Here is a 222,557-nt window from a genome sequence, read left to right as displayed (position 1 = left end):
TTTAGAATATGTGTCCAGTTCTGGAGACCTCACTTACAAAACCATAATAATATAGAACAGGGCTCGACAAACCCCGGGCGCCAGGTCGCATTTGCGACTAGAATTAGCGACCTGGCGCCTGGGGTGCCCTGCAGGAGGTGTCCTGTCCCTTTTGCGCCCCCACCTCCTCCCCGAGTGCACAGACTTCCGCGCCGTCCGAAAATAGAGGCCCCGGCTTTTCGGCCTTCTTCTGTGAGATGAGAGAGGCTGGGGAACTGGCGCCCTCTTGTGGTGGCCGGGAGTAATGACTGTTTCCACTGCCTGTTAATGCATTCCCATCTCCTTCCTAAGAGGGGATGAGAGGGAAGTTTTTGCAGGCTTCATCTCCCTGTCCAGTTACCTTTGCTTAAAGGTAAGTGGATAGGGAGTGTGGTTATTATTATTAATTTATTTTTTTAATTAAAAAAAAAAAATATATATATTTTTTTTTTTTTTTAATTATTAAAAAAAATGTATTTTTCTTTTTTTTTAATTCTTATTATTAAAAAAAATATCTATATCTATATATATATATATATATATATATATATATATATATATATATAATATCTTTTTTTTTTTCCTCATCGCCATGCCACAGCCACAACCGAAGGCCCCTTTCACACGGGCTGTCTGATCAGGTCCGCCTGTCAGTTTTTCAGGCAGACCTGATCGGACCCTTCATTCTCCTCTATGGAGCGGTAATCTGCCGCCATCTGATCCTGTCCGCCAAAAACAGACGGATGGTGGTTCTATTTTCTATCCACCCCGTGGATCGGATCAGATGGCATCGGATGGAAAGAGACAGTCTGTTTCCATCCAATTGCGCTATAGAGGAGAGTGGGGCTCTAGTCGTATTTATGTGTAAATTTAGTATACGTTTTATTAAATAAAGCTTGGTTGTTAGTTTAAAAAAAAAAAAAAAACTGGCTCCTAACTTTTTTATCTGGCTCTTAGATTTCAGGCAAATTTGACAAGCCCTGATGTAGAATGAATTCAGAGACTGGTAACAAAAATGGTGAAAGGTCTGAGGGACAAAATATATTAGGAGAGACTTGGGAACTTAATATGTACAGTCTGGAGGAAAGAGGGAAAAGGGGAGACGTGATTAAAACCTTTAAATATATTAAGGAGGATCTTCACTGCATCTGAGCACCACAAACCAAAAACGCTATTTATTTATTTATTATTCAAAGTAAACTCCCCCATCCATCCATGTCTCCACGCTTTATTTTGTTGATAAATCACTTTGAAAAACAACCCCTTAGTATTTCTGGCCAAGGCCATCTTGAGTAAGGGCAAATTATTTATGTAGCATTTACTTTCTGGAATCCATCTGCCCTTCAAGCATGCATGCAGGACAGTGTACTTAGCTGAGAAAACCTCTCCCTTCCTGAAGACTCCTGTGATGTATGACATAATTTGCCTAGGCAAGAATCCAGGAAGTAACTGAAGAAATGTAAAAAAAATAAATAAGCCTAACCACTTTAAGGACCAAGCCTATTTCTGACAAATGTTGTTTACAAGTTAAAAATCAATATTTCTCTTTCGTTCATTTACGGACACAGCTCTTGATTCTTCTTTACCAATGGGTTATACTGCCTCCTACAGGAGTAGGACACTAGGCAGGAAAAATCTTGACTACGCCTATGGGCAGTCCCAGGGGGTATACACTCACTCTCAGCTACAGGCACTGAGTTTTTTTCTGCCTAGTCAGGATCGACCGGGTGGCGCTTCATTTTTAATGACAGTCTTCCCACCATTATTGTGTGGGGCACCTGCCTTGTTTTAGCGAGGGTACCCTGCCTGCGCATCCGCGTCACGGCGGGTGGCCCCTTGTAAGAATATTTAATAATATCTCGCGCTCGTACTTCATTATGTCAGAATACTTATACTGCTCTGATATAACAGTGTCTATTTATGGTTAATAAGCAAAGATCTGTGCGGTAGGAGAATCTCCACTTATTTCCACAAATCAATATGTAGCAAATTCTTTTTAATTTATTAATTTCTTTTTAAAAGCATATACCAATCTTAGTGAGTACAGTCTACAGTATGGAATATATATAAAATATTTATTCTCAAGGCATGTATTCACAATAAATGATCAAACAAGAAGTGACACAAAAAGATAACTCTACATAACATACTAACTTCAAACAATCAATGCAATGTGATGTTTAGCTCAATAATGAAAGTGAAACTGAAACAAAGTGAAAGCAAAACGAAAGCAAGATTACCATTTCTCCAGGTATAGCATAAACCATAGGTATGTGTTCTATATAAACAGACCACAATTGTCTGCGAATTGTATAGCCAAAAGTCACCTCACTGCAGATGAAGCGAGAATAAGCCATGCAAAATGGAAGACTAAATTTGCAATAATGCGCTAAATCTGATATTAATAAAAAATGTATAAAAACAAAAATCAGCTATTTAGAGAAAAATCTACTATGGTTTATACGGTTGGGATTGTAATCTTATTAAACAAACAAAAGTAAAATTCCCAGTTCAATTTGCTAGCCAGTTTGCTTACCAACCAGATTAACCAGATTAATAGGTGGGGGCAGAGGCCATTTTCTTTGTTGTAATCTTATTACCCTTAAATATGCAATATAAAACATATAAGGAAAGAAATAAACAATATTGAATAAAATCAAATAACATAGCAAGGCATATTTACCACACTTAAGATGGCTGCTAGCTTCAAATGGTCATTACCAGAGTCCTAAGATGGATGCCTTTCTTAAGATGGTGGTCAGTGAGGGAGGAGTTTCGTTTGGCGTCCCTCAAAGTTTCAGATGAATGATGGAGCAAGATGGAGTATGTCTGGATGAGTCTATAAATGGATGTAGTAGTGTGTATGTTGCAAGTGTAAGGTGTGTTGTCAGTAGTGATGTGTCCTATCTCTCATCTGGGTTCTTCCTTTTATATGGTATGAACAAAGGGCTATAAAAATTACCATAAGTTAAACCCAGAGGGATGAAACATTATCCCCATTGGTTGGGATATTCTATACCTTAACTGGTGAGGTCATAGTCACACCTCATGCCCAATGTTTTGTATAATAAAGTTAAATGATGATTTCTCCATATTCAAGATTAACTATAAAGCACAACATAAAACTTTGTCCATACTCCCAGTACATACATAAATGTCCATCTAATCTCCATCATTCACCCTGGCAAGTAATGCCATTTCAATATTTATATTTTTAATACAATATAATATTTCTATATTGGAAATATCTAAATTACCCCAAGACTGCATTTGGTATTTCGTCCAAAGAGGGCAGTATTATACCGTTCATTAGATTTGGCGTTTAACAATAATTAGAATATATCCTTATCTGATGATCTTATTGACCTCTTGCTAGTGAAAGTCCATTAATTATTTGAATTCTGCCATTACTGTCAGACATCACGTCTGGTTTGTAGTATTTATGATACCTTGAACACTTAAACACAAACTTCTCTGAAATGAGGTAATTAGTGACGAGATACACATGTTCTTACACTTAAAAGAAATGTATTCTAAGTAAGACTACTACCGTAAGAATATAAACCCAAAATGTGATGTAACATTCCTAAATATATATGTATATGCCTTACATAATATAATGACATAATTATGGCTAATATCTTCTCACACATAATAATGTATCTTTACAAATATAGTCTAAATTAACCTATTGTTCATCTTTAAAATACAGACAATTAAGGAGACATTTAAGGAGACATCACCCCCTTAACATAGCGTCTTATCTAAAAGAACGTCAGTTTTCCACTTATTTATGATTTTAAAAGAAATACAAAGATCTCTGTTGAAATTCTACTTTCTCTTGTAAGAGACATTTTGCAAATGAACATATATGAACTTTCATTCACCTTGAACAAAATGGAAGCTGTGCCGTTCAAAATCTATATAATATACATGGCTCTTTAAATCCATTTTTTTTCTAATTTTTAATCATCCCAATACACCTGACACCCTCTTAAAAGGGCTATGTCCTATTATGTCCTCTATGGGGGACTCAGAGGGCGACCCCCTTTTTTTTGCGGGGTCTAATAGGTGGTCCATTTATGGACCCTTGGCCGGCGTCCCCTTTGCGGGATCGCAGTCGATGGCCTCCCCTGATTGTTATGTTTTCGGGGTGAGCTTGGTATATAACAACCCTACTGGGTCTACGTCCATGCACCCTGACTGCTCGGATAGTGAGGATGGTTCCTCTGCTCCTCTAGCTGCGCCTAAATAGGCGCTGGAGGATGCACTGTTTGTGTCAGTGCCTGAAAGTTTAAACATGGGGTTGCGGCTAATGTCGCGTCGGAAGCACTGGTTCCTTTTGGCAACCACAGGCCCTCCAAAGCGGCAAGGGTGTTCCTCTCCCTGCTTACCTTGACAACATTGTCACAAAACAGTGGGGTTGTTCAAAACGCAGTGGTTGCTAGGCGTTTCTTGCCTTGGTTTCCTTATGCGGATTTACTGCGTAAAAAGGTGGACGGTCCCACCTGTAGTGGACTCACCGGTTTCCAGGTCAAATTGAGTTGTCTTCATCCCGACTGAAGAGCCCCTGACCTTTACAGGTCCAGCTAATAAGAGGGCGGATGCTCTGGCTCGCCATATGTGCGCTGTGGCTGGTCGACAATTAGGCCGGTAATTACTGTTGCCCTGGTGTCACAAACTCTGACTGAGTGAGCTAAGCTTTTACGTCAGGACCTCGAAGGAGAATAGCTTCCCCCTGTCTTTGCGGTGCTGGCGGACCGGTTGGTCCAGGGGCTACAGTTTGTCTGTGTTACTTCTTTGGATGCAACTCCTTTGATTTCTATGCTGTCTGTATCAGCAGTGGTCCTTCGGCCTATTGTATGGTTGAAATGCTGGTCTGCGGACTAGACTTCTAAGAAGGCTTTATCTGATTTCCCTCTTGTAGGGGATCGCCTGTTTGGAGCTTCCTTGGATGACATTGTTAAGGGTCTCACGGAGGGAAGAGTACTCTTCTTCCGCAGGCTACCGTGGGCAAGGAGCCCCAACGTAGACGTGGGCCAATCTCCTCGGCTCCTAAGTGACCTCTTTGTATCTCAGGATCTCAAAATTAGGGGTCAAAAGTCAGAGCCTCCACCAGAGGTTCCAAGAGGACCTGGTCTGGCAAGGCACGAGCGGGCTCTTGCAGACCTGCAGACAAGGCTGCCTCTGCATAAATGGGCGCCCTCACCCGTATCTGGGGTGGGGGGAGGTCTTTGCTGGTTTCCGGATCAATGGACCTTCCTGGTGCAGGACAAGTGGGTCCACCAAGTTGTTCAGTCAGGCTACGAGATCAATTTCGGTCTTCTCCTCCGGAAAGGTTTTTTCCCTTCCAACCTGCACTTGCCCCCAGATCGTTTATGGGATCTCTTTGGGGCAGTGCGAGACTTGTTACTTCAAGGGGTGATTGTTCCGACTTCGGAACATTTTCAAGATTTTTTTTACTCAAAACCTCTTTACACTCCCCAGGAAGGAAGGCAAGGTACGTCCAATTCTGGACCTCAAGGCGCTAAGCTGCTTTATGTTAGTACAGAAGTTCCACATAGTCTATTCTCATGGTAGTGGCGTCCCTACATCAGGGGAATTTCTTCTTGCTTCTATCGACATCAAGGACGCCTACCTGCACATTCTAATATATGTGCTGGTTGCCAGCGCTTTCTCCGTTCTGCCATGGACGAGGAGCATTATCAGTTTGTGGCGCTGACCTTTGGTCTCCCCTCCGCACCTCGGGTCTTCACAGGAGTGTTGGCCCCGGTGCTGGCATTGTTTGAGTCAGCAGGGGATCCCGATACTAAGGTACCTGGACGATCTTCTTCTGTGAGTGGAGTCTATGACTGCTCTGATGGACTACTGTCGATCGCTCTGCGAAACTCTTAGGTAGTTCAGTTGGATCCTGAACATTCAGTAGTCGGATTTGATTCTGTCCACAAAAACTGAACTATCTGGGTCTGACTCTAGACTCAGAAAAACTCCAGACATTGCAGAAGGCAATCCAGCTTCTGTTGTTCAGCAGATGGTCATCCCTCCGGGCCTAGCCAAAGAAATTGGTGCAGTGCAAATCTATAACTAAGCAAATATTAAACTGAGCAAATGATAAATGAAGGAACAGTCCATATGAAGAAGGTAAAGTCCCAAGATCCAAGCGAGAGGATGTAAGTAAATGATAAGCAGAATCCACACAAAGTGCTGAGAAAGAAAGGCATCCAGTGTTGATCTCCTTCACCAAGAGCACACACATGCGCTTACCTCAAAATTATTCAAAGAAGGTTGCCTGTGTTGGGTACTAATAATGGTGCCACATCCCAATCTAAATCTGAAGAAGGAAATTCCCCTATTGGTGGGACTTTTTGGGCACTCACGTATACACAAAAATTGTAAAAATTTTGTAATTTTATTGAAGAAAATTGTTACAAAATATAAAAGGCAAGTAGAATAGAATACATCACATACCTCAAAATTAGAACCCTGTATTACCAGCGGGTGTAATGAGCAGGAACATGTATTGCCGATCCATCCAAAGTATATCAGCAGCAGAGGTTAGCACAAAATCCCGGGTCCAATAACAGATAAACCGTGATCCAGGGAATCGCATACAAAGAAGAAAAAGTCTCCACTACAATGAAGTGAGCCGCATGAGTGTGTGGCCCAAGGAACGACCTTGGGCCACACACTCCCTGGTGCGTACCTTTTTTCAGGGTGTCCGACATTTGGATCCTTCAGTGCGGGCTCCCTTGCTGCCCTGGAATATTAATGTGATGTTTTCAGCTCTACTGAAGCTTCTCTTTGAAAATATTCGGGAGGTTTCCCTGCTTACGCTGCTTCTTTGGTGGCTATCACCTCTGCATGCAGGGTGTCGGAACTGATGGCGCTATCCTGTTCACCTTATGGTGCTTCACAAGGATAAGGTGGTGCTGTCCGTCATTCCTTCCTAAGATGGTCTCTGACTGTCATTTGAATGAAGACAATGTGTTGCCTTCCCTGTGTCCCAGGCCTAAACCTCTGAAGGAAATTGCTTTGCATGTCTTGGATGTGGTCCGGGCAATTAGGGTGTACCTGGCAGCTACAGAGTCTTTTAGGAAGTCAGACTCTCTATTTGTACTCACGGATTGACCTTACAAAGGGTTGTCTGCTTCTTCTGCGACCATTTCCAGATGGATCAGACGATGGTTCAGGCCTATTGCATCAGGGGTCAGGTTTCTCCTTTCCCTGTTTAGGCGCACTCTACTAGGGCGCTTAGTGTCTCCTGAGCTTTCTGTCTTCAAATGTCAGTGACTCAGGTTCGCGAGGTGTCCGCCTGCCTTTTGGTGGACACTTTTAATCAGTTTTTAGTAAAGTGGTTGTGTTGGCATCTGCGGATGCTTCTTTTGGCCACAAGGTTTTTGCTGGCTGCTGTTTAGAGAATCTGGTCCTCTTTTTGAGGGTGTATTGTTTTTTTTCAGGTGAGCTCCAATTGTTTATGGTTGAGCTGTATGTTACCTGGTTGGCTATGGTTATCCTTGGGAGTTGTTTTCTGATGTCCCCCCCCCCCCCCCCCATGTTTAACACGGCTTTGGGACGTCCCAATGGTAAAGAGGAATCATGAGCTGTGTCCGTCAATGAACGAAAGATAACATGGAATTTTTGACTTACCCTAAAATCCATTTCTCTGATGTTCATTGACAGACACAGCACCCACCCCTCTGTGGAATTGGCTTTTTTCTGACACTGCTTTTAAAAAAACTTAGTGCCTATAGCTGAGAGTGGGCATTATAACTCAACAGTTAGGAAGATCAGGAGCTGTGTCCGTTGATGAACATCAGAGAAATGGATTTTACTGTAAGTCAAAAATCCCCTTTTTTTGCTAGAAAATTACTTAGAACCCCCAAACATGATTGATATATACATATATATTAGCAAAGACTCTGGAGAATAAAATGTTGATCGTTGCAATATTTTTTGTCACACAATATTTGCGCAGTGGTCTTTTAAATGTATTTTGTTTTAAAAAAAATAAATTTCACTGAATTTAAAAAAACTAAACTGTAAAGTTAGCCCAATTTTTTGTATTTTGTGAAAGAGGATGTCACGCCGAGTAAATAGATGCCTAACATGTTACGGTTTAAAATTGCGCACACTTGTGGAACGGTGACAAACTACGGTACTTAAAAATCTCCATAGGCAACGCTTTAAAATTTTTTAAGGGTTACCAGTTTAGAGTTACAGAGGAGATGTAAAATTGTTGCTCTCGCTCTGACGATCGCGGTGATACCTCACATGTGTGATTTGAACACCGTTTTCATTTGAGGGCGCGACTTACATATGCGTTTTGTTTTTTCTATTTTTTTTTTATTTATTTATTTTTTTACACTGTTTAAAAAAAAAAATAACAATAAATCTGATCACATTTATTGCTGTCACAAGGAATGTAAACATCCTTGTGACGGTAATAGGCAGTGACAGGTACTCTTTATGGAGGGATCTGGGGCCTCCACTGTACTTCAAAGAATTTAAAACGCCAAAATCGAAACTTTTGAACACTGACCGTTTTTTTGTTTTTTTTTAAATCTGCGCCATTGGCAGCTGAGTAAACCAGAAGTAACATTGTGACGTCGCTTCCGGGTTACATGATCGCAGACCCGATCGAAGCCGAATCCGGCTTCGTTCCGGACTCCAACCAGCCGCCGGACATGCTGGCTGGTTGCTCGGGTCTTCTGGTGGGACGGGAGTCCTGGGCAGAACTGCGGGAGGAGGGGGGACATCCCCGCCCGCTCCCTGGGATAACGGCCGAGCACCTTCTGAGCTGCATCAGTTATCTCCTGAAAGCCGACCGCCGGCTCTAAAAACAGTATCGGGATGATGCCTGCAGCTGCAGGTATCATCCTGGTACAACCACTTCTTCAAGTCCTTGTACAGGTACGTTGTTTTGCAGGAAGTGGTTAAAACAAGTAATTTATGATATACTTTTCTATCTATTTGCTAATGCTAGCAACATATGGACTATAAATAATCACTGTTGATTGGGAAAGTTCCACTTTAAGGGCACGAATAAGGTTCAGAAGAGCATTATTTTCAATATGAAGCTAAGGTTAGGAACACAGGGATATGACCTGAAACTAGCAGGCAGAAAGTTAAAAAATTAATCTTAGAATTATTTTATTAAAAGAGTAATTAATGCTTGGAACAGACTTAACAGAGGCATGGACTCCAGAGAGAGAGAGATATCATTTTTCCCCTGTACAAATCAATAGTAATGTATAAATAATAGCCTAATATGGGATTGAGGCTACTTGCAGCGCTTGCTATCTGGTATATGGAATTTCAGCAATTCAAATTGTGGGTAAATACAGGTCCTTCTAAAAAAATTAGCATATTGTGATAAAGTTCATTATTTTCTGTAATGTACTGATAAACATTAAACTTTCATATATTTTAGATTCATTACACACAACTGAAGTAGTGCAAGCCTTTTATTGTTTTAATATTGATGATTTTGGCATATAGCTCATGAAAAACCAAAATTCCTATCTCAAAAAATTAGCATATCATTAAAAGGTTCTCTAAACGAGCTATTAACCTAATCATCTGAATCAACTAATTAACTCTAAACACCTGTAAAAGATTCCTGAGGCTTTTAAAAACTCCCAGCCTGGTTCATTACTCAAAACCACAATCATGGGTAAGACTACCGACCTGACTGCTGTCCAGAAGGCCATCATTGACACCCTCAAGCAAGAGGGTAAGACACAGAAAGAAATTTCTGAACGAATAGGCTGTTCCCAGAGTGCTGTATCAAGGCACCTCAGTGGGAAGGAAAAAGTGTGGCAGAAAATTCTGCACAACGAGAAGAGGTGACCGGACCCTGAGGAAGATTGTGGAGAAGGACCGATTCCAGACCTTGGGGGACCTGCAGAAGCAGTGGACTGAGTCTGGAGTAGAAACATCTAGAGCCACCGTGTACAGGCGTGTGCAGGAAATGGGCTACAGGTGCCGCATTCCCCAGGTCAAGCCACTTTTGAACCAGAAACAGCGGCAGAAGCGCCTGACCTGGGCTACAGAGAAGCAGCACTGAACTGTTGCTCAGTGGTCCAAAGTACTTTTTTCGGATGAAAGCAAATTTTGCATGTCATTCGGAAATCAAGGTGCCAGAGTCTGCTGAAAAGCTTTATGGAGATGAAGATTTCATTTTTCAGCACGACCTGGCACCTGCTCACAGTGCCAAAACCACTGGTAAATGGTTTACTGACCATGGTATTACTGTGCTCAATTGGCCTGCCAACTCTCCTGACCTGAACCCCATAGAGAATCTGTGGGATGTTGTGAAGAGAAAGTTGAGAGACGCAAGACCCAACACTCTGGATGAGCTCAAGGCCACTATCGAAGCATCCTGGGCCTCCATAACACCTCAGCAGTGCCACAGGCTGATTGCCTCCATGCCACGCCGCATTGAAGCAGTCATTTCTGCAAAAGGATTCCCGACCAAGTATTGAGTGCATAACTGAACATAATTATTTGAAGGTTGACTTTTTTTGTATTAAAAACACTTTTTTTTTATTGGTCGGATGAAATATGCTAATTTTTTGAGATAGGAATTTTGGTTTTTCATGAGCTGTATGCCAAAATCATCAATATTAAAACAATAAAAGGCTTGCACTACTTCAGTTGTGTGTAATGAATCTAAAATATATGAAAGTTTAATGTTTATCAGTACATTACAGAAAATAATGAACTTTATCACAATATGCTAATTTTTTGAGAAGGACCTGTATGTCAACATACTCCGTGAAAAAACTGAATACAGAATAAATTATATAGGTATTCAGTGCTATTCCATCCAATACGAATAAATGAATAAATATGCATCAAATTAAGTTAAATATTCATCAAATTATTCTGTGTAAATATGCAATAAATAAATGCTTGATAAATAATAATTAGGTGCTTTTGGTAAAGTGCAGGTAACCACTATGAATAAGATTATAGTGCTTGAGATAAATAATAAATAAGTGCAGGTGTCTCAAATGTGTTTTTTCAAGTCCATAAGTATGTAAACAACAGTGACTGTAGTGATCACAGTTCAAAAGAAATTCCTTGTGCAAAGATGCTCATCCGATACAGTTCAAAGTGCAGGTGCTCAGTGTGGATTTATCCAATCCGCCTTGTGGTGTATGAATGGCACAGATTCTTCTCCATCCTGGTATAGATAAAGGTGGGTGACTTACCAGATAATGTGAGTCTCACATGCCATATAGCATTAAGACCACTCACGCTTGATTGGCCCCCAAGGCCAGGGTAGGTACCCTCAATGACACTCCGGTCCTGGGATAATGGCGGGTCCTTCCTTTCCCTCTCCCCGCATCAAGTATTAGCCAGGGTAAAAAGAGAAAACTCCAAATGGTGTAGTATGAAGAGATATAAATGTATTTCCCATCCATGGGCAAAATACAGTTTAAAACGGTATATCAAGCAGCTTCTGTGAACGTGCACAACCGGAGCACAGAATGGAGGGCGGTATGGCCGGCTTGCGTTCCACTCGCTTCTGTGACGTCACAACGTGCTTTCCAGCTAACGCATTTCGTCACTCCGTTTGACGTCTTCACCTCTGAAGACGTCAAATGGAGTGATGAAACGTGTATAGTTAACTTCATACTATAGAAGCTGCCCGTTATTTTAAATATTATAATAATAACACTTTACGGCCCATTTGGTGCGGGGGATATACTTATTGTATATCTTTTCTGACAAATCATTAGTAAGACCTCATCTGGAATATGCAGTTCAGTTTTGGGCACCAGTGCTTAAAAAGGATATCGGGGAACTGGAGAAAGTGCAGAGAAGGGCAACCAAACTGATAAGAGGCATGGAGGAGCTCAGCAATGAGAAAAGATTAGAGGAACTGAATTTATTCTCTTGAGAAGAGGAGACAAGGGGGGATATGATCAACATGTATAATTACATAAGGAGTCCATATAGTGAACTTGGTGTTGAGTTGTTCACTTTAAGGTCAACACAGAGGACAAGGGGACACTCTTTACGTCTAGAGGAAAACAGATTTAAGCCCTGTACACACGAGTAGAAATTCGGCCGGGAAATTTCATCCGACGACCGATCTGCCGATTTTCGGCTTGTTAGTATGGTGCTTCCGACAACCGACTCCGACTTTTCGGCCGAAAAAATCCTGGTGTGCAGGCTATATAATTTTTGTTGACCGTCAAAACACGTTCGATTTTCGTCTCATTAGTACAGATTTCGATGGGTAAAAATCTTATGAGCAAGACTAGGCATGCTCAGAGATGAAAGAACACAAAGAAAGCAATCCAACACATGACATCACTTCTGAAGTAGAATTCTGTCGTACGGGAAAATTTGTGTGCAGTCTAGAGCACATTCCAACCAACAGACACCACTCTGGACAAAAGACGGATGACCGGTCGGCGGAAATTCGTTGCGTGTGTACGAGACTTTAGTCTCCAAATACGGAAAGGTTTCTTCACCGTAAGAGCTGTGAAAATGTGGAATAGACTCCCTCCAGAGGTGGTTCTTGCTAGCTCAGTAGATTGCTTTAAAAAAGGCCTGGATTCTTTCCTGGGTGTACTTAATATAAGTGGGTACTAATATTTATATGTAAAGTTAATCCAGGGAATATCCGATTGCCTCTCGAGGGATCAAGAAGGAATTTTGTTTCCCCTGCTGTAGCAAATTGAATCATGCTTTGCTGGGTTTTTTCGCCTTCCTCTGGATCAACTGCGGGTATAGGATTGTGTATATGGGATTGTATGGTTGGGTTTTCATTACTGTTTCTTTTCTTTTTTTGTTATTGGTTGAGCCAGATGGACTTGTGTCTTTTTGACACCTGACTAACTATGTAACGATGTAACACATTTTCCAAATTAATCCAGTTAGAAAGTGTGTAAATGGGTGAAAACATTTTTAAGTAGACCACTGAGTGTGATCAGGGAAAGACAGCCCTTTACATTTAACGGCAATTTTAGAAATAGCTGAGAAGAACTAAATAAATATCTAAAGATGTAAGGATCTGCAGTAATGTTTGCTAAAATCATTCTAATGTATATAGTTGACCTGAATTTTATAATGTAATGCCCATTTTTACTGGTCTTTTAAAAATGCAAGTGTTTTGTACATATTTTGCATCCAGTTTTTTAACACTGGGTTGTGATTTTACTTGTGTTCAGCAAAGTGCTTCTATCCATTGTTACCAGAACCCTAGAATAAATGGTACATGTGGAACTATCAAAATCCGGGGTGATGGGGACATGGCTAAAGGATGATCTGGAGCAGCAGATAAAAATCAGGGCACTGCAGCACAGGCATTTTAATGAACTACTCTGATTGAAGTACCTGTCTTCCGAACCTCATGACCAGAGGGCAAAAGCATCAGTTCACCAGACTAATACCAAAATGATCTAATTTTTGTTGTTTTCTAACGCTTATTGCCGTAAAATGATCACCTCGCTCTGCAACCAAGATGGCACACAACTCCCTGTCAGCTGTTACCTCAAGCAAAGACAAACTAGCTACTAGCCTACAGATTGTATTTCTTCCACCTGGAGGTTGCACCGAGAAGGTGACAGGTACTGGATCTTCGATTCTGAGACCCAGGTGTATAAAAGTGGCCATACACTATACAATCTCTGTACCATTTCCTTTATATTTACCAAAACTATGGAATAAGGGTACCCACCTATCAATCCATTCACAATGTATCCTCTGCAGACACACACTCCCCTCTTTATCTTACTGAACCCTTGCCACTCTTATACGCCATAAACCTAGTTTCTCTTACGTCCTCCGACAGTCGCCGCCTCTTCATATTCGTCACAATGGGGGTATTAGACTTTGCTCCGAAGGAGTAGCTAGGCAACAGAATATGTTAACATTAAAGCTTTTAACATATCCCACCCTCAAAGGGTGGTCCCCTCAGTCAATACCCTCCTACTTCCTGCAACCATATCTCAGTTTCAATGTCTAGCTTGTCAGGAGTGGCTGGCTCTCTCTGTGCTGGGGCTTTGTGCCCCAGCCTCTTTCTTCTTTTTTGATTTTTTGTTTGAGTTTTCTCTCTACCTTTGCTTAGCTGTTCTTTTTGTCAGCATTAGTTAGTTCTTCTGATGAAGAGGATCATGCGGGCTGGGTCTCGGGCTGATCGCAGGTCGTGGGTCAGTGGCTTCCCAGCCTGCCATCGAGGGTTCAGCCAGGTAACGCTCCTGGCACAGTGAACGACCCATCCCTGTTCGGTGCAGGGATGATTGGTGAGGTGGCTACCTCACTGGACGCTGTGCGGTTTCTTAACCCTCATTTTGTGCGTCTTGTATGCGACTCTCCCTGCCTCATGTGCAGCGGCTTGTTCGCCTGTGCGGGTCCCCCACACCATTGTGAGGTAAGTGTATCTATGTGGGGACCTGTCTGTCTGGGGCGGGGTGTCAGTCTGGGACTGTGTAACCTGCCTCTGTTCTCACTGTTTGTCTCCCTATCACTCGGCTGCATGCTGTGGGCTGCAAGGGGGGGGGGGAGCTGTGTGACACTATGTGTGTCAGCTTTGTCAGTGTGAGAAGCTGTGTGCTGTGGGGCATGTTTTGTGGCATGTTTGGGCACTATACAGCGATCGCTGCGGCGATCTACCATGTTTTTTTATATATGGCTAAAAATGTGTACATTACTGTACTGTGGAGCTGCGGTTTCGGCGCCAAACGGCGCCATTTTGCCTACGCTCGCTACGGCCGCATGTTCTACATGCATGGCGGCCATTTTCTTGTAGCCTCCCATAGGCTTTAATAAAGCGCCCTGGTCGCATCACTACCTCTTCTCCTGGGTACTCCGATCGAGGCAGCAGCAGCGGCGAGGGTCTCCTCAGGTTATATCCTTCTTCTCCATTGCCTGTGTCAGTTTTATTGTCCCTGTGGGGGTCTCATTGTGCTTGTGTGTGGTGCGGTGGGCTGCGCTTGCCGCGCTTGTTAAAGGGGCAGTTAACCCTTTATTATCCGGCATTTGATATTGGGGCAATGGATTCTCAGGAGGGCAAATTTCCTACCGCTTTGGTGGATAGCCAGGGGACCGCTGTTTCCCCCCCAGGGGGGGATTTAGCCACTATTGTGGCTGGCCTTGCTGCTCAGGTGCAGATGCTGGTGGCTGCTCAATCTACTAAGAGACCCAGGGTTTCTCTTTCCTCTGATTCTGAGGGTGAAGGTGATGGGGCTGTTATGGCGGGGGTCTCCTTATCGGGGTCCCGCTCCTCCCTGGATCTAGTGGGGTCCGAGGTGGAGGCTGAAGTTGAAGGGGTTGATAATTCTCCCCCTGGCTCGCCTGAAGAGCTTGCAATCATGGATGACTTGATTGCTTCCATAAAACAAACGCTGCGTTTGCAGGATGAAGTGTGTCCCCCAGCTGCTTATGGGACGCAGAGAAAACGCAGGACGCCGCAGGTTTTTCCCTGCAATGATGATTTTCAGCGCGCTGTTAAGGAACAATGGCGCAATCTACGCAAACCTTTTGCTGTGCCAAGTAGGTTCAAGCTGCGTTATCCTTTCTCGCCTTCCACTGATGAACGGTGGTGTGTGCCACCCCCGGTGGATCACGCAATTGCGGTTTTAAACAAATCCACTGCGATTCCTGCAGAGGATTCCCCAGTGTTCCGTGACGCCACGGATAAGAGATTGGAGTCTCTTGCCCGTCATACTTACTCTGTTACGGGTTCTATGCTTAAAGCTCTGTTTGCCTCTCTTATGGCGGCCCAGGCTGTCGCAAGTTGGACGCAGATGCTTAGGCGCGTCCTAGTGGCCGATTCGGCCTCGCCGGCGACCCTGGATATGGTGGATCAAATCCACCAGGGTGTCATGTATCTGTGTGATGCGGACTTGGACTTAGTCCCGTTGGCTGCACGTGTGCACAGCGTGGCGGTGTTGTCTCGCCGCCTGGTTTGGTTGAAATGTTGGTCGGTGGACCAATCTTCACGTAAGACCTTAGCCAATCTGCCTTATGATGGGTCTCGCCTTTTTGGGGAGTCCTTGGATGTGTTGATTAAGGGGATCACCGGAGGTAAGAGCACTCTCTTGCACTCTCTTGCCCCATTTCCCCAAGGCTAAGGGGGCTTCTGGGAAGAAGCATGCTAATTTTCGGCCCCCTCAGGGGTCCTTTCGTGCCTTTCGGTCGCACTACAAGGGCAAACCGTTCAAAGGTCAAGGCTCTCAAAAGAAGCCCTGGTCTAGGAAACAGAAGTCCGGTCAGTCCGGATCCGCAGCCCATAACAGTGCGGCCTGAAGGGGCGCCCTCACCCAGTTTTGGGGTGGGGGGACGCTTGCTCTGTTTTCTTCAACCCTGGTTGGCCCGCGTGCGGGACAGATGGGTTCAGGAGATCGTTCGATCTGGTTACAAGATCGAGTTTCTCTCTCGGCCGGAGAGCAGATTTTTTCCCTCAAATCTTCAGCTGTCTCCGGAGCGTTTACGGGACCTGCACCTGGCGGTGCGGGACCTGAGGGCTCAGGGAGTGGTGGTTCCGGTGCCTCATCGGGACAGATTTCGGGGGTTTTATTCCAATCTGTTCACCGTGCCCAGGAAGGAGGGAAAGGTTCGTCCAATTCTGGACTTGAAGGCTCTGAACCGCTCTGTGCGGGTTCGCAAGTTCCGCATGGAATCCCTGCGGTCGGTGGTGGCTGCCCTGGTTCCGGGGGAATTCATGGCCTCCATCGATTTGAAGGATGCGTATCTTCACACTCCCATTTTCGAGGGTCACCAACGGTACCTTCGATTCGCCATTGCGGAGGATGACTACCAGTTCGTGGCGTTGCCTTTTGGTCTCGCCTCGGCTCCGCGGGTTTTCACCAAGGTGCTTGCACCGGTTCTGGCATTATTGAGAGCCCAGGGCATTTCTGTCCTTGGGTATCTGGACGACATTCTGGTTCGGTCTGCGACCAGCCAGGGTCTGGAGAAGGACCTGTCTGTCACGATGCAAACTCTGCAGGAGTTTGGTTGGACGATAAATTTTCCAAAGTCGACACTGAGTCCGTCGGTTCGTCTTCCCTACCTGGGACTGATCCTGGACTCGGTGCAGGCGAAGGTCTTCCTGCCGGAAGACAAACTCAGAACTCTTCAGGAGGAAGTCAGGTCCCTCAGGGACATTTCGCTCTCGTCTCTGCGGACGTGCATGAGATGTCTGGGATTGATGGTCTCGGCTTTCGAGGCGATTCCCTTCGCCCAGTTTCACACGCGGGGTCTCCAAGCGGAGATCCTGTCCATGTGGGACGGGCGACCTCAATCTCTGGATCTTCAAATCTCGTTGAGTCATCGCGCCAGAAGAGACCTTCTGTGGTGGCTCCAGTCCCCGATGGTGTCCGGGGGCAAGTCGTTTCGTCCTATCTCGTGGGCGGTGATCACCACGGATGCCAGCCTGTCGGGCTGGGGTGGTGTTCTGGGCGTTCTGTCCGCCCAGGGAACTTGGTCGGAGGGGGAGTCCTCCCTTCTGATCAACATTCTGGAATTGCGTGCGATAAATCTCTGTCTTCATCGCTGGACGGACCGGCTGCAGGGCTGCCCGGTTCGGGTGTAGACGGACAATGCCACGGCGGTGGCCTACATCAACCACCAAGGGGGCACCAGGAGTGCCCGAGCGGCTCGAGAAGTGGCCGACATTCTGACTTGGGCCGAGGCTCATGTCCCGGCGATAACGGCGGTGCACATTCCGGGGGTGGAGAACTGGCAGGCGGACTATCTGAGTCACCAGACCCTGGATCAGGGGGAATGGTCTCTCCACCCGGCTGTCTTCCAGATGTTGTGCGCGAAGTGGGGTCTTCCAGATGTGGACCTGTTCGCGTCTCGTCTCAACAACAAGGTGAGAAGGTCCGTGGCAAGGACGCGTGACCCTCGGGCAGACGCGTCGGACGCGTTAGTGGCCCCGTGGCATCGGTACAAGCTGATGTACGCGTTTCCACCGATTCAGTTGCTGTCCAGGTTCCTACGCAGGTTACACTCGGAACGCAGCACGGTGATTCTTGTGGCACCGGACTGGCCTCGCCGGTCCTGGTACGCAGACCTTGTGAATCTGGCGGTCGACGCCCCGTGGCGTCTGCCTCTTCGAGACGATCTCCTGTCTCAGGGACCGATATACCATCCTGCTTTACAGTCGCTGGCTTTGACGGCCTGGCTGTTGAGACCGAGGTCCTGAAGGAGCAGGGTCTCTCCCCGGAGGTCGTTCATACCTTGATCAACGCGAGGAAGTCCTCCTCGGGGAAGGTTTACTACCGTACTTGGAAAGCCTATATTGCCTGGTGTGGGTCCAGGGGGTTTTCACCCCGCACGTACTCGGTTTCCCGAGTGCTGTCCTTCCTTCAAACAGGTGTCGATCAGCGTTTGGCGCTGGCTACGATAAAGGGTCAGGTGTCTGCGCTGGCCGTTCTGTTTCAACGTCCCGTGGCTTCCAACTCCTTGGTTGGCACTTTTGTTCAGGGTGTGCGGCATCTGGTTCCTCCTAGGAGGGATCCTCTGCCCCCTTGGGACTTGAATCTCGTTCTATCTGTGTTACAACGTGCTCCTTTTGAACAGATCAGGGAGATCTCGTTGTCTATGTTGTCCAAAAAGGTCGCCTTTTTGGTTGCGATCACTTCGGCTCGCAGAGTGTCGGAGCTGGCAGCTTTGTCCTGCAAGTCTCCGTCTCTGGTTATTCACTTGGATAAGGTGGTCTTGCGACCTAATCCTTCTTTTCTTCCGAAGCGAGTTTCGGAATTCCATCTAAATGAGGATATTGTCTTGCCTTCGCTGTGCGCGAAGCCTAAACACCCGAAAGAGGTGAGACTACATTCTTTGGATGTTGTTCGGGCGATAAGGGTTTACCTTAACTCGACTGAGTCTTTTCAAAAGACGGATTCCTTATTTGTTCTTCCTTTGGGTCCTCGGAAGGGCATGGCGGCGTCGGCCTCTACCATCGCCAAATGGATCAGGCAGACCATTGAACAGGCATATGCTTTGCAGGGGAAGGTTCCCCCTGTGCCTGTGAAGGTGCACTCTACTAGATCTCTGAGTACGTCTTGGGCCTGTCGTCATGGGGCTTCTGTAGCCCAGGTGTGTAAGGCGGCGACCTGGTCGACCGTGCACACTTTCACAAAATTCTACAAGGTAGATGTTCAGGCATCGGCAGATGCTTCCTTTGGCCGCAAGGTTCTTAGTGCGGCAGTTCCCTAGGGTCCCTTGTTGGGACCTCTGGCTGTTGGGATAGGTTTTTTATCCCCTGGTTCTTTGTTTTTCCTGGGTTGTTGCTCCTGTTGAGCAATTTTTTTCCTGTTGCCCAGCTGGTTTCCTTCCTTAGGTAAGGTTCCTTTCTTTGATGCGGAGACTGCGTTGCCTTACGGCGCGGATGCGTTTCCCACCCCTCATGTTTGCACTGCTTTGGGACGTCCCCATTGTGACGAATATGAAGAGGCGGCGACTGTCGGAGGACGTAAGAGAAAACTGAATTTTTGTAAAATCTTACCTGTAAAATTCCTTTCTCTGAGTCCTCCGACAGTCGCCGCCCCCGCCCCTCTTTGGGGTTTGGTTGTATACTCTACTGCTATTCCACTGAAACTGAGATATGGTTGCAGGAAGTAGGAGGGTATTGACTGAGGGGACCACCCCTTGAGGGTGGGATATGTTAAAAGCTTTAATGTTAACATATTCTGTTGCCTAGCTACTCCTTCGGAGCAAAGTCTAATACCCCCATTGTGACGAATATGAAGAGGCGGCGACTGTCGGAGGACTCAGAGAAAGGAATTTTACAGGTAAGATTTTACAAAAATTCCGTTTTTCCTGCTTTCAATATTTTTTTCTCTCTTATTTGGACCCACCCCCACCCTGAGTATTGGAGTCGCAATCCCCATCAACCCTAGCACAGGGATCTCCTGTAAATTTACATCTGACAATGTGAAAGGACTCAACATTCCACTAAAGATAACAAAAATACTATCAGGCTTGCAAACATTAAGACAAGTGGTGTTTTTGCAGGAGCCATTAAACAAATATTACCCAATTTTATACCATTGTTCCTCCCCAGTTTCAAAAGACAAAGGAGTCAGTGGGGCTGGTTTACTGAAACTTGAGAGTGCAAAATCTGGTGCAGCTGTGCATAGTGCCAATCAGCTTCCAACTTTAGCTTGTTGAATTAAGTTTTGAAAAAAAATAACAAACAAACCTAAAGCTGTTTGGTTTTTATGCAGAGCTGCACCAAGTTTTGCACTCTGCTGTTTTAACAAATCAACCCATGTGTCTCTATAGGGCGTTCTTTTCCATTAAAGCTGATCGCACAGGTTCTGGATGAAAATGGAAGATACCTTCCTGTGTAGAAAACCATAGGTAAAACAATGGTTACGTTGGTCAATATTTAATAACCAACTTTCTTAAACATTTGGACTCCACTATCCTGGAACACAATGAGGTCCTGGTAATTGTAAACAGAGATTTTGACTTTGCATATGACCCCCTCATCGATGTCTCCAGAGGCTCATGACATCTTTCCTTCTCATATATCAAAAACTCAGATCACAACTTCTTTTGCTATGCCTTTTGGACACTGAGTCCCGGTTCACACTTCTGTGATGTGGGAACGCTGTGAATATGCAGCGTGCTCCCGCATCGCATCTGCACCCCTGGCAGTTCACACTGCCATATGCGATACTCAGGGGTGTCAATTAAAAGTTAACAAAACCCCCAGTTGAGATCGCATATCGCAGTGCGATCTGCAAGTTTGCACAGAATTGGATCCCACTAGTGTAAACCACCATGCGATCCAATTCTGCTGCGGATAAAAAAAAAGGGTCATGTGCGTGTTTAGTGCGATTGCGTTGCAAATTCAGCCAAACAAACTGTATGGCTGAAATTTGCACCGCACAGAGATCGCATTTAATTTAGGAGCAGTGCGCTCCAAATTACATGCGATCTCTGTGATCGCACTAATGTGAACCGGCACTTAGGATGTTGATTTTCTAAAACTGGAGAGTGCAAAATCTGGTGCAGCTGTGCATGGTAGCCAGTCAGCTTCTAACATTAGCTTGTTCAATTAGGCCCCTTTCACACATGCTGTCCTGTTCGTCCGTTTTTCATCCATCCATTGACGGATGAAAAACGGACATCAACGCATCTCTGTGGAAAAACGGATGACAAGGGACGATCATCCGTTAACATCCGTTTTTATCCGCTTCAATGTCCGTTTTTATGAACGGATGAATGCCCTATTTTTCATCCGTCAAAAAAAAACGGATCGGACGAAAAATGGATGTAAACGGACAAATGTTTTTCATCTGTTTTTTGCATTGGTAGTGGATGTACAAAAAACGGATGAAAAAAAGATGTAAAATGGATGAAAAACAGATGAAAAAGGACGAAAAACAGATGAAAAATGGATGAAAAACCGATACATTTTGACGTGACTGAACTGATGAACTGAACGGACTGTATGCGTGAAAGGGGCCTAAAGGCCCTTACACACGATAAGAAAATTGGAAGGGAAATTTTGTCCGACTAACGATCTACCGATTTTCGGATTTTTAGTATAGTGCTTTCGACAGCCGATTACGGATTTTCGGACAACAAAAACTGGATGTGCAGGCTATATAATTTTTATCGTACCTCAAAACAACGTCCGATTTTCGCTTAATTAGTACAGTTTTCGTCTGAAAAAAATCTTAAGAGCAAGACTAGGCATGCTCAGAAACGAAAGAACACATACAAAACAATTCCACACATGACATCACTTCTGAAGTAGAATTCTGTCGTAAGGGAAATTTCGTATGAAATCAACCTCTTCGCTTTCGACAAGAGACTAGCATGCAGGGCCGCCATCAGGGGGGTACAGCCCATACAGATGTTGGGGGCCCGGGCGTCCAGAGGGGTCCAGTCCTGAGGGATGCCCTGACTCCAAGTTGACACCTCCCCTTTTTTCCTTTCCTCCCCTACACTGGCAATGCTGCACTGGCTCCTAACTCCCAGCCTCCCGCTGGCTGCCACTGTTGAAATTATTAGTTGCTAGGACTGCCTGGCATCCTAGCATTCGATTATATGCATTCACAGGCCCCTGCAGAGGAGGAGGATGTAACTTGGTGGTCAGGCCTTGGGGCCCCAGGCCTACAGATGTGTAAGTGGCCTCAACATTTCTAAAGGCTGCCCTGCTAGCATGCAACAAAAAACGACAGATCGTTCGATAATCTGATCGTGTGTACAGGGCTTTAGGTTTGGACAAAAAAACCAGGAAACTGATTGGTTTCTATGCAGAGCTATATTCAATTTTTCACTTTACAGTTTTAGTATAGCAACCAATTAGTGTTTTGCACACCCAGAAGATCGGGATTGCACTTTTTACTACTTTACACACAGTCACCTACTCATGGCTGGATTACTTTTTTCTCACACACAAAGAGCTACCGTGCATTGAGGCGACACAAGATCCAGTTCTACTTTCAGACAATGCCCTAAGTCATTTGTTGTTAAACCTCTCAATGCCAACTCATAAAATTTGTACGTGGATCCCTTCTTAGCATGAATGACGTTTCCAGGGAACTAATTTTAAACCTTAACACCGATAATAATTCAGACGTTGGGCCCGCCATTCTGTGGGAGGCCCACAAGTGTACAGGGAGGGGTACGTTTTTGAAACATGGAGCTAGAATTAAAAACATAAATAAACATAACATAACATAAACATAAATCAAAAATCAGGGGTGATGCAAAGAAAAAATCCATATCGAAACACCAATTATTGTTAGAGTATACAATATCCTAGTATGCTGGGGCAGTTATACCAATAGCCATCTAGGCCAATTTTGACATTTTTCACATACTGTACATGTTAAAATCTGCCTTTTTTTTTTTGCTAGTGCATTACAAACATTATATATTTCATAAAGCAGAGGCCCTGGAGAATAAAATTGTGGCTGCTGCAATTTTTTATGTCGCAGAGTATTTTCCCAACTGTTTATCAAATGCAAGTGAATTCTAGTGTATGCAAACACAATACAATACCCACTTTTTTGTAAAAATATAAAAAAAATAACATTGCATTAAGTAAAGTGATACCAAAAGTGTCAAGATTTAAAGCTGTGCACCCCTATGAAACAGAGCCTTTACATGTTATCAATTTAGTGTAAATGTGAGCTATGGTGCTTGAATTATTGCTCTCACTCTAACATTCATGGTGAATAGTTACTAAGCCATGCAACCTTGTACGCAAATACATTTTTATATCTTTTTTTGAGACAGATAGAGCTTTCCTGGCGCATCATGGCAGCATTAACTTGGGTTGTGGCTCTGCCCCCACAAACTGATAGGACTGGTTAACTATAAATCAAAGACAGACCCGGCTCTCAGCATTCTCCTTTTTATCCTCAACTGATCAGGACTGAAGTCACCAGGTATCCCTTACCATTTGTCGCCCCAGCCAGGTTTAGCCTTTCCTGGATGGAAGTCCTTCCTGTATAGTCTCTAAATGAGCTGTATGATTGGAATCCTATTCTGGTGGTCAGGAAGACATAGTTCAGCCTCTCTTGGGTGGAAATCATTCCTGTACAGCCTCTACACAAGCTATATGGTTGGAGTCCCTGTCTGGCGACAAGGCCTGTCAAAGAAAGCTTTAAACAAGCTTTAACGTAAGTGACAGCGTTTTCCCTTTGCTTTCCATATGCTTTTCACCTCTTTTCCCTTTTCTGTGGGCGTTTGCCATTTCAAAGATGGCTGCAGCAGTGCAAGTATACTCTGAGCATGAAAGGCAGGAAGTGATGTGGCTCATGTGGCCTGTTTCCTGGCTATCCCTTTTCCAAGATGGGATCTGAGCATGCTCAGGCACTGATATTATCACTAATGGCAAAATGTGTTAGTTCTAAATGGTTTTATGGCGTTTTTGGGCAACACATGGTGGAGCTCTCTACTCATTCATGCTGGATGCTTATGTGGTCATTGTTTGCAGGTATGTTTTCCCTTTTGTATGGAATTCACCTGAGCTTTTCCTATCTCCTTCTCAGTGTTGCTCTGGGATCACTGTGCTGTTTATGGCATTTCACCTTGGCTCTTTCTATCCCCTTCTCAATGCTTGCTTTGGGATGACTGCGTCATGCTGTTTTTCATTTCAGTCTGTTGCTTTGCTCTGTTTCTATGGGGAACGCTGCCCAGTCAGACCACCCATTGCTTTTAAGGTATATGGATTAGGTAAGAAGTGAAGATTGAGAAAAAAAGAGCCAATATCTACAGCCCTGTAAAGACCTCAAGACAAGTCGCCATCTAAAAGCAGACATCCAGGCAACGTTGATCAAGGTCTTCATCTCGCCCTTCATTATTATTATTCCCTGTTTACAAACACCATTGGTTACCAGCCCTAATGGTTGCGACGTTTGTGGTTGAAAGTCATTGCCTGGCAAGCTAGTATGTCAAGTCTGCTTGGAAGAAGTGACAACTGACAAAGAAGGGGATGTCTGGAAAGTAACCGCCTTGAATAAAGATTTGGCCAAGAAATTGATACATGAAGCCTGTACTTCCTAGTCGGTGGCTGAGCTGCCTAGCACTTCCAACCAGAGCCAGTAGGTGGTGTCCAAATTGGAAAGCTTGTCGGAAGAAGTCATTAAAGGGGCCACAGGCTTTGACAATGGCCCAATAGAGCCTTTTGCAAGGGCAGTTAAGGACGCAGTTGTCTGAAGTGAAGTGGAGGAAACTCTCCACAAGGTTGGAAAGTACTCATTTCCCTTCACTGAACAATTGGAGGAGTTATTCCAGGAAGAATAGAAGGGGTCAGAAAAAGGCCTGTATAAACAGGTTATCCAAACTGTATACCCTACCTGTCCCCTTCTTCCTGCTCCTGTTTCTTCCTCTTCCTGTTCTCCCCCTTTCACGACCTACCTTACCCCCAGCTTGGCTGTCCCATCTGTGTAAACCTCATGTTACCATGCCTTGCGAAAGTATTCAGCCCCCTTAAACTTTTCGACCTTTTGCCACATTTCAGGCTTCAAACATAAAGATATATAAAACTGTAATTTTTTTTGAAGAATCAACAACAAGTGGGACACAATCATGAAGTGGAACGAAATTTATTGGATATTTCAAACTTTTTTAACAAATAAAAAACTGAAAAATTGGGCGTGCAAAATTATTCAGCCCCCTTAAGTTAATACTTTGTAGCGCCACCTTTTGCTGTGATTACAGCTGTAAGTCACTTGGGGTATGTCTCTATCAGTTTTGCACATTCAGAGACTGAAATTTTTGCCCATTCCTCCTTGCAAAACAGCTAGAGCTCAGTGAGGTTGGATGGAGAGCGTTTGTGAACAGCAGTTTTCAGTTCTTTCCACAGATTCTCGATTGGATTCAGGTCTGGACTTTGACTTGGCCATTCTAACACCTGGATATGTTTATTTGTGAACCATTCCATTGTAGATTTTGACTTATGTTTTGGATCATTGTCTTGTTGGAAGACAAATCTCCGTCCCAGTCTCAGGTCTTTTGCAGACTCCATCAGGTTTTCTTCCAGAATGGTCCTGTATTTGGCTCCATCCATCTTCTCATCAATTTTAACCATCTTCCCTGTCCCTGCTGAAGAAAAGCAGGCCCAAACCATGATGCTGCCACCACCATGTTTGACAGTGGGGATCTTGTGTTCAGGGTGATGAGCTGTGTTGCTTTTACGCCAAACATAACATTTTGCATTGTTGCCAAAAAGTTTGATTTTGGTTTCATCTGACCAGAGCACCTTCTTCCACATGTTTGGTGTGTCTCCCAGGTGGCTTGTGGCAAACATTAAACAACACTTTTTATAGACATCTTTAAGAAATGGCTTTCTTCTTGCCACTCTTCCATAAAGGCCAGATTTGTGCAGTATACGACTGATTGTTGTCCTATGGACAGAGTCTCCCACCTCAGCTGTAGATCTCTGCAGTTCATCCAGAGTGATCATGGGCCTCTTGGCTGCATCTCTGATCAGTCTTCTCCTTGTATTAGCTGAAAGTTTAGAGGGACGGCCAGGTCTTCGTAGATTTGCAGTGGTCTGAAACTCCTTCCATTTCAATATTATCGCTTGCACAGTGCTCCTTGGGATGTTCAAAGCTTGGAAAATCTTTTTGTATCCAATTCTGGCTTTAAACTTCTCCATAACAGTATCTCGGACCTGCCTGGTGTGTTCCTTGTTCTTCATGATGCTCTCTGTGCTTTAAACAGACCTCTGAGACTATTACAGTGCAGGTGCATTTATACGGAGACTTGATTACACACAGGTGGATTCTATTTAGCATCATTAGTCATTTAGGTCAACATTGGATCATTCAGAGATCCTCACTGAACTTCTGGAGAGAGTTTGCTGCACTGAAAGTAAAGGGGCTGAATCATTTTGCACGCCCAGTTTTTCAGTTTTTTATTTGTTAAAAAAGTTTGAAATATCCAATAAATTTCATTCCACTTCATGATTGTGTCCCACTTGTTGATTCTTCAAAAAAAATTACAGTTTTATATCTTTATGTTTGAAGCCTGAAATGTGGCAAAAGGTCAAAAAGTTCAAGGTGGCTGAATACTTTCGCAAGGCACTGTATTTCTCTGCTGCTTGGGAGCTTCCTGTCCACACCCTTATACTGCCCATAAATTCCCTGACTGACACTATGATCTGGAGCTTGCTCTCTGTACTAATTTTGACTGAGTCAATCCGTTGGTACTGTCTTTGTACCCGACACTCATGAATATCATATAATTTGGTTGTTTTCTGCTTGATATCCTGACTGTTCATCCTTGTATCATATGGTATGTTTGTCATTACACTCTGCCTTGACGGCATTGCTTCCACTTCTCTCCGGTTGGTGGCCCTCATTTTGCTACTGCTATGGCATTTTGTGGAGCATTACACCTGGCCAAACTGTAAGCTTATACTGTTTCATTGTGCCTGATATACCTTTTTTCTCATGTTTGTATCACAACCTTTTGCTAAATAAAGAATTATAGAAAAAAAACAATCTGTATACCCTGAAAAAGCTAAAAGTCTGCTTCTGCGGTCTCCTCCGATGGTGGATGCCTGATTATTGCAGCTGGCAAGACACGTCATCCTTGCAGTTGTGTTCAAGGAGACTCTAGTCTGAAAATTAGACCCAGCTCTGAAGTACTCCTATGTACTGTAGCATCTGCAGATGCCTGCAGACCAGCAATAACCAGTCCATGTTGTGAGTGAGTCTAATGGAAGAGGTTTCATAATTATCAACCAGCTGCTGCACCTGCAGGACTCTGGGGCAAGTGGCAGGGTCTGCATCCTTTTAGACGTGATTTCCTATTGCGGGTATTTTACCAAAAATTACATTTTAGTTGCAGTGGATGCCAAAAATAAGACATATCTTCGTGAAGACTTCTGGGAAAATCAGTGAGCTAATCACTCAAGCAGGAAATTATGTTTCAGGGGGGCATTCTGTGTACAGAACACCTCCAGATATCCATATTGCCTTGCATTTTACAGAAAATGACAGCTCTGCAGATTAAAAAAGGAAAGTGGAGTTACACTTAAAAGAATTCCTTCTAGAGGAAGTGAAGAGAGATACAGGTGGCAACTCCCAAGTAGGTACAAGGAGGCAAACTCCTATAGACCGAGAAAAAGATTAGTAAAGGAACTGGAGAAGTACCCAATCTTCATTGTTGAAGCCTTAAAAAAATCAAAGGCACCTATGTTAGAACAGCGGAAGTCCGTTTAAGGGTGCACATCATCCAGGGGGTACCTGTGTAAAGCTTTGCAAACACACCTGGAGGAAAATATTCAGGATAAGTGGGCCACATCAGTTGTATTGGTTTGACATTGGTGGAAGTTTAAGGGATGTCCACCTTCCGATCTCTTCCAGCCAGACAGGCTACCATATTTGATGGAAAAGTGTAAAACTCTTGCTCAGTTTGTTTTTTGTTTAATTTCTTTTTATTGAAATATAAAGAAACAGAAACAGAACAATGACAACAGAATCCGACATTGTGCATAATAAGAAACAATGAAATAATAAAATAATACCACAGGGCTTGCAACAAAACTCAAAATGAGCCGAGCTTAATCAACCAGTAAACGTAGGGATCCAGTAGCCAGGTTAGCACGGCACACAAGCTCTTGCTCAGTTTGTAGCTGGATTAAAGGAAAAATTACCAATTGTGAAGGTTCCAAGAGGAGATGAGGTAATCTGTGTCTAGTGCTAAACTTGAAAAAACTCAACAAGCACAGAAAGTTGGAGTCGTAAGATAGAGAACCTCCAATCAATTCTATTATTGATAAATCTGGGAAACTGGATGCACTGTAGGTTTATCAGACACCTACCTACTTCTCCCAATCCATCCTAAATTCCTCTACCAATTTCAGTGCTTCCGCCTCAGTCTGTAGACCTCTCCCAGGGCATTCACAAAGATCTTACTGTCTGCAATAGCAACAAAAAATTTGGGAGCAAAGTCTCTTCCAGCAGAACAGTGCCTAAGTATCCTTGGTTCTTGTAACTAACCAATTATTGTTTTCGAATGGAACATTATCATATCAGACCCCAACCAGAAAGGTTGGATGCATTTCACAGAGCAGGCTGCTCAAGGTCATGGGATGTTCAGCTTATGAGGCAAGGTATGCTCTCGAACTGAGCACAGTGTTCAAAGTACTTCTGTCAGTCACTCCTTTAACGAGAGAAGCAAGAGTTGTACTGTGCCTATACAGCAGTGGAACAATAGAATTCTTAGGCTGTCAGTGGAATTTCCTGTATCAATAATTGCAATTATACCATTTTGGTGTAGCAGTTTTTCCAGGCCTTGTGCCTGATATGGGTCTGCCATTGTTACCGGTGACACCTCCAACACTTTTGAGTTGTGAACCCAGGTGTGAGAACTGAGACAATGACCATTCCGGCATCTTTGGTTTGTTTTGTTTTGTTTTATTGTATTTAGGGGATGGGAGAAGGGAATGAGTGGGATACTCCTCTGGCTCAACTAGGTACATTTTGGGACACTTGAAGAAAAATGCCTGTTGGCGCTGTCTTGACGCCAGCTGAATGCCGACCAGCGCTTCCTGACGCCTATAGATACTGTAGTACTGAAACTGTGCTGGAACCTCGTCTTTAACTCAGAAGATTCAGGACTGTAGAACACTTGACTCCTGACACTGCTTTAGCTCAAAAGTCACTGAACAGCTCCCTCCAGCCCTGCACTGGCTGAGGTGGCTCTGCGTAGATACTTGTGCTGCTGCAACTCTTAACCTTGTACACTTCCCACTATACACTGACTCTTCAGGGCCCAAACTACAGGCGCCCCCTTTAACACTTCAGGGTCCTCTACCTAGGTACTCTCTCTAATACTTCAGAGTCCTCTGACCAGGCATACCCTTTAATAGCTAGCTGACTCCTGGATCCCTAGAACCTTCTCCGGAGTGGTCCCCTCTGACTCTAGGCAGACCCCCAGGGGCAGTACACAGTAGGCTTTCCTGAAACTGGACCCCTCTCTCTCTCCGCTGGTTCTCAGCACACCGGATCCCCTCTGCAGCTCAGCTTCACACTCTTTGGATTCCCAGGCTGCCACCCGAGACACCCGCTTCCTCTGATAGGAGTAGAGACAGCCGCACTCTCCCTCCTGGGACTCTGCTTCCTGCCAAAAACGCTGCGTCATGCGTTCCCTTCAAACTTATACCCACTACCTGTAGGGTGCTACATTGGCTTAGGAGGCTATAGTGCCTCTCTCCTACAGTTGAGCACTGAGTCACCACTGCCTCTGCTAGTTATGACAGATCTGCTCTCTTATGGCCAGTTTTGCCATCCAGCTCCAAGAGACTACTTTGATGGCATGGAAGTTAAGAGGTGGAGGCTTCCAAGTCAAGGGTACTTAGTTCTGGTAGTGGATACCTTGTGTCAAGCCAGAGAGGTCTCCATGAATATTACTTAACAGAGAATATGGGTAAATTATGCAGATCTCACACAGCAAAAGCCTGGAGTCCTTTATCACCTAAACCAGCCAAGGTTCTGCAGTTCTTACAACTGGGACTGAACAGGGGCCTAAGTTCAAATATGATAAAAGTTCAGCCTTCTCTGTACTTACAGGGGGTTAAGGATTCCTTAACCCTTTAATGATGCAATTCTTAAAAGGCTTGCTTGAAGTTATAGACCTGCCTGGAAACCATTGTTCCCTATGTGGGACTTGCTTATGGTCCTCAGCTCTATCAAGGCCTCATTTCTATCCTACAGAATTGACTGCACTAATTTAACCCTGAAGACCATATTTCTGGTTGCTGCAACCTCTGTGAAAAACTCTGATGACCTGCTTGGCAGCTACTGTTTCATTCAGGAAAGCTGAAATCTGTGCTTGGTTGCAGCATGGCTTAAGGCAGGGTCAGTCAGCATCAACACGTACAGCCATCTTCTAGATTAGGACAATTTAAAGAGCCCACTCTTCTCAAGAACCTCCTGTTCTGGAGGACTTAAGAGCACATTTAAATAGGGCAGTGCCAGCTCTGTGGACAGAGCAGTGCCGAGAGTCTCCTGAGGCAATTTGCAAGTCAGCAATATGGTCCTCCTAGGACATCTTCATTACACTTCATTAGGTGAAACCGGCTCACGATAGTAAAATTTGGAAAATGCATACTTATGCTACTGACCATTACAAAATTTTTCTTGCACCCTCCCATATGGCGAGTTAGTTCCCAAGTGTATGCTGCCATGATGCGCCAGGAAAACGGAAAATTGTATACTCACCTTTCCATAATTTTCCTTTCATGGTGCATCTTCATGGCAGCATACAGATTCCCACCCAAATGGTGAGCGTTACAGAGAATGTTGCAAGCTGGGTCTGTCTTTGATGTATAGTTAACCAGTCCTATCAGTTTGTGGGCGTGGAGCCACAACCCAAGTGTATGCTGCCATGAAGAAGCACCAGGAAAGGAAAGGTGAGTATACAATTTTCCGTTTTCTTTTGGTGATATGTAATAACCACTGTTTTTTTTTTTTTTTTACTATATATGTATACATTTTGAAATTAAAACTGTCTCCCCCTACTTTGTTATAAAACATATATAAAAAATGCAAGAGCATTATAAAAATCACTCTAAAATTATGTCTTTTGGAAAGTGATCTCATTTTTTGCCAACATTTTTTAGAAATGGAGAGACATGTTATTGAAGTGTGCTGAACATTAAAAAGTCATTAAGTGCACGTCTTCCTTATTAGTGGAAGAAAGTTGCCTAGAGGATGAAATTGAATTGTGTGCAATGGCTAGATGTCATGAACAAACACAAAAAAACTTTATTAAAAAATGAAACCAAATATTGACAGCGAAAATATACAATGTATCATTACACCACCTTGCATTTCTGTTCTGTTTGTGTTTCTGTGAAAACATTGCCAAAATGTAGGGGATTTTTAAGGCAATCCAAGCAAATTTGTATAAAAATAGAAATTTTATTAATGAGAAATATTTTTTTTCTTCAAAAAGGACAGATCATAGTCTGAGAATAAAAACACACAGTATATACTTATGAGATATTGACATGAATAAAATAATTGTAAATGAACTCAAGTGACAAAAATGGCATTTCCCAAGCTAAACTGAAGAACAGCTGAGATGTAATCGCAGCAGGGGAAAATCCAATGCGTTTCGATATGTACAGCAATACAGATTCTTCTTCAGGGAATTTTCTAACATTTCTGTAAGGTAATAATGTATTTACAGATAAAATGCTACGTAGAGATAGATATATCTTTGCCATTTTGAATGAATCACAAAGAATGGACTTACATTTTCAATAAGATCATTTAGTATGAATGCATCCACAGAGACAAGACCTCCCAGCCATGACGACGTTACAAAAAGGATCACTGGAGATAGAATTCCATTCCGATGCCCAACTGATAGTAAAAAGAAAGCCGAGCCAGGTATAATAATGCCTACATGCCGATAACAAAAAAATGTTTAAGCTTCTAATGCACAGGCTAAAGGGTCATAAGCATTCTGGGGGTTTCTGATACTGGGCATGGAGCTAAATGGCCAATAGCATACTGGGGGAGTCCAATACTTACTGGGCTGGGAGCATTAAAATCCACTCGAACTTGGGTGGCTGAAAAGTCAATCAGAAAGGGGGGCACCCTCCAAATCCAGTCTGAGTAGCTGAGAACCAGGCTTGGCAGTCCGGAGACCAAAAAGTGTCTGATTCCTCTTCTCCTGGCCACCAGAGTCCTTCCTCTGGTGGCAGGGACTGAATGGGGAAATCATGATCCAAGCACAGCCCAATCAGAGAAAGAAACAGCTGTGTCGGATGCATTGTCCAAAGTACCAGCAAAAAGGGGAGCCGATATCCAGGGGCGCACTTTAACTAGGACTTTGATCACAATATGTACCGTTGAAATGAATATTATACAAATTGAAAAAGCACATAAAGAAATATGAAAAACAGGCATCATTCATTTTAAACACATTGAATAGCATAAACCCCAATGGTGTGTATCTGTGCAAATAAGAAGGCAAACAGACAATCAAATAAACAAACAGACAAACAAATGAGCAGACAGACAGACACAAATAAATTATGCTATTCAATGTGTTTAAAATTAATGATACTTGTTTTTCATATTTATTTATTTGCTTTTTCAATAATAATATATTCATTTCAATGGTACATATTGATCAATGTACTAGTTTGAGTGCGCCCCTGGAGATCGGCTCCCCTTTTTGCTGGTACTTTAGACGTTGCATCCGACAAAGGAAAGCCCCCAAACCTCGGTGTTGGGGGCTGTTTCTTTCTCTGATTGGGCTGTGCTTGGATGGTGATTTCCCCATTCAGTCCTGGCCACCAGAGGAACCTCCTGTGTTAGAGGCTTTTTGTCTCCAATATGGCCACGATCTGGTCTCCGGATGTTGATATCCTGGAGACCGGAAGTGATTCGGCGACACGTGACATCATTTTGACGCACGCGCGCCTTTTACATATATGGAGATTCCGGGGATCGCCTCCGAAGCCATTCTCAGCCCCCCTCTCCTCGTGCGGAGGAGAAGAATAAGACACTTTTTGGTCTCCGGACTGCCAAGCCTGGTTCTCAGCTACTCACACTAGATTTAGAGGGTGCCCACTTTTCTGACTGACTTTTCAGCCACCCAAGTTCGAGTGGATTTTAATGCTCCCAGCCCAGTAAGTATTGGACTCCCCCAGTATGCTATTGGCCATTTAGCCTGTGCATTAGAAGCTTAAACATTATTTTTCTTATTGGCATGTAGGCATTGATATACCTGGTTCGGCTTTCTTTTTACTATCATTTGGGCTTTGGAATGGAATTCTATCTTCAGTGATCCTTTTTATACCATCCAGTCATGACTGGGAGGTCTTGTCTCTGTGGATGCATTCATAATAAATGATCTTATTGAAAATGTAAGTCCGTTCTTTGTGATTCATTCAAAACGGCAAAGATTTATATACATTGTATATCTACGTAGCACTTTATCTAACACATTATCTAAATACATTATTACCTTACAGAAATGGCAGAAAAATCCCTAAAGAAGAATCTGTATTGCTGTACATATCAAAACACGTTGGATTTTCCCCTGCTGCGATTACATCTCATCTGTTCTTCAGCTTAGGCTGGGAAAGTGCCATTTTTATCACTTGAGTTCATTTACAAATATTTTATTCATGTCAATATCTCATAAGTATATACTGTGTGTTTTTTTTATTCTCTGACTATGGTCTGTTCTTTTTCAAGAAAAAAAATATTTCTCGTGAATAAAATGTCTATTTTTATATAAATTTGCTTGGATTGCCTTAAAAATCCCCCATTTTGAGGATCTGGTATGTTTTTTATGATTTACCAGGGATGATGGAAATCACACCTCCAGCAACCTAGTTACTATATTTTACATTGCCAAAATGTAAAAATGTAAATTGACCTAATATTCTACTACAAGATATTACAATAGTAAATTCAGATTAAAGAAGCCTAGAAACCACAATCATGTTTTTTTTTTCCACAGGTAATATTGATGTATTACAAAACAGTCTTCTGAAAAATAATAAATATCTCCCTGTTATATCAAGCTTTGGCTCACAACAATTGGTCCAGTCTTTTAATCCTCATTTAACTCTGTATGCTGCCCGGGAAATGGTTTTGCCAATGTTTTCTGATCGCAGAGCAGAGAAGCATCTTGCACTTTTATTTAGGAGTTTTGGGCTTTGTCCACGATAGCATCTATCAGCTGGCAACAAGGTGACAAAAAATTGCTGTGATTCCTACAGAAGATAAAAAGTCAAGTCAAAATATGACCTCTTTTGAATACCCATCTTGAAAAATACTTTTTTTTAAAAAAGCTGACCTCCTGTATTTAAAGCAAACCTTGCACCTTAAAATCAAGTGAAGAAAGAATTCCGCGCTAATGGATCTAATTGTGTGGTTGGCTGCAGCCTACCCCAAAAATATAGTAAAACTATATCTGAAAATGAAGAGGATATTAGGGTAATTGGCGCTGCCAGATAATAAAGTAAAATAAAAAAGCGTGTCTCATAGATCTAGGTGCATTAAAGTGTTCTGAAAAAGTTATTGCTGTAAGTAATGGTCCCTATAATATAGCCAATGGTCTTGATGATAAGCCACAATAAATATTTAAAGATATCAATAAATTAATAATAAAATTAACCATTCATCAATTAATATCACAAATAAATACTTGATAACAATGCACTAATAAGGCAACCCAATAAATAAAAGCAGTTAAGTGTCTAAAAATTCAAAGTGTAGTGACTCTAAAAACAATTGGTGTAAACACTAGGGGCAGTGTTGATAAAAGTGAAGTAGAGATATCTAAGTGACTGAAAAGTGCCAAGTGCTAAAATTAAGTCAAAATCTAATGAAGTGCAAAAAATGGGTATTCAAGTAAAATTAAATAAATATAGAAACAAGCCAAGTAGTATAAAAATGCATATGATGTGCCAGGTGAATAATAGAAAACAAATAAATAGGTGAATTACTGGTGGTTAAATAAATATGAATATAAAAAATATAATAATAAATTAGTCCATATTAAAAGTGACAAAAAGTCCAAAGCAAAATATATGCTCAATATAATAGTCCAACAACGTGCAGTATGGTGATAGGACGTGCCAAAGAAAATCGCATGGATAGAGGGGGTGTCTCCTGGTGTGAATCAGGATGTGGGTGCTGGGTGAGGGAATTCCGTGCTCCCCTTCCTAAATAGCCCGCACTCACCAGAGAGCGGCACCCCTACAGGGGTAACCAGCGTTGAGTAATTGGGGTAAAAACCCCGATGAACCTCGGTGAGCCTCTCCTCTCCTGGTGGGACCAGTGGTACTTCCTCCCTCAAATGGTAGGTAATGGGGATGAGCGATGTGTAAAATAGGGGTAATAAGCAGCGCTCCAGTAAAGATGATGTCCGGGATTATATGGATAAAGAAACACTCATATAGTGAAGTACCGTAATGTATGTTCTTTTATTAAACAGATAAAATCAAGTACTCACATTTAAAAACCAGATAAAGCGTCTGTAGGAAAGTAGGGACCGCGAACCCCTCGTATAGCGGTATATCCGGACGCCGTGCGCCTCAACGGCCGGATGTGCGTCTCAAGGTGCGGAACTGACGTGCCTACGCTCTACGCGTTTCGTCATCAAACTGACGTCATCAGGAGCAGCGTCTCCTGATGACGTCAGTTTGATGACGAAACGCGTAGAGCGTAGGCACGTCAGTTCCGCACCTTGAGACGCACATCCGGCCGTTGAGGCGCACGGCGTCCGGATATACCGCTATACGAGGGGTTCGCGGTCCCTACTTTCCTACAGACGCTTTATCTGGTTTTTAAATGTGAGTACTTGATTTTATCTGTTTAATAAAAGAACATACATTACGGTACTTCACTATATGAGTGTTTCTTTATCCATATAATCCCGGACATCATCTTTACTGGAGCGCTGCTTATTACCCCTATTTTACACATCGCTCATCCCCATTACCTACCATTTGAGGGAGGAAGTACCACTGGTCCCACCAGGAGAGGAGAGGCTCACCGAGGTTCATCGGGGTTTTTACCCCAATTACTCAACGCTGGTTACCCCTGTAGGGGTGCCGCTCTCTGGTGAGTGCGGGCTATTTAGGAAGGGGAGCACGGAATTCCCTCACCCAGCACCCACATCCTGATTCACACCAGGAGACACCCCCTCTATCCATGCGATTTTCTTTGGCACGTCCTATCACCATACTGCACGTTGTTGGACTATTATATTGAGAATATATTTTGCTTTGGACTTTTTGTCACTTTTAATATGGACTAATTTATTATTATATTTTTTATATTCATATTTATTTAACCACCAGTAATTCACCTATTTATTTGTTTTCTATTATTCACCTGGCACATCATATGCATTTTTATACTACTTGGCTTGTTTCTATATTTATTTAATTTTACTTGAATACCCATTTTTTGCACTTCATTAGATTTTGACTTAATTTTAGCACTTGGCACTTTTCAGTCACTTAGATATCTCTACTTCACTTTTATCAACACTGCCCCTAGTGTTTACACCAATTGTTTTTAGAGTCACTACACTTTGAATTTTTAGACACTTAACTGCTTTTATTTATTGGGTTGCCTTATTAGTGCATTGTTATCAAGTATTTATTTGTGATATTAATTGATGAATGGTTAATTTTATTATTAATTTATTGATATCTTTAAATATTTATTGTGGCTTATCATCAAGACCATTGGCTATATTATAGGGACCATTACTTACAGCAATAACTTTTTCAGAACACTTTAATGCACCTAGATCTATGAGACACGCTTTTTTATTTTACTTTATTATCTGGCAGCGCCAATTACCCTAATATCCTCTTCACCTTAAAATCAAGGTCCACTTTTTAAATGTCCCCCCTCTCACTTGCCGAAACGCTAAGTAAAGGTTAGGTATAGGGGCAAAAAGTTAGATAATATATTAACCTTTCCCTTGGCTTCTGTCCCTGTGACATCATTCTTAAGGCCAGATCTTGGGGATTGTAGACTAGCCAAAACCTTATTTACAACAACAAAGTGCTCCTGCACCATTGTAGTATCTTCTCGCAAGATTTGGAGTACGGTCGGTCGCTCCCAAAATATTTTCAGCGGTATGATGAAGTCATCCCTCTGTGTTACAGAAGCTGGGGGAAAGGTTTGGAGTACTCATTACTCCAGAAAACTCTTCCGCAGGTTAATGAAGTCACTCCTACAGAAGCTGGGGTAAGGGTAAGCATGATATCTAACTTTATATTCCTATTTCCTAAAGATGTTTTTTAAAGTTAAATTAATCGTTTCAACAAGGGGGGGGGGGGGACATTAAAAAGGAGACCTTTTGAATAGTGTAAGGTCTGTTTTATGTATGTGAAACAAATTATGATGATTATAGCAAAACAGCAGATTAGCAATATCTATTGTATATTCGAAAGCAAAGGGAAACTGAACTGCCAATTCTAATAAATCTCATATTACTACAATTTTGCAGCTTTCATATTTCACACGGTGTCCTTTGGTGCCGGTTCACACTTCAGCGATGTCAGACATTGTATGTGATTCACACCGCACTGCTCTACAAATCACATGTGATGTCAGTGCGATGCAAATTCAACCATACAGATTGTATGGCTGAATTTGCATCGCATTCTGACCAAAGTCTGAATTTTTTTTTGGTCCTAACCCAAATCAGATCGCATGGGTGTTCACAGTTGAAAGTTTGCACTGCAATATGCAAACTAATCTGGAGGTGTCTTTAACTTCCTATTGACACTCCCAGCAGTTCACATGTGGCAGTGTGAACTGCCTGTGAGTCGGGTGCGATGTGGGAACCCACAGTGGATTCGCAGGGTTCCCGCATCGCACCAATGTGAACCGACACTTACAGTTAATTATCTGGATCATGCAAGGCCTATCAAATAATTGGTGTATAAACATGCCTGACAGTGTTTCCCCATCAGGTTGTGGTCAGGTAATGGCTACAAATATAAAGCTGGCCATATACAATTAGATTTTCACTTGAAAGTTCGTAGAAAAAATGTCTGTCAGCACACTCTTTTATGCTATCATTCAGTCAATTCATTTTGTTCACAAAAGTCCTAAAATTTCATCCAGATGTGCTATTTGAATAGAATCCTATTAAACTGGTGTCACTACAATATGTATGATTTCTCCCGAATTAAAACAACATTCAGAATTAGAATTGTATTCATTCAAAAACATTTTCCATCCTGCTTCTTTGAATTTTCTTATCACTATAGTCAGTTTTGACCCCACTAATCATTAGAAAATCAAACAAATGTTTTGAAAAGGAACATTTTCAAACTAAGTTCTACTGATAAATGACCTGCTAAAAAATGTTTCTAGCCATAAACATTCAATCTAGCCATAAACATTCTGTAATGACTATAGGCAATTTATCAATACAAACACTGAAAAATCAGCATTTTACATATTCATTTATGCCCAAATCTTTTATTTTTATTTATTTATTTATTTTCAAATATAATTTATATTGAGGCCTGAAATCTTAGTAGGTGGGTGTCAATAATTATTTTGCAGACAATCCATGGTTTTTAGTACTGACTTACCTGTCATATGGTGTCCTTCAGCACTGCAATGGGATCGATCCGCCGGGCCCCTGGTGCTTCTATCTTTGCCAGGTCTCCCTTCTGCGTCCCATGCCTGCGCTCATTTGATAGACCAGGCCGTGATGACGTCACTGCCACGCATGCGCACGGGAGTCAAAGGCCATGGCATGGATAAGGACCATAAAGGTGCACTGGGCTGTGCATGCACAGCTCAGTAAACATGACAGCTGACTGGCAGAAGGATGCATTTATGGCAGAAGAGACCAATAGGGTCTCTTCTGTCATTAATACCCTGCCAGTCAGACACTTTAAATCTAGTAGACAGACATAACGCCATGCAAATGATGACCAAATATTGTCTAGCCATATATAGCACAGATGGGCAAATCTCCAGCTGCAACTATTGTATTTTGACAGCTGGACACGTCAGTTGTCAATATACCCAAGCAGCTGCATCTGATTGGATACAGACGTTAATTAATTGACAATTTTCCTCCCAGCTCCTTCAATTTGTCAGTTAAGGGGTTTCAGGCAGGTGGGGGCGGACGGTGCCACCCACTGAGCAAATTTTGTCCAGTTCATCTGGAACCAGAAGAAATTTATTTAGCATTTAGCCAGCTTTACCGCTAATGAGCATCACATGTCATGTTATCCAATCTTGTTTATTTGTTACTTTGAATTTTCTTTTATGGTTGGAAATATGGTAGAAATGCAATAATGAAATGTAAAAATGTAAAAACTTTCTTCATACTCACTCTCATATGACTTGCACGATCATAGCACACTGTGCTGCTGAAAACTCGTGATGCTGGTCGTTCTGTGCTGTAGACGGATGCAGATGAAAGAGTGTCAAAGCTCTGGGTACTGGACTTAACAGAAGACAAATCTGAAAAATGTCTTGTGGAACAACTATGTCTGGATTCTCTGTCTCGGCACAGAGAGGACTGACGGCCAGTTCCCTGGGCTAGTCTCCTCTTCATCAGTAAAGAAAATTGTTTCTTCTCTTCATTTAATTCTTTTATTCTGCTTAATTGGCAATGATCTATCCTCCTCAGAGACTGAAACACACAGAAAATAGACATATATTACCAATGAAACAAATGGGTTTATAATCAATATTAAAATACACCATTACATAACTGACAAGTCCGTGCAAAAGTTTCAAGTTGTTAAAACTCTTGGAGATTCTGGGGATTTTTCAAACACTAAGTGCACTGTTGGATTTTATTAGACCTATAATCTAATCTGTATTTTAGTATAGCGTGTAAGGGTTGGATCCTCTATTACAGGGGTGTCAAACTCAATTTCATCACAGGCCGCATCATCAGTAGGGTTGACCTTAAAGGGCTGGTTGTATCTTGAGTGTAGGATTCAGAAGTTTGTTATGTACAGAGTGCAGAGCTCAGGCGTGCGCTATGTACAGAGTGCAGAGCTCAGGTGTGCGCTACGTACAGAGTGCAGACTTCAGGGTTCACTACGTACAGAGTGCAGATTTCAGGGGAGCACTACGTACAGAGTGCAGAGTTCTGGGGTGCACTACGTACAGAGTGCAATAGCAAACCCCAGCTTCCCCCTCGAAAGCTTCCTTGCATCTTTACTCTCTCTTACCTGGCCCTGCTCCAGTACCTTCCTGTGCAGACGGCCCTACTACCTGTATATTCTACTCTAGTACCTCCCTGTGTAGGTGGCTGTGCCTTGCCTTGCAGGGAGATCATTCTCCCTCTCAGATTGTGGAGATTTGTCCCTGCTTTGAGTCCCTGCAGGGATCTATTAGATCCGGGAGCTGCTGAGAACAAAGCTGTCCTTGTAAACACAGAAGGCTTCTGTATTTACAAGTGACAGCAGGGAGCGCAGAAGGTGAGAGATGGAGGTGTCGGAATGGAATTCCACCACGTTGCAGCTGCAAAACTGTGAGGGCCACATGACAAGGCCTGGAGGGTCGGATTTGGCCGCTTACTTTTTGTCCCAGTGATGATGGCCAACCTTACAGGAAGTACATGTACAAGGAAGAAAGCCCCAGACATGTTGTGTAAAGTGCAGAACTTATCATTTAGGAAAGTCACCCAGAAGCCAATGCATTTTAGGGGTTTAAAATTTCTCCCTCTGATTAGGGCTTGGTTGTTGGTGAAGAAAACAACATTGGATTGAAAGGTATTTAGAAAAAATATAGGGATCTGTACCAGAAGCTGTTTTAACATGTATTTCCACCTGTGAAACCACATTTGAGAATCCCTTAGTCCAGTGATTGCGAACCTTAGCACCCCAGGTGTTTTGGAGCTACATTTCCCATGATGCTCATGCACTCTGCAGTGTAGTTGAGCATCATGGGAAATATAGTTCCAAAACATCTGGGGTGCCAAGGTTTGCCATCACTTCCTTAGTCCATGTTTATGTGTTTCCATTTACTCAGCATACACCTAAATAATTAAAAAAAAAAAATGTCTTACTCTTCTAAGTTGCTTCTTTGGAGCAGACTTAGACATAGATTCTGTTGTTCAAAATAACTTGCAATGTGAAATTTGGAACATTTTAGGGACATATTGGTATCGTAAGCAACTATTTTAAAATATTATTATATTATTTATAATATTACATTCTAAAAACACGAACAAAAATAAAGAACATGTTATCCAGATTTGGCTGCAAAAGTGAAAATATACTTTATGGCTTTTAAAAGTATTACTAAAGGCAACATTTTTTTCTTTTGGATAGAGCAGAGAGGGATTTGAACACCTGTCAAGCTTTTCTCATGCTTTGGTAAACCTTTTGGTTCCTGAAATATGGGATGATGCAGAGAGAGCACCAGTATAAACTGAGAAAACCTGAGCTCGTTTGCTAACTGGAGGATTTAGCATTCCCTGCAAGAATATACCAGTAGCTGGTTTTAGTAGAAACATCTTCCAAACCAACAAAGAACAACAGAGCTGAAGACAACATGTCCATTCCCCTAAAGACACTAGAAAAAGGGGTCTTGGCAGTACACAAGTAGCTTGTACAAATATTCGCATGAACATTTGTACGAAAATTCTTTGTACATTTAATGACTGGACAATGTCGTTCAATAGGACTTCAAAACTTGTTTGATTTTATCATACAAATTTGAAATAATGTAATTTTCAGAACGAAAACAACATTCAATGTTAGAAACGTGTTTATTCAAGAAAAATTTGTAATACTGCTCCTTTAATTTTTCTCATCAGTGTGGTTGAAAGCGAATGTTGATTTGACCCCACTAATGATTAGAAAATTTAACAAATGTTTTAAAACATAGTATTTTTGACAAAGGTATACTGGTGTATAACCAGCTCAAGAACGTATGTGCCCCTCAATGTGCAAGAAAGAAAATAGGATTTTTGTACTCACTGGAAAATCCTTTTTTTTGCAGTGTACTGAGGGACACAGGAATTCTGATACTGTCAGGACATACTACTGCTTACAGGAGAGATGGACAATGGCAACTAAAAAACTGTTAGCCAGCCCATGGTAATCCCACCAAATACCAGAATTCCTCAGTTGTGTAGCAAAGTAGTACCATGAGCATAAATACAAACATAGAAGGGTGACACCTCTGTTCCTCAATGCACTTCAATAAAAGGATGACTACAAATATGCTATTTTTTTTCTGTAAATTATAATTTTTTGATACAAAGTGTCAGGTTATCGATATATGAAAATTTTAAATGATGAAATATACTTGCGACACTTACACTGACCTCAGCCTGACACATCACATTTAGCATTATATACATCACACTTACAACATACACACTACTAACAATCATGCATAGACTCATCTACACAGACGACTCCATTTCAATCTGCCATGTATCTGAACCTTTGAGGGACGCCAAACGAAGCTCCGCCCTAATTGGCCACCATCTTGGAAATGCAGCCATCTTAAGGAACCTGGTAACTACTATTCTAAGCTAAGCGGCCATCTTAATATGGTAATTATGCCTTGCCGTTTATTTGATTATTATTCAATATTGTTTATGTACTTCCTTAAATGTTTTACATTACATATTCAAGGGTAACGAAAGTACAATCCCAGCCGTATAAACCATATGTAGATTTTTCCCTAAAGAGATGATTTTTGTTTTTATACATTTTTATTAATATCAGATTAAGCGCATATTGGCGTATTAGTTTCACGTTTTGCATAGCCTATTCTCACTTCATCTGCAGTGAGGTGATTATCAGGTTTTGCATTGCGCAGACAATTGTGGTCTGATTGTATAGTATACATTAAATATGGTTTTTACTACATCTGGGGAAATGGTAATTTTGCTTTCGTTTCACTTTAACTTCGTTTTAGTTTCACTTTCATTATTGAGCTACCAATCACATTGCAGTTGTTGTTTGAAGTTTGTATTTTTGTGAAGTTATATTTTTTTGTGTCATCTCAAGTTTGATCATTTATCGTGATTACATGTTTCGTGAATAAACCTTTTATATATTCCATACTGTAGACTGTTTTCACTAAGATTGGTATATGCTTTTAAAAAGAAATTATTCAATAAAAAAGAATTCGCTAAATATAGATTTATGGAATAAGTTGAGATTCTCCTTTCACATAGATCTTTGCTTATTATTAACCATAAATAGATACTGTTATAGTCAGAGCAGTATCAACATTCTAACATAATGGAGGCACAGCGAGATATTATTAATTATTATTAATTATTAATTCTGACATAATGGAGGCACTGCTGAGATAATTCTATTGATAGTTCAGACACCGCCTTTTAGTAATAAATTAAAAATAGTCAAATTTTATACCACGCTGTACAACATATTAATTGTAGGCACGTGCTGAGATCGCTTATAAGGAAATCTTACCATATAACAAAACATACTGGTGATTGTATCTCCACATACATTGTCAAAAATATCTATTGTCCTAGCATGGCAGGAAATCACAGTGAATCAAGTCCATCTAGGCACAGCCAGGAGGGTGAAACCATCCCAACAATGGCCACTACCCCCGCTAAAGATACTGGTAAAAATCGAGAAACACTACATAAATTTGTTGATTATGGGATAGTTGAACACCTTCGTAGAAGATTAGACATAGGATGCAGTTTAGAGAAGTATGTCAAGGATGAAAAAGAGCAAGCTCAGAGTTTAACTGATAATTTGTTTATTGAAGGCGGCCGGGTTTACCAACTTATAAGGGCCTATGCTAATGAGAAGAACACGAAGGTCCAAGATCGTCTCATTATGAAGACATGGCCTACTCTGTGGTTTTTGTGTAATGAATTTATCACACAAATGCCCGCCTTAAAGAAAGAATTATTGGAAACCCGCTCCCTCTTGATAAACAAAAACCAAGACATAGGATCCCTTTTAGAAAAACTCCAATGGGCTGAGACTAGAATTAACCAATCTAAGGGAATTGAGGAGGAATTACTTATCCAGGTTCAAAATAGTAAAACCTTATATGAGGAAACCCGTGTCCAATTTAGGAAGCTAAAAGAAAAATATCAAACACTTAAACAAGAAATAGAATCTTATAGACAAGAAAGAGAAACCCCTAAGAAACATAACTCTATTACTGAGGATGAAACAAACAACACAGAAATTGAGATAATAAGATCAGAGCAGAAAGTATTGGAGAAACGGATAGGGGATTTAACATCCATGATAAATCACGAATTAATGCATCTGGGTGATAATCGTGAACAGGAAATAAAAAGAGGGGGATCTCCATATCAGCGGGAGAGACAGGTAAGGTATAGCCAATCAGAGTCTGAATATGGGTCACCCCCTAGGCTTCAAAGGTACTCCCCAGAGTATACAGATGAGGAAATGGATAGGGCTTCATATAAACAGGAAAGGAGGCCCAGGGTCCTTTTTAAAATATATGACACCCCCAAAATCATCCGATTTTTAAAAGAAACTGTTCCTGTCTTTTCTAAAAAAGGATCCCCCGCCATCACTGACCATCTAGGAACATACGAACGTACCTTAGAAATCTTAGGCATTGAGGACGATCGTACAAAAATTGATTTGCTACCTTGGGTATTTGAAAGTAAAAACAGACAATTCTTTGATTCATTAAAAGCCCTGTATGGTCAGTCATGGAAGGAGGTTAAACATAGGTGTCAAATGGAGTTTGGACCATATAAAACTACAACGTCTGCCAAGGCTGCGGCCTATAATCTAAAATGTGGTCAGAATCAGAACCCTACAGAGTTTCTGGCCTTACTGAAAAATGCCTATTTTCTGGCTGAAAAGGATCCCAATCCTGATCAGTCTGAATTCAAGACCTTATTTTATGAAGCATTACCTGCTTATATAAAATTAGGTCTTGCACAAGACTTTAAGAAAGGACGCTCCCTGGATTGGTTAGTAAGGGAGAGTGACTACCTTTTCTCAATCCAACAGTCCAGTGAAAGTGGGGTAAAAAGAGAGGCCCAGCAGAACCCTAAAATAGTAGCGGCCACTACCATGCCCCCTCAACCTTCGGGTGCGCAGACAGAGAGAAAATCTTATGCAGAGGCAGTCCGAGATGGAAGGCCCATTAGACCTCCCGGAGTCACACCACGACCCCAGCCAGCGGTGGGGGACAGACAGAGGCCACGTGGGTACAGTAGTGAAAGTGAAAGGGGTCCACAACACAGAAAGGGCAAGAGGGAATATTCCCAGGGGTTCCAACCTGATTTCAATCGAGACTCCAATTTCAATAGGGATCCCGATTTTAATAGGTACCCCCACTTTGACAGAAACTCCAATTTTAATAGATACTCCAACTTTCACAGAGACCCCAATTTCCATGGGTATCCCAGATTCCAAAGAAACCCCAACTTCCGTAGATACAACAGATTTGGCAGAAACCCCAACTTTAACCAGGACCCAAACTTCATGAGAAACCCTAATGTTATTGAGAACCACAATGACCATAGGTCGCCTCCTGACCAGGAACGAGAGGGAGCACCCCGGATTGGTGCAGTTCCCCAAGTTCCCCAAGGTCAAGGAGAAATACGGGGACCTCCGAGAGAGAGTTCCCAGCATCGGGGCCTGAGGAGTGGTTATGAGTCTGAGACATCTACCCAGTCCCATCCGGAACGTAATAGGGTCAGACAAAATAGGGCAACGTACCAAAATACCCTCAACCAAAGTATAGGACAAATCGAGGAGCAGGTGAATCAAATGGTCGGACAAATGACACAATTCATGAACACCCAATCTAACAACCCATCTCTTTTAGGGGCAACTCCTGTGACCAACCAAGGGTCACAGAATTCATAGACCTTCCCCCGATAGGCCCAGAGGGGATAACACTGTATGCAGCAAAAGGGGGCGCATGCTCTACCCCTGATGTGCCCCCAATTGAGAAACATAGTCATAGGGCCAGGGAGGATCAAATGTTGGTTGTTAATTCCCCTCCTGCCTTGCAGTGTTCACTTAACCCCTCTAACCTAGCCGAGCCATTGGGGATAGTCATAAATGACCAGTCTGACGGAGCGCACCCCACTCATTGCGCTTCCGTCTTGAGGAAGTCCAACAGGCAAACCAGAAGGAATAATAAGCGCACAGAATCTGTGACGTGTGGTGAGATCAATGCTGATTGTAAATTATTGACAGGTTCCCAGATCTTCAACCATGCCAATTTCATGTGTGAGTTGAACGAATCTGATGGGAGATATTTCACTACGGTGAAAATACAGGATGCCAGTGATCACCCAATTTTAGGCCTAATTGACACTGGGTCCCAAGCCACAATCCTGTCAGAGGAACATTTTAATCGAGTAACAAACTCAATGCCCAAGAAACCAAAACTTAGGAGCTTTGATTGTTCCCTGGTAGGGGTAGGTGGAGAACCACTAGAAGTTAGGGGTACTGCCTGGCTTAAACTTAAATTAGGTAATAAGGAACTTAGGCACCCTGTTATTATTGCCACTCTCCCACACCATCACATGATCATTGGAATAGACCTTCTTAAAAGGCATAAAAACTATTGTTGATTGTGTGAACAAGGTATTGTGGTCCCAAGTCAATACACCAATTAAATATGAGAGATTTCAGACTCCCCATTCCCAGCAACACTGCCACCTGGTGGAAGAAAGGCCTGGTTCCCTGGAAGTTCATTTCAGAAATAGTCAATTACCTGATGTAACAGTCATCCAACCTGACCACAAAAGCCTTGAAGTGGGAGGAAATGACCATGTGTTTAAAATCCCATGTGATAAAATAAAGGCGATCTCCCTCCTAGATAATGTACTGACCATGTCTTTCCATCAGGAGAATAAAATTAGGAAAGGGGGAAACCACGCTCAGTTCCTAACAGGAGTGGAAAGGGTTAGCAGTGATCTATTTATCCCTATCCAGATAAATGGTCTTAGTAGGTCAAAATATGCCAAACTTGATTTAAAGCAAGAGCATAGCTTTGTGAGCCATGGGCTCTTAAAACATATGACTGAGATAGAAATGATCCATTTATCCACTCCTCAACGTCATTGGATTTCAGACGCCATTGATGATTCGGAGGATTATAATTCCATTGCTAGATGCCTGTTAAACATTACCATAGGTAATAAGACAACCACTCACGTGTTCATAGTCTTGGACAATCCCCAAAACCAAATATATATCGGCAACGACTTACTGCATCGGTTTGCCACTCAAGTCGACTTAATCAATGACTGTTTATGGAGTCGACTAAAGGGGGACCCTGAAGGATACCAGGATGTAAATTTAGCCCTGAAATTCCAACAACAGATGCCTTATGCTGTTGAGGTTCAGGTAGCCCAAGAAATTATCGTGCCCAAAGGCAGAAATAATTTTGTACTCCCCGTAAAAATAAAAAGGGGACAAAGATTAAAAGGGTCAGATGCGCTAGTATGCATATCCCAGAGAATGCAGGGGGAAGGACTAAAAATTACCCACACGCCTCTGATCAACACGCATCAATCCCCTATATACATCTACATACACAACCTCTCAAATCAGGACCTTAGCCTACCCAAGGACACCATTATCGGTCTTGCGGTAGAAACGGGGTATTACACATTTGGAGTCACTAACCAAGTGATTGGACTCATACCTGAGGAATATTTATCTGAGGAGCAATTAGTTGAACAATCGTTCAATTCTTTACCCGAAGGTATGTTCACCATTGAGTCCATTTATCCCTTTGATTCTAAGGATGGTACCTGTAGAATTGAAGAGACATCCCTTGTCTTTGATCAACCGATTAAAGAACAAGAGTGCCCCAAAGGACATGAATGGGAGGAAAGTGCCCGATATACACCTAGTGATTTAACCACCAGACTAGAAGAGGCATATGAGATAGGGCAGCCTGAAAGCTTTCCTGGATTCAAAGAGATAGTTGAAGAGATAATAGCACTAGCAGATGCATGCTCCAATGATCTCGAGCGACAATTGCTCCGCGAACTCCTCTTTGAATTCCAGGAGATCTTTGCCAAGGATTCTTACGATTGTGGGAGTACCGAACTCCACTTCGCCAGAATCCAGACTGACCCAAAGGCCCCACCAGTGTTCGTCAAACAATATAGACTTCCTTTGGCCTCCTATGAGTCTCTAGCCGAGATTATTAGGAAGTTAAATGAACGGGGTATAATTAGGCCCATCCACAGCTCCTATAATCACCCCATCCTGGGTGTTTTGAAACCCAATGGACAGTGGCGCTTGTGCGCTGACCTCCGACAACTAAACAAGCGTGTTTACATGTCAGGATGGCCTGTACCATACATAGACCAGTGTCTTGCCCAACTCCAAGGGTCCCAGGTATTCACAACCCTTGATTGTGCCCAAGGTTACTGGACCATTAAAGTCAGTGAAGAAGACCAGTATAAACTAGCTTTCAGTTTTGGGAACCAACAATTCTGTTGGGTGCGTATGCCTTTTGGGTTTATCAATTCTGGCCATGAATTCGCTGTGTTTATGCATAAGGCTATGCCAGATGCCCTAGAGCGAGGAACACTGGCGTATGTTGATGACATCCTAATCAAGAGTACTGACATGACCAAACACCTTACAGAACTGCGACATGTCCTAGGCCAGTTAAGATCAGCCGGGGCGAAATTGTCTCTACAAAAAGCCCAGTGGTGTCGCACACGTGTAAATTTCTTAGGCCATGAAGTTACTTCGGAAGGTCTAAATCCCCAAAAGAAAAAGGTTGAGGCTGTGCTAAACTGTAAGGTCCCTACTAATCTGAAAGAGTTGAGATCGTTTCTAGGGATGGTAAACTATTCCCGTAAGTTCATTGACAACTACGCCGAAATAAGCAAACCGCTTCTTCATCTGCTAAAGAAAGACACTGGATGGTCGTGGGGTAAGGAACAGGAAGACGCTGTAAAGGAAATGAAGGTTCGACTCACCCAGGCTCCTTGCCTTGCATATCCAGAAGGAGGTAAACCCTTTTATCTTGAGACAGGGTACACGTAGGTAAGTATGAGTTCTGTTCTTTACCAGAAACAAGAGAATGTCAGTAAGGTTATTGCCTACGCTAGCAAAACATTGTCCACAGTAGAGATGAAGTTTACAGACTGCGAAAAGGCTTTATTATCCACGGTGTGGGCATTACAGAATTTCCGCAGTTATATTCAAGGTGAAAGAATTATTGTTGAGACCGCACACCAACCTTTACAGTATTTACAAAGTGAACGTATCAGCAGAGGCGGCTCTCTAATTAGGCAAATTAGGCGGTCACCTAAGGCCTCGCACTCACAGGGGCCTCGCAGCCGCCTAATTTGCCTAGTTAAAGAGCCGCCTCTGAGCCTGGCAGCAAGGATCTCCCTGCCATCAGCACAGCGTGGGGTCCCGGAGCGCCGCGCTGGCATCCTGCTGGCTGCATGCAGCGGTGAGGAGTGAGCACTTCAGCTGTGCTGCCAGACGGACTGCATGCATAAGATGACACAGAGAACTCCCTCCCCCCCCCAGCAGGAGAGAAGGTGCTGCTGCTTCCAAGAGGACTGCGCCTGGCCCGCCCTGATCAGGTACACGAGGCTGGGGGGGGGGGGATGTGCAGGTCACAGGTGACAAGTGCTGTGGTATCTGGCAGACTGCCTATGTGTGTCCTCCTTCCCCCACCGCCAATTTCATTCTTATACAGTCAGCAAGTAGAAGGCAGAATGTCCGAGCAGAAGGCGGGAGCTGTCCAATTTTTCAAGTTAAAAAGCCTGTGATTTGTTAGTATGGGCGGTCCTAGCAACCAATCAGCTGCCTGATAATGAAAAGTTGGACAGCTTCTGCCCTCTGCTCGGACATGCTGCATCCTCTGTCTTCCACCTGCTATGTAAGGTAAGGGACTCAGAAATTCCATTCACCTGCTCCTCCCCTCCCCCTCTCTCCTTCCACGTCCCCTCTGTTCTCTGCTCTGTCACTGTGCTCAGGTGATGGTTTGGGAAGTGTAACTGTCCTAGGTGGAGAGGATCCATTCCCCTCTGTTCTGTCCTCTCCACCTCCAGCATGCCTGCAGCTTCAATAATATCCCCCACCCAGGACCATTCCAAGTGAGTGATCACTGTGACTTACCAGTCTCTCTCCTCTCCCCTCTCTCTCCTGCACTCCTGTGTCCATCCCCCCCCCACCTGGCTCTGCCCCCCCCCACCTGGCTGCACCCCCCTTTCCTGTCCACCTCGCTCTGCCCCCCCCCCACCTGGCTCTGCCCCCCCCAGGCTGCATCCCCCTCTACCTGGCTGCACCCCCCCCCCTCTCCTGTCCACCCTCCACCTGGCTGCACCCCCCTCTTCTGTCCATCTGGCTCTGTCCTCTCCTGTCCACCTGGCTTCACCCCATCTCCTGTCCACCTGGCTGCAATCCCCCTCTCTTTTCCACCTGGCTGCATTCCCCCTCCACCTGGCTGCACCCTCCCTCTCCTGTCCACCTGGCTCTGTCCCCCCCCCACCTTACTGCACACTCCTCCACCTTCTGTAGCTGCAACCCCGCCTCTCCTATCCACCTGGCTCTGCCCTCTCCTGTCCACCTGGCTGCACCCCATCTCCTGTCCACCTGGCTGCATTCCCCCTCCACCTGGCTGCATCCTCCCTCTCCTGTCCACCTGGCTGCACCCCACCCTCTCCTGTCCACCTGGCTCTGTCCCCCCCCCCCACATGGCTGCACCCCACCCTCTCCTGTCCACCTGGCTCTATCCTCCCCCCCCCCACCTGGCTGTACCCTCCCCTGTCACCTGGCTCTGCCCCCCCCCACCTGGCTGCACACTCCTCTCCTGTCCACCTGGCTGCATTCCCCCCCTCCACCTTCTGTAGCTGCAACCCCCCACCCTCTCCTGTCCACCTGGCTCTGTCCTCCCCCACCACCTAGCTGCACCCCATCTCCTGTCCACCTGGCTGCACCCCCCCCACCTGGATGCACCCTCCCTCTCCTGTCCACCTGGCTCTGTCCTCCCCCCCCCCCCACCTGGCTGCACCCACTCTCTCCTGTCCACCTGGCTCTGTCCTCCCCCACCTGGCTGTACCCTCCCCCCTCTCCTGTCCACCTGGCTACATCTCCCCCCCCTCTCTTGCCCACCTTGCTCTGTCCAGCCCCCACCTGGCTGCACCCCCCCCCTCTCCTGTTCACCTGGCTCTGTCCAGCCCCCACATGGCTGCACCCCCCCCCCCTTTCCTGTCCATCTGGCTCTGCCCTCTCCTGTCCACCTGGCTGCATCCCCTCTTTTCCACCTGGCTGCATTCCCCCTCCACCTGGCTGCACCCTCCCTCTCCTGTCCACCAGGCTCTCTCTAATCAAGAGTACCTATCACCTATATGCTACCACATAGGGGGCTATTGGTCCTCTGTCTAATGGCAATAAAAGTTATGTATAAAAAAAAAAAAAAAAACTTTTAAACATTTAAAGAGACACATATAAAAGCAAAACATTTTAGAGCCCCCCCAAGACATACACACACAAAAAAATGCATGTGATTGCCCTGCACATGTTATGCATCACCATGCACGCCAGACTGACAGCAATATTTCTAGTATCAGAACTACTGCATAACACTAACCTGATGTCCTGTAGGGGCTTATTGAGTGTTGCCTATGAAAAAATATAGGGTACTGAAGTTTTTTGCTGTTTCATGGGTGCACACACGAAAAGACCCTATAGGCCATCAGTTTAATGTTATGCAGGAGTTCTGGTGCTAGTATTAGTGAATTTATTTATATATATTTTTTTTTTTTTTTGGGGGGGGGGGGGGGGGCGCAATTAGCTGGTCTTACCTAGGGCGCAAAATAGTCTAGCACCGGCCCTGTTTACAGCAAGATACAGCCGCTCAGCAAAGCCAGCGCTGACAGTTCCTTCTGATCCTCCTCCTGCTGCCCTCTCCTCCTGTGCTTGCCCACCAGGGGATGCTTGAATGGGAAGTTTGAAGCCCAGCAGCCAGAAGAGGAAAGATTGAGCCTGATCCATCCATTTATCCAGTCCCTCCCTTGTCTCTCCTGCCTCCCAGTGAGTACTCTGATGTGAGGGGTCTCTCTCTCTCTCTCTCTCTCTCTCTCTCTCTCTCTCTCTCTCTCTCTCTCTGTCTCTCTGTCTCTCTGTCTCTCTGTCTCTCTGTCTCTCTGTCTCTGTCTCTCTCGGGGCCTCATGTCTAAATTTTGCCTAAGGCCTCACAAAGCCTAGAGCCGCCTCTGCGTATCAGGGATGGAAATGTGTCTAATAGCCGCATCACTGCTTGGACTTTGTCCTTGCAAGGATGGCCTCTGGAAGTTCGTTATAAACAGAACAAGAAAAGTCCAGTAGCCCAGGGCCTTGCTGAGCTCCATGACTGTTCAGCCACCAATCCCAGTAAGGGAGACCCGGACACTGACTTTTTGGAAGAACAACTGTTGTCTCCCTATAAAGTTTATGATGAAGAGTACTGTAAACGGTTGCCGTGTGTATATGTAGATGGTTGCGCCTATCATCATAAGGATGGAGAACAGCTCCAACTAGTGGCAGGTATCGGGATTGTATGGACCCAAGGTGTAGCCCCAACCTCTGTGGGATACAAGCTTGGATCCAAAAGCAGCCAAGTTGCTGAACTCGCTGCCATTCTAAAAGCTGTCGAGATGGCCATAGAATATAACCTAAAAGAATTTTCCATCATCACCGATTCCAATTATGTTAGGAACAGTTTTGTTGAATATCTTCCTAGGTGGAAAAGGAACCACATGCTAAAAAGCAACCAGAAACCCGTTAAACATGGTAGGTTATTTTGCCAAATAGACCAGCTGGTAAGGGAAAATGACATCACCTTGTATTTTAAGAAGACCAAGGGCCACTCTAAAATCCTAGGTGCCGAGAAGGAAGGTAATGATCTGGCTGATTCCCTGGCCAAAGAAGGGGCCATAACAGGTGAATCACTAGATATTGATAAATTTTTGGGGGCAGTACAGTTAGAAGCTGTAACTAGACAACAGGCCAGGGTGAGCAAAGATGCAAACGTGTTACAATGGAGTCATGATGCCCCCAGTGAAGATTTAATTACAGCTCAAAAAGAAGACCCAATAATTGGCTTATTTTATAGACACCTAGAAAATTCTGACCAAAATCCCATTAGCCAAGGGGATGGTACCAGTAAAGAGGATTTACGCCTTTTAATGAAGTCCAAATCCCAGTTTGCATTGCATCAGGGATTGTTGATACGCACATCAAAAGGGGGTATCCAACAATGGGTAGTTCCACTTAAATTTAGAGGGTTAATGTTGCAACACGCCCATGACGCTCCCACTTCCGGGCATCGTGGGGAGAAGATCACCTATGAGATCCTTCGGGATTATGCCTACTGGCCTCATATGCTGCGTGATGTGAAGGCATACTGCCAAGGCTGTTTAATATGTCCCCAATTTCAACCGGCTTCACCAACCCATCGGGCCCCCCTTCAGAAAAGGGGGATCTGTATGCCTTGGTCAGACCTTCAAATGGACTTCATTGGACCTGTCACTAAATCTTCACGAGGGAATCGGTATATGTTAACCGTTACATGTTTATTTACCAAGTATGTTGAATGTATTCCAGCGCCAAACAATAGCTCTGATACATGCGCTGCCTTATTAATTAATCACATTTTTTCACGGTTTGGTCTACCCCAGTGGATAGAATCTGATAGGGGTTCACATTTCACTAGTGAAGTGATGACCAAACTGTGGAAAATATTGGGCGTGAAAAGGAAATTGCATATCGCATATCGGCCCTCCTCTAGTGGTGGAGTAGAACGGTACAATCAGACAATTGTCAACATCCTAAAGAAATTTGTTAAGGAGACAGGCAAAGACTGGGATGTCAAACTTCCCCTAGTCTTGATGGCCTTAAGGGCAACTCCGAGTACGGTCACAAAAATGTCCCCTTTCGAACTCATGACCGGAAGGCAGATGGTATTGCCCCAGCACTTATTGTACCGCACTACAGATCACAATTTGCTCAATGCCACCACAACACACCAATACATAGAGGATCTGCGAAAACATTTACAGTATGCTTTTGCCTTTGCCCAGCGAAACATTGAAAGAGCCGCAGTTGGCGCTAAGACCTACTATGACCTTAAAACCACCAAGAAGGAGTACGAGATTGGGGACAAAGTCTACCTATACAATTTTGCGAGAGACCAGGTCAAGGAACGGAAATTCCTTCCATCTTGGAAAGGTCCGTTTAACATAGCTGATAAGATTTCCCCCGTGGCATATAAATTACACATCCCTCGGAATGGTGAAATCAGTGAGAGATGGGTGCATATAAATCAATTGCGTGCTTGCCATCCCAAATCACAATTACAGCTGTTGGGAGACTGAACCACGCACTCCTCTTGGATTATGGAAAAATCATAAGGGCAGAAAAAGAATTAGGGTGAATCCACATTTTGCTTTACAGGGCTATTTTTTATATATATATATGTATCTGATACTAAAACTGTTTATTTACCTACTATAGTGTATATAATGATGCCCCAGATGACAGCCAAACTGGTGATCGGAAGTGCTAGCGACCAGACCCTAGCAGGAAGCCCTGATGATGATCTGATGTATCAAACCAGAAACCTGTCTGCCAGCGATCACTCAAGGAAGGAGGACCAGATATCCCGAAGGAGAGACCTTCCCACGAGAATGTCCTGGAGTCCTGCTATGTGGAGCATCCTGGGTATCCTGCTGTGGATATGTCTACCAGGCCAGGCCGGCCTCATCGCCCGACCAGGACCTTCATCGGGAATACTTGTCCAAGAAGCACCCGGATTCATCTTGACTGACAAACGAATCATCACCCAAAAAGTTTGCACAAGCGTGGATCCAAGGACCTCCACCGAAAAACGTTTTAACCCTCAGAATATCCAATCCCCTGAAATCAAGGAATGGTACACTCTACACTTGAAGGCAGTACAGACTCGTGCAGAGGAGATCCTTATCCAAGCTCGCAAACCATTTGTGCCAATAGCTACGGCACATGAGAAAAGACCAAAGAGGTTCATTGGGGCCTTGATAGCCGGACTAATCTTCACGGTCCTAGGGACTATTGTGTCAACCACCATATCGGCCGCCAATTCTATTTCAGTAAAGACTCTCGCAACCGAGATTGAAAATTTACAGATGAATATCAGAGCCATTCACCATGAACTTGAAACACAAAAAGCAGGGTTAATGGACTTGATCACTGTTGTTAACGACACAGTTGTCACTGTTAATTTACATTCAGAACTACTCGCCCGGTCTATAGACTTACATCAAACTCATGAACTGTTCAAAAGAGAACTACTTTTCATTCAGGAACCAATTTTATTCCATACCTCAGCATTTCTGAATGAAATACAAAACGGAATGAACGACCTCTCCCATGGACACATTCCACTATACTTTGTGTCCACCGAGATGGTCAAAAGCCTACTCAATCAGGTCAGTGGAGGTGAAGTAGAGGACTTTCAAATCAATTTAGCATTTGAAACAGGAAGTGCTATGCCCCTATATATTAATACAGAAGATCTTGAAGTCTGCTTTCTGTTGGCTATACCCTATGTCTCCTCGAAGAATGTGTTTCAGATGAAGACCATTCATAATGTTGGGACTTGGAAAGGAGATATCCATGTACAAATCAAAACCCCTGACCTGATCGCCTATCAACCTTGGATACCGGACTTATATGCCATACCCATTTTGAAGGAATGCACACGGTTTAAAGACATCAACTTCCAATGTAACGGAAACCCGTTTGTATATGACACAACCCATGCACTATGCGGCATGGAATATGATAAACATGGTTCTGAACAATGCGAAGTACAAATGCGAAAAACCGCAGATCCCTCAGAAGTCCAAGCAATACTTGTGAAGGACGAATGGCTTGTGAGCTCAGCATTAAAAAACATGAGCATATTTTATGAGAAACAAATAATGAGCCGTATTATAGCCTTGCCCGCTACTGTATCCATTATCAAGGTTCCAACCAACGCCAGAATCACTATCGGAAAAACCACCTTGTACCCAGTCGGAACTGAAGTCTGGGAAGGGGTGGTCGAAAGTATTGATGCCTTCCAACATCAGGACATCCCAATAAATCCAGACCTGAAATTCTTATTAGAGCATAAACCCAACCATACCATCCAGATGTCTATCAAAAAAGACAACCTGTCCATTGAAGATTTCGACTATACAGAGAAAGATCACATGTTATTGGAAAGCAGATCGTATTTTCCATCAACAGACATAATAATACTCATCCATATTGGACTAGTAATACTGTGGCTAGTGATTTTAACAATACACATGGTGAAGGTATCACGAAAAGTTCATCAAGAATTACCGACGGTACTCCGACTTGTCAGTGGAGTGTACCATAATGATCCATAACCTGCCTACCAGTTGATTTCCCTGTATGATGCTGACATACATGCAAATCAAAAAGGGGGATATGTCAGGTTATCGATATATGAAAATTTTAAATGATGAAATATACTTGCGACACTTACACTGACCTCAGCCTGACACATCACATTTAGCATTATATACATCACACTTACAACATACACACTACTAACAATCATGCATAGACTCATCTACACAGACGACTCCATTTCAATCTGCCATGTATCTGAACCTTTGAGGGACGCCAAACGAAGCTCCGCCCTAATTGGCCACCATCTTGGAAATGCAGCCATCTTAAGGAACCTGGTAACTACTATTCTAAGCTAAGCGGCCATCTTAATATGGTAATTATGCCTTGCCGTTTATTTGATTATTATTCAATATTGTTTATGTACTTCCTTAAATGTTTTACATTACATATTCAAGGGTAACGAAAGTACAATCCCAGCCGTATAAACCATATGTAGATTTTTCCCTAAAGAGATGATTTTTGTTTTTATACATTTTTATTAATATCAGATTAAGCGCATATTGGCGTATTAGTTTCACGTTTTGCATAGCCTATTCTCACTTCATCTGCAGTGAGGTGATTGTCAGGTTTTGCATTGCGCAGACAATTGTGGTCTGATTGTATAGTATACATTAAATATGGTTTTTACTACATCTGGGGAAATGGTAATTTTGCTTTCGTTTCACTTTAACTTCGTTTTAGTTTCACTTTCATTATTGAGCTACCAATCACATTGCAGTTGTTGTTTGAAGTTTGTATTTTTGTGAAGTTATATTTTTTTGTGTCATCTCAAGTTTGATCATTTATCGTGATTACATGTTTCGTGAATAAACCTTTTATATATTCCATACTGTAGACTGTTTTCACTAAGATTGGTATATGCTTTTAAAAAGAAATTATTCAATAAAAAAGAATTCGCTAAATATAGATTTATGGAATAAGTTGAGATTCTCCTTTCACATAGATCTTTGCTTATTATTAACCATAAATAGATACTGTTATAGTCAGAGCAGTATCAACATTCTAACATAATGGAGGCACAGCGAGATATTATTAATTATTATTAATTATTAATTCTGACAAAAGTGCTTTAGAAAACAAAACTTCAGTCAGAGTTGACATCTATTTTAAAAGAATAGCTAATGATCCTGCGATGAAGGTCCTTGTCCAATACAATATTTTTTGTTATGGGGTGAAATCTCTCTCAGATAAGCCCCTACATAGATGGACCAAAATTTGGCCGGTTCAGCAGGAACCATCTAAATATCGATCCACGTATGAGCAGGCTGGTTGTACTGAAATCAATCACTTCAGTACAACCAGCCAGTTTTTTTTTATGCATGCATTAACCACTTAAGCCCCGGAAGATTTTACCCCCTTCCTGACCAGGGCCTATTTTGCGATTCGGCACTGTGTGACTTTAACGGACAATTGCGCGGTCGTGCAACGCTGTACCTAAACGAATTTGACGTCCTTTTTTTCCCACAAACAGAGCTTTCTTTTGGTGGTATTTGATCACCTGTGCGATTTTTTGATCATGCGCTATAAACAAAAAAATAGCGACAATTTTGCAAAAATAACAATATTGTTCACAAAAAAATGTAAAAATCAAAATTTTTTAACATTTTCGGCCAATTTGTTTTATGCTACATATGTTTGGTAAAAAAAATCGCAAAAAGCGTATTTTGATTGGTTTGCGCAAAAGTTATCGCGTTTACTAACAAAGGGAAAGATTTTTGTCATTTTTGTTGTTTTTTTTTTGTAACGCGTAATGCGATTTTTTTTGCGGTACTGCGACATTTCGGCGGACAGATCGGACCCTTGACTGACATTTTTGACACTTTTGGGGTTACCAGTGACATTTCTACAGTAATCAGTGCTATACATATGCACTGTTACTGTAAAATTACACTGGCAGTGAAGGGGTTAACTTTTTTTTAAAGGGAGGGGTTATGTGTGTCCCTAGGGGCGTGATTCTAACTGTGATTGGCTGTGGCTTGAGGTGTAGGAACAGTGATCAACGGTCCTACATAGTAGAACCGTATAATCACTATTCCTACACAGGGGAGAATGACAGGCGGCTTGTTTACATCAGCCGCCTGCCTTTCTCCCTCTCCACCGATGATCGCCGAGTGACCGGCGGACATCGGGTCCGCCGGTCACACGCGAGGGGGGGTCTGTGACCGCGCGGGAGCTGGAGCGCGCCTCCGGCGGCACGCGCTCGCTCCCCAGAGCCTCACAGGCTAGCGACGTAGTACTACGTCGCTCTGCCTGTGAGGGGCTGACTGCCGCAGTAAATATACTGTGAGCAGTCGGCAAGTGGTTAATGATTATTGTATTCTGATGGCTGGGAAACCTCAAGCTATCATAAAACAAAAGCTCAGCGGAAAGGATTCCCCCATCAACATTGACTGTGTTGATGGGGGTACTGAGCAATTTTCTTTGCTGCAACTCATGGTTGCAGGAATGAAAATTGGCTAAAATATGGCCTGCTTAAGAGTCTATATTTGCATGAAGGACTGATAGACACAGGGTTCAGTGTTTGTCACAGCAGCAAGCATCTACAAAGCTTTTGTGAAGTTCTCAGCAAGCTTTGAACAACTTTACTGAAACCTTTAAAGCAAGCAGGTCAGCTAAGTAGTACTTACAAACTTCATTAATAAATAAGGATGAAATAAAAATACCATCATTTATGCATGTGATTCTTTAAAGCTCCAAGTAAATTGCTGTGAATAATATGCTTAATTAAATGTCAATACTAACATCATACAACAGCACTAGAAAAGAATTGTGTACAGATGAACACGAGTATAGTTAAGCTAGTAAAAGGCACAGGAGTGGATATGTACAACCTGAATGTTTAATGCAAATGTCTGCAAATGATTCTTGCATAAACCTGCATGCTTCTATTGCCTGAGTGCAGTGAAGGAATCTCTGCCCCACCAACACCTCAAGGGACATGTTAATCTATTTACATTAAGCAGTGTTTTTCAACCTTTTTTCAGTAAAGACGCCCTTTAAAACTATGCAAAATGTCGAGGCACCCCATTTAAAATGTAAAAAACGAAACGGAAAGTTTATCATAACGCAGCAACATCCACACATGGAAAACACTCAACATTAGAGGTAACTTATTCTTACAAAGCAAACACACCTTTGCACACTGGTACCGACTAGTATTCCAATGTCTCTCTTATCCCTCTTGTTCTCCCTCGCTCAGCAAATGTGACCCCAGTACTAACAGAGAGGGGCAAACAACGATGCTTTGCAGGTGCCCGATGTCCTCCCTATCAGCCAATGAAGTCACTAGTGGCTAGAAGGTTGTAATGGTGCACAATGAAACCTGTGGCTTTGTGTAACTAAAAGGCAGGCTTAATCTACCTGCTGGCTTGTATACAATTTTTGACACATTTTAGGGGATTTTTTGCCAAGGCACCCTGGGGAAACCTGACGGCTGGGCTACAGAAATTAAACAGGCCATGTCACTGTTCTTGGAGAACCATCAAGTATGGGTATCGAACAATAAGCATTTCGTTTTTTTATCTTTTTTTGCATATAAGTGTTGCTGGTCTCTTGTAGATAATATGCAGATATTTCTTGTCCTCATGCATACACTCCAACGATGATTGCAGGACAGTTTTTTTCTCTAATTTGAGTGGCAGTGACTTCTCTAATGATGACAACAGTGGAACGTGCCCATACATCTGAATGGCCATTTGTAGCCTCTAAATGGGAAAGCATGCGATAATTTGACAATGCAGAAAGAGAATTGGGAGGCAGGGACAGTGTTGTCATCCTATAACAAGGACCATTAGGCTGGATTACCAGCTCTGGGCTGCTTGTTTTATACAGAGGAAACTTTGTTTTTAGATTCCTCACTGATTGGTAAAACCTGAATGGGTCCTTGAGTCCGTAGGCTATGTAGGGACTTGGGAGGTATGAAACCTCCAACACTGGGTCCATGGATCACTAACAAATTCCATCTTGATTGAGCAAGTGTGCCGAGCCCTTTCAGGATGGGTGCTTGCAATAGTTCAGGGCTCTACCCTCCAAGCACAGCCTGAAAAAAGCCTTTAATAGCATTTCAAAAAGATTGAAATTGACTTCTGATATTACATTAACATCTTAAAGATTGTATACGATTTTAGTTACTGAGTTAACTGGTCAACAGGGGTTTTAGGGGAGTGGTACAGTACAGTTGGCCAGAAATATAAATCTGACTTTGCTGAGAAATGTTTATCTACAGTGTGAGATCTGAAGTTCTGTGCCTTCAACTGCTAGTCTCATGGGACCTGGAGTGAGATAGTGGGATTTACTACTGTAAAGACAGCCATACATGGATAAAAAATTCAGGCGGCTCAGCAAGAACTAGCCTTCCTCTGTACAACCATCAGATTTTCCCTGCTCGATTAGCCCTGCTGGCTATAGTGTATTCAGAGACGGCGGGGAAGTCTCCCCTCTGTCAGAATGCAAAAACTCAGCTATTGCCAGGGTGTGGATGGAAGAATTAAGTCAATTTTTTTTTTCCTTTTATCCCACTGGTTGAAAAAATCTATGGGAATTATGGAATCTATGTTGAACTTCACTTTGGGATGCCTTAGCCATTACTACTGTTTTTTTTACTGCGCTGCTTCCGCTCTAATTTCTAGGCAAAACAGTACCTTGGAGCCTACAGTGCATGCACCTCCCGGTTTCTGCTTCATTTATTCTTTGGATCTGGGCTTTCTAAATCTTTCCTGCAAGGAAAGGAGACGGCCACTGATAGGGGGAGCATGGAGCCCACATTTGGTTTAAAGTGGTATTAAACCCAAAATCAAACTAAAACAAAAATTATTATATTGCTACTTATCTTTTCTTAGATGTAATGGCTGCATTCATTTTCTTAACTAGGCTTTCTTTCTTTTATTTTCATCTGGTGATCCAGCCAGTAAGTATTTTATTTTTCAAAAGAACAAGCCTTTCCAGCAGAAAGTATCAGTTACATAGATACACAAAGACAAACCACTTAACACTGGCAGGGACTGTTACCACGATCGGCTTTTATTTTCTTATGTAAAACCTTTATCCCAAAAAAAAAAAATATTATAAAGTATTAGCTGGAGTTTGGTTCAGTTTGCTAGTGTATTTACAGTATCTCACAAAAGTGAGTACACCCCTCACATTTTTGTAAATATTTTATTATATCTTTTCATGTGACAACACTGAAGAAATGACACTTTGCTACAATGTAAAGTAGTGAGTGTACAGCTTGTATAACAGTGTAAAATTGCTGTCCCCTCAAAATAACTCAACACACAGCCATTAATGTATAAACAACAAAATTGGCAACAAAATTGGGTACACCCCTAAGTGAAAATGTCCAAATTGGGTCCAATTAGCCATTTTACCTCCCCGGTGTCATGTGACTCGTTGGTGTTACAAGGTCTCATGTGTGAAATGGGAGCAGGTGTGTTAAATTTGGTGTTATCGCTCTCACGCTCTCATACTGGTCACTGGAAGTTCAACATGGCACCTCATGGCAAAGAACTCTCTGAGGATCTGAAAAAAAGAATTGTTGCTCTACATAAAGATGGCCTAAGCTATAAGAAGATTGCCAAGACCCTGAAACTGAGCTGAAGCACAGTGGCCAAGACCATACAGCTATTTAACAGGACAAGTTCCGAGACTTCCGGTTCCGGCGCCGCATGGAGTAGTTGAGCACTACTCAGCTCCCGCGGCGTGGCTCTGAAATCCAGCATAAAAAGCCGGCCCAGCACATCCAGCCTGCCCCATCGGCATTCTGTCTGCCTCCCGAACCCCTCCGGACCCGGCACAGTCCCTTCCTTTGCTCCGCCATGGAGCGCTTCTTGGAAAAGGCGGCGGCGCGTCCTCCGCCGGGCACGGCCCAAATCGAGGCCGCGGTCGCGGCCTACTCCGCAAAAACGCCTGCTCCGGCTGCCATGGATACCTCACAGCAGCACGAGGAGAGCTCCCAGCCGACTTCTGCCATATCCTCCTCAGCTGCGGACCCTTCCACGGACCGGATCGCTCAGGCAGTGGTCGCCCTGCTCACCCCCACCATAAAGGCTTCAGTGGAACAAGCAGTGGCCGCAGGCATGGCCTGCATCAGAAAAGAGCTGGAGTCTCACTCCCGTCGCCTAAATGAAGCTGAAGGTAGAATCTCCAGCATAGAAGACGAAATCTACCAAATGCAGGGAACGGAGCAATCCCAGGATAAACTTAATAGGGTGATAATGGACAAGCTGGAGGATTTGGAGAACCGATCCAGGCGGAGTAACCTTCGGTTCATAGGGATCCCGGAATCTGTTGCCCCCTCGGCTATCCCTGAGCTGTGTGCACGCAAAATACCTGCCGCCCTGGGCCTACAAGGGATTTGTGTGGTGGAACGGGCGCACAGGATGGGACTCTATTCTGAGGAGCGGAAGACCCCTCGCCCCGTAATCGCAAAATATCTTAACTATGCGGACAAATCGGCCATCTTGCAGAAATTTCGCCAAACTCCACACTTCCAAATAGAAGGTATGAAAATACTGATCTTCGCTGACTATTCTGTTGACGTCGCAAAAAGACGTAAAGCTTTCCAAAACGTTTGCTCGCAACTGCATAATGAACGTTTAAAATTTACCTTGGCCTACCCGGCGACGCTACGCCTTCGTGCCCCGAATGGCGAACAACTGTCCTTCCAGGACCCCTCGGAAGCAGAAAAATTTGTTCGATCCCTTCATCATGGCGAATCGGGTCAGTCATCATCTACATATAAATCGTCCTCCCTCTCCAGACCGGATTCTCAGCACAGCCCGCGGCAAGGATCTCCGAAAAGGCAGCGATATGCGGATGTGGTTAGCTCTGGCCGCTCTGGACCCACTCATTGACCTTTCTCCTGCCTCCTTGGTGCTACCTTATGTCTCCTGGGACCTCAGTACTCTTCTTCTGTGACCTGTCCCTGGAATACGCCTGCCGTCATACGGCAATTTCCGTAAGCATACCCTTCACAAGCTGGAGTAGATTAACCTGTTTATTACATGACGTTTATAACTCTCTCAGCCCTTAATGTTTTACTGTTCTCCTCTCTATGCTCCGCATCTTGTGCCGTGGCAGCGCCCAGCTCTGCTTGTCCGTCGCGACCCAGGTCTCACTCCAGATGCGCTCGCTTATAGGGCCTGATTTGCCCCGGTCGTTTCTGGAGTCACGCCTGGGGGGCTGCGCTCTATCGCACGCACATGCGGAAAAAAGTGAAGTTGATGCCACTGTTTTGCTATGTTTCTTTGTTCTCTAGATGTTGTTCCTTCCAGTTATCCCTTCCCTTCTCCCCTGGGCCTCCCCCCCCCAACGGTCGTCACCCCTCGGACTCTAGACTATACCTGGAGCTTCTTTCATTTAACTCTGTAACTTTTCCCACCGTACTCTGGCGTAACTATATCATATTTTTGGGTGTAATATACCATCATTGTCTGATGTATCGACCATTTTTGTATGACAAATGACGCTGATATCCTGGAACGTTAAGGGACTCAGATCCCCGGCGAAGAGGATGAAAGTCCTGCGGCATTTAAAACGCCTCCGGGCAGACATAGCTCTTCTCCAGGAATCGCACCTTCCGGCGGCGGATATGCACCGCATGGAAAAACTTTGGGTGGGTAAGGTGATAGGATCAGCGGCAGTGGGCCGCAAAGCTGGCGTCCTCATTCTTTTCCACAAGCGGCTCTCAGTGGAAATCCTGACTGTGGATACGGATGAGGAAGGCCGATACGTCTCTGCACACATTCGCATCAACAGTAGGGAATTAGTCATATCCAACGTGTATGCCCCTAATGTATTTGACCAGTCCTTTTACTCGTCGCTATCGACGCGGGCCCTAACACTGCCTCAGACCCCACGACTGCTGGGGGGTGATTTTAATGCGGTTATGGATGTAGTTGTGGACAAATCCTTGCACCCTCAATCATCCCGCCCCCGCACTATGGAAACTCCTACTCCCCTGGCCACTCTTGTAGACTCATTATCATTGATTGACGTGTGGCGACATTTCCACCCGTCAGACCGTGAATATACCTTTTATTCTCACCCTCATAAGACCTTCACTAGGATCGACTATTTCTTCTGTTCTGACTCTCTCCTACCCCTGATACAAGACGCAAACATTCACGATATGGCTATTTCTGACCACTCTCCTCTAGCCCTGTCCATTGATCTCGCAGGCTCCCCGACGGTCCCACTCATTTGGCGATTCCCCTCCTTTTTGGCTAAAAATCACGACTTCCAGTCTTATCTCGAGCGTGAATGGCAAAACTACTCGGCGGCTAACGCGGTGCATTCCTCCTCCCCACATCTATTTTGGGAAGCGGGCAAAGCCTTCCTAAGGGGCCGCATAATTTCGTATGCGGCAGCGTACAAGAGACATGCCAAAAGCGGTTACAAGACAGCGAGTGAACGTTTACACGCGGCACACAGGCACCTCCTTCTCACGAACACCCCCAAGGCCACAGAAGCTTGGCTTCTGGCTAAGAAAGCTTTTGATGACTGGGCGGAAAAGGTGGAACGCATCCACACTGCCCACTTGGCTGCGTCCTTGCACAGGTTCGGCAATAAAGCGGGCAGGATGTTGGCGGGCATGTGCAAGGGTCGGCCTTCTCCCACACACATAGGCTCTCTTCGGGATCCCTCGGGCTTGGTAGACTCTTCTCCCCTAGGCGTGCAGCGCATCATGAGAAACTTCTACTCTTCATTATATGGGCAGGAAGAAGTTGAGGAATCGGCGGGCGATATATTTCTGTCAAACACGGGGCTTCCTCTTATTGACCCTGCACAATTGAGTATGCTGAACGCTCCGATATCGGCGGAAGAAATCACACAAACGATTCGACACCTAGCGGCTAACAAATCTCCTGGTCCTGACGGTCTCACAGGGGAATTTTACAAATCTGCTATGACATGCCTGGTCCCTACATTGGTTGCCGTCTACTCCCATATTTGGGACGGGGGGCCCTACCTGCCGACAGGTAACCAGGCTATTATTAAATTGCTTGCAAAAAAAGGGAAGGACCCTCTGGAACCAGGATCGTACCGCCCTATATCGCTACTCAATCTCGACGTTAAAATTCTATCAAAAATTGTTGCCTCGCGCCTGGCGCTTATCATGCCCACTCTAATTCACCCAGCCCAATCCGGTTTCACCAAAGGACGTTCGGCTACGGCGAATATCCGGAAGGTGTTACTGGTGCTAGAACAGGCCCGCATTCATCCCGACAAAGACCTGGCCATAGTAACGCTAGACGCCGAAAAGGCATTCGACAATGTGAATTTCACCTGGCTTAGGCGGGTCCTGGACACTATGGGGTTCAGGGGCCCATTCGTGCACCTGGTTGCCTCTATGTACACCTCTCCGACTGCTAGACTGTGTGTGGGTGGATCCATGACGGACGATTTTAGACTGTACAAAGGTACGCGTCAGGGGTGCCCCCTATCCCCTTTGCTCTTTAATTTGGCGATGGAACCCCTGTCGCGTTACTTTTCCACCAAGGCGGCCTTACACGGTGTCTGTGTAGGGGACCGAGAACTCCGGATCTCCCTATTTGCTGACGATGTCCTTCTATTCACCTCTCAACCCGCTGACGACATACCCACGATAGTCTCTACCTTTGACGCCTTCAGGAAATGTTCGGGCCTTAAAATAAATTATTCTAAGAGCGAAATCCTCCCCCTGGGGTCTAATGTACAACGTGCGTGGGAACGTACTTCCCCCTTTAAGATTGCACCTCATGCTATCACTTACCTGGGTATTAAAATCGGAAGGACGCCTGCATCAATTTACACCCTCAATTACCCCCCACTATTCGCCAAGGTTAAAGGGGAACTGGAAAACTGGAAGGATCTACCGCTGTCTCTCTTGGGGAGATGCCATTTGGTTAAAATGGTCAGCTTTGCACGCATACTGTACTTTTTGCAAACCTTACCATTACTGATCAAGCACAAGGACGTACAGGACCTCTCCAGAGCATTTTCTCGTTTTCTGTGGAGAGGGAAGAGGCCTCGCATATCTTCCAAAAAGCTAAGCCTCCCCAGGCGAGACGCAGGTATCAATTTTCCTGACATACGAATGTATAATTTGTCATGCTTGCTGAGGGTGGCTTTGGACTGGATATCTCGGGCGTCTCAATTCTCGAACTATGAGTTGGAGTCCCAGATGTCCAAGCCTTTCGACCTGGCAGCCCTTCTCCATGTCCGATGGGTTCAATTCCCTCCCGACCTGCGACATAGCCTGCTCCTGAGGGACACGGTTATAGCGTGGAGGGAGATACGCAAGCTGCTAAAACTACCACTGTATTTCTCCAAATTTATGCCGATCCGGGGCAACCCGGCTTTTCCCCCTGGTTTGGATCGTACGGTCTACAATCATTGGAGCTTGAAAGGACTGGTCACCTTCGCCCAGCTCTGCGACACCCAAACTGGTCTCTTACTCCCTATTGCGGACATCTCCAAGATTTATGACTTGTCTGCATCGGATCTTTTCTACCTGGCTCAATGTCGTCACTTCATCCGTGCCGCCTCACCCAAACCTGATCAACGATTCCAGCCGTCACTACTGGACTCTCTTATAGCTTCGGGCAAATACACCATCTCTGACGTGTATAAACCCCTCTTATACTCATGCCCACCGGCGATTTTTACATCATCCGCAAAGAACTGGCTCAAAGACTTTCCTGGAGAGGACACCCTACCAAAGATCATAAGTGGTCTTCGGACAACTCTTGCACTCACCCCTAACTCTATCTGGAAGGAAACGCAAATTAAGATCTTTCATAGAGCACATATCCCGTTCCTCTCAGATAACACGATCCCGGATGCTCACAAATGTCCTTTTTGCCTAATTGAACGCCCGTCCCTCTGTCACAAGTTTTGGGACTGTCCTTCTATTGCGTCATTTTGGGATAGGGTGCTTGTCTACATTGAAACCGTCACCAAACTGACTGTCCCGAAAGACCCTCTTCTCCTACTGTTTGGCTACTGGGACAAACGCCTGCAGAAATGGTCAAGCATATCAGACGTTTCCCCTCGTCTCTGGATCCTTACCACTCTACTCATTGCCAGGCGACTAATTCTGAAACATTGGATTACAAATACCCCCCCCCCTTGCATCCATGCTACAGCCAGAGCTAACCACACTCCTTTCCACTGACCGCATCAACATGGACAATGTGTCCCCCTCTACTACTGGCCTCTTCCACGCCAAGTGGAACGTCTTTCTCAAGCACGTGTCAAGAACCTCGGACGACCCCCCCCCCCCGGTAGATTTTGCATTTGCATTCTCTATGAGTGCCTCCTCCATCCCCGCCACCCATGCCAACCTGGGACTCATGTAATGTCTGGCCATGGAGTTCTGGCCATCCCCCCCCCCTTTTCCACTCTTCCCCTTCCCTCCTGCTGGATCCTTCCAGCCACTGTTGCATTTTGCTATGTACAATTCTTGTGTATACCTGTTGTATTTTCTGACTTGTTAAACTGTCGAAAAATTTTAAATAAAAAAAAAAAAAAAAAAAAAAAAAAACAGGACAAGTTCCACTCACAACAGGCCTCGCCATGGTCGACCAAAGAAGTTAAGTGCACATGCTCAGCGTCAATTCCAGAGGTTGTCTTTGGGAAATAGAGGTATGAGTGCTGCCAGCATTGCTGCAGAGGTTGAAGGGGTCAGCCTGTCAGTGCTCAGACCATACGCCACACACTGCATCAAATTGGTCTGCATGGCTTTTGTCCCAGAAGGAAGCCTTTTCTAAAGATGATGCACAAGAAAGCCCACAAACAGTTTGCTGAAGACAAGCAGACTAAGGACATGGATTACTGGAACCATGTCCTGTGGTCTGATGAGACCAAGATAAACTTATTTGGTTCAGATGGTGTCAGGCGTGTGTGGCGGCAACCAGGTGAGGAGTACAAAGACAATTGTGTCTTGCCTACAGTTAAGCATGGTGGTGGGAGTGTCCTGGTCTGGGAGTGCTGCCTACACTGGGGAGCTACAGTTCATTGAGGGAACCATGAATGCCAACATGTACTGCATAGGTGTGCGCACAGGGTGTGCCAGGTGTGCCCAGGCACACCCTAATCACCCTGTGCAGCACAGGTTCCCAGAGATGTAAGGTAACTAAGTAGAACTACTTCACTACTGTACTTAAAGAGGTTGTAAACTCCGCTAAATTTTTTTTTTTTTTTTACAAGCTGAAAGATAAACACATAATGAGCTAGTATGCATCGCATACTAGCTCATTATGAAATACTTACCTTAGAACGAGCCCCCGTCGTGCCGTCCGCTCACCTCTATGACGGGCGACATGTCCAGTCGCCCGTCTTCCGGGATCGCGGCATCCGGCCATCTGATTGGCGGGAGCCGCGGTGACGTCACTCCCGCGCACCCGCGCACGGGTCTCTGAAGAAACGGCACCAGCGGCCATTCCTTCAGAGCGCATGCGCCAGTTACGTCACTGGCTGCATGTAAGGTAAATATCTCCTAAATGGTACATGTTTAGGAGATATTTACAGTACCTATAGGTAAGCCTTATTATAGGCTTACCTATAGGTAAAAGTGTCAGAGGAGGGTTTACTTCCTCTTTAAGTACCGAAAGGCGGTATCTGTACTTTCTTAGAGTAGAATTTTTTTCTCCTACTTCCACTTTTAATTCACTACATTTTTTCGATGATTTCAATACTTCTACTCCGATATTTTTTTTTTGTGCTGCATAGTTACTCGTTACATTTATAAAAATTATTACTGCCACTTACCACTGTGTTTGAGCTTTGGTGTGCACTCCCTAATGCATTAGGCTGTGCACACCTATGATGTACTGTAACATACTGAAGCAGAGCATGATCCCCTCCCTTCAGAGACTGGGCCACAGGGCAGTATTCCAACATGATAACGGTCCCAAACACACCTCCAAGATGACCACTGCCTTGCTAAAGAATCTGAGAGGAAAGGTGATGGACTGGCCAAGCATGTCTCCAGACCTAAACCCTATTGAGCATCTTTGGGGCATCCTCAAATGGAAGGTAGAGGAGCGCAAGGTCTCTAACATCCAACAGCTCTGTGATGTCGTCATGGAGGAGTGGAAAAGGACTCCAGTGGATACCTGTGAAGCTCTGGTGAACTCCATGTCCAAGAGTGTTAAGGCAGTGCTGGAAAATAATGGTGGCCACACAAAATATTGACACTTTGGGCCCAAGTTGGACATTTTCACTTAGGGGTGTAGTCACTTTTGTTGCCAGTGATTTAGACATTAATGGCTGTGAGTTGAGTTATTTTGAGGGGACAGCAGATTTACGTTGTTATACAAGCTGTACACTCACTAACTTACATTGTAGGAAAGTGTAATTTCTTCAGTGTTGTCACATGAAAAGATATAATATAATATTTACAAAATGTGAGGGGTGTACTCACTTTGTAAGATACTGTACATCTGCTAGTACATCCAACACTTCCCATGCCCCTAGACTTACAATGCTGATGTACAAAGGTGCCCCCTGTGCTCCTTCATCCAGAATGGGGGCACTCTAATACAGGAAGTGTGTTACTGGCCAGATTGCCAGGGGAAAACAGAGGGGAAAAAAAGCCTAAAAAAAAAAAAAAAAACTGATTCAGTCACTACATCTAATGATTGGTAAGCTGCAATACAGTACATTTTTTGTTTAAAGCTGAACTCCAGATATGATCTTTATTGCATATATTATATCTGTGCGGGCATTGTGAAAGTTGAAAATGACTGTAGTAGTCAGTGATACAACAGTGATAGCCACAATTTTCAAGGTCCTGTGCCAAGCGACTTCCCCCTAAGCAGTCAGTTTTAAACCACTTTGTCTGAATTGCATTGATTGCAGTAGAGTAAAACATGTTGCTATAAATAACAAGGTTAAAAAAAGGTAAAAAATGCACTGCACAGCAAACAACCTGCCAACCTGTATCCCTAAATATAAAATAAGAGATCACACCTTGGTTATTGACCTTCATGCTGCACATCTAACTAATCTAATCTAATTTATCAAACAAATAAATAAATGTTTCACGTAGTTATATTCATACCAAGATGTACATAGATTTTCTAGGACCTCAATTTGAGGATCATATTTCCATAGCAACCAATCAGATATTTAGGGTACACTCATAAAGGCAGTGTTAGCTGGAGTCAAATATTTTCCACAATTGTATGATGGGCTGGAATTAAAATCTTTTCCCCAATTGTGCACTGATTTCCCCCTATTATGTACCAGATATTACATGTACCTGCAATTACGTCATGCTATGAGAGTGCAAAGTAAATACTCGGTTCTGCACTTACAGGACTCAGGGTTTGTTAGCTCTATACTTTCTACTTCGGATTAAAAAAGGAATTGCTGCCCTGTAGAGAAAAATGGGAGTCTGATGTGGGACCCATAGATGGGGATAGCTGGGAGCAAATCTTGGCGGCTGGGCCACTGATATCATTTTCGGCTGCCCAAAAATTGGCACATCTGTTTATTCTCCACTGCGCATAAAGAACACCAATCGAGCTCTATAAGATTCCTCCACTGCATATGTCAACAATGTCAATTAGTCTCAGGGAATCTGATTCATATGCTTTTTGGAAATGTTCCAAATTGGTACGATACTGGGAGAAGGTGGTTAGGACTATTAATTGTATATACCAAGTCTAATTACAACTGAACCCAATTACATGTATACTTTGTGGCTTGGTGGAAGAATTTTATTCTCCCTCCACGTATACGGCATTGGTTAGGTTGCTAATATTTAGCCAGGAAATTAATAGGAAGATACTGGCTTTCTCTTCAAGTCCCCATATGTCATCAATGGATTCAACAAGTCAATAAAATACATATCGACATAGAAATGCAACACAAAAATTCACAAAAGGAAAGTAGGTTGTTCTTGCTGGCAGAATACTACACTGTGTAAGGCATCTGTTAAACGGTAAATATGCTTCATCAAGAGGCTTCGCACATCAAAGATGTTGGTTTTTAGAGTTTTTAGTTTAGTTTCTTTTTTTTTTTTTGTTTGTGTGTCTGTACTGGTGAAAATGTATAAATTTTGGAACAACTTGCATTTGCTTGGAAAGTGAAATGTTATCTTGACAGTTTTTCATATATGGAGTTGGACTCCGAATGTTTTTACTATATGACATTATGTACAATAAAATCTTTTTTTCTGACTAAAAAAAAAAAAAAAAAAAAAAAAAGGCAGAGTACAGAAGCAGGGGTCACTGTGTTCCAGATGACACAAGTGTGCCCAGTGTGTGATTGCAGACCAGCAAGGGCTTGGGAAGAGGGAACAATCAAATTTGGGAATGTTTCAGTTCAACCATGCCATGTGTGAATTCACCCTTTTCCATGTTACCCCCAAAATAATATAGAACGTAAGATGAATACTAATGTGCTGTTATGGGAAACTAGGCCACCATTCCAGCAGTTTTCATGATTTTTTCACAATTACTAAGATCACACACACAGCAATTATTTGCCAACAAAGTCATATTAGAGTGCACTAACCTCTGTGAGATTCCTTTGCTCCTTCAGGAACTGGTAGGTGACACGTTGTGGTGCAGTCATCAAATCAGATAGGCAGAGTGAATAAAAAGGGTCATTTTTATACAAAGATGACAATGATACTCCAATGTCTGAATCCATATTCAGCCAGTAGGATACTTACTGCAAAGCCCAGCAAGGATTTCCTACTGTTAAGAGGGTGCAAGCGAAACTGACAATTGTTCAGCTGGGTGAACAGAGAGAAGTCAAGGTTTCTGCTTGTCCATGGGAGGTCTGTGTGAAATTCTATCTGCTAGGGTCTAAACTATGTGAATTGTACACCCACCCCTCCCAGGAAAGTCTTGCTAGATTCAACTATTCCCATAAGCCAAACATTTACTCAGACTTTGGGAGGTAAAGCAATCATCTAAGTGCAATGAAGCAGTGGATCTGATTACTTGCAGTACAGCCCTGGAACATCCCTCAGACATTTCACAGGTTGGAGTCTACAATGACATTCCTGTCTGCTATGCCCAGCATCAAATGCTTTCACAGCCACCTTGGCCTTAATAAGTTAAACATGATACTTGGTAGTGCTTTTCTGCATACACAGTTCCACTAAATATTAATCAGCATGTCGCACAGTTTGCAGCTTTAAGCTAAGTATTGCTTTGAGAAATGCCACTACAGAAATTGGATTTAGTATTAACTATTTTTTCACCAACCAAAGAGAAGCCATATACCTCTAGTATCTACATACAATCCAGAAATAGAAGGTGTACATAATGAAAGAGCTACAACCCATCAAAACAGAGAATGAAACTTAAAGATATCTTCCAACAAACCTCTGTGCTAGCCATCAGACAACCACTCAACCTCAGACATACCCGTATACTAATCAACAGGAAACTGCATTCTAACAAGGACATTAATATAGGAATAACTCCTCGCAAAAATAAATGCTGCAAGTGGTGACATTACTCCAAAAGTATCACTCATGTAAAAGGAACCTTTAATGTTACCGGATCATATATCCGCACCGGTAATGTGGTGTACCTCAATCAGTGCAACCAGGGCTGTTACAATAGTGAAACGGGGGGCAAAACTAAATAAGGGTATTAACAGGTAAATACGCAATATTATATTGTAAGTATTAATTCATTTTCTGTGCACCGAATCTACAATGAGGTTGACATCAGAACAGTAATAGAGGCAAAATCTTCCAATGGGGATACCAGTTCTGGTGACCTTGGTGACATGCTGGGATACCTTCAATTTGGAGAGATTTCCTCTCACTTCCGGTTTTGCTATGGAACTGGAAGTGAAGGGATATCTCCCTAATGGGACACAGATGTAAAAAAAAACTGACAGGGGTTTTAACTAGCGCTCGACTGATATTGTTTTTTTGTTGCCGATACTGATACTAATATTTTGGTCATCGCATATCAGTATTGGCCGATATCTGACGATATTTTCGGGGATTTAAAAAAAAAAAAATTAAATTTATTATTTTTACACAGGTACTCTTGTGGAGAGATCTGGGGGTCTAAAAGACCCCAAACCCCTCCTCTGCACTTAAAGCGGAGTTCCAGCCTCGGGGGTCAATTTGAGCTAAAAATACTCCCGGGACAGTCAGGGCTAGTACATTCCATAATGGATAGCCTCTGAACTGTCCCGGGTGGCACTTACCTGTAAGAAGAAATACTTACCTTGAAAATTTCTTCTCCAGCGCTGCCATCTCAGGTGTGGGCAGCTGAAGCCGCAGCGTCCCTCTTCATGTCCTCTTCCGTGACATCGGAGTCTCACAATGCACTGCACCGGCCCCGCTCATCACTTCCGGTGCAGGCACGGCATCCCTTCACAGCTTCTGGGCATGCCCAGAAGGTGTTTAGCAGTGAATGCCGCGCCTGCACCGGAAGTGACGAGCGGGGCAGGTGCAGGCGCGTTGATTCCTGGGAGCGATGACGTTCGCCAGTATCCATTTCTTTTTCAGGTTCCCCTTAGCAAGCGGATGGCCCAAAATCAATTTTATCGATTTTGTGGCCAGAACTCCGCTTTAAAAGCATTCAAAACACCAAGTTTGGCTGTTTTGAATGCTGTCATTTTTTTGAATTTGGTGTTGAGTACCCGGAAGTGATGTCAAGACATCACTTCTGGGTTTTGACATGGAGACCGATGCGGCTTTGATCGGGTCCTTGGAGGCAGTGCAGGTAGGTTGTCCGAGTTGCCCGGTGGGAAGGGAGACCCAGGCGAGCCGCTGAAAGGCGGCGGGAGGGGGGTCACGTCCCCTCCCGCTCCTTGTAATGACAGCCGAGCGACTTCTCAACCGCATCGGTTGTCATTACAAGACAGCCGACCGTTGGCTATGGACGCCGGTACTGGGGTGATGCCTCTAGCTGCAGGCATCACTCTGGTACAGCACTTTCCCGAAATATTGGCATTATCGGTAACCTCAGGCCGATTCCGATATGATGGGGAAAGTGCATATCGGCCCCCGATATATCGGCGTTGCCGATAATCGGGTGATCCCTAGTTTTAACCCTCCTTTACTCTATCCAGACAAAAAAAAAGAAGGTTTTGCCCTCAGTTACACTTTTTTTTTAAATCATACTCTGGGAAGAGAACCCATTGAACTATGAATAATTCTATTTAACACATCTGCCATACACAGTCGCCTAAATGAAAAAAAAAAAATGACTATCCACAAAAGTGAGGGTGTTTAAGGAATCCTTCTTGCAAAGGAATTGTATTCTGGCAGCAGGACCTGCTGCTGTTTGGAATACACTGACTAGTGGCTGCAGCCAATCGGCTGTGCATCGACTAAAATTTTCCAACTTGTGCAATTGACAGAAGCAAATCAAACTAAGGACTTTTTTTGAGAAGGGATTGCCATGCAGTATTTTAAATTCGGCCAGTTCAGCAGGGGCCGGATAATTATCGAATGCTGTGTGGCCGTCTTCTCTCAACAGAAGTCCATAGTTTGAGCCAGCCAAAGTTTGTTAAGTTTATGGCCAGCTTTACACTTCCAATTCCATAGCGGCTAGCCCACTTCTCTACTCCTTATCTGGCTCACTTTCTCACTCTTATTACCCTCTTTTTTTGGTTTCCTTTCCTTTTAGAGAATGTTATCTTAATTGAAGATTTGCTAAACTTCTATGTATCAGTACTGCTTTAAGGTAGAAGAAGGTTAGTAGACCCTGAAATCTTGTCCTGAAAAATGAATTACCTGTAAGGGCAAATTAAGAAAGTATCACATATAGTACACAACGATATTGTTCACAAGCCAGTAAACTGGACAATGATGAATGTTTTTATTGCCTCTCATATTTTAGTGTTGCTTTTAGTGTGTAAGAAGATCATATAATATACATGACATAGAGATACTGTATAGTTGTAGTGGCTCAAATTGTGTCAAATCAAACACTACCAAATTTAAATCAAAGGCTTACCAGAAAGGACGGACTCCAAAGTGCAGAGGTCAGTATACACATGAGTATGGTACAATTTCCATACAGGATTTACCACTTTCACTTCCACTATCGCATCAAACCACAGAGGTCTATACAAAATACACTCCAACAGTGCAGATCATCCAAAGGGTGTTTTATTAAAAGCACATCTAACACACTTCCATAATTTCAGATTTAGCTACCACTTTCATAAGCTGCGATATGTGTGATGACATCAGCATCTGGAAGCTTCACATAGTACTACTGTGATAGTGGTGTTTGACACTCACAAGAATCTCACTTATGCTGCAAAAATATGCAGCAAGTGGATTGAACTGGTGATGTTATTCATGTGGGACTTTTTTTTTTAAAGTGTTACTCAACCCAGGACCCTGCATTCACTATATCTGGTCTCCCACAGTACACGGAACATGGAAATGCAATCATTTTAGTAAATATAAACTGCTAAATACCTTTTCTCATCAGCAGTATATAGCAGTCTTGTGACTTTTATCAGTGTCTGGTTAAACCGTGTAGGAGGAGTTTTCATTCTACTCCTATGAGGCTGCACGACCCCTGATCCTCTGTCTGGGCAATGCTAAATTGGTCCTGTGCCGATCCCAAGCACCCTCTCAAGAAAAAAAAAAAAAAACTCTAGCAATACACACCAAACTGAGCATGTGCAGAGTAACTCCAAAGCTTCTGCCTTATCAGCAGATGGTTAGAGGACAGTGGAAAAAGGGGAGGATCAGAGAAGACAGGATCAAACAACCTTTTTACACAATGTGGAGAATTACCCCTTATGTTCCAAAGTGAGTATAACAAGTATGCTTTACTGAATGTACTGTACATACTAATGTTACTGTTGTGGGTTTAGTAACACTTTAAGGCACATATATATTAATCACAGTTATATCGAAGGAGTCTCATTACTAGGGCAATGAATTTTATATTGATAACAAGTGCAAAAAAATACCTGTTAGATCATATCAGACATCTTGAGAGCTGATCATTTCTGTGCTCTCTTCCTCTGCTGACTGTTATGAAGTCCTCACATAATTCCTGTAATACAGTGACTGCTCCTCAAAAGATGCAGTACGCTGAGTAAAGCTTGTCATACACTGTAAGGGCACAAGGCTAAGCGAGGGAAATCATTCATTTTCCCCATCCAGGCTAAAAATCTGGATGGAGGAATCTCACCTGCCAGCTTTTGTATTTTGATAGCCAGCACCAGTGGCTAGCAAAATACCTGATCAGTGGCTGCATCTGATTGGATATAGCTGCTGTATAGCTGACAATTTTCTGCCTGGCTCCTTCGATTTTCAGATCGAAGATTGATGAGCGGGATGGTGTCCACAGAACCACCCATGGCTTGAATTTCATCCTGTCCATCAGGAATCAGAAGACATTAACTTTGTGTATGGTCATCTTTAGCGTCACCATAGGTCCGGCAGTCTGTGACTGGCAATTATACCAGCAAAAAAAAAAGGAAAAATTTTAGAAAAAAAAAACAAGCCACCACATATAAGGACTAGTAAGTGGCAATATATTTTCTTTGGTTTAGATACACTTTAAGCAGATCAGCCAGCTTCTGTTGAGGAATATGTAAAGTTATTGTAGGTAGTATAATTGAATTAATACCACTGACAGATTATTTAAGGGCAGAAACAATTTAAAACACATACCCGCTGATGTCACCTATCTCTGGTGGACTCTGTCCTCTGGAGTTTTCAGTAATGCAAAAGTGTAATAACATCTTTTCGTGAGCCATTATAAAAGTAAAACTCAATATCGAGGTGACAATGGCTGTGGCAAGTAGGTGGACCTTGGAACTCTGTCGGATATGCGCATACATCAACCCAAAGGCTGCAAAAATGGAAAATTGTAGCAAATACTTACTGTAATTAACCTTTCCTGATGCCAATCTATGGCAGCATACACGTGATATAGCTCCGCCACTATATCCACCACAGGAGATGTTAAAATCTATAAAAAGAAAGCTAGAGCAACCTCCCCCACTCTTCGTAAAAAAAACAAGATCAAAAAAGGAAAGATTCAAATGCTGTCATGGATTGGCGTCAGGAAAAGAAAATTACGGTAAGTATTTGATACAATTTTCCATTTTCCTGACGCCAACATGGCAGCATACATGTGATAAATAACGAGCTAAATCGGGAGGGCTAAAATGTATAATCAAACTTTATTACAATGGACATGGAAGCCTGGACCGTAATTCAGTCGAAGTCCATTGATGTATGAGCCCCGGGATCTTTCCAAAATTCTGCTCAGCTGCGAAGACTGTGAACCTATTCCACACTTCAGAGTAAATAGCGTTTGTTGATGTCTTTCTGGAACCTTGCCAGGATTGAACCACTTTCAGAGGGCACTCCAAGTCCTCCAATCCTTTCCCCTCATCTTCTAGTCCATCCTGGGACAGATGTTATGAACACACTGGTAGCTGAAGTGCTTGGTCCTGACTAGGTTCCATGGCTAGGGTAAACCCAAGGCCTATGGGCCAATCGGCATGCTTGCTATCACATTGAAACTCTGAGACAACAGTCTGCCCTGGAACTTCATGACCAAAGGCACTAGAGAAAAGGCATCTGCTAGGTGACTATTCCTTGCTAGGTGAGAGCATCCACTTTCTCCACCAACGGGTGAAGATAGGAAGAGAGGCACCTTATGAATAAATGGTGATGCAATCAGACTCAGCTGAGGGTGGCCCCATACTGGAGTGACCTTCTGATTAAAGACCCATTCATTGGGGGAACCAAGCACTGGCATCAGTGGTAACAATGGTCCAGGATAATGAACCTATCAGGCAGGGTCGAGTGAGGGTCCCCTGACATACACATCACCAGAGGCTCCTGTGCATCTGAGGAGCAGCTCTTTGAATCATCAGCTGCAAGTGATGCCTTCTGCGTTGCAAAAAGGAAATTCAGAGAATCCAGTGTGCCCAGGGTAGCATAGGGATGCAAGACATCAACATTTCCATCAGACTCCTGCATTGGGAAACTGACAACTGCCTGGCCCATTCATGAGGAAAAAAGTACTCGCTTGAGCATTGAACTGGGCCTCTGTATCGATGACTAGTCAGGTCTGCTTGAACTGTCTTGACACATCCTATCCAGCCAAAACTTCTCAGGCTGGCCAGAAGAATCCCTTTTTGAAATAGTAGGTCACCTGGACTCTGAGCCAACAGTAGAATACTATCCAAGTAATGATGGATTTGAAGCACCCCCATTTCCTCAGAGGGGCTACATAGAGATTAGAACTTCCATTAAGGTCATTGGTGAGATGGAGAGCCCTGAAGACACACAAATGTCTATCTCTTCAACACTGGTCTTCCTTGTACGAGACATAGAGGAGAATAAAAGCCTATAAATCTCTCTGAGAGAGAACTTAGAATCTTTCCCTATTGCAGTCGTATAATATTGATGTAGAAACACAGAAAAGTGATGGCAGAAAAAGACTGAGTAGTCCATTAAAGTGGTTGTAAACCCACCTTAATAACTTTTACCTATAGGTAAGCCTTTAATAAGGCTTACCTATAGGTACTGTAAATATCTCCTACACTTGCACCGCTTAGGAGATATTTACATTGCATGCAGCTGATGATGTAATCGGGGCATGCGCTCTAAAGAGACGGCCTCCCGTGCCGTTTCTTTAGAGGCCTGTGCTGTGATCGGCAGCTCTTGCGAGCATGCGCGGGAGTGACGTCACAAGACTCTGGCCAATAATACAGCTGGAGTCCTCAGACCCGGAAGGAATACAGGCGAAGATGGATGCAGCCGCCAGCTGGGACAACACAGGCTTCATTTGCAGGTAAGTTTCACATAATGTACTAGCACATTATGCACTTACTTTGCAGGGAATAAAAAGATGGAAAAAATACAGAAGAGTTTACTTCCTCTTTAAGTCTGCCCATTTTTTTTATTTATTTTTTGTTAACTTAATTGTCCGAGTATAGATCTATATTTGTCCCACGCATGTTTGAAGCCATTTACTATTCTATTCTTTTCTATTTTATTCAAATTCTAATTTATTCTATTTGAAATTCAAATTTCAGAAGATGGGTATATTGTTTCAAATTCTATTTTGTATTATATTCTATTCTTTTCCTTTATTTTCTATTCTGTTCTATTCTATCCCTTTATTTTCTATTCTATTATTTTCTATTCTAGTATTTTCTATTCTGTTCTGTTTTACTATGTTATATTTTATTTTCTATTCTTTTATTTCCTATTCTATTATATTGTTTTATTTTCAATTCCTTTATTTTCTATTCTATTCTCTTCGGAAATTTGAATTTAATTAAAAAACAATTTGAATTTGATTCAGAATGATTCAAATCTATTAAAAAATTAACTGAAAACTATTCGAATTTGATTTGAAAGGTATTCAAATTCGATTAGAAAAATATTTGAATTCAAATTTCAGACGAAATCTTTTTTCGTTGTTTAGCATTCGTTTAAATTCATTACTATACTAATGCAGAAATTCGGATACACACTCTATCCAGAACTAAAAATAAAAGTTTTGCCTTTAATTATACTTACATTTTTAATCAATACCTTGGTGCATTTATATGTGTTTTTTTTTTTGTTTGTTTTTTGTATCTTCCTGGAATTCAGCTTTAACATAGTGTTATTTTAACATTTGCATCAAGCTGCCCATACAGCCAAAGGCTCTGCTACTGTTTATTAACATAACTTTTCCTGAAGTATTATTTAGATTCCTTAAAGTGGTTGTAAAGGCAGAAGGTTTTTTTTTTATCCTAATGCATTCTATGTATTAAGAAAAAAAAGGCTTCTGTGTGCAGCACCCCCCCTCACCCATCTAATTTTTACCTGAGCCCCATCTCGATCCAGCAATGTTGCATGCGAGACTCGGCTGTCCGAGACTCTCCCTCATTGGCTGAGACAGCAGCAAATCGCCATCGGCTCCCGCTGCTGTCATTCAAGATCAGTGAGCCAGTGAGGAGAGAATGGGTCCGGGCCAGGTCACGGCTCTGTGTCTGAATGGACACAGGCAGCTGCGGCTCGGCTTGGGTACCTCCATAGCAAACCGGTAAGTATGACATGTTTGTTATTTTTAAACAAAAAAAAATTTAGACTTTAGTATCACTTTAAAGGAGAAGTAGGGCCAAAGCTCTTTTGGCCATACTTCTGTGGGCGCATTTAGTTCTGCACTCCTGTGAACCAGATTCAGCTGACAGTAGGCTAAAATCGACTGTTGGCTGGCATCACAGAACTGGTGTCCTGTCGAATAATGCCTCCTGTTTAAAAATGCATCTGACGAACTGCACAGTACATAACATCACTCCAGCTGATATCCCAATCAGCTGGCGTGACAATGATACTGCGCATGCGCAGTTTCTCTGAGGCATTATCCGACAAGAGGCAAACCGCGGAGAACGCGGACGGTGTAGAATCTAAATGTCAGATTCGGCTTCGCTCTCTCGGCGCATTCGCGCAACGGAAAACTTTTCTTATTGGGCAGATTATTCTCATTTGATATTCTTATTGGGCGGGTGAAAATTGTGGGAATATGGTTATGAGTACAGTACAGGTACACACAGCTCTTGACGGAGACAAATAGAAGTATATCTGGACACCAGATGTAAAGGGGCACTCTGATGGGGACACTGATGAAAATGGGCACTCTGATGGGGACATTGATGTAAAGGGGCACTCTGATGGGGACACTAATGTAAAGAAGCACTCTGATGGGGACACTAATGTAAAGGGGCACTCCGATGAGAACTCTTCTGATGTAAGGGGGCACTTTGATGGGGACACTGATGTAAAGGGGCACGCTGATGGGGACTCTTCTGATATAAAGGGGCACTCTGATGTAAGGGGGCACTCTGATGGGGACACTGATGTAAGTGGGCACTCTGATGGGGACACTGATGTAAAGGGGCACTCTGATGGGGACACTGATGTAAAGGGGAACTCTGATGGGGACTCCTGATGTAAAGGGGCACTCTGATGGGGACAATGATGTAAAGGGGCACGCTGATGAGGACTCTGATGTAAGGGGGTACTCTGATGGGGACATTGATGTAAAGGAGCACTCTGATGGGGACTCTGATGTAAAGGGCCACTCTGATGTGGACACCGGATGTAAAGGAGCACTCTGATGGGGACACTAATGTAAACACCCTGTGTGATATTTAACGCATTGTGCTGTATACAATGTGCTGTGTGTGTTCTTTTAAAGCTTAGTGTGTTATATTCAGTACAATGTTATGTATAGCACAGTGTGTTATACATTGTACCATACATAACACAGTACACATTGAGGTCTGTATAATACACTGTGTATTTCCAGTGACCGCAACTGGACATAGCGAGGGGCTGGTGGAATGTCCAACTGATGTCACTGCGGTGGTGTGCCGGCTGGCTCCAATTATTTATATAATTATCGAAGTAAAAAAGTAACAGCCAGGAATTTACGTTCTGCTAAGTGTTTATTAAAATTAATCTTATTTTTGCGATCTAGACAATGAATCTGCACCAGCAGACTAATGGCATTTAATTTGAATGAAATTTAATTATTTTTCTTTACATCCGATATCCAGATATACTTCTATTTGTCCCCATCAGAGCTGTGTGTACATGTACTGTACTCATGACAATATTCCCGCAATTTCCACCCACCCAATAAGAATATCAAATAAGAATAATCCACCTAATAAGAATAGTTTTCCGTTGCCTACATGCGCAGAGAGCGAGGCCGAATCTTACATTTAGATACTACACCGTGTGCGCTCTGTCTCCCGCCGGATAGGCCTCTGACAAACTGTGAAGGGTGCAGTGTCATCGTCACGCCAGCTGATTGAGATATCAGCTGGAGTGACGTTACATACTGTGCATGCGCAGTTTGTCGGATGCATCGTTTGGCAGGAGGCATTATTCGATAGAACACCGGTCTAGGCTCTGCAGGAATCCCAACAATAATGTCATGTTCAGCCCAGATCCCAATTGTACAGTTCTCGGTGTAGAGTCAGTGGGAACAGCTACAGAATCGGAATGCAGCGTCCACCTACGTGAGTATAACTGCTTATTTAATATGTCATATACCTTTCTGCTAAAAGTCCTAATGTAATTTTTAGAACTCTTTCTGCTAAAAGTCCTAATGTAATTTTAGAACTCTGAACAAGTTCACTTCTTGATTAAAAAAAAACAAAAAAAAAACACCCAAACCACAATGCGTAGACGACACTGATGGAAGAACCTTTAGTGCCAATTTTGAGATGGAAACATTTTTCCTGTGAAAGAAGTCTGGTGTTGTATCTCGTTTCACATTATAAAAGCACATTGATAAAAATTAATGAGCTAGGACAGGGAGATAATGAGTCTTTCACAAGGACACTGACATCCCTGTGTATTGACAATAGTCTATTTATAAGGAAAAGTAAACAGCTTAATAATAAGTATAAAAAAAATCTTACCTTTGTATTATTGAGCTCTTGCATATAATAGGAACAACCAAGCAAAATATATTATATTTATATATCTAACATATCTAACTAAAAAGAAAACAGCAGTTTCAATACAGTACAGAAAGCCCAAAATGCACAAAGGCAATAGATAAAGACTACAGGGCATAAAATATGCATTGGTCATTGGAGGGCTAGAAATTAAGACAATGTTTGTCTGTCCATTTATCTTTAGTTCATTTCATCAACACAAAATGCATCATTTGGCAATAAAGCCTGTAATGCTGTTAAACTTTATATGAATATTGGGAAAGTTTGCAGTTTTGAGGTCTGGTAATCAAATTCTCAGCTGCCAAAACTGAAAGACTAGATTTTTTAAAATAAATCTTTATTATGTGTTTTCTGTTAATAATACATGCAAAACAGCAAGTAACCAATAGAAATCACAGAAATTGACAGTATTCCCATCTTCAGATACAGTAATAATACCAACTTTGCATATAAATGATCCGAGAAAAATAGATTTTTTTTCTAACTCCATCTCCAGTTGTAACCTATAGCAGAATCTGGGGGTCGCTCTATGCTTCACTCTACTTTATAATGTTTTATTACTGTCTGTGCCCAAGTTAGAGAGGTTTTGTGTTTCATTGAGACTGAAAAGTTTTCCATTCTTCACAACCTGAATCTGCAGTTATAATTGCATCATTTTACATTCCTCACTGGAAACGTTCATCAATATCTTCATTGTCATTGACAGTGTTGAGGGACTGCCTTAAAGAGGAAGTAAACCCTCTGAAAAAAAAATGTGAAAAAAAAAAAAAAACCTGTAAAGACAAAGGCATAATGAGCTAGTATGCATCGTTCAGCCATCCTGCTTCCTGGATCGCGTCCTCCGGCCATCAGATTGGCTGGAGGTACGATTACATGCCGCGATTACATGCCGCCGTTCACGGCACAGGGCTCTGATAGAATGGCACGGGTGGCCGTTCCTTCAGAGCGCATGCGCCGATGACGTCATCGGCTGCATGCACTGTAAATATCTTCTAAACGGTGCATGTTTAGGAGATATTTATAGCACCTATAGGTAAGCCTTAATATAGGCTTACCTATAGGTAAAAGTCTTTAAAGTAGGTTTACAACCACTTTAATTTCCAATATTTTTTATTGAGGTTTTATGGAAAAGTAAACAAAACTTACAACAGTGCAAAGTGTGCCCACAGGGCTCAGTCATACATGGCGAAAACGGCTTAGCAATTGCAAGACATGGATTAGAGAAATACAAATATATACATTGCAGGGTATAAAATTAACCAAAGTAATCCATAGAATGGTGACTCAAGTCAGAATAGATATACTGCCTCCAATCTGCCACACCGGTGGGCAGCAGGCCCGGGCCCCGCCCCCCCTCCCCAGCGCCCCTCACGGGAACACACTGCGCCCTGGGAAGGAAGCTGCCCCCACCCCCCAATCCCACCATCGCATACTGAACCGGGGGAGGCATTTGCCATCGGTCAGTGCACTGAGAGGAGTAGAAGTTTTGAAGGAAGGATAAGGGGAGAAAAAATAAAAAATAAAATAAAAAGAAAGGGAAAGGAAAAGAAGAAAAAAGAGAAAGAGGAAAAAGAGAAAAGATCAGTAGCGGCGTATAGAAAGGGGTCAGCATCCAGGTTCGTCTCCCCCCCCCCCCCAATCAGGGGCATCAGCAATCCCCATCGCCCGATAGGGGCAATGGCACTCCCCCGTCATGGAGGGCTGGCCAGATATCGGAGCCAAGGGTCCCAGGTCTCATCAAACATATGCATCTTATCATTAAGCAGCGCCACCATCCGTTCATTTATCATGATCCAGGTCAGTTTAGCTTTGAGCAGTTTGAGCGGTATGACAGGAGTGCGCCAGGAGCGAGCGATTGCAATTTTAGCAGCTGTGAATATAAAAGCTATAAGGCGTTTAGTATGTTTAGACTCTCCTTCTATCTGTCTTCCCAAAAGAGCTTGTTGGGGAGATTTCACCAAGTTAACCTGCATCAAGGAGTATATAAAATTGTAGGTGCGAATCCAAAAACGTCTTACTTTTGGGCAGGTCCACCAGGTGTGGATTACAGTGCCCGCTTGTCCGCAACCCCGGAAACAACTGGGGGACGCTGTAGGAACCCCCGCCGCCAACCTGACCGGCATCATGTACCATCGGAGGAACACCTTGTAGTTAGCTTCTATTAGGGAAGTATTGAGTATAGACTTAGAGTTGTATTGCGCTAAGGAATTCCATTCAGTGCGATCCAAGTTCTCATCTAGGTCCTCCTCCCAGCGGAGCATATATGAAAGTTTAGTATCATCGCCATGCAGTACGTTATAAATCGTGGATATATAACTTTTTTGTTTATCCACTGTACGACAGAGGAACTCCATTTGCGTGGAGGTAGTGATGTCGCTCATGTGCTTGAGGGAGGCTAGTTTACAACCACTTTAATGTTTGATTCTTTACATGACCATGGTCCCCGCCTGGTCCCAGGCATTGGTGAAGTCCTTTAGGCAAGTTCTTACTCCTGTACTAGTATGATTAACCCTGTACACCTCCTGATGCAGGCATGAGAGCAAAGCGTGGTCAGTTTGTTTTTTACCTGTGCCCTCCTCCAATGATCAGATTTCTGCTAACAGCCCCCCCCCCCCCCCGCAAAGCTTGTCACTGGGAAGTTCAGTGTCCTGCTGTTTCTCCTCCCCCACCTCTCTGTTCTCAGCTGCATAAGGAGCTTAGAGGGGAGGTGATCATTTTAAAAAAAAAAAAAAAGGTAATTATATATTTTGTTTTATATCTACAGTATCTACAAATGTTTTGCCTTTCATTTTCGATTGTAAACTGAATTGTTTAGGTTGTTTTATAAGGTGAGGGTTTACATATGTCTGATAGAAAAAGTGTCACACAACAAAATAATGATTTAAGAAGGCACCCCACCTAAAGGACATAGTAGAAGTCTATGGCAAAGTGCAGCTAACCCAGGAAAGTCGCGGGTGCTCTGTGCTTCAGGTAAACTGCAGCGTATCAGTGTGAAACCAGCTTTATAGGGGGCTCAGAGCAGAAAGGGTTAATTTACATTTGCAGTTTGGGGGGGAGGTAAAACCCCATAGTTAAGATGTGTTTTTATCACCCCCACCCCAACCACACCCCCTTTAGCTGCATTGGCCAGGAGTGTATACATGTCGCAGTAGGAGTTATATGCCCTGTCAGGGTTGGTGGGTGTAACACCTGCCAAGCATGACCTATTCAAGTGAATGAGGCCACTCTGCAAGTGCCCTGCAACCTTGTGAGCAAATAAGGGGTAAAAGCAGGCAGCGTTGTGTTGCTTTATCACCACCTGCGTTAACCCCTTGGACCCTGCAGAAGCATGTAGTTTTGAAGCACTTGCAGAGTGGCCCCATTTACTTGATTGGGTTGTGATTGGCAGACGGTAGCACTCACCAAAAGTACCAGGGGGTACACACCTTTGGCCACAGCCTCAGCAGCTAAAGGAGGTAGGGATTGGGGCCGGTAAAATCGGGACTCAACTGCAGGGTTTTACAACCCCCCCCCCACACACACACACACACACACACACACACACACTTTATTTGTGAACAAGCACTAAGGGTGCCGCTGCTGATTGCAACTAAGGGCTCACTCACAAGTGCAGAAGGCACTGCCGTTCCCCTGAAAAGTGAACATTTACAAACTGGGGCTGAATGGTATTTTGTGAAACACGCCTATAGATGTCAACTGATAATGCTATATCCTGAAGCTCGGTGCTATACTATGGCCTATTTCACACAGGCTTCAGTTGGTATAAGCGCTATGGGAACAGCAAGCTTTTACAAAGCATGTGTAGAGCTTTCAGCAAGCTTTGTCTAAGCTTTTAAAATACCATTCATCTCAAGTTTGTAAATGTTGAACACAGATCCTAATAGGAGTGTTGATTGCCACTTTAAACAAGCTGCTCAGCACTACTTGAAGCTTGTTGAAAGCCTGCTGAAGCCTGCTAGCAGCTTGTTAAAAATGGCAATCAGCACTTTCATTAAGATATGTGTATAACATTTCCAAACAGGAGCTGAAGGCCACTGGATCAGGCCTTTTCTAAAACTTTGGGGGGAGATTAAAGCTGGATACACACTATACAATTGTCTTTAGATTTTTTCATTTAGACTTAAGGCCCGTACACACGTAGCGATTGTCGGCCGTAAATATTCGGCCACCGTCCGATCGGCCGATTGTCGGCTTGTTAGTATGATGCTTCCGACAACCGACTGCGACTTTTCGGTCGAACAGAATCTGATGTGCATGCTTTAAAATTTTTGTTGGCCAACACCAGAACGGCCGATTGTTCCTCAGTCAGTACAGAATTCGGCCGACAAACAGCAGATGAGCAAGACTGGGCATGCTCAGAGAAGAAAAAACACACGGAAAGTTAACCATCACATGACATCACTTCTGCAGTCGGTTGTTGTTGGCCGACAAAATCCGTGTGCAGTCTTTAGCACTTTTCAACCTACACGACAGCACCGGACAAAAGACGGCCGATCGTTCGGCCGACAATCTGTGCGTGTGTACGGCCCTTTACCAAAACCATATAATATGAGGTCAGACCTAAACATTTTCAATTTGTATGCAATCAGGCAGGCCCTTGCACTACATAGTTGAAGGTAAATCTAAAGGAAATCTATTAACAAAAGTTGTATAGTGTGTATGCAGCTTAAGGCTGGGTTTACATCCGCTGCAGCCGGGGCACACAGCAAGGGGCCTGGTGCGTCCCTTTTCTCCGTTTTAGCTGTGAAAGAGATCCAATTTGTGGCTGAATTCGCACCTAAAACGGACCAAAAGATGCACAGGACCCTTTTCCAGTGCAGACCGAGGCCACCCCAGAGCTGTGGGAACCGGCTCCATTGAGAGCCCTTGACACTCTCCTGTCTTGCAAATTGGATGCGGATAAAGGCCGGTTTACACTGGTGCGATGCCCTGCAAATCCACCTGAATCGCTGGTGGTTCACACTGCCCTCTGCGAACCACTATGGGTGTCAATACAAAGTTAATGATACCTCCAGAACGGTTAGCATATCACAGTGTGAACTGTTAATTAGGACAGGAATCGACTCTGGTGCAGACAAGAAAAAGTGTTCTGCACGAGTTTGGTTTGAATGCGATTCAAATTCAGCCATACAGTATGTATGGCTGAATTCACATCGCACAGAATCGCATGTGATCTGCACAGCAATGTGGTGCGAATCATATGCGATGTCTGGCATCGCACCAGTGTGAACTGGCCCTAAATCTGCATCCAATTCGCATCAGTGTGAACCTATCCTTCCTAAAACTGGTGCACACAGAATCTGGTACAGCTGTGCATAGAAAGCAATCAGCTTCTAACTTCAGCCTGTTTAATTAAGCTTTCACAAGGCTGGGTTCACATTATTATAAATTGGATGCAGGTTTCCCCTTGTCCAATACACATGTCAGGAGATTGTGACCGGCTCTCTATGGAGCCGATTCACATATCTCCAGAGCGGCTTCGGTGCGAATTGCACAGGAGTCTTGTGCTTCTTCTGGTCCGTTTCAGAGCCGAATTCAGACAAAAATTCAGACTGAAATTGGACCTGAAACTGTAAACAGGGACACACTGGACCCCTGCTGGGAGCCGCTGAGTGCTGCAGTGTGAACCCAGCCTAAAACCTAGAAGCTCATTGGCTGAACTAGTTTCTGTATGCACCAGTATTTGTAAATCTCCCTCATTTGATAGCAGCCGGATCTGCGTTCCAGTGGGGCGGAAATGACGTAACCACGGACGACACACTTCGTCACCATTGACGTCATCAGGAGCGACGCTCCTGATGACGTCAATGGTGACAAAACGCGTAGTGGGTGGTTACGTCATTTCCGCCCCACTGGAACGCAGATCCGACCGTTGACACGCATAGCGACCCGGAAGCAGCCGCGAACTAGGGTTTTGCGGACCCTAATCCTTTACTTGCTCGTTTACCAAGTTTTTATGTAAGTACATTTACCTATTCTTAATAAAGTATTTGATTTAAAACGGTACATCACTATATGAGGCCTTCTTCTTTCATATCATCTGGGATACTTGCCTAGCTATGATGGATGGATATATGAGGCTGTATTAATCCCATTGAATACATATTGTATGTATGAGAGAGATGATCCAGGGATCCTTTCCATGAGCCCAGCACACAGGAATTGCCTGACAGAGGAAACCCACTAATATCAAAAGGCTGGTTACCCCTGTAGGGGTTCCTAACTCTGGTGAGTGCGGGATATATTGGAGGGGTGCACCATTCCTTCTCCTGGCACCCTGCACCCGGATCACCTCAATTATCACCCAGCAGAATTATTGAAGCATTTTTTGCACTTATCACCGTTTTTATGGACTTTAGATCATATATTTATTGTCACTTTCCATGAAATTGTTATTTATGCAGATTCCCTTTATCACTTATATTATTTATTCCTGTTATACACGGTATCACTCATTGATCATTATAAGCACTTTGTAAGTGCACATATGCACGGAAGCACTCTTCATTTTATCTCTTATATTAATTCCTTTGTATGTAGTTTCTGTTTTTTCTCAGCTTAAACCAGACATCTACTGTTCACTTCGGCACTTTATATTTATTCCTTTTACATCACTTACACCGACCACATTTTATTGTATTATTATTATTGTTTATTATTGATTATGTGCGATAAGATTTTATGATATTTCAATTATATTTATTTATTATTTGGGTGTGAGAAACCCCCCCCCCCCCTCTCCATTTTTATTCCACACCTATATTTACACATAAGCAGCGCCACCTACCTTATTACCCCTTACATTTATCGATATAGTCTTTTTGACTATATTTTGAGGTTGGCTGCAGCCTCACCTTTTTATCCATTAGCGCGGAAGCTTTTACCCAGATTTACCAGGGCAATGGAGAATATCGCCTTCAGTGCCGAACCAGCCAGAGTGTTAATATTGCAGGCCACAGCCTCCGCCTTCCTGTCAGCCAGGTCCTCAAAGGCCGGGGACTCTTCAACTGGAATCATGGTTGCCTTGTTCAATCTGGAAACCAGAGGGTCCACCACTGGTAGAACAGTCCACTTCTTAAGAAGCAACTCCTCATATGGGTATCGCCTAGCAAATCGCTTAGGAACCCCAAGGGGTCGCTTTGGTCATCCCCACTCTTTAGCGACAATTCTGTCAAAATAGGCGGAAAAAGGGAACACCTTTGCAGCTTTGGATGGCTTGTGAGTGCCAAAAGGGAACCTGTGCCTCCGTCCTCCATTTTTAAGGTCTCACGCACAGATACAATCAGTGCTTCCATTAGCGCTTTTTCATGCACGTTTGCAGATGTGGAGGAATCATCCTCACTATCTGAGGATTTTGGGTGCTTGGTCCCAGACACAGCAGGGTGACCCATGTCTGGGGTGGCCGAATCAGATTCAGGATCTAATGTGACAGATGAGGCAGGGGAAGGGGCACTTTTTTCTAGCCCGTTGCCCGAAAATCACCTCCACCCAGGACACAAAGGACTCCAGGACCGCCGTCAGTGCATCGATGGATGGTTGGGACCCAGAGGACCCTGCAGCCTTAGAGACGGGATCAGGTGGGGAGATGTATTTTAAAGACTCCATGAATCACCAGGGGGACCCCACAAAAAGTGTAAAACGCTGCATGTGACAACCCCCACTGCGCTGGCAGCACTACCTGGTTGCCAGAAACAAAGCACCAAGTGATCCACAGCAGAGAGGGAGAGGACCCCACCAGACTCACCACCCAGTAGAAACCAGGCACCGCAACCAACAGGAGAATCTGCACTCTACGTGCGACGATCAGAAAGTAAAGAGATCCAGGAGTAAGCACCAGGGGATAAGGAGGGGTTCCCACAGGGCTCCATGGTCATGGCCACTGCTATTTTCAATGTTTTTTTTTTTTGCTATTTTCAATGGTTAACCGCCGCAAAATGACTGCCGAACTACACAAACATGACCAACAAGGTGTACCTATATTGCTACAATAGCTGAAAGATACACTAGCAGCGCTTATATAGAGAATGAATCCCTATACATCAACACAGAGTCTCTTAATCAATCCGTGTGAATATCAGTGTGTGTATTGTCCATCCATATACTGTGAGGATAAGTAGTCCAAAAGATCAACTTCCACCACTGTGCAGGTACGACCTAAACAGCCTTCACCGCACCACCGTGCAAGCCCTATGGTATTAAACTCACCAGAGCCCACTGAGTACAGGCCAAATGGGTGTCTTTGACTCCAAAGCTCCAAATCCGACTCCGGGTGGGAAATTAATGGACCCCTCTCCTTACTCATAGAACCATGCCAATGCGTATTACATGTAAGTGGATGGAATAATAGCACATAGCGTAATATTGCTTAACCACACGTTTATTCACACATGAACATAAAACTCTGCAACAGTTGCACTCACAAACAAACAATGTAAAGAGGCATGTAATGAGGTAAAACTTGCGTCAGGTCAGCTTCCACTGATGTTAACGGTCTCCACTCGGTACCTAAGTAGGCAGACCTCCGGTCATGCCCGGAGGTCTGCCTACTTATAGGTACACCTTGTTGTTTATTCTCTTTTATAATAGCAGCTGCTGATATATGGTTTGTTTTCATGATTTATGATTTAAACCACACAATTTTATGGTTAAGCTTTTAGCTAATAAGGAGATTTTTTTTAATTTTATTTTGTGCGCCGGGTGAGTGGGTTTCCATGAGTATTTATAGATCCTACACTTTTGTTACACAAACATGACTGCCGCAGATGAGTGGGGGTGCCTGATGAGAAAGAGGGGAACCCGGGGGTCTGGCTGTTCCAAGGACTGATGCTTCCGACAGCCGACAGCGCATTTTCGGCCGAACAGAATCTGTCGTGCAGGCATTAAAATTTTTGTTGGCCAACACCAGAACGGCCGATTGTTCACCAGTCAGTACAGATTTCGGCCGACAGAAAAGAAAAAAGACAAGGAAAGTTAACCATCACATGACATCACTTCTGCAGACGGCTGTTGTTGGCCGACAAAATTTGTGTGCAGTCTTTTGCAGTTTTCAACAGACACGACAGCCCTGGACAAAAGACGGCCGATCGTTCGGCCGACGATCAGTACGTGTGTACGGGGCTTTTCAAGCCTACAATCAGCCGATCGGTTGTCGGCCGAATATTTACGGCTGACAATCGGTACGTGTGTACGGGGCTATACTAACAAGCCTACAATCGGCCGATTGGTCGTCGGCCGAATATTTACGGCCGGTACGTGTGTACGGGGCTTTAGTGTCCTACTCCTGTAGGAGCAGTATAACCCAATGGTTAACAAGACTAGGGGCTGTGTAATGAACAAAAGAGAAATAAGAGTTTACTTCCACTTTAAAACAAAAGCAGTCATATCAGACAGCAAGAATCAGTCAACTGGTTTTGTGATTTTTTTTTTTTTTTACACTTTTGCCACTTTTTGTAGCCGCCTCGGCACTATCAGGATCGGGATCAATGAGTCCCATTGGAAGCCAATATACCTCCGACTAAACTGCCCTTCCCCTGAATCCATTGTGCCAGTGACAAAGATGGCGGAGGCGGGCACTCACGTATTTTACGCCCGCTTTCCGGTGTCGTCTCTCAGTACTCTCTGGTAGCGCGCTGTGACGCAGAGCTCGAAGATGGCGGAGGTTGAATTTGGGGACCTGGAGCTCTTTGAGCAGCTGGACGGCGACGTGAAGCCCCAGGTGGAACACATACGCTTCGACGAAGTCGAGGACAGCCAGCTGGAGCCCGGCGGGTTACAGGAGCAGCTCGCCGCCTATGAGAACACAATAGAACAGCTGCGGGCGGAGAATATCCTTTGAGGAAGCTGGGCTCAGGACGGCCGACACCGGCCTAGAGAGCGGGAGGAGAGTTGTGAGCGCGCTGTGCCTGTTATAGAGCCGGCCGGGGTGTAGTTTGTATGTGTGGGGCGCATAGCCTCTCCACTGGAAGGGACAGGCAATTGTATTAGGCCTCATGTACATGGGTGTATAAGGGTCAGTATACACACACCTTCTTATCTGATGATGCAAGCCATTGTACATCTACCCTCAACTAGTGCAAGGGCCTGCCTGATTGGCTAAATGAAGTGTGACCTGTTCTATAGGTTTGGTAGATCTAAAGGAGACTGTACAGTGTATATCCATCCTAAGGGCCCATCCACTGTCCATCCTAAGGGCCCATCCACTGTCCATCCTAAGGGCCCATTCACATCAGGTGCAGATTGTGAGCAGCTATTCCCGCTTTGTCTCACTGTAAGACACAGCAAAATGCCTTGTCTCCTATGTGCCTGGTTCACACCACCCTGTTCTGGTGTAGTGCAGGCTGGTCTTCCTTCCCCCCCCCCCCCCCCTTTTTTTCCCCTTTACAATCTGTTACTTCGCACTGTGTTGCTATTTAGAAGTAAGCGAAAACCCCAAATTATGGGTTGTCCCTAGAAAAGTATTAGAGGGGAAATATTTTAATGGGTCACTAGTTCCAGTGATTTGGGGGTCTCCAAGAGAATCCCTTAACGTAGAACTATAGGCAAACTTTTTTATTTTATATAGTAAGGGGGTGGGTTATAACTTGTCAGACTTTTAATAGACAAACAGGAAGTGAGAGAAAATCCCTGCAGAGTTCCACTCGTTTTTAAGCTTAATTAAAGTCAGCAGCTACAAAAAGTGTAGCTGCTAATACACTCCGCTGTCCCATGATCCAGTGATGCGGCCGCCTGGCACCGGTGTCCTGTCAGACTACTACTACGCATCAGAAAATGTAACGGAAGTAACGTTCTCAGCGGAAAAATGCTTACTGCACATGCGTTCCTGCATGGCCGCTGTGCGTTCCTAATGTGACAGAGCATGACGGCATCGGTGGACATTTTGCACCCAGCCAAGTCTTTAATGTCACACTTATTTGAGCAGTAAACTCCCCTTTATATCCTGAAATATAAGATTCAGTTTTTATTATAATATTACAGTATATAAAGCGACCAGCCTGCAGGCAGAAGGTGGAGGTGGCCATGTCGGTGCACCCTGCACTGCTCAGCGCCAAACTAATTATATAGCAAAATAGACTATTTTATTCAGTCACGTGAGCTAGTCTTTTACTATATAACTTGAGTTCACTGCTAAAATAATTGTGAAATTGAAGACTTGGCTGGGTGTGAGATGATGTCCGCAGCTGCCTTCATGTTCTTTCACATAAGGAAACCTATTGAAACGCATAGGGGCCATGTTGGAACGCATAGAGCATGCACAGTAAGCAATTTTGTTCATAACTTGACTTTTGTTGCATTTTCTAATGGGTAGGGAATAGCGTTGTTCTGATAGAACACCGGCATCACAAGTGTGGGCAGCCGGTTGCGCATGCGCGAATCACGCTTTGCCTCAGTGGCCGGGCAATCTGGGACCTGTGACGTGTCCCAGAAGATCGGAAGGAGAGAGGCGAACTTGCGTTTGAGTCCACTAGGCGGCCTGAGTGGAAATGGGACATGCCAAATTAGGCATGTAAGGGGGTAAGAAGTGCTTAAAGTGGGAATTCCACTTTTGGGTGGAACTCTGCTTTAAGGGAATTCCTTGGGGACCCCCAGGTCACCAGAACTAGTATCCCCACTGGAATATTTATTTATATTTATTACCTTTTTGGGGACAACCCAATATTTGGGTTTTTTCACTTTTTTCACAAATTGAGAAAGAATCTCCTTAATGGGTGCACAGACCGCAATAAAAACTGACGTGTTCTAATCCATCTCCACTCTATCCAAAACTAAAGAGAGAGATTTTGACCCCTCCTGGACTGGAAGGTTTTACCCTCTTAATGACCAGGCCATTTTTTGCAATTTGGCACTGTGTAACTTTAACTGGTAATTGCGCAGTCATGCAATCCTGTACCCATACAAAATTGTCTTTTTTTTTTTTACCACCGGCCACTGTGCTGCTACTGCGGCACAGTGGCTCGTTATCGTCCAGCGACGTAGACCTACGTGGCTGGACTCCTCCCCCTGTAGGCGGGCGCGCTCCCGCTGTTTTCATTCACAGCGGGAGTCGGGCCAGGGGAGGAGCGGCGGCGATCGCCGCCGCTCTTCCCCGATCGTCGGGGAATCTAGTTTGGAGATCCGCCCCGCCTGTGTAAACAGAGCGGGCGGATCTCCTAAGTGACAGGGAGTGACAGATCGGAGTGTTCAGCATAGCTGAACATCCGATCTGTCCCTGGCTCACTCAGTCACCTCCCCCCCCCCCCCCCACACGTTAGTAAGCACCAGGCATACATTAACCCCTCCCTCTCCAATAAAATTAACCCCTTCCCTGCCAGTGTCATTTTTACAGTAACAGTGCATATATATAGCACTGATTACTGCAGTAATGTCACTGGTACCCCCAAAAGTGTCAAATGTCAGTCAAGGGTCAGATCTGTCCGTCGCAGTCCCGCAAAAAAAATCGCAGATCGCCGCCATTACTCGTTAAAAAAAAAAAAAAAAAACACCAAAAATGTGAGAAATCTTTCCCTTAGTTAGTAAACGCAATATTTTTTGGGAGGAATTTCATATAAAAAAAAATGTTAAAAATATTGTTATTTTTTCAAAATAAACGCTCTTTTTTTTTTTTTTTTTTTTTTTTTTTTTTTTTTGTTTATAGCGCAAAAAGTAAAAATCGCACAGGTGATCAAATGCCACCAAAAGAAAGCTCTATTTGTGTTAAAAAAAAGGACGTAAATTTCGTTTGGGTACGGCGTCGCACGACCGCGCAATTGTCAGTTAAAGTCGCACAGCGCCGAATCGCAAAAAGTGGCCTGGACGTAAGACAGCAAAATCCTCCGGTGGTTAAACGCATAGAGCTTTTTTTGGTGGTATTTGATCACCTCTGCGGTTTTTATTTTTTGCGATTGTAAATGAAAAACCGAAAATTATAAGAAAAAATTAAAATGTTCTACTTTCTTATAAAAAAAAAAAATATCCAATAAACTCAATTTTTGTCATACATTTAGGCCAAAATGTATTTAGCTACAGGTCTCTGATAAAATATGCGTATATTTATCGGTTTGCGCAAAAATATTCTACAAACTATGGTGTATATACTAGAATTTACGCAGCTTTTACTTTCTGACTGGCTATCTCATTTCTTGAAGTGCTAAAATGGCAGGGCAGTACAACCCCCCCCCCCCCCCCCAAATTACCCCTTTTTGGAGAGTAGATACCCCGAGGACTTTCCTGGGAGGCATGTTGAACCTATTGAATATTCAATTTTTTTGTCACAGGTGTTTGGAAAATGACAAAAAAAAAAAATGTATTGCTTACGTATGACATGGGTATAAGTGGAATTACACCCCAAAATACATTCTGCTGCTACTGAGTATGGAGATACCCCATGTGTGAGACTTTTTTGCAGTCTAGCTGCATACAGGACCCCGAAAGCCAATCAAATTTAATGTACAAATACAATTTATATTGCCCAATTGTTTGGTAAAATATAAAGGATGATCTTATGCCGAGTACATAGATAGTAAACATGACATGCTTTAAAATTGCGCACACCCGTGCAGCGGCGACAAACTACGTACATTTTAAAAACCCTTTACAGGTTACCATGTTAGATTTACAGAGGAGGTTTACTGCAAGAATTACTTCCCTTGATCTGATATTCACGGCGATACCTCACATGCATGCTGCAATTGCGGTTTACATATGACACAAGACCAACGCTTGCGTTTGCTTTTGCACGCAAACACGGGTGGACGGGTGCTTGAATATTTGTTTTTTCTTTTTTGTTTTTTTTCACAGGGAATCTATCCTCTATGATGGCAATAAGTAGTGACAGTTACTTTCTTTTATTTATTTTTTTTAATTGGGCTCTATTAGACTCTAGATCTCTCCTCCTGCCGTTAAAGCATCTGACCACACCAAGATTGGTGAGAAAAGATGCTTTCCCAATTTCCCAATGGCGCTGTTTATATCTGGCGAAACCGAAGTCATGAAATGCTTGTAGCTTCAAGGATCTTAGGCCATAGAGAGGATTGGAGCCTTTCTGGTCTCCAATCGGCTCTATGGTCAGCTGACTGAACCACCGGCTGCAGTCTCGGGTTACCAGGTGGGACAGGAGAGCCTGAGAAAACCGTGGAAGGCGGCAGGAGGAGTCCTCTCACTGCTTGTAAAAGCAGTCTAGTAGCTAATTATTTGCTAGGATTGCTTTTATATGAAAGCCGACCGCTGGCTGTAAAAAAAAAAGATACCAAGATGATGCCTAAATCTGAGGCATCATACTGGTATGACCACTCAAAAGTCCAGCGACGTACCAGTACATTGCTGGTCCTTGTTGGGCATCTATAGTAAGGGTTTTATTTATTTATTTTTTTTTTTCATGCAGCTTGTGGGCTGAATGGAAAAAAGAGAACCTAACTGATTCCCCTGTTCAAAATGATCAATGTAGATAAAGAAATCTCTGCCAGAAAGTGTGTGGTATGCTCACCATTAGACCTCCTAGCATCCACCCACTTCTAATGATGCGCATACATGAAATGTTCTCCTATCGCATCCTACAGCGCTGCAATCAATAATTTACGTAAATGCTGAGAGCAAACCCTGTTGCTGTCAGAATAAACAAATCAGTGATGCAGCTGATGGGCATACCTGCAAAGCAAACCATGGTTAACCACTTAAGCCCCGGAAGATTTTACCCCCATTCCGACCAGGGGGTATTTTGCAATTCGGCACTGCGTGACTTTTAACGGACAATTGCGCGGTCATGCGACGCTGTACCTAAACGAATTTGACGTCCTTTTTTTCCCACAAACAGAGCTTTCTTTTGGTGGTATTTGATCACCTGTGCGATTTTTTTTTTTTTTTTTTTTTTTTTTTTTTTTTTTTTTTTTTTTTTTTTTATCACGCGCTATAAACAAAAAAAGCGTCAATTTTGCAAAAATGGCAATATTTTTCACATTTTTTTATATGAAATTCCCCCCAAAAAAAATGTAAAAATCAAAATTTTTTAACAATTTCGGCCAATTTGTTTTATGCTACCTATGTTTGGTAAAAAAAAAATCGCAAAAAGCGTATTTTGATTGGTTTGCGCAAAAGTTATCGCGTTTACTAACAAAGGGAAAGATTTTTGTCATTTTTGTTGTTTTTTTTTTTAACGCGTAATGGCGGCGATCTGCGTTTTTTTTTTTTTTTTTCTTCTTTTTTTTTTTTTTTTTTTTGCGACATTGCGGCGGACAGATCGGACCCTTGACTGACATTTTTGACACTTTTGGGGTTACCAGTGACATTTCTACAGTAATCAGTGCTATATATATGCACTGGTAGTGAAGGGGTTAACTTTATTTGGGAGGGAGGGGCTGTGTGTGTCCCTAGGGGCGTGCTTACTACTGTGATTGGCTGTGGCTTGAGCTGTAAGGACACTGATCAACGGATCTACATAGTAGATCCGAGTGATCAGTGTCTTTTCAGCGAGGAGAATGACAGGCAGCTTGTTTACACAAGCTGCCTGACATTCTCCCTCTCCCACACGCGCGGGGGTGTCCGTGACCACGCGGGAGCGCGCCTCCGGGGGCGCGCGCTCGCTCCCTAGACCCTCACAAGCAAGCAACGTAGCCCTACGTTAGTTTGCCTGTGAGGGGCTGACCGCCGACGTAGATAGTCGTGCGGCGGTCGGCAAGTGGTTAATAAAACATTACAATATATAATAGTGTACAGTAGACTGGTGGGATCTGTAAAGCGAACTATGGTTAACAATAAAAGCTTATAGTAGAACAGTATAGTATAAAGTACACTAAGAGTAAGAACAGAAAATTAACTCAATAAAACGATGACTATTTTTTGCTTAATTTTTTTGTAACTTTTTATACTCTTTGTAACTGTAAAAAAAACTAAAGGTTTCAGGCTAGGGTCTCCCAAAAATGCAATAGCCTTCTAACATCTTTTGAAACCTTGTTTGAAACTGTGCCGTGCTCTACCCTATACTAATATTCTACTAGTGTGTGTGTGTGTGTGTTAGTGACGGAAACAATCCCTGATGCAGAGACCAGGTTGGCCAGGACAGGAAGCACAAAAATAGCAGGTGTCACGCCTGTATCCGCGTTGTCTGCTTCACAGGTTGCCACTGGAGTCCTCTTCCATTCCTCCATGACAACATCACGGAGCTGGTGGATGTTGGAGACCTTGCACTCTTCCACCTTTCGTTTGAGGATGCCCCACAGATGCTCAATAGGGTTTAGGTCTGGAGACATGCTTGGCCAGTCCATCATCTTTATCCTCAGCTTTAGCAAGGCAGTGGTCATCTTGGTGGTGTATTTGGGGTCGGTATGTTGGAATACTGCCCTGCGGCCCAGTCCCTGAAGGGAGGGGGATCATGCTTTGCTTCAGTATGTCACAGTACATGTTGGCATTCATGGTTCTCTCAATGGACTGTAGCTCCCCGGTGCCGGCAGCACTCATGCAGCCCCAGACCATGACACTCCCACCACCATGCTTAACTGTAGGCAAGACACACTTGTTTTTGTACTCCTCACCTGGTTGCCGCCACACACGCTTGACACCATCTGTACCAAATAGGTTTATCTTGGGCTCATCAGACCACAGGACATGGTTCCAGTAAACCATGTCCTTAGTCTGCTGGTCTTCAGCAAACTGTGGGCTTTCTTGTGCAGCATCTTTTTAGAAGAGGCTTCCTTCTGAGATGACAGCCATGCAGACTTATTTAATGGTGTGTGGCGTATGGTCCGAGCACTGACAGGCTGACACCCCCCCCCCCCCTTCAACCTCTGCAGTAGAGCTGCACAATTAATCGTTAAAAAATCGCGATCTCGATTCACCCCCCCTGACAATCTTACTGCATGTCCTCGATTCTTACTGAGCCGTTTTCTGCTCACTCACAGCTGTAAAAAAAGTCTTCGGCAAATGTTTATCAACATTGTTAAAGCTGCCAGATAAGTATAAACAAAATGCTTTACAATGTATCTTTTCGTTCTTTAGAGCCGGTTCACACTTCTGCGTGTGCCGGGTTCGCATGTCATGTCGGAGCGCACTGCTCCGACATGACATGCTATCAGCTGTGCGGTGCGAGTTTAGCCATACAGTTTGTATGGCTAAATTCGCATCGCACCCGCAGCAAACACGCACAGGAGGCATTTTTGCTGCCGCATCAGGATCGGATCGCACAGCGGTTCACACTTGTGCGATCCGATCCTGTGCGAACTGCACGATCGCACTGCGATATGCGATCAAACTGGGGGTGTCGTTAAGATTACATTGACACCCCCAGCGGATCGCATATGGCAGTGTGAACTGCCGGGGGTGCGTGTGCGATGCGGGAACAGGCTGCGAATTCGCAGCCTTCCCGCATCGCAATAGTGTGAACCGAGCCTTAGATCAAAGGAATGAACTTCCGGCTGTAAGGGAGAGCAGTTTAACCTCTTAAAGTATTTTTTGCTAGAAAATTACTTAGAACCCCCAAACATTATATATATATATATATATATATATATATATATATATATATATATATATATATATATATATATATATATATATATATATATATATATATATATATATATATATAATTTTTTTTTTTTTTTTTTTTTTTTTTTTGCAGAATCTCTAGAGAATAAAATGGCAATCATTGCAATCTTTTATGTCACACGGTATTTGTGCAGAAGTCTTTCAAACGCAGTTTTTTGGGGAAAAAATACAAGTTAGCCCAATTGTTTGTTTATATAATGTAAAAGATGATGTTGCGCTGAGAATCGTGATCTTTATTCTAAGCAAAAAAATTGTGATTCTCATTTTAGCTAGAATCGTGCAGCTCTACTCTGCAGCAGTGCTGGCAGCACTCATATGTCTGTTTCGCAAAGACAACCTCTGCATATGACACTGAGCACGTGCACTCAACTTCTTTGGTCAACCATGGCAGAACCTGTCCTGTTAAACCACTGTATGGTCTTAGCCCCCGTGCTGCAGATCAGTTTCAGGGTCTTGGCATTCTTCTTATAGCCTAGGCCAGTCTAATGTAGAGCAACAATTCTTGTATTCATATCCTCAGTTCTTTGCCATGATGTACCATGTTTCACTTCCAGTGACCAGTATGAGAGAGTGAGAGCGATCACCTCAAATTTAACACACCTGCTCCCCATTCACACCTGAGACCTTTTAACACTAACGAGTCGCATGATACCAGGGAGGGGAAAATGGCTAATTGGGGCCCAGTTTGGATATTTTCACTTAGGGGTGTACTCGCTTTTGTTGCCAGCGGTTTAGACATTAATGGCTGTGTTGAGGTATTTTGAGGGGACAGCAAATTTACACTGTTATACAAGCTGTACACTCACTACTTTACAGTGTAGCAAAGTGTAATTTCTTGCATGAAAGATATAATAAAATATTTACAAAAATGTGAGGGGTGTACTCTCTTTTGTGAGATACTGTACATAAATCACCCAGAGGGCAATTTTTTTTTTTTCTTAACAAAAGTAAAGTTACGCTTTAATAAAATGTCACTGTGTGCAATGCGATGGGCACTACAGTTTTTATGCCAGATTGCACTGCACACCACGGAATAGAATACACAAATGCATTTGTCTGCATCTGGTGTGAATGGCCCCTTAAAGTAGTACTATAGGAAAAACTTTATTTCATTTTGGATAGGTTAAGGGGGGGGGGGGGGTTTATAAACACCTGTAAGGTTTATTTTTGCCTTCTGTGTCCCATTTTGGAGATTTTCCTTCTCTTCCTGTCCATAACCAAAACAGGAAGTTAGAGGAAATCCCTGTAAATTCTTAGTTTTGGATATTTTGTTTTGGATAGCGTGCAGAGGGATTAGATTAGATGACATTGTTATGACCCTCGCTTAATTTTAATTAAAATAAAAACACAAAATTTTGTCTCTAGTTCTACTTTACTGGATTCTTGGGGACCCCCAGATCACTGGAACTAGTGACCCCATTAAAAGATTTCCCCTCTGTTTTCTGGGGACAGCCTATAATTTGGCTTTCTCTTACTTTCAGTGATAATGGTAAACAGGACATATAGAGAGGATGAATCTCTCCCTAGAATGGTGGGAGGTTGGCACAGCAATAAAAATTGACATGTTCTAATCCCTCTCCACTCTATCCAGAACTAAAAAATAATAAAACATTTTTTTTTTACTTTGGCATATAGGCAAATCTTTTTTTGCTGTACTTCTATGGATCCCGAAAATGCAGTCCGTTCTGCACTCCTGTGCCCCGTTTTCAGCTGACATTGAGCTAAAGCCTGCTGTCGACTATGTCACTCAGCTGGTCCAGGCTGGCTAAGATCCAGACTGTAAGCCCAGCACTCCAGAGAGTGCTGGATGAGCAAAGAGTTGGTGACTGACAGTCATGGCTCTCTGCTCAGAACAGATGGGAGAACTGAGCGATCGGCTGTGTTTGATCCCTCAGTGCAGAGGCGGTGGTGGGGGATGGATGCAGCATTGAAACAATGCTGCATCCACCTAGGTGATGTATAAAGCGGGTTTCTGTGTCTGTGATGTCACTCCTCCTGGCTGAATTTCAAAGTTCTCTTCCTGCGGACTCCGTTTTTCTCAGCGGGGGATCGATCCGCTGATCCCCTGCTGAGCAGGCGTATGGCAGCTCTGTCTCCGTGCTGTGTGCGGAGACAGAGCTGTCGGGTCCGCATGCATCTCTATGGGGGAATCTGATGAGAGCAGGCTGTCTGTCCTCATCTGATCCGCCAGACGGATGGAAAATAGGGTTTTCACTTTGTCCGGTTTTTGACGAATTGGATGTCAGTGGACATGTCTCCGCTGACATCCGATGCCCCATAGAGATGCATGGGGCATCCGTTCAGATCCGCCTGAAAAACGGACAGGCGGATCTGAACGGACTCCCTATGTAAAAGGGGCCTTGGTCTACAACCGTCTTAGGTCCTACCTCACTGAACACAACCTTATTGACCCCTTAGTCTGGCTTTTGCTCGCAGCACTCCATAGAAACTATCGTGCGAAAACTCACAAACTATTTACTAAGTGCTAAAACCAATGACCACTACTCCATACTCTTACTACTAGACCTCTCTGTGGCCTTTGATTCTGTTGACCACGTGCTTCTTGTCAATAAACTCCACTGCCTTGGCCTACCAAGATTCTGCTCTATCCTGGCTTCCTCCTACCCATCACATTGCTCAGTGTTGCCTACAATTCTGTCTCCTCTCCACTTCCTCTTTCTGTAAGTTCTGCCCTCCTTCTCTTCTCGATCTACACCTCCACCCTTGGTAACTTCATAACCTCGCACGACTTCCAATACCATCTCTGCACCGATGATACCCAAATCTACCTGTTTACTCCTCGCCTCCTCTCCTTCAGTCTCCTCCAGCATTACTAACTTGCTAATTGACATATCGGCATGGATGTTGCACCACTTCGTTAAACTGAATCTCTCTAAAACCGAGCTGATAATTCCCCCCTCCCCCAAAAAAAAAAATCAATAATGCCACTATCAGTCCCTCCCCTCACACCAGGTTACTAGGTGTAATCCTAGAGACTGACCTGTCCTTTCAGCCCTGAAACCAATTGTGAAAAGCTTGTAGACTTCACCTCCATAACACTTCTAAAATTCGTTCCTTTTTTTTTAAGGACTAAAACCCCTATGGTTTTTTTCGTTAAAAAAACATTCTCTCTTGCCTTGACTATTGCAACTCCCTTCTCATAGACCTACCTCTCTTTATAGGCTCTCCTTTCTTCAGTCGATCATGAACGCTGCTGCCACACTCCTCTACCTTACCAACTAAGTACCTGCCACCCCTCCTCGCCAATCCCTGCACTGGCTTCCGATTGGCCAGCAAATTCAATTCAGAATACTAACTTGGTAGTGAATTAACCACTTTACAACCGGAGGATTTTGCTGTCTTCCGTCCAGGCCACTTTTTGCGATTCGGCGCTGTGCGACTTCAACTGACAATTGCGCGGTCGTGCGACGCCGTACCCAAACGAAATTTACGTCCTTTTTTTCCCACAAACAGAGCTTTCTTTTGGTGGTATTTGATCACCTGTGCGATTTTTACTTTTTGCGCTATAAACAAAAAAAGAGCGTTTATTTTGAAAAAATAACAATATTTTTCACATTTTTTTATATGAAATTCCCCCCAAAAAAGATGTAAAAACCATTTTTTTTAAAAGTTTTTGGCCAATTTGTTTTATGCTACATATGTTTGGTAAAAAAAATCGCAATAAGCGTATTTTGATTGGTTTGCGCAAAAGTTATTGCGTTTACTAACAAAGGGAAAGATTTCTGTCATTTTTGGTGTTTTTTTTTTTAACGCGTAATGGCGGCGATCTGCGATTTTTTTTTTTTTTTTTTTTTTTTTTTTTTTTTTGCAGGACTGCGACATTGCGGCGGACAGACCGGACCCCTGACTGACATTTTTGACACTTTTGGGGGTACCAGTGACATTACTGCAGTAATCAGTGCTATATATATGCACTGTTACTGTAAAAATGACACTGGCAGGGAAGGGGTTAATTTTATTGGAGAGGGAGGGGTTAATGTATGCCTGGTGCTTACTGACGTGTAGGGGGGGAGGTGACTGTGTGATTCATGGACAGATCGGATGTCCAGCTATGCTGAACAGTCCGATCTGTCACTCCCTGTCACTATGGAGATCCGCCCGCTGTGTTTACACACAGCGGGCGGATCTCCAGACTCGATCCCCGACGATCGGGTAAGAGCAGCGGCGATCGCCGCTGCTCCTCCCCTGGCCCGACTCCCGCTGTGAATGAAAACAGCGGGAGCGAGCCTCCGGCGGCGCGCAAGCGCCGCCCAGAAGGGGAGGAGTCCAGTCACGTTAATACTACGTGACTGGACGGGAACGAGCCACTCTGCCGCAGTAGTATTACTGTGAGCGGTAGTAGAGTGGTTAATCACTGTTAAAAAATGTAAACAATCAGAAATCTAGAAATTTCAAGTTTTGCAAATGGAAGAGATACCATAAAGCTTCAGTGTAAAGCCCCGTACACACGCACAGATCGTCGTCATACAAATGTTCGTCTTTTCTCCCCGGGATGTCGGTGTCTGTTGAAAAGTGCAAAGACAGCACAAGGACAGCACAAGAATTTTGTCCGCCGACTTCAGCTGACTGCAGAAGTGATGTCATGTAATGGTTAACTTTCCCTGTGTTTTTTATTTTCTGAGCATGCCCAGTCTTGCAAATCTGCGGTCTGTCGGCTGATTTCTGTACTGACAGGCGAACAATCGTCCGTTCTGGTTTCCGCAGACAAAAATTTTCATGTTTGCAAGAAAGACTCTTGTCCGCGGATTGTGTGCAGACAGCTGTCGGAGGCACCATACTAACACGCGTACAATCGGCAGATCTTTCGTCCGCCGACGTTTGTATGACGACGATCTGTGCGTGTGTACGGGGCTTTAATGATAGGTTTTGGTGTTGTAGACAAACTTTTTATTCATCCAATGTTCAGTTTGAGTTGACCAGGTTTGCAACTGGCTTACTATAATGTAGGCAATCACACACCCAAGGAAGCCCTAAGCTCCTTTCACATGTCATTTTTTTATTTTATTTTGGCAGACCTGATCCAACCATCGATAGCTCTCTATGGAGCAGAGCTGTGGATGTGAACGGTCATGTCTCCATTGCAGTGTTAATTTCATCGACTAAATTAACACAATTTTAGTTCACTAAAACTAAAATTATTCAGATGACTAAAATATAACTAAAACTAAAATGGCATTTTAGTCAAAAGACTATAACTAAAACTAAATCGAAATTTGCTGCCAAAATTAACACTGGTGCATGCTCAAAGCTTAATACCATAAATAAATATGGAAATTGTAGAGAAATGCTTAAATAATGCATTACAAATTACAATTGAACTACACCCATTCGATTATAGATGACTAAAATGAGTTTTAGTCGACTAAAAAATGTAGGACGTTTTAGTCGACTAATTACGACTAAAACACTTGCAGAAGACTAAAATGGGACTAAAACTAAAATGCCATTTTATTCCTAAGACTAAAACTAAATTGAAATTTGCTGCCAAAATTAACACTGCTCCATTGACACCTGCCGACATCAGATCCTGTCCGCTAAAAACAGCCGAATGGGGAATTCGTTCCCATCCTTCAATCAGATGACAGTCAGATGGAAATTGGACAAGTGGTCCTTTTCCATCCGACTGCCCATAGAGGACAGGTGGGCTGTGTCTGTCCGCCAGCATTAGCAAAGCGGATACAGACCTGTCATCTGCCTGCCCAGCAGGGATCAACGAACAGATTCCCTGCTGAGCAGGCAAATCCACTGTCTGTCTGCCCATCTGAAAGGGGCCTTAGGATAAGCTGTAGTCAATTGGATTTGTGCCGTCTGCCAGCAGTTGCTTTTTACTTTTCCCCTGTTTCTAGTGAACGCTTGGGGGCATATTCATATTGTTCGGTATTTACCAGACTTTCACTGCAGGTGAATTAGTCCCTGTAGTTTAAAACTGTTTGCACTAGAAGGGTAACCTTAAAGTAAAATGTCACGTTCAATTCAATAGAAGTATACTCCTTGTACTGTGTATACTCCTTGTACTGTATAATGTAATTTACATTGAGTTGCTATTCTAAACTTTCTTATTCCCTTAACATAATTTGCACATCAAGAGCTGAAAAGAAAATTGTCTGTTGTTTCACAGCCAAGGTATGATGAATTTATCTCACTACCTACAATGTTTTGCTTTATTCTCTTATTTTAAGAAGTTTGTTCATGGGTTGCATGTATTAAACCCGTTCAATGGCGGCAAAACACATTGTTTTTGTTTTGGTAAACCAAGACACTGCTAAATGGCATATTATGTTCAGGACCTTATTTTGCAATGAAGAATATTGGGCTCTGTTCACACAAGTAAAATTCATGACAATGGAAATCTCATTAATACGAATTGTGCAGCTTCACATGAGTGCAACTCGGCACAGTGCAGTTTTGGAAAAGGTTCGCATGTTACTATGGTGCCATTCCAGTGCAACTTCGACTCCATAGAATATGTGAATAACATCCCAAGTTGAACTACTTAATCGCGCACTGAAAGATTGATCATAATTGGTTTGCAGCAGTGTGAACCTAGTTTGTGTTTTGGCTCATGTCATGCCTGTATGCTTTGTTTTGCTTTTCTGGGACCTACAGGTGGTGCTCAATTCCTGATCCTGTTGTATGTCTGGCTACTTCACCCAACAGTTTGCAAAGACCTCAAACAAATGGTTATTCATACTATTATTTAGTTCATATATGCACTAATCTTTTCTCTAGCATAAACATGTCTTTTTTTTTTTTTATCTAAATTTGTGCTTTACTCTTGGCCCTCCCCTGCTATTACTGTTCTTCACTCAGTGGAACTGCTATAGGCTCTCTCATTACCCCCCCCCCCCCCTTAGTACAGGGCAAAAAGACGTGACAGCTGCCAGAGTATTTTCTTTGCTGAAGGTAGCAGGGCATTGAAGGAAGTTCAGGCAGTCCCCGAGTTACCAACATCCGGGTTCGGAACGGCTCGGAGGGAGAAAAAGGAATTGAGAGGAAATCTACCCCAATGAAGGGAAATTCACCCCTATTTGAGTTATTGTGTAAATGGTGACTCCACTGCAGCTTCATCTCCAATCCTTGTTTTCACCGCAACCCTAAATGATCTAATTCCATTTGTCACAGTGACAAAGTGAGGTGAAATCTTCTAAAGGGGACACGGACAGCAAAACAAACATTACAGGGGTGTTAACCTTTCCCTATGCTTTCCAAATAGCAGTGTTTCCCCCCCCCCCCCCCCCACATAGCTCTTGCGGTCTCGCGGTGGACGTGGGCACCTCCTTGGGATGGTCGGACCCCCGGGTTCCCTTCCATTTCCCTCAGCCCCTCTAACAGTCACGGTGGTCTTTTGGCCCCAACCTAACCCCACTCCACCCTGGGTTAGGTAGGAGCTGCCTTTGCCACTTGCTCCAGTAAGGGGGATAGATTATGCTGTTGCTGACCGGATCACACACGGGGTCATTGAGCAAGTTCCAGGCCCCCTAGGGATTAGTGACTGGGGCAGGGATGTCTTTTGGGCTCCCTACAGCGGTTATAGGCTTGAGGGGGAGTGCATGTTCATCCTCGGGTCTGCGCCTCACGTGGCTGTCCGGGTACTATGCCAAGCTGTCCGAAGCACTTGACAGGCGGATGCCGACAGATTGCCTCACATGGCTGGAATCGGGCCTACTCGCGGCTGTCCGGGTACCATGTCAAGCTGTCCGGCGGATGCCGATGGATCACCTCACGTGGCAGACTTGGGCCAAAAATTGAGGCCGCGGCTTACGGTCTACTCACGGCTGACGGAGCAGTCTGTACGAACTGCTGATGGAGCTGACGGCGGACCTGCGCCTGCATTGGGCTCCAAATTTAGGCTGCGGCCTTGGGGCCTACTCGATGCTGGCTGACGAGCTGCTGACCAGGCGGTTTGAGCTGCTGACCTTGAACCGGGGGGCACCATGGGAACATTGTTGTGTGAGGGGGGGTACTCTGCCTGTGCATCTGCGTCATAGCTGGCCCCCCTCCCCCCTTTTATAGGGGGCCATGTCCTATAGCAGAGAAATGCTGGCTGACAGTCGCCAGCTTTCTGCTTGGAGAGTTGTGATAACCAAGCTATCTGCTGTGTTCAATCTCTCGGTTCTAAGTGTAGAGGCAGCCGGGGATATATACCGCATCGGAAAAATGCTGCATCCACCTAGGTAAGTATGAATCAAAAAATAAAATCAAACGAAACCCCATACAGCTTAATGCATTAATGTAAAACCCCTGTGGCATGCTGGCTGGATCCAAGCATATATCATTTATAATATTTTGTATTTACTGGTGAGAGCAAGCATATGCACGCACTTGGGCAGTGATACTCTAGCATATGTAAATTGATACAGTTAGCATACAAATGAATAAATTCACAGTGAAAAAGCTTTGCTAAAATACATTTCTCTTACGTCCTCTGACAGTCGCCGCCACCTCTAAGTCATCACTATTGGGTATTGATTTCCGCTCCGCAGGAGTAGCTAGGCATAAGACTTGATAAAAAAGACATTTGCATATACACACCCATGGGGGCTGTCCCACTGGTCAATACCCCCCTGTATTGAACACTCCCAACTGTTTGTTTCTGCCCAGCGTCAGGAGTAGTTAGGCTTTCCCTGTGCTGGGGCTCTGGTCTCAGCCTTCTGATCTTTATTTGATTTTCTTTCTGACATGTTGAAAAACAGTTTTTTTTTTTTTTTTTTTTTTTTTTTTTTCTTTGTTATACTAGCTGTTTCTTTTGTCAGCTTTAGTTTTTAGTCGACTCTTCGGATGAAGATAGATTCATGCGGAGCTGGGAATCGGACTGGCCGCCCTGGTTCTCCAGGGCAGAGGGTCAGAGGGACCCCCAGCCTGCCATCGAGCGTTCAGCCATGGTTCGTCCTGGCATTATGAACGACCCATCCCTGCTCGCAGCAGGGATGCAGCTGTGAGGTGGCTACCTCACTGGACACATCTGTGATATGCTGTGTAATGTCCTTGGCAAAACGGCATTCCCTGTCAGATGAGGACAGAGGCTTTCCGTTCTGAGAGGCACCCCACGCCATCTGGTACAGGTAAGTACTTCTGTGTGGGGCCTCTGTCTGGGGTGGCAGTCCTGTGTTGCTGTGTGTCCCCCATGTCTGTGCCGGTGTGCGGTGTATATATTTGGGGGCCCCTTCCCCTGTGTCACTTCGGTGTGTGTTTGGGGGTACAGACGTTTGTGTGTGTGTGGCGGCCGCATCAGGGAAAAACCGCGCGGTCCGCCATCTTTACTTTGGGCAAGCATGTTGGCTTCACTGTGGGCTGATTTACATGCTGTTTTGGCGCCATCTTGCGTGTGGCAGAACAATCGTTCCATGCACATGTCGGCGGCCATTTTCCCGAAGTCTCCCCTCAGTTATATGGGCAGCCATTTTCCCTGGGTCATTTGCAGCTTATAGTTCAGCCTCTCATGACCTCACTTCCTTTTCCGTCTGAAGCAGCGATCTAGGTGGTAACACTCTGTGGGGCTCTGCAGACTGTCTCTTCCATATCCTTCTGTTTTGTCATTTCTGGCTTAGTTTTCTTCTCCTATTGGGGGTCTTTGGTCACTGTTCATATAGCGGTGGGCTGTGCACTCCGCAGCGGTTTTAAAGGGACAGTACCCTTTTATTGCACTGTTTTCACCTTGGGCAATGGAATCTCAGGACAGCAAATTCCCTCCAGCCCTGGTGGGGGACCCCAGTCCTGCTGTGGCCCCTGTTATGCCTGATTTGGCCGCTGTAGTGGCGTCCTTAGTGTCCAAAATGGAGGTGCTGATGGCTGAACGTGCTGCTAGGAAGAGGCCCAGATTATCTCTCTCTCTCCTCTGATTCAGATGGTGATATGGCTGCTGCGGCGGGCGTTCCCTTTTCAGGGTCTCACTCATCCTTAGACCCGCTGGGGTCTCAGGGGAGGCGGTTGATGTTTCTCCCCCGGGGTCGTCTGAAGAATGTGCGACCATGGATGAGTTGATTGTTTCTGTAAAAGAAACTCTACATTTGGAGGATGAGCCCAGTCCTCCGGGCATTGTCCTCATTTGGGACACACAGGACCCTCAAGTCGGGGCATGTTTTTCCCTGCCCCGCTGAGTTTCATTACACTGTTAATGAACTGTGGCGCACTTGAAAACGTCCATTCATGGTACCTAGTCGGTTTAAGTTACTTTATCCCTTTGCACCGGCTACGGAATCGCGATGGTGTGTGCCTCCACAGGTGGATCACACTGTGGCAGTATTGAACAAGGCTACCCTGATTCCCACTGAGGACACCCGGTGTTACGGGATCCCACGGACAGGAGGTTGGAGTATCTGGCCCGCCATTCCTACACGGTGGCGGGTTCCTTGCTCAAACCGGTTTTCGCGTCCCTTCTGGTGGCTCAGGCGGTGTCTGATTGGACTAAGGTGCTTGGGAGCAACCTTGTGTCTGATTCTGTCCCACCTGCCAGGCTGGATATGGTGGATCAAATTCACCAAGGAGTCATGTATTTGTGCGATGCGGCCTTAAATGAGGCCCCTTTTGGTAGCACGCCTATCTAGTGTCACGGTGCTTAACCGTCGACTGATCTGGCTGAAGAGCTGGTCGGCTGACCAGACATCACGGAAAACAGTTGCTGATTTTCCCTATGCTGTTTCTCGCCTTTTTGGCAAGGCGTTGGATACCTTGGTAAAAGGCATCACGTGGGTCAAGAGCACCATGCTGCCCCAGAACCCGAAGCACAAGTCCTTTTTGTGGAAAGCGGGGTTCCGCCTCTCGACCTAACCAGGGGTCCTTTCGTGCCTTTCGGAATCAAACCAAGGGCAAGGGCCAAGGTAGCCAGAAGAAGCCCTGGACAGGCAAACAGAAGTCCGGCAGTGCCGGTGCGGCGGGTCAATCCTCCTCCTGCCTGAAGGGGCGCCCTCACCCGTTTCAGGGGTAGGGGGACGTTTGCGCGGTTTCCTCCAACCTTCGCTGCTCCGAATTTCCGGGAAGGTGGGTTCAGGAAATCATTCGATCAGGGTGCAAGATCAGATTTTTTCCCTCAAATCTTCATTTGACCCCAGGGCGCCTGCAGGACCTGCATCAAGTGGTGCAGGACCTCCTTGCCCAGGGGGTGATTGTCCCGGTGCCTCATCAGGACAGGTTTTGGGGGTTTTATTCCAATCTGTTCACTGTGCCCAGAAAGGAGGGCAAGGTGCGTCCTATTCTGGACCTGAAATCTCTGAACCGCTTCGTGCGCCTTCGGAAGTTCCGTATGGAATCTCTCCGCTCGGTGGTGGCATCCCTGAGTCCAGGGGAATTCCTGGCCTCTATAGACCTGAAGGAAGCGTTACCTACACATCCCCGTTTTCGAGGGTCACCAGAGGTACCTTCGGTTCGCTATAGCGGAGGACCGCTATCAGTTTGTGGCGTTACCTTTCGGTCTCGCTTCGGCTCCAAGGGTCTTTACCAAGGTGTTGGCGCCTGCTGAGGGCTCAGGGCATTGCTGTCTTGGGATACCTGGACGATGATCTCTTAAGATCGAGTGTCCGCCAGGACCTACTGTGCGATCTGTCCACCACGGTACAGACGCTCCAGGAGTTCGGATGGACCATCAACGTACAGAAGTCCACCTTGTCTCCTTCAAGTCGTCTTCCCTATCTGGGAATGGTTCTGGACTCTGCTCAAGCAAAGGTGTTCTTGCTGGAGGACAAGCTCTGGACCTTACAGGACGAGATCAGGTCCCTCAGGGACAAGCCATCCTCGTCACTCAGGACCTGCATGCGGTCCCTAGGGTTGATGATATCGGCCTTCGAGGCGATACCCTTAGCCCAGTTTCACACACGGTCTCTTCAAGCGGAGATCCTGGCCAGGTGGGACAGACTACCTCAGTCCTTGGATCTGAGTTTCTCATTGAGTCGCCGGACCAGAATGGATCTTCTGTGGTGGCTTCAGTCCCCGGCTGTGTCAAAATCCTTCCGTCCGTTGCTGTGGACGGTGATTACCACGGATGCCAGCCTGTCGGGCTGGGGTGGAGTCCTGGGCACCCTGTCTGCCCAGGGCACTTGGTCGGGGGAGGAATCCTCCCTTCCGATCAACATATTGGAATTGAGAGCGATCAAACTCTCTTCCAGTGGTCGGATCGACTTCGGGGCCGTCCGTTTCGGTTACAGGCGGACAATGCTACCGCGGTGGCTTGCATCAACCACCAAGGGGCACCAGGAGTGCCCGGGTGGCCCGGGAGGTGACCGACATTCTGTCTTGGGCCGAGACTCATGTCCCGGCAATCTCAGCAGTTCACATTCCGGGTGTGGCGAATTGGCAGGCTGACTATCTGAGCCGCCAGACCCTGGACCAGGGGGAATGGTCCCTACACCCAGAGGTCTTCCAAATGCTGTGTTCGAAGTGGGGATCCCCGGACGTGGATCTGTTCGCATCTCGGCTAAACCACAAGGTGGAATGGTTCGTGGCAAGAACGCGCGAGCCTCTGGCAGACGCCTCGGATGCGTTGGTGGCCCCTTGGCATCAGTATCGTCTGCCTTTCCTCCGATTCAGTTGTTGTCCAGGTTCCTTCGCAGGTTAGCCTCGGAACCGCACTTGGTGATTCTGGTGGCGCCGGACTGGCCACGCCGGTCCTGGTACGCCGACATTGTTCACACCTGGCAGAAGCGCCTCCTTGGTGGCTGCCAATGCGGGAAGATCTACTGTCTCAGGGACCGATCTTCCATCCTGCTTTACAGTCACTAGCTTTTAACGGCCTGGCTGTTGAGACCCAGGTCCTGAGAGACAGGGATCTCTCCCCCGAGGTCATTCCTACCTGATCAAGGCTAGAAAAACCTCCTCTGGTAAAATTTTATTACCATACCTGGAAAGCTTATTTCGCCTGGTGTGAGTCCAGGGGGTTCTCCCCTCGCTCGTACTCGGTGTCGAGTGTTGGCTTTCCTCCAGTCGGGTGGACGATAAAGGGCAAGGTGTCTGCACTGGCTATTCTTTTCCAACGCCCTGTGGCGTCTCATTCCTTAATTCGCACCTTCATTCAAGGTGTGCAACAATTCGCTCCTCCAGGAGGGAGCCTTTACCTCCATGGGACTTTAACTTGGTTCTGTCCGTGTTAGTGTTCTCCCTTTTGAGAACATCCGGGAGATATCGCTGCCTCTGCTGTCTAAGAAGGTTGCCTTTTTAGTGGCGATCACTTCGGCTCGCAGAGTATCGGAGCTGGCGGCGTTGTCTTGCCACTCTCCTTACTTAGTAATTCACAAGGATAAGTTGGTTTTGCGACCACACCCGTCTTTTCTTCCTAAGGTGGACTCTTGAGTTCACCTTAATGAGGACATTGTCCTGCCTTCGCTTTGTACGAAGCCTAAGCATCCCAAGGAGGTTGCAGTGCATTCCTTGGATGTTGTCAGGGCGATCAGGGTTTACCTGTCGTCCACTGAATCCTTTCGGCAGACTGATTCCCTCTTTGTCCTTTCTGAGGGACCTCGGAAGGGCATGGCTGCGTCTGCAGTGACCATTGCCAAATGGATCACAGACCATTGAACAGGCCTATGCTTTGAAGGAACGGGTTCCACCCTTCCCTGTTAAGGCGCACTCTACCAGATCTTTGAGTGTCCTGGGCCTACTGGCATCATGCCTCGGTGGCCCAGGTGTGCAAGGCTGCGACTTGGTCGTTAGTGCACACCTTTTCCAAATTCTATAAGGTAGATGTTCTGGCATCAGCTGATGCCTCCTTTTGGCCGCAAAGTTCTCAGTGCGGCAGTGTCATGAGGGACCCTTGTTTTGTTGTGGGTCCCTGACTGTTGAGGTTGTTTATCCCCTGGGTTATTTGCTTTCCTTGGCTGTTGCTCCTGTTGAGCCTTTTCTGTTGCCCAGAAGGTTCTCTTACTGTGCGTGTAAGGTTCTGTTCTCTAATGTGGGTACTGCGTTGCCTTTTCTACGGTTGCGTCTCCCACCCCTCATGTCTACACTGCTTTGGGACATCCCAATAGTGATGACTTAGAGGTGGCGGCGACTGTTGGAGGACGTAAGAGAACTGAATTTTTGTAAAATCTTACCTGTAGAATTCCGGAGTCCTCCGACAGTCGCCGCCCCGCCCCTCTTTTTGTTTTTCTTGTACACTTAAAGCGGAGTTCCGGGCAGAGAAACGTTTTTTTGTTGAACAACCCCCGGGACAGTCAGGGCTAGCACATTCCACAATGGCTAGCCTCTGATCTGTCCCGGTTCGCACTTACCTTTTAGAAGAAATACTTAGAAATTTTCTTCCACAGCGTTTCCATCTCTGTTGTGGGCAGCTGAAGCCGGCGCGGTCCTCTTCTCTGTCTTCTTCCGCGTCTTCGTGTCCCAGAATGCACTGCACCGGCCCCTCTCGTCACTTGCGGCGCCGCATTCCTAAACAGCTTCTGGGCATGCCCAGAAGCTGTTTAGCAGGGGAATGCGGCGTCGCCCGGAAATGATGAGTGGGGCCGGTGCGGCGCATTGATTCCTGGGAGCTATGACGTTTAGCTCCCAGGAATCATCGCGAGGCAGGAAGTGACGGGGTGAGCCTCGGCGCTGGAGGAGGAAGCTGTCATAGGTGAGTATTTACGATCGTCAATAAAAAGGTGAGTAAACAAAAAAAAAAAATAACTATCCAATTCCTTTTCAGGTGCGGCATACCTAGCGGAGGGGCACAAAAAAAAAAAATCTTTTTTGTGCCCGGAACTCCGCTTTAACTGCTATGCTACCAAACTGAGTTGGGAGTGTTCACTGCAGGGGGGTATTGACCAGTGGGACAGCCCCCATGGGTGTGTATATGCAAATGTCTTTGTTTTTTTGACAAGTCTTATGCCTAGCTACTCCTGCGGAGAGGAAGTCAATAACCAATAGTGATGACTTAGAGGTGGCGGTGACTGTCGGAGGGCTCAGAGAAAGGAATTTTACAGGTAAGATTTTACAAACCGTTTTTGGAAGGAATAAAGTAGTAGGGTTTATTTTGTTAAGTATCAGCCTTAATTTAAATCTATGGTGCATAATTTTTGGAAGCTAAATCTTTGGTAGACTCGCTGTATCTATAAAAGGCTCACCTTGCTATCCTTTGTGTAATTAATGCTGTTTCTTGTTTTTAGTGGCTTATTTGTGGAGGATAAGTTTCATGGACCATTGTTACAGATTCTTTTCATGAATCATGTTGTTTCCAAGTAAGTTGCTGTTTTAATTTGTTGATTAAAGGCAAACTATAGACTTGTTTTGTTTAATTTATTACATATACAATCCCCAATTCCGTAAAAGTTGAGACGCTGTGTAACAAAATTTTACATAAAAACCACATCCAGTGATTTGCTAATCTAATAAACCTATATTTAATTCACAGTAGAAAACTGGAATCCTATCAAATGTTTAAACTGTGAAAATGGTGCAATTTTAGAAAAAATAGGGTCATTTTGAAATTGATGGCAGCCACATGTCTCAAAGTTGGGACAGGGCAACAAAAAGCTAGTAAAGTGGTACTAACAAAGAACTGGAAGAACCTTTTGCAACTTCTTGGGTTATTTGGCAACAGAATAGTAAGATGATTGGGTAAAAAAAGAGCATGTGAGAATCAGTCTCTCAGAAGTAAAGATGGTCAGAAGGTTCACCAATTTGTATAAAACTGCATCTAAAAAATTGTTGAAAAAACTCTAGCTTCCTCAACGTATAGTTGCAACGACCTAAATATATCTACAGTACATAATATCAAAGGATTCTGAGAATATGGAGAGCTCTTGGGCCCTCAGGCAGCCCTGCATTAAAAACAGGCCTGATTCTGTGATGGGCATCACTGCATGAGCTTAGGAATTCTCCAAAATCACTGTCTGTGAAACAGTTGCCGTGTCATTCAAAATTGCAAGTGAGCATTTACAAAGCACTATCATAAGAAGCCATATCTGAACATGATCCATGAACAGTGCCGTCTTCTCTGGGCCAAAGCATGTTTAAAAAGTTCTGTTGCAGAGTGGATAACTGTTCTGTGATCAGATGAACCGAAAATTAAAATTTTTGGCAACCATGGGCACGGGAGTACTCCAGACTAAGGCTTCATGTACACTAGCAGCTCCTAAACGTGTTTACATACCCTGGCAGAATTTGATTTCTTGCCCATTTTTACGAGAATATTAATAACACAAACTTTTCTTTCACTCATGGTTGGTGTATGGCTGAAGCCATTTAATATCAATCAACTGTGTTTACTCTTTTTCAATCCATAACAAACTACGCAAATGACCCTGATCAAAAGTTTACATACCCCAGTTCTTAATACAGTTTATTGCCCCCTTTGACATACATGACAGCTTGAAGTCTTTTGTGGTATATATGGATGAGGCTCTTTATCCTAGATGGTAAAGCTGCCTATTTTTTCTGGCAAAAAGCCTTCAGTTCCTATAAATTCTTGGGCTGTCTTGCATGAACTGCACATTTTGAGATCTCCCCCGAGTGGCTCAATGATCTTGAGGTCAGGAGACCGAGATAGCCACTGCAGAACCTTCCCTTTATTCTGCTGTAGCCAATGAAAGGTAGACTTGGCCTTGTGCTTAGGTTCATTGTCATGTTGGAATGTCCAAGTACGTTCCATGCGCAGCTTCCGGGCTGATGAATGCAAATTTTACTCCAGTGTTTTTGGATAACATACTGCATTCATCTTGCCATCAATTCTGTCCAAATTTCCTGTGCCTTTTTTTTTTTTTTTTTTTTTTTTTTTTTTTTTTTGTAGCTCACACATCCCCTAAACATCAGCGATCCACCTCTGTGTTTCATAGTAGGAATGGTGTAGCTTTCATCATAGGCCTTGTTGACTCCTCTCCAAATGTAGTGTTTATGATTGTGGCTAAAAAGCTCAATTTTGGTCTCCTCACTCCAAATGACTGTCAGAAGGTTTGAGGCTTGTCTCTGTGCTGTTTGGCGTATTATAAGCGGAATAATTTGTGGCATTTCCGTAGTAATGGCTTTCTTCTGGCGACTCGACCATGCAGCCCATCTTTCTTCAAGTGCCTCCTTATTGTGTATCTTGAAACAGCCACACCACGGGTTTTCAGAGTCCTGTATTTCACCGGAAGTTGTGGGTTTTTCTCTGCATCCTGAACAATTTTCCTGGCAGTTGTGGCTGAAATTTTAGTTGGTCTACCTGACCGTGGTTTGGGTTTAACAGAACCCCCTCATTTGTCTTACGTCCTCCCGACAGTCGCCGCCCACTCATAAAGTCTTCTCCAATGGGTATTGACTTCCTCTCCGCATAAGTAGCTAGGCATAAGACTTGTTAAAAACAAAAGCATTTAACATAGACACACCCATGGGGGCTGTCTCACTGGTCAATACCCCCCTGCAGTAAGCCATCCCAACTCAGTTTGTCTTCTGCCTAGCGTTAAGAGTAGATGGGCTTCCCTGTGCTGGGGCTCCAGTCTTAGCCTTCTAATTTTCTTCTTTTGATTTTATTTGCAAGAATGTCATTTTTTTTCTTTGCTTTGCTAGCTGTTTATTTGTCAGCTTTAGTTTAGTCGGATCTTCGTATTAAGATGGATTTTGCGGAGCTGGGAATCGGACTGACCGCCCTGGTTCTCTAGGGCAGAGGGTCAGATGGATCCCCAGCCCGCCATCGAGCGTTCAGCCATGTGTTCGCCCTGGCATTAGGAACGACCCATCCCTGTTCGCAGCAGGGATGCAGCCTGCGAGGTGGCTACCTCACTGGACACATCTGCGTTTTCACTCGCATGCTGCAGTGTCCTGCATTTTTGGCTGACGGCATTCCCTGCCATCTGAGGGCAGCGGCTTTCCGTTACTAAGAGGCACCCCACGCCATCCGATACGGGTAAGTACGATCTGTGTGGGGCCTCTGTCTGGGGTGGCAGTCCTGTTGTGCTCCCTCATGTCTGTGCATTTGTGGTGCTCCCTGATGTGATCCCTGCGGGATCCGTTTTATTTGCAATACTGGCGCTGTGTATGTGTGGGGGCCCCTCTCTTATGTCACTTTGGTGTTTTGGAGGTGCAGACTGTGTGTGCGGCGGCCGCTGCGGGGTGAGAACCGCGCGGTCCGCCATTTTAGGTGTGGGCGGCATGTCTGGCTTCACTGTGGGCTTTTTTTACACAGCTTCTATGTAGTGTTTGGCGCCATCTTGTGTGTGGCGAACGATAGTTCGGTGCACATGGCGGCGGCCTTCTTGCCGAAGCCTCCCATTACTTGCTATGGGCAGCCATTTTCCCTTAGCCTGCAGCATATTGTTTAGCCTCTGACGACCTCACTTCCTTTTCCTCTGGAGCAGCGATCGGTGTGGTAACACTCTGTGGGGCTCTGCAGACTGTTCTTTCCATATTTCCTCTGTTTTGTCCTTTCTGGCTCAGTTTTGTTCCTGTAGGGGGTCTGTGTACACAGTCTATTTAGCGGTGGGCTGCGGGGTCCGCAGCGCTCTTAAAGGGCCAGTACCTTAAAAATTGTGTTTTCTGCAATGGAATCTCAGGACAGCAAATTCCCAGCAAATTGGTGGGGGACCCCAATTATGCTGAACCCCCCTACCTAATTTGGCCGCTGTGGTGGCGACTTTAGTGTCCAAAATGGAGGTGCTGATGGCTGAACGGGCTGCTAGAAAAAGGCCTAGGATATCTTTCTCTTCTGATTCAGATGGTGATGTGGCTGCTGTGGGTGGCGTGCCCTTTTCAGGGTCTCGCTCTTCTCAGGACCCGCTGGGGTGTGAGGGGGAGGTGGAGGGGGTAGATGATTCTCCCCCGGGGTCGCCTGAACGCACAGCTATGGATGCGTTGATTTCTTCTGTAAAAGAAACACTACAAAGAAATGCTATTCTCGAAGAATTTGGTCCAGCATGGTAGGTGGGGCAGAATCAATCAAGGGGTCATGTATTTGTGCAATGCGGCCTTGAATGAGGCCCCTTTGGCTGCACGCCTGTCTAGTGTCGCGGTACTTAACCGTCGACTGATCTGGTTGAAGAGCTGGTCGGCTGTCCAGACGTCCCGGAAAACGGTGGCTGATTTTCCTTATGCAGGGTTTCGCCTTTTTGGCGAGGCCTTTAGATACTTTGGTGAAAGGAGTCACTGGGGGCAAGAGCACTCTGCTGCCACAGAATCCGAGGAACAAGTCTTTCCGCGGTAACCGGGGTCCCGCCTTTAAACCCTGTCAGGGGTCCTTTCGTGCCTTCAAGGCACAAAACAAGGGCAAACCTTTCAAGGGCCAAGGTGGCCAGAGAAAGCCATGGGCAGGCAAGCAGAAGACCGGCCACGCTGGTGTGGTGGCCCAATCCGCCTCTGCCTGAAAAGACGCCCTCACCCGTTTTAGGGGTGGGGGGACGTTTGCGCGGTTTCCTCCATCCTTGGCTGATCCGAATTCCGGACAGGTGGGTTCAGGAAATCATTCGTCCAGGATACAAGATCGAATTCCTTTCACGGCCGGCGGACAGATTCTTTCCCTCCAATCTTCTTTTGACCCCAGGGTGGTTACAGGACCTGCATCAAGCGGTGCAGGACCTTCTTGCCCAGGGGGTGATTGTCCTGGTGCCTCATCGGGACAGGTTTCGAGGGTTTTACGCAAATCTGTTCACTGTGCCCAGAAAGGAGGGCAAGGTGCGTCCGATCCTGGACTTGAAAGCTCTGAACCACTTTGTGCGTATTCAAAGTTCCGTATTGAATCTCTCCGCTCGGTGGTGGCCTCCCTGAGTCCAGGGGAACTCCTGGCCTCTTATCGACCTGAAGGATGCGTACCTGCACATCCCCATTTTCGAGGGTCATCAGAGGTACCTACGATTCGCCATAGCGGAGGGCCACTATCGGTTCATAGCGTTACCTTTTTGGTCTCGCTTCGGCTCCAAGGGTCTTTACCAAGTGTTGGCGCCTGTTCTGGGCCAGTTGTGGGCACAGGACATTGCGGTCTTGGGATATCTGGACGATCTCCTGTTAAGATCGAGTGCCAGTCAGAGCCTGTTGCGCGATCTGTCGACTACGTTACAGACGCTCCAGGAGTTCGGTTGGACCATCAACGTTCAGAAGTCGACTTTGTCTTCTTCGGTTCGTCTTCCCCATTTGGGAATGGTTCTGGACTCTGCTCAAGCAAAGGTGTTTCTGCCGGAGGACAATCTCCGGATCTTACAGAACGAGATCAGGTCCCTCAGGGACAACAAAGTCTCGTCGCTCAGGACCTGTATGCGGTCCCATGGGTTGATGGGTGTCAGCCTTCGAGGCAATACCATTTGCTCAGTTTCACACACGGTCTCTCCAAGCGGAGATCCTGGCCAGGTGGGACAGACTACCTCAGTCCTTGGATCTGAGTGTCTCATTGAGTCGCCGGACCAGAATGGATCTTCTGTGGTGGCTCCAGTCCCCGGCTGTGTCGGACGGGGAATCCTTCCGACCGTTACTGTGGACAGTGATTACCACGGATGCCAGCCTGTCGGGCTGGGGTGGAGTCCTGGGCAACCTGTCTGCCCAGGGCACTTGGTCGGAGGGGGAATCCTCCCTTTCGATTAACATATTGGAATTGAGAGCGATCAAACTGTGTCTCTTCCAGTGGTCGGATCGTCTTCTGGGCTGTCCTGTACTGGTACAGACGGACAATGCTACCGCGGTGGCTTGCATCAACCACCTAGGAGGCACCAGGAGTGCCCGGGTGGCCCGGGAGGTAACCGGCATTCTGTCCTGGGCCGAGACTCGTGTCCCGGCGATTTCGGCAGTTCACATAACGGGTGTGGAGAATTGGCAGGCCGATTTATATGAGCCGCCAGACCCTGGATCAGTCCCTACACCCGGAGGTCTTCCAAATGCTGTGTGCGAAGTGGGGATCCCTGGATGTGGATCTGTTCGCGTCTCGGCTAAACAACAAGGTGGAAAGGTTCGTGGCAAGAACGCGCAATCCTCTGGCAGAAGCCTCGGATGCGTTGGTGGCCCCTTGGCATCAGTATCGTCTGATGTATGCCTTTCCTCCGATTCAGTTGTTATCCAGGTTCCTTCGCATATTGGCTTCGGAACCGATTGTTGGTGATCCTGGTGGCGCCAGACTGGCCACGCTGGTCCTGGTACGCGGACATCGTTCACCTAGCCATCGAGTCTCCTTGGCGGCTTCCACTGCGGGACCATCTTCTGTCTCAGGGACCGATCTTCCATCCTGCTCTACGGTCGCTGGCTTTAACGGCATGGCTGTGAGAGCCAGGTCCTGAGACAGGGGTCTCTCCTCAGAGGTTATTCCTACTTTGATCAAGGCTAGAAAAGCCTCTTCTAGTAAGATTTATTACCATACATGGAAAGCTTATTTTGCCTGGTGTGAGTCCAGGGGTTTTTCTCCTCGTTCATACTCGGCGGCGAAGTGTTAGCTTTCCTACAGTCTGGTGTGGACCAGCGCCTTGCGTTGGCCACGATAAGGGCCAGGTATCTGCTCTGGCTGTTCTTTTTTTCAACGCCCTGTGGCATCTCATTCTTTAATTCGCATCTTCATTCAAGGTGTGCGTCACTTGGCCCCTCCCCGGAGGGCGCCTTTGCCTCCATGGGACTTGAACTTGGTTCTGTCCCTGTTACAGCGTTCTCCCTTTGAAAACATCCGGGAGATATCGTTGCCTCTGCTGTCTAAGAAGGTTGCCTTTTTAGTGGCGATCACTTCAGCTCGCAGGGTGTCGGAGTTGGCGGCGTTGTCTTGCCGCTCTCCTTACCTGGTGGTTCATAAGGATAAGGTGGTCTTGCGACCTAACCCGTCTTTTCTCCCTAAGGTGGTGTCTGATTTTCACCTTAATGAGGACATTGTTTTGCCTTCGCTCTGTGCGAAGCTTTAGCATCCTAAGGAGGTTGCATTGTATTCCTTGGATGTTAGGGCGATCAGGGTTTACCTGTCGTCCATTGAATCCTTTCGAAATTCGGATTCTCTTTGTCCTTCCTGAAGGGCATGGCTGCGTCTGCGGCGACCATTGCCAAATGGATCAGACAGACAATTGTTCAGGCTTATGCCTTGAAGGAACGGGTTCCACCCTTCCCTGTTAAGGCGCACTCTACCAGATCGATGAGTACGTCCTGGGCCTACCGGCATCAGGCTTCGGTGGCCCAGGTGTGCAAGGCTGCGACTTGGTCGTCAGTGCACACTTTTTCCAAATTCTATAAGATTGATGTTCTGGCATCAGCTGATGCCTCCTTTGGCCGCAAAGTTCTCTGTGCGGCAGTGCCATAAGGGACCCTGATTTTTTGGAGGCCCCTGGCTGTTGGGGTGTTTATCCCCTGGGTTATTTGCTTTCCCGGGTTGTTGCTCCTGTTGTGCCTTTTTTTTTTTTTTCTGTTGCCCAGAAGGTTCTCTTACTGTTCGTGTGGTTCCTTTCTCTGTGGGTACTGCATTGCCTTTCTGACGGTTGCGTTTCCCACCCCTCATGTCTACACTGCTTTGGGACATCCCATTGGTGAAGACTGTAAGAGTGGGCGGCGACTGTCGTAGGACGTAAGAGAAAACTGAATTTTTGTTGTAAAATCTTATCGTAAAATTCCTTTCTCTCCGGCAGTCGCCGCCCCCGCCCCTCATTTGGGGTTTTCTTGTACACTTACTGCTATGCTACCAAACTGAGTTGGTATGGCTTACTGCAGGGGGGTATTGACCAGTGGGACAGTCCCCATGGGTGTGTCTTATGTTAAATGCTTTTTGTTTTTAACAAGTCTTATGCCTAGCTACTCCTGCGGAGAGGAAGTCAATACCTATTGGTGAAAACTGTATGAGTGGGCGGCGACTGTCGGAGGACTCAAAGGGATTTTACGGTAAGATTTTTAAAAAAATTCAGTTTTTCCACTTCTTGATTAGAGTTTGAACACTGCTGATTGGCATTCTCAATTCCTTGGATATCTTTTTTTATACAGCTGCAATAAAATATACAGCTGCAATAAAAAGTATGTGAACCCCCTTTGGAATTATATGGATTTCTGCACAAATTGGTCATAAAATGTGATCTGATCATCATCTAAGTCACAACAATAGACAATCAGTTGGCTTAAACTAACACACAAAGAATGAAATGTTGCCATGTTTTTATTGAACACACCATGTAAACATTCACAGTGCAGGGGGAAAAATGTGAACCCCCTAGACTAATGACCTCTCCAAGAGCTAATTGGAGTGAGATGTCAGCTAACTGGAGTCCAATCAATGAGATGAGATTGGAGGTGTTGGTTACAGCTGCCCTGCCCTATAAAAACACACACCAGTTCTGGGTTTTGGCTTTCACAAGAAGCATTGCCTGATGTGAATGATGCCTCACACAAGAGCTCTCAGAAGACCTTTGATTTAAGAATTGTTGACTTGCATAAAGCTGGAAAGGGTTATAAAAGTCAAAAGCCTTGCTGTTCATCAGTCCATGTTAAGACCAAATTGCCTATAAATGGAGAAAATTCAGCACTGCTGCTACTCTCCCTAGGAGTGGCCGTCCTGTAAAGATGAATGCAAGAGTACAGCGCAGACTTCTCAATGAGGTGAAGAAGAATCCTAGTGTCAGCTAAAGACTTACAAAAAGTCACTGGCAAATACTAACATCCCTGTTAGCGAATCTACAATACATAAAACACTAAACAAGAATGGATTTCATGGGAGGATACCACAGAGGGAGCCACTGCTGTCCAAACAAAACATTGCTGCACGTTTACAGTTTGCACAAGAGCACCTGGATGTTCCACAGCAGTACTGGCAAAATATTCTGTGGACAGATGAAACCAAAGTTGAGTTGTTTGGAAGAAACACACAACACTGTGTGGCGAAAAAGAGGCACAGCACACCAACATCAAAACCTCATCCCAACTGTGAAGTATGGTGGTAGGGGCATCATGGTTTGTAGCTGCTTTGCTGTGTCAGGGCCTGGACGGATTGCTATCATCGAAGGAAAAATTAATTCCCAAGTTTATCAAGACATTTTGCAGGAGAACTAAGGCCATCTGTCTACCAGCTGAAGCTCAACAGAAGATGGGTGTTTCAACAGAACAATGACCCAAAGCATAGAAGTAAATCAACAGAATGGCTTAAACAGAAGAAAATACGCCTTCTGAAGTGGCCCGGTCAGAGTCCTGACCTCAACCTGATTTGGGATGCTGTGGCATGACCTTAAGAAAGCGATTCACACCAGACATCCCAAGAATATTGCTGAACTGAAACAGTTCTGTAAAGAGGAATGGTCAAGAATTACTCCTGACCGTTGTGTACATCTGATCAACCAAACGTTTCCTGTAGTTGCAGAAGTTTTTGCTGCCAAAGGAGGTTCAACCAGTTATTAAAATCCAAGGGTTCACATACTTTTTCCACCTGCACTGTGAATGTTTACATGGTGTGCAATAAAAACATTGGAACATTTCATTCTTTGTGTGTTTTTTTATTAGTTTAAGCAGACTGTGATTGTCTATTGTGACTTTGATGATCAGATCACATTTCTCTATCGCTCATTGACAGACGTAGTCCTCGGTGATACAGCACCTTCGGGTTATGTTGCCTCCACAGGAGTAGGACTAGACAGGAAATAAAATGCTCTGGCCACACCCTAGGGGCAGTCCCAGAGGGTATATCCTCTCTCTCTCTCTGCCTCAGCAAATCAGTTTTTTTCTGTCTAGTCAGGAGTAAGGACCTAGATACCTTGCTGGGATCTTCGGTCCTGGCAGGATTTTTTTTCTTAGAAAAGAATTTTTTAAGACAGCTTTTTTTCTCCAGTGTTCCTGTGAGATCTTCAAGCAAGAAAGCTGAACTGGGCGACGGGCTGGATGTTGAGATCCAGTGGTCACCCCAGTTCAGCCTACGAGCGCGTGCAGGCCATAGCTCCGCGCTGGGTCGGCCGCGACATAGTCCCACTGGACGGGGACTGACCCTGCGAGTTAAACGTCTCGCTGAAACGCCAAAGACCATGAGTCACGGCGCCCGTATTGGTCGACAGCCCTCCTACCTCGGTGGAGAGGGGTACTGTCAGGAGTTGGCGCCCGCCTGGTTCCGGTATGGTGAGTAGTATGTTCCCCCTTTCCCCCTGACGGGTCTTGTGGTGGACGCGGGCCCCTCTCTGTAATGGTAAGGATGGGTTCCCCTCTATCCTACAACATGTCACAGATCCCCCTAATTGAGTGTGATTTTTGTGTACAAGAAGCCAGGAGGCTTGGTTTGGGAGCTGACAATCTAATTGTAAAGATGTGTAAATGATTGTAGTCAGTGGCAGTACTAGAACTTTACTGTGATAGTATAAGGTATCCTACCTGTCAGTAGCCACAGGGCGATGTCTATACATGTATACTGCATTCCAGATCATTCCTCCAGCTAAGCAGCGGACCGCTTACGGCCCGCTAGGGTCTGGTACCTCCGACCACGCTGACCACCATGAGGGTGAAGGGTTGTGAGGCCGAGATCCTTCTGCAGACATGCCGCTATTCTGTGCAGGCCGCCGCCATTGTCTGGTAGATCGCACGAGGCCGCCATTTTGGTGTAGCCTCGTGTCTCCAGCATGGGGGCGGCCATGTTTGAGGTGACTCAAACACCTCATGGAGCCAGGGGGAGGAGCCGGCAGGCGTGTTAAGGGGCGGAGCCGCCTCTTTTATCCAGGAAATAGGGCCAAAGACTTCCTGTCTGTAACAAGACAAGCACTGAGCAAGCTGATGAAAACTTCTGTGCATCAGGGATGAGCCTTGGGGTCTGTCTCTCTCTCTGTGGGGTCCAAAAAGGCAGGTAACACTGAGGGGCGCTGTTGCGACTGGGGGACACAAAAAAAAAAAAAAAAAAGTTTTTTTTTTTTTTACTTTGTCAATTTTTGTCGCTGGCAAGTGTCTTGTATAATCATTGACCCTGCCGCATAGGTATCCCCACCTGATCCCCTCAAGGTGGCCGCAGGACCCTCCAGTACCCCACTTGTTTTTAATGCATTATCGGCAATTTTGGAGTCTTTGGTATCCCGGGTGGAGGTGGCCTGTCAGGGACGGGGGTCAAGTAGCGACCCCCGCCTACCCCTATTGTTTATCAGATACTTCAGATACGGATTCGGAACTGGTCAATGCAGTTGCAGGTCCCTCTTAGGGGGCTGTTGTCTCAGGTAATATCTCCTCAGCAGTGAGGAGCACGTTTCTGCCTCCGCCATAGCACAAGAGTGGTGGATGCACTAGTTGTGTCCGTCCGGGAAACCTTTAGTCTTGAGGTTACACCGGCAGAGGTAGCTGAGACTGAGATTCCTTTTTGGTACTTGTTAGCCTACCAAAAGGGCAAAGGATTTTCCTTTACCCAAATGGGGTCGTTTTGAAACGAACCCCTGTTATTTCCAAACGCATGGCTAGATGCTATCCGTTTGAGGAATTCCTCTTTATAGGATAGACGGTACCACCTGCTGTCTTGCCACAGACTGTTAGGATAAAAAGACCTCGTAACTAACGAGGACCTTCCTTTTCTGCTCATATAGAGTTGTTCGTTCCGCGAGGGCGGGCGATAAGGCGAAACCCTCCAAAGCCCCTTTAGAGGGGTTTCAAAGGGCGCTGGTCGGGTAAACAGAGTCCGGCTCAGCCAAGCCTGAAGAATATAGCCTGATGCGCCCCTACCCATCTCTGGGGTGGGGGGGGGATGTCTTCACCGGTTTCTGGAGGACACAGGATCGAGTTTCGATCACTTCCACCGGTGCGATTCTGCCCTTCTAACATTGAACGGTTTCAGGGGTTCTATTCGAACCTATTCACAATGCCCAGGAAAGAGGGCAAGGTGCGTCCAAATCTGGACTAAGAAAGAAATAGAGTCCATCCGTACAGTGGTGGCCTCCCTGCATAAGAGATTTCCTGGCGTCCATAGACATATAGGATGCCTATCTTTATATCCCCATCATCGCAGGACATCAGCGTTTTTTTCGCTTTCCCAAAGATCATCCCTGGTTCCCACCAGGAGACTGAACTATCTGGGCCTAATGTTGGATACATCCTGGGCAAGAGAGTTTCTCCTTGCTGGGAAACTCCAGAAGGTTCAGTCAACGATTCGGATGTTGCTGTCCGTCAATTGGCTGGGACTGATGGTGGCCTTCTTAGAGGCAGTACCATATACCCAGTCTCATACCCGAATTCTCCTGAAGGAGATTCTTTTTTAATGGAATCAGAATTCCGATTCCCTGGACAATCGGATCCGGTTGAGCGAGCGGACCAGGAAGTCTCCGATGCTCAACCAGGGGAAGTCATTTCTTCCGATAGTATCCAGATTACCAATAAGGGTATCGGAACTGAGAGCGATCAGATTTTGTCTGATTTACTGGACTGAGCAGCTCTAGAGCAGCCCGATTCGGATCCAATCGCATATGGCCTCTTCATCCAGAGGTTTTTTCCCTAGCTGTCCCTTCATTGGGACATCCCGGATGTGGATCTGTTGGCACCTTGGCCTAACAGGAAGGTGCGGAGGTTTGTAGCTCGCGCCACGATCCTCTAGCGGACGCAGCAGAAACGCTGATCGCCCCGTGGGGGCAGTATCAGCTACGGCATGCCTTCCATCCTCTCAAGTTGCTGCGGGAACTTCTTCGCAGGATAGAGGTGGAGGGAATTCCAGTTATTCTGGAAATTCTGGATTGACCTCGTCAAGCCTGGTACGCCGACTTGGCGAGGCTAGTCGCGGACGCTCCTTGGAGACTTCCTCTCAGGGAGGATTTGCGGTCTCAGGGACCGATCTTCCATCTTGCTTTACAGTCGCTGGCTTAATGGCCTGGCCATTGAGACCCAGGTACTGAAGGACAAGGGAGTGTCAGCTTCAGTTATTCCTACCTCCAGTTAAAGCAAGGAAAGCGACTTCCAGCACATGGAAGTCTTATATTGCATGGTGTGAATCTATTGGATTTCCCCCACAGACCTATTCGGTGACCCGAATTTTGGTCTGTCTGCAACAAGGGGTTGAGCAGAAACTATCCTTGAGCACGATCAAGGGTCAGGTTTTCGGCGTTCGCAATCTTCTTTCAAGAAACCTTTTGGCTAATCATTCCTTGGTGCGGAATTTCATCCAGGGGGTGCGACATCTGGCTCCGCCAGTGCGCGCACCCTTACCGCCTGGTATCTTAATTTAGTGTGGTCGGTTCTTCAGAAACTTCTCTTTGAAGATATTAGGGAGATTCCCTTGCTTACATTCCCAGAAGGTGGCCTTCTTGGTGGCCATTACTTCTCTACGCAGGGTGTCAGAACTGGCCGCATTATCCTGTCGTTCCCCAGATCTGGTGGTTCATAGGGATAAGGTGGTTCTTCTTCCGAATCCATCCTTCCTTCCTAAAGTGGTTTTCGTAAGACGGACTCCCTTTTTGTGATCACGGATAGCCCTTGAAGGGGGTTGCCTGTGTCTGCCGCGACCATATCTACATGGATCAGTCAGACGGTGGTACAGGCTTATTCTATTAAGGGTCGGAATCCTCCGTTCCCTGTTAGGGCGCACTTCACTCGAGCGCTCAGTACTTCCTGGGCCTTTCGCCATCAGGCGTCAGTGGTCCAGGTATGTAAAGCGGCCACCTGGTCGTCGGTACATACCTTTACAAAATTTTATAAAATTGATGTGATGGCATCGGCGGATGCCTCATTTGGCCGCAAGGTTGCAGGCCGCAATTTGAGGAGACCGGTGGTCTACCTCGAGGGTTTTTTTCTGTTTGAAAATTTTTTTGTTGAGTCTCATCATTAAGGATGAGCATTGTAAACTTCTAGTTGGCACCGGTTGGGCCTTCTAGATTTGGATTTGATTTCCATTTTCCCACCCCTCATTTGTGATACTGCTCTGGGACTTCCCGAAGGTGCTGTATCACCGAGGACTACGTCTGTCAATGAGCGATAGAGAAAAATGGATTTTTGTAAAATCTTACCGTAAAATCCTTTTCTCTTAGCTCATTGACAGACGTAGTACCCACCCCTCTGTTTTTTTGAGTTGGGTTGGGTTAAATTCTCTAAAGACTGCTTTTATGACATAACTGATTTGCTGAGGCAGAGAGAGAGAGGATATACCCTCTGGGACTGCCCCTAGGGTGTGGCCAGAGCATTTTATTTCCTGTCTAGTCCTACTCCTGTGGAGGCAACATAACCCGAAGGTGCTGTATCACCGAGGACTACGTCTGTCAATGAGCTAAGAGAAAAGGATTTTACGGTAAGATTTTACAAAAATCCATTTTTTATGACAAATTTGTGCAGAAATCCATATTTCAAAGGGTTCATATTTTTTTTTTTTTCTTGCAGCTGTATCCCTTTCCTGTTACAGTTTAACTACCTTTTCCCACAGATCCTTTGACAATTATTTTGCTTTCCCCATGACTCAGAATCCAGAAATGTCAGTTCAGCACTGGATGAAAGATGTAAGGGTCTGTCAGGAGTCCAGAAACTCATTGACCTTACACACACACACGCAAAACGGGTCACAGTTGAGGATGGTTACCTTTTTTATTAGCCATTCAAACCCCTTTGTGTCAACTTGTGTGCATGTTATCATTCCAAAATCACTAGGGTATGTCAACTTTTTGATCAAGGTCATTTGGGTAGTTTGTTATGATTTAAAGAGTAAACAGTTGATCGCTAATAAATGGCTTAAGCCAAACGCGAACCAGTGAAAAAAGTTTGTGTTCAAATTCATGTTCTCGGAAAAATGGCCACGAAATTCTGCCAGGGAATGTAAACTTATGAGCACAACTTTAGTGGGTTTTGGTGTGTGTGTGTCCTAAGCTCCGCTTTAAGTCTGTGTCAAGCTTAGCCGAGTTTAAGAGCTGCTGCGGTTAGGTGGGATTCAACCTCCCTCTCCTCAACGCAAAGGAATCGCGTTCAGAATAGGAATGTTTTGACTGCTGGCCGCGGGAAAACGCGAAACATGGCAAGATCGCAGCACTTTCCCATGGCCGCAGTAAATGTAGGCAGGCTGTACATGAAGCCTAAAAAGCAGAAGGTCATTCCGGTTTTTCTCTCCTCGCCTTCCAGGACGGCCCAAACATGAGATGAGAGGCTCCTCCTACCGGAAACACAATCAATTACAGTTGTTAAAAGGCCCCATCCTTCCCTCTGCCCCTCAGTTTAGATTAGGTTTCTTCCTACAAAACATTTGTTTTCACTGACTTGCAGACTTTAGAAGTCAGATGGTCCCCCTGTGAGCCAGGTTCAGCAAACTGCCGTGAGAGCTAAACTCTACCTGCCACCTCCTCAGGTTTCTCACAGGTCACCCCGTGATAGCAAACCGTCGGTCACCCGGTGTGTCCCTCTAGGTTTTGCTCCGGGGCCAGCAGCTCTCCTCCACAGGAACATTTTTTGAAAAGCCCGCCGGACGGGCGTCTCAAACCTCGTTCTCAGACCGGAACTTCCGGTGACGTCAGACGCTGTCGCACGGATGCGGAAGGTGGAGGAGATGCCGGAAACGCTAGCAAGCAGTAAAGCAGACTCCCAGGCTACAGGAGCCCGGACAGCTGCAAGGGAGATGAAGCCCTCCATGACTCACCCTCCGGGAAAGGAGGAAGGGCTGGGCCAGGTGTCGGCAGCCAAACCCAGGTTGAAACCGGGGTAAGTGCTGCAATGTATCCTTGATGGTGCATTTTTTCTAAGTCTGCTGGTTACTGACATAGAAATGCCTGATATAAAATCCCTTCTCCCTGACCTTAGTCGGACTTTACTGAGTGTCCTTTCTATGGTCTTTACACATGTAATTAGGAAGAGTGATACTTATTTGATGTTGTATCCTGTCTTTCAGAGTCACAGAGCGGTTCTCAAGAAACCTCCTACTACTACACCAGCCTTATCAGGCTCCGCTGCCTCTAAGAAGTGTGGTAATTGTGCTGACAGGTTACCTAGTTCCCACACAAAGCCTTTCTGCTACAAATGTATATACAAATTAGCAGGAAAAGAATCCTCTGCCCTAATGAAGGACTTCTTAAAGTCGGTTCAAGAGGAAATGCTGACTACAATTCAGTCAGTATGGTCTTCATTGGGAACTCCAGCAACCTCAGAGACCAGGGAACCCCCTGTAGTAGAGGGTACCTCTTCACAGGAAAGCTGTCTATCTAGGGCAGGACCCTCGGGTCTACTACCCTCATCTCAAAATTTCCCTTCTGCTCAGCCAACCAGAAGTAGAGTGTCAGCAGAGGAAAACCGCTCACTCCCAAACCAGTTCAGAAGGTGAAATCTATTTTTCACCTATCTTCTGGTGTCCATAGTTGACTCTCTAGGAGAACCTCTGCGTCTCCAGTCCTTGTAGTTTTTATATGCTGTTTTTTGTCAACGGACACCAGGCTAGGCGTAATTAGGAGGGTGTTTTAATTCCTACCTCTATATATAGGGAACCCTCCTCTCTACTGGCAATCTTTTCTGGAGTACCTCTAGTATTTTTGTTTATGCTTGTTCTGCGATCTGCTTATGATCCATTCTTTATTCCTTTAGAGCTGCCAGGACTATTTATTATAATTTATAAGTCATAATTTTTACTTGCACATCGTGACTCATGGTGTAGCTCACGTTGTGTATAAGTACAGGATTGTTGCTCTATTATTTTTTGCTATTTACTTTGTTTTCACTGTGATCACATCACTCCAGTATGGCTTATAGAATTGACGAGAATATCGAACAAGAAATTGTAATAGCCTTTGACACTAGTACTGAAATAACAACTACAGACACTGAACCGATCAAAAAACTTTTTAGGAACCACAAGAAATTGACCCTCAAACTATTAAATAGGGAATGGGATATAGCTTCCCTTCAATCACATGTGGCCCAGAGAGTCATCCCCAGCAGCTGAATTTCATCAGTCCTGCTGGGCCAACACTGATAATTGTGGCACTGCTGATCAGTGCTCTGATTATCAGTGAAAAGAATGCACGGACAGTCTTGCCTGTTAATGGCTCTCCTTTCCTCACACATAGCATAGGAGGAAAGGACTGCTGATAACCGGTTAGTCTGTGTACATGTGATCAGCTGAATGGTCCCTGTGATCAGCTCAGTCAGAGCATGCTGGATGCTCGCCCCAGGAAACATGTGGGAGGCAGGGTACTGGGAGTATGTCCATGGTCGCCCTCCCAGAACTGAAAGCTCAGGGTTAGAGAGGCCTTTTATGATTTCGAGCACTGGGGCCCTCCGGGTTCTAGTTACGCCTCTGACCTGTAACATTGCTATTTGGCACTTGACTGCCTAACGGGACCCTGTACAATGATATATTGCCTTGCAGATCAGCAGAGTGATTTACAGGTAAAGGGCAGTGTTTGCTAGCAGAGCTTCAGAGTGCCTGACGGCCTTTGTGGTGCTTGCCTGCCAAGATGGCTGTAGTTTTTGGGCTCCAACCCACAAATGCTGTGATACTAAACTGATATCTGTGCGTTTTAGTCCAGTGTGATTTGAAATCGCACCCTATACATTAGAATGAGACTATTTGAGAAATCAATACATGCTTTGCTTTTTTGTATGGACTTTCCTGGAGGAGGCAGGAGGTGCTATGTGGCAGAGAGACCAAGCACCTGCTGGTGGTTTTTGTGTCCCAGCGGCTGCCTCAGCTTTCTACTGGCGGTGCTTCCTCCGGTCCATCTTTTCAGTGAAGCTCTATGTGGATCAGCAGAGCTGTTGCTGGTCAGCGGCGTCTGTCTTTCAGCGTCCTTTGGCAGTGCTTTACACAATCCATCCCTCATCACAGCTCCCTGCTAATGTGTGTTGATTTGCAGCTTCACCCATCACTCTGCCAGTTATTGACAGACTCCTCTCCTGATCCCCTCTGCACAGAGAGGGAGCCAAAAACCCTGCTCTAAAATCGCATCAAAAACTGGTATTCCTACTGTATACAAACACATGTGAATTGCGTGGCTAAAGCGCTCTAAAGGGGCTATTTTACATCGCATATATGTGAACCTAGCCTAAAAATACGTATCGGTAATTGGTATTGGCGAGTACTTGAGAGAGTATCTGTACTCTTTGCTTTAAACTGGTATCAGTGCATTTCTATTCTCCGGAGTGCCTTCCTTCAGTTCCTTTTGTATCTCCGGAGTGCCTTCCTTCAGTTCCTTTTGTATCAAGTGAGGAATTCTCATCTGTCTTGGTCGCTAACGGAAACGCCCCGCTCACTACAGAGGAGGAGCTAGAGGAAGTGGATGAGCAAACTACTTTTCCAGAGGATGGGGATGCGGAAATTTTCCTTTTTTTTTTTTTTTTTTTTTTTTTTTTTGAAGAATCTTTTCCTGATGAAACACAGGGCCCAGTTTATTCTCAGACCCAAAAGGCCTTTTTTTTTTTTTTTTGTGTTTTCTGTGTTTTCTCGCAGAAGAGGTCCAGACCAACTTAAGTTGAGGAGTCATGCACCAAAAGGTTACATATTGGAAACATGGTACCTGCCGCAGCATCCCCGATTTTTTTTTTATTTTTTATTTTTTTTTCTCCCTGTTCATCCTCCATTTTATGTGTTGTATGTGGACTCGGCTCACCCTGAAAAGGTCTGTTTTACCCAAATGATTTGCTCAACAATTTCCTATGGTGGCTTTGGCAGTTTCCGATCTCAAAAAGACCCTAAAGGTTCCAGTGGAAGTGGTCCTGGTATTTAAGGATGTTTCTGGCAAACTGCTGGAGGCTGCATTTAGAACTCCTCTTGCTCTTGTGGGGCAGCCTGGCAACCTGCAGCTCTAGGATTATCAAAGCCCCAAGGTGTAAAGCCTGTTGGATGTTGAGGGATTGAGACCCTGACCTCGGGGGAGCAAGTATTCCCTACACCCCAGGAGTGTAGATAACTTGCAGTGGCTGGGTAGCAGAGAAGTGGTGACTGCTGAATACATGGGTCGTCAGAACGTATAGTATGTTTACACTCTTGATATGGTCCCTTTTTTAACAAAAAAGAAACTGCCTTCTCTACTATATAAAGTTTCTTATTTTCAGTTTGTCCTGGTTTAATTTATCTAAATCCTGTTCAATATTAACTCAAAGGCCAGGTTGAAGTCCAAGTGTAGTTCAGCAAGAAGACCTAGAAAATAAAGCCCTCTAAGCCAGGAGACAAGCCCTCATTGCAATAAAGGGACTACTGACTTGAGATTGCAAGCTGGATTTTTTTCAAGCTCTCGAACCTACTTTTACAAAGGAGCGATCGTCCTGACCCCAGTGAGTGAAAGGATTTCAGTTCCAAAAGCAATGTTTGCCCCATCCTGGATCTAAACAGACTCCATTTCTTCCAAATGCAGAAAATTTCTTGGCATCAGTGGATATCAAGGAGGTCTATATGCACATACAGTGCCTTGCGAAAGTATTCGGCCCCCTTGAACTTTGCGACCTTTTGCCACATTTCTGGCTTCATACATAAAGAGATAAAACTATATTTTTTTGTGAAGAATCAACAAGTGGGACACAATCATGAAGTGTAACGAAATTTATTGGATATTTCAAAGTTTAACAAATAAAAAACTGAAAAATTGGGCGTGCAAAATTATTTAGCCCCCTTAAGTTAATACTTTGTACCACCACCTTTTGCTGCGATTACAACTGTAAGTCGCTTGGGGTATGTCTCTATCAGTTTGGCACATCGAGAGACAGAAATTTTGCCCATTCCTCCTTGCAAAACAGCTCGAGCTCAGTGAGGTTGGATGGAGAGCGTTTGTGAACAGCAGTTTTCAGTTCTTTCCACAGATTCTCGATTGGATTCAGGTCTGGACTTTGACTTGGCCATTCTAACACCTGGGTATGTTTATTTGTGACCCATTCCATTGTAGATTTTGCTTTGTTTTGAATCTTTGTCTTGTCTCTGACTCCATCAGGTTTCCTTCCAGAATGGTCCTGTATTTGGCTCCATCCATCTTCCCATCAATTTTAACCATCTTCCCTGCCCCTGCTGAAGAAAAGCAGGCACAAACCATGATGCTGCCACCACCATGTTTGACAGTGGGGATGGTGTGTTCAGGGTGATGAGCTGTGTTGCTTTTACCCCAAACATAACGTTTTGCATTGTTGCCAAAAAGCTCGATTTTGGTTTCATCTGACCAGAGCACCTTCTTCCACATGTTTGGTGTCTCCCAGGTGGCTTGTGGCAAACTTTACACTACACTTTTTATGGATATCTTTAAGAAATGGCTTTCTTCTTGCCACTCTTGCATAAAGGCCAGATTTGTGCAGTATACGACTGATTGTTGTCCTATGGACAGTCTCCCACCTCAGCTGTAGATCTCTGCAGTTCATCCAGAGTGATCATGGGCCTCTTGGCTCCATCTCTGATCAGTCTTTTCCTTGTATGAGCTGAAAGTTTAGAGGGATGGCCAGGTCTTCGTAGATTTGCAGTGGTCTGATACTCCCATTTTAATATTATCGCTTGCACAGTGCTCCCTGGGATGTTAAAAGCTTGGGAAATCTTTTTGTATCCAAATCCGGCTTTAAACTTCTCCACAACAGTATCTCTGACCTGCCTGGTGTGTTCCTTTGTTCTTTATGATGCTCTCTGCACTTTAAACGGACCTCTGAGACTATCACAGTGCATGTGCATTTATACAGAGACTTGATTACACACAGGTGGATTCTATTTATCATCATTAGTCATTTAGGTCAACATTGGATCATTCAGAGATCCTCACTGAACTTCTGGAGAGAGTTTGCTGCACTGAAAGTAAAGGGGCTGAATAATTTTGCACGCCCAATTTTTCAGTTTTTGTTAACAAAGTTTGAAATATCCAATAAATTTTGTTTTACTTCATGATTGTGTCCCACTTGTTGTTGGTTCTTCACAAAAAAATTAGTTTTATATCTTTGTTTGAAGTCTGAAATGTGGCAAAAGGTCACAAAGTTCAAGGGGGCCGAATACTTTTGCAAGGTACTGTACCTTTTTTATTCCCACCTCCACAAAGATTCCTGCAGTATGTTGAGGAAGACTGCCAGTGTGTGGCCCTGCCGCTTGGCCTGTCCACTGTTCCCAGAATATTTACTGAGGTGCTAGCCTTGGTCTTGGGGCTGCTTAAGTAATTAGGGCATTACTATAAAGGTCACCTGGAAGGCTTTCTTCTGAGGGAGCGATACGCTCTGCTTCTGGACTTCCGTGTGGTAGTGAGGATGTGGAACTGCCTTCAGTGGTTGGTGCAGTGTGTAGAAAAACGTTTACATGTTTCCTAGCAAACAGAGTACAATGTTGGAGTTTTGATCAATCTATCCATTCAGGGTAGTCACTGCAGGAGAGGTCATTGCCAATCAACATCCTGGAATTGAGGATTAATGTTCTTGCCCTACTGCATTGGTTGGTTCAGTTAAACAGTGCCATGGAGGTGGCATTCGTAAATTATGGAGATGCCAGAGGTTGGTGCTGCTCAGGAAGAAGTGGATCTCAACTTGTTTTGGTGGAAACTTCACAAGCCCACCTTGTCTGCCATCCACATTCCTGGTGTGGAAAGTTGGCTTTCAGATTTTCTCAGCTGTCAAAAACGTACTCTAGGTCAGTGGACTCTTCACTCCAGGGTGTTTTGTTTAACTCTGCTGAAGATGGGGAACCCAGAATGTGGATCTTCTGGCATCCAGGTCCAATGGTAAGCTGGACAGATTCAAATCTAGGACCAAGGACCCCCAAGCATTTGCAGTGGATGCTCTTGATACCATAGAACCAGTTCTCAATGTATGCCTTCCAGCCATTTCAGCTTCTATCTCATCTGCTTCAAAGGTTTTTGGTGGAAGGCATCCTAGTGGTTCTGATCACCCCCAGCCTGGCACGGAAGATTGTGGGACATGACAAATTTTGCCGGTGGTTGAACCATGGACCCTCCAGGTTGGACCTGACATCCTGTCATAAGGTAGTCTTTCCTCTCTCTTGTTGACGTCAGGGTCTTAAGAGGCAGGGGAGTATCTGATTTTGTCATTTATACCCTGCTGAAGGCTAGAAAGGTGACTTAAAGGAGGATTTACCATAGGACTTGGAAGTTTTTATTTTGCTCGACGTAGGGCTTGGGAACTTCATCCTCATAAATATGTTGTGGGCCGCATCCTGGCATTTCATCCACTCTTATGTTGACCAGGGACTGGCCTTAAGTACAGTCAAGGGTCAGATTCTAGCCTTGGTGGGTCTTTTCAGAGACCCATTACCTTGCATTTCTGGTTGCCATTAGTTCGGCTTATAGAGTTTTGGTATGTATCGTTCCTTCTGTTTCTAGTGATCCAGAACTGGGAGGGGTTGTGCCTGGGAGGAGACTTTGGTGTGTTTGTTGTTTTTTTTTTTCCCTACACTACTGTCCAGTCACCTGAAGTTAGCAGCGTAATCCTATCATTATTTTATATATCTATCTCCATCTCTTCTGTCTTTTTTTTTTTTTTGTACTGTTTTTACAGGTAAACCATAAATCCTATATTTTTTTTTTTTTTTTTTACATAGGCAATTTCATCAAGAAATTGAGGATTTTGTGTCAGGCTTGCATCAAAAATATGAAGAACAGAAAAGGGCTAACCCTGAAAAAACAACATTTAATAGTAATCCTCAGGTAACCAATTTCACAATTTAAATTCACAATGACACCCTTATCTTAATGAGAGATCGTGATTTTCATATCCTAATGTTTTGCTTTCTTTTTTCAGCCGTCAAGTTTTTTGTTGGAGGAAAATGGGGGTTCCAATGCAGATGCAATTAAAAAAATTAAAGAAGCATTCAGTGTTTGTATTTTTTTAATATTATATATAGCTTGATGCAAATATTATTTTCTATTTTAATTCTTTTTGTCAGTGCCTGTAATTTTGGCAGGAATCTGAGTTGAAAAGCTACAAGAAATGACAGTTGCTACAAACCCATGTTCTGTTCTCAAGTGTCCATTTCAGGTCCTATTCATATACCACTGCACTGGGGGTAACACGCCTTAAGACCATTAGTGCTCTGTAGTGCTAATTATTGTAAATGCACCCCAGTTTACCGATTTTTGTGTGCTTTGTACTGCAGTGGGTAGTATCGTGCATTGTGGTGTGCTGTTAGCCTAAATGTTGTGGTGCATTTAGTAGTCCAATCAAATAAACAATCAAAGGCAGTGGGCAAAAAGCCTCTGTTTCTTGGAAATTTATTGATGGTCCTGCAGGGAACTCGTACCTGTCCTTCCAACCAGAGCAGAATATGTATTTTAAATGGAGTGAGTGCTTTTTGGGTTTAGAGAATATAGTGTGGTGGTTTTTTGTCATAAATATATGAATTTAGAATAAGTGAATAAGTATTTATCAGACCAGCAAATTTCTAAATGGCATTTTTGTGATATGTGGTAGCAACATACCCAAGGCAAAGTATTACTTGCCTTGGAAGGAAATTCTTGTTAAAGCAGAACTACACCCTCCTATTAAGTCAGGAAAGCTACCATCTTGGCTTCTGTTTGATCTATAGCTGCCATAGTGCTGCACATGTGATTAGATATGACGCCAGCCATTTATTGACATGACCGTTTTAGTTGAGATCACAAGCAGATGTGACATTTATCATTTATGGCATGCCTTGAATGTGACTGCTTTGGAAATCTGCTCAATCCACGATTTTTGTTCTGCTTTAAATAGTAGCACTCTGTAAAACTTTTGGTGACTTTATTTATATTTTTTTTTTTCTGACAGGTCGTTGGAAGTGTCCTATACTTTACCAATTTCTGCCTTGACAAGCTTGGGCAGCCGCTCCTAAATGAAAATCCCCAGCTGACCGATGGATGGGAAATACCAAAGTATCCTAATATGAAGCTTCATTTAAACCCACCCAGGGGTAATTCTTATTCTTGTATCGTATCATATGACACTTTGTTTATAAAGCTAGAACCGCAATCAAATGTAACCTGTTACATGGTGCCAAATCATAATCTATGATAGCATGAGTAAGGTAGCAACTGATCTGTCGGTCTACAAAGTACCTTTTTTTTTTTTTTTTTTTTTTTTTTTTTTTTTTTTTTTTTTTCTCTTTAAATTTTGGTGGTTTTGAGGAATACGATATGCAGACAGTGGAGTGCATTTATCAAGCAAATAAGCAACACTTCCGCAAAGTCTCTGTGATAGGTTTACAGACCTGTGTCTATAGTCCATAGCCAAGTGTAACCGTTTGCAAAGTTCAGACATGTCTGATCTGACAATAAGACAGATCTCCGCTTCAAACCTGACCCTGACAACTTATTTATGCATTGGGTTTAAAGCAGCTGCATATGTGGACCAGAACAAGCAACACAGAAATTTGACTTGGTCTGTAACCTTGTAGTAATTCTGACCTACCATGCAGCTGGCTGCTTCGGTTTAGCATTGAGGTCATCAAATCTGCTTTTATAGTAGTGTTTTTTTGTTCTAATTTTCAGTCCTTTCCGCCAACCAAATAAAACATCTGGATTTTTTTCACAATTGGGAAGCCTGCACAGCCTAATTACATGGGTGTAATGCTGCCTGAGCGAAGGAAATTCACCAGAAATCTGTGGTGTAGCGCTTGAAGTGTCTTTCATACTGTTTGTGAATGGATCTGGGTGTTCTGGTAGATCGTAAGCTTTAGTAAAAGCACCCAATACCAAGCAGCTGTTTCAAAAGCGAGCAAAATAATTTTTTGTATTAGAAGTATAGACTCCAGACATATAATTTTGGCCCTGTACAAATCATTAGTAAGACCTCATCTGGAATATGCAGTTCAGTTTTGGGCACCAGTTCTCAAAAAGGATATTAGGGAACTGGAGACACACAGAAGAGCAACCAACCTGATAGGAGGCATGCAGGAGCTCAGCTGTGAGGAAAGACTAGAGCAGTGATGGTGAACCTTGGCACCCCAGATGTTTTGGAACTACATTTCCCATGATGCTCAACTACACTGCAGAGTGCATGAGCATCATGGGAAATGTAGTTCCAAAACATCTGGGGTGCCAAGGTTTGCCATCACTGGACTAGAGGAACTGAATTTACTTGAAGAGAAGATTAAGGCGGGAGATGTGAGCAACATGTATAAATACATTAAAAAATAAGTGAAAAGGGTGCGCTGATATGTGAATAACGTAAAGCTGCAACCAAAGATCCAAATACCTAAATGTGGAATATAATACTGAAAATTTGATGGTTTGGTGCGCTAAACAAAATATTAAATCTCAACATGCAGTATGTCGCAGGTTGGTTAATGTAAGCAAACTTGTTACAAAACTGTACAACATTGTTTCTTTGATTAAATGGGCATCTTCCCTGACCAACTGAGTCTTAGGAGGTGGGAGGGACAGAGCAATGCTTGACTTTTAAGTTGAGAAAAACAGGGCTGTCATTTATATCTCCTCCTACAAATGCTATTTGCCTAGCTGTCTTTGGCTTCAGTAGTTGTCATGGACCCAAAACAAGTATTTAGCTCAGTGAAGTCGGTGGTCTTGATCCTCATAATTGTTCAAGGTTTGTGGCTAGGAAGTTACTGCAAGTGTATCTAAACCCCTAAAACAAAAATTTAAAGCAGTATTAAACTCAAAAGAAAACCCTTTTGTTATATTGCAGCTTACCAATTCTTAGATGGGATGGCTGTGTATTCAGTTTTTTTTTTTTTTTTTTTTGCTTTTTATTTCTATCTGGTGATCTAGCCAGCAAGTCTTTTTGGGGAGAAAAAAAATCGCACAAGCTCTCCTGCAGGAGACAAAACACCCAACATTAACGGGTAATTAAAAATGATCAACTTTTATCCCAAAAGGGGGAGAACCTCTTTGCTGTAACGGAGTATGAATTGTGAGCTGGAGTTTGGCTTCAATAGGTTAATGTATCTAGAACTATTACATTTTGACAGAACCCCCCCCCCCCTCCAGCTTGACAGTGCTGCTCTCTGCTGTGCCTCCTGTGCTCATTCTTCCAGAGTTTCCTCACGAATACAGATGGTGGTATTCAGATCATCAACTGAAAACAGGGGGGAGGAGCTGAAGGTTAAAAACTGATGCAGTCACCACATCTAATAATTGGTGAGCTGCAATATAATACATTTTCTCTTACGTCCTCCAACAGTCGCCGCCTCCTCCAAGTCATCACTATTGGGTATTGACTTCCGCTCTGCAGGAGTAGCTAGGCATAAGACTTGGTCAAAAGCATTTTGCATAGACACACCCATGGGGGCTGTCCCACTGGTCAATACCCCCCTGCAGTGATCCCTCCCAACTCACTTAGTTTGTTTCTGCCTAGCGTCAGGAGTAGTTAGGCTTCCCTTTGCTGGGGCTAGTCTCAGCCTTTCTAATCTTCTTTTTTTTTTTTTTTTTTTTCTTTGATTTACTAGCTGTTTTTGTCAGCTTTTAGTTTTTAGTCGGATCTTCGGATGAAGATGGATTCTTGCGCAGCTGGGAATCGGACTGACCGCCCTGGTTCTCCAGGGCAGAGGGTCAGAGGGACCCCCCCAGCCCGCCATCGAGCGTTCAGCCATGTTCGTCCTGGCATTATGAACGACCCATCCCTGCTCGCAGCAGGGATGCAGCCTGTGAGGTGGCTACCTCACTGGACACATCTGCGGTGCTGCAGTGTCCTGTCCTTGGCTAACGGCATTCCCTGTCAGATGAAGGAAATCATTCATTCGATCAGGGTACAAGATCGAATTCTTTTCCCGGCCGGCGGACAGATTTTTTCCCTCAAATCTTCATTTGACCCCAGGGCGCCTGCAGGACCTGCATCAAGTGGTGCAGGACCTCCTTGCCCAGGGGGTGATTGTCCCGGTGCCTCATCGGGACAGGTTTCGGGGGTTTTATTCCAATCTGTTCACTGTGCCCAGAAAGGAGGGCAAGGTACGTCCTATTCTGGACCTAAAAGCGCTGAACCGCTTCGTGTGCCTTCGGAAGTTCCGTATGGAATCTCTCCGCTCGGTGGTGGCCTCCCTGAGCCCAGGGGAATTCCTAGCCTCTATAGACCAGAAGGATGCGTACCTACACATCCCCATTTTCGAGGGTCACCAGAGGTACCTTCGGTTCGCAATAGCGGAGGACCACTATCAGCTTGTGGCGTTTCCTTTCGGTCTCGCTTCGGCTCCAAGGGTCTTTACCTAAGTGCTGGCACCTGTTCTGGGCCTGCTAAGGGCACAGGGCATTGCGGTTTTGGGATATCTGGACGATCTCCTCTTAAGATCGAGTGCCAGCCAGAACCTGCTGCGCGATCTGTCCACCACGGTACAGACGATCCAGGAGTTCGGATGGACCATCAACGTACAGAAGTTGACCTTGTCTCCTTCGGTTCGTCTTCCCTATCTGGGAATGATCCTGGACTCTGCTCAGGCAAAGGTGACAAGCTCCAGACCTTACAGGACGAGATCAGGTCCCTCAGGGACAAACAATCCTCGTCACTCAGGACCTGCATGCGGTCCCTAGGGTTGATGGTATCGGCCTTCGAGGCGATACCCTTTGCTCAGTTTCACACAGTCCTCTTCCAGCAGAGATCCTGGCCAGGTGGGACATACTACCTCAGTCCTTGGATCTGAGTGTCTCATTGAGTCGCCGGACCAGAATGGATCTTCTGTGGTGGCTCCAGTCCCCGGCTGTGTCAGAAGGAAAATCCTTCCGTCCGTTGCTGTGTACGGTGATTACCACTGATGCCAGCCTGTCAGGCTGGGGTGGAGTCCTGGGCAACCTGTCTGCCCAGGGAACTTGGTCAGGGGAGGAATCCTCCCTTCCGATCAACATATTGGAATTGAGAGCGATCAAGCTCTCTCTTCCAGTGGTCGGATCGACTTCGGGGCCGTCCTGTTCGGGTACAGATGGACAATGCTACCGCGGTGTCTTACATCAACCACCAAGGGGCCACCAGGAGTGCCCAGGCGGCCCGGGAGGTGACCGACAGTCTGTCTTGGGCCGAGACTCATGTCCCGGCAATTTCAGCAGTTCACATTCCGGGTGTGGAGAATTGGCAGGCCGACTATCTGAGCCCCCAGACCCTGGACCAGGGGGAATGGTCCCTGCACCCGGAGGTCTTCCAAATGCTGTGTGCCAAGTGGGGATCCCCAGACGTGGATCTGTTTGCGTCTCGGCTAAATCGCAAGGTGGAAAGATTCGTGGCAAGAACGCGTGATCCTCTGGCAGACGCCTCGGATGCGTTGGTGGCCCCTTGGCATCAGTATCGTCTGATGTATGCCTTGCCTCCAATTCAGTTGTTGTCCAGGTTCCTTCGCAGGTTAGCCTTGGAACCGCACTTGGTGATTCTAGTAGCGCCGGACTGGCCACGCCAGTCCTGGTACGCCGACGTTGTTCACCTGGCAGTAGCGCCTCCGTGGCGGCTGCCAATGCGGGAAGATCTACTGTCTCAGGGACCGATCTTCCATCCTGCTTTGCAGTCGCTGGCTTGGCTTTATCGGCCTGGCTGTTGAAAGCCGGGTCCTGAGAGATGGGGGTCTCTCCCCAGAGGTCATTCCTACTCTCATCAAGGCTAGGAAAGCCTCATCTGGTAAAATATATTGCGGTACCTGGAAAACTTATTTCGCCTGGTGAGTCCAGGGGGTTCTCCCCTTGCTCGTACTGTGTCGAGTGTTGGCTTTTCTCCAGACTGGTGTGGACCAGCGCCTGGCGCTGGCCACGATAAAGGGTCAGGTATCTGCACTGGCTATTCTTTTCCAACGCCCTGTGGCGTCTAATTCCTTGATTCGCACCTTTGTTCAAGGTGTGTGACATTTGGCCCCTCCCCGGAGGGCGCCTTTACCTCCATGGGACTTGAACTTGCAGTGGGTACGGAAAGTATTCAGACCCCCTTAAATTTTTCACTCTTTGTTATAGAGCAGACGGAGGTGCAGGCCTTTTAAATTAAGGGTCAAGATCCTCTTTTTCTGTTATGGCGCATTTTATATGGGCGCTTAGTACCTCTTGGGACTTTCGTCATCAGTGATTCTGGTTTGAAGGCGGCCACCTGGTCATCCGCGCACATTTTCACAAACCTTTTATACGGTGGATGTTTGCATCTGCGGATGCCTCCTTTTTGGCTGCAAGGGTTTGCAGGCCAATGTGGAGAATATTAGTCCTCCTTGAGGGTGTACTTTTTTGTCAGGTGAGCTCCAGTTGTTCCTGGTTGAGCTCCTGGGTTACCTGGTTGGCCCTGTTGGGAATTTTGTTTCTTACGGTGTTTGCCACCCCTCATGCTGATACTGCTTTGGGATGTCCCATTTGACTAATGAAGATATGTTGCTGTGTCTGTCAATGAACGAAAGAACTGGATTTTTGTCTTACTGTAAAATCCCCCCCCCCCCCCTTTTTTGTTTGTTGATGTACACAGCACCCACCCCGCTATGGAGTTGGGTTATTCTTCTGACACTGCTTGTTACTAAACTAATCCTAGAGCAGGGAGTGGGAGTATACCACCTGGGACTGCCCCATGGGCATAGTTAAAGTTCTGTTAACTTAATTAACCCTTTTCCGCCTAGTGTTCTACTCCTAGGAAGCGCAGCATAACCCATTCGACTAATCAAGATATGTCGCCGTGTCTATCAATCAGAGAAAAGGATTTTACGGTAAGACCAAAATGCAGCCTATCAAATTTTTTAGTGAATCTTAAACCAAGCTCATGAAAATTTTTAAAAATAAGATTACCATTAAAATGACTTTAGCATGCACCTGTAATTCCTTGCTTCAACCTGCCCTCTAAGCTTGTGCCATTGGATTTAATATTGGGAGGAGTCTTGCAGAGCTAGCTTGTCATTGCCTTCCACTCTGAATCCTAGAAATTGACGTTTGCTGTGGGACATGAGCAGGGCATAGGTGGGCTTAGTGTGAGAAGAGTGGGCTGAGCCTTGCTTTGTCTTCTAAGTTGATTGACACACATTAAGGCAGGGTTCTCCAAACTATGGTTCTCCAGTAGTACAGGAACTACAATTCCCATCCTGCCTAGTCAGGTCTGTAAGTGCCAGTTTTACAATGCCTCATGGGCCGTGGAGTTTCGCAAACAGTTGGAGGGCCGTAGTTTGGAGATCCCTGCACTAGGGCTTTCTAAGGAAAGGAAACACCCCCTAATATCACGCTGCCACGCTGTAGTCTCTTAAACAATGGGACATCGGAAACATTTGCTAAATGAGGAAGATACATTGTCTCCAAGCTCAAGGGGGAGCAGGTACATTTCTCTATTTACTTGCAATTATGCTTATTATTCAGGATTTATTTACATTAGCAGTTTACACAGCGCTTTGCTATATAAAAGAGAGACCATACAATTACAATACAATAAAATACAAGAGGGTTAAGAGGGCCCTGCTCAGAAGAGTTTTTTTACAATCGAATAGGGTGGAGCAGGTGGTACAAAACGTAACTGTGGAGAATGAGCTAATGGAAGAAGTCAAATATTTGTTGGTGTGATAGGCTTCCCTGAAGAGATGAGTTTTCAGTGATTGCCTAAAGGCAGCTAAAGTGGGAGATAGTCGAATAGGTTGAGGTAGAGCGTTCCAGAGGATGGGAGAGGCTCTGGAAAATCCTGGAGACGAGCATGGGAGGAGAAAAAAAGGGAGCTTGAGATTAGGAGGTCTTGAGGAGTGGAGAGGATGGTTTGGGTGATATTTGGAGACCAGTTTTGGTGATGTTGCTCAGGGCAGAGTTGTGAATGGCTTTGTATGTTAGTATTTTGAATTTAATTGGCTGGGCGATGGGGAGCCAGTGTAGGGATTGGCAGAGAGGGGTGGCAGACACTGAGTGGCTGGTAATATGGATAAGCCTGGAAGCAGCATTCATGATGGACTAGATGTAGGCCTATGACAAGGAAGTTGCAATAGTCGAGGTAAGAGATGACAAAGGGAGTGAATGAGTATCTTGGTGGTTTCATTTGTTAAAAAGGGGCGATTTTTAGAGATGTCACGGAGGTGAAGTCTCTTAGCCCTAAACCGATTGTCAAAAGCTTAAAGGACAGGTCAGAGTCTAGGAATGCCTAGTGCCCTGGCATGAGGGGAGGGATTGATGGTTGCTTTACTGATTTTAGATGGGGAAAAGTCATATTGGGGGGGTGGGGGTAGAATTACCAGCTCAGTTTTTTTTTTTTGGGAGATTTTGTTTGAGGAAGTGGTACGACATCCATACTGATGTCAGTTAGTAATACGAGAGGAGCCTAAGGGATTGAGGTGAGGAGTAGACAGATTTGGATGTCATCGGCGTATAAATGGTATTGGAAGCCGTAGACTGCTATCAAGTGACCAAGGAAGGTGGTGTAGATAGAGAATGGGTCCAAGAACAGAGCCTTAAGGGACCCCCACAGGGGCAATTGAGAGGAGGAGACAGAGTTTTAGGTAACACTGAAGGAGCGCTGGGATAGGTAGGAGGTAAACCAAGATAGAGCAGAATCTTGGGAGGCCAAGGGAACGGAGTTAGGAGGAGCGGGTGGCCAACAGTATGAAAGGCCGCAGAGAGGTCAAGTAATAGGAGATTTGAGTAGTGGCCATTGGTTTTAGCAGTTGGTATATCATTAGTGAGTTTTTTATTAAGGCAATTTCTGTTGAGTGCTGCAAGCGAAAGCCAGACTGTAAGGGATCAAGAAGCTTATTTTCACTGAGGTAGGAGCTAGGACGGTTGTAGACAAAGCGTTCTAGAAGTTTAGAGGTGAATGGGAACAGTGAGATGGGTCTTAGGTTTTTCAGGTTTTTGGGGTCCAGTGAGGGCTTTTTAAATATGGGAGTTATCTGCGTGTGTTTTTAGAGGGGAGGGGAAGGTGCCAGTAGAGAGGGAGAGATTGAAGATGGGAGTGAGGGAGCATAGGATAGAATAAGAGGGTGACCGACTAGTAGTTGTGAGGGAACAGGATCCAGGAAACAATTGGTTAGCTTGGCATTTGAAGTTTTGTAACCGCTTCTTCAGTAGTAGCCAGATCAAAATAGGAGAGTGTTGACTGTGCTGTTAGGCAAGGTATGTTGAGTGGGAAAAATGTCCGCACAGTGGAGGTGTCGTATTGCATTAATCTTGTCTTTGAAGTGATTGACAATCTCTTGGGCAGTGAGTGAGTTAGTGGATGGGGGGGGGGGGGGGGGAGAAGCAGAGAATTAAAGGTCGAGAACAGACTAGGACTGGATGGCAATGTATTAATAAGAGAGACCAAGTAGGCTTGTTTGACAGCATGGAGGCAGGAATTGTATTTTAGATACGAGGGTCGATTTTATATAGAGTGAAGTCCTGCAGGCATTTGGTTTTAGGCCAGTTGTTCAAGAGCACTGCAATGTCTCGATTTCTACGGTTGTCAGTTTGCCAGGGTTGCAATTATCAGGGCCTGATTCTGCGTGTAGTTGGAGGAGTAAGTGCGTCCAGTGATGAGTGAACTGTTATAAACGGGTGGTCAGGACAGGGGTGAGAGTCATATCGGTCTATAGCAGAACAGAGAAGAGAAGGGTTAAAGTGACGAAGGTTCCTATAAGTAATCGTTTGCTGGTTGGAGGCAAGGATACAGTGAAACTGATGAGATGAAAACAAAGGCAGAAATGTTTTACATCCTTCTTACTTTGATCATATTGACTTTTAGTTTTTGACCTTAATTCTGCTTTAAATTAGCCAGGCTTTTGACTGGTTTATGTCAACCATTACTAATGTAACTATATGGTGAATTTCAGAAAACTGATTTGTGGCATGCAATGAAATTGAAGATTCTTTGGACCTACTAAGATGAACTATTGTGACCATGTAAGATTTTCTTAAAAAGAAATCGGTCATGTATTTTAATATCTGCTATATGCAGCTTTGCCTCTTTTGGGGGGCACTATTCTCCCACCCCTTTCTCAGATCCTATTGTTGACCTAATCTAGAGCATTAAAGCTGAACTGTTTGAGTGCTATTGTTGAGTAAGTGCAGCTTGCTTTCAGGTTCATTAGGCTACATTCGCATGGGTGACTAGCCTCATTGTGAATGACCGTGGCAGGAATCTTTAGATTTCTGCAGTTGTTTTTACCACCTGTGAAAGGCTTAAATGACAGGTCCGGCAGCACATCCACTTGTGCACAGCCACTTGTGCACAGCCAGCGATTACCTGCGGTGATCGCTGATGGATGCACTCTACCTCGTAGTGTCAACTTTTCAAAACTTGATGCTAAAACTCAACCACTCAGAGCTGAGGCTCAGGTGGATAACCAGGGGATACATCACATCTGGTCACACACCGTACCGCCATTTTGGCCTAGAGCCCTTATAGATTCTCAAGTGCTTCCTCAAACCTTTTGGTCACGAGGATTCATTAGTCTTATGCAGTCTATACCTGTGTAGTCTTTCCAGACATGCTTACTGTATATTCTGCACTCTATTCTGTGAGTACCCCACAGGGGAATGCTCTCACTTGTAGCTATAGCGGAGACCAGGCAAAAGGGAGCCAAAGCAAATTTCGCAGGTGATCCATTTGCTCTGCTGAAGTACTCTGCAGCGCGCACACAATGCCCAACTTGCACTGGAGCAGGATCCAGCTCGAATAGCAAAATTCTAATTCTAGCTATCTACGCAAGCATTTATGTTCACAAGCAGCCTATTTGACTAAAGCAGAAATCAAATCTGTCACATTTCCTTGGACAGATTACAGTCCGACTATAGCAATCTTTGTCCATTGCTATGCCTCCTGTCCTACCCCAGTTTTTCAACTTGAGTTGGATCCTCATGCTGGTGAGGATGCAGAAACATAAAATGCAGATAATACTGAGGCAGTATTAGGAAAGGATCTCAGATTTTTTTTTATCAGTCACCATATTCAAGAGGTAGCTCCATGCAACATGCTTGATTTTGAAAATCTCATTGCATTAGTCCACAAAAGCCTTGGCATTGTGAAGCCTCACTCTTCTGTCCTGTCATGTCCTTTGGGTACAAAGAGACCTGCAAAGCGTGCATTAACAGAATGCATTCTATGATGACTGGATCACTCCAGAAAGCATTTTTCACCCCCCCCCCCCCCTAATTTTTGCTGAACTCTATACAGTAGGTTTGCAAAAAAGTTGGTAGTTCCTTTGGCTGACTCTGCCGTTTCGGTCCTAAGCAACCATCTTGCCTATTATGTATCAAAGATTAAAGATGTTCCCTTTTTTTTAAAAGTTTCTGCAGATAGAAGATTTGAGATGCTCCTAAAGGCTTTTTTGCTATTGGGGGTCCAGCCCTGCAACCAACTCTTGCTGCCATTTCAGTATGTAAATCTTCAGCTAACTGGACTAGGGCAGTGAGAAACCAATATAACCCTGTATTTAAGGGTGCCTTTATTGCAGTTGCCTTCTGCTCTGAGTTTTGTGCGACTGCCCTTGAACATGTCATGAGATGATTTTTCTAGAGTGGTCCTAATCTCCATTTACATATGTAGAATCTTTTTGGCTGAGAGAATGGACAACTGAAACTGTCTGGAAAGGCACAAGTGTAAGATGCCTTTTGCAATGAAGACATCTGGTGAGGCTGTTGACCAATTCATCAGAGGTGACTGAAGGAAATATTTTACTTCCAAAAACCTTTCTGGGAGCTCTCATCTCTTCTAAATGCAGTGCAGAGGTCTGCTACAAGCAGGCTTCAGCTTTTAGAAACCAAAGTTCAGCCTGCCCTTTTGATACAAAGGTCACAAAGCCTTCACAATGAAGGGGCGCCCTCTACTCCATTAGTAGGTTCAATCAGTGGTTTCAAAAGGGAAAACCAGTAGTTCAATGCTATACTCCTTGCTATACTCCTTACTTTCTTCCTTCAGATCAACTCACAAATGCCCAAGGACGGTTAGATTTACAAAACCATATGAACCATTGCTTGTCCAAGGGAGGAGTTGTGCCAATACAGCCACAAGAAAAGTTTAAAGAATTATACTCAATATGCACTTAAACATGTTTATAAAATGTGGCTTTAGGGGCCTTTAAGTTTTTCTTATGTCAGGAGAAAGGCATTCAGAAGAGCCCAGTTTGCGTGACGCCTTTTGTAGGCTGCAGCGGTCAAGCTTCTTGTCGTCCTACAGCTGTCAATATTGGGGGTTCAAGTGTGTGGGAAACTTGAAATGTTTTGTATTAGGATATTCAAACATGCCTTCATTTTTCATGCAAGTATATCTGTTCTAAGGTGTTAAATCCCAAAGGCAAAAATGTAACTCCTCGCATAAATATCCTTGAATAATTTTTTTGGTTACTTATTTTTTGTATGGTATTTAGTTTGTCAGTTTTTCATTTCTATTTTACTCTTCTTTTGTTTTCTGTGCTATAAACAATTTTTTGAACATAATTAAAACACCTTAATATATTTAAAAAGATACCAGCAAGTTTTTACACAGATTGTGTCTCTAGAAGGCCAAGAAGTACAAGTAAAGGCAAAAAGGTTTGTATGCACTTTTCTATACATAGGACTGTATTATTTATCATTATTATTATTTATAGTTTTTGCGGATAACGGAACTTTTTCAATGGTAATACTAAAAGATAAAATGAGAGGAAAAACTAGGTTATTGCCGGTTAGCTTGATTTCCAGTCATCTTCCAGGACGGCTTAATTGAGAACGGCTCAGGATACACAATCCACATTAGTTTAAATACAGGTGAGGGGCAGATCCCCCCTCCAGTAATAATAAATAACCAAAGGCCATTAAATCTCATACCTACCACCCATAATACACACATCCTAGTTAGGGCGTGAAGCAGCACCGTTATGGAAGATGACTGGAAATCAAGTTAACAGGTTATAACTTTTTCCCACGTCATCTTCCAAGATGGCTTAATTGAGAACGACATAATAGAAACCATACCTGCTTGGGGAGGGACTACAGCCTGAAGCACTTTTCTCCCAAAAGCCTGGTCGCTAGCCGAAAGGAGATCCAGACGGTAATGCTTTACAAAGGTCTGGAAGCTTGACCATGTGGCTGCTTTGCAGATTTGGATCAGGGTAGCTCCTTCCCTTTCAGCCCAGGACCTAGCCAGAGCTCTAGTGGAGTGGACTTTAAGGTTAAGGGTAGCTTGAAGCCCCGCCGATGCATAAGCCTCCAAGATGGCCGCTTTCCTCCACCTAGCGATGATGGCCTTAGAGGCAGCTGATCCTTTTTTATTTTCTGAGAATAGCAGGAACAGCTTAGTGGTTTTCCTTCAATCTTTAGTGCGTTCAATGTAACCTATCAAACATTGCCTCACATCAATTTTTTGGAAATCCTTTTCCTTGGGATTGCTGGCTTGACCGCAGAAAGATGGGATAACTATCTCTTGTGATCGGTGAAAGTTCGTAGATACTTTGGGGAGGAAACCCGCATCCAGTGAGAGAACCACTCTATCAGGAAGAATGAAACAGTGATTTTTGCTACGGACATGGCTTGCAGATTGCTGACTCTCCTGCCCGTGACCAGAGCTACTAAGAGCACCGTTTTTGTAGGTCAATAATTTTACCGTAACTCTCTTCTACTGATGCAAACTGATGTTTTGAGAAACTCTGAAGTACTGTAGACAGATCCTAGGGGGGGAAGTCTATTGAGTCGCAGGCCTCTGCTCCTAGAGACGGTCTCAATAAATCTTTTAATGTGTGTTCTGCTAATCTGAAATCTAGAAAGCTGCTCAGAGCCGCTAATGGGTCCAGAAATCATGTTACTTTTGCGCCAAAAGCAGAATTTCTTCCACACCTTATTATAGATTACGTTAGTTGACATTTTTCTACGGTTTAAGATCGTGTCGATTACTTTTTCGGACAGACCTTTTTACATTTTAGCAAGTACCGCTCAGGAGCCAAGCCATCAGAAAGACAGTTCACTTGAGGATGGTACAGCTCTCCCTGGACCAATAGGTCGCTCCTCTCTGGCACCCTCCATGGTGTATGTTTGCCGCTCTTCAGAAGCTTTCAATAGCAAGACCTCTTTGGCCAAGCTGGAGCTATCAGGATGACTTTTGCTCTTGCTGTTTTGGCCTTCTGAATCACTTTGGGTATGAGATTGAATGGAGCGAAGGCATATAGGAAATCCTCTGTCCAAGGGAATGCAAACTCATCTAGATCACGACTCCTCGTAAATGGAGTAAAAATTCTCCACTTTAGCATTCTTGGCTGAGGCGAACAGGTCTATTAGCGGGAACCCCCCCACCTTTCCGTGATTGTCCTGAACACTTCTGGTTTCGTATGGTAAATCTTCTCCCTACTTTAAAGATCTGCCAAATAGTTCAGCTCTCCTTTGAGGTGAATGGCTGCCAGTGAGAGGGTGTTTTCTTCCGCCCAAGTAAGGATCCGTTCTGCCACCGACATGAGGGAAGGTGCCCGTGTTCCCCCCCGTTTGTTTTTATGTAGCCACGTTGTCTCTCAGAATAGGTCTTCCTTCTAAGCTAGGCAAAAAGAGCCATCAAAACTGCTTTTACCTCCCTTGCATTGGAGGAGTCATCTCTCTGATCTCTCCCAATTTCTCTGGTTGGCTAGCTTTTCTGTTTGGGCTCCCCAGCCCCACGAGCTTGCATCTGTTATTCGCACTGGATTTTCCTGTGTCCAGGGTCTCCCCATTGCCAGGTTGCCTTCTTGTAGCCACCAGTGTAAAGAGTGTGTTTGTTTTTTGTTTTTTCTTCTTTTTTTTTTTTTTTTTAACTTGATCCGGCAGTTACTCGCTCGTTCAAGGTATTCATTTTGTCAGAGAAATTCTGTAGTTTTCTCGTATGTGCTTGAGCTCAGGGTATCACTAGGATAGCCGCCGTCATCAGTCCCATGATGGATACTGCCTGTCTTTATAAGGAGGTTTCCAACTTCAACAGGTCTTTTCGCTGTTGGCAAATAAGTCTTCCACAGAGTTGAGAATGTACCCCAAGACAACGACTTTTTGAGTAGGTTGCAGGTTTGACTTCTCTAATTCACAATCCATCCTAGAGACTGCAGATGGTTTTATCATAAAGGCTAGATTCTTCTCTAGCTCTGCGGACATGACTCCACAAATAGCAACAGATAGTCTAGGTAAGGCATTAATTTGAACCACTGCGGTCCTCAAACCCTTGGCGGGCTTCTGCTACAACCTTGAAGATCCTGGGTGCCAATGCCAGTCCAAACGGGAGAGTGTTGAGCTGAAACCAGAGTGTCTGCTCTGGACCTTTTTACTGCGAATATGAAAGGGTTTGGAGCAGTCCCTTATCGGGATATGCATCCTTCAGATCGCTTGTTGCCATAAAAGCATTTCTGAACAGCTCTGTTGTCCATATCGTGTCCATCTTGAATTTCTTGTACACAACACTCTTGTTGACTTTTTTTTTTTTTTTTTTTAATTCAGAATTAATCAGTATTTCTCTTACGTCCTCCGACAGTCGCCGCCGCCTCTAAGTCATCACTATTGGGTATTGACTTCCGCTCCGCAGGAGTAGCTAGGCATAAGACTTAGTCAAAAGAACAAAAGCATTTAGCATAGACACACCCATGGGGCCGTCCCACTGGTCAATACCCCCCTGCAGTGATCCCTCCCAACTCAGTTTGTCTCTGCCTAGCGTCAGGAGTAGTTAGGCTTCCCCGTGCTGGGGCTTCAATCTCAGCCTTTCTAATCTATTTTTTTTTTTTCTTTGAAAATTTCATTTTTTTTCTTTGCTTTACTAGCTGTTTATTTTGTCAGCTTTAGTTTAGTCCGATCTTCGGATAAAGATGGATTCTTGCGGAGCTGGGAATCAGATTGACCGCCCTGGCTCTCCAGGGCAGAGGGTCAGAGGGATCCCCAGCCCGCCATCGAGCGTTCAGCCATGTGTTCGTCCTGGCATTATGAACGACCATCCCTGCTCGCAGCAGGGATGCAGCCTGTGAGGTGGCTACCTCAGTGGACACATCTGCGGTGCTGCAGTGTCCTGTTCTTGGCCAACGGCATTCCCTGTCAGATGAGGACAGCGGCTTTCCGTTCATAGAGGCACCCCACGCCATCCGGTACAGGTAAGTACTTTGTGTGGGGCCTCTGTCTGGGGTGGCAGTCCTGTGTTGCTGTGTGTTCCCCATGTCTGTGCCTGTGTGGGGCTCCCTGATGCGATCCCTGCGGGGGTCTCTTTTTACATGCGCTGCTGTGTGGTTTTGGGGGCCCCTTCCCCTGTCACTGCGGTGTTTTGGGGGTGCAGACTGTGCGGCGGGTGAAAATCGCGCGGTCTGCCATTTTAGGTATGGGCAAGCATGTCTGGCTTCACTGTAGGCTGGTAACTGCATGCTGTTTTGTCGCCATCCGGCGCCATCTTGTGTGTGGCAGAACGATCGTTCCGAGCACATGTTCGGCGGCCATCTTGCCAAAGCCTCCCATTCAGTTCTATGGGCAGGCATTTTCCCTGGGTCTTGCAGCTTATAGTTCAGCCTCTGATGACCTCACTTCCTTTTCCTCTGAAGCAGCGATCGGTGTGGTAACACTCTGTGGGGGCTCTGCAGACTGTCTCTTCCATAACACTCTGTTTTGTCCTTCCTGGCTCAGTTTTTTGTCTCCTTTTGTGGGTCTGTGTTCACTGTGCATATAGCAGTAGGCTGCGCACTCCGCAGCAAACTTAAAGGGCCAGTACTTTTTTATTGCACTTTTTTGTGTAACTTGGGCAATGGAATCTCAGGACAGCGAATTCCCTCCAGCCCTGGAGGGGGACCCCAATCCTACTGTACCCCCTGTTATACCTGATTTGGCCGCCGTAGTGGCATCTTTAGTGTCCAAAATGGAGATGCTGATGGCTGAACGAACGAGCTGCTAGGAAAAGGCCTAGATTATCCATCTCCTCTGATTCAGATGGTGATGTGGCTGGCGTGCCCTTTTCAGGGTCTCGCTCGTCCCTGGACCCACTGGGGTCTGAGGGGGAGGCGGAGGGGGGGTTGATGATTCTCCCCCGGGATGAGTTGATTTCTTCTGTGAAAAACACTACACTACATTTGGAGGATGAGCCCAGTCCTCCGGGCACTATGTCTTCATTTGGTACACACAGGACCCGCAAGTCGTCGCAGGTTTTTCCCTGCCCCGCTGAATTTAATTACACTGAATGAACTGTGGCGCAATTTAAAACGTCCTTTCACGGTACCTAGTCGGTTTAAACTGCTTTATCCCTTTGCGCCGTCTACGGTCTTGCGCTGGTGTGTGCCTCCACAGGTGGATCACACTGTGGCCGTGTTAAACAAGGCTACTTTGATTCCCACTGAGGACACCCCGGTGTTCCGGGATCCCACGGACAGGAGGTTGAAGTCTCTTGCCCGCCATTCCTACACGGTGGCGGGTTCCTTGCTCAAACCTTTTTTCACGTCCGTCATGGTGGCTCAGGCGGTGGTGGATTGGACTAAGGTCCTTAGACGCAACCTCGCGTGAGACTCTGCCCCACCTGCCACGCTGGCTATGGTGGATCAAATTCACCAAGGTGTCATGTATTTGTGCCATGTGGCATTGAATGAGGCCCCTTTGGCTGCACGCCTGTCGACTGATCTGGCTGAAGAGCTGGTCGGCTGACCAGACATCACGGAAAACGGTGGCTGATTTTCCCTATGCAGGTTTTTGCCTTTTTGGCGAGGAGTTGGATACCTTGGTAAAAGGCGTCACAGGGGGCAAGAGCACGATGCTGCCCCAGAACCCGAAAAACAAGTCCTTTCGTGGCAAGCGGGGTTCTGCCTCTCGACCCCATTAAGGGTCCTTTTCGTGCCTTTAAGAATCAAACCAAGGGCAAGCCCTTCAAGGGCCAATGTAGCCAGAAGAAGCCCTGTGCGGGCAATCAGAAGTCCAGCAACGCCGGTGCGGCGGGTCAATCCGCCTCTGCCTGAAGGGACGCCCTCACCCGTTTCAGGGGTGGGGGGACGTTTGCGCGGTTTCCTCCAACCTTGGCTGCTCCGCATTCCGGACAGGTGGGTTCAGGAAATCATTCGGTCAGGGTACAAGATCGAATTCCTTTCCTGGCCGTCGGACAGATTCTTTCCCTCAAATCTTCATCTGACCCCGGGGCGTCTGGGGGACCTGCATCAGGCGGTACAGGACCTTCTTGCCCAGGGGGTGATTGTCCCGGGGCCTCATCGGGACAGGTTTCGGGGGTTTTATCCCAATCTGTTCACTGTGCCCAGAAAGGAGGGCAAGGTGCATCCTATTCTGGACCTGAAAGCGCTGAACCGCTTCGTACGCGTTCGGAAGTTCTGTATGGAATCTCTCCGCTCGGTGGTGGCCTCCCTGAGTCCAGGGGAACTCCTGGCCTCTATAGACCTGAAGGATGCATACCTACACATCCCCATTTTCAAGGGTCACCAGAGGTACCTTCGGTTCGCAATAGCGGAGGACCACTATCAGTTTGTGGCGTTACCTTTCGGTCTCGCTTCGGCTCCAAGGGTCTTTACCAAAAGTGTTGGCGCCTGTTAAGGGCACAGGGCATTGCGATCTTGGGATATCTGGACGATCTCCTGTTAAGATCGAGTGCCAGCCAGAACCTGCTGCGCGATCTGTCCACTATGGTACAGACGCTCCGGGAGTTCGGATGGACCATCAACGTACAGAAGTTGACCTTGTCTCCTTCAATTCGTCTTCCCTATCTGGGAATGGTTCTGGACTCTGCTCAAGCAAAGGTGTTCTTGCCGGAGGACGAGCTTCGGACCTTACAGGACGAGATCAGGTCCCTCAGGGACAAGCCATCCTCGTCACTCAGGACCTGCATGCGGTCCCTAGGGTTGATGGTATCGGCCTTCGAGGCGATACCCTTTGCTCAGTTTCACACAGTCTCTTCAAGCGGAGATCCTGGCCAGGTGGGACAGACTACTTCAGTCCTTGGATCTGAGTGTCTCATTGAGTCACCGGACCAGAATGGACCTTCTGTGGTGGCTTCAGTCCCCGGCTGTGTCAGAAGGGAAATCCTTCCGTCCGTTACTGTGGACAGTGATTACCACGGATGCCAGCCTGTCAGGCTGGGGTGGAGTCCTGTGCAACCTGTCTGCCCAGGGCACTTGGTCAGGGGAGGAATCCTCCCTTCCGATCAACATATTGGAATTGAGGGCGATCAAGCTCGGTCTCTTCCAGTGGTCGGATCGACTTCGGGGCTGTCCTGTTCGGGTACAGATGGACAATGCTACCGCGGTGGCTTAAATCAACCACCAAAGGGGCACCAGGAGGGCCCGGGAGGTGACCGACATTCTGTCTTGGGCCAAGACTCATGTCCCAGCAATTTCAGCAGTTCATATTCCGGGTGTGGAAAATTGGCAGGCCGACTATCTGAGCCGCCAGACCCTGGACCAGGGGGAATGGTCCCTGCACCCGGAGGTCTTCCAAATGCTGTGTGCGAAGTGGGGATCCCCGGACGTTGGTCTGTTAGCGTCTCGGCTGAATCACAAGGTGGAAAGATTCGTGGCAGGAACGCGCGATCCGTGGGTGGAAGCCTCGGATGCGTTGGTGGCCGCTTGGCATCAGTATCGTCTGATGTATGCCTTTCCTCCGTTTCAGTTGTTGTCCAGGTTCCTTCGCAGGTTAGCCTTGGAACCGCACTTGGTGATTCTGGTAGCGCTGGACTGGTCACGCCGGTCTCGGTACGCCGACGTTGTTCACCTGGCAGTAGAGCCTCCTTGGCGGCTGCCAATGCGGGAAGGTCTGTCTCAGGGACCGATCTTCCATCCTGCTTTACAGTCGCTGGCTTTAATGGCCTGGCTGTTGAAAGGCAGGTTTTGAGAGACAGGGGTATCTCCCCCAGAGGTCATTCCTACGCTGATCAAGGCTAGGAAAGCCTCATCTGGTAAAATTTATTACCGTACCTGGAAGGCTTATTTCGCCTGGTGGGAGTCCAGGGGGTTTTCCCCTCGCTCATACTCGGTGTCGAGTGTTGGCTTTCCTCCAGACTGGTGTGGACTGGCGCTGGCCACGATAAAGGGCCAGGTATCTGCACTGGCTATTCTTTTCCAACGCCCTGTGGTGTCTCATTCCTTAATTCGCACCTTTATTCAAGGTGTGCGACATTTGGCCCCTCCCCGGAGGGCGCCTTTACCTCAGTGGGACTTGAACTTAGTTCTGTCCGTGTTGCAGCGTTCTCCCTTTGAAAACATCCGGGAGATATCGTTGCCTCTGCTGTCTAAGAAGGTTGCCTTTTTAGTGGCGATCCTTTCGGCTCGCAGGGTGTCTGAGTTGGCGGCGTTGTCTTGCCGCTTTCCTTACTTGGTGGTTCATAAGGATAAGGTGGTCTTGCGACCTAGCTCTTCTTTTCTTCCTAAAGTGGTGTCTGATTTTCACCTGAATGAGGACATTGTGTTGCCTTCGCTCTGTGCGAAGCCAAAACATCCCAAGGAGGTTGCGTTGCATTCCTTGGATGTTGTCAGGGCGATCAGGGTTTACCTTTGGAAATCGGATTCCCTCTTTGTCCTTCCTGAGGGACCTCGGAAGGGCATGGTTGCGTCTGCGGCGACCATTGCCAAATGGATCAGACAGACGATTGTACAGGCCTGTGCTTTGAAGGAACGGGTTCCACCCTTCCCTGTTAAGGCGCACTCTACAAGATCTACGAGTACGTCCTGGGCCTACCGGCATCAGGCTTCGGTGGCCCAGGTGTGCAAGGCTGCGACTTGGGTCGTTGGTGCACACCTTTTTCCAAATTCTAGAAGATTGATGTGCTGGCATCAGCTGATGCCTCGTTTGGCCGCAAAGTTCTCAGTGCGGCAGTGCCATAGGGGACCCTTGTTTTTTGTGGGTCCCTGGCTGTTGGGGTGTTTATTCCCTTGGTATTTGTTTTCCTGGGTTGTTGCTCCTGTTGAGCCTTTTCTATGGCCCAGAAGGTTCTCTTACTGTGCGTGTAAGGTTCCTTTCTCTGATGTGGGTACTGCGTTGACTTTTCTACGGTTGCGTCTCCCACCCCTCATGTCTACACTGCTTTGGGACATCCCAATAGTGATGACTTGGAGGAGGCGGCGACTGTCGGAGGACGTAAGAAAACTGGATTTTTGTAAAATCTTACCGTAAAATTCCTTTGAGTCCTCCGACAGTCGCCGCCCCCGCCCCTCTTTTGGGGTTTTTTCTTGTACACCTACTGCTGTTCTACCAAACTGAGTTGGGAGGGATCACTGCAGGGGGGTATTGACCAGTGGGACGCCCCCATGGGTGTGTCTATGCTAAATGCTTTTGTTCTTTTGACTAAGTCTTATGCCTAGCTACTCCTGCGGAGCGGAAGTCAATACCCAATAGTGATGACTTGGAGGGAGGCGGCGACTGGCGGGGGACTCAAAGAAAGGGATTTTACAAAAAATCAGTTTTTCCTGATGGCTTTATTCTGACGAATACGTGAGAACAGAATCCCCATAGCCTCGAACTTGAGGAATGGGGGAAATTACCCTTTGATCCAGAAACTCCTGGATAAGACCCGTCATGGCAGCCACCGTGATTGGATTCAAAGGTAGTGGGGTCACCAAAAACGAACTGGGGGTACTTGACAAAATTCTCTTTTGTATCCATTTTGGATTAGATCCAGAGTAAATTAGTTGGCTGTAACCCTTTGCCCGAAGGGTAGGAAGGCCCCCTGCCTCCCCCCCTACCCTGCAAAGGGAGTCATTGGGTTTGTCTTTGATCTGGGAGGGATTAAACAAAAATCCCCCTCGACCCCTGCCTTCTTCCCTTTGTTGCCATAGCCTGCTTTGGTCCTTCCTGGCAGCTCCTTTTTGATTTTTTCCTGAAAGGATGAAAAGTCTTATTGAACTGCTGTTTCTTTGGATTAGGAAAACCTTTTGTCTGCCGACTTTTCCAATACCGAATCTATATCTTCACCAAAGTTTAAGCCCCTCTTGAAAGGTAGCGAACACAACTTGGCCTTAGAAGCCGCGTCCCCTGCCCAGGCTTTAAGCCTTGACAAAGCAGCGTCCAATTTGGGGCATTTTTCCCACAGTGCTGCGTTTTCTTGAACAGAAATTAATTTCTCTTTAGATTTCTGGGGGGAAAAAGCCTTTTCTGGCTCTCTATTCTTGTAATATCGTATCTTTTGAGTATAGCATGCACGGGGAATGTTCTGACCCTCTTTGATTGTAAACCTGCATACAGTTTGTCGTGTACTGACAGGCTTTGGCTCTTTTTCCTCTATCTCCAATGTATCCTATATATGGTTTTTAGTAAATCCGTTTCGTCAGAGGGAAAAACTTTTGTACCCGACTAGCCTTGTCTTAACTTCCCCTTCCTCTGTACCGGAAATATTGCTGGAGTTTTTCTCTTTCTGACACCTTGTTCTACCGGAACCAGAGTGCATGGAAGGGCCTGAGGCGTCCCAACAGTGTGAAGTACTGGGCTGAGATGCATCTGCTGGGCCAGGCTCTTGAAAGGAAGACCTGAATGATTTGAAACTTTGAACTTTTTCTGAGTTCATGGTGTCAAGGAATTTTCTAAACGTGGAGCAAGATTCCTTTAGTTGGGGTATCAATACAGTCCTGGCATAACTTTTCTCCAGGTTAAAGACCTCTTTTGTTTGCACGAGGCACATTTCTTTCTAGGGACCTCCTCCGAGACTGCACCATCTTTTCTGCAAGACACAAGCGAATCTCAGCGGTAAAAATAGCCCCGTGCAAAACAAATTTTCAAACCTAAATTTCAAAAACCAATTTCAAAATGTACTGGTGATCAGAGACCTCACCGTGCCCATGGCCCCCAAACAATGCAGCCCCCACTGGTGCCCATCCACCAGTGCTAAGTAAATAGAGCAGATGTCCCCCCATCACTCACTACCTTAGGGCCAGGATCCATCAGCATCCCCTGATCCGCTTCCTCTGCAGCAGCCACCTTTCATATATGTCCAGGGAGCCGAGGTTGCTGTGCTTTTAGAAGTGGCTCCGACAAGGCACCGCCCTTTTCTCAGTGTCCGTCCATGAAGGTTCCAGCCTGGTGGATTGGAGCCGTCCCCATGCAGCAGTGTTCTTTTTCGGGCCCCAGACCAGGCTTTGGATGCCGAGGAACTTGAATTTCCCTCCCGACGCCAGGATCCAAGATAGCGGACATGTTACTTCCGCCGTGCTGGCCCATGACTTCACATCCCCCTTCCTCCAATGAGGGCAGAAGACCATGCCAGGCCGGTGTCTCCCCATCTCCCAGGTTACACACCACAGACCAGGGAGAGCGCCCTGAATAGGTGCTGCTGGGATCTCTGCAGACCCTGCATCTCCGAGGACTGGATAAGGCCCCACTAAGACCCCCTCCACCGGACAAAACTAGAGGGAGAGGGATCCCTCCCACTCCAGGTGTACCGGGGGGCCCCAAGTTTCCAGACACCCTCCCCAGGGACACTGCCCCAGTACAGGAAAGGCCAGGGTCGGAAGGCTCCTGCCACCTAGCACGGAACCTGACAGCTCCTACTTCTGAGTGAACCTGTCTGGCCGAGGAAACCCAAAAAACTGAGGGGGATCTGCCTCTCACCTGTATTTAAACTAATGCGGATTGTGTTTCCTGTGCTAGGTGGGAGGAGCCTATATCTCAATTAAGCTGTCCTGGAAGATGACTTGGGAAACATTGATAAAGCTAAACTCCAGGCAAATAATGCAGCCCCTAATCCCTTAAAGGGAGATGTATGGGAATAATAGAAAAAACAAACCTACATACTCGCCTCAGTGCTACTGCATTGGTGAAATACTGCAGCTGTCCCATGTCATCGCCAAGACCGAGAATGTAGCAATTACATGACTGCTGATCGCTCAGCTCTGTCTTCAGAGTTAAGCGTGATAGCTGTTAGTCTTCGCTCACTTGAGTCTTGGGCTGTGGAGGGGGTGGGCTCAGCTGGCTTTGGCTCCCAGCCACATGCTGGGAACCAGAGCCAGCTGTGAATCAGGCTGCTGGTTGAATCATTACAATTTGGTAGGAATCCTTCCAGAGCCTGAAGTGGCTCTGTGAGTTCAGCTAACAGCAAGCTCTAGCTGATTCTGGGTCACAGGCGAGCAAAAGTGTACTTCTGTGACCCACAAGAGAAGTATGGCCAAAAAAGCTTTTGACCATACTTTTAATACATTGTTAAAGGTAGTGTAAATGTATATGTAAAGTGTAAGTATCAAAATTTGACCCGGTGCCAAGCTCTTGCAGCCTTGTATGGCAGAGCCCAGAAAGATGAGTCAGAGGGTGCATCAAAACTACCCGGGTAATAGGAAGTAGGTTGATGCCAACCGTTAGGTTGAGGGCATCTAGCAGCAGAAATCGTACTGTGGGGTGAGGGGGGACTGTGACTTTACAGTGAAATAAAGCCATAAACTGATGAGCCCACCTGTCGCCATGCTGTCTTCATGTTTCTTGCACTGCAGTACAACTTTTGCTTGCCTCTGCCTCATCCTCTCTTCTGTATTGTACAGGAGACTGCAGTAGGCTTAAACCAGGTAATCGGGCACTTGTACTTAAATACTTTCACTGCTCAGGGAGCCTTAAACGTTGATGATTGGAGCACTGTACAATGTGCAAGTGTGTTGGACATCCAGGGTACTAGACTGCTGTGCTCTTAGCAGTAAATTGGCTATGTTGTGTAGTGCTGGCATGGACAGCTTTGCAGCCTTCTTTACACTTTTTGCCCTCTGAACAGCAATCTGAGTTTGATCACTCATCAGAGGCCATTTGACAGCTGTGAGGTGTTTTTTACTCCTGAAACCTGAGCCAACACACCACAACCATGTGGCACAGTTCAATGGGTTGCATTTGGGTAGTACTCACCTACTGTGACAAAGGGGAATAACTTTTGCTGCAGTGTAAAGCATTCTGGTTGCACCATATAAACACCCCTTCTGCTTTTGTAGCCTAAAAGTGTGGGTGGGTGGGGGTGGGGGGGGATTGTAAAAAGGTGTCTCAACCTTGCTTTTTTTTTTTTTTTTTTAACCATCCACTCCATATTTACTTGGCGTGTAGCCTCACTGCACGACACGATACTTAAAATTAATCTTCAGTCACTTCCAGTAATGGGGGGCCTCCATCTGCAGTGCGTTATGATTCCATTTGTGAATGGCCCCCAACACACTGTACAGTAGCTTTACAATGTATGGCAGTGCATCATAATGCACAATACAGTGTGTTGTGGTGGGCTGTGGTGCTTCAGCCCACTGACGTACAGTTGAACATTGCAGTGCAGTGGCAGCTCATTCATAATGAATGGAATGCCTTAACGAAATGCAGATTGTCATGCATTGCAGCATATTTTAACAAGGCAATGAACCATAGATGTGTGCCTGGGCCCTTACTTTCTTTTGACCTCCCCTAAGGGCAGCTTCACACTAAGCTGCTGCTGCTCTTTGACTGCAGCACAGTGTACCACGCAGTTTTAGTGTACTTTCTTGAAAGGGGCACTAAAATTGTGGGACCGAATAGTCTATGGAAAAGTGCAGCTACGCCGTGGGTATACTGTGCTGCACCTGTATTGCATCGGGGTGGTGTGAAAGCGCCTTATTGGTACCCCTGCATTTCTGTCAGATAATGCACCACTTCACCCAGAAAATTGTTGCAAATGTTTGTTCATTCTCAGGTTTTTCTTTTGTTTGTGTTGGTATGACACAAAATGGAGAAACAAACAAAAAGCCAAATCTGACATTCCACGCAAAACTCCAAAAATGGACTGGACACAATTTGTACCCTCAATGTAATATTTTGTAGCACACCCCTTGGAAAAATAAATTGCTTCCTGTAACCATCAATGAGTTTTACACCTGGAATTTTGGACCACTCTTTCGCCAACTGCTCCAGGTCTCTCAGATTGGAAGGATTCCTTTTTCCCAACTGCGGTTTTGAGCTCTCCATGGTTGCTCTATGGTATATAGATCTGGACTCATTGCTGTCTTAAACAGCTATCCCCCCCCCCCCCACCACTACCCCTGGATGGTTTTGGGGTGGATGTGGGCCCCTCCCTGGAATGGTCAAACCCCTGGGTTCGGGGTGATTTTGGGGTGAGCTCAGTGTATATAGTGACACTACTGGGTCTGCATCCACGCACCGAGTGCTCAGATAGTGAGGATGATTCCTCTGCTCTTCTAGCTGCGCCTCAATAGGCGTTGGTGGATGCACTGTGTGTTAATGCGTGAAACTTTAAAAATGGAGGTTTCTGCTGATGCTGCGTCGGAGGCACTGGTTCCTTTTGGCATTCACAGGCCCTCCCAACGCGGCAAGGGTGTTCCGCTTTCCGATAACCTTGACAACATGATTACAAACAGTGGGGTTGTACAAAATGCAGTAGTTGCTAGGCATTTTTTGCTTGCGGTATCCTTATGAGGATTTACTGCGAAGGACGGTCCATCCTGTAGTGAACTTGCCAGTTTCCAGGTCAAATTGAGTTACCCTTATCCCGGTTGGAGTCCCTGACCTTTACAGGTCCAGCTAGTAAGAGGGCGGATGCTATGGCCTGCCATATGTGCACCGTGGCTGGTTTAGCAATTGGGCCGGTAATTACTATCTCTCTGTTGCAAACTCTGACCAAGTGGGCTAAGCTTTTTCGCCGGGACCTTGAGGGAGAATGCTTTCCCCCTGTCTTTGCGGATCTGGCGGACCAGTTGGTCCAGGGGCTATGGTTTGTGATGCCTCTTTAGATGCGGCTCCTTTTGATTCTAGGCTGTCTATCAGCAGTGGTCCTTTGGCCTATTGTCTGGCTGAAATGCTGGTCTGCAGACTAGACTTCTAAGAAGGCCCTATCTATACTCCCTCTTGTAGGGGATCACCTGTTTGGCGCTTCCTTGGATTACATCCTTAAGGGTCTCACGGGGGGGGGGGGGGGGGGGAAAAGAGTGCTCTTCAGCAGGCTACCAAGAGCAAGGAGCCCCGTTTTAGACGTGGGCTGTTCTCCTCTGCTCCTAAGTGGCCTCGTCATCTCTCAGGATCTCAAGATTAGGGAACAAAAGTCAGGGCCTCCACCAGAGGTTCCAAGAGGACCTGGTCTGGCAAGCCATGAGCTGGCTCTTGCAGACCTTCTGGACCTCCAAGGCGCTAAGCTGCTTTGTGCGAGTACAGAAGTTCCACATCGGAGTCCATTCACATGGTAGTGACGTCCCTACATCAGAGGGATTTCTTCTCGCTTCTTTCGACATCAAGGACGTCTACTGGCACATTCTAATATGTGCTGGTCGCCAGCGCTGTCTTCGTTTTTGGCGCTGACCTTTTGGTCTCACCTCCGCATCTTGGGTCTTCACAGGAGTGTTGGCCCCAGTGCTGGCATTGAGTCAGCGGGGGATCGCGGTACTGGGGTACCTGGACGATCTTTTGCGAGTGGAGTCTCCGACTACTCTCATGGACTACTGGAGATTGCTCTGCAAACTCTTAGGAAGTTCGGTGGGGTCCTGAACATTCAGGAGTCTTTTTTTTTTTTTGAACCAAAGAAAAAAAAAAAAAAAAATTGCCTATCTGGGTCTGACTCTGGACTCTGCCTCAGCTAGGGCTTCTTCCTCGGGAAAAACTCCTCCAGACATTGCAGGCACCAATTCAGCTTCTGCTGTTCAGCAGACGGACATCCCTCCGGGCTTGCATGGGCGTGCTGGGCCTGATGGTGTCCACTTTCAAGGCAGTCTGCACAGTTCCATACAAGATCTCGGCTAAAGAGATTCTGGTGAAATGGGTTAAGGCTTCACGGAGTCGAGAGGTGGCTTTGCTCTCTGGCGCTTCGAAATGGAAAAATCCTTCTCCATGTACTGGACAGTTGTCTCCACGAATGCCAGCCTGTCTGGGTGGGGAGGCGTCCTCAGCACAGATGTGATCAGGGGGTCTGGGCTCTCGCGGAGCCCAAACTGCCACTTGGTGTACTGGAACTCCAAGCGATCAGACTCTGGCTTATTGGACAATCGTCTTCAGGGGTGTCCGTTACAAATTCATTCAGACAATGCCACGGCAGTGGTCAATGTCAATCCCCAGGGGGGGGGGGGGGGGGGAAGTGTCCTGGGGGCTAGGTAAGTAGCCTGCATTTTAAGGTGGGCTGACTGATTCGTTCCAGTCCTCTCTAACTTCTGCCACGACTCCTGGGCAGGATTCAAGCAGAAGGGATTCCGGTCATTCTAGTGGCTCCAGACTGGTCTCCCTGGTCTTGTTATGCTTGTCTGGTACGGCTAGTCCCCGATGCCCCATGGGGACTTCCTCTCAGGGAGGTTCTGCCATCCCAAGGACCAATCTTCCATCCTGCCTTAGTCGCTGGCTTTAACGGCTTGGCTGTTGAACGCTAGGTGCTGAAGGGTGGAGGTTTGTTTGAATCGGTGATTTCTACGCTATTGAAAGCTTGGAAATCTACCTCTAGGAAGATCTACCATCGTATGTGGAAGACGTACATTGCGTGGTGAAGTCTCTTGAGGTTCATCTGCGCTCCTCGTGGGATTTGATCTTGACCTTCCTTGGGGGGGTTTGAACCTAAATTGGCCTGGAGTACCATCAAAGGCCCAGGTATCTGTTTTTGGCATGTCCCCCCCCCCCCCCCAACGAGCTTTGGCCACACCCTCCCTGGTGCGTGTTCTTTCTTCAGGGTGTCCGACATTTGGTTCCTTCTCTTTGAAAATATTCGGAAGGTTTCCCTGCTTACATTGCCCCATAAGGTGGCTGCCTTTGGTGGCCATCTCTACATGCAGGGTGTCGGCACTGAAGGAGTTATCCTGTCCACTTTATGGTGCTTCACAAGGATAAGGTGGTGCTTTGCCTCTGTCAATCATTCCTTCCTAAGGTGGTCTCTGTCATTTGAATGAAGACCTTGCGTTGCCTTCCCTGTGTCCCAGGCCTAAACATCTGAAGGAAATTGCCTTGCATGTCTTGGATGTGGTCCGGGCAATTGGGGTGTACCTGGGAGCTACGGAGCCGGTTAGTGTTTTGGAGTTTCTCCAAAGAGATGTAGATCAGCGTTTTGGCCTTGGGTACCATCAAATTGCAGATATTGGCCCTGGCAATTTTTCTTTCGATGCCCGTTGGCCACAAATTCCTTGGTTCACACCTTTGTTTTTGGAGATCTGCCAGCCGACTCCCCTGGTGAGGTCTCTGTTGCCTCTGTGGGACTTCATTTTGTTGTCGGTTCTTCAGAAACCGCCTTTTCGTAATATTCCTCTGCTCACTTTGACACAAAGTTGTTTTTTTTTTTTTTTTTTTTTTTTGTCAGCTGGATGTGTTGTCCTGTCGTTCACCTTACCTGGTGGTTCACACAGTGCTTCATACCTGCCAGTAGTTCCTTCCGAAGGTCGTCTCTGGTTTCCATTTAAATGAAGACATGTTGCCGCCTTTGTGGCATAAGCATCCTAAAGAGAGTGCCTTACATTCTTTGGATGTGGTTTGGGCAATCTGGGTGTATTTGGCGGTGTCAGAGAATCCGATTTTTGGAATGACTCAATTTGTCCTTATGGATGGACCCTGTAAGGGGATGGCCGCATCTGCTGCGACTATTTCCAGATGGATCAGGCAGATGGTGGAGCACGCCTATTCCATTAAGGTTCAGGATACCATTTTTTTTTTTTTTTTTTTTTTTTTTTTTTAAGGCGCATTCTATGAGGGCGCTTAGTGCCTCCTCGGCCTTCCGTCATCAGGCGTCAGTAGTACAGGCTTGCAAGGCAGCCACCTGGTTGGTCTGTGCACATTTTTCAAAAATTTTTATAAGGTGGATGTGACGGATGCTTCTTTTGGCCGCAAGGTTTTGCAGGCCACTGTTGGAGAGGTTAGTCCTCTTTGAGGTGTATTTGCAGGTGTGATCCAGTTGTTCCTGGTTAAGCTTCTGTTTTGCCTGGTTGGCTATGTTTAGCCTTTGGGGAGTGTTTTCTTGTGTTCTTTCCACCCCTCATTGACACTGCTTTGGGACGTCCCATCATTCAAGAAGATCTGGAGTGGTGTCTGTCAATGAATGTAAGAATTGTATTTTTGTCTTACCGTAAAATCCAATTCTCTGATCATTGACGGACACTGCACCCGCCCCTCTAATTGATTTGGGTTTTTTATGTTGTTCTGACACTGCTTGGTAGACAAGCTGCATTGAAAGTCCTTGGCTCTGTCAATCAATCCAGGGGATGTTGGTTTTTGTGTTTTTTGAGAACTGGGATAGGAGAAGGGATGAGTGGAGATACTCTACTATGCACAATCTTTGTGACAACTAGCTGTAGTGTGCGGCAAGGCCGCTGCTTTACCTTGCCACTGAAGTGAAGATAGTTTTTAAAGGTTCCTGCTTTAGTTACTCTCTTCAGGGTTCTGAAACTGGCACCCCCTTTACACTCAATACCAGTGTGCTGACACCTGTCCGCTGACCCTAGCTTCTGGAGTGGTCCCCTTCATGGCATACCCCTGGACAAGTTCCTATGTATTCACGGACACTGTTTTTCCACTTGTCAGCATCCACTGGACCTCTGCGTTCAACACCTCCAGGTTCCCCAGGCCGACTGCCTGTGACCACCTTTCCCAGCTGAAGGAGAAACGGCCACACTCTCCTGGGACTTCGCTCCCCGCCCAAAGACACCCTGCCACATGTGCCCCTGGCTTTTATAACACATCCCAGGATGCACCACTGCTTGTGCCAACCCACGGACAGCCTCAAAAGCCTGTCACTGGCTGGGTTTCCTCCACTGTCCAACAGGCTACCCTATTGGACACAGTGGGGACACTCCCTGCGACCAGATGAATCACACTTGGACACATGCAACAGGCCTGACTAGAAATTCTGCTCTCCTGATTTGCAGACAGAGCAACTAGGTTTTACTTGCCACTCTCCTGATAAGCAGGCAGAGCAAACTACACTCGGCGGTTTCTTCGCTTTGCAGTAGCAGAGGAGCATTATCAATTTGTGGCATTACCCTTTTGGTCTCGCCTCCGCTCCCAGGTTGTTTTACTAAGGTACTAGCACCAGTGTTGGCCTTGCTGCGCCATTGGGGTGTTGCGGTACTGGGGAAATTGACGATCTGTTGAGTGGACTCCCGTTCAGCCTTGATGGGCGACCTGACGATCACGGTCACAACCCTGCAGGAGTTCTGTTGGAACATCAATTTCAAGAAATTCACCCTGATACCTTCTTTTGAGACTGGATTATCTGGTCCTGACTCTGGCTTCAGCTTTGGTGAGGGTTTTTCTCTCCCCCCCCCCCCCCCCCCCCCCCTGACAAGCTGCAAAAATTGCAGGGGGCGATTCGGTTGCTGTTAGCAAACAATCTGTCTTTACTGCGGCCTTGGGTCTGATGGTATCAACCTTTTGAGGCGGTTCCCTTTGCTCAATTCCCTACCAGACCTTTGCAAAGGGAGAGGTTCTTGTCAAATGGAGCAAGGATCCTAAGACCTTGGACTCTTTGATTCGGTTGAGCCACAACACAGTCTGCTCTTTGTGGTGGGTTCAGTCTCCAGCACCATGCCGTGTCAAGTCCTTCCTTCCGGTTATTTTGGACAGTGGTAACCACGGATGCCAGCCTGTTAGGCTGGGGCAGGGTGCTTGGGAAGCTCTCTGCCCAGCTTTCTTGGACAGTGGAAGAGTCTAAGCTACTGATAAACGTTTTGGAGCTCAGAGCAATAAAGTTTTGTCTGAGCCATTAGACTCGCCTGCAAGATTGTCCGGTTTGGATTCAATCAGACAATGCCAAGGCTGTGGCTTACATCAAACACCAGGGGGGGCACCAAGAGTGTATTGGCGGCCAAGGAAGTGGCTGTGATTTTGGCCTGGGCGGAAAGGTTTGTTCCAACCCTCTGCTGTGCACATTCCAGGTGTGGAGAACTGGCAGGCGGATTACCTGAGTCGCCAGGTGTGGGATCAAGGGGAGTGGTCCTTACACCCGGAGGTGTTTCATCTCTTGTGTGTTTGGGGGACACCCAAGGTTGATCTGTTTGCTTCTTGCCTCAACAAGAAGGTTCAGAGGTTTGTAGCCAGGTCTCGGGATCTTCTGGCCGACGCCACAGACGCTCTGGTGGCCCCTTGGGGTCAGTACCGACTGATTTATGCCTTCCCTCTGTTGAAACTTCTGCCGAGGCTTCTCTGCAGGATAGAGGTGGAGGTCATTCTGGTGGCTCCAGACTGGCCTAGCCAGTCTTGGTACGCAGACCTGGTAAGGTTGGTCGCCGATGCTCCTTGCAGATCTTCCCTGAAAGGAAGTCTCCTGTCTCAAGGCCCGATCTTCCATCCTGCTGTAGTCGCTGGCTTTAACAGCATGGCTGTTTGAAAGCCGAGAGAGGTCGTTCTGACTCTGATTCCTATGCTTTTGAAGGCTAGGAAGTCGACTCCCAGGAAGATCTATCATCTATGTGGAAATCGTACATTTCTTGGTGTGAATCACTGAAGGTGCTCCCTTGCTTGTTTTTCGCTAGGGTTTTGGCCTTCCAGCAGAAAGGGGTTCAACAGCGGTTGGCTTTGGGCACGATCAAAGGCTTTGGCTATATGTTTCCAACGCCCGTTAGCGACGCATGCCTTGATTCGTACCTTCATGCAGGGAGTGTGCCATATGGTGCCTCCAAGATGGTCCCTGCTATCGCCATGGGATCTCAATTTGGTGTTTGTCTGTTCTTCAGAAGCCTTTTCGAGAACATTCAGGAGATTTCTCGGCTTTCGTTGTCTCAGATGGTTGCCTTCTTGGTGGCTATCACTTCTGATGGCAGTCATGCTACTCACCTTATCTGGTGGTCCACAGAGAAAGTGCTACTTTGACCTAATCAGTTGTTTCTTCCTAAGGTTTCTGAATTTCATCTGAATGAATGAAGACAATGTGCTGCCTTCACTCTGTCCTAAGCCCAAACATTCAAATGAATTTGCCTTGCATTCTTTGGATGTGGTTCGGGCAATCGGGGTTCACCTGGAGGCCACAGTCTTATAGAAAGTCAGATGTTTTGTTCTTACCAAAGGACCTCTTACCAAAGGACCTCGTAAGGGATTGGCTGTGTCTGCTGCGACCATATCAAGATGGATCAGGCAGACGGTAGTTTAGGCTTATTCACTGAAGGGTCAGGTTCCTCCTTTCCCAGTGAAGGTGCATTCTACTAGAGCGCTGAGTGATTCTTAGGCTTTTCGCCATCAGGCATCAGAGCTGCAAGTTTGAAAGGCGGCGATTTGGTCGTCTGTGCATACGTCTACAAAGTTTGTTGGCATCTTCGGATGCTTCCTTTTGGCCACAAGGTTTTGCAGGCTGCTTTTTAAAGAGAATCTTTTCTGTTTCTCTTTGAGGGTGCTTTTTTTTTCAAGGAGAGCGCCAGTTGTTCCTGGTTGAGCTCCATGTTTCCTGGTTGGCTAAGTTTGGCCTTTGGGGATTTATGGTTTCTTTGCGTGGTCTTCCCATCCCTCATGAATATACTGCTTTGGGACATCCCAATGGACTCTGAAGAGATGGAGCTCCGTCTGTCAAACGAAAACTGGATTTTTTTGTAAAAACTTACCGTAAAAGCCTTTCTCTGAAGTTCGACAGACCCAGCACTCGCCCCTCAACTTCTGAATGAATTTTTTTTTTTTTTTTTGCATTCTAAACACTGCTTGCAACTAAACTGATTGCTGATAGCAGAGTGTGTGGGGTTATGCCTGCAGGGACAGCCCCATAGGCGTGGTTAAATTTTTTTCCTGCCTAGTGCCTATTCTGATTGGAGGAGCATAACCCAATGGTCTCAGAAGAGATGAAGCCGCGTCTCTCGAACTTGAGAAAAGGATTTTACACCAAGTTCTTACAAAAATCCAGTTTTTAGTGCTGCACAAGCCATGGCAGCCTGACTTTTTTTTTTTTTTTTTTTTTTTTTTTTTGCTGGATAATTTAGTGCCAACCTAATTGCTAGTGAGGCAACTGAATCAATATTACTGCTGGTTTGGCCAAAGAGGGAGCAGCTCCTTTAGGATTTTGTAAATTGAATATTGTGATTATTTTTTTATTTTTTGGGTGGGGTGACATGTGGATTTGGGGTTTGCCGGTTAAGTGCCTGTTTGTTTTTTCTTAATGAACCTTTCTCTTGATTTAACTAGGCCAAAAGCTTGCTGTTTCAACTGTGGCTCGGGAGAACATCAGTTGAAGGACTGTCCAAAAGTAAGATATTTAAATGTGGCTAAATTTTATATAAGCTTTATTTATTGGGTGTATGCTGGAAATTAAGCACAAATGTTTAATCTTGGAAGGACTGCAGTGAGAAGATCCCCCCCCCCCCCCCCCCCCAAGCTTATGTGTCTGTACTTCTCCTGTGGCTCACAGGAATGCAGTTCATTTTGCCCTCCTGTGACCTGTCACAAAGTCGGTCCAGGCTGGGGAAAGATCACAACCATGTGGTCGGTATCAACCCAAATGTTTGGACTGGCACCCAGATCAGCCTCTTTAGTTAGTTCCACTTTAGGTACATTTGAGACACAGAAGAAGCTTGCTGTGGAGTTCAGAATTCCTCATCTCTATACCTGTTCGAAGTCATTGATTCGGACATCATTGAACTAAGATGTTAGACTGCCAAAAAAAAATAGCCTTCTTAAATAGGGATTTTGGCAATGGCAACCTATATTCATCTTTCATGACAGTCTCTGTAAGATGTGTAATAAACCAGCGTTACAGAAACCGGCCATAGATGGAGCAACTTTCTTTCCTGCAGCAGTCAGAGTTAACTGGGGGGGGGGGGGGAATGGTGCAAAGCCACTAGCAATAATCGCATCATAAAATCAAAACAGGCTGGTGGAACTCAAGTTGATCGATTAATCAACTTGGGTACATTTAGCCTGTCCATACATGGTTCGAGTCTGACAGTTTCCAGGTTAGTCTATGGCCAGCTCAAGCTATTGACTTCACTGGAGATTAGGTAGATCTGATATTGGGTGAATTACAATTTGAATTCTTGCTGATAGCTGGGGGTCACGGAAGTGCCGAGCGGCGCTGTAACTAAGGTATTTCACACAATAATATAATGCTTGGCGCTTCTGTGACCCGCTCTGAACACTGCAGAGGGGAGGGGCTGAGATCCCCCACTGACAGCTATGGGAAGAGCAGAGCAGGGAATCAGCGGAGCTGTGCCAAAGGTATTTCACACTATTGGATTACAGAAACACACACTGGACACTGGACATTATATAGAACAGTATAAAAGGGATTCTAGGATTTTACAAACCCTAAACTAGGGCTTATTTTCAGGGTAGGGCTTGTGACAGTAGGTCTTTTCGGGTAAACACAGTACATTGTTCCAAACATCTTTGAGAACTAACCACAGATCTTCTGTAGATGTAGGCTGTCTCAAATCCTGTCTCTTCATCTAACCCCAGACAAAAGCAATGTTTAGATCAGGGCTGTGTTGGGGGGGCCAAGCAATTGCTTCAAGGAATCCTTATTTTTTACACTGAAGATGGTTTTTAATGACATTGGCTGTATGTTTGTCATTGTCCTACTGTACAATATTTTGGGGCCAATCGCATGCCTCCCTGATGGTATGATAGTATCTGCCTGCATTTCTCAACTTTAAGGATACCAATGTTTGACTAAATCTCCTCCAACTCCATTTGCAAAAATGCAGCCCCAACCTTCAAGAAAGTTCCACCATGCTTCACTAGTTCCTGCAGATACTCATTGTACTTCTTTCCAGCTCTTCAGTGAACAAACTGTCTCCTGCTAGAGACAAGTATATTAGAAGTTTCACTCATCAGCCCAGAGCACCTGCTGAGATAGAGATAGATAGATAGATATGTATGTATAATTTGCCTCAAAATAACTCAAGATACAGCCATTAATGTCTTAACTGCTGGCAACAAAAGGAAGTACACCCCTAAGTTAAAATGTCCAAATTGGGCCCAATTAGCCATTTTCCCTCCCCGGTGTCATGTGACTCATTAGTGTTACAAGGTCTCAGGTGGTAATGGGGAGCAGGTTGTTTAAATTTGGGGTTATCACTCTGTCTTACTGGTCACTGGAAGTTCAACATGGCACCTCATGGCAAAGAACTCTAAGGATCTGAAAAAAAGAATTGTTGCTCTACATAAAGATGGCCTAGGTCGACCAAATAAGTTGAGTGCACGAGCGAAGCGTCATAGCCAGAGGTTGTCTTGGGGAAATAGAGGTATGAGTGCTGCCAGCATTGCTGCAGAGGTTGAAGGCATGGGTGGGGGGGGGGGTCAGCCTGTCAGTGCTCAGACCATACGCCGCACACTGCATCAAAATGGGCTGCATTGCTGTCGTCCCAGAAGGAAGCCTCTTCTAAAAGATGTAGTGTGCTCACTGCCCGGCACCGTGGAGCTCGATTGGCATTTGCCATCGAACACCAGAATTGGCCGGTCCGCCACTGGCGCCCTGTGCATTTTCACAGATGAGAACAGGTTCACTCTGAGCACATGTGACAGACCTGAAAGGGTCTGGAGAAGCCATCGAGAAACTTATGCTGTCTGTAACATTGTTCAGCATGACTGGTTTGGTGGTGGGTCAATGATGGCCTGGGGAGGCATATCCATGGAGGGATGACCTCTACAGGCTAGGCAATGGCACCTTGCCTGCCTTAACTGCCGTTGGGTATCAGGATGAACGTCTTGGACCCATTGTCGGACCTTACGCTGATGCAGTGGGTCCTGGGTTCCTCCTGGTGCACGACTATTCCTGGATTCATGTGGCGAGAGTATGCGTCCTGGTGGATGAGGGAATTGATACCATTGAATTGCCCCCACATTTGCCTGACCTAAATCCAATAGAAGACCTCTGGGGCATTGTTTCGGTCCATCTGACACCGCCAGGTTGCACCTCAGTCTGTTCAGGAGCTCTGTGATGCCCTGGTCCAGATCTTGGAGGAAATACCCAAGGACACCTGTCATCTCATTACGACCATGCCCCAACGTTGTCAGGCATGCATACAAGCATGTGGGGAGGCCAAACAAACGGAGTACCTTTTTTGAGTTACTGCAATGAAATTTCAGCAAAATGGACGTAGCCTGCTTCATCATTTTTTCACTTTGATTTTTGGGGTGTCATTGAATTCAGCCCTTTGTGTGTTGATGATTTTTATTTCCATCAAACGATGTGGTATCCTTTTTTGTTCACACATTGCCCTATATCAGTATAGATATCCAGCATTTTTTTCCCCATTGAAATCTGATGTGTTTTCAAAAGTGTTCCTTTGACTTTTTTGGAGGTGTGTGTGTGTGTGTGTGTGTGTGTGTGTGTGTATAAAAATTTTTTGCACTCCAGTTTTTTTGTTTTCGTTAAATGGGCATGGAAACAAGGCTAAGTTACTCAATTTGCACAAACACAGAGACTAGGGTGCATAAAAATTGCAGCAGGTGTTCTGGACTGATGATTTAAAAAAAAGCATGAAAAATCCAATAGGCTGGTTTTACACAAGTCGATGTATCATTTGGTACAATCAGCCTGCCCATATATAGTTGGAATCTCTGCTGAACCCGCTGAGCTGTGAACTGTTTATGGCCAGCTTAAAGTAATGTTTACCCAGAGAGCTCATGTAAAAAGTCTGTTTGTTTTTATTTGTGTTTTTTATTTGGTGTTTTTTTTTTTTTTTTTTTTTTTTTTTTTTGCAGCCACGAGATGTTGTTCATATAAGTATGAAGAGAAAAGAATTTATGGATTCCAGTGCAGAAGCTGGTAACCAGAACTATCAACAACGCTATCATGTTGAAGAAGTAGATGAGCGATTTTCAAGGTTCAAGCCTGGGGTTATAAGGTGGGTTATTAACCCCTAAAGACCAGGATATTTTCTCTATCGTTCGTTGACAGACGCAGTCTCTGTTCATAACAGTAGGGTTATACTGCCCCCTACAGGAGTAGGACACTAGGCAGAAAAAAATCTGGCTATGCCTATGGGCAGTCCTAGGGGGTATACCCCCCCCCCCCCCCCCCTGCTATAGGATGTCAGTTTTAATCCTATCTGCCTATTCTGGAGTAAGGACCTAGTTCCTTGCTGGGATCTCTGGTTCTGACAAGTTTTTTTCCTAGATGTTTTTTTTCTCCGGATTTTTTTCCTGTGAGATCTACAAGCCTTTATGCCTGATCTGGGCAATGGGCTGGATTTATAGACCCAGTGGTCACCCCGGCCAGCGAGCGCGCGCAGACCCTAGCACCGCCACGACATAGGCCAACCGGACGGGGACTGGCCCTGCAAATTAAATTGGAAAGAAAATGAAACGCATTTTTCTCTTACGTCCTCCGACAGTCCCCGCCCCTTCCCAAGTCTTCACCAATGGGTATTGACCTTTGCTCCGTAGGAGTAGCTAGGCAACAAGAATTGTTAATACAAAAGCTTTTAGCATAGACACACCCCTAGGGGCTGTCCCCTCAGTCAATACCTCCCTGCACCAGCATTCCCAACTCAGTTTGATCTTGCCTAGCTTAGGAGTAGCTGGCTTTCCTGTGCTGGGGCTCAGTCTCAGCCTTCTACCCTTTTATTTGATTTTATTTCAAGTATTTTTTTCTTTTCTTTACTAGCTGTTATTTTTGTCAGCTTTAGTTTAGGGATCTTCGGATGAAGAATCATCATGCGGAGCTGGGTCTCGGACTGGCCGCCCTGGATCCCAGGGCTGAGAGCCAGATGGATCCCCAGCCTGCCATCGAGCGTTCAGCTTAGGTTTGCCCTGGCACATTGAACGACCCATCCCTGTTCGCTGCAGGGATGCTGCCTGTGAGGTGGCTACCTCACTGGACGCCATGCTGCGGTCTATGGCTGCAGTCCACATGCGTCCTGGCTGCGGCACTCCCTGTCTGCCTTGATAGCGGTTTGTCGCTAGAGACGGCTCCCCACGCCATCTGGTACGGTAAGCATCTTCTGTGTGGGTGTCAGTCTGTGGCTGTGTAGTACCCCCCATGTCTGTGTAAATGCGGGCTCCCTGTCAGATCCCTGTATGGCTGTACTGCCTGTGGGCTGCGAGGGGGGGGGGCCATCCTGCTCTGCTGTGAGTTATGCTCTGGGTGCAGTTTTGGGTGCAGACATGTGTTGTGCGGCGGCCGCTGCGGCGATCCGCCATTTTTTTCTTTACTTGTATGCTGTGACCAGCCCTGTCCCTGACAGCGCCGTGTTTTGGCGCCATTCGCCGCCATTTTGGCGGGCCGTGCTCGTCCGAGCACATGTCGGCGCCATTTTCCTGTAGCCTCATCCCTCAGCCGGGCGGCCAGGTTTGCGGAGCCTCATAGGCTATATCAGTCAGCCAGCCATTTCATCACTTCCTCTTTCCCTGGGAACAGCGATCGGTGGCAGCAGCCTGTTGTGCTCTCTCCAGGTTTTTACCTTCTTTGTCCTGTCATTCCTTGCTCAGTGTTATCTATCCCTGAGGGGTCGGTGCATACAGTAGTGTACGGTGGGCTGCGCTCGCCGTGGTGTTAAAGGGCCAGTACCTTTTTTGCTTTTCATTACTGGGGCATGGATTCTCAGGATAGCAAGTTTCCCCCCGCCCTGGTGGGGGACCAGGGGGCTGCTGCACCCCCCGCGGGGGCCGATCTAACCGCTGTAGTGGCTTCCTTAGTGTCTCAGGTGCTGATGGCTGAATGATCCGCAAAAAGGGCCAGGGTATCCATTTCCTCTGATTCAGAGGGCGATGTGGCTGCTGTGCCTGGCGTGCCCGTCTCAGGGTCCCGCTCATCTTTGGACCTTCTGGGGTCCGAGGGGGAGGCAGAGGTGGAGGGGGTTGATGTTTCTCCCCCTGGCTCGCCTGAAGAGCTTGCACTCATGAATGAGCTTCCATTAAAGATACCTTGCACCTAGAGGATGAGCCTGCTCCTCCTGCTAGGGTGTCCTCTTTTGGAACTTAGAGGACTCGGAAATCAGCGCAGGTTTTTCCCTGCCCTGCTGAGTTTCACCACACGGTTAATGAACAGTGGCGCAATTTAAAGAAGCCCTTTTGACAGTGCCAAATAAGTTTAGCTTTATCCGTTTGCGCCCGCCACCGACGAGCGTTGGTGTGTGGATCACGCGGTGGCCATTTTAAACAAGGCTACTGCGGTGCCTTCTGAGGATACCCCGGTTTTCCGGGACCCTACGGACAGGAGAATGGAGTCTCTTGCCCGTCATGCCTATATGTTTGCTGGTTCTATGCTGAAGCCTATTTTTGCTTCCATTATGGCGGCACAGGCTGTTGCAGATTGGACAAAGATGCTTAGACGCACCTTGGTGGCTGATTCAGCTTTGCCTACCACGTTGGCTATGGTGGACCAGATCCATCAGGGTGTCATGTACTTGTGTGATGCGGACTTGAATTTAGCTCCTTTTGGCTGCGCACCTGTCCAGCGTGGCGATACTGAACCGTCGTCTGATTTGGCTGAAAAATTGGTCGGTCGACCAATCTTCTCGCAAGACGCTGGCGGATTTTCCCTACGCGGGATCTCGCCTTTTTGGCGAGGCTTTGGATACTCTGATAAAAGGGGTTACGGGGGGCAAGAGTACTCTCCTACCCCAGTCTCACAAGCATAAGTCCTTCCGTGGTAAACGGAATTCCTCGTCTAGGGCCTCTCAGGGGTCCTTTGGTGCCTTTAGGTCACAATCCAAGGGCAAGCCCTTCAAAGGCCAAGGCTCCCAGAAGAAGCCGTGGGCAGGGGAAGCAGAAGTCCGGCCAGTCCGGTTCAACTTCCCATACCACTTCCGCCTGAAGGGGCGCCCTCACCCGTTTCTGGGGTGGGGGGACGTCTGCGCGGTTTCCTACAGCCTTGGCTGACCCGCATTCGGGACAGATGGGTTCAGGAAATCGTTCGATCTAGTTACAAGATCAAATTTCTCTCTCGGCCGGCGGGCAGATTTTTTCTCTCAAATCTTCAGCTGTCTCCGGAGCGCTTGCAGGATTTGCACCGGGCGGTGCGGGCCCAAGGGGTGGTTGTTCCGGTGCCTCATCGGGACAGATTTCGGGGGTTTTACTCCAATCTGTTCACTGTGCCCAGGAAGGAGGGCAAAGTGCGTCCGATTCTGGACTTGAAAGCTCTGAACCGCTTTGTGCGGGTTCGCAAGTTCCGCATGGAATCACTGCGCTCAGTGGTGGCTGCCCTGAGTCCGGGGGAATTCATGGCCTCCTTTGATCTGAAGGATGCGTACCTACACATCCCCATTTTCGAGGGTCACCAGAGGTACCTTCGATTCGCCATTGCGGAAGATCACTACCAATTTGTGGCGTTGCCTTTCGGTCTCGCTTCGGCTCCGCGGGTTTTTACCAAGGTGCTGGCGCCGGTTCTGGCCCTGTTGCGAGCACAGGTCATTGCTGTCTTGGGGTATCTGGACGATATCCTGATACGGTCAAACGCCAGTCAGAGCCTGGTGACCGACCTGTTCACCACGATGCGGACTCTGCAGGAGTTCGGTTGGACTATAAACATTCCGAAGTCGACTCTGTGTCCTTCGGTTCGTCTTCCCTACCTGGGAATGATCCTGGACTCTGTCCAAGCGAAGGTCTTCCTGCCGGAAGACAAGCTTCGGACTCATCAGGACGAGGTCAGGTCCCTCAGGGACAACCTGCACTCGTCTCTCCGGACATGCATGAGATGTTTAGGTTTAATTGTCTCGGCTTTCGAGGCGATCCCCTTTGCCCAGTTTCACACGCGGGGTCTCCAAGCGGAGATTCTTGCCGAGTGGGACGGGCGGCCGCAATCCCTGGATCTACGGATCTCGTTGAGCCAAAGCACCAGAAGGGATCTTCTGTGGTGGCTCCAGTCCCCGGCGGTGTCGGGGGGCAAGTCTTTTCGTCCATTATTGTGGACGGTGATCACCACGGATGCCAGCCTGTCGGGCTGGGGTGGTGGTCTGGGCGTTTTGTCCGCCCAGAGAACTTGGTTGGAGGAGGAGTCCTTCCTTCCGATCAACATTCTGGAATTGAGGGCGATAAAGCTTTGCCTTCTGCGATGGACGGACCGGCTTCGGGGCCGTCCAGTTCGGGTTCAGACGGACAATGCCACCGCGGTGGCCTATATCAACCATCAAGGGGGCACCAGGAGTGCCTGGGCGGCTCGGGAAGTGGCCGACATTCTGTCTTGGGCCGAGACGCACGTCCCGGCGATAACGGCAGTTCACATAACGGGGGTGGAGAACTGGCAGGCGGACTATCTGAGTCGCCAGACCCTGGACCAGGGGGAATGGTCCCTTCACCCGGATGTCTTCCAGATGTTGTGCGCGAAGTGGGGTTCTCCAGATGTGGACCTGTTCGCGTCTCGTCTAAACAACAAGGTGGAAAGGTTCGTGGCAAGGAAGCGCGATCCTCGGGCAGACGACTCAGACGCGTTAGTGGCGCCCTGGCATCAGTATCGTCTGTATGCCTTTCCACCGATTCAACTGCTGTCCAGGCTGCTTAGCAGATTGGCCTCGGAACCGCACACGGTGATTCTGGTGGCACCGGACTGGCCTCGCCGGTCTTGGTACGCAGACCTCGTAAATCTGGCAGTCGACGCTCCGTGGCGCCTGCCGCTTCGGGAAGACCTTCTGTCTCAAGGGCCGATATTCCATCCTGCTTTACAGTCGCTGGCTTTAACGGCCTGGCTGTTGAAGGCCAGATCCTGAAGGATATGGGTCTCTCCCCTGAGGTCATTCCCACTTTGATCAAGGCTAGAAAAGCCTCTTCGGGAAAAATTTACTACCGTACTTGGAAAGCGTACTTTGCCTGGTGTGAGTCCAGGGGGTATTCCCCTCGCTCATACTGTGTCGAGAGTGTTGGCTTTCCTCCAAACTGGAGTGGGCCAGCGTTTGGCGCTGGCCACAATTAAAGGTCAGATTTCTGCGCTGGCCGTTCTCTTTCAACGCCCTGTGGCGTCTAATTCATTGGTTAGCACCTTTGTTCAGGGGGTGAGACATTTGGCCCCTCCTAGGAGGGAACCTTTGCCTCCATGGGACTTGAACTTGGTTCTGTCCGTGTTACAACAGGCTCCCTTTAAAAAGCTCAGGGATATCTCGTTGTCTCTGTTATCCAAGAAGGTTGCCTTTTTGGTGGCGATCACTGTTATCCAAGAAGGTTGCCTTTTTGGTGGCGATCACTTCGGCTCGCAGGGTGTCGGAGCTGGCGGCTTTGTCCTGCAACTCTCCCTACCTGGTGATCCACAAGGATAAGGTGGTCCTGCGACCTAACCCATCTTTTCTTCCAAAAAGGATCTCGGAATTTCACCTAAATGAAGACATTGTCTTGCCTTCGCTCTGCGCGAAGCCTAAGCATCCGAAGGAGGTTGCCTTAAATTCCTAAGATGTTGTCCGGGCGATCAGGGTTTACCTGTCTTCCACTAAATTTTTTCGCAAGTCGGATTCCCTCTTTGTCCTTCCTGAGGGACCTCGGAAGGGCATGGCGGCGTCGGCTGGGACCATCGCCAAATGGATCAGACAGATCATTGAGCAAGCCTATGCCTTGAAGGGGAAGGTTCCTCCCTTCCCTGTGAAGGCGCACTCTACCAGATCTTTGAGTACGTCTTGGGCTTACAGTCATCGGGCTTCTGTGGCCCAGGTGTGTAAGGCGGCGACTTGGTCGTCCGTTCACACCTTCTCAAAATTCTATAAGGTGGATGTTCAGGCATCGGCTGATGCCTCCTTTGGCCGTAAAGTTCTCAGTGCGGCAGTTTCTTAGGGACCCTTGTTTTTGTGGGCCCTTGGTTATTGGGGTGTTTTACCCCTGGGTTACTTGTTTTCCTGGGTTGTTGCTCCTGTTGAGCGCGTTTTCCTGTTGCCCGGTTGGTTCTCTTACTGTGGTAAGGTTCCTTTCTCTGATGTGGGTACTGCGTTGCCTTTCTACGGTTGTGTCTCCCACCCCTCATGTCTACACTGCTTTGGGACGTCCCATTGGTGAGGACTTGGAAGGGGGTGGCGACTGTCGGAGGACGTAAGAGAAAACGGAATTTTTGTAAAATCTTACCGTAAAATTCCTTTCTCTGAGTCCTCCGACAGTCGCCGCCCCCCGCCCCTCTTTTGGGGTTTTTGTGTACTCTTACTGCTATGCTACCAAACTGAGTTGGGAATGCTGGTGCAGGGAGGTATTGACTGAGGGGACAGCCCCTAGGGGTGTGTCTATGCTAAAAGCCTAGCTACTCCTACGGAGCAAAGGTCAATACCCATTGGTGAGGACTTGGAAGGGGGCGGCGACTGTCGGAGGACTCGGAGAGGAATTTTACGGTAAGATTTTACAAAAATTCCGTTATTTTCTGAAAGCATATGCCTTTAAAAAAGAACAATGCAAGCTTTTTAAAAACTTTTTTATCACATGGAATAATATATGATTGCAATAGGCAGTGGCCGGTACACGTTACTGAGAGATCTAGGGTCTATTTGACCCCAGATCTATCCTTTGCCCTTCAAAGCTTCAGATCATACCAAGATCGGTATGATCTGATGCTTTTTTTTCCCCCAAACCACTGAGGGTTTGTTTACAACCGGAAGTGATTAAATGCTCATTGCTTCCAGTTTCCTACACTATAGAGCTGATCTGAGCCATTCCCAGTGGAACGGGAGAGCCTTGGGAGGGGGTGGGGGCATCATCCTGGTACTGGTATAACCACTCAAATTCCAGGAGCATACCGGTACGTCGCTGGCTTTTAAAATTTGTGCCATGCTAACATCTGTTGCATAGTTGTGAGGTTGAAAAAAGAAATCAGTCCATCCAGTTCAACCTATGATGTGTGTGTGTGTGTGTTTGCTGTTAACCATACATTGTATACCCCTGTATGTTGTGGTCTTTAAGGTGCCCATCTAATAGTTTTTTTGAAACTATCAATGCTCCCTGCTGATACGACTGCTTGTGGAAGAGAATTCCACATCCCCACTGCTCTGACAGTAAAGAACCCCTTGCGTATTTTTAGCTTAAACCGTTTTTCCTCAAGTTTTAGTGAGTGGCCACGTGTCTTATTGTATTCCCTTTCTCTGAAAAGTTTGTTCTTTATGCTAGGGTTGCCAGTACAGTATTTGTACATTGTTATATCTCCCCTCAATCGTCTCTTCTCCAGTGAGAATAAGTTCAGTGCTTGTAGTCTTTCCTCATAGCAGATGTCCTCCATTACCCTAATTATTTTTGTTGCCCTTCTCTGGACTCTCTCCAGTTCCAGCATATCCTTCCTGAGGACCGGTGCCCAGAACTGGACAGCATACTCCAGATGTGGCCGGACCAGAGTCTTGTAGAGAGGGAGAATCTTTATTTCTGGAATGAATCCCCTTTTTTATACATCCCAGTATTCTGTTCGCTTTTCTTGCAGCGGCTTGGCATTGCATGCCACTGCCAAGCCTGTTGTCTACCAGTACCCCCAGGTCCTTTTCCATCCTAGACTCAACCAGAGGTTCCCCCCCAGAGAGTAGCTTGCTTTCACATTACTGATGCCCAGGTGCATTATTTTACATTTTTCAACATTAAACCTCATCTGCCATGTAATTGTCCACCCCATTATTTTGTTCAGATCCTCTTGTAAGGTTTCCACATCCTGCATAGAAGATATTGGCATGCTTAGTTTAGTATCGTCCGCAAATACTGAGATTGTGCTGGATATCCCCTCCTCTAGATCATTTATGAATAAGTTAAACAGGATTGGTCCCAGGACAGAACCTTGGGGGACCCCACTTTCCACACCAGCCCAATCCGAGTACTCCCCATTTATCACCACCCTCTAAACTCTCCCCTGGAGCCAGTTCTCTATCCAGGTACTCACCTTATGGTCCATACCTACCTTCCTTAGTTTGAACAGTAAGCATTTGTGGGGAACGGTGTCAAAGGCCTTTGCTAACTCTAGATACACCACATCCACAGGCTTACCTTTATCTAGATGGCAACTCACTTCATCATAGAAGGTTAATAGATTATTTTGGCAAGAATGATTTTTCATGAATCCATGCTGATTACTACTAATAATACCATTTTCATTACTAAAGTCTTGTATGTGGTCCCTTAACATCCCCTCCAAAAACTTGCAGACTACGGATTTTAGGCTGACCGGCCTATAGTTACCCGGGATATATCTCTGCCCTTTTTTGAATATTGGTACCACGTTGGCTTTTTTCCAATCAGCTGGCACCATACCCGTCTGTAGACTATCCTTAAAGATCAAGAATAATGGTCTGGCAATCGCCTGGCTGAGCTCTTTAAGAACCCTCGGGTGCAAGCCATCCGGTCCCAGTGATTAATTTATGTTAAGTTTCTCTAGTTTAGTAATAAGTCTATCCTCTGTTAGCCATGGCGGTACTTCCTGAGGTGTATTATTTAGATTAGCCTTACCAGTTGGGTTAGTGTAGCCCCCTGATTCTTCTGTGAAGACTGAAGAGAAGAAATTATTTAACACTTCCGCCTTTTCTCTGTCCTCTGTGGCCATATTCCCTTTGTCGTCTTTTATGGGGCCAATGTGTTCTGGCCTCGCTTTCTTACCGTTTATATACTTAAAGAATTTTTTGGGGTTCTTTTTACTCTCTTCCGCTATGTCTCTCGTGTTCTATTTTAGCCGCCTTGATTTCGTCTTTACATTTCTTATTACACTCTTTGTAATGCTTGTATGCTGCCAATGACCCCTCAGTCTTGTATTTTTTGAAGGCCTTTTCTTTAGTATTAATATGCATTTTTATGTTGGAGTTTAGCCACCCAGGGTTTAGTTTTGCTCTTTTAAATTTGTTTCCCTTTGGAATGCACTGGCCAATCCCTTTGTTTAGTATGCTCTTGAAGCACTCCCATTTTTCCTCTGTGTTCTTTGTTGCCAATGTTCTATCCCATTTGATATTTTCTAGCAGAGAGCGCAGTTTGGGGAAATTGGCTCTTTTGAAATTCAGTGTTCTTATATTACCCTTGTGTTTCCTATTACTATGATTAATACTGAAACTAATTGACCTATGGTCACTGTCTCCTAAGTTGCCCCGTATTTCTATATCCTTGATCAGGTCTGTATTGTTGGTAATCAGTAGTTCAAGTACTGCATTGTTTCTTGTCGGTGCGTTCACCATCTGACCCATAATATTGTCCTGCAGAACATTTAGGAACTGCCGAGCCTTGGCTGAGTGCGCGGTCCCTTCTGCCCAGTCTATATCTGGATAATTAAAGTCCCCCATTATAATATTTCCCATCCTTGCTGCCAGTCCTATCTGTAAAAGGAGGTCCGCCTCCCCTTCCTCCCTCTGGTTGGGGGGCCTATAGCATACGCCCAATATTACCTTCCCCGTAGTGCCTTCCCTTTTAAGTTCAATCCATAGGGATTCTGCCTCATCCATAGCTACATTATCATCCCAGCCATGAGCTTGTTTTTCTGTCGCTCATTGACAGACGTAGTCCTCCTTGATTAATATCAACTCGGGTTATACTGCCCTCTACAGGAGTAGGACTAGGCAGAAAAGAAAAACGTTCTGGCCACACCTTAGGGGCAGTCCCAGAGGGTATATTCTCTCTCTCTGCTACAGGAAGTCAGTTTTTTTCTGTCTAGTTAGGAGTAAGGACCGAAGTTCCTTGCTGGGATCTTTGGTCCTGGCAAGATTTTTTAGAAATACTTTTTTAGGCAGCTTTTCTTCTCCAGTGTTCCTGTGAGATCTTCAAGCAAGTACGCTGAAACTGGGCGACGGGCTGGATGTTGAGATCCAGTGGTCACCCCAGTTCAGCTTGCGAGCGCGTGCAGGCCATAGCTCCGCGCTGGGTCGGCCGCGACATAGTCCCACTGGACGGGGACTGACCCTGCGAGTTAAACGTCTCGCCTGGACGCCAATGACCAGCAGAGTCACGGCGTCCAGATTGGTCGACAGCCCCCCCACTCCGGTGGAGAGGGGTTCTGTCAGGAGTTGGCGCCCGCCTGGTTCCGGTATGGTGAGTAAAATGTTCCCCCTCTCCCCCTGCCGGGTTTGTTGGTGGACGCGGGCCCCTCTCTCGGATGGATGGACGCGATCCTAACAGGTGTCATTAATCCCCCTCTTAAAAGCTTGGTTTGGGAGCTGACTATCTATAGTCACTATATGACACTGTAAGGGAGATGACTGTAGTCAGTGGGAGACTGCTAAAAGGCATTACTGTTGAGGTATAGAGGTGATAGTATCCTACCTGACACTATACAGGCCTATGCCTGGATACAGCATCCGCAGGTCGCCATCCTTCCATAAGCCGGCGCAGGCCGCACAGCCTCCCGCAGGCCGCACAGGCCGAGGACTACCTCCCGCAGGCCGAACGCACACCTCCCACAGGCCGCTGCTACCTTGCACAAGCCGCCGCTATCCTCCACAGGCCGCCGCCATTTTCCCACAGATCGCACGGGGCCGCCATATTGGCGTAGCCTCGTGTCTCCAGCATGGGGGCGGCCATGTTTGAGGTGACCAAACACCTCGTGGAGTAATTGGGAGGTGCCGGAAGGCGTGTAAAGGGGCGGAGCCGCCTCCTTTACCCGGGAAAGCAAGCCAAAGACTTCCTGTCTGTAACAGACAGTGTTGGAAGCAGGTTGAATAGAAACTTCTGAGCATCAGGTGGTGAGCCTTGGGGTCTCTCTCTCTCTGTGGGGTCCAAAAGCAGGTAACACTGAGGGGCGCTGCTGCGCTGGGGGACTAAAAAAGTTCTTTTTTTTTTTTTAAATTGCAATATTTTTTTTCTTCTTGCCAAGTGTCTTGTATAATCATGGACCCTGCCACACATGTATCCCCACCTGATCCCCTCGAGGTGGCTGCAGGACCCTCCCAGTTCCTCACAGAGTATTGATGCATTATCAGCAGTTTTGGAGTCTTTGGTATCCCGGGTGGAGATGGCCTGTCAGGGACAGGGGTCAAGAAAGCGACCCCCCCCCCCCCCCCCCCCGCCTACCCCTATTTCATCTGATACTTCAGATTCAGATTCTGAGATGGTCATTGCAGTTGCAGGTCCCCCTGCTGGGGCTGTTGTCTCAGGTAATGTCTCAGATAGTGAGGAGGATGTTTCTACCTCCGCCATAGCACAAGAAGCGTTGGTGGACGCACTAGTTGTCTGTCTGGGAAACCTTAAGACTTGAGGTTACACCGGCAGAAGTAACAGAGATGGAAATTCCTTTTGGTACTAGTAAGCCTACCAAGACGGCGAAGGTTTTTCCCTTACCCAAATGTTTTGGTAATAAAATTAAAGAGGAATGGGATCATCCGAAACTAATCCTTACTATTTCCAAACTCATTGCTAGACGCTATCCGTTTGAGGAATCCCTCATTTAAAAATGGACGGTACCACCAGTGGTGGATCCACCGATTTCCAGACTAAATAAAGCCACTGTTATCCCATTGGAGGACGCTCCGTCCTTTAAGGATCCGATGGATCGAAAAGTGGAAGCGGAATCCCGCACTGTTTTTTCCCTGATAGGGTCAACCTTTAGACCAGTGGTTGCCATTGGTTTAGCTTCACAAACATTGACAGAATGGGCAAAATTGCTACGCCATGACTTAAAGGGGAGAGGTATCCCCCCCGGCAGCGTCTGATTTGATGGAGCAAATTATACGAGGACTACAGTTCGTCTGTGACGCAGCCCTGGAGGCTACTCCCTTGTTAGGGCATGCATCGATGTCAGCTATAGTCCTCAGACGTGTGCTGTGGTTAAAGTGTTGGTCGGCGGATCAAGGTTCCAAGAAAGCTTTGGCTAATCTCCCTTTTCAGGGGGATCGCCTATTTGGGGCCACCCTAGATGAGATCATAAAGGATGTCACTGGGGGCAAGAGCACTTTTTTGCCGCAGACTGCTAAAGCTAAAGGACCTCGTAACAGGCGAGGACCTTCCTTTTCCGCTCATTAAAGGTTCGTTCGCTCCGCCGGGGCGAGCGTGAAGCGCAAAGTCCCTTCAGGAGGTTTCAAAGGGCGCTGGTCGGGTAAACAAAAGGCCGACTCTGCCAAACCTGAAGATAAAACTAATACAGCCTGAAGGTGCGCCCCCACCCAGCTCAGGGGTGGGGGGACGTCTTCACCGGTGTTCAGATCCAGGGCCTTCCTGAATCCCGGACTAAGGGGTTCAGGAGATCATACGATCAGGATACAAGATCGAGGGTTGATCACTTCTACCGGTGCAATTCTTCCCTGCCAACATTCATATGCTACAGGGAGCGGTAGTTCCCATTCCTTGAGCAGAACGTTTTCTTTACTTTTTCCAAAGATCATTCCCAGTTCCCTCCAGGAATCGGATCCGGTTGAGCGAGTGGACCAGGAAGTCTCTGGTCCGGTGACTCCGGTCTCTAAAGCTCAGCCAGGAGAAGTCATCACTTCCGATAGGAATCAAGTTTCTGATAAATGTGTGGGAACTGATCAGACTTGGTCTGATTGCCTGGACCAAGCAGCTCTAGGGCAGCCTGGTTCGGATCCAGTCAGACAATGCCATGGTGGTGACTTGGGTCGATCACCAAGGATTTCACCAGCTGTGTCTTCAATAGGGCATCCCGGAGGTGGATCTGTTGGCATGTCGGCTCAACAGGAAGCCGCGGAGGTTGGTAGCTCGCGCCCGCGATCCTCTAGCGGACACAGCAGACGCGCTGAACGCCCCGTAGGGGCAGTATCGGCTACTGTATGTTTCCCCCCCCCTCTCAAGTTGCTGCTGAGATTTCTCCGCAGGATAGAGGTGGAGGGAATTCCAGTTATTCTGGTAATTCCGGGCTGGCCTCGTCAAGCCGGGTACGCCGTCTTGGGCAGACTAGTCGCGGACGCTCCTTGGAGACTTCCTCTCGGGGGATCTGCGGTCTCAAGGACCGATCTTCCATCGTGCTTTACAGTCGCTTGCTTTAACGGCCTGGCCATTGAGACCCAGGTACTGAAGGACAGGGGATTGTCAGCTTCAGTTATCCCTACTCTAATTAAAGCAAGGAAAGCGACTTCCAGCAAAGTCTATTATCGCACATGGAAGGCTTATATCGCGTGGTGTGAATCTTTGGGATTTCCCCCACGTACCTATTCGGTGACCCGAATCTTGGCTTTTCTGCAAAAGGGGGTTGAGCAGAAACTATCCTTGAGCACTATCAAGGGTCAGGTTTCAGCGTTGGCAATCTTCTTTCAGAAGCCTCTGGCTACTCATTCCTTGGTGCGGAATTTCATCCAGGGGGTACGGCACTTGGCTCCGCCAGTGCGCGCGCCCTTACCGCCCTGGGATCTTAATTTGGTGTTGTCGGTTCTGCAGAAACCTCCCTTTGAAAATATTAGGGAGATTCCCTTGCTTACATTATCCCAGAAGGTGGCCTTCTTGGTGGCTATCACTTCTACACGCAGGGTGTCGGAACTGGCTGCATTATCGTGTCATTCCCCATATCTGGTGATTCGTAGGGATAAGGTAGTTCTTCATCCGAAGCCATCTTTTCTTCCTAAGGTGGTTTCAGACTTTCATCTGAAGATATTGTGCTACCTTCCTTGTGTCCTAAGCCCAGTCATCCTCGGGAATGTGCGTTGCATTCCTTGGATGTGGTGCGGGCAATCGGGGTATACCTGAAGACTACGGAATCGTTCCGTAAGACGGATTCACTTTTTGTTAGGGATGCACCGAAATGAAATTCTTGGCCGAAGCCGAATAATAATGAAATGCTTGGCCGAAGGCCGAATACCGAACGCGGCGTTTCGCATTTTTTCCATTTTATTTTGCCAATTTTTTCACCATTACAATAATTAAATGGTAAAAATTTGCTTCTTACTATTTTGTGTTGCTTTTCAGATAAATAAATCAAATAACAAAAATACAATTTCAAAATATTCTGTAAATGGTAGCGGTGGCCAGCGAACCTCTCCATGTGGTCACTATGCAGCTGCTCAGGCACTGGACCCAGAAGACTGCGGTGATCAGTGGAGGAGGGGCATTTCCAGCTTCCCCAGGGATCCGTCAGGTAAGTACACTGTGCCAGTCTGGACCAATACAAATCATACCCACATGTCGGCTTCAATGTTATTCCTAACCGGAGTGTACTAGTATTACACTGAGCGATCACTGTACACATGGAGCACACAGGGGCTCATACACAGTATCTGTGCTCCCTCTTACCAGGCTCCCCCTCGTCCTCCCACAACACATGCGCACACTGCATGCTCCGCTCTTCTCCAGCAGCTCTCTCTGCTCCTGGGGACTCAGCTCAGCTGGGAGATGCCGAACCAGCAGCGTCCTTCCAACCTCCTTCCCCCCCGCATCCATCTCTCTATCACTCTCAGGCTACAAACACAACTTCCGCCCAAACAAAGGATTTCTTCAGGAAACATCGCAAGACTTGAGCCGTCCTCTGTTGTGTATAGAAGAGAGCAACCGGAAGTGACGAGGATATGTGGAGAAGTTTAACTGCCTGGTAAAGCCTGAGGTGTGCACTGTCCTCCTAGTGGTAAAAAGAAATCATTTACTACAGAACTTCGTTGTTCGGCAAAATTTATTCGGCCTATTTACTTATTCGGCCGAACGCTGAAAGTGCTTTTTTTTTGGCTATTTTTGGCCGAATAATTTCGGTTGCCGAACATTCGATGCATCGCTACTTTTTGTGATCACGGATGGCCCCAGAAAGGGGTTGCCTGCATCTGCCGTGACTATCTCCAAATGGATTAGGCAGACGGTGGTACAGGCTTATTCTATTAAGGGTCGGAATCCTCCGTTCCCTGTTAAGGAGCACTCCACTCGAGCGCTCAGTACTTCTGGGCCTACCGCCATCAGGCGTCAGTGGTCCAGGTGTGCAAGGCGGCTACCTAGTCGTCGGTGCATACCTTTACAAAATTTTATAAAGTTGATGTGATGGCATCGGCGGATGCCTCATTTGGCCGCAAGGTTTTGCAGGCCACAATTTGAGGAGACCGGTGGTCTACCTCGAGGGTTTTTTTCCATTGGAATTTCAGTTGAGTCTCATCTTTTGATTGATGAGCCTTTAAAACTTCTAGTTGGCACCGGTTGGGCCTCCTAGATTGGATTTTGATTTCCATTTTCCCACCCCTCATTTGTGTGTGTGTGTGTGTGTGTGTGTGTGTGTGTGTGTGTGTGTGTGTGTGTGTGTGTGTGTGTGTGTGTGTGTGTGTGTGTGTGTGTGTGTGTGTGTGTGTGTGTGTGTGTGTGTGTGTGTGTGTGTGTGTGTGTGTGTGTGTGTGTGTGTGTGTGTGTGTGTGTGTGTGTGTGTGTGTGTGTGTGTGTGTGTGTGTTAATGCTTTTGTTTTTTTATCTTTAGTTTTTATATTTATTTTTAAAAAAAGGCAGTACATAAATTGTTACATCAGCTGCTCTGAAGAAATATTGATTTTCTGTGAACAGGTCATTGGTAAAGGTGAAGAAGTAGATATACTGTTAGGAGTATAGATTTGTAAATATAGTGACACTCCAGTATAGTGGCTCTAATTTTTATTAAAGCGGAGTTCCACCCAAAAGTGGAACTTCCGCTTTAGGGAGTCCTGACCCCCTGACATGCCACATTTGGCATGTCATTTTTTTGGGGGGGGAGCGGGTACCTAGTTTTGACAGGTACCTGCTCCCACTTCAGCTCGGAGCGCCGCGGCGCCCTGAACGGAAGTTCTCCTCTCCCCCTCCCTCCCTGCAATCTTCTGGGACACGTCAGAGGTCCCAGAAGATTGCCAGCCAATCAAGACGCGCAGTGGGTACCCGGCTGTGAAGCCGCAAACTCACAGCCGGGTGCCCACAGCAGTGATGCCGGCGCCGAGGGAGAGGATCGAGGCTTCGGGTGGCCGCATCGCTGGACTGTTGGACAGGTGAGTGAATGGCTGGAACTCCGCTTTAAGACATTGGGGTCAATTCACTAAGTGTTAACACTGAAAAAAAATGTGATAAAATAACGCATGTGGAAACAATTGTTCAAATGTTCAATTCACTAAGAATTGTAAAGTAAATAACTACCGCGGTAAAGTTTCCATAATAAGGTAATTACTGCACACTTTCATGTGGTAATTTATCTCATTGAGCTGCATGCTATGGAGCAGGCCGGGAAGCTGGCTGCTGCGTACCTAACGGATGATTCATCAGCTGTCAGGTTTCCCCGCTGTCAGCTGAATTTGAAGAAAACATGCTGCCAATTAAAGTATACTTAAAAAAAATATGGGGCCTCCTCCATCAATGCATGCAGGTCAGGAAAGGTAGGGAACGGCTGGGGATCTGGTATGGATTTGGGGGGGTTTGGTGTGTGGTTCTCCTTAAAATCCATACCAGACCCGAGGACTTTTCTTTTCTCCATTTTTTTATTTGCCGGCATATTTCTCTGTCGCTCATTGACAGACGCAGTCCTCTTTGATTAATATCAGTAGGGTTATACTGCCCCCTACAGAAGTAGGACACTAGGCAGGAAAAAACGTTCTGGCCACACCTTAGGGGCAGTCCCATAGGGTATATCCTCTCACTTCCTGCTACAGGATGTCAGTTTTTTTTCTGCCTAGTCAGGAATAAGGACCTAAGTTCCTTGCTGGGATCTCTGGTCCTGGCAAGCTTTTTTAGATCTTTTTCTCCAGTCTGTCCAGGACAGCACAGGAGATATAGGCTCCACCTCCAGAGACAGGAAACACAAAGGATCAGGTGAATAAAGGGGCGGACACCCACCATCTTCCCCAGTCTTTTGTGTTTCCTCCACGGAGGAGGAGGCAGGTGTGGAGCTCTGCTGTACCTATCCTGAGAAGGTCAGCGGTGGGGGCCCCCGGTGGTCGACGAGGCCGTGTCCGGCGCATCTCCTCCTGGAGCCCGGGGAGGGCTATGTCTAGTACCTGCTACAAGGGGGAGTCCGGTCGCCGTACCGAGGACTTCCGCATTCAGGGGGACGCATGCGCAGGCCTTGAGTTCCGGCCTTTGGAGCGCATAGGAGGAGGGCGGGGCTTCCGGCGCATCACTTCCGGTTCCGGCTCTCACAGCGGTGATGACGCCGGAGCCATGGCGGTTTATTTTAAACTGCCAAAGCCGCTCCAGGACTGCGAGGCTTCCCTGAGCAGAACACAGCGGCATGATGCTGCAGGACGAAGAGGCCTCTCTCACAGAGACTGCGGGACACAGCGGTGGTGGCGCCATCTCAGCCCAGGTAGGTGTCACAGGGGTAGGCTACCTACTGGGCTGGGAGAGGGGGGGGACCCTCAGAATGCTGTGATTTTCCCTGTTTTATTGCTCCCCCCCCCCCTCAAAGCTGAGTCCGGGCTAATGAGCCTAGGAACTCTGGCTTAGCTTCTCTGGCAGGGGGAGGGGGTGGCTATTGTAGTTTATCCCCCCTCCTTGTTTTTTTTCTGTTAGGGTCTCTCGTCTTCAGGCTCAGCCCAAAGACACAGAGAAACCTTCTGGGAAGAAAAGATGCCCGGCCTGTGCTGCTAAGTTTAATGAGGGCTGTAGTAAACCCCTTTGTAAACCCTGTATAGACAAATTGGTCTATAAGGAGTCAACAGGGGCATGCAAGGAGTTAATCGCAGGAGTCCAAAAACAGATGAAAGCGATTAAATCTATGCTGACTAACAGAGACCCCTAGACAGCCAGCAGAAGCCCCCCTAGTTTCAGCCCCAGAGGAGGGTGTAGAAACAGAGGCAGAGGACTCAGATTCCCTTGAAGAGCTTAGTGAGGCAGCTTCTTCCAGGGAGGTTTTTGAGTTAGGGACTAAATCGCCTAGGTATAAGTTATCACTGGAGGAAGTGGATGCTTTACTAGGAGTGATTTATGAGACCTTAGAAATTAAGGAAGAACAGGTCTCTGTGTCCCTACATGACAAAATGTACCAAACCCTGAAAGAAGCTCAGTCTAGGGTATTTCCGGTACATGACACCTTGTCGGACTCCATTAAAAAGGAGTGGGTGAAGCCTGAAAATAAGCTGTTTTTCCCAAAGAGCTTAAAGAGGAGGTTTTCCCTTTGAGGACCCCTCTTGTATTTGGAACAAGGTTCCCAAGCTGGATGCGGCCTTCTCACAATGCGCCAAATCTACAGACCTGGCCTTTGAGGATATGGGTGTCCTTAAAGAGCCTATGGATAAGAGAATAGAGGTTCTCCTTAAAAGGTCATGGGAGGCAGTTATGGCTCACCTAAAACCAGCTATGGCCACAACAGTGGTGGCCAGAAATCTGGAGGTTTGGCTGGACCAACTTAAAGCCCATCTGGAAGGAGGGACTTCCCGTAAAGAAATTCTGGATTCCATTCCTATGCTGTCAAAAGCGGCCGGGTATATGGCAGATGCTTTGGCAGAATCGGTTAAGTTGTCCGCCAGAACTGCAGCCCTGGTGAACTCTTCACGTAGGGCCTTGTGGTTGAAGTCATGGTCAGGGGACTTGGCGTCCAAGACAAAGCTTTGTGGTATCCCCTTTGAAGGGGACCTTTTTTTCGGCCCAGACCTAGAGAAGGTCCTGGACCGAACAGCTGACAGGAAAAAAGCTTTTCCGTCAAAGCCCAAGAAAGCTCGAGCAACGTTTTTTTCGTCCCCAAAAGACCACAAGGGCAAACTTCCAAAATGCCAGCCACGAAAAAGCAGTGGGGGAGAGGACAACAAAAGGTACTCTTTTCCTCTCCTAAAAAAAAAAAAAAAAAAAACCTCTAAACCCCAATGACCGGGTTCCGGTGGGGGGAAGGTTGGGTCAATTCCTCCCACAGTGGGAAAGCGTGACTCAAAACAGGTTCATATTGAGGATTATCAAGGAAGGTTATCAGATTCAGTTCCAGGGTATTCCACCCGCGAGAACAGTTCTGACCTCCCCTCCCAAAGATCCCCTTAAGGCGTCGGCACTGTTGTCGCAAATTGGCGACCTTGTGGACCAGAAAGTTCTTGTTCCAGTGCCCCAGGAAGAAACAAACGGGTTTCTACTCGCACGTCTTTGTGGTGAAAAAGCCATCGGGGAGTTTTCGGCTAATCCTGAACCTAAAACCTCTGAACAGATGGGTGACCTACAAAAAAATTCCGGATGGAAACCATCTTTACGGTGAAAGCCATGCTCCCCCCAAATTGCTTTATGGCTTCCCTGGATCTAAGGGATGCCTATCTTCATATCCCGATTCACAAGAAGTCTCAAAAACTTTTAAGAATAGCGATAAGATGGGGGAGTGCTGTTCGCCATCTGCAGTTCAGAGCCCTACCATTCGGACTGAGTTCTTCTCCCAGGATTTTCCCCAAAGTCCTGGCAGAAGCACTGGCTCCCTTAAGACTAAGGGGAATCTCGGTCATTCCGTATCTGGACGACCTTTTATTTTTTGCCCATTCCTTTTCCCAGTTACAGGAAGACTTGCGGGTAGCCACCCGGTTCTTGGAGGACTTGGGTTGGTTAATCAACAAGGACAAATCCAATCTGATCCCAACACAAGAGTTGTGCTATCTGGGGTACAGGATAAATTCAATAGAGCAGAAAGTTTTTCTCACTCTAGAAAAGGGGGAAAAGGTAAAGGCGACAGCAGCTGCCCTGCAATCCAACATGGCACTGTCCATCAGGACATCTGTCAGGCCTAGGGTTCCTCGCAGCAACAATCCCAGCTGTTCCTTGGGCAAGGGCCCACTTTCGGTGTCTCCAAGCCAACATCCTGAGAGTTTGGGATGGGAGACAACAATTCCTGGACAAGACCATCCGTTTGTCTCCAAAAGCCAAGCAATCGCTCTGGTGGTGGAGAAAGGAAGAGAACCTCTGGGGGGGCCTTCAGTGGTCCTTCCCAGTATCCGTCCGGATAACTACGGACGCCAGTACCTGGGGATGGGGAGCCCATTGGGGAACGAGGATGGCTCAGGGAGCATGGTCCAGAAGGGAATCTCGGGAATCGGCCAATTGGAGAGAACTACGGGCAATCTGGGAAGCCCTAAGAGTGTTCTCCAAAGACCTGAACGGACACCATGTACAAGTCCTATCGGACAACGTGGTGGTGGTCGCTTATGTCAACAAACAAGGAGGGACTCTGTGCCCGTCCCTGATGCAGCTGACAGCAAACCTTTTTTCCTGGGCAGAAGTAAACCTGAGCTCTATTTCCGCAGTCCACCTAAGGGGTGTGGACAACGAGATGGCAGACTTTCTAAGTCGCCATCAGGTATCTGAAGCAGAGTGGTCCCTAAACAGGGAAGTCTTCCAGTCGGTGACCCAGAGATGGGGCGTTCCAGACATAGATCTGTTCGCCAGCAGGACGAACAACCAAGTACCAAGGTACTTTTCCCTAGAGAAAGGCGGAAGAGCCATAGGGCTGGATGCCTTAGCTCAGGAGTGGACGTCTCAGCTGAGTTATGCTTTTCCCCCGTTCAAGTTGATTCCTCTTGTTTTAAGGAAGTTCATCCAGGAGGATACCACCTTAATCCTGATAGCCCCGTTTTGGCCAAACAGGCCTTGGTTTTCATCCCTGAGGCGTCTAGCAGTAGGTCCCCCCCTCATGTTCCCAGAGAGGGAATACCTGCTATCTCAGGGGCCGATACAACTGCCAAAGATTCAGAGAATGAAGTTGGCAGCCTGGTATCTGAAGAAAGTCTTTTGAAGTCAAAAGGACTTTCAGATAAGGTGATCCGCACAATTCTTTCTAGTAGAAAGGTCACCCAAGCAATTTATTTTAAGTATTGGAAAATTTTTTGTTCTTGGCTAAAAACCGATAACAGGGAGGTCGGTATTCCAGCCATTCTTGAATTTCTGCAGGAAGGGGCAGACAAGGGACTGGCCGTTAGCACTTTAAAAGAGCAAGTAGCGGCATTGTCAGTGTTTCTGGAAAGATCCCTGGCTTTAGAACCTTTAGTGGTGAGGTTCTTCAAGGGACTATCCAGAATTAGACCAGTTCCATTTAAGGTTCTTCCTAAATGGGACTTGTCAATAGTACTACAGGGTTGGATAAAACTTTTGCAGGATGTAGACCTGTCAAAGTATATTACCCTTAAGACAGCCTTTCTGGTAGCAATTTCTACAGCCAGGCGCATTAGTGAGCTTCAGGCGCTTTCAGTTAGGGAACCTTTTCTTCAAATTTTTGAAGATAGGTTGGTCGTATGTACAGATCCAGGATTCCTACCTAAGGTGGCTTCCAGGTTCCACAGGGCCCAAGAAATGGTGTTACCATCCTTCTGCTCCTCCCCTTCCAATCCAAGGGAAGCAGAGTTTCATCTTTTAGATGTCAGGGCCTGTGTGTTAAGCTATCTAGAGTTGTCTAAGAGCTTTAGAAAATCCAATGCTTTATTTGTAGTGCATTCAGGGAAAAATAAGGGGCAGCAGGCCTCAAAGAATACTATAGCCAGGTGGATTAAACAGGCGATAGTAGAAGCTTATAGAAGTTTAGATAAGGAATGCCCTTTTTCTCTGTTAGCCCACTCCACGAGGGCATTATCTGCTTCTTGGGCGGAGCGGGCTGGGGCGACACCAGAACAAATTTGCAAAGCAGCCACCTGGTCTAGCTTCTCGACATTCATCAAGCACTACAGACTGGACCTTCTCTCTGCGCAAGATCAAGCGTTTGGAAGGAAGGTCCTCCAGGCGGTAGTCCCACCCTAATCTGGTAAGTTCTCGTTGATCTCTCCTGTGCTGTCCTGGACAGACGACTGGAGAAAAACCAGAGTTAGAATTACCGGTAACTCTGTTTCTAGGAGTCGTCCAGGACAGCAGGGATTCCCTCCCTATAATGCTGTTTTAACCATGGGCGAGTGTCTTTTTGTCTTGTTACAGATGCCATGTCCGGGGAGTTCTCGGATAAAGACTGGGGAAGATGGTGGGTGTCCGCCCCTTTATTCACCTGATCCTTTGTGTTTCCTGTCTCCGGAGGTGGAGCCTATATCTCCTGTGCTGTCCTCGACGACTCCTAGAAACAGAGTTACCGGTAAGTCTAACTCTGGTTTTTTAGTTAGCTTTTTTTCTCCAGTTTTTGTTCCTGTGAGATCTTCAAGCAATTATGCTGGAGCTGGGCGACGGGCTGGATGTTGAGATCCAGTGGTCACCCCAGCCGGCCTACGAGCGCGTGCAGGCCCTAGCTCCGCGCTGGGTCGGCCGCGACATAGTCCCATTGGACGGGGACTGGCCCCGCGAGGTAAACGCCTCGCTAGGTCGCCCACGACCAGTCTGAATCTGCGTCGCGGCGTCCTTGTTGGCCAACAGCCCCCCCCCACCTCGGTGGAGAGGGGTTCTGTCAGGAGTTGGTGCCCGCCTGTTCCGGTATGGTGAGTAGAAATGTCCCCTTTCCCTCTGTCAGGTGGACGCGGGCCTATCCGTGGGATGGTCGGACCCTCATGACCGGGTTCCCTCCTATCCTGTAAACACACTCCTCCTAAGATGGGGTGGTCGCAATCCATCCCTGCAAGCCCTCTCCCGCTGGCAGGCCGAGCCGAGTACTACTCTGGCCCAGGTCGCCCCTTACAGCCCAGCAGGCTTGGTTTGGGAGCTGACAATCCGGTAAAAACTATATTGCTGCAAATTGCATTATAGTTGAGGATCAATGACTAAGGTCTGTGTAAGGAGTACAGCGCCTCAAGTCATGAAGGGTACAAGCACTTACCGATTTGATCGCTGCAGCCGCACGGAGCGCCGTTGTGGGCGCTCAAGGCCGCCATTTTGGCGTGGCCCAAGTGTCACCTGTATGGCGGCGGCCATCTTTGATACACCCAGCTTCGCCCTGGCTTGAGGCTGAGCAGCGGTGGGAGTGCCGGAAGGCGTGTAAAGGGGAGGAGCCCTTCCCTTTGCCCGGGTAAATTGATCCACATAACTTCCTGTTCTGTAAAGACAGCGCTGAGAGCAGTCCTGTAGGAACTTCTGTGCATCAGGTGGTGAGTCTTTGGGGGTCTTTCTTCTCTCTGTGAGGGATTTCAAAGCACGTGGTCACTGAAGAGCGCTGTTGCGCGGGGGGATTACTTTAAAAAAAAAAAGTGGAAAAAGTTTTCTTTTTTTTCAATTTTTGTCATTTTGTCTGCTGACAGGTTTTCCTGGCTTTTGCCATGGACCTTGCTACAAATGTGTCCCCAACTGATCCACTCAAGGTGACCACGGGACCCTCCAATTCTCCCCTTACTATCAATGCACTTTCAGCGGTCTTGGAGTCTTTTGTATCCCGGGTGGAGGTGGCCTGTCAGGGACAGGGGGCTAAAAAGCTACCCCCGCCTACCCCTATTTCGTCTTGACACATCAGATACGGAGTCTGAGCCTGTCGCTGCTGCTGCAGGTTCCTCCTCTGGGGCTGTTGTCTCGGGTCCCATCTCCTCGGATAGTGAGGATGACGTTTCTGCCTCCGCCATAGCGCAAGACGAAGCGCTGGTGGATGCACTGATTGTGTCCGTCCGGGAGACCCTAAGACTTGAGGTTACACCGGCAGAGGCAGCTGATACTGAAAATGCTTTTTGTACCCGCAAGCCTTCCAAGATGGCAAAGGTGTTTCCTTGCCCAAATGTTTTAATGAGATAATTAAAGAGGAGGGGGTCCGTTCAAAACGAACCCCTGGTATATCCAAACGGATTGCTAGGCGCTATCCGTTTGCAGAATCCCTCCTTAACAGATGGACGGTACCACCGTCGGTGAACAGTAAAACTACTGTTATCCCGTTGGAGAACGCTCCATATTTTCCCTGGAGGGTCGGCCTTTAGGCCAGTGTTTACCGTTGTTCTGGTTTCACAAACATTGACAATGGTACAAGGGCTACAGTTTGTCTGTGACGCCGCCCTGGACACCGCTCCATTGTTGGGGCGTGTATCGATCTCGGCGGTAGTCCTCCGGCGCATGTTATGGAGGGGATCACCTGTTTGGTGCTACCTTGGATGAGATTATCAAGGGTCTCACTGGAGGCAAGAGCACCTTTCTACCACAGGCTACTAAGGGTAAGGGACCTCGTTGCAAACGGGGACCTTCCTTTTTCCTTTCATAAAAAGTTTTTTCGTTCCTCTGAGGCGAGTGATAAGGCGAAGTCCTCCAAAAAACCCCCAGGGGGTTTCAAAGGGGCCTACGGTCGCATCACCTTGAATGCGCCCGATCTCGTCTGATCTCAGAAGCTAGACAGGGTTGGGCCTGTTTAGTACCTGTATGAGAGACCGCCTGGGAATACCAGGTGCTGTAGGCTTAACGCTGGTTGGTTAAACAAATATCCGGTCCTTCCAGACCTGAAAATAAGACCACTACAGCCTGAATGTGCGCCCCCACCCATATCTGGGGTGGGGGGGACGTCTTCACGGGTTTCCGGACCCGTGGCTTTCCAGAATTCCAGACAAATGGGTTCGCGAGGTCATACGGTCGGGATACAAGATCGAGTTTTCGATCACTTCCTCCGGTGTGGTTCTTCCCTTCCAACATACGACTATCCCCCAGATCGCTTAAAGGCTCTGCTGGGGGCAGTGACGGATTTGATGCAACAAGGAGTGGTCCGGTTCCTTGGGGAGAATGTTTTCAGGGGTTCTACTAGAACCTGTTCACAGTACCCAGGAAAGAGGGCAAGCTGCGTCCAGTTCTAGACTTGAGGGCGCTCAATTGTTTTGTCCAGGTGCAAAAATTCAAAATGGAGTCCATTCGCACAGTGGTGGCCTCCCTGCATCAGATGGATTTTTTGGCGTCCATAGGCATCCTTGATGTCTATCTTCACATTCCCATTTACGCAGGACATCAGCGCTTCCTTCGCTTTGCTGTGGGAGAGAACCATTATCAGTTTGGGGCATTACCCTTTGGTCTCGCCTCTGCTCCCCGGGTCTTCACAAAAGTTTTTTGACCCCGAATTTGGCGCTGTTGCGACAGCGGGGCATATCGGTTCCAGGCTACCTGGACGACCTTCTCCGTGCGGAGTCTCCGCAGGCTCTGTTGCTAAACTTGGAGATCACCATGATCTCTTTGGAAGAGTTCGGGTGGTTGGTGAACCTGCAGAAGTCATCCCTGGTCCCCACCAGGAGACTGGACTATCTGGACCCAACTTTAGACACATCCTTGGCAAAAGTGTTTCTCCCTGCGGAGAAACTCCAGAAGATTCAGTCGACGACTCAATTGTTATTGTCTGTCAACTGGCCTTCCCTTCAGACTTGCAAGAGGGTTCTGGGACTGATGGTGGCTTCTTTCGAGGCAGTACCGTTTGCCCAGCTTATTACCCGAATTCTCCAAAAAGGAGATTCTTCTCAAATAGAACCGGAATCCTGATTCCCTGGACAATCGGATCCGGCTGAGTGAGTGGACCAGGGAGTTTCTGGTTTGGTGGCTTCGGTCTCCGATGCTCAGTCAGAGGAAGTCATTCTCCCGATCTATTGGACGATTGTCACCACGGATGCCAGTCTATCCGGGTGGGGTTCTCGGCAGACTATCAGCTCAAAGGCTCTGGTCCCTGGAGGTATCCAGGTTACCGATAAATGTATTGGAACTGAGAGCGATCAGACTTTGTCTGGTTCACTGAACCGAGCAGCTCCGGGGCAGCCCGGTTCGGATCCAGTCGGACAATGCCACGGTCGTGGCTTACGTCAATCACTAGGGGGGCACCAAGAGTGCTCTGGTGGCCATAAAGTGGCCGGCATCATTCACTGGGCAGAACGATTGTTCCAGCTCTCTCCGCGGTTTTCATTCCGGGGGTGGAAAATTGGCAGGCAGTTTTTTCTCAGCCGTCAGATTCTGGATCAAGAGGAAGGGTCCCTTCATCCAGAGGTATTTCACCAATTGTGCCTTCGTTGGGGCACCCCGGATGTGGATCTGTTGGCATCTCGGCTCAACAGGAAGGTGCGGAGGTTTGTAGGCCGCTCCCGCAATACTCAGGCGGACGCCGCAGGCGCGCTGGTCGCTCCGTGGGGGCAGTACCAGCTACTGTATACCTTCCCTCTCAAATTGCTGCCGAAACTTCTTCGCAGGATAGAGGTAGAGGGAATTTCAGTCATCCTTGTGGCTCCGGACTGGCCTCATCGGGCCTGGTATGCCGACTTGGTCAGGCTGGTTGCAGACGCTCCTTGGCGACTTCCTCTCAGGGAGGATCTGTTGTCTCAGGGACCGATCTTCCATTCTGCTTTACGATCGCTGGCTTTAACGGCTTGGCTGTTGAGACCCAGGTGCTGAAGGACAGGGGTTTGTCAGCTTCAGTTATTCCTACTTTGATTAAAGCAAGGAAAGCGACTTCCAGAAAGGTCTATCATCGCACATGGAAGTCTTGCATTGCGTGGTGTGAATCTCTTGGGTTCCCTCCACGTTCTTACTTGGTGGCCCGGATATTGGCTTTTCTGCAACAGGGGGTTGAGCAGAAACTGGCCTTGAGCACTATCAAGGGTCAGGTTTCAGCATTAGCAATCTTCTTTCAGAAGCCTCTGGCTACTCGGTCCTTGGTGCGGAATTTCATCCAGGGGGTGCGGCACCTGGCTCCGCCCTGGGATTTTAATTTGGTGTTGTCGGTTCTTCAGAAACCTCCCTTTGAAAATATATTAGGGAGATTCCCTTGCTTACCTTATCCCAGAAGGTGGCCTTTTTGGGGGCTATCACTTCTGCATGCAGGGTGTCAGAACTGGCCGCATTGTCCTGCCGTTCCCCATATCTGGTGGTTCATAGGGATAAGGTGTCCAATCCATCTTTCCTTCCTAAGGTGGTTTCAGATTTTCACCTAAATGAGGATATTGTGCTACCTTCCCTGTGTCCTAAGCCCAGTCATCCTCGGGAGTTTGCGTTACACTCCTTGGATGTGGTTCGGGCGATCAGGGTGTATTTGGCTACTGACCCTTTTCGTAAGGCCAATTCACTTTTTGTGATCACGGATGACCCTAGAAAGGGGTTGCCTGCGTCTGCCGCGACTATCTCCAGATGGATCAGACAGACGGTGGTACAGGCTTATTCTATTAAGGGTCGGGTTCCTCCGTTCCCTGTTAAGGCGCACTCCACTCGAGCGCTTAGTGCTTCCTGGGCCTTCTGCCATCAGGCGTCGGTGCTTCAGGTTTGCAAGGCGACTACCTGGTCGTCGGTTCATACCTTTACAAAATTTTATAAGGTTGATGTGCTGGCATCGGCGGATGCCTCTTTTGGCCGCAAGGTTCTGCAGGCCACTGTTTGAGGAGACCGTTGGTCTACCTCGAGGGTTTGTTGGGTCTCCTCTTTTTGCTCGATGAGTCCTTGATGCTTCTGGTTGGCTCCAGTTGGGCCTTCTGGATTGGATTTTGATTTGTTCTCCCACCCCTCATTTGTGGCACTGCTTTGGGACGTCCCTACTGATATTAATCAAAGAGGACTGCGTCTGTCAATGAGCGACAGAGAAAATTGGATTTTTGACTTGCCGTAAAATCCTTTTCTCTTAAGCTCCTTGACAGACGCAGTACCCACCCCTCTATTTTGGGTTGGGTTGAATTCTGACACTGCTTTGTTACATAACTGACATCCTGTAGCAGGAAGTGAGAGGATATACCCTATGGGACTGCCCCTAAGGTGTGGCCAAAACGTTTTTTCCTGCCTAGTGTCCTACTCCTGTAGGGGGCAGTATAACCCTACTGATATTAATCAAAGAGGACTGCGTCTGTCAATGAGCTTAAGAGAAAATCCAATTTTTTTCTTTACATTCAGCTGATAAATCATCCGTTGAGAGGGCAGCATGCTTCCCAGCCCACTCCTTGGCAGCCAGCTATTAGGGGTGTTTTTTTTTTTAATGCAACCTTTACCAGCACATTTTTCATTTTGCAATGAATATCGCTAAAATGTTTTTTCTCTTACGTCCTCCGACAGTCGCCGCCTCTTCATATTCGTCACTAATGGGGTTATTGACCTTTGCTCCGTAGGAGTAGCTAGGCAACAGAATATATTATCAAAGCTTTTAGCATATCCCACCCCCAGGGGGTGGTCCCCTCAGTCAATACCTCCCTGCATACCAACTCAGTTTCATATGCCTAGCTCAGGAGTATGCAGGCTGTTCCTGTGCTGGGGCTCTTAGTCTCAGCCACTTTTCTCTTTTTTGATTTTCTTTGAAGTTTTTTCTCTTTCTTTACTTAGCTGTTCATTTTCAGCGTTAGTTCTTCTGATGAAGATGATCGTGCGGCGCTGGGTCTCAGTCTGGCCACCCTGGTTCCCAGGGCTCATGGCCAGGGGCTTCCCAGCCTGCCATCGAGCGTTCAGCTTAGGTTTTGCCCTGGCACATTGAACGACCCATCCCTGTTCGCTGCAGGGATACTATCGGTGAGGTGGCTACCTCACTGGACGCCATTGCGGTTTCGCACCGCAACTCCACTGCGTCATGCTTGCGACACTCCCTGTCCTCAGTACTGCGGTTTGGTCGCTGGAGCAGGCTCCCCACGCCATCCGGACTGGTAAGTGTAACTCTATGTGGGGACCTGTCTGTTTTGGGTGTCAGTCTGGGACTGTGTGACCCTGCATGTCTGTGTGGCTGCTGTGCTCCCTGTCAGCTCCTGTGTGCACTTGCTGCCTGTGTGTGGGCTGTGAGGGGGGGCTCTCCCGCTCTGCTGGGTGTCTTATGAAGCAGTTGGTTCTCTTACTTTGGTAAGGTTCCTTTCTCTGATGTGGGTATTGCGTTGCTTTAGGCGCGGCTGCTTTTTTCCTACCCCTCATGTCTACACTGCTTTGGGACGTCCCCATTAGTGACGAATATGAAGAGGCGGCGACTGTCGGAGGACGTAAGAGAAAACTGAATTTTTGTAAAATCTTACCTGTAAAATTCCTTTCTCTGAGTCCTCCGACAGTCGCCGCCCCCGCCCCTCTTTTGGGGTTTGTTTTGTACTCACTGCTATTCTACTGAAACTGAGTTGGTATGCAGGAAGCAGGGAGGCATTGACTGAGGGGACCACCCCCTGGGGGTGGGATATGCTATAAGCTTTGATATATATTCTGTTGCCTAGCTACTCCTACGGAGCAAAGGTCAATAACCCCATTAGTGACGAATATGAACAGGCGGCGACTGTCGGAGGACTCAGAGAAAGGAATTTTACAGGTAAGATTTTACAAAAATTCAGTTTTTACTGCATGCAATAATTTATGCAAATGAGTCGCATGACAGTTGTTGTTGCATGTAGTAAATGTTAGTGATTTGACCCCATTGATTCTTGTACTACTGCAACCGTTACACATTCAATTTTAATTGTATAAAAAAAAAGAGGGTCTTGTTTGTCTATACAGCTCAGAGCTTCAAGAGGCACTTGGAATAACAGATCAGCATCTTCCTCCATTTATATATCGAATGCGCCAACTTGGCTACCCTCCAGGATGGCTGAAAGATGCAGAGCAGGAGAACTCTGGGCTCTCGCTTTATGACGGAAGAGGTATGTTCTAAAAACTTTGATAAGCTATAATACCACTGCTCCTGAAACATTGGTTATATATAGTATGGACCTTTTGGTAAGTGCATGTGTTCTGGCAGACTCTCTAAATTGAATATTTCTGATTTGCTTTGTAGATACAAGTGACGGTGAGATTGAAGAAGATCCTTCAGCACAGAATAAGTCTTCATCATATGATGTGTCCAAGTTAATCAACTTTCCTGGTTTTAATACTCCTCCCTTTTCTGGAGTTGCAGATGTGAGTTTCCCAAAGCAATGTTTCCCCTTCTGTTAGTAAATTATCAGTGTGCTTGCACCAAACTGCTTATGAGACACACTGACTTGCTTTCTGACACATTAAGCAGGGGCTTTACAAATTTGCTTTGAATCTAGGAGCCAGTTTTTTATTTTAAATGTATATCTTGCGTCAAAACGAGGCATGAAACTGACCTGGAGCTCACCCCTCTGCTCTGTACCCTAGACAGCATGTCAAATGAGAGTGTGGGGATGTAAGTCCCTCCCTCTTGGATTCACTCTGAATCTCAGTCCAGCCAGCTAGCTTGCAATGTGGGCAGACCAGGATGACACCTCTAATAATGCGGCCAATCTCACATTAATGGAGGCTAGCTGCAACCCGTATGTACAAGCGTGCCTGCGGCACAGACCTTGCGGGGCCCGGACAGTGAATGGGCTGATAAAAGCCCAGGCACCAGGATTTACTTTCTAGTCACCATTGTGCCCTGGCGCCTGGGATTTGTTGAGCCCTGCATTAAAGTGTTACTAAACCCAGAACCTGCATGTGCTATAGCTTGTCTCCACAGAATATGGAAATGCAATTATTTTAGTTTATATAAACTGATAAACCTTTTCTCATCAGCAGTATGTAGTAGTCTTGTGACTTGTATCCGTTCTTGGTAAAGCTTGGAGGAGGAGTTTTCATTCTCCCCTGATCCTCTGGACAGTGCTGATTGTCCCTATGCTGTTTACATGCACTCTTCCAAGGGAAAAAAAAACTAGCAATGCGCACCAAATTGAGCACATGCAGCCTGTCCCCTGGCTCTGTTAATGTCAGGTTATTTTTTGGAGACCGTGAAAGAGGAGAATCAGAGACCTGATCAAACAGCCTTTATACACAATGTTGAGGATTAATAGAGAATAGGTAGTGCTGCGCTATTCCAAATAATTGGTAGGAATAAGTGTACTAAGACTAAGTATTAAATGTAGGCAGAGCAGGTCCACATTTCCTTTCATGCAATAAATGATCTAAAAAAAATCACAAATGATGTCGAAAAAATAATAAATAAAATGTGGTGGTAAATGTGCCATTACTTGATCTCCATTTAAGGGTAAAGCTGTATTAAGGTGTCAAAAGTGTACAGTAACCTTAATAGAAATACATGCATATATCCTAGATGTCTAAATAGGGTAATTGAAAACCCAGATAGGGACAGTGCAATAGAAATCCAAATCTAGGCACAAAAATGTGAGTTAAGAGGTGTGAGCCCACAGGCTGATATGTTGCAATGTACAATTACACTGGGTGATAGTCCGCAAATATGAAACAGATGATGCAGTGATGCACCCATGATGCAGTGATGCACCCTCTAGTAGTCTATCTCCAGTGAGGAACCTCCCAAGCTGGCAACGAGTTAGCTGGAAGGGGCATGGAATCCCTGATGACTATGGCTGTACTAGCTCCTCACCTTACAGCTGTAAGGTAACAGCATGTAATCCGGCTCCTAGGCAGGTCTGCATGTGGGAATCCTTGCACCGCAGTCTCCTGGGGTTTGCTCACCGGGAGAAGTATATCCTTCTTTCGTCCTAGCGCTGGTAGATAGATAACTTGGGGCAAGTGTAAAGGGGAGAGAAGGCTCCTATATAGTTTTTTAAAATGCTTTATTGAATAAAATCGGTAAAAACTTGCATTTAAAACAGCCGCAAACGGCATAACAAGCAAGGATGGCCGGCTCCCTCCGGCAACTATTCCAGTAGATCAGCTGCCCTACGTGTGTCGTCGCTGTCATGTGACTTCATCATTAAGTCCCCTCCCCTGTCTCCCCCACAAGTTTATCACCAAATTTGCTAGTGTGTACTGTGTGTACTACATTGTCGGCCTGCGGTGACATAAATCCTGCGTACAGGAGTCAAATCGCCACAGCACAGAGCAGGTGTCGTAAATGTGGACTAAGCTACGTGTGCCCTGCTCAGATTAAATTAGTGCTTCCAGGCATAGGGAAGTAGTAGAGACAGAATAGACCACTTGGGTGTCTTCTGCTATAAAAACCTTCTTGTCAGCGGTTTTTTGCAAGTTTGAGTTCGGTAACACTTCACCGGGTCCTCCTTTTAACCTGCTGTCTTAAGCCTCGTACACAAGATCAGATTATCGTATGATCTTTCGTCCGTTTTTTGTTGCATGCTCGTCTCCTATCGAAAGTGAAGAGGTTACTTTCATACGAAAATTCTCGTACAACCGAATTCAACTCCAGAAGTGATGTCATGTGTTGAATTGTTTTGAATGTGTTCTTTTGTTTCTGAGCATGCCTAGTCTTGCTCTTATAATTTTATTTTTTTTTTTGACGAAAACTGTACTAATTAAACGAAAAACGGACGTCGTGTTCACGTACAATAACAATTTTATAGCCTGCACATCCAGTCTTTGTGCGAAAATTTGTAATCGGCTGTCGAAAGCACTATACTAATGAACCGAAAATCGCAAGATCGTTCATCAGATGAAATTTTACTTCAACCAGCTCAATGAGATAAATTACCACATGAAAATATTTTCGTATCGGGTGTACGGACTTTTAAACCTTGTTCTTGCATAGAGTAAAAACTTAAAAACGTTCTGTTTTATATTGTATCTTATCTCTCTATGCCCACCAGCCACCCACTCCAGTTCTTGATGTATCTGTAAACCTATAAAAGGATTACAGGCTGAAAACAAGCTTTTGAGAGGAAAATGGTAGGCTCTGAGGGTGTTTTCCTTGGGTTTATACCAGTATCTTGATAAAATTCGCGGGATTGCATTGTTCGAACCAAGTATGGGCAGGCTCATTGTGCCTAAGTTGATACATAATTTTTGGATTTTTTTTTTTTTTTTTTTAAATCCTCAGTCCTCTTTTGCAATATTCACTGTAGCTTTTCCCAGCCAGGATGGCTCTACCTGCCAGGGGAACACAATAGCTCTGTGGGAGGGATTCACCCACCAACACAGACTGTTGATGAGGGAATCGAGTGGTTTTCTTTTCTGCAACCCATGGTTGCAGGAAAGAAAATCGCACCATCTATGGCCAGTTTTAGTGCTTGCTGTTAATGTGGTAAACATGTATTGGGTTTTGTAAGTTTAAAACAGCCTGAATCTCAGCTGAAACATGGGGTGCATTAACACAAAGTATAACTAATCGGAGTGTGCTGTCCTACTATCCCTTAGCTGATAGCCAGTTAACAAAACAGACAGAAATAATGTTGTGTTTTATTCCAAAACTGATTTTACTTCTATCAATTGTTCTGTAAACTGCAATACAATCAGGGAGACTTAGAATTGCAATATGTATTACACATGACACTTTGCAAATAAGTACAACATTAAACATTACTATGCCGAAAGCTTATATTTAAATCATATATCACACACAACAGTGCAGTCCAAGTGTAAGATGAACTTTGGGAAATAATAGACTTAGTCTATCTAGAGGCAAATTTGAAGATCTTCACTTGTCTGCTTCATAACTAAAATGGCTTCTGTAACTGAGGTAAAATCTTTGTCGTAACCAAGGTAAAGCGTTGTTGTTCAAAAAGAAACTTTATAAACAAAGGCAAGACTTCATGTTTCTTCTTGTGAGGAACTGCAATTGTAACAGCCACCCACCAGGTGTTCTCAAAATGAAAATACTATAGACAATCCTATAATATACAGTACACTGAGGGAAAGTATTTTGTGGTCCTTTTTGGAAAAACATATATTCATCTAAATCATTAAAGCATGTAGGATGTTGGATAGAATAAACTGTAGCTTGGGGCAGTGGTCCCCAACCTTTTTTCCCAAGGGACTGTAAAGTGGCGCTGTAATGATTACAGTACAGTGCCCCTAGCAATCTCAGTCCGCCCACCAGCGTTCCCCTGTAGTCTGCCCACCCCACTTTCCTCTCTAACTTCACTCTTTTTCCTATTCTAATATCTGCCTCCCCTGCACAGGACTCCAACTTTTGGCACGGCAGAGGCTGTGATCAGTCCATGTGTCCTCCCCTGGCTCTGGCACACGCCCAACCATGCCGTCCTGTCAGCAGGGCTGGGGGCAGGAGGAGCTCTCCATTCCGATCTGCAGCTCGTCCTGCCCCCTGCCCTGCTGGGTGGGCAGAGGATCTGGTAGAGGAAACATGGGCATTGTTGCACAGCAGGAGGTGAGCGGCAACCGTGGTCTGTGATAACTCTGAACAGGGTGCAGCCGCAGCTCCTCTCCTGTGTGTCCTGGTCATCAACAGGTTGGGGACCCCCCAGTTTAGGGGATACAACTGGGTGTATTTGAGAGAGGACTTTGGGCGATTGAGGTGGAATGGGAAAGATGCTCAATCGTGCATAATGTTTGGGTTTTTTTGTCTAGTCCTTTTTCTGGCCTCTTTTAATTTTTTTATACATCTTATCACCAATGCAACAAAATTGCCTTGTTTTTTTCAGGATTGGAGGAGTTTTGGATCAATCCCAATGCAGCAATCACACCAGAAAGATGTTTTTGCCAGCTACCTGTCTCATAACTTTCCAAAAGTAAGTGCTTTGTCTAAGCAGTGACATTTGGGTCCCTTTCACACATGCGTTCATCAGTTCATGAAGTTTTGTGGATGAAGTTTACATCAGGTGCTCACCAGTTTTTTTTTTTTTTTGTTTTACATCCACTAGCAAGTCAAAAGGGGACTTTGTCTGTTTTACATTCCTTTTTCATCTGTTCTGTTTTTTTTTTTTTTTTTTTTTTAACAAAACGGGGCTTTGATCCATTTTGAGGGATTTTTTTTCTTAAGTTTATTTTTATTAACTAGTTACTACTTAGTTTTGTATTAAAATTTGATATCTAAAGGAAGAACCTATTACATGATTATCCAACTTGTAATATAGGGGTCATTTCCCTTTTTCCTTAGTTTTAAGCTTGATTTACACTCCTGCAACTTATGCCTCGTACACACGCAATGATTATCAGCCGACCGATCGTCCGACTTTTGTCCAGAGTTGTGTTTTGTTGGTTGGAATGTGCCTAGACTGCACACGAATTTTCTCGGCCAACAAAAATCTACTTCAGAAGTGATGTGTGCTGGTTTACTTTCCGTGTGTTTTTTCTTCTCTGAGCATGCCCAGTCTTGCTCACCAGATTTTTGTCTGCCGAAATCTGTACTGACTGACGGAAAATCGGCCGATGTGTTGACGGCCAACAAAAATTTTATAGCCTGCACACCAGATTTTATTCGGCTGAAGAGTCGGTTGTCGGAAGCATCATACTAACAAGCCGAAAATCGGCCGATCAGACGTTGGCCGAAAATTCCCGGCCAATCGATGCGTGTGTACGAGGCATTAGGATCTGGATTTGAGAACCAAAGTCACAGGGCGTGAAGTGCCATGCATCTCTGAGAGCTGTGACACTACTGAAGTCGCCGCGACTTCAGAAAAGGTTCCTGCACTACTTTGACACCGCTTCAATGCCAGTGTGTGTAAAAGGCTTATCAAAAGTTGGTTCAGTCACTTCTTAGCCTGTATTCACATATAGATAGATAGATAGATAGATAGATAATGTGCAATTTTCCTTTTTTTTTTTTTTTTCTGTGAGATTTGTGAAAGGTGGTAGTTCAGCAGTTCAGATGCGCTTTTGATATGATTACGGGATGGGCTGCAATTGTAAATGCTCTTTCGTTCAATGCAAATCTAGTTCTGCTGCAATTTTCAAACTGCCTTCATATTCTGGAAATGCTGTCCAGCCACTGCTATGCAAAACCGCCTTCCAATCACTGTTATGCAAAAAAATATTTATCTGTGAATGCCACTATACTCTATGCTGTGCGAATGTGGAAAGAATCACTCCAAACTTGACCACCTCCTTTTTTTTTTTTTTTTTTTTTTTAATCTTTTTAATGCCCTTGTTTACAACCTAATGTTCAATTTCTAACCTACTGTGGGTAATGTTTACATTTTAGTGTTGCACTTGTGCAAAATCCTTGTTTAAAAATTTTATTTTTATTTTTTGTGCATTTAACACTGCTTGTTAGGGAAAACAAATGATAGGTTACTCTTATAAATGTGCTTCCCTGTATGCAAATTTATATCTTCAGGAGACTGCTCCCAGCTTCAGAAATTTTTGGGTACCCCTTACATTTTCCAGTTCCCTACTACTGCTTTCTGTAATTCAAATTGCACTGTGGAACTGATATACATGAATATGGCATGGCTGGAGATTCTGTGTAAATTGCGTGAAATCTCTATCAACGTTGATTTTTAATCCTTTTAGCTGCAAATCATACAGCTTTCCTGCATGCTTTGTAATATGTATTTGGTTATTTTGATTCTTATAGCCAAGCCACAATAATAGCCAGAAGAGATCGTTGTCTACTTCAGGCTCAGAAAGGAAAAGACAGAAGACCTCCAGAAGCAAAGGGGAGTCCCCCATGGATATGGAGGTGGCGTCAGGTAAGAACATATGGCAATTATAAAATCCTTTATAACCCTGTGAGGAAAGTCCTCAATCAGGAGGATATGTACAAAAATTAGACCAGAGAAGGTTTCCAGCAAAATGATTACACAAATTTGTAAAGCATTTTATCTGTTTTAGAGGATGGCAAATGAAAATGGGCGTGCTGTCGTTTTTTAAACAAGCCTGCAGACAGGCTTTCAACAAGTTTTCAAGTAATGCCTATGCTTGCTGATGCCCGCCAACAGCTTATTTACAGTGGTTGTAAAGGCGTGTTTTTTTTATTTTTGTTTTTTTTGCTCTTGCTTCATTAAACATCAGCATGCAGCCCGATCACGATCCAGTGATGTGCACGAGAGCTGAGGCTCTCTTCCCTTCTCATTGGCTTTGATACATCAGCGGAGCTCCCTCAGTGTTTTTATTCTTTTCTGGTCTTTTTTTTTTTTTTTTTTTTTATTTATTGTGGCACAACAGGGGTGGTGGTGGAGCTCAAGACGGAGGTCTGGTTCCTGTGTGTAAGTGCATGTCATGCGCATCTGTACCATTTGTCACAGATCTTGGGCAGAGTAACTGACCATTCTAACTTGTGGGAATATCTGCCCACAGAGCAAGTGTTGGTTAACTTGTCAGCTAGTCAGGGTTCTGGCTTAAACACTCTCCTCTGTTGGGTGACTGCTCTCCTCCTGAGTTCAGGTGCTTTTTAACCCTCAGCAAGCTTTGGTCTTGCATAGACAGGGAGGCACTGGATGATGGGATGGGCCCCCAAACCCCTCGAGGAGGGCCCCTACACACTTCACCCTACAATGGCTCCCTTAAGGGTCAGCTTAGTTCTGAATCTCTGCCCTTATCTGGATTTTCCACTGTTCAATGGGCACAATCCTCTGCACAATCCTCTGCTTTTTGTGTCATAAAATGGGAACTTTATGCAGCCGTATCTGGACTGTGTGATCAGTTCTTTAGGGGTTCTCTGGCTTGGAACACTTGTAATGCAGGAGTGGATGTTCCCCCTCCCCTCCCTTTTTGAGGCAGGATGAGGTTTCTGAGGAAATTCTTCAAAATGAGGAAGAGATGGAAGCTGGTAAGGGTCAGGAATCTTCTCTGGACAAGTCCTTTAAGCAGTAATCTCTGGGTCTAGGGCCAAAATTTACGTCCTTTTTTTTCCCCACAAACAGAGCTTTCTTTTGGTGGTATTTGATCACCTGTGCGATTTTTACTTTTTGCGCTATAAACAAAAAGAGCGTTTATTTTGAAAAAATATTTTTAAAATTTTTTTTTATATGAAATTCCCCCCCAAAAAATGTAGAAATTACATTTTTTTTTTTAATTTTTGGCCAATTTGTTTTCTGCTACCTATGTTTGGTAAAAAAAAAAAAATCACAATAAGCGTATTTTGATTGGTTTGCGCAAAAGTTATTGCGTTTACTAAGGGAAAGATTTCTTTCATTTTGTTTTTTTTTTTTTTTTTTTTTTTTTTTTGCGGGATTGCGGCGGACAGATCGGACCCTTGACTGACATTTTTAACACTTTTGGGGGTACCAGTGACATTTCTATAGCAATCGGTGCTATAAATATGCACTGTTACTGTAAAAATGACAAGGGGTTAATTTTATTGGAGAGGGAGGGGTTAATGTATGCCTGGTGCTTACTAACGTGTGGGGGGAGGTGACTGAGTGACACAAGGACAGATCGCATGTTCAGCTATGCTGAACACTGCAATCTGTCACTCCTTGTCACTTAGGAGATCCGCCCGCTCTGTTTACACAAGCGGTCGGATCTCCAAACTCGATTCCCCGACGATCGGGGAAGAGCAGCGGCGATCGCTGCCGCTCCTCCCCTGGCCCGACTCCTGCAGTGACTGAAAACAGCGGGAGCGTGCCTCCGGCGGCGCGCGAGCGCCGCCTACATGGGGAGGAGTCCAGCGACGTAGGTCTACGTCGCTGGACGGAATCGAGCCACTTTGCCGCAGTGCGGTCAATGTGACCGGTCGGTAAGTGGTTAGTGACACCAAACTATATCCTTATTTTCCAAGTATAATCCATACACATCCAGTACCTAATAGCCCTGTAATATAATCTTTTTCATGAAATTATTCTCCTGTGTTTTCTGGCTCATTGTTCTGTTAGCTCCCAAACCTCTGTTTTCCCCTGTCATTTCTGTTTTTTGAACTGAACAGTGTTCCATGTATACTACAAACCCCATAGTCCCTAGGTAATTCTGGAGCAAGGAAGATAGTGTAGCTACATTACTACATACAGTGGGACCATGGAGCATGAATGTAGACACCTTCTGAGAAAATAGCAACAAAATGGAGGGATTTGGAGTAGACTGAGCAATAAAAGGTACTTTAAATTAGAAATATTACGTACTAGAATAGAATTTGTTTTTTTAAACCAGAGTTTAGTGTCACTTTAAAGCCTAACTTCTGGTTTTTACTTATTTTAAATAGTTCATTTGGGCTAAGCTGGTCCAAACAATCTATTTCCATTACTAGGAAACTTCAGTTCTGTCAGTACTGTATAAACTGTATAGCATTGGTTACTTGCAGTATACAGCACCATGTTCCGTCAGCGATACAGGGACTTCCCAACAGCTCTATATCATCTTTGACCCTTGGGTTATGCTGCTCTCCATAGGAGTAGAACTAGGTGGAAACCAAGCTTGATTACACCCCTAGGGCAGTCCTATGGGGTATACTTCCCACTTCCTGCTATAGGACTTCAGTTTTTTTCTGCCTAGTCAGGAGTAAGGACTTGGTTCCTTGCTCGGAACTCTAGTCCTAGAATTTTTTTCCTTTTTTTTTTTTTATTTTTTTTTTTTTTTTTTTTTTTTTACAAGGAATTTTTTCTTAGTTTTTATTTTCTGTTCCTGTGAGAACTACGATCAAGTCGGTTCCTGTGAGAACTACAATCAACTGCCGGACTGGGAGACGCACTGGATATCCTAGATCCTTAGGTTCTTCCCAGTCTGGCCATCGAGCGCCACCCAACTGTTGGCTCCGTGCTATGTTAGCCGTGACATAGCCTCACTGTACGGGGGCTGGAAGCACATTGCGAGGATGCCTATCCCTGGTCACGACCAGAGTCGCAGCACCCCCATTCCAAGATGGTACGGTGGACTGCCAGGATTGGTGCCCGCTCAGTTCCCAGGTGTGGGGAGTAGTGTGTCCCCCCCCCCCTTCTCCTCTGGGGAAATATTGGGTTGAGCGCGGGCCCTTACCTCGGGTTGGTAGGCCGCTACTGTGTCCTTCCTTCACTGATGGTCCCCCCCCCCCCCCCCCCTCACTAGCTGAGTTCCCCTGCACAGGTCGCCCTCCCCTACCCCCCCCCCCTTAGTCCCTTCTCGGGGTGCACGGGCTGTTGTGATGTATGGGGTGTCATAAAGTGATGGGCTGGAGAGGGGTGGGAGCACGCCACCTGTGGCTTGCATTCAGATGATCCTGCGACAAATAGAGGTGTGGAGGTCCCCCTGGTGGACTACAGGTACCTGAATGGCTGTTCTAGGATCCTGGGTGCCGCGTGGTGCCTCCATTCTGTTGTGGATGGCTGTTATGCAGCCTCAGGGGCCATGTTTGTGTAGTCTTGCAGCCATGTTTTTGGAATTTCTCATTGAAGTCAATGTGGCAGCCATTTTCTTGTAGCCTGTTGAGCGGCGGTGGGCCTCTAGTGGCAGTGGCAGCGCTTCCTCTTTCTTTCTGATCGCAGCATGACAAGCAGCTTGGTGCTCCGTATCCTGCTCTGAGTAGGTGGTGGTGAGTCCCTGCGGGTATACAACTCCCTCTTCTGCCATAGCAGCGCAGCTGGTGCACTGGGACTTGCAGTACTGTAGCCGTATGAGGGGGGGTGGGGTTTGTGACCATTTTTTGCATACTAAGGGTGGCCTCCGGATTAACCATGGAGTCCGTTGAGCAGGTATCACCACCTGACCCACTCTCAGTTGCTGCGGGACCCTCTGGATCTCAGTCTACCCTAGCGGCCATGACGGTGGTCCTACAGTCACTTGTCTCCAAAGGCTGATATGGCCCTTCAAAAGCGGCCTAGCAAGAAGCGCCTTCTGCCTTCACCTGTATTCTCTGCCGCCTCAGTCTGAGGTGGATTTGGCCACCGCGGATGCGAGTCAACCCACTGGGTCTGCGTCTACGCACCCTTAGTGCTCTGACAGTGAGGACGGTTCCTCCTGCATTACAGCCGTGCATGAAAATGCGCTTGTGGATGTACTGATTGCATCAGCGCAGGGAAACTTTAAAATTGGAGGACACTGGAGGCTGATGCTGCGTCTCTTGCGCCGGTGCAATTTGGCAACCGTAGACAATCATGGCTGACTGAGGTGTTCCCTTTTCCTGCCTATTTTGACGAGATTGTTGCTAGTCAGTGAGGATCCCTGAAATGCAGGGTTAGACTAAGCATTTCCCTAGGTGATCTCTTTCAGGAGTCTCTTTTGAAGAAGCTGACTGTTCCACCGGCGGTGGATTCTCGGGTTTCCAGATTAAATAAGGCCACGCTTCTTCCGGTGGATGATTCCCCCTCCTCCTCTTTTAAGGACCCTGTGGACAAGAGGGCTGAAGCTCTGGTCCGATACTCTTTTCACTGTGGCATATTCAATTTTGATGCCTGTGAATGGGACAAACTCTTACGCCATGATCTGGAAGGGGGTCAACACCCTCCTGAGCTGGTGGATCAGTTGATACAGGGCTACAGTACTTGGCTGGCAGAGTGTGACTGCAGTGATCCTCTGCCGCATGATTTGGTTGAAGTACCGGTCAGCTGACCTGGCTTCCAAAAAGGTGCTGACTGATCTCCCTTTTGTAGGAGACAGTTCGGTGCTTCTATGGAAGAGATCGTTAACAGTCTTATGGAAGGTAAGAGTACTTTGCTTCCACAGGTTGCCAAGAGCAAAGAGCCTCGTTGTAAACGTGGTCCTTTCTTCTTGGCTCACAAACGGCCCTCTCGTTCTGTGGGCTCGCAAGACGAGGAACAACAGTCCACCTGTCACTTTCTCGGGGGGGGGGGGGTTGGTTGGTTCAAAGAGGTCCAGGGCTGGTAAGTCAAAAGCAGATTCCACTAATTCCACAGACAAGCCCTTCTCTGCCTAAAGGTGCGCCCTCACTTGTATCTGGGGTGGGGGGGGGGGGGGTCTTCTTTCCAAACCTGTGGACCTCTCTCATTCAAGAGAAATGGATCCACGCATTGATTCAGTCAGCTTACAAGATCGAGATTCGGTCCGTGCCTCCGGCAAGGTTCTATCCTTCCAACTTGCGCTTGTCCCTGGATCGGCTGCAGGGCCTTTAGGGGGTGGTGCAGGATCTGCTATCACATGGCGTAATTGTCCCTGTTCCAGAGTTTTCAGGCATTATATTCAAATCTATTTACCGTTCACAGGAAGGAAGGCAAGGTCCGTCCGATCTAGAATCACAAGGCCCTGTATCGCTTTGTGTGGGTTCAGAAATTTCAGATGAAGTCCAATTTACACAGTGGTGGCATCCCTTCATCAAGGGGAGTTTCTGTCTTCTCTCGATATCAAGGACGCTTACCTTCATATCCCAATATATGTAGGGTATCGGCGTTTTCTTTGTTTTGCTGTGGGAGAGGAACATTATCAATTCGTGGTGTTTGGACTCGCCTCAGCTCCTCGGGTTTTCACAAAAATGTTGGTCCCCGGTGTTTGCCTTGCTCAGGCAGAGGGGGACCACTGTACTGGGGTACCTGGACGATCTACTTCTCAGAGTCTTTGTCTTAAAAGAAGACCTGGACATCTCTGTGCAAACGCTGCAGGAGTTCAGCTGCACGCTGAATTTTCAGAAATTGGCTCTGATTCTGTCCAACAACTTTTGGACTACCTGGGCCTATCTTTGGATTCAGCCTCAGCCACGGTGTTTCTTCTGGAGGCAAAACTGCTGAAGATGCAGTATGCGATTCGGCTCCTGTTCAACTGTCGGTCATCTCTCAGGACTTACAGGCAAGCGCTGGGGTTGATGGTCTTCACCTTCTAGGCGGTTCCGTTTGCTCAATTCAATTCAATACCATGCCTCTGCAAAAGGAAATTCTTACCAAATGGGACAAGAATCCTGAATCTCTGGACAAATCTGATCCTGTTGAGCAGGGGTGAGGGGGATTCTTGCTTTGATGGCTCCTTCCCTGGCACTTTGACAAGGGAAGTCCTTCATCCACCTGTACTGGACAGTGGTTAAAATTGAAATGCCAGCCTTTCCGGGTGGGGAAGGTGTCTCGAGTACGGAGTCGGCTCATGGGGTTTGGATTTCGGAGTCCGGTCTGCCGATCAATATCCTGGAGATTCGGGTCTGCCGATCAATATCCTGGAGATTCTGGGCGATCAGGATTTGCCTGTCCCTGTGGACAGATCGTCAGCAGGGGTGTCCGGTAAGCATTCAGTCGGACAATGCCACAGCTGTGGCATATATCAATCTTAAAGGTGGGCAGAACGATATGTTCCAGCCCTCTGCTGTGCACATTCCAGATGTGGAATATTGGCAGGTGGACTACCTCAGTTGGCAGGCCCTGAGTCTAGGCGAATGGTCTCTTCACCCGGAAGTGTTTCAACAACTGTTTCCGGTGGGGGACTCTGGATGTGGACCTGTTGGCCTCTCATCTCAACCAGAAGGTTCAGAGGTTTGTGGCAAGATCTTGGGATCCTTTGGCTGAAGCCGCCGACATTCTGGTCACCCCTTGGGGTCAGTATCTGATTTACGCTTTTCTGGTGGCTCCTGACTGGCCTCGCCGGTCTTGGTACGCAGGCCTTGTGAGACTGGTAGCTGATGTTCTTTGGAGACTCCCTCTCAGAGAAGATCTTTGTCTCGAGGGCCGATCTTCCATCCTGCTTTATGGTCGCTGGCTTTAACGGCCTCGCTATTGAAAGCCAGGTACTGAAGGATAGAGGATTGTTGGATTTGGTGGTTCCTTCACTGTAAAAACTAGAAAATCTACTTCTAGGAAGAGTTATCATAGAGGTTGTACATTTCTTGGTGTGATCCTCGGGGGGGGTTTGGTGTTTCTCCCCATTCCTTTTTGGTGTTCAGTCTGCTGGAGTTGACACAAGGTGTAGATAAACATTTGGCTCTGGGCACCATCAAGGGCCAGATTTCTGCCCTGGCAATTTTTTACCAACGGCCGTTGGCTGCAAATTCTTTGGTTCACACTTTCCTCCCGGGGGTTGGCCAATTGGCTCCTCCGGCACCTAACTGGGACCTCAATTTGGTACGGTCGGCTCTTCAAAGACCGCCTTTTGAAATTTATTAACTTCCTCCACTCTGTCACAGAAGGTAGCTTTTTTTTTTTTTTGTGGCTATTACTTCTGCACGCATGTGTGTCGGAACTGGCTGCGTTGTCCTGTCAGTCACCTTACTTGGTGGTTCACATGGACAAAGTAGTTCTACACCCCTGTCAATCGTTCCTCCTTAAGGTCGTCTTATTGTGTTGCCGTCCTTGTGCCCTAAGCCGACACATCCTAAAGAAATTGCTTTGCAATCCCTGGATGTGGTTTGGGCAAACGGGGTGTACCTTGCAACGACTTAGTCGATTTGAAAAATCTGATTCTTTGTCCTTACGGATGGATCTCATAAGGGGCTGGCCGCATCTGCTGGGATAATTTTCAGATGGATCAGGCAGACTGTAGTGCAGGCCTATTCCATTAAGGGTCAAGCTCCTCCTTTCCCTGTTGAGGAGCATTCTACAAGGGCGCTTAGAGCCTTTTGGGCCTTCTGTCATCAGGTTGTCTGTGCATTAATTTACCATGTTTACAAGGTGGATGTACTCGCTTCTGCGGATGCTGCGCTCGACCGTAAAGTTTTGCAGGCTGCTGTTGCAGAGGTTCCTGCCTCTTGAGGGTGTATTCTTTCTGGTGGGTGAGCTCCAGTTCCTGGTTTACCTGGTTGGCTATGTTTAGCCTTTTTGGGAATTGTGCATTGCAGTGTTTTTTTTTGTTTTTTTTTGTTTTTTTTTTCCCCTCCATGTTGACAATGCTTTGGGACGTCCCAAGGGTCAGAGGATATGAAGCTGTGTCTGTCAATGAACTAAAGAGATGTTGTTTTTGTCCTCCCGTAAAATCCTTTTCTCTGATCATTTACGGACACTGCACCCACCCCTCTGTAGAGTTGGGTTATGTATTCTTCTGACACTGCTTGTTACAAACTGAAGTCCTATAGCAGAAAGTGGGGAAATATACCCCCTAGGATGGCCCTAGGGGCGTAGTCAAGTTTTGTTTCAGCCTTGTCCTCCTATGGAAAGCAGCTTAACCCAAGGGTCGAAGAAGATATAGAGCTGTGTCTGTCAATGAACATCAGAGAAAAGGATTTTACGGTAAGACAAAAATCCAGTTTTTTGTCAGTGAATAGTTTCCTTTCACTTGAGCCAGACGAGTGCAAAAGGGTGTATTCCATGTGTATACCCCTGGCTGCTGCCTCTGCTGCAGAAGGGGTTGTGTTTGAGGGGGTGATAAAAACACAGCTTAATCATGCGGTTTTACTGCATCTCAATCACAAGTATATTAAAAAATGAAGTGCATAAACCGTTTTAGAAATCAAAGTTGGATACACATTTTGTTATATTACATAAGTAGTTTTTAACCATGCACAGTGATAAATGCTTTTTTTTTTTTTTTTTTCTCTTTTGATTTTAGATTCAGACTATTCGCCTGCAGGTTTCAGTTTTCAACCACCTCTCCCTCCGTATTGCTCTCCACCTCCAATGCCCCGTGGAACGCCACCCTCAACCCCTCAAAATTTCATCCCACCACCCCCACCAACACCAACTCCTCCTCCACTTCCAAAAGGAACACCACCTCCTACTCCTAATAGGGGCTCTCCATTGCTTCATTCTAGAGCTAGTCTTAAGGCACAGGCTGCTGATAGCATGGATGAAGACACCTTGACTTTGGAAGAGTTAGAAGAACAGCAGCGTTTAATTTGGGCTGCTCTTGAAAATTCAGAGAGCACAAATAGTGAATCAGATGTCATTGCACCATTAAATGGTAGCTCTTTTGCTTCATCGCCTAGCAGGACTGAAACGGAAAGTGCCACAGGACAAAATATTGGGGCTCACAAAATTGTAAAAAAGTCAACACCACCCGATTCATTCCTTGAAGCAGCTGGACATGAGCCTAATAACTCTGCTCCAATTCCCAAAGGTAATGTATCGTTAAATGAAAAAGAAACCGACATCACTGTGGCAGAAAATCCTGCAAAGTCTAATGGAACTGCTGTAGGACTTAAGGACACAGCAGAAGAGGATAGAGATGCTACAGAAGAGGCAGCATGTGCACCGTCTCCTTATAAATCTGGTATTCCAGACATGAGTAAGTTTGCAGAGGGAATAACCCCATTTGAGTATGACAACATGTCAGAGGCTACTGGCATTTACCTTCGTCTCAGAAATGTGTTAAAAAACTCCCCCCGAAACCAGCAAAGAAAAAATAAGGAATGATAACCTTGTACACTAGAACTATTATTAATTTTAATTTTTTAATATTTAAGAATATTTGAAATTCGCTTTCTACACAACCAAACTGCCTGAGAAAATACTTTCCTGTGTAAAGTGATTTATATGAAAGAATACTAGTTCATTTTTAAGATAAAGATTGAGTGTTAGCGGGCGCCATTAGTTGGCTTTGTTACAAGTATTAACTTGCATCCAAGAAGAGAAAACGATACAGTATCACTTGGAGTATTGAGCGGTAGGTTTTGTTTGCATAGATAATGTCTAATGCAAATAAGTTTTCAGCATTTATGAAAATAAGGCAGGAGGCCATCTTATGTAAAAGTACAAACCGCGAAGCAGCTACATTTCCGTTTTTTATAGTCAAAACATCCAAGTATTCTTTTAATGTTTGAGGTGTACATTTTTGGAGTTTGTCTTGCTGTTAAGGTTTTGTATACACCTGATTGAGGGAAACATTCTCTAAAAGGATTTCATTCAGCACGAAATCAGCACTCAAACCAATCTATATATAAATGTTGTTTGCTCATCTGGTATTAAGCGGTTTTCCAGTTGTGAGGACCAGATGAGCAGAGGATGTCCAAACTGCAGAGCTGGAAGGCACACGGGCAGAAGAGTCCATTTTTATTTTATTACGGAGGATGGAAATTGCCTTCAAATTCCATAAACTGTTCCTTATGTGTTATGTAATTGGGAATAAGAAATGGGGTTTTATGCCCAGAACTGCAGTACAGAGAACCCTGCATATGTTAAGGCATACTCCGTATGCTTGAAACTTGTGCCGTGGTTTTCCCACAGTAATACAAAAGTGTGCAGTAAAGCGATTGTTAGTAAAAAGATGAGCTAAATTGTGCTTCTTACAAGTTTAAAAAAAAAAAAAAACTGCCTGCCCTAAAACTGATGAAAGTAGTACGCTTCGACTCATTTTATGAATTTGATGCATAAACCTTGTCCATTCTATATTAGGCAGTGTTTACGGAACTCTAAACTTAATATGGTGTTTTTGGCTTTGATGTTAAATTCTGTACAGTTTTTCTGAATTTTCTGCCCCAAAGAATATTGCCCTAAGCAAGTTAAAATACTTAGAAGAAAATGATTACGCTGTATTTGATAAATATAAGAATTGTCCTTATTGGTCTTTATAGCAAGTGGTGATTTTTTCAGGTAGTGTAGGTTTATTTTATTTTTTTGATGTTCAATTGCTATTCAACTGGGCCATATAATATATTCAATGTTTTTAAAAAATCTTTTTACTGTTAGTGGAAACTGGCAAGAATAATCTTGAATTCAGTGTTTGTCACTCTTCAATATATTTTTATACATGATTTCAATTTTTTTGATTTCAATGCCACTTCTACATCTACATTGTTTTTCTAAGACCATTTCTCATTAATCCACTGTACTCCCCCAGCCCCCCCCCCCTTTCCACAGTGTACAGAGGTTTAATAAATGAGCCTTCTTAAAACTCTTGTTTCCTGATGGTTTGTGGAGTTTCCTCTTTTTTTTTTCTTAATTTTGGAGATTGCATTTGACACTTGTATATAATTAATTGGACCAAATGGTGGGAGGGTTTATTAGGGTAAATGAGTAGGAGTTGGAAATGTAAATGAGGTGTAAGTGGCGATGGCTCCTGTACCACATTGTTCACACATAGTGAAGGGGAATCTATGCTAAAACTATTAAGGAAATATCCCACATTTCATAGGAATGTTTTTAACCACTTGCTGACCAGCCACCGTTGTTTTACGGCGCAGGTCAGCTCTATTTCACGAAACAACGTACCTGTGCGTCATGTGCAATAGCCAG

The 222,557-nt window shown here is 45.7% G+C and overlaps 2 protein-coding genes across 2 annotated transcripts; one reads left to right on the top strand and one right to left on the bottom strand.

The window, feature by feature from the left end:
• Positions 1-33,965: 33,965 nt before the first annotated feature.
• Positions 33,966-72,261, bottom strand: LOC309544914 (uncharacterized protein). The gene is made up of 3 exons (XM_082243921.1): positions 71,894-72,261; positions 39,319-39,621; positions 33,966-34,204 (listed from the first exon to the last, which is right to left on the bottom strand). The coding sequence occupies exons 1-3, from the start codon at positions 72,029-72,031 to the stop codon at positions 34,049-34,051; spliced, it is 597 nt and encodes a 198-aa protein (XP_082100047.1). The 5' UTR covers positions 72,032-72,261; the 3' UTR covers positions 33,966-34,048.
• A 20,163-nt stretch (positions 72,262-92,424) lies between these two features.
• Positions 92,425-220,976, top strand: ZCCHC8 (zinc finger CCHC-type containing 8). The gene is given in 14 exon segments (XM_082251575.1): positions 92,425-92,640; positions 92,643-92,670; positions 115,417-115,488; positions 137,553-137,658; positions 137,753-137,827; positions 138,758-138,861; positions 150,286-150,351; positions 171,751-171,811; positions 175,270-175,412; positions 204,505-204,647; positions 204,782-204,903; positions 209,319-209,405; positions 211,193-211,307; positions 219,937-220,976. Coding segments are annotated over 14 exon segments (2,100 nt in total). The 5' UTR covers positions 92,425-92,465; the 3' UTR covers positions 220,740-220,976.
• The last annotated feature ends 1,581 nt before the right edge of the window (positions 220,977-222,557 follow it).

The sequence above is a fragment of the Pelophylax lessonae genome (genome assembly GCF_965119305.1).
Source record: "Pelophylax lessonae genome assembly, chromosome: 1".
Taxonomy (NCBI): domain Eukaryota; kingdom Metazoa; phylum Chordata; class Amphibia; order Anura; family Ranidae; genus Pelophylax; species Pelophylax lessonae.
The sequence above is the reverse complement of the archived record's forward strand: the minus strand, read 5'-3'. Positions and strand labels throughout refer to the sequence as shown.

What these genes read in the sequence shown, in the direction of transcription:
- LOC309544914 (XM_082243921.1), bottom strand. Translation starts at nt 72,031, where the DNA reads ATGGATTCAGACATTGGAGTATCATTGTCATCTTTGTATAAAAATGAC. An exon ending in AGCAAAGGAATCTCACAGAG is followed by an intron (nt 39,622 to 71,893) that starts GTTAGTGCACTC and finishes TGTGTGTTTCAG; the next exon opens with TCTCTGAGGAGGATAGATCA. An exon ending in ATCGTGCAAGTCATATGAGA is followed by an intron (nt 34,205 to 39,318) that starts GTGAGTATGAAG and finishes TATCTTCTGTAG; the next exon opens with GAATCACAGCAATTTTTTGT.